Source organism: Anguilla rostrata, chromosome 3, assembly GCF_018555375.3.
Source record: "Anguilla rostrata isolate EN2019 chromosome 3, ASM1855537v3, whole genome shotgun sequence".
Lineage (NCBI taxonomy): Eukaryota > Metazoa > Chordata > Actinopteri > Anguilliformes > Anguillidae > Anguilla > Anguilla rostrata.
In genome coordinates this window covers 44,354,547-44,598,339 of record NC_057935.1, presented here as the reverse complement: position 1 = coordinate 44,598,339, position 243,793 = coordinate 44,354,547, and the positions used below count along the sequence as shown (strand labels likewise).

At 43.8% G+C, this 243,793-nt stretch overlaps 9 protein-coding genes and 2 long non-coding RNA genes across 33 annotated transcripts in view; 6 read left to right on the top strand and 5 right to left on the bottom strand.

Moving 5' to 3' along the window:
• Positions 1-443: 443 nt before the first annotated feature.
• On the top strand, positions 444-34,643 carry LOC135250970 (tumor necrosis factor receptor superfamily member EDAR-like). 5 transcript variants are annotated; one of them, XM_064327867.1, is made up of 12 exons: positions 444-522; positions 14,893-14,962; positions 16,441-16,563; positions 20,542-20,723; positions 22,886-22,971; positions 25,743-25,826; positions 25,975-26,100; positions 26,458-26,532; positions 27,852-27,924; positions 29,631-29,814; positions 30,405-30,486; positions 31,633-34,643. In XM_064327867.1, exons 2-12 carry the CDS (start codon positions 14,912-14,914, stop codon positions 31,965-31,967), a joined length of 1,401 nt encoding a protein of 466 aa, XP_064183937.1. In that variant the 5' UTR covers positions 444-522; positions 14,893-14,911; the 3' UTR covers positions 31,968-34,643. The 5 variants fall into 5 exon arrangements, with proteins under 5 accessions (XP_064183937.1, XP_064183936.1, XP_064183934.1 ...); XM_064327866.1 differs by having other exon boundaries at positions 505-594; XM_064327864.1 differs by lacking the exon at positions 444-522 and adding an exon at positions 833-967.
• A 9,184-nt stretch (positions 34,644-43,827) lies between these two features.
• On the bottom strand, positions 43,828-69,210 carry LOC135251941 (radixin-like). Its single transcript, XM_064329823.1, has 13 exons — positions 69,115-69,210; positions 63,798-63,881; positions 58,713-58,808; positions 56,598-56,720; positions 54,933-55,084; positions 53,668-53,751; positions 53,123-53,269; positions 52,855-52,951; positions 52,464-52,627; positions 51,594-51,724; positions 50,269-50,405; positions 49,323-49,547; positions 43,828-48,524 (listed from the first exon to the last, which is right to left on the bottom strand). The coding sequence occupies exons 1-13, from the start codon at positions 69,193-69,195 to the stop codon at positions 48,360-48,362; spliced, it is 1,686 nt and encodes a 561-aa protein (XP_064185893.1). The 5' UTR covers positions 69,196-69,210; the 3' UTR covers positions 43,828-48,359.
• Positions 69,211-82,403: 13,193 nt separating this feature from the next.
• On the top strand, positions 82,404-98,356 carry fdx1 (ferredoxin 1). Of its 3 annotated transcripts, none has more exons than XM_064327870.1 (4): positions 82,404-82,794; positions 92,491-92,615; positions 96,174-96,303; positions 97,872-98,356. In XM_064327870.1, the coding sequence occupies exons 1-4, from the start codon at positions 82,748-82,750 to the stop codon at positions 97,990-97,992; spliced, it is 423 nt and encodes a 140-aa protein (XP_064183940.1). In that variant the 5' UTR covers positions 82,404-82,747; the 3' UTR covers positions 97,993-98,356. The 3 variants fall into 3 exon arrangements, with proteins under 3 accessions (XP_064183940.1, XP_064183939.1, XP_064183941.1); XM_064327869.1 differs by lacking the exon at positions 82,404-82,794 and adding an exon at positions 90,126-90,440; XM_064327871.1 differs by lacking the exon at positions 82,404-82,794 and adding an exon at positions 91,588-91,911.
• Positions 86,010-87,431, top strand: LOC135250972 (uncharacterized). Its single transcript, XR_010329050.1, has 2 exons — positions 86,010-86,573; positions 87,317-87,431. It is a non-coding gene; the product is annotated as an uncharacterized LOC135250972 (long non-coding RNA).
• Positions 98,357-103,891: 5,535 nt separating the features above from the next.
• On the bottom strand, positions 103,892-127,924 carry arhgap20 (Rho GTPase activating protein 20). 3 transcript variants are annotated; one of them, XM_064327859.1, is made up of 15 exons: positions 127,446-127,924; positions 123,098-123,183; positions 117,257-117,427; positions 116,989-117,138; positions 115,753-115,794; positions 115,473-115,557; positions 114,282-114,359; positions 113,948-114,014; positions 113,382-113,570; positions 111,766-111,962; positions 111,295-111,459; positions 109,796-109,911; positions 108,816-109,005; positions 106,822-106,936; positions 103,892-106,511 (listed from the first exon to the last, which is right to left on the bottom strand). In XM_064327859.1, the coding sequence occupies exons 1-15, from the start codon at positions 127,542-127,544 to the stop codon at positions 105,016-105,018; spliced, it is 3,246 nt and encodes a 1,081-aa protein (XP_064183929.1). In that variant the 5' UTR covers positions 127,545-127,924; the 3' UTR covers positions 103,892-105,015. The 3 variants fall into 3 exon arrangements, with proteins under 3 accessions (XP_064183929.1, XP_064183930.1, XP_064183931.1); XM_064327860.1 differs by lacking the exon at positions 127,446-127,924 and adding an exon at positions 126,567-127,040; XM_064327861.1 differs by lacking the exon at positions 127,446-127,924 and adding an exon at positions 126,628-127,040.
• Positions 127,925-159,563: 31,639 nt separating this feature from the next.
• Positions 159,564-185,856, top strand: rnf17 (ring finger protein 17). 4 transcript variants are annotated; one of them, XM_064327850.1, is made up of 39 exons: positions 159,564-159,719; positions 161,421-161,533; positions 162,354-162,451; positions 162,640-162,706; positions 163,090-163,170; positions 163,394-163,497; positions 163,835-164,003; positions 164,366-164,442; positions 164,613-164,687; positions 165,068-165,318; positions 165,850-165,972; positions 166,091-166,216; positions 166,543-166,650; positions 166,810-166,971; positions 168,622-168,793; positions 169,588-169,720; positions 170,135-170,325; positions 170,536-170,677; positions 171,306-171,459; positions 172,429-172,544; positions 172,970-173,090; positions 174,467-174,587; positions 175,008-175,268; positions 175,866-176,010; positions 176,444-176,556; positions 177,174-177,264; positions 177,639-177,760; positions 178,510-178,829; positions 179,166-179,329; positions 179,776-179,895; positions 180,341-180,421; positions 181,227-181,355; positions 181,714-181,770; positions 182,275-182,382; positions 182,607-182,730; positions 182,893-183,028; positions 184,441-184,627; positions 185,229-185,337; positions 185,614-185,856. In XM_064327850.1, exons 1-38 carry the CDS (start codon positions 159,650-159,652, stop codon positions 185,322-185,324), a joined length of 5,028 nt encoding a protein of 1,675 aa, XP_064183920.1. In that variant the 5' UTR covers positions 159,564-159,649; the 3' UTR covers positions 185,325-185,337; positions 185,614-185,856. The 4 variants fall into 4 exon arrangements, with proteins under 4 accessions (XP_064183920.1, XP_064183919.1, XP_064183921.1 ...); XM_064327849.1 differs by having other exon boundaries at positions 169,585-169,720; XM_064327851.1 differs by lacking the exon at positions 165,850-165,972 and having other exon boundaries at positions 169,585-169,720.
• A 408-nt stretch (positions 185,857-186,264) lies between these two features.
• cenpj (centromere protein J) lies at positions 186,265-199,446 on the bottom strand. Of its 2 annotated transcripts, none has more exons than XM_064327853.1 (17): positions 199,287-199,446; positions 198,339-198,793; positions 197,221-197,347; positions 195,521-195,775; positions 194,440-194,614; positions 193,958-194,063; positions 192,106-193,594; positions 191,578-191,704; positions 191,010-191,175; positions 190,606-190,863; positions 190,262-190,352; positions 189,297-189,421; positions 188,925-189,023; positions 187,693-187,833; positions 187,153-187,237; positions 186,815-186,935; positions 186,265-186,653 (listed from the first exon to the last, which is right to left on the bottom strand). In XM_064327853.1, exons 2-17 carry the CDS (start codon positions 198,759-198,761, stop codon positions 186,461-186,463), a joined length of 3,981 nt encoding a protein of 1,326 aa, XP_064183923.1. In that variant the 5' UTR covers positions 198,762-198,793; positions 199,287-199,446; the 3' UTR covers positions 186,265-186,460. The 2 variants fall into 2 exon arrangements, with proteins under 2 accessions (XP_064183923.1, XP_064183924.1); XM_064327854.1 differs by having other exon boundaries at positions 198,339-198,786; positions 199,287-199,432.
• Positions 199,447-201,169: 1,723 nt separating this feature from the next.
• LOC135250966 (M-phase phosphoprotein 8-like) lies at positions 201,170-222,657 on the top strand. Of its 3 annotated transcripts, XM_064327855.1 has the most exons (16): positions 201,170-201,379; positions 205,261-205,410; positions 207,405-207,452; positions 209,794-210,960; positions 211,713-211,821; positions 212,719-213,288; positions 213,935-214,057; positions 214,336-214,424; positions 216,656-216,796; positions 217,193-217,279; positions 217,491-217,645; positions 217,888-218,045; positions 218,362-218,436; positions 219,059-219,183; positions 219,603-219,686; positions 220,577-222,657. In XM_064327855.1, exons 1-16 carry the CDS (start codon positions 201,269-201,271, stop codon positions 220,616-220,618), a joined length of 3,234 nt encoding a protein of 1,077 aa, XP_064183925.1. In that variant the 5' UTR covers positions 201,170-201,268; the 3' UTR covers positions 220,619-222,657. The 3 variants fall into 3 exon arrangements, with proteins under 3 accessions (XP_064183925.1, XP_064183927.1, XP_064183928.1); XM_064327857.1 differs by lacking the exon at positions 207,405-207,452 and having other exon boundaries at positions 201,171-201,379; XM_064327858.1 differs by lacking the exon at positions 218,362-218,436 and having other exon boundaries at positions 201,171-201,379.
• Positions 202,370-203,820, bottom strand: LOC135250967 (uncharacterized). The gene is made up of 2 exons (XR_010329049.1): positions 203,499-203,820; positions 202,370-203,174 (listed from the first exon to the last, which is right to left on the bottom strand). It is a non-coding gene; the product is annotated as an uncharacterized LOC135250967 (long non-coding RNA).
• A 3,508-nt stretch (positions 222,658-226,165) lies between the features above and the next one.
• Positions 226,166-237,931, bottom strand: LOC135250963 (paraspeckle component 1-like). The gene is made up of 9 exons (XM_064327848.1): positions 237,400-237,931; positions 236,036-236,337; positions 233,766-233,861; positions 232,774-232,970; positions 232,219-232,303; positions 231,825-231,927; positions 228,949-229,006; positions 227,933-228,069; positions 226,166-227,121 (listed from the first exon to the last, which is right to left on the bottom strand). Exons 1-9 carry the CDS (start codon positions 237,757-237,759, stop codon positions 226,909-226,911), a joined length of 1,551 nt encoding a protein of 516 aa, XP_064183918.1. The 5' UTR covers positions 237,760-237,931; the 3' UTR covers positions 226,166-226,908.
• A 1,568-nt stretch (positions 237,932-239,499) lies between these two features.
• The window catches only part of LOC135250961 (zinc finger MYM-type protein 2-like), a 36,485-nt gene continuing 32,191 nt past the window's right edge, over positions 239,500-243,793 (top strand). For 4 of the 9 annotated variants that reach the window (XM_064327844.1, XM_064327843.1, XM_064327842.1 and 1 more), the window contains exon 1: positions 239,546-239,649. The gene's annotated coding sequence lies outside the window, so the exon portion shown is untranslated. Of the gene's footprint in view, positions 239,650-240,092; positions 240,261-243,793 lie in introns of those variants that run through there. The other 5 variants (XM_064327845.1, XM_064327846.1, XM_064327841.1 and 2 more) reach the window with 3 other exon arrangements.

Below are 243,793 nucleotides of genomic sequence, written 5' to 3'. Positions count from 1 at the left end.
CTTTTCAGTTACATTACTAACTTAATTGAGTCGGATACAATTAAAACCAAAGAACACGCGCTCCAATGTTACATCCATACGACCTGTTTAGTATTATTGTAACAGTGGTGGGGAATAATTGTAACAGTAAACTAAATTTAAAAAGCATGTGCACTTTTTTAAAAAAATCGTTTAATCGTTACGTGAGACCAGCCTCATCCTCAGATCATGAAGTATGGGGCTTTAGTCATGAAAAAAGATTGTGGCACAACCAACTTCGTAACTTACAGTGAACTTACCATGAGTTGCAGTAGTGGCGAAATCAATGAAGAAAGTTATTTCTGTTAGTTTCTTAACACCCAGGTAAGCTTTTACAAAGCTAATAGCGTACCATTCACACCAATCTGGAGTGTGCTTATTATAATTGCCTGTGACCACTGTTTCTTTTCCGTTAATCATGTCAAGCGATACACAAGACACATGTTTGTGGAACAGAAGGCGTCATATGTGCAGTGCATGATGAAACTACTCTTAAAAGGCTTAGTAAGTCTGACCCAATGTTGTTTGACTGATTTACGTTGCTGTAACAATTCGTAAAACTAAGTTATTCAGTAGGTAAGTAAATAAATAAATCCTAGAGCTAAAATGTGGAAATATAAAATCTATGTCGATTTAAGAGTTCATGCCAGATAGGGTAAGGGTGACTTTGAAGTTCTCTCTGCTCGGCGTCTTTCACAGATGCAATCTTTTTTGCAATTGTGGGTCTGTTGACCTGCGATTTCCTCTGCGAAGAGGGGCGGGCAATTCCTGTAGCTCGATTTCAACAGCTTTCGTGCAAATGCGAGGCACAGGCGGGAGCGTCTGCCAGACAGTGAGGATAGCTTGGGGGTTTCATAGCGTATCCGAGTAGGAAGTCTTGCAGCCGCGTTTCTGTATTTCTTATCCATCCTTGCGGACTACCCAGCGGTGAGGGAACTGTCCCCGACAGGTGCGGAGTATTCCAATGCGAGACGTATATAGCCGTTGTAAATTGAAACCATGCCAGAGTTGTGAATACCACACTTTTACGCAATGCAAACAAATTCCGGTTTGCCAGTGATCATATAATCAACCTGTTTGTCCCATTTGAGGTTGCTTTGGATAGTAACCCCTAGGATTCTGATTGCTACAGGTTTGTAGGGGAACCGGGTATGGACAGGATTGGGGGAAGGTAGAAAGAGAGAAAAGTAGCTGTTAAAAGTTTATCTTAAAATACGACATTAGCTATATTCTACCACCAGGTGGCGAACTCGAATTGCAGTGTGATATGTGTAGCCCTTGAAGTCTACCTGAATCAGGTTCGTTCTGATCTCATTGGGCGGGACGGATTTCTTTCTCTCTTTTTCTCAGGAGGAGCTTCAACTCTTTTAACTCACATAAATTGTGCGATAAACCCCTGGGATTCCACGAACGGATTTGTCCGTGTAGCCTACATCATGTTGTAGGCTACATTTTGCCAAATAATAATTTTCTGCGTTGAAAATGACTTTACAAACTGTAAATTGAGATTTTTCTTTAACACAAGATTGGGAGGATTTATTTCATCTACAGTCCTTGAGGATCTCTTCTCCGCTTGCATTACGCTGGAAATAGGCTACGTATTAGCCTACACTACCACGCGTACACATTGCTGCAGGTAATGCGTTTCCCTTTCCCTCTTATCTTTTTTTACAGTCTGGGTTGCAAAATGGTAGTCGCAAATACTGACCTTATAGTGACAGATACATTTGTAACAATTCTGTTTGTGCGTTCTATTGATGAAGGGCGCCAGTGGGATAATTGGTTTACGTACGTAGTCTACTGTAACTACTAAAGAAATGTTACTTGTTGGATTGTCTGCCTGTTTTAGAGTCTGTACTGATTTCGTTTGTGCTTGTATCTGGTTTCGCGTTGTCACCTATGACTCTGAGCAAAATAGTTGGAACTTGTCATTCTGTGGCTGTAAAATAGGGCCCGGTGTGTGCCTCAATTTGGACCCAACGCCTGTAATCATTTTTCCTCGCTGTATATCCTGAGCTCAATCTCGGGGAAAGTCCTGTTTGGAGACTGAGGAGCCGGAACATGCATGTTCTTGTAGCTCCTCTGATGTCTCTTTGGCTTTGAACTCCTGCTGAAGGTGAATATCAATCTTTTTTTTCTTTTTTTCCCCATTTTTTTAATCTCCACGACCTGCAAGTTTCAAGGTTGTTTTCTTTTATGTATAAAGTAGATATAGAGAAAAGTAGCTGTAAAAAGGTCACCTTCAAAGATTATTTGGTCTAGCAGCCTTGATCCAAGCATGGGTGCAGTAGCCAAGAGTAGATTTATGAATAATTAATGGAACTGCAAAAAACATCACATAACTACTTTCTCCTGCTACTACCACCAATAGTAATAATAACCATATTTGTAATAACAATAACAACAATAATGTGTGAAAAAGATCATCAAAAGATGACCTAGCATACATCAGACTGCAAACAGGCTATGCTGTTTTTTGTTTGTTCATTTTTATCATTTTGAGTTGATAACATATGCCTTAAATATTACATTCAAAAGGCCAAAAGCGGTTTGTTTTTCTGCGTGGGTTTGATCCTTTCTTGGTTTTGTGTCTTTATTTATACCTAATTGCAATTTCAATATCACATATTATGCGTTGTGTCATGTTTAGGTGTTGCGGATGGCTCATGCCAAATGATAATGGTTACTACAACATTATGAAGAATCAGGCATTCAAATATTAGTTTCCTTGCGCATGTGTTTTTTTGTGTTTAAAGCTCGGAAGGCTCTGTTAACAAGTGAGATTTCACGAGAATGGAAAGCTTCATTTAACAAGAATGGAGGGCTTCGGTGTACAGGACTGGAACAGCTCCTACCTCTTTGTGTTTTCTTGAATTGCCATTTTATCGTTGCAACAAGGATGCAGCCATAAATGTAACGTGGCCAAACGATTCTCCAATTTTTGCTACGTCTGAGGGAAAATGTTAAATAAATAGAGCAATGTGAATCAGAATACGAGTACCGAGTACGAGCAGGCAAGCTGCTATTTGACATTATTCACTTGGACATTATACATTCTGTACACTTTGTAACAGTACAGTACAAAACTATAGCATCAACTTGCCAGCATAAACAAGAAAATGAAACAGATATGTTGTATGCAAAATGTAGCTGTAACATAGACAATAGAGAGCTCTTTATAATCACAAAATTATTGGCATGCTTAATACAGATGAGCAAAAAGGACTATACAATAATTGTACTAAACTATATTGCCATTTTCAAAGTGGAATATATTTGACATTATTAATGATTTGATGGAATCAATCAAAATTACACAATTTTCAAATGTATATAACATAAAAATCTAAATTTATTTCCAAAAAAAATTAAGTTATTTGTATCTGAGACCATTTATCCAGAAATAATATTTCCAGACACTTGATATATTTTGATTTGCATATAGACTGTCCTCTTCAATTGAAACCACAGATTGTTAGTGGGGTTCAGGTGCAGTGACTGAGGTGGTCCTTGAATAATTCTGTGGTCAATTTACCACTTCGTGGATTTTAATGTGTATTTGGGGTCATTGTCCTTCTGGACAGTTCGCTTTAAATTTTCAGGTGAAAATGTCTTGCCACTTTGGTGGAGTAAATGATGCTGTTGTTCAGTCTAGGCTTGCGAGTGCCTTTGGAGTCTGTTATTGGAATTTGTCAACATGAGGACCAGAGTTGTGCCAACAAAAGTCAAGGAAGGCATTATGAGGTTGAGAAATAAGAAGACATAGACAAAACCTTAGGCTTACCAAAAATCAACTGTATGGAACATGAATGAGAAGAAAGAGAGTACTGGTGAGCTCAGTAATCACAAACGGCCTGGTAGGCCAAAGAAGACCTCTACACTTGATAAGTCAGAAATTATCACCATAATGAAGAAAAATCCCAAAAGACCTGTCCAACGGATCAGAAACACTATTCGGGAGGTAGGCGTGGATGTGTCTGTGACTACTGTCCGCAGAAGACTTCAGGAACAGAACAGAACACTGCAACCACTAGTCAGCCGGAAAAACAGGATGGCCAGGTTACATTTTGCTAAGCAGTACCTAAAGGAGCCTGCAGAGTTTTAGAAAAAGGTCTTGTGGACAAATGAGACCAAGATTTACTTGTATCAGAATGATGGCAAGAGCAAAGTATTCACTGATGATGTAACTGCTGATAGCAGCAGCCAAATGAATTGTGAAAGGTAGCAAAGCACTTTATCTTCTCAAGTTCAAGCAAATACCTCTGAACTCATTGGACAGTGCTTCATCCTACAGCTAGTCAATGATCCCAAACATACTACTAAAGCAGCAAAGAAGTTTTCCAAAGCCAAAAAAAAATAATAATAATTCTTGCTGGCTAAATTATTCACCCAATCTGAATCAAATTGAGCAGGTGTTTCATATGAAGAGAAAACAAAAAGAAAAAGTACTGACCAGTAAAGTGTTATTAGCTGGAAAATGTAGCTAGCTTGCCAGTTAATATTAGATAATGTTAGCTAATGTGAAATACATTCCTTCTGGTTAGGGAGGACATCTTCCGCAAGTGTCATTTTTGCAATATAAAAGATAGGATATGTGAAACTGCATCCTCCCTGCTACATTTTTCCATTGCTCTAGAGGGTGATGTTGAGATTTTAACATATATTAGGGATATTAAGCAATAGGGATTTTGTGTATCTTAGGTGCTTACAAATCGATATCGAATTGATTTGTTAGATTTTTATTTTTATAGAATTCTTTTTATAGGTTTTTTCCCCATTCAAATTCTTTAGGAGGACAGTCCTCTGTGTCCTCTATGGACAGATATCCTGTGATGTCTAGAATATTTGAGGTTTACAAACTGATTTTGTGTTTCCATGAAGATTCCCTTTCTCATAGTTCTCTCTCTCCTTTTCCTTTGCTCTCACTGGGAAGTGAAATAATAAAGTGCCGCTCAAAGGATAGAAGGACCAGAGGGGACATAGGTGTTTAAAGAGTTAGCCAGCTGGAGCTGAATCTGTCAGACTGTGAGACGCGTGATAATCACAGGAATCCAAGCCCCATAGGGCGTTTGGCTTAAGCCAGCCGCTAGGCAGAGGGAGTCCTAGTGTCAGGTTCCTAATGTCGTGAAGTATTCAATGAGAAATAAAATGTCTCTCAAGTCATAAGGAGAGGAGGTCACAAAGATGGTTCTCAGATTTTGAGACTGGTGCTTTCAGGACTGAAAATCAAGAAAGCAGTTTCTCCAAAGATCCATGAAAACCCAGAATGGACAGGTGCTGCACTGTACATGCAACACATTTGATGTTTTTCTTATTTCTTTTCATTTTTGAAAGCTGTTTTTCTTTTGTGCATTTTCATTCCCCTCATGTGGTGGTGATCCAGGACACTTTTTGATCTATTACTGAAGGACCTGTCCATTTCACGTATTATCTTAGTTCAACTAGATTTAAAAGTAGCTGTGTTACAGCAGAGCTGTGTACACTAGAAGTAAAAAATGAAATGACAGCAATACTCCACAAAATGAATTAAACTGTCTGCATTGTTGAAGTTGACCTTCTAACAGAACCATGCAACACTTTCCAGAACCAGGGTTGCAGACCGATGTGATAGGAGCAGAAAAAGAACGTGAGAATCAAAAAGAAATAATGAAGAAACACTCTAGCAAGAAGCCAGATTTGTCACCTTTAGTTGAAAAAAAACACAAAGTAAGCCTGCCTCTTACATGGAGCCATCCAGGCTAACCACAGCTAGTCTGAAGAAACAAACTGGACTCATTGATGAAAGGTGAACTTTCTAATGAAAGCTCAACATCTAGTTCTTCAACCTTGATCGGAGTGGCAAACAGATTACAAAATTGAGCCGGGGTTTCAAGGTGGGGAGAGGCACCAAGAGACTCCTTTTCATGTGTGCTTAGGGTTTGTTTTTACTGTCTTTTGAAAATAAAAGTTGAAGCTGAAATCTGTAATTATAGTGATCTAAAAGATTAAGAGTTTCTGAGCCTCTGTGCAAACCAGGGACAGACAGACTGCACACCTCCATAGGCACGTTCCGACAGCCCAGGCGTCTGATGCCGAGCGATAGAGATTTAGCATTAATGATTTGAGCCCCTGGTGTCTCAGATATAATTAAGAACATTCACATGTGCATTTAACCATGACTAAGGCTAATATCAGTCAACTTTGAACAGCAGCAAAACAAAAAGGTAATGAAGTGTGTTTACGGATACTAAGGATCATCTATGTTTTAATTGTCTAAATTTGTATTAAATGCTGAATCTGTGTGTGTGTATGTTTGTGTGTGTATCTGTGCTGAGGCAGCAAGAAAACTGATTAACCACAGTTTCCACTGACAAAATGTTTCACCAATGTCTTAGTTTTTATTATGCCTCCGTGACGGCACAGCCTTGGCCGGAGGCATTATGTTTTCGGGTTGACCGTCCATCCGTCCATCCCGTCCGTCCGTCCCATTCTCGTGAACGCGATATCTCAGGAACGCCTTGAGGGAATTTCTTCAAATTTGGCACAAACATCCACTTGGACTCAAGGATGAACTGATCAGATATTGGTGGTCAAAGGTCAAAGCTGGCCTTCCTTAACAGCTTGTTGAGACTGCTGACCTCCAAGCCTTGATACCACCACCCCAGCACATCACTGTGAAAAACCAGAGCACTGGCTACTGGTTGGTGGAGGCATACAACAGCAAGGCGGTATTTCTAGTTTGACATGCATTTAATACAGTACTTCTTGGTCTTGATGTTGGCTCACTATTATAATAACAGTGGGGCAGTAAATTCACATCAACACTGTATTCAGATTTTATGTGTTGGCCACATAGTTTGCTTAAGTGTCAGGGATCCAATACATCCACTTTAGATTTTGGTGCTCTGGCATTCCCCTGATAAGTCTCCATTTTATATGATCAGATTATGTTTTGTTTGATTACATGAACTGGATTTCAGATGTAAGTGGAGAGAGAGGATTTAAAACAAGCTAAATTCTATCTACCTGATTTTCTTCCATATCACAACCATATCAAATATCCTTTGTTAGTTTTGTAGAATTCACAAATACCACCCCTATGCCTTCTGTGCCATTCTGACATTTATGATGTCACTGCATATTTATGGATGAAAAGGAATCTGCTAAAGCTTACTTTGCTTACTATGTTTCAGGGGATTAATAGTCATATGTGTCATATATGCCCTTTCTCAAAATGGAGGTTATGTTCTCACCTAGGAGACTTGAGTGTGGGGAGAGACAAGCTTGGATTCCTAGCCGTCCCTGCCAGTAATCTCCACTGTTGCTCTTTGAAAACCCCGAAAGCCCAAAAGAAGAAAAGATTGTCTAGGGCTTCTAAGTGACTCTTTTCTGGAGACAGTCTGCAGGCATGCTGGGTAATGCATGTGCCTGCAGGTGCTGGAACTCCAGTTCATCCTGACACTCTGAAACAGCAGTTTCACCAAATCTTCACCCGAAGGGAAGATTATGAAGAAGACTCAGCCCAGGAGGAAGATTCTTTTGAGAAGCACTCATTCCAATTCGAACCATACTAATGTGTGAAAAAAAACTTGTTCAGATTTATGCGCAAGAGGTTTGGCTCATTCTTGCTCAAAATGCCATTCTCGCCTGTGTCTTTGAAAGCAATCAGCCAAATCAAATTATGCTGATTATTTTAGATTTTTCTTGCAGATTTGATGTCTGTATGAATATAATCAGCTGTATCCTTTGTGTTTTCAGATTTTTGGTTATTTACTTTATTTTTATGTGAATATGTGTATTTTAGCATATAAAGAAAGAAATGTTGACAGGGCAGAAGAACTGTCCTTTTTAACGAGAAGGTTGTTGCTGCAGGTAAACAGGATTTTGCAAATCTATGACTAAGTCCTATGCTTTAATTTTTACTGTAGGGCAGAAGTGTAGAGTGTATAATAATAAATATTTTTATGGGTGGCTTTTTCAAAATTAAATTGTAAGCAAATATGAACAGATAGTAATTTTAATTATGTGCATAAACTTTGCGTGCCTCTACTTTTTATACAGTTCCACCATAATGCTTTACAGAACAATCTGTTCATTGCAGAGGTAAATTCTCTTACTCTTAAATAATAGAGACAAAAACTGTTTTGAGTCAACCAAGGGTCAGAAAAGGAAGTATTGTGCCAACACCAAATCACTTTTGTCGTCCAGAAGGTGTGTGTGCGTGTGAGTGTGCATGCTTGTGTGTGTGTGTATGTGTGTGTGTGTGTGTGTGTGTGTGTTTCTCATGTATATGTTTAGAGAACATGGTTTGTTTATATGTGTTGTGGCACATAATTTATAAAACCCTCTAAGATTTGATTAGCTGCCATGTCTGGACCCTGAAAGTGATAACACCAAGTAGTTGGGATGGCACTGGTTGTTATACCAGTGTATGTATATGTTGTGTGTATATATATATATATATATATATATATATATATATATATATATATATATATATGAAGATACTAGATATGTAACCTAGATATGTAAACGTGGCAAACACACTTTGCAGTATTACTGACGGTAACAGGCTGTGAGTTGCACATGCACATTCACACTTGAACTGACAGTACATGTCAACACCCTAACGGTATTCCCACAGTCACCTTGAGAGTGAGACAGAAAGGCCAGATGTGCCCTCAGACACGGTCCTGTCAGCAGAGGGGAGGATATCTGGAGGGCTGTTTTTCTTTTTATCTTCCGGTCTAAGACACATTACTTAGACAGGTGGGTGAATGGTTTATCTCCAGGGTTCCTAACAAGGGCTGATCAGTTTCAGGATATTATGCCTTCATACATTTTACTATTTTGTTAATTAGCTCAATCATTTACTTGCACTTTTAGGGGGTTTCTAAAAGTCACAGATTGGATCAAACTATTTCTATTACATTTTTTATCAATTTACACTGATTTGCCCATCTTGAGTCCAGCTGGCTTGTTTAATCTATGTAATATTTCAGAGAATGGACCCAAGTAACTGTTCTTTTAAGCACTAGCTAAATTGCTAGCCATGCCGTGCTAGATAGAGACAGCAGTCCATTCAATTAACTCAGATATCACCTCACAGGACCGCGAAGCACTCATTCATTCAGAATCACAACACCCACATTGTAAAATAAATAGAGTATTTCTAGGTATATCACAGAAACTATCCATAAAGTTCTTTATTGTACTGTACATCCAAGACCCCTAACTGAACAGAGCAGAATAGCCAGTGATCAGAGAACAGTTAATAATATCTCTTGCCTAATCCTCCAATATAAGAGTAGATATTTGCAGCGTTGTTAATGACAAGTATAATGATTCCGTGTGCATTTACCTTAGATTACGCAGTCGTTAAGGGATTAATAACTCGGGGAAGGGAGTCTGCGGTCGAGTTTCAAAGGAGGCAAGTTCTGACATGGGCGCCGTAGGCAGGATGCCAGGACTGGGCTCGCTCCTCTCTGCGTACTGAGGTGCATTCCAGCCTCAAAGAGACAGTCAGTCTTGGAGCATTTGGGAAGGGCAGGGGAGCTCGACGTTGATGAATCCCGGGGGGATGTTTGTATTGTGATAATGTCTGTCAGGCTTTGGAATAGGCAATATAGCGCAGTCCGTAGGTATTTGGGCCGTGACACAGTTTTTATTGTTTTGGCTCTGCACTCCAGTACGTTGCATTTGAAATGAAAAAATGAACATGATGCTAAAGTGCAGTATGTCAGCTTTAATTTCAGGGTATTTATATCAAATACATCATATTTAGTACTTGGTTGCATATCGTGCCTTACTAAAAGGATTGCCCAATATGGATGTAAATAACCTTCGAATTAAAGCTGACAGTCTGCACTTTAACCTTACATGCACTGTTGCATTTCACATCCAATTTGCTGGCATACAAAGCCAAAACCTCAAAAATTGTGTCTGTCCAAATGCGTAAGGACTGTCCTGTACATATGCATGCTATACATATATGTATTTCGCATGTATTTTTTCATACTTAGAATGCTAAACCAAACAGGGGAATTCATGTTATGTACGTATTCATTATAGAGATATGAAGGGTCTTTTTTTGGTTAAACCTGGCTAGCAGTAGTGCAGCTCATAATTCATTCTACCTTGACAGGGGAAAGTGTGAGATAGAGACTTTATTTTGATAGCGCAGTAACAAATGAAATAGGTCTGGTAATTCCTCTCGGGGGCACAGAACTGCGCTGGGGCTCGGATCACAGAGAGGTTATTAATGTAGCCGCCTTTCGAAAGAGGATTGCTCAGAACAGAGCAGGCAATGCTGCGCGATGGTACAGATTCAGCAGCGAAAAGCCTGGCAGCTTGCCACTGGACTGCCGGCGCGCGCTCGTGTACGTTGTTCGTACGTGCTCGCCGGCGACTGTGCACGTCGAAGTAAAATGGCGGTTTACTTATTTAGCCATTTGCTTGGATGCATTGAAGGAACAATATCATCTGCTGTTGTATTTGGGGATATGTTGGTCCCTCTCATCAATGACTGATACCTGCCGTTTTTGTGACCCTTTCATAAGAAAGACACAGCCAGAGCTAAGACTAGCATTTTAGGACCTAATGATCATGCACGCATGAATGGCCAGCCTGTGGACCTTACCCAACATCCCCAGAGCTGCGGACAGCTGATGTACAGAGAACCGAGACATAGCTGTAATTATTGTTTTCAGCTAAATTTCTCATGGAGTCTCCTTGACAGATAATTGCCGCTGATGCAGGAATCAACAGGCTCGGAAGGGGGTTACTGGCTTATTATGCCGTCGCTCTTCTGCGCGGTTTAACCGCGCGCAGCGTCTGTTCATTCCGCCTCCATTCACAGCTTCCAGCTCGGTTCAGCAACGGGCAAACGCCTTCCGCTAAAAGACAGAGGCAGCGCACTCTACTTTGAAGCGCATCCATGAATTAAGAGATTCTTTTTGATAGAATTTCTTTCCTCCCCTGCGGTTCCCTAGGGGGAGCAGCTCACAGCCAAACTTTGTGCGGGGGCGTGTAGGCGTCTCCGTAGCCCACATCAGTGCGGCTCTGCTCCTCAAAGTGCCTCCAGCGCTCCCCTCTGACGGCTGCTATCCACCAAAGGAGCTTTGTGCTCAACTGATTGCATTTATTCTTCAAAGAAACTTGAGAGCATTCATCCGCTTGTCAAGTCTCAGATGAAGAACTGCATCTTTCCATCTGTTCTACCTGTGGCTATTAAGCTACGTATGCATGGATCACGGTAAAGGGTAGACGGCAGAACAGAACTTTTCGGACAGTACCGAGAAAAAGCGTCAGGGCGGCACAACGGCAAATAAAACATACGTTGCTATGGTGATGTTGTTGTTTGGTGATTGTCCTCAGGTTAATATGGGCCATTTTCAAGAAGGGTAGCAAAAGGATGATTGTGCTTGGTATAGCTCTTTATGAAAAAAGGCAACAAAATAAATGTATCATTTTTCATATCTGTGTTGCGTTGTTGTGTTGTGTTGCACCACTTTCAGTTTGGAATTCCATTGAATATAACAGCAAAAAGTTCAATTGTTTTTCACTTCAATGGCAAGTGCCATCATCCAATGAGTTTGGATGCATTTGCTTGAAATTGAGCAAATAAGATCCATCTATACACTTTTGAATTTATTCTGCTGCTGCTGTCAGCAGTTACATCATCAATAAAACAAATGAGCCAGTACCTGTGGAAGCCATACATGGCCAAACCATGACACCTACACCACCATGTTTCACAGTTGAGGGAAGGCGCTTTGAATCTTGGGCAGTTCCTTTTGACCTCCACACTTTGCTCTTGCCGTCACTCTGATACAAGTGAATCTTGAGATCTCATCTGTCCTCAAGACCTTTTTTAGAGCTATGTGTTGACAAATAACAATAACGAACTCCAAAAGCCTGTAATTGAGACTAGATACTGAAAGCTCATACCTGCATTAAGGCAAGACACCTGTAAATGTCCCAAATATTATGGTGCCCGGAAATGGGGGAGCTGTGTATAATATATATATATATATATAATTTTGTAAATTAATGCAATGTTGTGTATGAATATAAAATAATAAATTACCATGTTGTGAGTGATCTTTAGTGTGACGAGACACTTGCCAAAAAGAACTGCTAGGTGCTGAAACTCCTCCCACTGCCACAGTGTGGCTCTCTCTGTGACTGCTGCCCTTTTGATCTCAGCACTGGATACTGTGGATCCCCAGGCAGTGGAGATGCCACCCACAGTGCTGTGCACGCACACACACACACACACACACATACCAAACACACACACACACACACACACACACACACACATACCAAATACAACACACACACACACACACACACATACAACAATACACACACACACACACACAACCAAATACACACACACACACACACACACACACACAGACACACACACACGTGCACACTAACACACAAATACACACACGCACACACACCAAACACACAAATACACACGTGCATGCGCACACACACCACACATACACACACAGACCAAACCTCAAAGTGAATAATCCTTGTGGTAGTAGTCAGCAAATATTCCTCTAACTCTCTACAACCCTGTTGTATTAAAGGAGCTTTTGTAACAACTAATTAGTTATTTGCTTGGATGCATTTATTTTCAACTGTCGTTAGAAGTATTGAAATTATAACAACCACATGCTGTGGTTTTGGTTTAGACATTACGAAATAAGGATTTATGTAAGGAGTATGCTCTTATATATTCATTAACAATTCCTTTGTACAAGCATGAGTATATATAATTCACATCAGGTCATGCAGAATTTTTGAAATACTTGTCTGACTTCCTGTGATTTTTGTGATTTCTGTTTTTCCCATTAAAAGTTGAATTCCTTGACTCCCCAAACACTGAAGGGTACTTCCCTTAAAATGAACATCATAAACCGCTTTTATAGTGCCCATAAACAAACCCCATCAAACCCTGAGTAAATTGGGTTTGTTCCATGAAGATGCATTTTTACACATCTGTTTTCATTCTGCATTGGAAGACAGTAGACTCATCTGTCCTCACTACAAATGATAGGTCAGTCCGCCACTGGCTAGATATTTATCCAACCCATTCAGGTATGGTTCTGTGGATTTTGGGAACAATCGTAGCAAAAATGGAAACAACAAAACGGCAAGTATGGATTTAGATTAACGCAATCTGACTTGCTGAACTCACCTGAACATCCTTCAGTTAACTGACAGCATTCTTTACACTTTAATATTTTGTTATTATATCTGGGCTTGATCAAATAAAATGAGTTTCCTGTAGGTACAAATTGAAGGAGTGGGTAGAGTCAGGTCTGAAGGCCTTTCAAATACTGCTAAAGTGATTGCTGTCATAAACATAATTACTTCTACCACTGACAGGTCTTGTGATCACCTCTATGTATTTATCATTTTGTCTTGCTGTCTTCTTGAGAAAACGATAAGTGAAAAATTGATGTTTTCAATGGTGTCTATGTGCATTAGTGTGCCCTTTCAGAAATAGAATATAGTGGAATATATAGCAAGTTATGCGATTTTTGGAAAATATTATGATAAATATATTTCGCAGCAGTTTAACTTGCAACATCTGAATAATTTGTAAATTTGTGAAGTGCCATTACAGAAATTGAATTTTTGAAAATATAATTATAAATATATTTCTCAAATTTGTAATTATAATGCTTTATCTGAAAGTGGCAATAATTTTTGCATTCATGAAGTGGTAATATATTTTAAGTATATTTTCAGAATTTATCATTTGACATATACCAGGTGGTGCCATTTCAGGAATTGAAATTCTTTGGTTTTGTATTTGTTATTTTGTATGAAAAAAAGGCATAAGTACAAAAGTACTCATTTATTTTGTTGTGATTGCAGAAGCATTTTTGCCCTCCCAGGTAAGAGGAAGGAAGACATTTTTGTTACATGCATGTGACCACTTGTGCAATATGGCAGTCCTTGCCAAACAATTTAATTCTGATCCAGATATGTGATGGAATTGCAGTAGTTGTCGAGACAAGTTTGAACTAATACAGTAATTAAGATTTATGTGGCACGTGTACGTCTATACATGGCATCTAAACTGAGGGGTATATAAGAAGATACTTACCTGTTGCTCACTTTACTTTATTTACATATTTAGAGAAAATGAGACTTATGAATGGTCACATGCAGAGTGTAATTATGCATAAACTTGTTTTGTATGCTGCATTGCTTTGTGTTAATTAGCACCAGTACTAACCATTTTTACAACAGTGTGTTTCATAAAAATTATTATTTCTGTGTACTGAAATAAAATGTAGAGATTTTTAAAAACATTTTGTCTTATGTGCAGAATGGTGAATTCTGAAAAACCAAACAAACTGGTGAGCTGCACTCCAACATCCCTAAATTAAAAATCTATAGTCATGCAACACTTTGCTCTCTGAAAGACAGTAATAGTGAACCTCCATTGTTCGAGGTTGCATATCATGTTTTTATTTAGCAAGTTTAACAATTAATTTATTGTGACATATACACGCACACACGGAATCACGCACACACACACACACACACACATACTTGTGCAACCACACACAGATTTAAATCTTATTACAGTTGGAGGAGCTGACAGACATAATTCCCAATCAGGCTACAGACGGAAATTTCTGGGAGACTGACGGGGATACTTCTGTCCCAGAATGCTGAAACCAGCAGACGGCGGCCTGTCATTCTCCTGGCGGAGGGTCAGAATGTTTTCCCCCCCGCCGTCTGTGAGGCATGATGGGAGCGTGCCCGTACACGCACTCCGGCTGCTAAGAGCAACAGCGAGCAATCATCCAGAATTCACATGCTCACCATTCCCTCGCTGTTTTCCCGCATTCCCAGGGGGAAAGGCGTCAGGACGATGAGCCAGGGGAGAGAACACAGACATTCCTGCTTCGTCTCCTTTTTGTTGGTGAGTTTTCCACCCTACCATGTTCACAGGGACATGGACGCTCACATCTGGGGGAGCGGTTGGCTTTCTTTAATGTTCAACAACATCAAAGACTTTACTGATAGCAAAATGTGTGGCTTTAGTATGCCTTCAATACCATCCTCTCCTTTTCAACCGTTGGCAAAGTTTCCAAAGGTTAATTTTCACTTTGTGCTCCCGTAATTACACCCTTCTGATTTGTTCTGCATGAACCTTAGCATTATGTTAAGTCAGCTGTATATCAATTGCTATCTTTCTTTTCAAAATAGTAACCACATTAGTTGCCTTTACAGATGTTGATTTTGCCTGCATTTCCCTTTCTAATCTCATTTCTAATCTCCAGTAACAGGCTGCTAAATGTAAAATGGCACATTTTCTTGTTCTTGGTTGTCTTTCAAATTATAGTGTTTTTCCTCCCTAGTAGATATATGTAAGATCATGGTGCAGTCGTATCTTGGCAGGCCCAAAGGGTTATGGAGGGTCACAGATTCTATTAGTTTTTATTATTGCTCAGCACTTATTTGATCAATTAAAGCATGTTGATTAACGGTTAACTCACTTGCTTTCATGGGTCTGGATTCATTGCCAATTTTAAGGTGAGAAAGTAGAAACTGGCAGAGACCCCGCAGCTCTTCAGGACCAAGGCTGTAGACCCCCCGGTTTGTGACACGCTGTCATGTGTTGAGAGGAGTCTGTTCTATGAGACTCCACCCCATGTGGGAATCTTGCAGCGATTCCCATATGTCAGACCCCCCACAGTGAGAAGGGGTGAACCAGAACCTTCAGCTGGTCCCGTTTAAGTATAACTTTGCTGACTCACTCCCCCTCACTTCTCCCCCAAAACCAACAGACAGTGAATCAATCTCCAGGCCATCTGTAAATGACTCAGATGTAGACAACCTTCCAATGAGAAATAGTGTTGCTGTATTTTTTCCTTTTTCTTTTCCGTGTCATCATTTTCCAATTAAGCCACTAATTTAGAGGACCAGCAGCCGCACTTATCAGCAGTTTTTTTATTAGCTTGTTTTTCCCCAGGCAGCAGGTTCTGCAAAAGATAGCAACAGCAGTGATTATTAACATCAACTATAGTAAGTAACCATGAATATGGCTGGGTGTTTTTCGTGGAAGTCGTCAGTGAATGGATTCCTTGAGTTTTGCCATTTTTGGCAGTTCCATGACTTGTGAATTAATTACCTATATCACTGATATGGGATTATGTTCATAAATAATAAAACTGCAGTTTTTTTGGACATGCTGTTTTTTTGGATGTTTTACTCACTCACCCAAACATGTGGGGTCACCAGCTGTTAAAATATAACTAACTTAATAAAACTCCCTGCCTCACAGGCACAAGATCTTGTGTGACTGCCCCATTCGTGCCCCGCCCAGCGGCGGCCCTGTCTGTAGTGTTGAAACGGATCCCTGCCTTCTCTCTCTCACTTCCTGTCTTGCTGTCGTAGGTGAGCACCCTGCCTCTGCTGCAGGCAGAGCACTCCAGCTGTGGGGAGAATGAGTTTTATAACCAGACCAGCGGCAGCTGCCAGGCCTGTCCCCGGTGCCAGCCGGGCCAGGAGCCCTACATGGTGAGAGAGCCTGACTGTGGAGCTCGCCGCTGCCCAAATCCTACACCGTTCCACTGGAGCAGTATCCAAAACACCCTCAGCATCCACAGACACTTACCCCATGTGCGGTAGCGGAAAACAGGAAAGTTTAATTACAACTGGCTGCGGAAACACAAGTAGTTTCTTGTTTAACAGACACAAGTTATATTCTCTTTTACGTCGTTAAATTGTTCATTTACATTAAATCAGGGAAAAGCATTGGCCCCTGCCAGGTTGGTTCAGGCACGCTATCGTTACAACAGCATCTCTGAACTCCAGCCAGGTGGTATTGTCCATTCAATTTCACAAATACAAAACCCACCGAGATATAACATCATCAAAGCTATACTCACCAAGCCAGTGCATACTTTTATGCATTCTCATAAAGCTAGCCACACAATAAAATGCTTGGTGTTAATTTAACCCTAATAGTGTGTGCAGGACTACAAGAGGGATGTAATTTACTCACAATTTAATTCATATTTAATATTTTACATTTTATGAATACTATGTCATAAAACTTGTTACTGGTGTGGTGTCCTATATAAAGTCAGATTTTTTGCTTTTAGCTATTACGAATGCTTCTAACATGTATTCCTGCTTATTGCTGTGGAAAAGCCTGTTGTACACATAACAAAATGAACTCTGATGAAGCACTTTTAATTCGAATAGAGTACATTTGCTCCCCCTTGGACTCAAACAAACTGATGATTTGACACTGAGAATTTGCTGTGTAAAGTGTAATGAATAAGGAGTTGAGGGAACAGTGAGTGTGTTATTTGTTGAAATGAAATGACAGCCTACAGTCTTTAATCCTGTTTTCGTAGACCACCCACATAGCACTTACCTACTTTGCATAATTCGAAACAATATGCTGTATCTATTTACAAAGATTACTCAAAATACGGCAACTTTGTGATCCACATTAGCTTAGCTGATGGTATTATAAACATATGGCAAACTTTTTGCCACGGGACCAGAATAATATTTTAGATTTTTTCCCCCTCTTAATTTCTATTTAATTGGATTTCATTTATTTCATTTTATTAAATAAAGTTTGGCTTAATGCATGGTGAATAAAATAAATATTATTAATAAATATTAATTTATCTTTAAATTATGCCAAAGTGTGGTTTAATCTTGCATGTGACAATAATACAGAATCATTTTATTTATACGCTGCTTTTCTTACCTTGTGTTCAACATTCTTTTCATAATAAAAAATGCAGCACACCTTATGGAAGCATGAAAGCTCTTGAGCATAATACTCAATAGAATGTGTACAAAATCAGCAATATCTCAATAGGTGACTGGTCAATGGACTACAAAGTGAAACCGAGAGCATGAACGATACTCCAGTGGATTGGCCACATGGCAGTTTAGACCCCTCTTCTCGCTGTCTAAAGAGTACGGCCTGGATTCAACATTTGTCCTTATTTTTTATTCGGATTTATTCTGACAAGCATATACAAGCATTCTTTTTTTTTCTTCACAAACACAGTTATAAATGTTAATTATAACTAACACCTGCATTTAATTGTGAATCAACTAAGGACAAATGTTGATTGAATCCTGGCCAAAAGTGTCTCTCTGAGCACCAGTCTCCTTCAAAGCCCACACCTTCAAGTGTTAAGCTGATTATAGCTGAAAGAGCTCAGCACTTTCCATACCCGTGTTTGTGTTGTACCAACTAATATAACCCTAGTTTTTAAATCATTGCCAGCATTTTAATTGGTTCCTGTCTGCTTAATACTCAAAATGCTTCAAGGAAATGATTCCAGAGTGCAAACTGTAATTATCACTATTCAAAGTTCCTCTTTCTCTGAGAACATTAAAAATAGGTTTTAACTGAGAGTGTGGCTTTCTCTTCATTCTCGGGAGACGTGTAAACAGCACTGACTCCTTTTTAACCAAACCCAAGGCAAGATCCTGTCCAGTCTCACTGAACTTTGTCCTTAACTTAAAACAAATTTAAGCAGTCCCTTTTTTTTTGAAGATGTGCAAAACAAATAATAACACAGCATTATTAGTTCTGCAATCACAACAGTTATTAATAAAAAAAATAGTTTGATGTCAAAAAAACATTTAAGGGATAATTCACTTTCTGGGGTTTTGTTGTCATTTCAGTTTGAGTGGTTTTACTTTCTGATTGGCCTAGAGAGTTGTTTATGTAAGATGATGGATATGTTTAGATATTTAGAGAGGTTTCTGATAATCTGCTGGCTTTACAATGGCAGGTATGAACTTGCGGTCTTAAGCATCTTGTGCATGGATGTTACAATATGTTTCCAGGGGCTGTCCATATGAACAAATTATCTTATACCATTTATTCACAATCATGCTGGTACCTCTTTCCTTGAGCACAGCCATCTCAGGTTGCATACACCAAAGGAAATCGTTTCAGTTGAAAATAATATTAAAAGTACTTTTTTTAAGGATTAATCTGGTAATATATACAAGCGCAACTTCTGGAGGCATAATGTGGCTGTACAAGCTTTGGAGTCACATAAAACCCACAAATAGCTGCTATAGTAAGGCTGGCAGGTCATCAGAAACTTCTTTTTAAATATCTAAAATATCCTCTTACACAAAGACTGTCTGGGCCAATAAAAAGCAAGTACACTAACCTGAAATAATTTTTTAAACCCTGAGAAATTGAACTATGCTTTCAAATTTGTTTCTCAAAGTCAAGATTAAAGTGAACTGGGGTTATTTGGATACTAGGCCCAACTGTGTTAAAAATGTTTCATGAGATATAAATATGGTTGATATTGAAAGTGAGATATAGTGAATCTAGTAATAATGACAAAAAATATCTCACAATTTCAAAAAAGAGCTTTCTTGGCTTTCAGCTGGAGCCAATCAGATTTCTGGTCATGGATTTGAAAGGAGAATACCGCAATTAATTCATTCTTTGATATTAGGTTATAGAACTGCGACATAAACATGTATGCACCAAAGATCTTTTTTGAGATGTTTGGGCTTGAAAATAATATGGCCAAAAATAATCAACATTTTATAACAGGAACATGCACAATTGCGAGAAGAGGAACAAATAGTAAACAGTCCCCAATTTTTAAAATGAAAGAAATATCCAAAGGACGTACAGCACCTTTGCTTTTCTTTCTTCGCTTCACTAACAAGTTGAATTACTAACAAGCTGGATTCCCCAGGCTAAACTAACATAATTATGGTTGCCATGTGAACATCCAGGAATACCAATACAGCATTGAAGTTTTTTTTTTTAATTTGTTAAACGCTTGGAAAGAGATGTGTCAGAAAGGCAAACTCAGGCTGCATGGCTGCGGGGGGACCTGTGAGTTTTCGTGTCGGAATGCGCTCGCCTGCCAAGCACACATCCTCTCGCACAAAGGCAGCTATACAGGGTCAGTGTGTGATGAGCGTTCGTTGTGTGTGTCATGACTGGTGAGCTCTGTGGACCGTTAAAAATCAGACAGAAACCCCAAACCCCCTTTTTTTAATGCAGACCAAAAATTGTGACTATACAGCCTGAACGTGCCTACGTTGCTGTTACATTACTGGCTATCTCATGACCGCTGGAGACAAACATACCCATAATTGTTAATAGAGTTATTTATTATTTATTCATGCCGACCAACAGTGTTGACATTCCCATGCAACAACTAGCTAGTTATTTGCGCTAGATTAGCAATGGTTAGCAGATTAGCAAATTTTATTCAGCCAGGTAATAATATAAATAATCAGGCTCTGGCAATAGGGTGAATGACGTCATAATGCAATGGAATTAATAAGAAATAACATTTAAAACTTTAAATGTAGCCTGGATTGTTTGGCTTGCTTTATTGGTTTTGTCTTATATTTTAAAAGTGATGATTCCCTTTGACCTAAGGGAGGTTTCAACATATTTTAAGTGTGTTTCTCCAGCTGGTTGTTTCCATGTATGTTGCTACACTGATGACATGCTTTTTTTTCTTCCAGAACTGCGGCTATGGCAGCAAGGATGAGGAGTACGACTGCGTGCCGTGTCCGGCAGGGAAGTTCTCCAAGGGCAAGTACGAGATCTGCCGGCGGCACAAGGACTGCGACGCCCTGTACCGCGCCACCGTGCTGACGGCGGGGACGGTGGAGAGCGACGCCGAGTGCGGGCCTTGTCTGCCAGGGTGAGGCCCCCGCCCGCGCCGGCCATCTACACGCGTGCATTCCGCAGACAATCTCATCCACAGCGTCTTACATGCAATACTGCTGGATAAGTATTTTGTTCAGAGGTGCAGTAACTGTGCCCCAATTGGGGGCCTCTGAGTTACAAGCTAAGTACCCTAAACCATTAAACTTTGCTGAAACTTTTTCCCACCTGTAGACTTTACATTCTCATGACCGCTTCAGCCTCTACACCTTGCATAGGAAAACAAGTGGAAGTACTGACTTCTTTTGCTTTAAATGGATTTCCATTTGTATGATGTTATAGGTAAAGTTGTCAAAAAAAATCAGTATAGTAATACCTTGTTACAATACAAATTTTTGTTTGTTAGCTTAATATGACAGTTATTGTTTATAAATGGATCTTCTTGGTGGTGCCACATTTCTGAGAGTAACACTAATTTTTGTCTTATTCTTTAGAGCAGAATATTTATTTTGGGTCTTTGAAAAAGCACCTCTTTTTACATAAAGAAAGCACAACACAGGCACTGATCCATGTTCACATATGTGACTCAGCAGTGCACTCATCACATCATGGACTACATCTACAGTATCTTCATAGCCTGCCTACTTGAATTACATACAGTATATATCCTAATCATTTAGCTGAGCTTTTAGTCATAGTCACCCCTACTGCCTCACAGAGCTGAGAGGGAGGTGATTACTGACATTGCTATACAGCCAATTATACAATGCTTATTGCAAAGTAATAAGACTGTAATAATTATGTGAATAATATTTCACTGCAGGACTAGGGTGTTTTTCCCTATTTTAGGCAGCATTATTTAGAGATTAACAGGGCACAGGCAACCTGATCTCTGACTAATGCAATGTCTTTCGGTGCAGAAGAACTAGTACAGCCATTTTTCATTCATAAAAATCTGTTTGGCTTCCCTTGTAGTAAATCTCACAGATTGTGGCTCAGAGTCTGACATTTTGGCTTCTGTCAACATTATTATTACATCTGTTATTCAAATGAGCTCATCCATACTGCACCTGGGAAATAGGCTCTTACACAAGAGGAAGCCCTAATAGGCTAAGCTAAATAGCTGGAACAGGTCAGGAACAAGTTTCAGGTTCTTGATTAATTGCTCCAATGATACAGCCATGCCTGTAGGGTCACAAAAGGGATTTTTTAAAAGTATTCACAATGTCAGGATTGAAGGTTTTAACCTTTTGCATTTGCCTGAACTTGCGGATTTCACTGGCAGGATAAATCCCAGTGATTTTTTTCCTGCTACAATATACCTTCATAACTTTATTTTTTGGGTTTTACTGTAGAAAAGGTCTTCAAGCTCTGTAACAGGAACCAGTCAGAAATGCCCAAGTGACTTACGCATATGTAAACATAACTGAAATCCATACTTCTGGTTATATTGTTTCTTAGTTATTCTGAAAAATCAGAGGGAAAACTATAGGCAGTGTAACTACTCTGTCCACGCCACAATTTTAATGGGTTTCAAAGTAAAAAAAGAAAAAAAAGTGGTTTCACTTTACTTTAAATATATGTGATAAAGTCTACGTGACGCATAAGCATAATCTAACATCTGTCATAACTAAACATTACATCTTCTGACTAAAGTCACACCACTGTCATAATGTCCACAGCAATAATTGTGGATCAGTTTAAATCTGTTTTGTAACATTTTCTGCATACATTATGATAATGTTATTACATTGGAAATAAGATGTAATATTTCATCATGACTGCATTGTGGCAGGTGTTGTATCATTATCATGAGAGCCGTGTAGGTTTTATGATGGGGGTCCATAATTCAAGTGAAGTGCTAACGTTACTGAAAAAGTTCCAGAGAAATGGACACCTGCAGGGCATGCTGACATCTATCATAATTTGGGTTGAAAAAAACTACGCTTCATCCCACCAATCACACCGATCAATTTGAAACAGTGATTAGTAATAATGCAATTGCTGATTAGAAATTTATAATCATCGTATAGTAAATATTTACTAATTACGTAGTATTGTCTTTAGGGATTTAGCAATATAGTGATTATCAACATGCTATATGAATGTGTGACATGCATCCAATTATGTTATCATGCTTGTACTACACACAAGCACACTGGTATACAGGTATACTCAACGCTGCATTTTAACCCACAGATACTACATCCTGGAGAACCGACCACGGAACATCTATGGGATGGTGTGCCACTCCTGTCAGAATGCCCCGAGGAACACTAAAGAGTGTAAGTGTTCAGCCAGTCAGAATGCCCCTAGGAACACTAAAGAGTGTAAGTGTTCAGCCAGTCAGAATGCCCCTAGGAACACTAAAGAGTGTAAGTGTTCAGCCAGTCAGAATGCCCCTAGGAACACTAAAGAGTGTAAGTGTTCAGCCAGTCAGAATGCCCCGAGGAACACTAAAGAGTGTAAGTGTTCAGCCAGTCAGAATGCCCCTAGGAACACTAAAGAGTGTAAGTGTTCAGCCAGTCAGAATGCTGCTAGGAGCACTAAAGAGTGTAAGTGTTCAGCCAGTCAGAATGCCCCTAGGAACACTAAAGAGTGTAAGTGTTCAGCCAGTCAGAATGCTGGTGGGAACACTAAAGAGTATGAGTGTTCAGCCAATCAGAATGCCCCAAGGAACACTATAGAGTGTAAGTGTCTAGCTGGTGAGTCTATGCATAGGAACACTAGAATCATGTACTGGTAGTGTTCAGCCTGCCAGTTGCCTCCAGTGCACAGTACAGCACATAAGCGTCTGGTGCATTAGTGTCTGGTGACTATTTGGTTCCATGCCTGACAGAAAATCTGTAACATCTTGACTCACTGGTTGAGATGCATACCTAAAGAAAGGAGCAGCTCTCTGTGTGACACGGAACAAGACCCATCACTTTCTGTGTGCCGTCTACCAGTCTGGAGACAGTAACAGCCTGAAGTTAGGAAAATGCATTTCCACAAAAGAATCCTTAATTTAATTGCAGTGTGTCTGCTATTCTCATAGGAGACATCGGCTCATTTACCAACCACAAACTTTTTAACAGATGCTGTCACCCAAGTAATGCCAGACCTCAGCTTAAATCAGTGTAATGGATCACAGTACATACTGTGCAATTTTACATTCATGACCAAAATTTAATTAAAATCTGAATAATCTTTCGGAAGTTAATTGCATAGTGATAAACTGGCCTCCACTGCCTGAATTGAAAATTGGTTGGATCACAACATTAAACAATAAAATGTAACCTGCATGACATCTTGTGGTGTTTCCTCATAGTCTCCTTTCAATTGCCTGTTATCTGCCTTATGTTTTTCAATCTCAAAACTGCAGCAAACGAATCCTAATAACTACAATGTTGAAGAGAATGTATATACACATGCAGGAAGATATGATAAATGTTTGAAAACACCACAGTCTAAAATAATGAAGTCTAAAGTGAGGAGTTACTTGCTCGAGTTTGAGGCACGCTTGTACTTGTCGAATAATTTTCAAATTACACTGCTGAGAGCATGGTGTGTGTCTAATAATTAAATGTATGGAGGGGGGAAATGGAAAGATTATCATTAACTTGTTGCTGCTTGTCATAATCACTTTATTTAAAAATCAGTCTTGGCCCACCTACTTTCATTCCTTCAATGTACAAAAAAAATTATAGCCCTTCAAAACTCACAAACAACTTCATTAAGATGTTTTGTAAAAATGCCACAAGCAGAACCTAACCTTATTTATTGGAACAAGGAAACAAGAAACAACAACAGGGTTAGAGAAGAACTATGGGTAGAAAACAAATATACAAAGTGGAGATGGCAGCATAGAACCTCTGCTAGGGTTTTTCGGTGGCAGCAAAAGTATGAGACAAAGTCTGAACCCCCCAAGAGCTTGCCTGTGAAAATGGGGTCACAGCTGATGAGAGGTGACTAAATTAATTTTATCCTGGATTTACGTCCTGGAGCACGTTGAAAGTTAGAAGCACATCCTTAAAATCAGATGTATACATAATTGGAAGATTCTTTAGTTAAGTATTCATGCAGCCAGATAGCAGGGCATTACAGTAATCTAGCCTGAAAATGCCAAACGCATGAATCAATTTAGCTGCATCCTCTAATGATAAAAGTGCCTGATTTTTAAGCAATTGTCAAAGTATAAAGACAGGTAGGGTTAATTCTTAGTTGTTTTTTTTTTAGACCTAAAACTAATCACTTCCATTTTATCTGAGCATAAGAGCACAAAATGAAGTGTTATCCAGGCCTTTATAATGAACCGCCTGAACCCATAATGACCAATGGGAGCTGAAAGTTCCATTGAAAGAAGTGTCATACAATAGTGGCAGCAGTTCTGCACTGGAGTGGAGATGTGGGGCCCAGGCAGCTGCAGATAGAGCATCGGACACAGTAAGAATAGGAAATGGATTTTAGGCTTTAGAGAAAAGGAGCATAATGGACTGTTTTTAAAATCTGTTTTGGAACCACCAAATGCACCACCCTTTCAGTGTATCTGACAAGCACGGTTTTGGAAGTAACATTTTTGGCACCCACTATTGCACAAATTACATCTGGAGACAGGATTCGTGTTATTTACTTGTATTTTGTTGTTCATGCTACGTTGTCTGGGTTTGGTTATTGACCACCTTAGACCGACTTTTAACTGTGCAAAGAATAATATTAATTTGTCTTCTGTCTTGTGGGCAAATGGCTAAAGCTCAAAATGGCCTTGTGTGAGACCATGACGTTGAGCTGTTTTTTTTTTCAGCTGCCAACAACAGAAAACAAGAAAAACACTGAATTTAGTGCAGCTTGCACATCAAAACGTCCAGCATTTTCACCAACAGAGCGCTTTCAACCATAATAGAGTACAATGTGCTCAGTAGTGGACTTATATAAACAGTGCGAGTTTATTTAACACTGAGAACTTGGCGACACAAGGTTTATTCGAAATGCTGTTGTGCATCTTCATGTGCACCAATCTGAATGACTGTTAGTGTGATGTCATAAAGCACAATGGTGAGCGTGGCGTGTGTTTCAGGCATGCGTGGCACAGCTGTGTCTTCTGGCCGTACGCCCAGTGTTTCCTCCACCAGTGCCACCATCTTCCCCCACCCACACAAAGGTGAGTTACGCGCTCCTGTCACCATATCTTTATGATGGATTTGAAAGCCCACATTTGGTGGATAAGATGTATTGAAAACTAGTGCTAGTCTGGGGGATGGGGGAGGGTACAAGCAGAGTTTACCAATGGAGCATTCTCTTTTTTAAAGATCCAACTGGACAGGGGCACTTGGCGACGGCCCTCATCATCGCTATGTCAACCATCTTCATAATGGCCATTGCCATAGTACTGATCATCATGTTCTACATTCTGAAGGCCAAGCCAAATGGCCAGGGTGAGACTGCATGCACTATGCTTTCCAGTTCAAATGCTAAGCACCAAGTACACGGTCAGGTCCTCACAGAGATGGACAATATTTCAAATATATGCATTTGAAATATTTGTTTGCATATGTATATTTCTCATGTAATACAGTTTGCTTGCCACTTGCTTTTTGTATGGTATGTATATCTGTGCCAAAAGATTCAAGACAGGTTTGCACTCTTCTAGAGATACATTGTTTGGAAGGGATTTTGTATTTTGTATCAAGATAAATGTATTGCCCATTTGTAAATACATGTATATACAAATAACACAGTCAGGAAACTGAAGCATTAGACTGACCATTTCTTGAATGTCTGTGTGTGTGTAGCCTGCTGCACTGGCCAGGTGGTGAAGGCAGTAGAGGCACAGACTAACAAGCAGGAAGACAAGAAAGAAGCCCAAGGTAAGAAACCACCATTACACCAGCCCCAAAGCCAATGCAAGATATGAACATGATTACCGGCAGCTATTTTATTGGTAGCCTATACACTGACTTGGAGTGAGATGAAGGACAGTGGCCCAGGGCAGAACAGTGTTCAGTGTTCAAAGAGCTCAATCACTGAGCCATGTGGGCATCTGCATTGACGTGCGCTATTTCCATTTTAATGACAAAAAGGATTTGGTGGAAAGCGTGCGGTGCAGTCCATAGGGCGGCTGATTCCCGGGCCATACGAATGTGCACTTAGTGCACTGCCATGGCACTCTCTCAGCTGTGGTCCCTTCTCTGTTTGTTAGCCTTTCTGCTTTCTACCTGTGTAAATAAAGCACTCTCGCTCTTATTTTAAGGATTTTGTTATGGAGCGCTTCGAAATCTTGTTTATACCTGTGTGCAGCACTCACCAAAACACAACCTATGAGCTTTCCAAATATTGTTGTTTGCAATGACTTGAATGAATTACTTATATGAAACCATTAATGACTTGTTAAAAGGCAGTTTAGGTGCAGAGTAATTATTTTGTGAATCGCAGATGTTTTCATTAGCCTTAATGGAAGCATTTTATTATCCTTAGTCCAGGTATTTAGCATTTCTATGAACTGTTGCCATAAATAAATTTGTCTTAATTTATTATCTATGTGCTGCCATTTTCCATTAGGCAAGTTGGGAATGTTTTTTTTATTTTATATAGCTGTACAGATACACCCTTAAGGAAACACAGATTCTGTTTTTGCTGAAAGAGATGGCATGAATTATGTGCTTGCTTTGTTAAAAAAGTTTGCCACTCCGGGCTTCTGCTACTCTATATGGCAAAAGATTAAAGGAACCGGTAGGTCTCTGTGCACATCTGTGTACACAGGAGCAACTGTCTGTCACTTCCTCCGTGCTTCTTTAACTGTGTGTGCCAATATTTACTGGGATCGGCTGCACCAGTATAGCTAAGAGCACTTCTATCAATAATTGCTGAATAACAAATTAATTGACTTCCAGACAGACGAAAGACAAGTTGCAGCCTTTTTTCATTCCCACCTGCTCAGGCGGCTTGTTCTGTTTTATGGTTTATTAACGGAACTACAGCAGTAACATGCTTACTGTATATTGAGCCATATTTCTGGCTACATTAATAATTATTTTCTTTATCAAACTATGAAATATTTGATGCATTGGCTTTTGTATAAATAGCAAGTAATGCTCTTGGTTTTATTTCATAACCTTCTGAAGATGACATTTAAAAAATATTTTGGTCTTCCATTGGACATAATAAGCGTGAACCTTTTCTTTTATAGATAATGCGACAATCTTCCCAGAAAAAGATGAATTTGATAAACTCAAACCGACTCCCCCAAAGACAGTAAAAAGGTAAGAAGGAAGTTTGTCTCCACATGCCAGTTTGGAGACAAACCTCTGTTCACTCAAAACTTTATACCAGTTTGATGGCAAGATTTGGGTTATGTGTCAAGAGTAAACGTGGTTAAATACAGTAAAATCAGGCCAGTATACCAAAAAAAGCTGTCGTCAATATCTTCCAGACCTGCATCACTCCCCTGTTTTTCTAACTTTGAGGCACAAACAAGTTATAAATGTGGGGCAGGACAATTATATTCTGTTTCAACTTTAATTGAGCACTCAAAGAGATTATTTGTTATCTGATTTTCTACTTGGGACCTGTTAGTAACTACTTGAGACACAGTAGGACAGGTTCCAGCAGTTGAGTTGCCCTTGTGCCTGGCCATGACATTGGGTGGAGTCTGAGGAGCATTTAGCATGCGCCCGTCGAATGGGCATGACACTGTTCACTTGAACATTTCCACGGTAAACGTGATGTGGAGGAGAGCTCTTTAGCGGATGTGCCCCGGAGGGCCTGTGTTTTTGGAGGCGTTTCACTCGCACAAACAGGGTGGCGGTGTCTGGCAACAACGCTCAGCCCGAGCCAAAACACCAGGGGGAGAAGCTCTGCTGCTTCAAAGGATTAAATGCTTTCACCCGTAAACCACCCACGCACCTGTGTAAAATGGCATGTGAATTCACTCTCCGTGACCTATGCCACACAGACTGTTGCGGCTATGTTTCTTTGTTTGTATGTACAGCTGTTCTTAAAATATATACACATGAACACTGACATAAACAAGATGAAAACCAGCAAAATGAAAACGCATCCAATAAAGGGACTATCCTCCTCTATACATGCTGTTTCTCATTTTCAATTGAACTCAACTCTGATAGAGTACATTTTACTCTGAGAGAATACATATGATCCCTATTAGACTTAAATAAACTTGGTTGATACTGAATGTTTTACCACGTAGCAAAATGCACACACACATTCACACAATTGCACGCGCAAAGTCCAGACACAGGTTTGCATGAGCAAATCTCCACTTGTGTCACTTGGAATGCATCTGGGCTCTGTGTGACAAGTAGTGAGTTCATTCTTTGCGCTGGTTGCCAAGCCACTGCAGGTATGCTGAGAAACAATTGCAATCTGTGAGTCAACATGGTGGGCGGTCTCAGTGGAAACGCTGGGATGGAGAGTGCTGTGTGCAGTCTTAAACAAGCCAATCACAGCCTCTCTAAGTGCAGCTGAAAAGGACAAATCAAAGCATTCCATGATGTGTCTCCCATTTGTTAAATTATACAGAGGTCAATTATTAAAGTGACAGTGACGATATGCACTGTCTTACCCTCAGTTACACTTAATTGGTGTCACTTCTAGTTAATTTGTCAAAACAAAACTTTTCATCAGTGTCTGCAAAAGACCATTAAAAGTCATATCATATCATATATTTAGGATATACCTCCCCTTCTTATTTAGGTTTATCAGGGTCTTTTCAGTTGGGATATACTGTGTAATGCTGACAAATTATGTTTTTTTCTACATTTCCACTAAATTTTCTGAATCCTTTGCTACAATAGAGGAAAGGAGCAATTATGCCTTTTATGTGACTCATTAAAAATGTCAATGATAAATTATTAATAAGGTGAGGAGCAACATATAACATAATGACTATAGAGATAAACAGAAATAGGGATAGACACTGACCCCGCAGCGCCCCCTCTGTTCGCAGTGAGAACGACGCCTCCTCGGAGAACGAGCAGCTTCTGAGCCGTAGCATCGACAGTGATGAGGAGGCAGCTCTGGACAAACAGGGCACTGCTGACCTGTGTCTGCTGTCCTTGGTACACCTGACCAGGGACAAGACCTGCTCGTCCATCAGCAACAACAACAACAACAGCAGCAAGTCCACTGGGGTAAGTCAGAGAGTGGGTCATGTGATTAGCCTGGAGAAGATAAAAGAATGCACTCTACTGTAACAAAGCTCCCAGGGATATATTAAACAAATAATGTTTGACCTACAGTACAGTACTTCCATTTTCATTTGTGAGCATGGAAGTAACTTGAAATTTTGTATGTTCAAAATTAATGTTAAATCTCTTTTTACCAAGTCTTGCTTTGTCATGTTAGTTTTATATCAGCTTTTGTGCTCAGTGTGTGCCATTCATTTTATTTTGTCAGCAAAGTGCTTTGAGCACCATGTCTGAAAACACTTGCGTAACTAATGGCCCTTAAAAATGGGCCATTTTATTGCAATGATTTTCCATATTGTTGAATTTTGGCAGGAAACGTGTTCTTTTATTGCAATGAATGATTATCTATATTGTTGAATTTTGGCAGGAAACGTATTCTTTTGTTGCAATGATTATCTATATTGTTGAATTTTGGCAGGAAACGTGTTCTTTTGTTGCAATGATTATCCATATCGCTGAATTTTGGCAGGAAACATGTTCTTTAGGAAGGGTAATGTTTGTACTCATAGACATGCCTTGTTTTCATCCTGAAGGTCTTCTCTTCGTTGTTGCAGATTCAGAGTCGAAGGAAGAAGATTCTGGATCTTTACACGAAAGCATGCAGTGTGGCTGAGGGTGAGGGATTTTCCGTACTGTGATGTGCTTCTGAAACCAAACCACAAACACACACACACACACACACTTATGTACACACACACACACGCACGTACACATTTCCATACACATGTATACACAGACACATAGACAAACACACTCGTGCACACATACACACACACACACACACACACACACACACACGCACACACATACACACACACAATGTACCTAGACAGATTCATTCCACCTCTCTCCTGGGTGAGACACATGCGAACAATCTGACATTGTTCTGCAGACTGAGCCAGTGTGCCAGTGTGGTTGCCACACTCGCTGTTGTTATGTTTCCCTCACTATCTCTGTGGGCGGAATAAAGGACGGCCTGTTCCTCACAAATACTGAACACATCCGTCACATGGCTTTCCAGAATACATTAACTACAAATGAGAGGAGAAGAGCACTGGAAAGAGCTCTTTCTGAGGAATACTTCACATGTACACTCCCCCAGTCCAAAATGAACGCCATATGGAGTGACTTGGTTGGGAGAAGTTAGAACTGACTTTGAAAAACAAATCTTAAGACCAGTTTGCAATATGGTAAAAAATGCTTTTGTTAATGACACAATTGTGTTCAGTTTCTGCCGTCGTAAAGTCTGCACTTTATGAGATTATTCAGTCAGTCAGTCAGTCACACCATCCAGGGACAAATCTGATTCGTGGCAGGGTGTGTTCCCACCCTACCCCCTGTTACCCTGTGAACTAACCTGAGCAAAGAGCGTTCGACTGCCTTGATATGCCAGCCGCATCTGACTCCACACAGCACAATGCCTTGGTTACACCGCCTGGTTCATCCAAATCCCCTCACGCTATCATAGGTTCAAAGATTCTTCTGAAAGCAAAACATTTTCAAACTGTGACAAAGAAAATCTGACAAGTTCTCTGCATTTAAAAAAATGTGGTATCCATGGGGAACTTACCTTTTCCATTTTCGACTCATGCCCCCTTACTCCTTGTTCTGCTGACTGAAATCAACCTGAAAAAGTGCAAAAAAAGTTTGAATACGACTACCAGCCATGTGCAGTACCACAGGCCCTGCTTCGTCAGTACGGTCTCATGGGCTGTGCTTCCCCACCCCTGACCCCCTCTGTTACCCTGTGACCCCCCCCAGGCCTGAGCCCCACGGAGCTGCCCTTCGACTGCCTGGAGAAGACCAGCCGCATGCTGAGCTCCACCTACAGCGCGGACAAGGCGGTGGTGAAGACGTGGCGCCACCTGGCCGAGGGCTTCGGCCTGAAGCGGGACGAGATCGGCGGCATGACGGACGGCATGCAGCTGTTCGACCGCATCAGCGCGGCCGGCTACAGCATCCCCGACCTGCTCACCAAGCTGGTGCAGATCGAGCGCCTGGACGCCGTCGAGTCGCTGTGCGCCGACATCCTGGGCGGGGCCGAGGGAGCCCCGCCCGTCGGCGCCGCCCTCGCGTCCCGCTGCGCCAGCGTCTGAGCCCCGCCTCTCCAACCGCCCGGCCCCGCCCTCCGTGGGCTTCCCGACCAATGAGGGATTCCATCGCCTGGGATTCCTGACTGTGCGACAGCGACCAGTTCAGGGTTAGTGGCTCACGGCCATGCCCCCCGAGGGGCATTCTGGTCACTGTCCTGCAGAGCGTTGTGCTTCATTACCGTGCGCTAACATCCACCAGCACTGGTAGTGGCAAGGACGTATTATGGCCATTGGGAATTGTCCCTGACTTCACTCCCCTCGCACAGGGTCTATCTCTGTTGTGCATGCAATGGTTGGGATATTCTTCAGGTCTTTTAAAAAATTTTGGAGGGGGGAGTGTACCTATTTGTGATGGTGACTCCATTTTTGTGGAGTTTGCTACTGTGGTTTCTGGTACAAAGTCAGTCAAGTTGGTTGAGTCTCTAAAAAGCTGGACCTTGTTATAACCACGCAGCAAAAATCCAGTTAAGAGACACAAGGTAGCTTAGAGCTAACCAGGGCTGGGTCAAATACATTTGCAGTCAGTCCAGTAAATTAATTGAAATTAAATTCCTGATCTGGAAAATGCATGTGATGTTCTATGAGTATTTCATGGATTGGTGGAATTGAAATGGAAATGAATTCCAGCTCGACTGCTACCCCTGTTATTTTTTTTGACTCAAAGTGTGACATTCAAGTTCACATTTGGTAACAAAATACCAGGGCCTAACAAACAAAATGGATAAACAAGCAAGTTCAAGGATTCAAATGCGTAATTGATTAATGGGAAATTCTCTGTAAGTGATCTTCAAAGCCATGATTCCAAAGAGCATTCCTGCTGCCATTTTCATATGCAGCTGTGTGCATTTGGATAAAGTTTGCTTGCTAAAAGGTTCAGAAAGTGCATTTATTTTCAGTAACACAGAGTCTCTCGTGGCTCCTGTGCTGTTTGCACAGAGATTTACTGGCTCAGGCAGTAATGAACTCTGTGAGCTTGTATCTCAGTGATGTCTCAGAAACAGCCTTTGGGATTGCATGAAGCCAGCAGTATTAAACCGACAATATTCCTCCATGTCTGAAGGTGCAGTATCTGGGTCTTGTGAACCTTCAGCCAATCAGATCAACCCATGGAATATTTGAAAAGGGATGATGTCATAGAATTTAGGCTCCTCCCTGATGTGGCCCATGCCCATGTGGCCCAGTACTCTTGGAGCTTCTTATATGGAGAAATGTAGTGATTCATAATTGTGGCTTTGCAAAAATAGACAAGACTTCTTGATGCCAAATGGAAAATTCCATAAAGCCAGCTGGTGGGGACTGACAGTATCGCTGCTGAATAAATACAACTTCCATCTGATGTCATCCTATCTCATGCCATGCAAAAACACAGAGCTGTCCATTTAGTATGTCGCTATATGCTACAAAGGTCAAGTGTATCTTAGTGCAGCAGAGGGAAGAATTTCAATGGATTTTCACTGTTTACATCTTTTCTGCTTCTCCAGTGTTGTAAAAGCAATGTTTCACAGGATTTTCAAAGGTGTTATGCTAAGACCAAGATTATCATAACCGTTACAGTAGCTTGTACAGCCCTCTACACAAGATGTGTTTCTGTGTGCCTGAGTCATTCAAACTGATACACTGATTGCACATTTTCTGTGACCAGTCAGGTCCACTTGAAATGAGAACTGCATATATAAATTACAGTTGTGAACTTTGTAGAACACTACACCTTTGTTTTGCTATAGGGTTTTTACAAAGTCAACAGTTTGGGGCAGAATGTAAATAACTGGCCTAAATGTGTACTGATTTAAATGGTAACAGTATAACATTCATTGAGGTGTGCAGCATCTATCCCGGTAGCTTCACCTGTTTATCCAACAAAACTGTCTGTATCTGCCTCTTAATAGAAACCTGGAAGATAGCATAAACTAGTTTGGTGCTCAAACAGATACAGATGTGCAGACACTGCACACCCCTAATGTCTGTGAACCTTGGCTGATTAATCCACCGCTCACAGGGACCGGTAGAGTTTTCTCAAATCAAATCATACCTCTTTTTCAAAAGAAAAATACATTTTCTGTACCGTACATTTAAAAAAAAAAAAACTGATTCTCTGTATGTCTTGTATTCTTATACTCAGGAAAGCAGCTTTATGTTAAATTTGGGGGCAGCACCATGGACACATTTCAGATCTGTTGGATGAACTCCATTTCCACAGGTCATTCCTTTATCTGTATGGTGAAATGCTCTGTGTACATTTAATTCCGAATAGGAACAAATGTACTCGTTCAGTGCAGTTAACTAAATCAGATTTGATTTAAAGCTGAACATTTTGATGTGATGTAATCACAATGACAATAAGGCAGACTTGCAATGGGAGCAGGACTCCATCAGTGTAAATGAATAGACCTGCTTATACCGGTATTGCATGTTTAGCATATATTTGTGACACCTACAACTTTTCTTTGTCATTTGTCAAACAGGACAGTGTTTTCATGGACGATTATGTTGTTAATAACAGGGAAGAGCAAATGTCATAAAGGGTAATGCCAATTTACCTCATCAGCAATCTGTACTATATACTGGAATATAAAAGAAAGACAAAACAATTTAACCTACTATGGAAACAAAATGCAAATGTATATATAACTTATTTCTGTACATACACATCAATAAAGAGCTATCAATTACCGGTGAGATTCAGGCTGAATGGTGATTTTGTGATTGACAGCATGTAAATGTATAGATCAATCCTGCTAAGCTCCAACAGTTGGTGAGAGAATGGAACTGTGTCTGCAGATGCTCAGTTATATACTCAGATCATGCATTTGAAATCTCTAAAATGGCTTACTTGCCTCTTTGTATGGTTTACACATCAGCAACATCCACAAAGCGACCTATGCCTCCACCATTTTGATTGTAGTCAACAGGAATATTCATTAGGAATCTGTATTATTATGTGCCGAAATACATGTAGGCGCGGAAGCATTCCGACTCTTCTCCCCCCCCCCTCCCCCCAGCACAACCCCTGATCAGTCAGGCAATTACAACAACAAGCCGGAATGTATAATAGCCAGCGGCAGCCCCTGGGGTGGACCCCAGGCTTGGCGCGGGCGTTTCTTGATTCAGAGAGAGGGGGAGACTCGCGGATCTGAGAGCAGAGGGGTGCTGCTGGGGGAGGGGAGCAGCTAGGGGTGGGAGCCCACAGCAGGGGATCTGAGCATGTCTCACTCCGGCAGTGCTGTTCAGGACTACACAGACAGGGGGGACCTGGGGGAAGTGTTACACTCTAAAGACAAGTAAACTTTGTGAAAAGTAAGGAATGGATTACATGCAAATTAAAACCTTTTCATAACAATTTTTGATTTTAAAAAATGGGTACTTGAAGTGACTAGTAATGCATTTCCTGCTTTAGAACACAAATCCCCAACTACCTTTTTCCACCCTTGTAAGGCTGTCAAAACATCTGTATTTAAAACGCCCTTCATTGCACGCACACTGTCTGGGCAACTCAAGAACAAATACTAAAACTGAAATAATACTTACATACGTTTATGGTGGATTTAACAGGGAGAGTTCGTTTATGGGGGGGGGGGGGGAGCAAATAGCAAAATAGCATCCCTTTATCTCAGTTCTTAATTTTTGTGAAATAGAGAAGTCTAATTTGTACAGTAATCATGTTACAATGCTCAGATATCACCTAATTGGAGAAGCCGATTCTCTCTGAGTCCAGGCTATTTAGTACAAGAGCTCATCTTTAGAACAGGACTCCCCAAGCTGTAGGCTGGCTGCTGGTTTTGGGTTTCACACTAAAATCAGCAACCAATTAAAACTGAAGACGTGTAGTCAACTGCTTTAATCGATCGATTAGGTGCTGTGTAAAACAAGCAGACCCTGCAGCGCTGCAGACCCTTGCCTTAGAGCTTGGCGTACATGAGGACAGAATAGACCAGCGAGTGGTAATATCCTGCTCCACATACGACACTGACCATTGATCCAATCCCTACTGGAGGATCACTACAGACAGACAGGAAATGGATCTCAGTAGGACGGGCAGTTCCTTGAATCCAAACCGAGGTTGTGCTGAAGGACTCAGCCTTCAGCAGTAGCTTCTTCTTCTTAAAGTTTACACCAGGGTTTGTGTCAGTTCCACTTCAAATCAGTGAATTCAATTTTTTTTAATTTATCAATTTAATTTCTATGAATTTCCGCAAATTAAATGGTATTGACACATATCTAGTTTCCTCGCAATGAAAGATGTAAACAGTTATGCCAAGGTTCTGAGTTTGCCTTTTATCCATCTATTCTAGCATCATGACTAAACTGGTGCTAGATTCATGGCTGTGGGTGGAGTCGCTGCACTAATATTATCAGATAGCTATGTCTGCTATTACACGTCACAGTTATTTTCAAAGTTATTTTCTCAAAAATTTATGTGACAAGCATATAGGCTATATGTCCTAACTCAGAGTAAAGGATGTTTAAATATTCGGTACATTGATTCAGCAATTTTTTTTGTAGGTATAATTAGCACAACCATATGTCATACAGTATGTCATACATAGCTCTGGCAAACTTGTCTTCCTGTTTTCATTTAGTGACATGTTCATGAAATGCATCGAAATACACAGGACACATCTGTCATATCAGTCAGGTCAAAGGGCAATGGCATGCTTCAATGCCATTGGTCCCTTTAGCTGCATACCAGTAGCCGCGCTGTCTTGTTCACTCAAGACGCGCAAATATAAGAGCCTGAAGGGTGCAGAATTTAACACATTGCCCGCCCTCTGAGGCCCATTGTTCTGTTCTTTCATAGGGAACAAAGGCTGTCATTGACTCCAGCAAGTTCAAACATGATGAGCTCGTGTACGCTTTAAAGAGCCAAGCTGGCAGCGTGGTAGGAGGAAACCCAATACACGCGCTGAACCTTCAAACACATCCAGCAGGGAGGACCGCAAGGGCCCCGCCCTTCTTTTTAGGTCATTTTGTCTTTTTAGTTCAAAAATGGGTAGGAATGGATACTTTGGGCTTTTTGTAGCAACTTTGTGCAGGTATTTGAAAGTTCATGAAATTCCAGCCCCTTTCCCCCATAGGCAATTTTTAAACCTGCCCAGTACCCCTATCTTGTAAACTGCAAAACTGGGTATTGCTCAAGCCATTTATCAATCTTTAATCTTGTTAGGTCCGTGGTTCGGCTCAACTATCATTTAATATGCAAACAACTTGATTCACGTCGTCTCTTCAGTCAAAAGCATCAAGAGGTGGGCGCTAAAAACATAGCTGACAGAGCTAATTCTACTACGGACGGGAAAGCTAGCAAAAATGTTGAAGTTGGGAAGCACAAAAACTACAGGAATGGGAATCCCACTCCCAGTAAAAGTACTCTACCACAGCAGACCTCAGAGAGCTCCAGAGCTCGCTGCAAATACTGAGCCTCAATGAATCGAGGGCCCACATTGAGGCTGGCAAGTCTCAGGTATGATGGGTGCCCTAGAGAATTGCAATGTACAGTACTGTACAAAAGTCTTAGGCACCTGTAAAAAAAAATGCTGTACAGCTAAGATGCTTTCAAAAATAATGAAATGAAAGGTTGTAAGTATTTTAAAAAATAATATAAAGGGCAGTAAATAGTTAAAAACAAAATAAAATTGATGTTTGGTGTGACCACACTTCGCCTTTAAAACTACATCAATTCTCTTAGGTACACTGTCCGGCAGTTTTATAAGAAAATTGGCTGGTAGGTTGTTCCAAGCATTTTGGAGAACTTGCCACAATTAATCTGCAGATTTTGGCTGTTTCACTTGCGTCTGGCTCTCCAGGTAATCCCAGAGACCGTTGATCAAGTTTTTATCTGAAAAGTAGTCTATTACTTAAAATATTACTTTATTTAACAAAATACAAAAATGTATCTGTAAAATTACATTTTTTGGAAAATTCATGTTTGGAAATCTCAAATTTGCTCTTTTCTACTGACACACTAATGCAGAAATAAAAAAATAAACACCTAAGACCAAATATATACTATATATTATATTTTAAAATCCAGGGTGCCTAAAACTTTTGCACAGTACTGTACGTTGTCTGCCACGCACCCATTTGGCGGATATACTAAAGCATGAGTTTGGATCATATATAATGCACAACATAAAAAGCACCACAGTAATGAAGTCTGTTCCAGTGCCACATGTCAAAGAAGAGCTGTGGATGTTAGTGGGTCTCCTTATTCCCTCTTACATCTTTGGCATCTTTATGACAAAACTTGCAAATCGAAATCTCAGCTTTGACTTGCCTACGAAGACATGCCCATCTGGCCAACCCCTGGCAATACACACTCACCGGCCACTTCATTAGGTGACAGGAGTGGCACCCGGTGTGGTCTTCTGCTGCTGTAGCCCATCTGCTTCAAGGTTTGACGTGGTGTGGGTTCAGAGATGCTCTTCTGCATACCCCGGTTGTAACAAGTGGTTATTTCAGTTACTGTTGCCTTTCTATCAGCTCAAACCAGTCTGGCCATTCTCCTCTGACCTCTGCCATCAACAAGGAATTTTTGCCCAGAGAACTACCGCTCACTGGATATTTTTTCTTTTTCGGACCATTCTCTGTAAACCTTAGAGATGGTTGTGTGTGAAAATCCCAGTAGATTAGCAGTTTCTGAAATACTCAAACCAGCCCATCTGGCACCAACAACCATGCCACATTCAAAGTCACTTAAATCACCTTATTTTCCTCATTCTGATGCTTAGTTTGAACTTCAGCAGATTGTCTTGTCCATGTGTAAATGCCTAAATGCATTGAGTTGCTGCCACGTGATTGGCTGATTAGATATTTGCGTTAACGGGTGCAGTTTGCAGTTGAACAGGTGTACCTAATGAAGTGGCCGGTGAGTGTATTTACAATGTGTTTACAAAACATCCAAACAATTATGACCAAGTGTTACTTCTGTTATAACGGCCTGGCCTTGCCAGACACTGTGCAGGATATTGTTTTTTTAGTGAATAGGGCTGTCTGTTAGCTGGAAAGTGCCTATCAAATCTGGCAACACTGGGAAATACACTTGCTGCTAAATGTCATCTGCACCTTGACTTGTTGATTTAACTTCTGCTACAGAGGGTCTTAGCCCAGAGGAGACAAATGAATGGCTCTTTTGTTGAGGTAAATCATCTCCCATCGCTCACTTAAGAGCAGTTAATAAAGGAGCCATGGGCTCCTGAAAGACCCAGCTCAGCCTTTAAGCCCATCAATGCCCCAAGGGGGCTGGGAGTTTGAAATGTTTGCTGCTATTATCATCAGCAGGAGCAATTTCATTTACCTGTCAGTCACCATTGTAGATAAATGAACCCTTGCGTCTGGATTTAACCTTATAATTCTTACCCATTCACTGACAAATGGTGGCAAATATCACTGTACAATTGTATAATTTAAAAAGGCAACAGAAAATCACACAAATACAGTGACAATTATGAACACATTCTTACTGAAGAGAAGTTGTGCTTCGACTTGTTAAAAAAGAAAGAAAAATATGGATACAACTATATTTACCACACTACACATTGGGATTCATTAACTCAAACAGAAATGTAAGGTAAAGGCAAAACGTACTTAAACTAATAATTGCACGTCTAAATCGATTGTTATTGTATGTTACGGAACACTAATTGAGATGTCACTACAGGAGGAGTGGAGCAGACTCCCACTCTCCTCATGAGAGCACACAGTGACTATGACTCAAGGTATGATGTTCTCATACCTTTCAGTACTTGTACCATTGTGCCAATACACAGCTGGGAGCTTTCTCTGTACAGTAGTTTGGTTTCCTCATTTTGAAAAACAAACCATGCTAGGTTGAGCAAACCTAGCTTACGTTTAGAACATATGCAAAAACACTTGCCATTTTAAGTCTGACATTAGTTGTTATGACAAAACATTATAGAAATTATAGAAATTTTAGGACAATTAATGGTATTGGTAATATTAATATAGCAGTATGGTTAAACTGATGTTTTTTCATACAAGAAAATATGAGCCCCTGCTTGCTTAATTTGAATTTTGTAATGAATTCTGACTAAAATTTAGAATCAAAATCTAACAGACAGGCCTTATCCATTTAGTAGGGAATTTAATAAAGAGTATTTGCCCAATTGTAAGTCAATTAGACTTAAGGATCACGAGAAAGATATTATGTATTAGCTTTTAAATGTAAAAATGGGCAAACATTCTGAATGTTAAATCTCTTGTGGAGGCAGCAGTCGACACCATTCACATTTTGTCCTGTTTGGAATTATGTTACAGAAAGACGTTGCAAGCCCATAGATCAAGTCAGGAATTAATTACAGTGATCTCAATGGACACAACAAAATAGGTCAATTTTAATGGCTCGGCATTCAGCCACTTTCTGACATTGCCACTTTTGTTTTAAAAAAATAGCCACAGACTGGTAGGAAAATGTGGAATATCATGAAAACGTGCCATGATATTGAGTAGCAAGCAAGTGCGTATCTCAGTTACTAAATGTTTTCAGTTCTCTTGTTAATCATGATAGCTACTTGCAAGTACAACATCAATAAAGCACTGTAAATATGTGTAAAGAAATGTATGCCAATCTAGAACACCAATCATATTCATATAGCTAATATCTATGCTGCTACAGTCCTAAAATACATATTTTTGGGAAGATTAAAGGGATGAACCAGCATAACTCATTGAGCTGTGAACTTAAACTAAGGTAACTGGATGGAACAAAAACCAGCACGCAGACCAGCCTCCAGGATAAGAGTTGTGCACCCCTGGTATTACCAGTGCCTTCTACTGCTTACTACTTACTGCAATTAGAGTGCCTATGGTGCCACCTTGAGGATAATGACTGAAATGCAGATCAAATGTTTGTTCAGGTTATCCCCAAAAAGTCATGGCTCTATGCATAAATACCATTTGCCACTCCTGGTGAACATCCTTACAATAAAACAAGAATTCACCTGTGAATTGTGGATTCAACTGTGAATTTCGGACAATTGTATGGAGAATTTAAATATTCGCTATCAGCTTAAAAATCTGGGGGCTGATCCTTTAAATAAAGTAGTTTGGTTGTAGTGGCACTCAAAAAAGGCCAGTCCATTCCATTCATAGTGACAAAACGCTTTAAGCACATTGCACCAGCCAACGGAAATGGGCAAAAGCACACTGAAATGGACTTTGCTCCATAAAACATACCTCCCAAATAAAAACTGTACACTTTGATGATGGAGGAGTGGGTTTGCTCAGGACAGGCTCTCGGGTTCAGTAAGGCCAGCACAAATTGCACTCAGAAAGGACAGTGCAGGCTAGGCATATTCCACAAGCGTGTTTTAAGTTGCAAAAATGACCAACATCAGCCAAACAGAGAGAATGGTTACCCGTCCAGCTCAGCATGTCAGGAGGCCTGGGCAACGGGCAATGGGCAAGAGCGACTGAGTCACTTCGGACCAGAAATGTGATTGGGAGTGAGATCACACACTTCACATCCTCTGGATCTTCTTCTCCCAAATTTCTAAACAGTGACACATCAACAGCCATTCTGCCAATGCCAATGTTACTGAAAGGCTCACCACAATTCTTTTTTTAGCCCCGATGGATAATGGTAAATATCCTGCTCTGTGTCAGCTCGCAAAAGGTGGCTTGGGATTGGATGATGAAAACCTCCAGGGTCAAATCACTGGGAGCCAATATTCTATTTGAGTTACATGATAACAATTTCAAAATATTAGGTACACTACTTTGAAATTATGCCTAGAACACTTGTAATGATAGAAACCTTTACCAAAGATCGGTGGCATAAATAAACTGGCAGGTGCCTTTGTTGTTCCAGGTTTTTGTTGAGAAATCCTGGAATCTGTGATAATCCACCAGTCTCCATTTTGCTGGGGAAAATCTACGTTTTTCCTTCAAAATGAAAATTAGATACGTTTTCAGTTTTAATAGAGCAAAAAAAAAAAAAAAAAAGCTGATGAAATTGTGCTGTTGGCATGTCACAGACCATTAACCACACTTACCCACAGCTAAAGTTAGCAGCCAAAAATAGAAAGCAGTTATTACATTGTGAATTGAATTGTACCCATTGAGTCTTTTAGTGATTGAAGTTGAACACTTCACCTTAGAGTGTGACTTAGTGTTACAAGTTCAAAACCTCCATGGCTCATTACTATACAACTATAATTTGTGTGGGAGTGTAGGATCGTAACCTAGCATTTGTGTTAACTGTAGATAAATAAAGAAAAAACTGAACCTTTCATTAAACTTCCTTTAATTACAAAAACAGAGGCATATATGTCCCCTGTGCTGCAGGATAGGAAAACGGTATTGCACACTCTTCTTGGCAAGGTTCGGGCTGAGCTGCTCCAGTAAGTGTTCATTTAAAAAAACATGCGTATATCCTTTTTTTTGTCAAACACCATGTGTTCTTCCACACAGTTTATGCCACCATTAACATCCTCCCTTTTCACCCGGAGTTCCATTTAGGCAGGAGCCACATCCGCTGAGGGACCATCAGCTACATGATTACACATACGCAGAAGGAGCCAGAACAAAAATAAACAATAAGAGTGTGTGTCTTTGTGACATCTATTCATGACAGTAGGCATGTTTCCTCTCCCTGGGTTATACTACTGCCAAATATGCTCTGACCTACAGGCTGTCAACCAATCTGCACTAGTAGAGGATACATCACCAGACCATTGGTCTTGTAAGGACTTCAGGGCACAAGAGTGCTCAGAGTGAGTCTTTATGAACCCCATATATGTGTGCTGTCAATTGCTGCCTCATTTGAAACAATCAAAAAACTCTCTGGAGTCACTGGATAACTTGTCCAAACAAAACTCCAGTTCCCAGAGTGCACTGCATAGTGAAAACTTTCAATTTTCCAGTCATAATGAATTGGGAGTTCTCGGTTTACAAAATGAAAATGCTTTTCTCCAGGTTGCTGCCATCACATGACTGGTTGAAATTGCACTATAGAGTTGAGTAGACCTCTATATTTGGCAAACTGTAATTCTGCAGCTATTAACAGCCAGCATATGGCTACAAAGCTGCAGGTAACTAACCCTGTTAACTTTGAGAGATCTTGTAGCCATTTTCATACGATCTAACAAGCAGCTTTTTCATTTGAAAGGGTCATGTAACTAACTAGCAAAAAAGTCGGTCACTATAAGCCACAGCTTATCCAGGGACTCTCATGAATGAAAAACAACCTGCACTACTTGGCATAGTCCCAGTTTTGTCAGTGAAAACTAAGGGAGTCCAAAGCATGAGGAAATTAAGTTTTATGTTTAATTCTTTATAATAAACATAATGTTTTAAGGAGCTAATATAATATTAGCTTTTATTGCCGGCAAAGGCCAGGAGGGCCTGCTGGGGTACACGTAGCAGAGTTTATTTCAGCACATGCTAATTACAAATCATGTCAAATGAACTACAGCTGCAGGGACTGCCAATGAGTAGGCCTGCACGACACCGATAAATTGGTAGCTATCGGGCCTGCATGCGTGCAAGCATTAAATTGACATGATGAAACTAATTACCATGTACAAGCGGCTGCTAAACCTGTTTTTTTATGTGCATAACAAATATGTGCATTGTAGTAGAAAACAAATATACCCCCCACCCAGAATCTGAATGTGCTTTAGCATTTCACCCCTTCCGTAAATGTAGCTGGCAGTGATTTGAGTGGCAATGTAATTCCCACGTACAGAGGTACAGAAATTACATTTTTCTTTTCAATAACTACACCTTTTGCCAGCCAAACCCAAGGCCATGGTGTGCCAAGTTTGTCCCTCGGGCCATAGTTTGGGGCAACCCCAAAATACAGCTTCAGTAAGACCAGTGTTCAGTTGTTTGAGAAACCAGCACCAGACGATTCGTTTTGATACCTTTATTGTTAACCAGCGGACGTTGTTCAAAATGTTACGACTTGATCGTACAAGACAAACGTGTTGCTTTGGGTGGGACAGAGGGAGAGCGAGAAGCCATTTGAAATGTAAAACTATTTAACGCTCTCAGCACCCCCCCTCCCCCGAACAAAAGAAAACCAACCAACCAAAAAAATAATTAAAATAAAATAAATAAAGATGCAAAATGAGAATATTTTCCCTGCTTAGAAAAAGAGCTTGCTCACTCAGTTAATGGATTAGGCTCCATTGTGCTGCTTCTATTGTAAGAGAAATGCATGAACAGAGAAGTACAAATAGCAAACATGACCACTGGTGTCAGCACTGAGGCCTAATGTAGAAATGTCCCCTTTTGGAGGCTTTAAGCTCTTATCTGTCCACCCAAAATGGACACCAACTCGTCCAATGTTTCCCTGTCATAGAGAGGGGTTTCCTGGGAAAGATGAGAGGGGGATTTTTTTTAAAAAGACTCCACTACCCACATTTTCTCATTTTTGCTTATTTGTATATTCCCGAGGATAGATCCCCCCACCCCCTAAAAAAAAAGTTGTCCCCAAAAACATAGCAGAAAACCCACCATTTGCTACTTGAGTTTAAAACCTCCACCGGGATCTTATGCATGTTTAGTGCAGCCAGGCAGCTTGATTTTTTCATTTTCTTCAAAAAGCATAAGCAACCAGTCGGAAGCACAGTATTTAACTTATGGCAAACTGAGGGACGCCTGCAGGGGTCCTGCAGGGTACACATAGCCAGGCCTGCTCACCCACGGCGCGCCCCAGAGAAGTGCTCCTGGAGCACTGTGCTGCCACGCCCAATTGCCACGGTTACCCACTGCCGCCGGTCTCCGCCAGCCGTCACCCGACGCAGCGCGGCCGCGTCATAAATCGCAAATCATAATTACGCTGTCTCAGTTATAAAACAAAATATAACAATAAAGAAAAACCAAGCATATGGTAGCACATCTGAGGAAAGGGACAGCATGCACTCTGAAGAAAAGAAAAGCCATGTCAGATTTAAGATGGAGGGCCAGTCCCAGAGAAACATGCTGGAGGGAGAGCGAGGCCGCGGGCTCCGCTGGGTGAACTGAATTCTGGGGCAGTCCCGGACCTCCTCCTCCTCCTTCCTCTCACCGTCAGACACGCCGTTCAGAAGAGCCGGTAAACGCAAGAGCAAACGCAAGCCCTGGGTTCTGAACCCGCCGTTGGACCAGCCCCTCCGGTCAGCCCCGTCTCTGTGCGGTGTGGCAGCGCGAGGACGAGCCTGCCCGTGTGCAGGAGTCCGACCCGGAGGACTGGAGGAGGACACAAGTCTGGAGGGAACAGGTTCCCGCAGTGGAGAACAGTGAGGAGTGCGGCGACGTTCTCCGGTGAAGGAGCACCGCTGGCTGAGATGCAAGGTGTCCCAACCGCAGGCTACTGATCCGAGAGGCTCCATTATGTGCTCTTCAACATAATCATCATCACCATCGCTGCGGCCGTATTGCCGACGGGCTCGTTGTACGAGGGGCGAATTACAGAGGACATGGAACGAATAATAGCTGTACGACTCCACGGCACACCGGTGAGGGCAGAGTGAGGCTTCACAAAGCCCATAAGTGGGCGGAGCCAAAGACAGACACGCACCTGTGCCAGCTGGTCGCTGGTTTCGCTGTGGAGAGCAGAGCATTTCGATTTTTCAGAGTCACTGGTTGGCCAACTCCATCCGACACTGGGTTTATGAAGCCCCCCTCATCACTGCAGCACTCCATTATGAATAATATCACTGTGCGAAGTACCACGGGTAAACCCACTTCATACTTAAAAAAACAAAACAAAACAACTCAGCCTTCCATGGCTTATCCTATTCTATGAGGGAGCACAGAAAACAAGTTATAAAATAATCTGCTTGCATTTGTATGTCAGATAACTGAAAATCAGGGATCGTTTCTGACGAAATTAGGTGACAAATATGAAAACTGGGGTAATTCCCCTTCCCTTTCCTCTGAGGCGGTCAACAGCCTCATGTTCACATCAAATCAACAGCGTTTCCCTGCCAAGACCGCAACATGCCGCAGCCCGACACATGCACCGAAACCAGAAAACACGACAGCCTTAAAAGCAGCTTAGTAAAGGTACGTAAAACCCCCCCAAAAAAAAGCAGCCAAAACAAAACAAGAGTATCACTGCCTCAAACCAGAGCCTTGGATCCACTCTCCTGAGAGGAACGCCTTCCCCACCGAAACCACGTTCTCGTAACACTGCAGTAACTATTCACCCTGCGTAACCAGGGGCACGCGGCGCTGCTATAGCGACATCACCACCACGACACACGCCCGCAAGGCGGCGACGCCCTGGGGACCGCCAGTCCATACGGTTCAAATGACCCACGGTCACTGCTCACGACATCGTCCAAACGCGGACGTCGCACTGTTTTTGAATACTGCCCTGCTATAAGGGGGATATTTATAAGGGAACATACCCATATCGTATTTTGAGAATTTATGAGAACCCTGCACCAGGACCCTGCAATTCTGACCGTTGGACTAGAACAACCGAGTGAGTCTATACATTCAACCCAGGTCACCTCAGGGAAGATGGCGGTTTTGCCATCAATTAAACTGTCCCTCTTCCCTGCACTTCTTTATTATTGTTTGTTTTTAAAAAATAGTCAAATTTTGAAAATAACCTGGTCTTTAAAACAACCACCAGTAACCAAGCTCATCGAGATGAGGCTACATATCCTTGAGTTACAGACAGAGCTACAGCCAAACCAAGGCAACGCAGACCAGCCCACAGCTGCTCCAATCAAATTGCAGCGATGTAAAGGAGGAGGGACATGTTTGGTTTGTACAGTGTTTGCTTGGCCAGTCACCATCTAGTAGAAATGAGGTAGTGAGCTGTCCTCTTCACAGGACTGATGTTTTCATATGCTCTCCAGCCAGAAAGGCCTGGGGTTGTCCAGGGGTGGCACAATGAAGCTCTGCCCATCATGCAGGCCCCGCCCCCCTGTGGACAAACAGAAGGTTCATTAGCCTGTCTGTCTATCTGTCCGTCTGTCCGTCTGAGGAAGACACCCCTGGGCTCGCAGACAAGCCCAGACATGTCCCCCCCCACACACCAGGACCTTTGTGAGCAGGCAGGCAAAGAAAACCATCTATGATGACTGGGCATGAAACACAGGGGGCAGGGTCGTAGTATTGAGGGGGAAGGGGTTGTGGTGTGAGTAAAAGGGGCTGAGTATGGGGGGTGGGGGGGTGGGGGGTTGCGCTATGGGGGGAAGGCAGGATGATTGTGTTAGGAGGAGGGGTTATGATATGGGCAAAATTAGGGGCAGTCTTAATTGACCATATTGAAATCTTAACAGTGAATCTCAGGAAAGGCCTGAATCGCCCTCTGGATTTAGTACAACTGCAAGCTGATTCACAGGAATGCCAAGTTGACTACTAATACCAATCCATGTGTGGCCTGCCCTTACCTACGTAGACCACCATTCTCTCTCTTGCTCTCTCGGACACACACACGCACGTACGCAGCACACACACTCATACACACACAGCCTGCCATCTCCTGAGGATCGCAGAGATGACTCTTATAGGTACCTTTGATGTTGCCAGGTCTCTGACTCCCCTTTGACTCCCAGATCATAACGGCAGAAACAACTTTGGGTCAGAGACTTCGCTTTGACTCCCAGAAGCTCAGGCTGAGATTTGCATCGTAGCTTATTTGTGAATGGACATGATGGTGGTGTGGTACGGAACACTGATGCTCATATTGCAGTGGTCACTAAGGTAACCAACTCCCGGTCTCATCGGAAAAAGTCTCTCTCTCCTGGGCCAAGAGTAACCGCTCACCGCCCAGTGAACCAGGGCCCAAACTCAGCCAGCACACACAATGTTCTGGCTTTCACAAACACGGTCGACAGTCGACGGAGAACCAAACTAAAACTCTACATGAACCAGGACGCAGCAACTCAACCTCATAGTTAACAATTAAGGACACAAACTAAAAGGAGATTAAAATAAAGAGACAAAAAAAAAGAACTTTTAAAAAGTAAAGACTTTTTTTTTTTTTTTTTTAACTGAAGTAGTAAGATATTAAAGCTTTACATATAAGTTTACCAGCAACATCAAAAAGCTATGAATGGCCATTTTCAATAAAAGCAAATTTGTTCTCCAATTTCTGTCCATTTCTTTCCTTTTTTTAACTTGGACATCCAACATGCAAGCACTGAATTACCCTTTATGATAAGGAAGAGTTTATACTGATAATACGTATTGCTTGCTCCAGACTGGACAATTCCAGATGTAGTTGGGCAGAGCTATATGTGTTGAGAGATCTGATTGGCTGACCATTGGGCAGGCAGAGCTTTGGCAAGGCGTGGAGGGAATACAGTGTCAGCTGTGCCCCTCAAACCTCCGTAGGGGGGGGGGGGAAGGGGGGTGTCAGGGGTCGGGAGGGTGAGATGGGAGGGGTCAGCCGGAGATGAGAAGCGAGTTGCCGAGACAACCAGCCAGGCCGTCCCCTCACATGGACTCAAACTCGTCGATGCGCTGCTTGGTGTTGCCCTGGCGGATCTGACGAAGGGTCTTGTACTTGTCCCGCCCCGCCTTCACGTTTTCCGCGTGCAGCATGTCGTTCTGCGTCTTTTTGGTGTCGTCTCGAGCCTGGGCTAACTCTGAGCTCAACGTCTGAGAGAGACAGAGACAGAGAGACAGGGGGCAGGGACAGCAGGGAGAGAGAGAGAGAGAGAAGGAAAGGATGTGAACATGGGCCCGGGAAAAGCACAAAGCTCACAGTTGTGATCACAGATGCGCAACTGCAGAGTAAATAATGTAAATATTGTTGCAGTGAAGGGGACTGTGGGCTGCAGCAGTAAGAATCCCACAGTAAGAGTAGAGGTGAGAGTAGGGGTGAGAGCAGGGTGAGAGCAGGGTGAGAGTAGGGGTAAGAGTAGGGGTCAGAGTAGGGGTCAGAGTAGGGGTGAAAGTAGGGGTGAGAGCAGGGTGAGAGTAGGGGTAAGAGTAGGGGTAAGAGTAGGGGTCAGAGTAGGGGTCAGAGTAGGGGTCAGAGTAGGGGTGAGAGTAGGGGTGAGAGTAGGGGTGAGAGTAGGGGTGAGAGCAGGGGTGAGAGCAGGGTCAGAGTAGGGTCAGAGTAGGGGTGAAAGCGGGTGAGAGCAGGGTGAGAGCAGGGGTGAGAGCAGGGTGAGAGCAGGGTGAGAGCAGGGGTGAGAGTAGGGGTGAGAGCAGGGGTGAAAGCAGGGTGAGAGCAGAGTGAGAGCAGGGGTGAGAGTAGGGGTGAAAGCGGGTGAGAGTAGGGGTGAAAGCGGGTGAGAGTAGGGGTGAAAGCGGGTGAGAGTAGGGGTGAAAGCGGGTGAGAGCAGAGTGAGAGCAGGGGTGAGAGTAGGGGTGAAAGCGGGTGAGAGTAGGGTGAGAGCGGGTGAGAGTAGGGGTAAGAATAGGGGTGAGAGCGGGGGTGAGGGGTCTCACCAGCAGCTGCTTCTTGACGCGCTCGTTCTTCTGCGCCTCGGTGAGGCGGTCCTCCTCGCTGCGGTGGTCGGTCACGCCCTCGCTGGACAGCTCGGCGCTGGCCTCGGCGCTGTTCTCGTCCTGCTCGTCGTGCTCGTTCTCCGCGGGCGCAGGGGCGGGCGGGGCGCTCATCACCGTCTTCAGCTCCTCCTTGGTCTTCTCCAGGTCCTCCTGAGCTGACAGGGCCTGAGGACAGCGAGCGCACAGGCACACACATCACACGCATGCACACACCATTACATCTGCACACACTCTCTCCCGCGCACTAGGAGTCTATAACGTTGTTTAACCATTGAGACAAACATGCATATGTGTGTAGCCAGAAATGATGTATTCAGTGGTCCCACAAGCCCATGGAAAGCTGAGTCTTTAGGACATTTCTTTAGGACACACAGGACATTTCAACATTTTATACCAATCCACTTCCATTCTGATAACTATTTTTTCTATAACATGCCAACTCCCAATAACAACGTATTAAATATGCCATTCACAATTTTATTATGACTCTTCTAACTAGGATATATCGAATCGCGGTTATTTTAAGCGTAGTAAGAATAACCACGACCATGAGGTGTATAAACGATCTTTCATCTTTTTTTTTTTTAATTTAATCATACCGAATGTGGTAGTAAACGACCAAAAGTCAGAGGCCAAGTGAAATGCTTCCAGGAAAAAAAAACAAAAAAACTAAAACAAAACGTATCTATTGGGTGTTCATAAGACAGCCAATCAGAAGCAAGGTTGTGCAGCTTCTGTGATCAGGGGATTACTTTTTCCCCATCACACGGAAGCTGCAAAGTCTTGCTGTTGATTAAATGTCTTACCAGTATCCAACAGATACTAGTGATCTTTAAAAAGAAAGACCTCAGAATATCTGTGTTCAAGGGGGGGCAGGAGGTGTTACCTTTTGCTGCCAATCTGTGGCTTCCTCCTCCTTCTTCCGCTTGGCCTCCTCCAGCAGAGCGATTTTGGCGGTGAATTCTCCCAGCTCAGCCGCCTGAAGCAAAATACACAGTTCACACAGGGCCAACGGTCTCACACCTGCACACACACCCCTGCACACACACAACGCACAGCGCGCACACACACCACTCACCAGTGCTCACTGGTCTACATCTGGTCTGCAGCCTGCTGGCCAGTGCGCCTGGCACTCTCTGCACCTCCTTCTCCGCTCCAGCGCTGCCCCTTGGTTGCTTCTCTGATCAGCCGCGCCTGCGCGCTGCTCCTCAGCTCGCGGCCTTGGCCACCTCGTAGCACGCCTCACTACTGCTCCCCACTGCTCCAGCTCCCTCGCCTCCTCCTGCGCTTGCTTCCTCACCTGATCCAGCTCCACTCTGCTGCTCTGACCTCTCCACTCTGCTGCTCGACCACTGCTCCACCTGCTGCTCTGACCACGCTCACTGCTGCTGCCACGCTCCCACTGCTGATCTACCACTGCTCCATTGGCTCCCCACTGCTCCACTCTCTGCTCTGCCACTGCTCCACTCTGCTGCTCTGACCATGCTCACTCTGCTCCGACCTGCTCACTCTGCTCTCGACCACTGCTCCACTCTGCTGCTCGCCACTGCTCCACTCTGCTGCTCTGACCACTGCTCCACTCTGCTGCTCTGACCACTGCTCCACTTGCTGCCTGCCCACTGCTCCACTCTGCTGCTCTGACCACTGCTCCACTCTGCTGCTCTGACCACTGCTCCACTCTGCTGCTCTGACCACTGCTCCACTCTGCTGCTCTGCCCACTGCTCCACTCTGCTGCTCTGACCACTGCTCCACTCTACTCCTCCCCCACTGCTCCACTCTGCTGCTCCCCCACTGCTCCACTCTGCTGCTCTGCCCACTGCTCCACTCTGCTGCTCCGCCACTGCTCCACTCTGCTGCTCTGACCACTGCTCCACTCTGCTGCTCTGCCCACTGCTCCACTCTGCTGCTCTGCCCACTGCTCCACTCTGCTGCTCTGACCACTGCTCCCCACTGCTGCTCTGACCACTGCTCCCCACTGCTGTTCTGACCACTGCTCCCCACTGCTTTTCTTTACTCCCGTTTGGACCACTGCTCCACTCTGCTGCCCTGAGCGCTGCTACTTTGACCGCTGCTTCACACCGCTCCACACTGCTGTTCTGACAGATACTTCATACCACTTAAGCAGCCACTTGTCATAGAAACCTGCCATTATTGCTATGGAAACCTTCCTGGTCTCTGTACGACAGTGGGAAGGGGGTCTTGTTCCATACCTCTCTGCGCATTTAACGTCTGCTCCTCGATCTGTCTCAGACGCTCCATCAGCTCGTCTTTCTCCCGCTCTATTCTCTCCTTCTCTTTTTCCGCATGTTCTCGTTTCTTCTTCTCATTTTCTAGCTGTGCCCTGTGAAGGAAAGACAAAGACCGTGTAGTGGATAACCATGCTGGAACCATGTAGTGACATACCTATAATGGTTTCAAGGTGTAGCAGTGACATTTGACCAGCGCCATGGATTCCTTGATATACGGGTTGCAATTTAATGTTTTGCCCATGTTGTGGTGTTGTACTGTATCTATTTCGTAGGGTCATGGCGTGACCGAGTTCCGCTTCCTCGTAACCATGATGTGGTTTCCTGGGTGTAATTGAGGCAGTAGGCGTAACAGTGTTGTGACCGGGTTGCACTCTCTTTGATGTAAGGTGTTAAAACAGTGTTGTGGTCTCCCAGGTGTAACAGTGTTGCAACAGCATTCTGGTCCCCTAGGTGTAACAGTGTTGCAACAGCATTCTGGTCCCCGGCTAAGCATGCGGTAAAGGACAGTGTCTTGCTTGGCAGCCAGGGTGTTGCCACTCTCTCTTTGGATTGGGAAGGTGTTCAAAACAGGGGTTGTTTAGTTTTCCCAGGTGTAACAGTGTTGTACAGCATTCTGGTCCCCGTGTAAGTGTTGTACATCGGCAGTGTCTGTGCCAGCATTCTGGTCCCCTAGTAACAGTGTTGTCATATGCCGTGAGTGTTGTACCATCGGCCTGTCAGTGTATCATCGTGGTCCTGGTGTTACCATCAGTCACTTTGTGACAGTAGTGCTACAGTCCCCCTTGGTCTACGGTGTTATAACAGCGCTGTGGTCTCCCGGGTGCGCCGTACCTCTCCAGCTGTTTCTGGTGCTTCTCCTCGCGGGCCTGGGCCTTCATCTGCTGCACCTCGATGGTGTCGGGCTTCCTGCGGCGCATGTACAGCTCGTGGTTCCCCATGCACAGCGCCAGGATGCGCTTGTTGATGCGCAACCGCGGCGCGTAGAACACAAAGTCCTGCGGGGCAGCAGGGGGCGCTCTCTCAGTAATGAAGCATCAACCTCCACAAATCCTCCCTCTACAGAGACTCCATTAAGATACATATACACAGTACTCCACGAAACTGTGGATGTTGTACATGTTCTTCATTGTAGTTAAACTAAAGAACATCGCCTATATAACACGGAGCAAAAGCTCCTGTTTTCTAATATTATAATAATGAAATCAAATGGCCGGGGTCTTACCGGTGCTTTCTTGTCAATGGGTTTGATGACAAACTTCTTGTCGCTGAACGAGATGTTTCTGATTTCACTCCAGGGAAAGCCGATCTTTGGTGTCAGTCTGAACAACAAAAAAAAGGGAAAAAAAAAAAAGTAACCAACACAGGCCCACTAAACAAGATAAAGCGACATTCAGAAAGACAAGGGCAGGTTTTATGGAGCGTCCTCTCAGTACAGGTCTCCAGAGGGCCGTGGGCCAGCGTGTGTGTGCTGGCTCTCCGGCAGCGCTCACTTGTCCTCGTGCTCGTAGATGTTGAGCCCCAGCGCGTCCACGCCCAGCCACAGCTCCGTGCCCTTCTTGTTCTTGATCTCAAAGTAGTTGACTCCGTACATCTCCAGGTCCTGCGCGATCTTCAGGTACTCCATCATCGAGTCCTCCCTGCGCCCAAATGTTTCGACAACGTTTCATCAGCCGCGTCAATAAAACCGCTCAAGACAGCTCTGAGACACTTATGCACCAGGGATGCACTGGTCCACAGAGCACACAGAGGAGTACATGGGGTTCACGAAGAAGGCCCATCTGTTTGGGGTTTAATGCCACCTACTGTTCTTAATTAGTCAATGTGCATGACCATGAGCTACAGCCACCTAAAGTATCTTTTGGTGAAAAGGTTTTACTGTGGTACTGGAGTGTATAAATAATACATCAGTGTTGAGCTAAAATGCAGCTAAAATAATGTGCAGCAGTAACAGAAGAGTTTAAAGGTGACTGTGCTGATCTCACTCGCAGGTGTACTAGCAGGTGCAGAGACACAGACGCTCTCGCGTACACAGTACCTAAGCATGCCTTTGTGCTCCTCGTGCCAGGTCTGGATCCTCTCCTCCCACTGCTCCTTGGTGAGCTTGTGCTGCTCCAGAACCCTGCAGATCAACCACACGGTCATACAGACAGAACCCTGACAAATCCAAACACACGGTCATACACACAGAACCCTGACAAATTCAAACACACGGTCATACACACAGAACCCTGACAAATCCAAACACACGGTCATACACACAGAACCCTGATCAATCTAAACACACGGTCATACAGACAGAACCCTGCAGATCACCCACACGGTCATACACACAGAACCCTGATCAATCTAAACACACGGTCATACAGACAGAACCCTGACAAATCCAAACACATGGTCATACACAAAGAACCCTGATCAATCTAAACACACGGTCATACACACAGAACCCTGACAAATCCAAGCACATGGTCATACACACAGAACCCTGATCAATCTAAACACACACAGTGACACAGACGGAACTCAACGAATCCAACCACAAGGTTACACACATGGAACCCTAACGAACCCCAACAGTCACGCACGCTGATGTTTCCAGAACATCACCACACACGGTCATACACACAGAAGTATGCAGAATTCAACCACACACGGTCACACACGAAACTCAACAGAATCCACCCACACACATCATACAGAATATCACACAGTCACTCAAACAGACCCCCACAGAACACACAATGACACACACACACACACACACACACACACACAGTTCCAGATGCTTCCGTAATGAGGTTATTCACTGTTAGGCCATGAACGCTTCAGAGGGCCCCAGTCACCTTTTATCTGAGACTGGAGTGAATGACTGCTGGGACAGCCCGGCACTTTCCCAGCAACACACACAAACATGCGCACACGCACGCACACCCGCACGCGCTCAGTAGGAGCCCAACACACTGTTGTTAAAACGGTCTACCAAAGTACAGTAAACCAAGCTGCTGTCATGTGCACAGCTTGACACAGACCAAAATCAAGTGGCGTTCTACATAAATTGCTACGCTGCTGCTTCGGCTTCAACACCTCTTCCTGTCATCTGTCTGAGAGAGGACTGCTCACAATATAAATTCTAAAGTCTAAAGTCACTTTAGGAGAGCACATTCAAAAGGGCAGTCTGTCCTTGTTCTTTCCATCGAAATGGAAACTGAAGTCCAAAATCCAAACTGAAGTGATAAAATGGCTGGGCGTAGCACTGAACCCCCTGGGGAGAAACGGGAGGGATCCCGCGGCCCACCCTACCTCTGCGGTAGCAGGCGGTCGTTGGCCAGGTAGCCGGGCTTGTGGGCCTCCTGGTTGTAGTCGGCGTACTTGGCCTGCACGGAGTAGGAGGCCAGCAGCACCGCCGTTTCGGGAGGGCAGTAGTTCTCATCGTTCAGGATGGCCTCCTTCACCTGCACCGGTCATTCACAAAACACGGCTGAGCGGCTCAATCCAAAAGTTTTCAAAGAAATAAAATCAACAGAATTTTTTTAAAATGATGATTCCCGACCAGGTTCTGTACCAATACCGTATGCGGTTATTAATGCTTCAGGACTACATAGGCAGTAATCAGGAAAGCTTATTTTAAAGTCTGTGGCACAGAGGAGTTCTGCTCTATTTACCACTGCTGGGGTTTGGCTCAGCTCAGCTTGGCTCAGCTCTGGCATTCCAGGCTTACACTACTCCACCATAAGACTGGCAAAAGCAGTGTAGTTCAGTCCAATAAACCCACCCGCTTTCTGAGTCTTAACCAATATTTCCTAGCCAATTAAATCAGCTCAGTGGTGAAGGCGGTTGAGGGCGGCGAACAGAACCGGTGGTTCGAGCTAAAGCAGCTGCCGAGAAGTGGCCGAGGCGTGTCGAATAACTCACGCTTCTGAAAACCGTGCTCTGAGAATCGGACCCATGTCCAAGCGGCCGTGCTGCCGGGCTGCCCTACGGCTGCGACAGTGAGCGCCGTTCCCTGATGTAAGGCTGCGATTAAACGCGACCCAACTCCAGGGGGTTTAGGCAAAACGGCAGAGGCTCCCCCCATCCGGTTAATATGACCCAGCTGTTCCAACGTTGGCCCAATCTCTTTTTTTATACTGCAGGCCAAATTAGGATGGAAACTAAAGGGCCTAAAAGACTAACTCAAACACAAAGCACCCGCAGTGGCTCAGCATAAATCATCAAGCCGGGGCCTGGCTGTGGTCTACACTGACAAATAACACAGGACCAGCTGCCGCACAATCCTGCTGTAGCTTCTGGGGGTAAAATGCTAAATGTTACTCATATGCTAGGTGCCATATCAAATAAGGCACTCAAATGCTCTGTTACAATGTTGGTTGTAAACATAGGGCCAGTTTGACCCACTGGCCATAGGCTAGCCACAGTTAGCTCCAGATGCCAAAACATATTTGGAGGGAAATTAATCTGAACAATCAGAACTTTAACACAGGCTGCTGCCTCATCACACTCTTGAAGATATGCCACACTGCATATCATTACATTATATTAGAAGGAATGCACCTTAAACTGTTAATGTACAGTAATGTAATGTACTGCTGTTTGAGGATATAGAAGGGAAGTTGAACATGTGGCATTAAATTCAGCTACTGAACTTCATCCAGACTGTGGCTGTCTAAATAAAAAGCCTTATATAACCAAACAATGCTATTACTCGCTCAGCACTGCTTTCTGACAGATTAATGATAGTTTTGATTACGGTTCTGCAGAGTTACAATAAGTGCAACAATCTGAGTTACACAAGCAACTGACACAGACCTGGCTATGAACGCTCCCCCACCATTACACAATGTGCATTATACATGCACACGTGCGTGTCCATCGTACAGCATTTGACCTCAGCAAGATCACATTTCCAGGGGCGATGTCACAATGGCTCTGATCCAATCAGGTGGGGCTAAAGGATTCTCCCTTTACCTGCAGGAAGAAGAGGCGCTGGGTGATCTCCTGGATCAGCTCCTCGGAAACATCCTCCGGGAAGAACTTGGCCCGGAACTTGAACTGGAGCGGGTTCTCCTTCTTCACGTCCTGCTGGGTCACCTTGGGAACGACACGGCAGCGTTTACTGGCCAATCAGAAACCCTTCAGAGAGCACCAATGCTTCAGCATACTGAAAAAAAATCTGATTCTGGCTTTAAGAACAGGACCAAGCCGGTTCTGCGGTTTGGAAACGCAGCCTGAATCCACTGACAGCGTTTCAACGAACCGAATCCTGGCTTTCCTCACAAACCCTGTGAGGCTTATTCTTTCCAGTGCTCCCAGCCAAGGGAACGACGCTCACTCTAACTGCTTCTGCGGGAGCGATTCTGCATTCTGCAGCAGACGGTCACCTGATCGCTGACAAACTTTCGGAGAAGATGCTGCTTGCGCAACCCCGCTTTGCCACTGCGGGGTGTGAAATCGCAGAGCATCACACAGCCAAACTCAGAGGAGATGAGAGCCCGGCCTGTAGACCCTGACGTGCTCACACCTCCTCCTCACCTAGTTTGGCCTGAGTTTTTAGTCTGAACTAGGGTGAACCTCTCTATTTCAAATCGTGAGCTAAAGATTATATTATTAGCGAAGTTTCAGTAAAGTACACGGGAGATTGAGCTGTGAATGTGACATCTGCGGTAATGACAGCTTGTGAACACCAGGGGGCAGAGCTGACTCCCACTGCGAGTGAAGAGGTGGGGAACTAGCCTGGGCTCTCGGAAACTCTCAGACAACAAGGGGCCCCAGTCTCTGACTCACCCACAACTTTTCCTGGGCCCATTCGTCACTACTTCGTATACCCACATACGCGTACTGACACATACTCGCATGCTTGCACTAACACAATAGCGAATGCGTAGTCACATGCAAACACACACAACTTCCTCTGAAAGTAACATTTAAAACTACGGCATGAAAGCAAAGAAAATGAAATAAAACAGATAGGTGGTTAAGAGCTCTGAGACCAAGTACATGCAAGTTTAATTCAGTGCAACTTGAGTCAAAAGTAACACAGCACACAGTGGGTAAGCTGCAAAAGCATCCCAAATGTTGCATGGAGATAATAATGGAGAATTACCCCTCATGTCTCCAGTCCTGGGGCAGGACACTACTAACGGTATACTGCTTCAGTATTCAGTAATACTAGTTTTTGTTTTCACCTTAAACACAGCGACCACTTAGACTGAAGAAACCAGGTGAGGTGAGTTAACTGTGTAATAAACCGCTATAACTGATCAATTAAGTGCAGAGTAAAAACAAAAACCAGCAGACCCTGTGGCTCTCTAGGACCTGGGTTGGCCACCCCTGCTTTACTGAGTAATAATTCCTCATTGTCCTCATAATCATGACTCCCCTAGCACACTCTGGTTGTGGCTACACTGCACTGCAATCGTGTTATGCTGAATTTTCCACAGGAACTGCTTATTAAAGCAGCCTTTCCATAGATCACCCTGACAGCCCTGTGCCACTTGGGCCCCCCTCAAACATGCATAAATAGTTCAGCGCTGATGTTGGCCAATAGGAGGGAGGGGGGAGGAGGAGGAGAAGAGGGTGTTAGCTGCTGCAGCCAATGGGAGCCGAGGGGAATCCAGTGGACGCTTTTCTCTTCCTGTGGCATTCTGGTGAAGCCCGGCGGCGTGGCAGGACTGCGAGGTCACCGCATTCGGTTTGACCGCACACTACCCAACTGGGGCACAGGAGCTCGCATCGGCCTCCACACACACAGTCCGTTTATAAAGCTGGGTGTTTACCAAAGCAACTCAGGGAACGTGTACTGAACACGGTTACAACAGCAGCGCCCTAACCCGGGAATCAATCCTGCAAGGCACAGTTCCCACACCATTACACACGGCAGCCGTTCATACATTTGCATGGCAACTTGGCACAGAAAGCATAAAGCAGCCTCAATGCGGGCGACTCCCTCACTAAAAGGGATGAGCGCTAGCTTCATGTCGTGATAAGGCTGGACTGAACAGGGCTCCGGCAGGACCACGGACGTTTCTGCCGCGAGCCGGTGGCGCGAGGCGCGGTCTCCGCGGCGACGGGAGGCAGACGCACCTTCTTGTTGAGTTTCAGCCACGTGCTGTAGCCCTTGCTGTCCACGTACTGCAGGCCGAAGAACCACACCTCCCTCAGCCCCACCGTCTTCACCACCTGAAAGACACAGAGATACAGGCCTTTAAGAGCAGTAAACACACACACAATCGACTCCCACACAAGCGATGTACCAGATCATCCAACAGCCTCATTTAAATGCTAATGACAATATCTAATGGAGGTTTACAGCCTAGCAAAGTGGCTAATTTTACATGAGTGCAGTTCATTAACAGTAAATCGATGCTTTTGTGCTTACATTAAGCTAGGACGACTGGACCTCCACCACCGTATGTGGTTGTCTATTTTCACAGCACTGGAGAGGAAGGGGGGGGGGACCCCGGAGGAAAATGGTTTGTATAACAAGTTCATTTTTGAATGCTGACATTTTGAAATTGAATCCGCAGCCACGCTAATTTGAATTTTTACCGGTTTATCCGGGCTCCCGTGTCGACGCCTCCCCTCCGGTCCCACTGAGGCTGGCTGTGCAGCACTTGACTTTAATATATTCATTTTCTTCATTTTTGTCCCCTAACCTTCTGTTGTTCCAGTATGGGGACGTGTCATTGCAATGTCACTCTCCTCTTTAGCCTACGCTGCTGGTCACTGCACCAGAAGAGCACAGGCAGACGCAGCTAAACCCACCAAACAAAACTGTGCTACGCCCCTGCCAGTCATGCACCACACAGCAGGGCTGCTGGTTAACACTACGGTCAACACTCCCATGGTCAGGACCAGGAAATCAGACCGCACGTAAACTGGAACCCTCCCCACTTTGGAGGACTCCATTTCGGGCCACAGTGCCCATACACACACTGAGAGCCTACCTTAGCAGGTCTCTAAGAACACAGGGCCTATATACACACTGAAACCCCACCTCAGCAGATCTCTAAGACTGTAGAGCCTATGCATACACTGAAACCCACCTTAGCAGGACTCCATTTCAGACCACAGGGCCCATAACACACACTGAGAGCCCACCTTAGCAGGTCTCTAAGAACATAGGGCCCATATACACACTGAAACCCCACCTCAGCAGGACTCCATTTCAGACCACAGGGCCCATAACACACACTGAATCCCTTCCTCCTCGAGTCTTGGAATCAGTTTGAAATACAGAACAGAGCAATAGATTTGGGAGCTCTCTGTAAAATATGTGAATATTTCTCAGCATATGAAATATGTGAATATGTGTCTCAGTATTGATCAGGTCTACCCAAGGAATAGACAGCAAGCACTATCCCTCAGCATTCACAGACCGGGCGAGTGCAGTGCTTCGGTCGATACCACTGTAAAAATGTCAGAGGCGTCACTCACAACTTTTAAATAATGTTGGCGCAGTGGAGAGAGAGAGAGGAAACCAGATGATCGTAAAAATCATACTGCATCAAGCCATATTAACTCTACAGTCCGTCTACAATAATGTACCATAGAGACTAAACTGCACTCCCAGAGTCCCCCTATGGTAGTGTTAAAATCTAATTTCATCAGCTTTACAGAGTCAACTAAGTCTCTATACAGTAACATATCATACAGATCAAATTGCATCATCTTCACAGATGCAGTACCATAGTCATTCTCAGTATTTACCAGTTACCCTGATCACAGACCACATCTTCTCTGGCCCGATCATGCCTGTAATCCAGCTAAAGAAACTCAGATGTGGACTGCCAAACTCTGATCAAGCACAAACTGACACGCTCACTCTGGTTTCTGAACCACACAGGGTAAAATAAAATACAGGTAGGGAACAGCACAATGTCACAATCTTTCAGTTTTCTGGATTTCAGTATGAGCAGTTTCAGATCAGCCAACCCAACAGCCAGCTCTCCTCTGAAAGACTGCCAGACCGGTCTGCTCCATGCCATAAACCAAATCAGGAAATTTTTTTAGCATTGCTCACTAAACTTGTATTCACTTCAGGGGGGCGGGGGAGGAGAAACCTTGATTATGGGCTGCACGCTGAATCTCTCTCAAAAAGACAGAGCAACTAACTGAGTAGAGCAACTAAAAGGCCCTCTGAGCTGTTCGAGAAGCTGGTAAAGGGCATTCTGGGGGTAAAAGTAAAAGGATTTCTTTTGAGGAACATGCTGGGAACACCAGGAGGTGTTCCGCATGTGAAGCGAAGCGTGGTGCCGCGGAGAGGTGGACATGCTGTGTGCGCCGTGCATTTCCTTTCACCTGCACTTCCTGCATGTGCTCCCACCCGCGACCCAACCCCCGTCCTCTCCACATCCTGAACAGGGCTCCAACGACTCCGCACGTCATATTAATGTTTCATGTAGTAACATCAATATTGCAGCATGTGTACATGTCCTCCTGGGGTCCAAACAACGCGTGAGAAAAGGGACAGCAAGGGAGCGCAGGCCCCATGTAACCCAGCCCAATAACTACATTTCGCACCCCTCTTTACAATGGCAACCCTCAAAAGTGTCACAGTGGCCAACTCACTGCCATCAGTCCTCAGCACTTGTCCTCCTCCCATTGGCCGGGATGGGATGTGGATTTTGGGGCCCTCATCTGCTTCAGAGCGCTCTAAGATCTTATCTGGTTTCCATAAAAAAACATCTTCTCTTGAACTGATAAAACGCACTCTCACCCACACACACGCACACACACACACACACACACACACACACACTCTTGCTCTGAAAGCAGATGACCAGAGCAGCGTTCAGAAACGCGCTTTTGTAAAACCCTCATTCTTCAAGCTGTCTCAACGTGTCGCCCGTGAAAACACACACAAGGGTCGGTTGTCAAGGCAACCCCTCCACACAGGGATCTTGACGGAGATTCAGAGAACAGGACTTCAGTCTCCTTGCAGGGAGGCGGTGACACAACTCAAACAAAAACAAAAACGATAACAGAAACGTCTGAAGGCCTGTCGGGACGTCCAGCAGACCTTACGCCAACGCTTTACGGGAATGTGCCGTCAGTAATGTGAGCTCATCGGAGTCACACATCACTGCATGTACTGAGACTACTCTGAACACGTCCTGAATCGACCTCTGCTGCCTGATTCACTGCAAGAGCGTGGGCAAGGAATCAAGTGAACCTCACTTACCTGGAATAGCAGTTCCACCCCAACACCAGCCCTCAAAACCACATCATCCCAACCCCAACACCCCCTCTCAAAACCACACTATCCCTTCCCCAACACCAGCACTCAAATCCATATCACCACCCCAACACCCCCTCCCCACGAAACCACACTATCCCTACCCCAACACCAGCACTCAAAACCACATCATCCATACCCCAACACCAGCACTCAAACCCACACTATCCCTACCCCAACACCAGCACTCAAAACCACATCATCCATACCCCAACACCAGCACTCAAAACCACATCATCTCCACCCCAACACCAGCACTCAAAACCACATCATCCATACCCCAACACCAGCACTCAAAACCACATCACCCCAACACCCCCTCTCAAAATGGCATGATCTCTAATCAAACACCAGCTCTCATCATCTCCACCACAACACCTCTCTCAAAATTACATCTTCACTCCAACACCAGCACTCAAAAACCACATGATTTTCACTCCAACACCGTGCCTGGATTACCAACTGGGAATGCAGGGCATGCAAAAAAAAACCGGGGTCTGCATATTCAAAAAAAAAGGTGAATTTACCAATCCCTGAAATGGGGCCCCAAACACAATATCAAGCACAAGGCAACCCCAGCAACAAATTTCACTGACACGGGGCCTGGACACTATTGGAACTGAAGTAGACTCCCAGACACAATTTCAAGCGCAAGGAGGCACAGACCTGCACTGGTCAGACTTAGAGATCTGTTCCCACCCCTGCAACATACCATTCTGTACCTGTCCTGCAAACTGAATATAATATTTTACTACCCGCAAACTGTCCAACCCTTTGATTCAATCACCCGCATCCCAACCAGCAAGAATGCAGGTACTCTTCATTCAGACGTAAGAAATTTTAGACAAGGCTATTGGTAAGTGTTCCTGCCTCTCGCCCAATGCACGCTGAGATAGGCTCCAGCACCCTCCACGACCCTGCCCAGTATAAGTGGGTATAGATAATGGATAGATGGATGGATATTGGCAAGTGAAATGTTTGCACAAAGCAGTAATGTAGGCCCTACCCGAATCGCATTCTTATGAACATTATGTAAAAGAAAACAAATGGCTAATTTGCATAAACAATAAGCCAATGGTGTGTGTGTGTGTGTGTGATATACAAATCAAAATTCATTTCAAACATCTTCACAGTCAACTATTTAAGATTTATTAAATTTTATTTCTGAAAAGCCAAGACTGTCCCAGTACAGGTATTATCAATAACTGCTAATACCTAGCTAGCTTGCTTATCAGTACGTAAGGTTACAGTTACAGTTCTGTACTGATGCTTGCTGATCAATAACTACTGTTAGAGCTTCATAATTCATTCATTCATTCACACGGAAGCTTGCTTTTCAATAACTAACACCTCAATCTGTGTGACATATTTACTAAGATAAAAGATATTTACTGAAGTAATATTAAAATGATAACTGCAGCTATCTAGCAAACTTATCTACCTTTATTTACTTAAGATTACCAACCTAAAAGGAAGAAAAAGAAAAACTTTGCTGGTGCTAATCTGGTCACTGGGAGAGCGGTACCGGGGGCCCTGTGGTAGCTTAAAGCAGCCATGCCCAACACCAGTCCTCAGAATCACATCATCTCCACCCCAACACCAGCCCTCAGAATCACATCATCGCCACCCCAACACCAGTCCTCAAAATCACATCATCTCCACCTCAAAACATGACCTCTGCACCACCTCTCTCAACATAATCTCCACCACACCAGTCAACATAACATTTACAACACCTGATCAGAATACAGTGAAATAAACCCACATTGGCCTGGACAATGTTAGTTTGCTTACAGTTCAACCCCACTGTCTTGGTTAATGTTAATGTGTTTACAGTTTAACCACACTTACCTGGTCAGTTTTCGTCTGTTTACAGTTTAACAACACTGAACTAATCACTGTTAGTGCACGCTAAGTTTATTCACACTGACCTGGTCAAAGAGCTGTTTCCCAGTGGTGTTTGGCTGGATGGCAAACTCCAGCTCTGCATCCATGGTGGTGACCCGCACATTGATCTGCAAACCAAATGAAAAACATCATGAAAGAACCACACTATTCCTTAAATCCAAACGGATCTTGGTTAACACCGCAAACGTCATTACTCAATAAATCATGATATTACTACTTACAGACGAGCTGATCTGTTCCACAAACACTCTTATGGCATCTCTCTATAAATCATCACATCACCCTTTAAATCTGAACTGATTTGTGTTCAGAACACAAAACTAAATTAGTCTGATACTCCTTAAATCTGATCTAATCTGTGTGATTGTGGTCACATGAACCAGAAAAGGTCTTTGACTAACCCAGGATTAGGCTGAATCACTTAACACACAGGCGGATGCACACTCTCAGGCACGCACGCACACACCCTTTACATTATTTTATAGTATAAGATATCACCCCTTTCAGGAGTCAGCAAAGTGCTGCTCCTGCATCTTGGCCATCTCACTGCAGGAAAACTGAGACTCGGGCAGTGCCAGAGTGCCAACAACCTCTTCCCATCTCTCTTCTCTCTTTCACTCTCCATTTCTCTTCCCCCCCCACCCCCCCATCCGCAATGGCATGAACAGTTAGAATGGGCAGTTGGGTTTCTCATGCTTGACAGTTGAGTTTTTTTGAATAATAGTTTAACCTAGTCAGTCTAATTAGTACTTATAATTATACGGACTTATCACGATTTGTGCTGGCAATAATTAGTCATGGAGCTGTTCCATGACAAGATTTAGAGCACCATGGTAACATAAATCCCCTGAAATCGAGTACATTTTAATGCAATTACTGACACCAGTCGATACAAATTTCTGAAAAATAATCTGACCACCACAATGCAAGAGACACTCAAAAGTGGCATCCATAATACTGTATGCAGTATATATCGTCCACAGTTTGGGGTGGGGGGGTCGGTGGGGAAGCCCATTTCATCTTGCGCACCTCATCACTCCAGTGGTGTACACTACCCAATGTAGCAATGATGCTAAATAAAAAAGACTTAACACATGGCTACTTAACCCCTTCATGCACATGCCAAATCTGGCCAATCCATGCCCATTTAGGTAGCTTCTTATTTATAACTCCTGAAGTGAGCATTACAGAGACTTAGGAAATAGTTTAAATGAAGCAAGAAACTTGTATCATTTACAAAGCTAACTTAAGATTAATTCATATTCATAATTTAGGTAGAAATAAAGTGCCACAAATGCAATTACCTCCATATTTGGCATTGTTATCATGTATCGTCTACAAATAAAGCAAGAACGCAGAGTTCTTTGTTTCCACTCATGGTTTGGTTGCAGGAGCACTGAATGTTGAGTTGAGCATTTTCAGGACGCCGGCCTCCTGGCCACTAGGGGGATTGTGAAAAGGGGTTCCACGTAATGTTACTTAGTTTTAAATAAAGTAATATGACTTTGTGGAGTGTCCTACACATTAATTTATAATGTGTAAAGTGAACCATTTATAACATGTATAGCTGACCCAACCCTAAGAAAAAAAACATTGAATTTGTCACCCTCACCCATGTAAACAAGCTGAAGATAACTTACAGCTAGTCTATGTTTATTCATACAGGATCACATAGGATCCAGAAAAGCAGCCAGGGATACTGCCATTTGTTCATGAAATTTGATAGATAGAAAGAGTTGATGTTGACTTGTGCTAGCTTTTCTAAGTGATAATGCCATTAGCATGAATCATCAAACAGCAGAACCCTACCGCGCACACACACACACGTCTGACTGTGCAGCCCACGCTGGGGTCATGACCTTTCACACTGCCACAGAATCGTGTGACCACCCTCCCACTCCCACACACACGTCTGACTGTGCAGCCCACGCTGGGGTCATGACCTTTCACACTGCCACAGAATTGTGTGACCACCCCCCCACTCCCACTCACACAAACACAGCTGTATGTGATCCCCTCCCACTCCCTCTGCCTGACGCAGTATCACACATTCGCTCCCCACCTCTGTCTAAAGATGGAGGAGGAACTCACAAGCGGCAAATGTCATAACGGAAGTCAGCTGTGGTCCGACCGCAGTCCATCAGGGAACTTCATGGATGTGCATTGCAAATGAACGATGTCAAAACGAGTATTTACGTGAATATTCAAACACAACTGGGATTAAACAAAATAATCTTGAGAGCTAGTTTGCGAGCACACTAGTTTGTTGCCCAGTTGATCTGCTCCTCGTGAAAAATGTGACAACAAATTCAGAAAGCTATTCAATCTGGCAAGGTAACCGTCAGAACAAATGTCAAGCATGCTTAATAATGGAAAATGAAGCACAGTGCAGGCTATACTAGGGGCAATGCCATATAACAATGATTCACAAAACTACTGTGCACTGGGGTTTGTGGCTCTCTTCATTTCTCATTTTAGCAAGCATCTATTGGTCAGACTTTGGCTTTAAAAGGGAACTCCAAAGATCATCATTTAATATGTAAATCCACACCTTTAAATTCATCCAGTTCATTTACTCATTCATATAGACTTCAGCCCACAACAAAGAAAATGTCCCCAAAACAGTGATGTCGCCAGGTATAATGCCTCCCCTTTCATCCACTGCAGAGAAAGAATTCAGAAGATTTATGAAGACTGCAGTACAGATTAAATAAAAACAAGATTCTAAAATTTGTCACCAGTCTTCTCCAGTTCAAAGACACCTCAATCAATTTGGATGACAAGGATCGGTTCTATTCCAATGACATCATCACCTGAAATGTCTTTTGCAGACACAAATGAACATTTTACTAGAACACATTAAACAAATATCCTGAGTGCAAGATGAAACGAACCAAACAGGGGCTTCAGAGCAGAGTTCCCCCTTTAGAGGGTTAACCTGTTCCCTGCGCCCTCTCCTTTACATCACCCCTCAGGTGCGCCGTGACAACTCGGCACCAAATGCCACCTCGCCCAGCAGCCGGACAAAGAGCATTCTGCTTTATGTTCGCGGGACAGACAAAGGCGGGCGCTGTGTCTCGCTGCCAGTGTGCTAGCGCTCCGCGGCAGAATAGACGCTCGCTTGTTACCCCGGTCCGGCGCGCAAATCACCCCTGAATGACAGAGTGTTCCAGGAGAACAAGAGCGCTTCTTCTCAAAAGCGGCTTCTCTCAGCTCAGCCGGGGGGGGGAGGGGGGGGGCAGCAGAGACAGACGGGGGGATGGGGAGAGACAGACAGGGCCATACCTCTAATTACAATTAAGGTCCTATTATCATTACTACTCGTCCTCTACTGCTTCAGTGCTCACATACACACACACACCTCTCCTAAGTGCAGCCGGTCTGTTTCTTGGTTGGGTAAACTGTAATTACTGTGCTATAAATTATCCCTGGGGAATATTTGCCAGCAGTGCAAACTCAAATGGAGTTATGGAGCCCAGACTGCAGAACTGACCTAATATCCACTGCAGGGCATGAGTTAGGGGATATGGGAGAGAGGGAGAAGGAAAGAGAAAGAAATTAACCAAGAAGGGGGGAAGCAGAGAGGACGCAGATGAGCAGCCACCAGTACACAAATACATACACACAGTATAAATTATTTCTTTTTCTATTCTTGTTCCATGTTATTGATTTACTTGATTTTTCTGTTTTTTCATTAAAACATACACATTAATTTAACATCCAATGTGAGCCTGCCAGGTCATGTACTCGAGGCGGAAACTCTGGGGGTTTCCAAGGCCAGGCTTAATATAGCGTTAGATACCATCTAGCCTGTAGGTAACCCAAGCACTAGGTACAATGTAGTCAGGAAGATGGTGAGCATTGTGGGGCTGAACAGCCTGTTCTCATCATTATGTCATGTTATGTTATAATGTTATAACCCTTTGGATCTTGTGTGTTTGTGCCACAGTGAGAGAGGCACTCTGGGAGAAAGGAGTGCAAACACAGGCCGCACAGAGGTGCGAGCAGGTCTGGCGCTGCGTTAGCCTCCGTGCTGGTGATGTGGGGGAAGGTCAGGCCTGTGAACGCGCTAACAGGCAGACGGTCTCTCCCTGCCCTGCTGTTCAGTTTCCAGCCCTGAAGGCTCTGCCGAGTTACGCAACAGCGTTTCGATACTCAAGCGGCAGCTGCTCCGCCCTGCAGAAACGGCCTGTGACCACTTCCAGAGGAAGACGCGCATTGGGGCTACAGTACACGCACCGAAAATACACACTCGCACACAGACACGCAGAACAAAGACGCGCAGGTACACACACCCCTGTACCCTCGCTCGCTGCAGTTTGTCTCCTCGACCCAAAGTCAGGGTCTTTCCTGCACTGAAATGTCTCAGTGCAGGGAATTACGCTTTAAATATCCAGCGGATAACGGTGTGAATCTAAAAACTGGGATTTTGTCCAGATTTTGCTTACAATTGTAGCTACTTGATTTTAGAAGTAGAAACTACACACGTGGTTAGTTAAGCTAGTAGCTCTGCCCAACCTAGATATAGAACTCTACTACACACACACAAAATGTTGGCTAGTGGTTTTAAGTAGCCTAGTATTATTAAGTAGGCTCAAAAAATATTTTGTGTGTGTAAAATAATAGACACGGGGGAAAGATTGGCCAATGCAAATATGGATACCGATAGTCTGGCGGTTATGCTTCCATGTTTAAGAACATCAATTTAAAATCTTACCATTCTAATAAACACTATTTTCATTACACAACTTAAAAAAAGTAATTAAAAAAAAGTTAAACATTTATTTATGGTATTTCTTCACATTCACCCAACTTGGGCATTCTTCCAACTGAAAGTGCATTCCTGAAAATCATTGTTTCCCCTAGAACTTTTTTCAGGCCTGGTGGTACGCACTGAAAAATCCCTAATCAGACACAACATGCAGGATGGCAATATTGACAGGGTCGGATGGTGCAGCACGCATTCTGCCATTTATATTTCCTTTCAAATTTCTGTTTGCTCTGCATATTCAAGACTGATCACAAGAAAATGATCAAAAGGAAAGGATAACTTAATACACTGCGTTTCCATGTAACCTCTGCCACACAATTGCATACAGGGCATCTTTAACAATGTTACCAACTAGTGACACAGAATAAGGCTAAGAGTGATAGATTCGCTTGCAGTCACATCTGTCCAGAATGTAAACAAGTCAGGGATTCTTCCCTGAAAGAAGACATTTTAGGACAACATTCAACCGTACCAACACAAAAAGCGATAGCAGAAGGTTGACAGAGCAAACAAGAGACACACAGTGAAACTGCGGTTACATGAGAAAACATTAAATATCAGAAACTTACTTCCACGCCGCTCAGCAGGGATAAGTAAATTAGAGAGACTGACCACAGTTCAGGGGAACTGAGAGCAGCATAGAACACCATGAACTGAATAAGAACACGTTTATTGATAGAACACCGCAGTGACACTCAAGTTTCCCAGGCAACGACACAGAGGTCAGCTCATGTTTCAGAGAATTGCCCCACAGAGTCTCCCAAGCCAAATGATTATTGATTTCCAAATGAATAGATATTTGGCCTTATTTTCGGCATTTTAAAAAAGCATTTTGTCCATCAGACCACCAGGTCCGTACAATTATTGGGGAAACACTGAATCTGGAAAACAAAGTGAAATTATTTTGTATCCACCAGGCAAATGAAAACCACCTCTTGAATTACAAATAAACAACAATAAAATAAAATTTTCTCCTTTTGATTGACAGGAGATAATCGGAGCTGACCATTGGTTGTTTTCAAACTATTGGCCAATGGCCGAATACGGTATTACTGGCCGATAACGATCAGTGGCCGATCAATCGGTGCAAACCCTTAAAATAATTAAAATATGTTAAGGTGGCATTTGCGAGGATTCATTAAGCTGAAAGGTTAATATTGTACCCGTAGGGCAGCTGACAGAAGCCTGCCTCTTATCAGACCCCCAAGGGAAAACAGACTGTTTACCGTGTTTACAGGGACTACTTAGCAAGTTTCATAAAGAGACAGTGCTCAGTAACAAAACATCCTACAGGATCAGCACTATGTGAGCCTTAGGTTCTCCATCATACAATGTAATCATGTTTTGTATTGTTGGAAAGCCAATGTCATGAGGAACAAGTTTGTTTGGTGGTGGGTTGCTGACTAAAGATCTTGATACCTATGGGTCAGCGTCCAGCCAGATACAAAGGTTAACCTGGTGTGGTATGCTTGCAGAGATAGTACAAGCAGGATCGTTGATGTACTGTTTTGTTATGTTCGTGTCTTTATTTGATGACTAGGTGTTTTGCTTTGATCTTTATATAAGTATATAAGGGGAAACGTGCAATGGTTCGAGGAGACTTGTCAACACGGTCTCCTAAGCATCATATGCCCGTAGCCATCTCACTACACACACATTTTGCACCATTGAATATTGCCATTATTAACATAATGAACAATAAACTGCATTCCCTTTAACCTGGCATTCCTCCTTGACTTTTACCACTGCACACCCAGCAGTTGGCCTATAATGTCCTAACATACACACAGAACTCAGGATATCTACATACCGTAGTCACTCGCCTATACACTAGTGCTGTAGCAGGATACACAATTGTATTTATGCCGCCTACAAAATCCACTGGCATGACCACGTCTACCAAGACCGACAGCGATCCTTACACAGCCACACTACCAACGGAGAGCAAGACGTTTCCTGCTTCTGTGCATAACGGTTAGCAAAGAGGAAAGATAATCAGATAATCAGAATAACATTAAATTAATCCTATTACAGTAGCAACCGGGTAAGACTACACCACTCGGATACTTCTGCTGTTTGGTGTGCTGGAGGGGTTTCTTACAGTTGGTGACCTCGGCGTCGGTTGGTGTATCCGAGGGGTTTCTTACATACCCTAAATTTTGCGTGACGAAAATGAAATGCATTTCACAACATACTGCAATTCCACATACCACTATTCCTGTAGAATGACCCCTTATAATGTGATAAATCATTCTGTATAGGCTATATTTCTGCCCCAATTCTAATCTGGCATTTACAATGTGTAACCCTTCAAAAAACATTTCAATTGTTCAAATTTTGAATTTTTGCCGCATGCATCTTTTGATTATTTCCGACATCTCAGTGCACTGTGGTGGTCTCTCTAAGGCTTCACAGAAACTGACATTTTAAATGTAGCTGAATGTAGGGAGTTGACGCTGGCAGTGAAGCCGGACCGACCGCAGCCACTGTTACGCAGTCGCCACCTGAACCCTATATAAACCCCTGAGCCAGGAGAAACCCTGCAAGTGGAATAAAAGATCATCAGTGCCCAGAGGAGGTGGCGGTCCGACCCTCACCCTACTGCAGAATGGACTACCCCGCACTGTGTGGGAACAACCAAGAAAAAAAAAAAATTGCCTTATAACAAGACTCCCCAACAGGCAACGAAGATGCACTTCTGCTAAGACAGAGAGCAGTGAATGATTTTAAAAACAAATAGCAAAATAAAAGGGGCAATTATTGTGGCTGCTGTGGTTATTACGCAAGAGCTTGAATAAGTAATAAGTACTATTGCACCATTTATAAAAAATCTACAAAGACTTATTTCATACTTTATCTCTGCTAGGGGTGGGACATTTCACAATGTTCTCTACACGAGTGTGCAGGCACATATGTGCGTATTATGTAGCCAACAGAGTTGGGCTAATTCTTGACTTCTAGCCAAAGTCCATGAAGTGCCAAATTTAGGGAGGTGTGGAGTAAGGTGGACTTCTCCTCATGGGGGTGAGTGGGTGCTAGGACTGTTTTTTTTGTTCTGTGGGCAGACACCCCCTAATCTGATCTACAGGTGTTGTCAATCCATTTTCAAGAAGTTTGGCATCGAGGTCTGTAACAAAGGGTATTACCCAACCACCCCCCACAAACCTCTCCAACCACCTGTAAATCTGTTTGGCTCACAGCAGCTGTCCATCTGGCTAATTACCATGGAGAGGGAAGGGAGGGGGGGGAGGGTTCTTCTCTAACACAACACTGGGCCCAGTCTCATACACAAGACTGGCAGAAAAACAACAGGTTACATATTGTCGAGCATGAAAATAGCTCGTGCAGTTTCTTTTTTGGACATCCCCGGCAGCGGCTCAGCAAAAAACGAGAAGAGGATGTTGGGTCAACCAGCAGGAAGCCGCTGGCGTCCCTCCGAGATTGGCCGAGTCAACCGAGGTCACCCTCGGGAGAGGATTGTGGGAGGAAGCCTCAGACGCGGCAAACGTACACAAGAGAGACGCCATTATTCCCACTCCAAGCAACAGACCTTCAGTCAGCACCAGGGGTAGGAAGTCAAATTCCCACTTCAATTCAGAAAATTAATTCATTACTTTCAATGGAATTCAAAGGAAAGCACCCATAGATCATTCCAGCTTTCTTTCATTTTGTGAAAAAATCTTAAATTGAAATAGAAATCTGAAATAACTGAAGTCAGTCTGGATGCCAGAGAGATGAGGATTAGACTCGCTGTTTACCAGACTCAGACCCAGACAAAGGAACAACCAGACCTGTTTCTGTATGGATTAGTCTGCATCTATATCTGGTTCAACCCAAGTGACATAGGCCTACATGCCACGTGCTCAAAGATAACTACATACTTAAATTGAGTACCCTACCTACAAATAACTGGAATAGACCGACTTTAGGAATAACACTAAAGAAGGTGGTGCCTGAATTCACACCCACACACCCCCAAAAACTGAATTCTGCAGTAGAAGGCCAGGCCTTCGCCAACAGTTGTCCACACCCTATCACAGTGGGAGGTGTGTTTTGAGGGGCAAAAATGTATGACCATTTAATTTCTTTTTTGAACCCATTTATACCCTACTGTTATAAAGAAGGAATTTTGTGCGTACAACAGATCCACGTGTATGGAGATTTACAACATTGCCATTTTCCTCTTCATCTTACTTTGTGCTCCGAGCACAGGGAGGTCAAAGTTCATGCCAAAGTGCATCCACATGCACGTTCCATGAGGCGTCAAGGGCAGTCATCGACCTCTCATCTCTCCCCACAAATATGCAAACAAGGGCCTAAAATCATACCGCGTACTGCACTGCAACAGACTCATCGTTCTCGGCAATGTTGATTTTCGGGATATCGCTGGAATTATTCAAAGGCTCATCAAACAAAAAAGTTATGAAGTATCCCAGATAAACCCTCCCACTCCACCTCTAACCCTGCCCCAAAACTCAGAAAGGGAGGGACAAACACCCTTGTGTTAAACCTTCATCCGGCACGCAACTCAAAACGTACTTCACAGCTTCCTTCAGAAAAGAACTGAAATTAAAGCTCAATGTTCAAATGTTTCTTAGCATTACTCCCCATTTGAGGAAGTCCAGTTGAACTCTTGCCAATTTCTACTCCAACAAATTCCCCAAGTTATGTCTTCAAATACCGACCGTTCCTCTTTCTAGACAATTTGTTTCTACTACAGTTAAATGGTAAATGGACTGCATTTATATAGCGCTATTATCCAAAGCGCTTTACAATTGATGCCTCTCATTTGCCAGAGCAGTTAGGGGTTAGGTGTCTTGCTCAAGGACACTTCGAATGCCAGGGGGTTTGAACTGGCAACCCTCCGCTGCAGACAATCGGTCTACCTCCTGAGCTATGTGCCCTTTAGTTAGACACAGGCCTATATTTTTAAACCGAAAGGTAGGCTTGAGTATCAGTTCTATGATTGATATCAGTTCCATGAATGGTGTATATGTAAGTGAAAGTTGAATTGTATTCATACTTCTACTCATATTCATTATTAATGGAAGTGCATTATTAAAGAGGGAAGCCAGCCAGTGCTGAGGGTGATGTTTTAGAGAACAGCTCTGTGTGCCCTTTAGAGACAAGCCTCCGCCTTTCCAAACCACCAGCACAGCGCTACACACCCACTCAGAATTCACCTGCATGAGGCACTTTATTCCACCAAGTATGGGGACTTCCAGGAAACTGCACTGCATTAATAGACTTGGCCAATCAGATCTACCTTCTTTGTTATATTTGAAACGGGTGGCAATTCATTATTGAACAAAACTTTAAACATTCAATTTGTTTTAATTTTCACCGCACACTCCTCAAAATCTCTACTTGACAAATTATTTGTTTCTCTCTCTCACACACATACGCACACGTTTACTTACCGGTTTCGGCATCTTCCTTTCCTCTCCACCCTTCCCCTTTCTTCAAGAAAATCAAAGGAACTCGTCTTCCGTCTTCAGACGGCACGACGACTCGACTTCACCACCTATGAAGAGGGGGAGAGAATCCTTATTAAGAAAAGCACTTTCGGAGGGAAGTAACCCACGATTTTAAAATGGAACATGTTTCACAGGGAAATACTCCACGCTCTGATGCCCAACAATTTCATGTTATTACAGGGAAATTCACATGGCAACGCCTCATGCTTTTAGTGAAATATTGCACATTCACAGGAAATACTGCCGCAAAGCTCCGCAAAGTGAATTTTTATCCTCATTATGACCTCCTTCTATCAACACCAGCTACAGCTAGAGGGTTTCCTTCAATTTTGAGTTTCCACTGATTAGCATAATTAACTACATCCTAAGTTTTTAATCTTCCTGCTATCGTCCAAAGCATGGACACTGTGGCCTACATCTTTGACCTAGCTGTACTGTTAATTAATGAACCAACTTCTACCACACTAAAGAATTTTTACACTGGGGACAAATGTATCCATCCTTCAATCAAATGACCCATCCAGTAGCATACAATGAGCCCTGATGTGAGGTTCATCTATAAAACCACAGAGAAAAGGCACAGGCTTGTTTGGCCCTGACCCAGAACTGAACTCCAAATTTGGACCCAGTAAGTAGGTCAAATATGGTCCACTGAAACACTACCGCCCGTGTGCGTAACAGGTTGACTAGAGCTATATTAAACTCAACCTTCCAGCAGGTCACCAGAATAATAGTCTCAGAAGCCAGACAATCACATTTTGAGAGATGTGATGACATTCTGGCCTTACCCTGTGGGAACAGCGCTTACTGCAGCAGCAAATGGCATGCCCAGGCCATGCCAGCTCAGTCGCTGATCACATTCTGAAGGCGGTTTGTGGGAGTGTAGCAAATGTGATACGTCCCTCAACCACTCCCCGCATGTCACTTTCTTTGACCGATGAGTTTGAATCGCCGCCTCCACCTGCCTTCGCCGAGATGATACGATTGGTTCGAAAATATTGGCTTGGTACCAAAAGAGCTGGTGGGCAGGCTAATCCCATTAAAAATGTTCTGCTTTTGCCAGGTGTATAGAGGAGAGGTATAATCCTGGCACGCAAGGCTACCAAATGAGGGTGAGAGCTCCTAACCATATTCCAAATATTGACGGTTGGTGCGAGATGTAACGCTGTTGGCGGTGAAAGTGGCACTGGTCCAAAGCCGCGATGAGCAACGGGAGGGCTTCGGTTTGATCGGCTTCCAGACTCTCGATGGGCGCCATGATAGGCAAAGTCAGCGTGCCTCCGGCCTGCGCACAAATATAGCAGCGCCGTGACACTGTTCCAGCCTGACGCTGACATTTTACTCACACCCCTGCACCCTGCTGCTTACCGTCACCGGCTCTGGCAACCGGCGCAGCTTTCTAAAATAGAGCAGCGACCTTAAGACATTGGATTACTGCATTTCAGACTGATACACACCAAGTGCAAGATCTGGATGAGGAGGAGAGGGGGAGGGAAAGGGAGGGGGAAAGATGTAAAATAAAGCCGGAAAAAGCAAAAGAGATGGAAAGTGAAATGAGATCTGCAGCCACCGACTCCGCGCCACCACGTAGTCCTAAATCACTCTAAATATGGTCAAAAATAGAGCTTTTAAATTTTGCAGAGGAAAAAAGGCCTCATGGGGGTAAATAATTATGTGTCCTGCCTCTAAAACAGAGTCATGTTACCCAGAAATACAGGCCCCGTCTGAGGTGGGCAACCAGGGAGGAAACAAATATACAATCTGAGGAAGGAGTTTCTGCAGCAGTCAAGAACCAAACTCGAACTGCAGCATTCAAGGAGGAGTGTGTGGGGAATGTTGAGAGAACATGAAGACAATGTAACCCTGACTTTTGCCACAAAAACTTCCCCAAAGAGCAGAGCTCCAGATGGGCGTCTGAAATGGAAACTCAGGTAATGCAACCTCAGTCCTGGCTGGCAACATAGGGGGAAAGCCCTGTGCCAAAGTTACCTCAATATAGGCTATGACCAATTCCATTACTGACATCACAAATCAATAGTAGAGGGTGGAAAGGAAGAGCACAAGTTTTGTTCGGCCTTATTCATTCGCCAAATCTTAAAGTCGCTACCAGCTCATTCCACAGAGAGCCAATCACAGGGAAGGGGCAGGTGCTTCAGCCAATCACATACAAGGAGCTAGACATTTCTTTCAATCCTGCAATTTGACAGTTCTTCGAAGGAAAAAGACTGTTATTATTACAATCTGCAACTATTCTATGTGTAGCCTACAAGTCCTACATCCTGCATTAGACACTAACCTTCATATCACATCTTGCATTAGAGACTAACCTTCATATCACATCTTGCATTAGAGACTAACCTTCATATCACATCCTGCATTAGACACTAACCTTCATATCACATCCTGCATTAGACACTAACCTTCATATCACATCCTGCATTAGACACTAACCTTCATAACACATCCTGCATTAGACACTAACCTTCATATAACATCCTGCATTAGACACTAACCTTCATATAACATCCTGCATTAGACACTAACCTTCATATAACATCCTGCATTAGACACTAACCTTCATAACACATCCTGCATTAGACACTAACCTTCATATAACATCCTGCATTAGACACTAACCTTCATATCACATCCTGCATTAGACACTAACCTTCATATAACATCCTGCATTAGACACTAACCTTCATATCACATCCTGCATTAGACACTAACCTTCATATAACATCCTGCATTAGACACTAACCTTCATAACACATCCTGCATTAGACACTAACCTTCATATAACATCCTGCATTAGACACTAACCTTCATAACACATCCTGCATTAGACACTACCCTTCATAACACATCCTGCATTAGACACTAACCTTCATATCACATCCTGCATTAGACACTAACCTTCATATAACATCCTGCATTAGACACTAACCTTCATATAACATCCTGCATTAGACACTAACCTTCATAACACATCCTGCATTAGACACTAACCTTCATAACACATCCTGCATTAGACACTAACCTTCATATCACATCCTGCATTAGACACTAACCTTCATATCACATCCTGCATTAGACACTAACCTTCATATAACATCCTGCATTAGACACTAACCTTCATAACACATCCTGCATTAGACACTAACCTTCATAACACATCCTGCATTAGACACTAACCTTCATATAACATCCTGCATTAGACACTAACCTTCATAACACATCCTGCATTAGACACTAACCTTCATATAACATCCTGCATTAGACACAACCTGCATTAACTAATCCTGCATTAGACACTAACCTTCATACACATCCTTGCATTAGACACAACCTTCATAACACATGCTGCATGTAGCCTAGCCTTCTACACATCCTGCATTAGAACACTAACCTTCATATCAATCCTGCATTAGACACTACTCATATAACATCCGCATTGGGACACTAACTTCATAACACATCCTGCATTAGGACATACCTTCATACAATCCTGCATGTAGCACTACCTCATAACACATCCTGCTTAGAACTAACTTCATAACACATCCTGCATTAGACACTAACCTTCATAACACATCCTGCATTAGACACTAACCTTCATATAACATCCTGCATTAGACACTAACCTTCATATAACATCCTGCATTAGACACTAACCTTCATAACACATCCTGCATTAGACACTAACCTTCATAACACATCCTGCATTAGACACTAACCTTCATAACACATCCTGCATTAGACACTAACCTTCATATAACATCCTGCATTAGACACTAACCTTCATAACACATCCTGCATTAGACACTACCCTTCATAACACATCCTGCATTAGACACTAACCTTCATATAACATCCTGCATTAGATCACATCCTGCATTATATCGTTATATCATATCATATAATATCACAGCCCGTAATGACACAACTCTGTATGGCAGTAACACAATGCTAAAATTAAACTGTTGATGTTACCGGCAGGCTGTGCTTCAGTGCCTGTTTGGCTGTTACGAAAACATACACCGGGTCTGCTCTATCTGCTGGTACCTGCGTGGTGTCCCAGCTGAGGCCTGCTGTAGCCTCTATGTGTTGGGATCCTGCTCATCCTGTGTGCACTCCTCTTGGGGGGGGGGGGGGGGCACAGTTAAATATGTTTAAGGTTAAAAGAAAACTTCACCCAAAAATGTTAAAAAAATAATTTTACTACATTTAAATTATATTAAAAACACCATGGGCAGAATACATATAGGCTAATACCCTGCTTTAAGACAGTGCTCCAAAAAGTTAAACAAATGACTCCTGGAAGACCGGTTTGGCCAAGCATGGCAGAATGATAATAATGTTCAATTTAATGTTTATGTGGAAGCAAATCAAGCTATGTTCTGTACACATTACAACCAAAACAAGCATAAGTATCAACATATGAATTTAATGAAGAGTTTAATTTTTTCTTGAGCTTCCCTAGGTGGAAAGTGTCTGCAGCACTGCTGAATGAATCAGATAAGAGAGGCTGCGGAAAGATCCTGCGCAGACGACAGCCCCTTTCCCAGCAGAGAAACCTATTCTGGAACTCAAGAACTTTTTCCAGAACTCTGGAACTTTTTTTTTTTTTTTCCACCTCCAGGAACCTGGACCGATCTTGGTTCCTGCGGCATGGTTCCTATCCCCATTTTTAAATCTCTGCTCGCAAGGTAGTACGTTTCAATGGTCTGTGAACTATTGGGGTGGAGCTTGCCGTATTGAACTTTGCTGACTGGTCAAACACAATTTATGCATCGCTAAGCAGGCCAAGCTCCATTTTTTAATATCGGCAACAGAAAAACATTTAGCAGGAGCTAGAGAGCATGTGAGTCTTCCAACAAAGAAAAAATGGAAATGGACAAACAAAACCAGAAACAATCATGGACCAAACATGAGGCGCAAGCTTTAGGCCTAATCAGTATCTGGCCGGAGGATGGCGTTCAGAGGGAGACTGAGTCGGTGAGCTGTAAGGAAAAGGTCTACCAAAACATTCATATGCATTTAGCTGAACTGGGCATAACCTCTCTGTTAAACAGTGCTGGGAAACACATTTTAAAAAACTGAAGCAAGGTTGCAAAAAAATGAAATGTCTTAAATGTCATCATCGCTTTTCCCCCCCATCACTTCCTCCTACTTTGCCTAATCTTCCTGGCTCTTAAGGGCTGGTGGAAAAGCAAACAAGACGATGCTCCAGGAACCATGTAGGCTGGTCCCTGTTGCGGATAGTTACTGCTTTTTATTTTCCACAACCTTGTAGAAATGGGCAATATGTTAGCACCTGTAAATTTCCCAGCTACCGTCAACCTTAATCTGCCAGGTAAGTAAAACCCTGAGATACACGATCTCTTTCTGATACCACAAAGCAGCCCAACTTCTGGGCTCTGTGCTTGAGTCTCTGGAATAATCTAATCATTCTGCAGGGATAGGAGAGTGAGGCTTCATGAGACATTAAAGATGCACCCACAAATGTAATTATGGTATGGTTCCACTTACCCAAGTACCATCTATCCATCCAGTTTGTTCCGCTGAGATTTAATGAGCTTTCTAGATATGTGCCGCAGCTCATTCTGATACAACAGGTCCGTAGCTTTTATGGCCTCAAAGTGCCAGAAATATACATCAGCAAAACTCAACAACATCTCTTTATGAATATTATGCCACAGTTATGCATAAACATTACATCCACCAAGCTTAATTTGTGCAGGTTTTCACTGAAAACTACTTTCTACGAAGTACGTCAACTGTGAATATTTACGCAAAGTCTCAAAGCAAACTTGCATTCTGAGGTGCAGTGTCAACATTGCTAAAATCGGTGGTGTTCACAAAAAGTTACCTTGCCAATACATGAAAATGGCACAGTTAACGTTCTCATAATTAAAGACATGATAGACAGAGAATGCATGCGTTTGTGCCAGCACACAAACCAAGAGGACATGCCTCGGACCCCTTTTACTCCTTCGCTCTGCCCTGATGTCTGCTCAGTGATTGGCCGATTGGCCAACTGGCCATAGAGAGTGAAGGCCAAAGAGTAAACACAGGCTGAACACTGAAGATCCCAGGCGAGCCCCCAAAGCCACACTGCCCTACCCTGCATGTGTGCGTACACTCGTGTGGCTACAGACACGTTTGAACAAGTCTTCTTATCCGCTCCCGGTGCTGATATCACCAGACACCCTGTGAAAGCTAGCCTTCAGCCGCAAACCTTAGTTACAGCATGTACGAAACATGGGCACCTGGAGAGCAATAAAAACTATCAAGAAATAGTTTATCAAATTTAATTAAAAAGATCAGGAGCATATCTAAGTAGGCAAAAATGTTTTGTATGTGCTCCACTTAGCTAATAGTTCAAGAAACAGGCCTAACTTCTGAAAATCTGGATGAAAACCAGCATTCATCTGTTCTATTTGGTTAATGTTTCTGCGCAGTTTGACTACACAAGCAGCCTTTAATGCTAATGCCTAGCCTATATTTTGAGAATTGTAAATACAAAAAATGCTGAACTCAAATAAGACAATTATTTTTGCAACTGTTCGCAACTTTCTAGTATTTTATATAGTGCAGATCTCTGAAGTGTAGTCCAGCATATTTTAAAAGTAGAGAGAAAACTACAATGCACTCAGAAAATACAGCTGTAAAATGCTCAGTGCCAATTCCCTTTGTAGCTGAGAAAAAATAAATACGACCGCAGATCTGTTTTGTATTTTATTCTTTAACTCGGCTTGCAACACCATTAGGCTATTCCGTGCACATTCTTCAGCTCTGGAAATATGAAACCGTCGCAGGGGGATCTTATCTGACTGGCAGGTTTCTATTAAAATGACCCCATTTGTAAATTAGACTACTGTAACACATACACCGACAGCCATACAACCCACTCAACCGGACGCACACCGAGGTTGCGTCGAATCCGGCAAGTTCGCTGAGCAAGGATCGGAATACTATAACTGTTGATTGACTTAAACGGCGGCCAATCAGACATAGCAACCCCTCTAAAACGCACCAATCAGTGTCTACAGGAACGTCCTCCTGACATCTGCTTCTGCCAGATGGAGCGACGATAAAAGAAGCCAAGTTTGCTCCTGCCAGCGCAGTCGTAGGTTTTGTATGCATGAAAAAACTTGCGCAAAACTACCATAGATTTAATCCCACAAAACAGTAGCCAAAGGGCTTTGCGTAATTTGTTTCGTAAAACGCCGCTTCTGTTATTCCGTTTGGCGCCTGTTGAGAATAGCGGAATTTTAATAATGATAGGTGTCATTACTGTGCGTCCGTGTAAAAGCAGATGATTACAACGCAACAAAATCAGAAGGTAAAATTAATGAAAAGCCAGTTTGTCTCAGTTGGCAATGTAAGCGTTAAATTTTACCTCGCTTTTGCTCAAGTAAAATATATACGTTGCATACAGAAAGCAGGTAACTGGACTGTATGGCACTCGCAAATGGTGAAAGCGGGTTCCAGTCCACACATTCAAAAATGTTTTTTTCACGACATAGTTACATGTTCAAACGCAACTTATCCAGCTATGTGGCTCCTAATACCTGTCGAGGATACGGCTGCCGTTACACAAGTCGCTGCCCCATTCTGAAAGTAGCAATCGAACAGCAAGCTAAAGTGGCCAATATTTGAGGCTCAAAGTACTAAATAAAACCCTTTTTTACCACCAGTCTGAGTTTGCCATGGTGTAACTAATAGACGAAACCATTCTAAGTACAACTGCCAGTATTGTATGATAAATACGTGTAAGTTACAACAAAAAGTAGAGGGTAAAGTTGTTCATAGATTTCGTGTTCAACATCGTGTAATTGCCGCGACATTACATATGACACAGCTAATTATGCACAGGCTGAAACTTTTCGACGCGTAAATTTGTAATGGAACTGAAGTCTATAGGTGATACCGTTCGTGCCAAAAACTAGTCTTATCATCCTCCAATATACACTGATCATTTGGTTGCAACCTAGTAATTACCACCGCATTAACACCTTAAGGAATTTACTTGGCCCGTGCATAACGTTAATTGGCGTTTTCTTGGAAAGTAACTTGCTAAACGTTTGCCTTATAGTTTTGTGAGGTACCTCTACGTTATGTCGACGACTGTGGGTTTATAATACCCATCGCAATTAGCCCGCTATGACTACAGAATCCCGCTTTAAAATTTCCAGGCTAATCCTTGGTTTTGGAATACATTATGATTGTAACAATAATTTAGGCCTCTCTGAAAATATTTTAAAGTGTTTCAAGCGACAGGCCTGCGAGCCACGAGAACAGGTCGCTTTAAGGGAGCGCGGAGAAAATCCCCTCTCCTTAACAGCTTAAAAACCACCGAGGAGACGCGTCCCACAAGAAGAAAAACTCACCTCAGTGAAAAACTGCGCCTTGAAAACGGATCACGGTCTCCCCCCCGGAACAAAGAGGGTTTTAATCCAAGAAATAAACGGGGTAACAGCCTTTCCTTCTGTCGTTAGGATCCCCGCTAGTCCTCTTGCGCTGTGCCTTGATGATATACTCAGTTACCAGTGAAGTTCCACCACTAGGACAGACCCTAATGCAGTCAATATGGCCGTCCGACCGTGTGCGCGAGGCGTGGTTCATCTAGCAGAGCTGGAGGGGGAGACCGCGCGCCACGAAAAAGAGTAACCGCATCTTTGCCGTCTCAGTAACACGCAGCCAACGCAAGAAAGAAATTATGTCTCTAGTCTACCAGGTGAAGCTGAAGCATAGTGATGACATAAGGTAATTGTAATTTTAACACTCCCCATGTGTGCTGTTTTAAACTTTTGGTATCAGCTTTACTTGAATATTTTCAGTAGGCTAATTCCCAAATGAAGCACTTGTACGGACTCGCACGACCAACTTGCTGTCACTGTTAAACTGTTCTGTACACCACAATATGTTTTGCAAGTGTTAACATTTGTGTTGTAATGGAGGGTTCAACGCGGTAAATTAATTGTAGCAGATACAAATATTGCCTATTCAGGCAAACTGTTTTGTGAAAAAGACAAGATGCATCTTTGATGTAAAATGTCTCAATAAAGAAGCAAATATCCCACTCATGGCACCAAACTAACCGAACGGAATTAATACTTAGGCCTACTGAACAGAACATTTAAAGAAAATTATAATTTTTACTACAATGTGTACGCTAGCATTGGGTTGGTTTAGAAAAGGTAATTGTTTCATTTCCGTTTTTTTGGACGGTTTCATTGGCAACACGGTGAATCTCCAGGACGGTCACGACATTGCTTTCCCAGTGTTATCAAATAAACAGAAAAAACAGTTAACTTTTAATCTGGAAGTCTCGCTGAGAGTCTGTTTCAAAGTATTCCAACAGGTCTGGACTTGTGCGCGACTGAGTCTATGTTCTGTTCACCCAGGCACGAACAGTAGTAACTAGCTGCTGCAGGGGTGCAAGGCCAGTTATCCCCTGGGATGCAAGTCAACCGGAAGTGACTGGTAATACACATGATCTAACCTGCAGCATCTCGTACACACACTTGTAACAAGGTTAATGCCAGCTAAGAGTCGGATGGTGTAGGTTCTCCAATACATGCATACACCACCCCCAGCACACACAGTCATGCTATCCACTGATATGTTCCCTCATGCTGGGGGGGATCATAAATAATCTTATTGATTTTTTTGCCTTTTAATCTAATGTCTCCATCAATGTATATTACCCGACTTTGTGATGCATGGCAGCATAATTCTCACCATTCTATACACTAGTTGAGGTGGAGAGGGAGGCCTTCATTTGTAAAATTCAACTGGGTATGATTAGCTTGCTAGACTGGAGATCACCCTACTTTTTTTACAATGTGCCATGGATTGCTTAATGGCCATTGGTAGTCAATCACTTATTTCTGATCTCATCCAAAGGACAAGATACAAATAAACACATACACATTGCACCATTCTCATGGCTGCTGTAACAGCCTCAACTCTTCTGGGAAAGCTTTCCAGTTGATTTTGGAACGTGACTGAGAGTGTTTGCTTCCGTTCAGCCATAAGAGCATTAATAAGGTTGTGGGCACTGATGTTGGGCGTATGGCCTGGCTCGCAGTTGCTTTCCAATTCATCCAAAAAGTGTTTCATGGGGCACTGTGCAGGCCAGTCAAGTTCTTCCCCACCAAACTCAGCAAGCCATTTCTTTATAGATCTTGCTTTATGGATCATGGTGCTGTGCACAGGGGCATTGTCATGCTGAAACCAGAAACTGTTGCTACAAAGTTGGAAGCGCACAATTCTCTAGATGTATGCTGTAGCATTAAGATTTCCTTTCACTGGAAATAAGGGGCCTTGCCCAACCTATGAAAAACAGCCCCAGACTATTGTTCCTCTTCCACCAAACTTTACAGTTGGCACTATTTGGGCAAGTAGAGTTGGCACTATGCATTCCACCAAACCGAGATTCAAACTGCCAGATAGTGGAGTGTGATTCATCACTCCAGAGAACATGTTTCCACTGCTCTAGAGTCCAATGGAGGTGTGCTTTACACCTCTCCAGCCGACACTTGGCATTGCACATGGTGATCTTAGGCTTGTGTACAGCTGCCTGGCCATGGAAACCCATTTCACAAAGATCTTAATGAACAGTATGCTTGACTTTATGCACTTTATTCAGGTGTGGCTGAATACTTTTGAAAGTTTTGTGTGTGTGAATATATATATGCGTGAATATATATATTCATTCATTTTATGTGGTGACGGGAAAATAGGCTTTTAGAAGCTGCATTCACCTATTTTTCCAAGAGAGGGAATGTCAGATATGTAGTGTTTAGATAATGGCCTTAGAGAGGGAAACGGTAAATTGTATACAATATTATATTGTTTCTAAGAATGTGTCCTGCTCTCCCCTCCACAAGCATCAAAGCAAATGTGATTGGGGCAATTTAAAAGCTGCTGATACCCTAATCTAGGCAGGCCATCTATGGGTCTCACCACCAGCAAAGTTTGACTCAGAAGAGACAAACCACAAGACACAGGACATCAAATCGGGGGTCAATGAATTTGGCGATTGAATTGATAATTCTCATTTTCAACAATAATTATTAAATTAAATCACATAAAATATATTTTATATGTAGGTTAAGTGAGGGCTTCTGGCACGCAGTATCGCTTGTGTTCAGTATTCAGAGTGCTGAACATTTTAAACAAGGGCATTGAAGGCTGAAACCACTGGGTTCAGAAAAGAAACATTTTTAATGAATCCTTGCTTGTCTGACTATATGTATATATATATATATATATATATATATATATTATATATATGTATAATTTATTTATTTATTGAACAGAGATGGTTTTTAATGTAAAAACACTGTGTAATGGCAGCTGTTTTCTCAAGTCACAGTCGCATATTTGAGACATAACTGAAGGTTTAAACTTTAGTTTTACCTTAAATGCAGTATCCTTTAAATATAATTAATCTATTTTTCACAATGAGTTGAAGGGGAGGCGTCCTACCTGGGTGACATTATGCCTTTGGATGGGACTCTGTATAGTTTCTCTATTGTGGGCTGAAGTAGTACATGTGATGAATTGAAATGAGAGATAAGTATACTTAAGTTGAGGGCCAACATAAACTTAAATAGTGATCTTTGGCTGGCGTTCATCGTTTAGCTTAATTTCTGAAATCATACACCCCTTCTCTCACTTGCTGAGTCAAGCACTTTCAAACTCTGTATATATAGCATCATCTAGTGTGCATTTGTTGTTATAGCACAAGAAAAGGCACGGTGCTTAAGAATAAGAGTGCCAATCATTGATTGGAGTGCAAATATTCATTATGCTGTTCTGAAAAATTGCAGCTGTAGGAGCAGCATTCTTACCATAATAATAACACAGATGTGGTATCCTTTACAGTGCACTTTCCAGCATATAGCCAGTTCTGGAGCAGTTAATATTCTATGCATTGGTTCTGTCACAAAAAAACTGTCATGGTAAAAGAACGTACGCCCGTTTTTGGTTCTGTAAGTTGGTTTTGCATATTAGGACATAACTAACTCTCATCTTGTCCTCACCAGATGCTAACACTAGATAAATCAAACCACACAAGGCTTACACACAAATGTGACTTTAACATTATTATTCAACCAAAAAGCCAACAGGCAGAAGCCATGTGTGGAAAAAGTGTGCCCGTCCTGCTTCCGTATCGATTTAGAAGGAAATTACGACCAGGTGCAGCTAATCAAGTACACATGATTAGTTGTTCATCAGACAGTGCCATCACCTGTGTGTAAATGCAGAAACTGAGAGTTTGGTCTGGAATGTTCAGGTTTGTGTTAAAATAGCATGCGATGGACAAACAAAACTGTATCTAATGATCCCAGAGGAGCAATTGTTGCTACTCGCTAGTCTATGAAATGAGCTAAAGCCATTTCCAAATGATATAAAGTCCATCGTTCTACAGTAAGAAAGCTGCCAGAGGAAAACACCATGCAGAGATACGGTTCTCAGGCGATTTTAATACAAACACTTGAGAGAAGACTGACCACACAGCGCTCAAAGTTCTGGTGAGGATGCTAATAGTCTCAAATATGACATGATTTATAGGGGGGGAAAGGGGATCTGATACAAAGTCTAAACTGATAATATATATTAATTTTACTATTCTGGTCAGGATGTTAATACTGTTGCGATTGGTTACTCAACATGTTGCTTGGCTGGTATGCCAAGTCCCTTATCTACTTTTTATGTTAAACTTCTCATTCAGAGAGAAAATTAATCTTTGTCTTCACCAGCTTCATCTGTTACCTCATGTACTCCCTTCTTTGTGTTCAAGGTCTGGAGTAGTGGAAGCTGGGTCACAAACAATCTGGGAACAAAGGCCTCTTTAATGAGCAGAGGAAAAGAATGAGAAGGGTTTTGCCACAGAATTGCAAAATAATCCAATTAGAATGATAGAATGAGGGAGCAATCCGGTGTAGCAGAGGCACCTTCAGGATTATTTCCCAAGTTACGGAGGAAAAAGCAAGGCTTCACCCATAACCAATTAAATTCAGGCATTTGAGTGGATATTGTTCGACATTCTTTCATATTGATAAGCAAACCATTTATGTTTGCAGGCGGTTGAATATAAAAAATGTAATGTAGGTGAGGTATTCAGTGTGTGTACTCTGCATACAGACAAGGGCACCACTGAGGCGTGGTATATTAGTAAAGTGAATGATTAAAAAAGTGAATATATTTGAATGTATGTGTAAGTGTGTGTGAATGGTAACTTCTGTCTCTCCTTTTCCTGTGCCCGTATGTAAAGGAATGTGGAACATGCTGTTCACTGACACCATTGAACACCACAGACCAACACTTCTCCTGCCAGGCATCAAAACTGAGTGGAGAGTTAAATAAAACTTGTGTGTATATAAATGCAAGCATACAACATTGCGTGTACCTTTCCAAATTAATTGTGTGAGCAATAGTGAAAGGTTAATGTGTGCCATTCACACAGTCATGCATATCATGATGTGCTTAATACCAGCAGTGGTAAGTGTTATACATAAAGTTCAAATTTGTAATCAAACAATCAATTCAGACATGGTTAAAGTACATTTTCTTAGCTTTTATTAAAGGGTATTTTTATAGAATTTGGTTTCACCATGTAGAAGATAAAAGGCCTTTTTATACATAGTCCCCCCATTTCAAGGCACCATATTGTTTGGGACAAATGGCTTCACAGGTGTTTCTGATTAGTCCGGTATGTTCAATGGCTTCCTTATTGCAGATATAAGATAGCTTTCTGTACCTAGTCTTGATTATAGGCTTTTGATTGCCTTTTGAGTCTACTGGTGCTTGTCAGCATTAGGACGAGAACCAGAGTGTGCCAATGAAAGTCAAGGAAGTCATTATGAGTCTGAGAAATAAAAAAGCAACTGCCCAAGCAAAAAGAAACTGCCCAAGATCCCCCCCATCTGTGAAACATGGTGGAGGGCGTGTTATGGGTTGGGCAGGTATGGCTGCCTCACCATTGCTTATGTAACTGCTAATAGCAGCAGAGTAAATGCTGAAGTATGTATAAGCATGTATAAGCATCTTATCTGTTCAAATTCACCAAATGCCTCCAAACTCATTGGACTGGGCTTCATCCTACAGCAAGACAATGATCCCAAACATATTGCTACAGCAACAAAGGAGCTGAAGTCAAAGCTAAAAACTGAAAAATTCCAGTTAAAGTCCAATTAAATGTGCCTATCATACGCTGAAGAGAAAACGTAAGGTAACTAGCCACTAAAACAAAGCAGGAGCTGAAGATGACTGCAGTACAGGCCTGGCAGAGCATCACCAGTGAAGATACTCAGCATCTAGCAATGTCTGTGTGTCACAGACTTCAAGCAGTCATTGCATGCAAAGGATATGTGACAAAGTACTAAACATGACTTTCATTCACATGACATTAATATGTGCCAGACATTATTGTTCCCTGAAATAGGGGGGCTATGTATACATTCCATTTATTTGGCAGACGTTTTATCCAAAGTGACGTACAATAAGTGCATACTGATCATTGGAACAACTACAAAACACAGGTTGGATAATGTGCAATACTCATTATGTAACAGTTATCCTTAGACATGAACACATTAATTCCAGTTTACACGGTAAGCATAGGCTTGGTCAGAAAGATATGGTAAGTCTAGAAGGCATGATGATGAGCTGCAAAATCAAAATAATGATAAGTGCTGGATGGAGGTACAAGTGTATCATGAAGTGCTACAGGAACAAATTAGAAGGATTCAAGTGATGAGAGTGATCCTAGATTGGGAGTGCCCTGCAGAGTAGGGATAGTCAGTTAGTCTTCAAACCATGGTGGATGATGGGCAATGAGGGAGTGGTTCGTAGAGAAGTCCCCAGGATCAGGGTTGCAAAACACTGCCAGCGCAAATGTTCAATATTAAACAATAGATAATTAAAACAGAGAAGCATAAGGCTCTTCATTTAATTATTTTTTACAAAATGTTATCAGTCTGTGAATGTTTTTCTTTGAGTGAACTACTGATATTTCCTCCTGTTTTGTTCTTCCATCCTGAATTTGTAGATTTGGCTGAGCTTCACAATAATTCAACCTTTCTTCCTCTGCAATGTTAAGCAATAGATGTGTGAGTTGAACGCACAGTAGGCTAGTGTTGTGACCTCAACAGTCTCAACGAAGTGGAGGTCGCTCCTACCTTGAGTTATTTTGCGCTTAGATTTCTTTTAGTTGATTATTTTAAGAGTTGTTGGGGGGTAACACCTAGCCCTTGATTTGTTGTGGAAGTATTGGAAGTATTTGTTTTATTTTTTTATATTGTAAATTCCATGCAAAAATCCCATTTCTTAAAATCCCATATCTTGCATTAAATCTTTGTCACACAGGGTTTGAATCGGTTCTATTAGTTGTGCGTAGGTAAAGGGCATTGCAGTACATGAAAAGATTACATTACATTACAGGCATTTAACACACACTTATCCAGAGGGACTTATACAACATTATTATAAGACGTAGGCTAAACTTTCTATGTTTTCTATGTGTTTTAAAGAAAACATTTAATGTTTGCCTTTGCATAACAGAATTCATTGATGATTGAACGAGATCAACAGCAGGAGCCCTGTAAAAAGAGAAACACACACACAAAAAAACTGTTTACTTGATTGATTTGACTGAGAGTACACTCACAGCCTGGTCTTTGCCATGCTGAGTAAGAGCTGTGGTTAATGCCACATAAAATGAATTCAGTTCATTTACAAAAATAAAAAAGAAAACAGAAGTGATGGTGGGGGGTCTAAATGCCAACTAGCTTCTTACCAGAGCAGGAAAATCAAGGTTCAGCAAGTTAAAAATATATATATATCCCCAGTATTTTGTTACACAAACTGGCAAGTAAGGAATCATAAATTCTATTCTGTAGTAGCGAAACTAGTTCAACATAAGTGTCTTTCTCTTTTCAATAAAAGGTAGGCCTTTTTATTATTTGTTTGTTTTTTGTTTTTTAAAGAAAAAATTTACTAGTGGGAGCCAGCAACATCCCGAAGGTTATAGAAAGTTGATCTGGCAACACTTTCCATTCCGATCCGCAAACGGAGCGAAACACTTCCTGCAATGTTACGAAATAGATATGAGTTGAACGTACTGTACTGCCTAGTAGTGACCTCAACAGTATCGACGGAGTGGATGTCGCTCCTACCTAGTTATTTTACGTTTAGATTTCTTTTATTTGATTATTTGAAGAGTTTGAAACTATGTCTGTTGTATCGGCAACGTACAGACTTCATTCAATTTCGAAGAGATTTATACGATCCCTGTCTGCAGTTTCGGCGCATAATTCATTGAAGACTCCTTCAACAAGGCATAGGGTCGAGGCCTGCATTCGTAACCGACAGTTCAGCTGCTATCCCCGGGCACTCAGGTAGGAAACACTGGGTGGTGTTTAGCTAGAGCGTATCTTGAGAAGGGTACGATTTGCATGGCTGTCCTCAAAATAATACGAAAAAATTATATAAAGGCTATGTTAGCTACTTTATGACATTAATAGATAATGCCTGGGTAGAGTGTCAAAACTGTGCATAAAGTTGATTAGCTAACGTTATGTTGGCTATCGTGAGCAATCTATTAAACTTCGGTATGATTAGCTAAAGCAGTAATTTACCGAATTGAACCAACTGCTGCTATATATTAAAAAAAGAAACGAATGGACATTTTGTTGCAGCTAGTTAAAAGAAATCAGCTAGCGTTGTGGATATGGCTGCAATTGCTTGAGTTAGCTAATTTATGTAACGATAGTCTATTCTGTAACGTCGGCTATTCTTAACGAACATAAACAGCCCTAGTCTAGGTTATTAACGTTACTTTGTCGCTGCAGTTTTTTTTTTAAATTCTTATTAAATAACGTTAGTTTTTTGGACTAATTCACGAATGTCTTAAATTATGAATCCTTTCCTATGGTTGGCTATTTTAGTTTCCATAAATTCATTTGTACCTTCAGGGCGAATTAGCTAGGTAGTCTCGCAAAATAATCGAATTTAGTTTATTTTAATTTAAAACCTGAAAGCAATTGGCTGAAATGAACTTGTCAGTGATAGCAGAATGTTAGTGCATCTTATTTATTGCTCGCAACATTGGCAGCCAACTTGTCATATTAACGCCTGAATGCTTTGCCCCGGGGTAGCTAGTTAGTACGGTCACCGAAGAAACGCATGTGCATTAGCTTACTGCGCTGGCTATTTGTTAATGAATGAGTTTGCAGGCCATGTCCTCCACCATTGTTGATAGATCTAGACGTGCTTGGCCCAAGATTTTTCAATAGTGAACTTTGGCCCTCCCCACTGATGCCGGTTATGAAACTAGATGCTAACGTTCTTTATCTAATTTATCATAATGATACAGAAGTTATGTTAGCGTTCTAAAGTTCTGCTGTTTGTAGTAAACTTCACGTATACGTGTATTTGCCTAACTTTTTCATGTAAAGTTGTTAAATTGTCTAAATTAGTCGAGTTTTTCGAGCGGCATGGCGTGTTATTCCTGTGAAGGTCAGCGCTTCGTGGACGCCGCCCTGTTACTTTAAAAGTCACATTTCTTTATTACGGGGTTCAAATGTTGGTTAGTTCCAGAAAGCATAACACATGTTTGCTCACTTATGTATATGAAAAATATACACTCACTGACCTGCTTTTGCCTACAGAACAGCCAGAATTCTTTGGGGCCTGGATTCAGTAAGGTGCTGGAAACATTGCATGGGTTAGGGATTTTGGTCCATGCTAGTATGCTTCAAACGTCCAGTTCCACCCCATCCCAAAACTGCTCCTTTGGATTGAGGTCTGGGGACTGTGCAGGCCATTGGAATAAACTGAAGTCACTGTCATGATCCAGTTTGAGACGATGTATGCTTTGTGACATGGTGTATTATCCTGCTGTTATATTTGAACAAAAGTAAACTGTGGCCATACAGGGATACACATTGTCAGCAAAAATGCTTATGTTGTGGCATTTAAATGATGGTCATTGGTATTAAGGGGACTAATATGCGACACAAATAATTGTGTTTATGCCAATTTCTGACCCTGTCACCTGCGTGTCACTACAGAAATCAAGATTATTCCGATCAATTTTCAGTCTTCCAGTCTTGGTAATTATGTGGCCACTGTAGCCTCATCTTCCTGTTCTTAGCTGATAGGAGTGAAACCTGGCGTAGTCTTCTGTTGCTGCAGCCATTTGCTTCTAGGTTTGACACATTGTACATTCAGAGATGTTCTTCTGCACATCACTGTTGCAAAAATCTGCATATCAAATCCTGAATTTGTATTTTCAATGGCATTCGCAATTAATAAAATGCAAAGAATTTTAATCAACTGCCAGGACCTGCTGCGCTTAAGTCCATGTCGCTGGGTGCGTAAATACGTACGGTGTGTGTGCTTAAGTGGTTATTCCACCCGCCATTCATTTTTCTTTTTTTCTTAAAGCTCTGAAAACAAGGTTACCGTCAGTTTCATCAATCGCGATGGAGAAAAGGTGACAGTGAAAGGTTCCCCCGGTGACAGTCTCCTCGATGTCGTCATCGACCAGAACCTGGACATCGACGGGTTCGGTGAGTGGAGGGATTCGCGTCATTAACAAACAGCACCACATCATGCACGTTTTGAGTGATTTTACACTCCCCCCACTGGAGACAGGACAAAAAACTCCTTCATTCCACATTTAAACTGGTCAGTCAGTTCAGTGCTCTTTATGAGAATGTATGGGTAAAGTGAAATTATTAAGGCAACAAGTGCAGTTGTAGGGCTTGATACAGTTATTGGGGGATGGGGTTACATGCAATAATGGGACTTCGTGCTGACAGCATGTGTGGCATGTGGTCTGTATCTTGTGTGCATGTGGTGTGTCCATTAACTGTACAACTGCGTTATTTGTATTGCTTTTACTTTAGTAGTACAACATACACAATACATACTGTTGTGTGTATTGTGTATGTTGAGAAAAGCAGCTTTTTTTAATGCTAAAGAGTTGTCCTCTCTGTGCTGGGCTTTTGGGACATAGCTAACACACTGCTCCACCAGGGACACCATGACACACTGAAGCCAGCAAACATGCATGTTCAGAAACTGCAGTTCTATCTGTTTTATTGCTAAAAGCATTAGGCATGATTCAGGAGTCATGGGTTGGACCCCATTCAGGCCAAAAATGAATAAACAAACCATATGTAATTTTTGCCACTTGTACTCACCACGGTATTCAGCAGTGCATTTAGACCAGTCTGGCTAAAAAAGAAACCCTCTGTAGACCACGCTGCTAAGTACCACAGTCTGTACAATCAGGTAATTTTTTTGTTTTTTGTTACATTATATTACAGGCATTTACAGCTGGACAATGCAGGTTAAGTACCTTTATCAAGGGTACAACGGCAGTATCCAACCCGGGAATCGAACCTTAGCCATTATACTACTCTGCCTGTACTATACTACATTATACTACACTGCCGCCCTGCATTTTTCTTTGTCCATCTGTTGTTGGTCTTATAACACTTCAGTAAAAGTCCTCAATATGGAATGTGATTTTTTTTCCTGTAAGTATCTCCTGATCAATGGGGAGATACTGATCGTCAGACCATGAACATCTCTGGGGGCGCCCCTGGACTGTGGTTTTATTGCTGGAGCTTCTCTCCTACTATCACCTGTCCAAGAGAGCGAAATCTCCTGAATTGCCTGTGCTTGTGACATACCCAAGTCCTGTAGCTCCAGTTGGGATATTCAAGGACTTAAAATAAGTCCTTTGTCATCAGGGAAAAATCAATTCCCTAATGAGAACGCCACAAAGTATCCCACTGTGCTCGCTTCTGACTTGTCTTTTTAGCATATGAATCCAAGGCACAGCTTTTGCCCTTGGGGCTGGTGGCATTCTGCTACACTGACGCAGAGTATGAATACTACTGGTCTCTTTCCACAGTGGGAGGCTGACTGGGCACCACTGAAGGGTCTGTGTGGCAACTTAGCAGTTCAGAATGTTCATCGTGGTAAAAAAGAAAAGAATGATCCTCATGACACCAATCCACAGCCCAGCCATTTGCTAAAAATAATTTGTTAACATGACTTTAATCACCCTCATCCTCTTAGTATATTACATTAGTATAAAATAAGTAGTTTTTTTGTCCAAAGTCATTAAAATAGTTATATTTTGCATTCAGAGAGCAACTTTATTTTCTTTGAAAAGATGGAGCCACTTTAAAGGGGTTGATGTTGAACTCCGGATTGATTGGCTACAATTTCGAAAGCCGGATCAGTATGGTTTCTGGCCACCTGAGGTGCAATGCTTCTGTATGGCCACTTGGTGGAGCACCTCACCCGTGACCCACTGCTAAGGGTGTAGGACTGACTGCGAGATCCCGGCTCACGCAATGTCCGTTGGGCTTATGCACAGACCACCCATGCAGATGGCTTCTAGGATTAATGGGGCTAGGAAAAACAGATAATGAGGTATGAGGGTGGTTTTTTTTTTCTTTCTTTATTTGTTCCAGGGTGCCTTTGTCTGAGGCCAGTTAATCTTGGGCATATGTAGTGCTATGTCTTTATATGGAGGAGTTGCCTTATATCAGAGCTCTAAGCATGTATGTGTCTCTTTCAGCTGTGTGTGAGTGTGTATGTGTGTGTGTGTTGTGTGTGCATGCATGTGTGTGTGTCTGTGTGTGTGTGCATGTGCGTGCATAATATGTACGTGCGTGCGTGTTTGCATCAGAAGTCATGTTGTAGCCTAGTTTCCGTTCCCAAAGCATCCCACTGCGACTGTTTGAAATGTGAGGTATGCAGCACTCCCACAGAGCAGGATAATAAAATAAATTGTGCTGCATGGGTGCAGGTGGTGTACATATTGCTGCTTCGTGTTTTCATATCAATTTCCTCTGTTGTTCTTGGCAACAAACATAGTTTGACTTGAAATGTATCAATTTGGAGTGCAAGCGTTAGTGGGCAGCCAAGGTTTATTTAGTTGGTGTGGTTCATAGCGTGGGGTGCTTGTGTGTGTGTGCAGACACATGCATGCGTTTGTCTTAGTTTGTACATGTGTGAGAGTTTGAAAGAGATTTAACTCATGAGACTGCGTACACGTTCTTCTATTTTGAGAAGGCAATCAGTGTGAAAGACAGGGAGGTTGCCTGTGCATCTTTCTCTCTGTATGAGAGAACCACCGCACTCAGCTTAGCTCTCTGAGACCTGTTGGTCTGTGTTTGTTAGGTGGACAGCTAATGTAGTCACTCAGTATGTCTGTGCACACACACACACACACACATACATATGCGTGCACACACACCATACGCACGCACAGCAGTATTGTTGTGGGTTCTAAGCAGGTAGGCGCGAGGCTGGTCCTGACTCTGAAAGCCCTGCACTCTGCCACTGGCCCTTATTGAAATACAGTATGTCCCACTCTGGTCAAGTAGAATCAGGGAAACAAATTCAGCATAAGTACTAAAGAAATCATGCATCCCTTCGCTATCAGTGAGTCTCCCTCACCTATTGTCATGACTGCACCCTGAGATGGGTACAAAAGTACGTAGAATCCTTTGTGACAAAACACAAGACTTCCTGCAGAAATGCATGAAGTCAGCTACAAAATTGCAGCGCTAGAATATTGAGGTTGGCCCCCATAAATTTTAACTAGGATAATGCAAAAGGTGGTTTCCAGGCACTGCTTAGGGCTCTGACCGTCCAATCACTGGGCTTATAACGTAGAGGTTGCAGGTTCAAATTCCGAGTGGGGCACTGCCATTGTACTCTTGTGCAGAAGGGTAGCGCCTCCATAAAATGTCCAGCTGTAGAAACGGACAGTATTTAAGAATGTAATGTGCATGAGTCACTCTGGTTAAGGATGTCTGCTAAGCAAAGAAATGGCTTAATGTAAAACAGCTGGGCATTTACTGGGTATTTATTTTAACAGGCCCCCTTCTTAAGGTATAGAGCTTAAAGTACACATATGTGGGGCACTGCTCTAGCATCTGATCTCTCATACCCTAATCATGTTCAAATGAAATAAATGCACAGTCTAATGCCTCTCAGATGAAGCGTTACTCCTAGCACCCTACAGCTGGCTGGTATGTAGGTGACGTGTTACCCCCGGCGACGTGTGACTGGTGTCTGTGTCTTTTTAACCCGGACAGGTGCCTGCGAGGGGACTCTGGCCTGCTCTACCTGCCACCTGATCTTTGAGGAGGATGTCTACAAGCAGCTAGGACCAATCACAGATGAGGAGATGGACATGCTGGACCTGGCCTACGGGCTGAGCGACACGTGAGTGAGATCCGTCCCCTGGGCGTGGCCGTGGCGGCAGGGCGGGGCATAACCCGTGCCAGGTCGGCGCTGAGAATATGAATGAGAGCTCGCGCTCCTCAGCGTTGAAGTCATATTAGATGAGAGGATCGACACCAGCAGCATGCGGTGAGTGACTTGATGAGTGTACAGTAGGAAAGGGATTCACTTTAAGACTGGCCGCTTGAGAGAAGAGTTCTCCAACTGAGAAGATTCACTCTTAGTCCAGCACCTTGGATCATATCCAGAGTGCAGCAGATGCTGTTGTTGAGTGTGACTTCAAAACTGAACCAAGTGTATTCAAGTAGGTTAATAAAAGTGTGCTAGTCACCTGTTATTGTAATCAACCATCCAGCTTTCAGACAACTCATGCAGTATAGTATTGAGCACCTAAGATATTATTCCTGAGCAGCCTAATGGATGTGGTGTCTCCAGGGCAGCGGTGTAGTGGAGTGGTCAGGGAACTGGGTATGTAGCTCAGGTTTCAGGTTATGTAATGTAAGTTAAGTTATATACCTAGGTTAATTATGTAAGTTACTCTGGATAAGAGCATCTACTAAATACTGAAATCTAAGTCCCCTGCTGGAATTTGGCACTATTCTGGGCTGGGGTGTACAACGTGAGTGCTTTGGTCGTGCTAATAAACTGATTATGGGGCAATGGCAGTTAGCAATGCTGTAGCACAAGGGTGTAGCGTGTTGCACCAACACTGCATTTCAGCTGAGAGGTTTGGATGGAATTTACCGAGTGAGCTGTTTTAACCTCTCTCTTTTAATGAGCTTGAGATCTTGAGCCGAGAGCCTCCACTCAATTAATTATTCTCGGATTTAATCCCTCCCCGTAAAAAAAAAACCCAGGAGAATGACTGGATTTGAAAGTATGTGTTCTGTGGCATAATTTTAGAGGGTCATTCAGGGACATTGTTCCTGGGCCGTAGGCGTTGTACTGCTTACAAAGGGACTGATGGGTAAGGATATAGTTAGCATAAAGTAGTTAGCATAAAGTTGAAAAGCCTCACTCCTGAGACAACGGGAGACCGAGAGCAAGTTCGAAAGGCTGAGATGCTTTATGAAAGCATGCAGCAGGAACAGGGGCAGTATGGCTCGGAGCGTAGGAGGATTTCCTCTCATTTCGGATGTGGGTTTGACCACGGCCGTACAATAACAGTGCCGTCTGCTTGGACAGAACCAGCCAGGGCCTGGCAGAGCATGCATAATTTTGGGCGTACATTGGTGGCATGTAGCATTGGTAGCTGCACTGTCAATTCCATGTTCAGTCACCAGTAACATCGCGTCACGGACTTGGGACATGACACAACCCAGCGGTAGAAATAATTGGAAATATATTGAAAATAGTTATACTGAATTGTATTTGCAAGGCATTTTTCTCATCTTAATGTACTCTACAGTGAAGGGGAAGACTTACCCCAACCACTGATATGTGGCACTCACCTAGAGAAGATGAGAACACGGTGGATTATCGGACAGCCTGTGTCTGTGTGTGCATGTTTGTGTGTGAATTATTGAATCTTTTTCCCTCTTCCCTCGCAGGTCCCGCCTGGGTTGCCAGGTCTGCCTGACCAAATCCCTGGAGGGCATGACCGTGCGCGTCCCAGAAAGCGTGTCGGACATGAGGCAGTCCGATTTTGGCACCACTAGTTCCTCCTCCTAGGCCCTGCCCCCACAACACCTCGCCCGGCCCTAGAGCCTAGATTTGCACTGTAATTAATATGAATATGTATTTAGCTTTCTCTAAATCATTTAATCACTCAGGGATGCTTGGTTCTGAGGCATCCCCCCCCTCTTCTCTGGGGCATCAAGATGGACAGACTTCTTATTATGGGATGTAGACTGGGCGGAGGGAAATAAGCCTTCCATGCCTAAATCGACTTTGAGTGACAATGATCATCTCTCGTCGGTGCCACTTTTAGACCACTAATGCAACCCTATACAATGTTTTAATGTGATTGTACATAGCACGGATGTGTATAGCTGGAATCATATCTACAATAAACTAACCTGCCTTTATAAAGGCCTACTGCTGTCACTGTTCTGTTCAAGTTGGTCTTGGATGTTTGTGGTAGACGCCGATTTCCTCCCCCCCACTTCCCCACCATTTCCGCTTCCTGGAGGTCTTATTGATGCCTTTAAACCGGCAGTTGACTGACACCTGGGACCAACTTGTCAGTCTATTGCCTATCAAGTCTGTATGCCCAATTAAGCATTTCAGACTAATGGGAGAGCAAGGCTGAGTGATGACTGAAAAAGGGTGGCCTTCCATATGCTATTCTTTGAACCAAAGGTTTGAAAAATAGCGTTTTGTTGTGTAGAGAAAATCCCTTTGATCATTTTCCACAGAATTACAGCTCATTGTAGCTTTGTTGTTACAGGAGTCATGAAATTGCACTCTCCAAACACCAATTAGGACTATTGAATGACCACAACCGAAACAAACCAGAATCCAGTGGATGCCCAGTTAGAGATTGCAGACTCTGATTAGTCGAAAAAATAGCCATTTTTGGAACCAGAGCAGTGGTTTCCATGAAAAGCATTTTAGATTTGGAGGTGATGGGAGCTGGTTGTGTCTGCCCCGTTAATGGGAACAGTTTAAAAGGAAACAAAAACACAAAAGGAAAAGCATAAACGCACTTTCTTCTGTCCGACATTTCCCCGTGGCAGAGGTGGAAAGTCCCAGGGGTCAGAAAGTCCTCCCATGTGTTTCTTCCACCCGTGAACCTGAGACAGCTGATTTCACTAATTAGTTCTCCCTCCTGGCTGAAGATTGGTAAATCCAGATGATTGGGAGAAAATACTGGAGAGGACTTTTACTTTCTGAACCTGGGTTTTCCCACCTCTGCGTGTGGCACAGAGGCAGTCGCTGGTCGCTTGCCTGTCAGATGGAAGCCAGACTCATTTGCGGAGGTTAAAGGTCGTGGGAGACAAACGCAGATGCCCAGTTCACAGTGCATAATGTTCGTTCGGCCAGCTCTGTTCTTCCATGTTTAGGTGGCAGGCACTTCCCACGCCAGTGTGCTGCCTTTACATGTTTTTCTGTTAATGCCCACACTCCTGAGTATACACAGTCTTCTACTGAGAACAGTTTGGACATCTGCCTCATTGTTACATGAGTACTGAATATCTGTCCAATCTATGGAATGTCTTCGATGAAGAGTATAAGGAGAAAGAGAACCCTCTATCTTTTTCCAGGGTTCATTAAGTTACATTACATTACAGGCATTTAGCAGGGCGGGGGGCGGTTTCCCTCCTTACTCCACTGCTCCCTACTGCTCCTGTGAGTCTGGGGCTGCAGTAATGAGTAAGGAGGAGTTAGTATTCTCCTGCTATGTTTAAAACCAGTACTGGGAAACCTGTATGCCGTTTCTCCTCCTTTTGGAAGCCTATTGTTCACTCCGGTGTTGCAATGCTATGCAACACAGCCTCACATTTTTATATTTGAGTGCTTTCAGTGTTCTCATAGAGTTTTCACTTCTATAGTGTTCTTGAGCAGAGTATGCAGCAGAGAAATAATAAAGTGGACATAGCAAGGAAATAAATGGAACTTGGTGGTTGTGAAATGCATAGCAATGCTGTGCCTGTGTGTGTTAGAAAAAGATAGTTTGGTGGAAGGATATGTGTGTGAGAGTTTGGTGGAGGGGTGTGTGTGAGAGAGAGTTTGGTGGAGGGGTGTGCGTGTTTGTGAGAAAGAGGTGGTGGGGTGCATGTGAGAGAGTTTGGTGTAGGGGTGCGTGTGAGAGATTTTGGTGGAGGGGTGTTTGTGGGAGAGTTTGGTGGACGGGTGTGTGTGAGAGAGAGTTTGGATGAAGGGGAGTATTTATACTTATGCCTGTGTGTGCACGCTCGCAGGGGCATAATGTCTATGTACGTGTGGTGGGGGTTAATGTTTGGTGAATTTACAGATGTCACTGTGGACCAGTGAACTAGCTCTGAGGCACAATGCGTTCTGTAACAGAAAGCCTGTGACCATCCATCAGACCTTGCATTAGAGACAGAGGCTTAATCTGTACTGTGTGTTCTCTGCTCAGCTGGAGGAGGGGATCAGGAGCTGAAACCGAGTCAAGCATCAGGCATATTTGGGGACCCCCTGGATACAACCTTTAGTATAGAAGCTGAAGTCAGGGGGCCGTGTGTTTTGTGAGTGTGTGCATATGCATGTGTATGTGCATGTGGGGGGGAGAGGGTGGTTGTGTGTGCATGTGTGCAGGGGATGAGGATTATGTGTGTGTGCGTGCGTGCAGCAGTGAGGGCTATGTGCTTGTATGTGTGTGTGTGTGTGTGTGTGTGTGTGTTGTGAGAGGTACATTTTTTCCTCTCGATGCTAGGAAAGGTCAGCCTTTTATCGATCCCCAGCGTTCACATTGAAAAGGCAGGGGCGTCTCAGGGGTGCAAGGTCAGCTTTGAAGGTGGACAGTGGATTTCTGGGCCCTGCTGATCTTCCACACCTCCAGGTTTCCTGATAAGACTGCCAGGCGGGTGTTATCAGGGAGGGGTGTACAGGGCAAGGGGAAGGGGGGTTTAGGAGGGACACTGGAGAGCTACAGGATCTCATGTTATTTAATTTCACAATAAAATCAGTAACTTATTTAGACCCAATAAATCAGGTGCGGTGAGTCAACTGTGTAATCAATTGCTTTATCTGATCTATTAAATGCTGAGCAACAATTATACCCAGCAAGGCTATGTTTGGGGGACCCTGTTATGACATCCTTCACAAGACACTGTCACTCATCAAAGGTGGTCCTGGATGACCAGCTGTACCTCAAGGACCACATCACGGCAACATCACAGTCCTGTAGATTCCTCCTGTACAACATCAGGAGGATTCAACCATACCTGACCACGTACTCTACCCAGCTACTAGTCCAGTACCAGACTCAGTAACTTCTCACATGTGTTCCAGTTTAAAGCGCCCTGGTCTTGAAGTGTTTGGTCATTGTTGGATTGGCATAGAGTTGCTTCAGCACCCGAGAGCTCTGATAGGCAAACCTTCTTCTATACTTCCTCTTTTCCTTTTTGTTTTCTACTTCTGCTCATCCCTTGTTCTTTCCTACATCCCTTTCTTCAACCACCACCATCTTCATTGCAGAGTGATAGGGCTCTGCTCAGTGTAAAAATGGCTTGTTATTGAAGCATCACTGCTAATGGGTTGCAGTTTGGATGGTCACGCACATTTTTTTTAAACACATCCAAAAAATGTCACCTTTCACCTCATGAAAATATTCAGCCCATCAAGTAATCACAAAAATATCTGTACAAGGCAGTGAATATAATTTAGGGGGAAAGCACTCAACATTTTAATCTGAAATGTTATTAGATTCTTGTTCATCTCATCTTTGGCTCAGTAAAAATATTTTGTGTTTTCAAACAATTTACCCTAATAAATGTGTAAAAACAAAACCAATAAACAAGCTGCAAATCAAGTTCTTAACCTTGAAAGATAACTGCAAATGTTGCCACGCACAAAGTAGAAGACCGCCTATACTATGCTTGAAGGCTCTTGCTCCTGTAAATATCAATGAACAAAACATCGCCCTGGAATTTCACGAGATAGGTAAACAAGAGGTCAGCCAGCGTGCGTGACATCAAATTCATCACAATGGCTCTGAACTTGCCAATATCCTTTAGCAGAATAAGAGCGTTGTAGCTAATGGTATGTTTTGTACTGACATCAGGGATAATAAAACTGTAGCTGTGATATCACCTTACTACTAGAAAAGAGAGATGGCCACGACCTAATATGTTGGTAACAACTGATAGAACAATGTTAGTGGTGATTACTGGATATCGGATACTATACTTACTACGGGTACCTATTATGATTGGTGGAGCTCCTGTTTGTTTTCTTCCAGGAAGGTGATCTCACAGAGTTTTATAATCTGTGACAGACATTGGTAACATGTCCAGGGAAGTTTATTGGAGTCCTAGGGCCTGTAAAAACATGAGTTACCTGTCCTCTGTTTTTTCAGGGCAGGCACCAAAATTCTGCAGCATAGTTCACAAAAAAAGGAAAGCTTGACTTTTGACCTTTGCTCCACTCAACGCCCCAAAGCTAACCCTGGTCATGTGAAGTGGCTGAAACCTTTGTGACCTATCACTGGCACCACGAGGGTCACTCATCAGTACCTGTCAATCCTAAGAGTCAGAGTCATGTGATCATTGTGGGGAGACAGGACATCAAAGTTCATCACAGTTCATTGCAGAGTGTTAATTTCTCAGAGAATTTGAAGAAGGGCTTCGTAAGAGCAAAAGACCCATTTTGGATCAGCACAATTCAGATTCATGCTTTTTTCATCTTGAACAATTGGATGCAATATGCTTTCTTTGACTGGGAATATTGGACATGTATCCTAAATCTATTGCAGCAAGGGTAAATGATAAAATAAGCAGTCCTAGGTACCTTCAGCCCATCTGAAATAGAGTACTCTGAAGCAAACCACCCAGCTCTCCCGCAATTAGGAATTATGGGAATCAAAAAAATAATAAAATAAAGCAACATTCCAGCCCTGCCTTATAGGTTACTTGGCAAGTCCACGTCACTGTTTCAATTGTCTAAATTACTTCCTATTAAAGACTGCAGATAAGCATAAGTATAGGTGTTTAACAAAGTAAAGGTGTGTTCAATAGACTGTTGCTGGCCTCTATGGTAACGGAGCACATAGATGAACTATACTGACCTCCTGGGTGTGGACTCCAGCTAAAACACTAGACTTTGGGGAGGCATCACACAGTCTGGAACCAAACCCTGACTGTGCCGACTGTGGCCCATTACATCCCTCGAAATAGAAACATATGGAGGGTCTGGCTTTTGTGGAACTTGGGTTCAGTCCATCTCCTCACACACATCCACACGGAGCCTTACTGCTCCATGTGTTTGGGCAGGAAATCTCCATAGCAGCACTTCATCACCACAAAAAAATCTGGGGTATTAAAGATAACTAAAGCACCAAAATGTCTCTGGGGTTCTTTCTTTCTCTCTCTCTCTCTCTCTCTCTCTCACACACACACACACACAAGAACACTCACACTCTCACAAACACCTTTTCACCAGATGTTTCCTAGACAAAGCGAGGTCAAGTGGGTGTAATGGCTCTGGTTCCATTATATTATAATTGCTGATATTTGGACCATGTCTACTAGCCACACAAAGACTAAATGATTTACCATCTAATTCTATGATGAATTAAACACATTTTGAATTAAAACACATTTTGGCATGCAAGCAAAAAGTACTGTAATGTCGAAAATATTGCCATTGACAGATGTCACACAGCCATTGCCCTAGAAGGCCACAGTGCCTGCAGGACTACTATGGTTCTGGTGGGGAAGGGGGGGGGGGGTGGGCACTACCTTACAGGGCTACTCTGGTCCTAGTGGGCTGTTTGGACTGCAATTTTCAATTCCACCTGCACACTCATTGATGTGATCATGTAACATCTCTACTTTCATTCTGAAAGTGCTGATTTGTTAAAAGAGCTGGGAATACTCCATTGGACTGTAATCAAATGAAGCAACACAAATGAAATATAGTACTCACAAACGAAAAACGAGACCAATCACTTTATAACAGCTGATGATTTATTGAAATTATTATAGTTAATTTTCATGTAGCAGTTATACTTTTATAGACAGTAGCAGCAGGGTTTGATTGTACAGAAATCCACATTAGGCTCATTATAGCTACTACTAACTACACAGACAGTCATATAAACATAAATACACAACTATACATGACAAATGAACAGAAGTAGAAATGTATTATAAGTTTAAGTTTATACGTTTTTTCTTTTACAATTTTTTTTCTTTTTTAATTTTATATTTGCAAATCATCATAAATGTATGCATTATTGGCAGCAGTGTTTTTTATAACAATTTTAAAATGTTAGAAAATACTTTGGGAAAATAAAAAATAACACAATATGTACACAATTGCCTAGATTTGACCTACACATACATGCACAAAGAAAAATGCATACCGATGCAAACATGCACACAGTGTGCTTTGTGTTTTCTGTGGAAGAGAAACACAAGTGCTGTAAATGCATCATTTCCTGCAGTCCTGCTTGATGTCTTATGCCTAGCGAACACACACACACACACACACACAGGCACAAACACATCACACACACACCACACACTTATACATACTCCCATATATGCTGCATACATGTGCACAGACAACACACATATACAGATATACACATTCTTGCATACACACGCATACACTCACACACACCTTTGCTGTGAATGAATGGAAGATGCACAGTAGATTCAGCCTTATCATATGTCTGACAGCCTGCAGGTTCACTCTGAGGTTCAGACATAAAGGTTCGTGTAATTATTAAGGCTGTCCACAGTCAATACAGTGAGCTTATGAGTGGTGTTTGCATTACATTTATTTTTGGTCTTGTAATTGCATCATAACACTCTTATTAAATAAACAGAAATGGTAATATAAGAGCATAACACAGTTTGCGTGTGTGTGTGTGCATGCATGTGTGTGTGTGTGTGTGTGCGTGTGCACACAGGTCTGTCTTTCACTCAGGGACAGATGTGAATGAACTGGGTGAACACAGCTGGCTGTGATTTACAGCCACCTGTGTGTGTCAGTGGGTCTGTACAGGCAGAGCCTGAAAGGCTGCTTCCACATGAGAAAGACAGTCACTGCAGGAGGAAGTGCTCACACATAAGACTCCTCACCGAAAAGCATCTGTTCAAAATCATCGAACCTGGGGTCACTGCAACGGCGTGCCTGCCACTCCCTCTTGCCCTGGACAAGGGCGGAGGCCACTTCCTGGCTCCGCTTCAGGGTATCCCCAGTGTCAGTTGCTGTGGCTGTGAAGAAGTAGTCCCTCAGGGCCCTGGTGGTGGAGGGAGACAGGCAGAACCGCGGCTCGGGGTTGCGGTGTGGCTCCACATCGGACACCTTTAGCCCACTGTTCTGAAGGTCCTGCCCAGCACATGCTGTTGCCATTAATGATCCCCTCCTTGTATTGAGGTGGGTTGTCGAGGGTTTGCCCAAACGGAGCACAGAAGGTTCGGAAGCGCGTCGACGGGGCCCGTCGGTAAGTGGAGTGGGCGGGGCAGGTGGGACTGGGGGCTGTGGCTGCTCCTTCTGCAGGCTCAGGCTGGAGGTGGCTTGCCCATAGAACACCGCACAGGGCGGGGTGGCGTGAGGGGACCTCCCCTCCCGTGCCATCAGGCCACGATCACGGACGCGGTAACATGGTGATCTGTAACGCTGGACCTTCAGCGCCACCTGCTGGTAGGAGGGTGGACTACAGGACCTCCTCCTCGGAAGGTCTCCCGCTAACCCACCAGGATCCCTCTGTCCTTCCTCCTCCTCCTCTTCCTCAACCTCCTCCCCCTCCTCACCCTCCCTTCCACCATCTTTGTCCTGTTGTTGTGGAAACAGGAGTAGTTCCCTTGTGTTGGGGTGGAAGCCGTGGGTGCCCCTGTGCTGACTCCAATCGTGGGACTCTGAGGAGGGGGCGGAGCCAGAAGTGGGGGAGCAGAGGGGGTGGCCTTGGGTCCTGGGTGCATGATGGATGGTGTAGTCTGCAGAGCCCTGAGAGAAGGCACTGTCCAAAGAGCTCATGGAGGAGCCAGAGGGGGAGGTGGCTGGAGAGGAGAGGCTGGACAGGCTTGTGTCCAAGCGCAGAGCTGAGGAGGGATGCTTGGGTTTCCGACACATCGGCGGGGGTGGGACGCCCCGGGAAACCTCGCGTGCTCCCCCTCCTCTGCTCAGGTCCCTCTCTTCCCCAAAAACATTGCAGTTGGTCACGGCGTCATAGCTGGACTTGCGGCTCACAGGTAGGTGTGAGGCGCTGCTGGGGGCGTGGCTAGAAAGTGGGAGGCTGAGGGCGGGCTCGGAGCATCGGCGCTGCCAGCGAGGGGGCGGAGCATCCGGTTCGGGAGCAGGGCCATCGCGGAGGGCACGGGGAGGCGGCTGCTGGGTGGCGGAGGTGAACTTCCTGGGTCTGGCCAGCGGGGGGAGCTCCAGGCAGGAGGAGTCCAGGTCACAGTCGTCGCTCAGCGTGAGGACGGAGTCGCGGCTGCGGTTCTCCTGCTTGCCCTTGTGGAGCCGCAGGCTCTGGAGCGGAGATCCGCCGTCCTCGTTCAGCTCGTTCTCCAGGCTGTCATACGACGAGTCATTCAGCTGGAAGGAGGACACGTCTGTGCGCACAGGGAGGAGAAAGGGAGAGAGGAAGGATAAGATACACCTGTTCACTTGATTGGCGCTTAAAATAGCCTGGTTCATACTCACCACAACAACCAATGCACTACTTGGAAGGTGAACATTAATTTTGACGACTGCTCCTTTCAAACCATTTTGTGTCAACAAAAACAACATGCTTCACTCTCCAGTGACTGAGAGGAATCAATTTACAAACCAGAGGACAGCGTGTAAGAGTAGAGATCAGTGTGTAGAAGATAAGTGCACAGGAGAGGATAAGAGTGCGTAAGAGACGGTGGCGTGTGTTACCGGATCCGTGCTCTCTGCTGCTGGCTCTCTCAGGGAACCTTCCAAACAGAGAGGCGATGTCCTCCCCCAGGACCTCACAGCAGTGTTCGATCAGGAACCTCACCACCTCAGACACCTGCAGAGACAGTGCCGCACGTTATGCCTGGTCACTACATCCCACCTAGGCTAGTGATCTAGTTCCAGTTCTCTTTATAGAAAAACCTAGCATAGATGGTGGCAGACGCTATGTATGTGCACTGCAGTGCTGAGCAGCTGGTGAGGATCTGTTGCTGAAATGCAAACTGCCATACTGGGGCTACATTGGAGCAGCGCACGCATAGCCAGCACTACTGATCTCAACCAGGGGTAGTGAAGGCCTGCTGGCTTCAGAGAAACAGGCCTACTGTCAGCTCACCACTCTTGCCCTCTGTCTCTCTTTCTCTCACTTCAACTTCCCTTTGTAGACCGCTGCTCTCCATTCTTCTGATGAAGACACGCACACGCACATACACAAACACACGCACACACACACACAAACATACTCACGCAGAGTGACTCACCATTAATTTGTCTGATTTGTCTGAAAATAATAATTTGCATATACAGTGGGCATGGGGGTAAAATGGGAAGAAATATTGTTTTGAAACAGCTTGTAAAAACACTGAGCTTGGATTACAGAGTGGTGGATGGTGAATGGATCTGCTCCTCCAGGTCCCACCCATAGCCTGCCAGTTAGTGAGACAACTAAAAGACCAGCTCCAGTTCTTTAAAAACAACTGAAATAGTCAACCACAGACCCCACCCAGCCAACATACTTTTACTGTCCAATGTGTCACCACATTCACAGGACTGGAACACCCTCCATCTTGAATGTAGTGTCAAAACTCATGATAATGATTAATATGCTACATTAACACAGACATGTATTGCAGCACTAGTCCTTAAAAAAGTTAAATACATATGTGGGATTGATTTATAATGATGATGATGATGATGATGATGATGATGATGAATTATATTATTATTATTATTATTAGTAGTAGTAGTAGTAGTAGTAGTAGTAGTAGTAGTAGTGGTAGTGGTAGTAGTAGTAGTGGTCATGCATTTGACAGATGGCCCTCTGCAGTAAATAGAGTGGTGAGAAGCAGACCCTTGGCTCATCTGTGGACCATGTTATATGGAATGTAGAAAAAAACATTTTCCCTCTACCCTGTGTGCAGCTGCCGAAGGGAACTTACACACATAAAAACAAACAAACTGGGAGAGAAACATTCTCACAGCTCCAGGTTCTGAGAACAGAACTGCCCTTAGGAATCTCCAAAGGAAATTTCTCAAATACTTTCAAGTTAGCCACAGCTTGTAGTTCCAAGTAATTCATTATATAAACACGTGCCAAAAAAAATGGTCTGTATGATAAGGTGTATAAAATGTAATTTCTGAACGCAGATTGAACTTTTGTCCTGTTATAATCCAGCTGCTTAACCACAAGAAGAAAGACAGGACCGCATGTTGACATTTCTCAATAACAATTTTCCCGCTTTTTATTTTTCTCCACTGTTTAGAGAGGCCAAATGTGGCTCCAGTTACCACAGTGCCACACAGCAAGTTCTCAGGCCGAAGTGTGCGCATTCACCCATAAGCCAGTGACTATGTTTCATCCTTCAGGTTACACAGTGCTACAGGAGTGAGCTAGCGCTGATCAGCAAAGAGATGTTTCTCTCACTGAAAACGCGGGGTCTGTGGGTGCCTACCATGTCATTGGGTGAAACTAATTCAGCAGTACCTAGAGGAATCCTAGCTAGCTTAAATCCACCCTTTCCATGGCAGAATAAAGCCAGCTGGGTCCCACCACCATAGACTCCCATTCAGCTGGTGACATAGTCTGGGGCTGCAAATTGCCTAGCAACTACATGACCCACCCAAACACGAAGCTCTCCTGAATCTCTGGGACATCAAATTGGACTCAAAGGCTGTTATGGCAAGCAGTTTTTCAAGTCAGAGGCACTTCCCCTCACCTTCTTGGTGCCCTCACTCTCCATGCTAGGGCTGCAGGGGTTGGGGGCCCAAAGCATGCTGGGAGCGATGCAGACCGACAGGTTGAAGCTGTTCATTTGGTTGTGGTGGGAATGCCGATGGATGCAGTGGAGGACGGCGAGCAAGTGTCCCAAAAGAAGCTGGTTCTCTGGTGGCAGCAGCTGCACCAGCCTGTTGGGGCAGAGGGGGGGAGGGGGTGAATGGAGTAAGGGTATTGAGGACATCCATTTTTTTTTTTTTACTTTCATGCAGCACATATAACAAGACATCAATCATTTTGCCTCAATGTCAGTCTTAAATTCACAGGTCAGATGAACCATAGTGAGCTTCTTTCTTTCAAGCAAAGACACTCAACCGCTATCTGCTGTTCTAATTAATATATTAATATATATATATATATATATATATATATATATATATATATATATATAATATATATATATATATAATATATATATTATATATATATATATTATATATATAATATATATATATATATATATATATATATATATATATATATATATATATATATATATATAGGACGAGTGTGGCACAGTGGGTAAGGAACTGCGCTTGTAACCGAAAGGTCGCAGGTTCGAATCCCGGGTAAGGACACTGCCGTTGTACCCTTGAGCAAGGTACTTAACCTGCATTGCTTCAGTATATATCCAGCTGTATAAATGGATACAATGTAAAGTGCTATGTAAAAAGTTGTGTAAGTCGCTCTGGATAAGAGCGTCTGCTAAATGCCTGTAATGTAATGTAATGTAATATCATATTTTCAACCTTTCAATCCAATCTCTCAGTCCTTCCTTTTCGTCTCTCTGTCTCTCTCAAAGGCCTTTCTCTAAGCAGGGGCTGGGATGCACAGTCTATCTAGTGAACCTTTCAAGGCTGAGGGATAACATCCTGGTGACAGTCACATTGAGTGGGTGCGATTTGACCATGGAGGTGTTACCTCTGGACAGCCTGCACGCGCTCCTCCTCTTCCTCCCCTGCCTGCTCCATCACCTCCACCCACTGCTCATACAGGTCCTGGGACAGCAGGCTGCCTGGGATGTGCCGCAGGAAGTCCTGTTGGGGAAGAGACCATAGATGCAGGGGGTTGCCAGATTGTCACTCTGTATGGGATGAAGTGCACTGTTCCCTCCCGTAAGGCAGGGCCAGACAGAAACAGATCTGTGTACAGAGAGTACCTGCTATTTTAAAGTCACATACCATTATTTTATCAAGGACATTCTTGACTGACCTACAGAAGCACTTTTGACTAAGGTAAATTAGGCTGATCTTAATTAGTATGCACATACAGTCAGCATTATCCTAGAAAAATGAGGTCCTCATTTGGAAAAAATGTTTGTGTGTGTGTTCGCATGTGTCTGAGTGTGTGTGTGTGTGTTTGTGTGCGTGCGTGCGTGAGTGCGTGCGTGTGTGTGTGTTTGTGTGTGCATGTGTGTGCATGCCTCATTCTCTGTGTTACATTTCCTCAGAGGACATTGATATCAGAATACAGAAATAATGTTATTAAATAGTGGAAAAATCACTAGCAGGATGGCCAGAATATGCTCAAAAGCTTCCTGTCTCACAGACATGTCTCTCAGCTGCCTGAATGTACAATATCACTGAAAGCACAGTGAGTAGTTTACTCCATCAGGGATAAGTGCCATATGCTGTTCACACCTTTGCAGAAACCTGTGCTGTTGGTAGGTACATTTTGCCAGAATATTATTTCTCATGCTTTATATGATCTCATGTTAGGCAAAATGCACAAAATTACAAAAACAGTATTTCCATGTATATCAGATAAATATCAAATAGTATATTTCATTTATATTTAGACAGAATTCCTCTAGTATATTTAAAGGGCTCTATAGTGGCCATAGATGCAAATTTGGGCTTAATGTTTCACATTGTTTCTCAAACACAAATCGAGTTTGTCTCTTTAAAATGTTTAGAGATCTTTTTGTCAGCATAAAATCTGGACTAAAAGACAATGTAACCAAACTTCCATTCAGACTCATAACTCTGAGATTTTCAGTTGACATTTCCAGTAAAAGGTCTGGCTAATGGACATTATCACATGCTTTCAATTTTCTACAGTACATCTTTGGATGCTGCTGCTTAATGGATTATTTGGATTTGTTTTCTCTGTTTCTATGGTCTTCTGGTTTGAAAAATTAGGTTATACAATTGGGAGTGGGTGGGGTGCCGTCAAGGGGGTGCTTAGACAGTTAGGTCATGGTAGTTTTGTTTTATTAAAAATTCGCATTTAAAGATTAAAGTTAGGCCGTCTCACTGGACTAAACACATAGAGCTCAGAGTAAAAACACAGCTAACTTATGACATTATAATGGCGTGTCATTGACAACCACTATTGAAGACCACGTCATGATTTCCCTTCCCACATAGGTGTGGTAAAATAGGAAGGGTACCCTGGTCTGAGAGGTGCTGTGGACGTACCTTGAAGACAGCCCCGGTGACGAAGGTAGACTCGCAGGTGAGTGCGACATCCTCAGCGCCGGAGTTCAGCCGGTCTCTCACCTCCCTGCACGCCTTGACGCTCGCCGAGCGACGGAATATCCCCCTGGTGAACGGGCCCTCCTGGTACAGCAACGCCAGCATGTCCTACAGACAGAGAGATATTATCATAGATATTGGGGCGGCAGTGTAGTATAATGGGAAAGGAACTGGTCTTGTAACCGGATAGGACACTGCCATTGTACCCCTGAGCAAGGTACTGAATAGCTTCAGTATATATCCAGCTGTATAAATGGATGCAATGTAAATGCTATGTGATGTTGTGTAAGTCACTCTAAATGTAATGTAATTATCACTACTGTTGTTGTTTTTTCATTGGATACATTAAGGGGCCATACAATACCATGTCTGAGTATATTAACACCATAAACTGGCCCCGGGTCAGGCGCTCACCATGATGGATTTCGGCAGGGCGTCGCCCTTGCACACGGCGCTCAGTGGTAGGCCAAACAACTGTTTGGAGGTGGGCGAGGTGGGCGAGGTGGGCAGGGTCGGCGAGGCGGGCAGCCCATCCAGCTGAGAGCTGGAGCCGCGCCAGAAAGCCCAGGCCATGATGGAGCGCTTCCTCCTGAACGGCTTCTGGCCTCCGTCTGGAGAGAGGAGAGGAAGACGGCATTGATTCACCTGCACACACTCTGTTTCTCTCTCAGTCTCTCTCTCAAATTCACCAGCATACAATCATATCCTCAATGCATATGGAAAAGGAAAGGACTTAAATGAAGGATGAAAAAATTAATCAGAACAGAAATGTAACAATGTTCATTTTTTTCTCTCTTTTTCTCAGTGTCCTTCTGACAGATGCTGGTGCACAAGCATTTAGGCTGTAGAGCAAGAGTTGATGTGCACAAAGGAAGCTGGTGGTCTGTGTTTTTACACAACAGAAAGAGAGTTTAAGAGAGGGCGTGGGATAAATATCAAACAAAAGTTTAATAGAGGCTGTGGGATAACTTGCATATTTGTATTTGCATTTGGCTTTGTATCGTCTGTGGTACTCATTAATACTGAGATGCAGTCTTCGTTTCTTTTTGTTTTATAACTCAGGTCTTTAAAGTGGGTGTATGTGGGGGAATTTCCTTCCTTCTTGGAAAGGGGGTAGGGTGTTGTTGTTGTAGATATGTATTTTAATGCTTTAGCAACACAAGTTCACATCCCTGGAAATAAAGTGTATTTGAAGTCGAGAAAGATGGAAAACAGAGCATCACATAATGACCACTGTAAAAACACAACCCTGCCAAGAGCTGTTAGCCTCAACAAAATATGTTAAAAACATTTCATCCAACTTTCACACGCAAGTGTGTTCTCCACTGTAACTACAAAACAATGTTGCTGAGCTTAGTTTTTTTCACTGGGTTTCTTCCAAGTCTGTGCACCATTAAAAGTTTATAAATATGCCATGCATTGCATCATGGCTCACAGAGGTCTCCAGGGCAAGGGATTGGATGATGGGAGAGACTAGTGGTGGTTTGCCGACCAGCTGTGGCCTTCGCACACAGTTCCGTCTCCGTGATTTCTCCCCACTTACCTGCACCAGGGTTCCTTAAAAAATGACATGGAGAGTAGAGGAAAAACAGGGAAATTACATGTATTTATATACAGAAATAGACTTAAATGACTGTGTGACTTGAGCGCTAAGGAATTTAAGGCGAGGCCTGTGGCTACATCAGTGGAGCCCTGTGGTTCTGGAAAACCTGAAAACAAGCTTCAACTCAACTACTCATTTCTCTGTCTCTAGCACTCCCCCGCTTCCTTCCCTCTCTTCCTCAAACCACTCTCATTCTCCCTTTCTCCTTCCCTCTCTGCTTCGCCCCCTTGTAGCTCTCTTCCTCTAAAAAGCTCCTTCATCACTTCTGTTCTCCCTCTCTCAGTCAAAAAACTCTCTCCCTCACTCCCTCTCTCTCATGCCTTCCTTCACTCCCCTCCCTCTGTCTTCTAATTGAGGCCACTGAGTGAGTGGTCAGCAGTCCTTGTTGGTGATTGTGCGTGCAGGTGTGAGAACGAGAGTCCCTTACCAAGTACAAGCTGTTCCACAGCCACTCGGCTGGGCTTGAGGATGAACTGGCACTGCGTGTTCAAAGGCAACCGCTCCAGGAGCAGCATCCCCTGCAGGTCTGGAGGAGTAACTGTCTCTTTCCCTCCCCCGTTCTGCAATCCATGGTCCCGGATGTGACTCATCTTGATGCTGAAGGGAAACTCATGCCCTGTGAGGAAGTCAGGAATCAAAGGTACTGTGTTAAAATGTTACAACAGCTTCTATAAATCAGATGGCCACCTCTTCAATTTATTTATTCCCCTCTACTGCTGACAGGAGATTCCAGTAGTAGTTTCCAATACAATATTTCAGAACATCTACATCAGCTCTGTACTGTCAGAACCATTCATGAATATTCAAAAGATGCATAAAATTGGAAAGTTTCACCTCAATGCTAAAGAGACAGAAGTGGGACAGAATAGAACAGAACAACCTGGCTATTGGTCATTACATAGGCCTGTGACCTTTAAGCTGCTCAGGACAATGTGCTGTGCAGGTGAGTTGATGAATTTGAACATGGAGGACTTCAATAGAATTGACACTCACCAATCAGGGGGTAGGGAGGGTCATCCTTCTTTGAGCTCACCCACAGCTGGTAATCTTTCACACAGCCCTATATATGAGAGAGAGACAGAGAGAGAGAGTAATATTTCACACAACCTTACATATAAGAAATACAGAAGAGACACTTTCAATACCACTTTGCTACACAGCGTCCAATCACATGCGCGTGCACACACACGCACACACACACACACACGCAGCGAACAGACAACAGACACATGGAGGAGGGGGCCCTGTCAACCTTATCAAGGCATACACTGTGGATTCATAGGGTGGGGAGGACTGGAGGGAAAGGGGGTTGAGGGGAGACACTCACCGAAATTCCAAACTGCTGCAGCGCCATGGCAATGACCTGCGTGGCGCAGTCTGTGTGGCTGACAGTCAGAGTCTTGGCCTGGGATGGGAACAGGGCAAACACATCAGGAGACTGGAACCTAAAACGGCTTTTAAAGGCACAAGCTCTCTTAGTTCAGCACTGGCTTTAAGCACCTCCTGGGCTTACATCTATCTGGGTGTTAGTCACTTGCAGTTACTTTGTATTAATCTAACTGATCAAAATATCCAAACATAACTTCACAGGTGTAGACGGAGGAGGGGCAGGTAGAAACAGGTGTGTAAGTATGTGTGTGTGTGTGTGTGAATCATATAATCAGCCCAAGGTTTATAGAATTGTGTTTCTTTCTGCAGTAAGTGTCAGACACTGGGGAACTGAGTTCATACCATGAGAGAGACAGCGAGAGAGGGTGAGAGAGAGAGAGAGAGAGCGCACGTGTGTGTGCGTATGTGTGTGTGTGGTGGGGGTTCGGGGGGTCAGGGGGATTAGGTACGACCCACCCTGCCTCCCCTCCCCCATGCCTCCATCTGTGCAGTTTCAGGGGGCTGCTGATTGATAGGGAGCAGATTATAGGGGAAGACGGAATATTCTGTGGTGTGGGAGGGTGGCAGCCCCCATATGTTGTTTTGGTGAGGCTGAGCCCCCAAGGTCATCTGTGCTGGAGGACAGATTGAGCTGTAGGGACTTCCAGACCTCATAAAAGCCCTGGGATAATCACTGTGTACACACAACCATAAGCACACACGGACACATAACACACACACACACACACACACACGCCTGACACTATACACTGTAGCTCAAATAATCAGGTGAATGCACTTAGTTTCTTGTACAATATAAATTGCTCTGGATGAGACCCGGTTCAAATTTGTTTTGGATTCAAATACTTTTCTGTGCTCTGTTGATCTTGCCTTGTGTAATTGAGCATGCCAATATGACCAGAAGGTGGGGTTTGCATTTTTTGAGAGTATGCCATTGGTTCCAATACACCAGACGAGATCAGTAAAGCTTAGAAAAGTATTTGATTCCAAAACAAATACATATTTGATCCAGGTCTGCTCTGGATAAGAGCATCTTCTAAATCAGTGTAATATAGCGTAATAAGCATGCACACAGATCACATGTACATGTGCACACATATCCATAGAAGGACACACACAGAATACCTACATAAGCACAGTTTCCAATGTCTTTAGCAAATATTTTAAGAGGAATGGTTTCAGGGTCATCTTTTTCTTTCTCCTCTTTTATTTGACTGGGAAAGGGAGAAAAAAGACAGAACAGGTCAGGCAGCTCACAAAACACAACCAAAATAAACCAAACCAAAATATGGCCTGGCAATTCACAGAGTAAAGGACAAAAACACAACGTCAAGGAATGAGACAGATGTTTTTTGGGGTGGTGGAGAGCTAGGCGAGGGCCCTGCCATGTTACAGCCAGAGGGGATTACCTTTTTATGAAGGAGAACCATTTCTCTTTCTGTTCCACCGAACTGGGAGAAAACACAAAAAATGTGGAATCCAAAGTCACACATCGTTGGCATCACTCTTTTCCATTTGCACTCTTACATAAGACCTCGTAAAACACAGTAATCTTCCTACAAGGATCTCATCCAAACGGCTGCTTTTTAAAATGAGTTATAGACCTGGCATGCACCAGCACCTCAGCCAGACTCCAACCATCCCGCTCTGTGTATACAAGCAAAGGTTAAGGGACCGTTTATAAGTGCTGGACTCCGAAGGGAATTACATCACAGCTCCTTCAAATCAGGCATGAAAACAGTGCTCTTCAAGACAGCCCTGTGCTCAGATTTCTGGCCTAAGATATCAAACATTTTTGTCTGCGATAATATCAATGTGGTATGAAAAAGACAAGGTCAAAATGAATTATTACCGACTGTGCAAATGCAAAAACAACTCCGGTTTCATACGCATGTTACAGTGCTTTTCTGTCTCAGTGTGCTCACTCAAACACAAACTGGAGTCCTGCTGGGCACTGGGGCACTACGCTGTGTGGCTTTATTCCCTGAAAAACTTTAAACTTTCTCTGATCACAGCACGGTGTTTATGGGGTTCACCCCCAGGCACAGAGAAGAGCAGGCTTCTGAAGAGGAGCGATGACAAGGTGAAAGTTATCAGACATGGAAGGACAAGGGACGACTGCAGAGCTCACAGCTGAACTACTGCGGTCCCTGCACCTCCCTGTGTGCTCAGTGACAGAGCTGCCCTCTAGCATGAAGCTGTGTTAGTGAGGTGTGCTCAGACAGGCCATGTTTGAAGGTGTGTTCAGTCACAGAGATGCCATTTGGTCGTAGTGTATGTGCAGGTGTGCTGAGTGAAATGCCATTGGTTGTAGTGTACGTGAAGTCCAGTTTAGTGAGATGCCATTGGCTGTAGTGTATGTGCAGGTCTGCAGAGTGAAATGCCATTGGCTGTAGTGTATGTGCAAGTCTGCAGAGTGAAATGCCATTGGCTGTAGTGCATGTGCAGGTCTGCAGAGTGAAATGCCATTGGCTGCAGTGTATGTGCAGGTCTGCAGAGTGAAATGCCTTCAGCCATAGTGCATGTGCAGGTCTGCAGAGTGAAATGACATTAGCTGTAGTGTATGTGCAGGTCTGCACAGTGAAATGCCTTCAGCCACAGTGCATATGCAGGTGTTTAGTGTGTACACAGGGGCGGGGCTGTACCTGAAGGTGGCGACACAGTTGAAGGTGGGCCAGCCCATGACGAAGCTTCTGTCAGGGCTGGTACTGCCTTCACACACCTCCTCCATGCAGCCAGCTGTCCACATGTCACACACACGCACCTGAGCCTTCAGCTTGAAATGTGTTGAGGACCTGGAGACCGCATGGGGATGTTGTTTATGCATACACGCACACACACACACACACACACACACACGCAAGTAGACACAAGCACTCTACGTGAACATGCTCTCCAGGGCAGAAGACTCACTTGGCTTTGGTGATGAGGAGAATGTCGCTGAAGAGGAAGAGGTACCGCTCCTGTGTCTGCAGGCCAGTCTTCAGCTGGGCGTGGCCGTGGGTGAGGAATGTCCGTGCCGGAGTCAGGAAGGACTGGACCAGGGGACACATCTCTGGGCTGACAGGCGACAGGCACTGCTCCCTAAAACACACACGCACCCCACAAAAGAACACAGGATGACTCAGCATCTGGAACAGAGAAACACCCTAAAATAGTGTGCTTTCTGGTGTCTGGGATACAAAAGCACCCCAAGAACAGGGCCACACTGAGGCAGAGTATTCGTGATGAAGGGAGGGGCTGAGAGAGGAAGTTTTTTAAGAGGTTAACATTTAAACAGTCAAAATAAGAATATTAAGTGTACGCTCAATGTGATTGATGGTTTTGCACATGTGCGAAGGGTGATGGTGTAAAATTGTTAGGGAACTGGGCTTGTAAACTCAGATTGCAGATTTTACTTTCCAGGTGTGGTGATTGCCCGTGTATCCCAAGATACTTAACCTGAATTGTTTCAGTTAAATTACCAGCTACAGTATATAAACAGACTGCATACAAAAATGCAGGCTGTGTAAATCACTCTGGATAAGAGATTCAGTGAAATGCCAGTAATGTAACGCACACACACTCCCACACACCGCTGTGTATTTCATGCCCTGGCCCTGAACCCTGCTGTGGGAGGTCAAGGCTCCTTAACAGCCGGTGTAATGACCGCGCTGTTTTAACGAGGTTACTCACTTCCTGAGACCCGAGAGGTTAAAGCCCCAGTGTATATTTAGAGTGTGCTGTTATGACTCAGGTGTGTTGTAACAGGCATTTAAGACCCCTAATGACCCAGCTCTGCCTGGAGTTCATTACCACTGCCATCACAGTAAAAGGGGACTTCCTACTGGTGCCAGGAAGGGTCAAACAAAGCACTCTGACCACGCCATTGCCCAACCAGACTCAAATTCAAATATAGTTTATTGGTAGGACTGCTCAAGGTGCTACAGTGTTGCCATAGCAAGAAACAAACCTGGTAAAAGTCAAGTTGAAAATGATTACAAAATCAACACTGAAAACCGAGTGTGTTATGTCCATTGCCCTGCCCATTACCCAATCTGCCTCACTGAGGAAGGTAGTCCACCACCTACCTTCCGCTATAGCAATGATGGACACCGCACGCAACCAGACACACATAATGTGTTCCAGATAATCTGGGGAAGAGCATTACTGCCCCACCACATTGTAAGAGCATTACGAAGACCTTGTGAAACACATAAGTCTTGCACTACGTGGGCAGGTGATGAAACCTGCAGTGCCTCTGTGGATGAAGGGAGCCACAAGGCCCAGGTCTGACAGCAGTAACATTAGGGGCAGGCTCATATAACACAAAGAGTCAAACTCTTTATCGGCTCAGCTCGCTAATGGAGAAACATCATTACTTCATTTGTTCCAGACAAATGCCATTATTCCATTATGTTTAGGAGCAGAGGATAACTGGGAAGTAATTTCCCTTGCATTTCAATCTTCCACCAATTAGACAGAGCCTCTATTTCAAGTCATGAGTAAAAAACTATTTACAATAATCTGCCACAATCATCTGTTAATCAATTACCACTTAATCCAGCCCATGTGAAGATCGACAGCGCAATTATTATGTTTGTTAACATTAACACAATTCTTCAATGTTCTGATGTACTGATGTACATTAATTTAAGCCGAGCATGCCTCAATTACGGGCAAATTCAATGTGAATTTCCCAATAGTTCTATAGCATACATCATTAGCAATAATATATTGCAAAACTGTCTCTGTTCCACCTACTCGCCACCAAAGGCCACCCGCTCCATGTCCCTAGTGTTTCCCGTCTTGTGTTTTCCTTAATTAGACCTCATTGTTGTATCATTGTTTCATCTCGTTTTGCACGTGTCTGTTCATTAGGTTATTGTAAGCACCCGTCTTGCTGTGTGTTTAAGTTCCTTGTTCACCCTCAGTCTCTGCTCGGCCTTTGTGGTTTCTCTAGCACAGTTTGTCTCTTGTTTGGTACTCTAGTTCTCAAGTCTCCTGTGGTTTTTCCCCGTATGCTCCCTGGTTTATTATTTTCCCTGCGTCCTCATGGGCCATTCCTGTTTGTTGTTTCGTTGCCGCTTTTTACTGGTAGTCTTAGAGTTTTTGTGTCAACCTGAGTGTCCTCCATTTTTTGCTCTGCATTTGGGTCCACCTGCCTTAGACTCTCATTGTGACACTAAAGAAATGCAGTGCAGTGCTATAGTTGTAGATTACACCTCTCGAGATATCCACTCCAGTTAAAAATTTCAGCAAAATGACTTACAGGTCACAATTTTCATTTTCTTGAACATTTCCATCCACTTTTACAACAGGTATCTTTTTGTAATTATCTATACATAGTTGAGAATACTCTATTTTATATATTCTCATATCTCCGCCACTCTATTCTCTGCTATTCTACGGTATTCTGCTAAAGCCAAGTCTACGGTCAGGTCAGAGCAATAGCTTTTTGAGCCTAACTAGCAAAATTGTGCATCTGAATCAATATTATGCTCGGAAGGAAACAGCCATTCTTAGCTATATCATGCCAATAAATGTGACTGCAGCTAACCATGCATACTTAGCCACCTTTCATGAGCTGACAAGATACTGAGCTAAGCAGCTATCGAATATGTCTTTCTCTCTCTTATAAAGGAAAGAAAAGCATGTGGATTAGGTAATTACTGCATTTAATTTAGCTCATTTAACCCACAAACACAAAAAGTAAAATAGTAATATATATTTTAGTTTTAGCTGTATGAAATTTGTGTTTTTTAAAGCTATTCTGAAGCTTATGTCATTAGCGTGACTGCAGCAGTGCAGGCAAATCATGCAGTGTACCTCTAACAGGTTTTTGCTCTGTTATATTATCTCAGGGATAAAGGAACCTGGCCAGCCTCGAATAAAAAAATGGACATTTGACCAGCAGCCACACTTAGAGAACATGCTGGTAATTAGTCACGCGCCAAACCACTGCAAAAGTAAAAATGCTGGGGCACCTGGAGGATAACCTGCTGACATTTAGGATAACAGCCTAGAGCAGGAGCAGCCATCCTGGTCCTGGTGCGCCGCAGGGTCTGCTGGTTTTTGTTTTCATCTTAAATACAACAACCGCCTAAGTCGTAATGTTTTATTTTGAGCTTGGAGCCATGTCAGTGACCCAGACTTAATGATATATTTTTGCCGGGAGTTAAGAATGAAAACTGAAACAGGAATAACAAGTTATTTTTTTTGTGGACGCAGTATATTAAGCATCTTGTGTGTTCCGGACTGACATTGCAAAAGACGTCTTAGCTTGCGTCAGGGTAAACCACAAAGCGTCAACATCTTCTTTTTTTTTCAACACGTTCTTTTTTTTTTGGAAAAAACTCAGTTTTCAGAATGCTGAAAGAGAAGTGTGATTCTCTCTCCCACATAAAAGAAGAAGAGTGATTCCCATATTCGTGGCACGGTTCCCTCTGCTGAATGACCAGTCAATGAGTAATGGTGAGTTGCTGATGCTGCAGACGCTGATTGATGATACGCTAATTGGCTCATTGTAATGGGGCAATGATGATAAATTAAGCACACCACGCGTACACACTGCGCCCCTTGTTAGAAGCACGGGAACCATAGGGAAGAGCTCGGACATGTGTAAATGGCACCTCTGTTCACTAAACAGCAAGAGTCAAAGGAGAGGGTGAACTTCAGTCCTCTTCCCATGCCCGTTCGGTAAGCTGATCTCCCACCATGCCCCTGTAATGCACGCTAAAGTCACCACAATGCCCTGCGTTGCATGTTTAACTCCCGTCATTGAGCCAATGATGAATGCTCAGAATGCCCTTGTCCACATGGGAAACTCGCAGCACGTCTTGCTTCAATCTCAACCAAGGTATTCATTACCAATCCATCAGCATCCCTGCCCACACCTCCCTGCCCCACCACACCCCACCCACCCCACCCCACCACTCTGTCTCTTTCTCTCTCAACCGTTACCAAAGAACTCTGGGAATCTACAGTGGAGGCTGGTCCACAGGGCATTTTAAGATCTGGGGAAGAGTACGGTGTTCCCCTTCTGCTTTAATATGGAGACAGTGCTCACATTATTACAGGCTGCCACAGATTACGAGACTTGTTTGGACAATTAAGTGCATTGTGTGGGAGGCTGGAGGGGTCAGTCTTCCCATATTTGTTATTGGGCCAGGGTACAGTTTTTGGTTTGGCCAGGCTAAGGCTGGAAGTGTGGGTCACAGAGCAAAATAAAATTCAGGAAATTCACATGACTTGAGTTTGTTAAGGGGCTGGGGGGTACAAATCCCATTAGTTTAAGGGTGTAAGTATTGTAAAGAATTGTAAATGTTTACGTTTTTGTGTGTTATGTTACTTGTGCTCCAGAGTATTGAGTATTGACCTTTTGTAAAATAGCTAAATCTCTGATTGTGTTAATCTATATTTTAGTGGCTAAAATAAAGGAGTATCAAAGGTCTCTCTCTCTCACACACAAACACACATATACACGTATAAAAAACATTCACACTCACATGTACTCATAACATACACAGACACACACATTACACCTTTCATAGCATGTATGCAACCCTGCACCCTAAATAGCACAGCTGAGGTGTAGAGGATATGGGAGGTGACGGGATAGATTAAGTAACTTAAACCCAGATGTGCATTCCTCTCCCTCTCTCCCTCCATCCCTCCCTCCCTGTAGACTGGGCTCACATGTTCTTAATAATGCTGATGAGAACATCTGTTAGGAGAGACACCCAAGTCAAGCCGGAGCAGTGACTGTCAGTGAATCACTATGGCAACAACTCATGCACACGTGCGCCCACACACACACACACACACACACACACGATACCCAACTATACCATAACAACAATGGGCCTTGAGTTTACATGGAGACAATTTGTCGGAACAAAGATGAATAAATGTGGGCTTAACAAAGCCTCCTCAGCGGGAAGGGGTGTGAGTGGAGCATTGTGGGCACTGTTTCGCAGGCTTACATAATGTGTTGACTTTGATTCCAAATTTCTCTCTTCTGTAAGGAGGCCACAGCTCTTCAAACCCAATTTACATTGGCCCAGTTGTTAGAAGTAAGAACAGAGAATGAAAGAGAAGAGCTCTTTCGCCTGATCCCATGCCAGGAGACAGCCAGGGCTCACTTGGGTCTCCCATGATCCCAAAAGTGCCAGAGAGGGTGTGTGTGCATGTGTGTGTGTGTGTGTGTGCTTCCCTGTCTCCCAGTGTAGCCTGGGAGGTAAACCTTGATAATAAAACCATCTCCAAAAAGCAAAAACCAAGAACTTGTTTTTCTTATTATTTTGTTTAAATAGTAACACATCATCTAAGTTGTTCATTTTTTCATTAAAACCCAACTGCAACATATAAGGGCTTGGCCTTTCACCAGTGCAACAATTCTTTGGCAAGTTTGTATAATTGCACAGAGCAGGCTTTCCTCTTTCCTTTATCCTGGCCCTAAATTCAACCTCAACTCTCCCTCCTCACTATGAAGTCAAGCCCTTAACCTTACTGCAACACTACCCTTAAATCAACTCTATCCCTTTATGTAACTACACATGTAACTACAAGTTATGCAAGCACGTGAAACTGCAGAACAGTTATTAGTACTTTCTTATTACCCAGTAATTTACAGATTAATTTATTACTAGCAGTGTAATAATAAAGGTGCAGGTAGTGAACAAAAGAAAACAAAAAGAAACAAAATAAGCACCAAAGCAAAATCCCTGAATAGCTTTTGGATTTATTCCTGTCTCGTTTCTCATTGGCCCTTACCTGGAGTGGTTTCTGGATTTGGTAAATGCTTTGCTGATCACCAGGGAAGGGGCCGACTGTCTTCGTTGGTTCAGAGTCTTCATCTTCTAAGTAGCGGCAAGAGAAGGGGAGAGAGAGGAGAAGAGAGGGAGGGAGGGACAGCATATTTTATTACATGATAAAATTCACATTATTCATAAACAAAATTGGTTAAACAACAATATTTAGATTGCATGAAATATATATATTTCATATATAAATGTGTATATATATATATCACTTCAGAAGTTAAATTGCAGTAACAGTATAATTTTGTCCCTCTCTCTAGATGCATCTTAATTTTTGATGATCTTATAACTTCCTGTAGGTAAATGAAAGCAAGCAAACAAAAAGCCATTTTCTGTCTTGGGGACAGATTCTCGCCATCTGGTCTCAGTCAACTAGCAGCACTACTGTCTTTCAGTATAGAACACACTGATTACAACCAATGTCCATGGCTGATTGCAGATTATATTGTGTAATCGCTGAGCATTGATATTTATATACAGCTGCTATTTTTAATAAGATAAAACAGACACACATTCACACACACACACACACAGACACTCATACACACACGCACGCACGCACGCGCACACACACATCCTTATGTTTGTGATTCAATTTATGTTCAGTACTGTATTGCACACTATGGAGATCACACAAATACTATGAGATAAGCCACCCCCGCCCCCTCCATTAATTGAATGTCCTGTGACAAATATAACCATAACCATGTGAGTGGAAGGCCTAACATTCAAAGCAGCCAATGAGCATTGTTATATGACATTATGCAACACGGATGAAATGTTCTTTGAATACATTTTAATGGACTTAACCAATACTGCCAATATGTCTGTAAGGTGGGATGGCGCCTTCATAAAGCAAAGCATGTGAACAGGCTCCATCCTCACTTAGCCCTGATTTTGTGACATTAGTGCCTTGACATTCAGGAAACCTTTTTCATATTAATAAAAAATCAAGAAGGGAAGGAATTCCATTGCACCCTTATTCTGAGAGCGTTTACATTCATTTTCCTTATCATTGTGAGGCATTATGAGGTATCAGCTCATCATTTCTAATCATTGGGATACATCAATACAGCATGCTGTATAATTGTGAGATACCAGCACAATATTCTGCGTTATTGTGGCATCAGCACAACATTCAATATCATTGTGATTTACTGGCACATCTGGCCAAACTGTAAGAGCTTTCAAGAAAAGGAAGTCGACATATTCATCTCTGGGACCAGAGACACCCTCATTCCGTGCACCATTTTTAAAAGCTTTTTTCAATCGTTAAGCTCCTCCTCCCCTTCCACGGGACAGCAGAGGAACAATCTAGAAAGACTTTCACCAGCTCTCCTCTCGTTTTCTCTGAGAGATTTTTTATTTTTTAAAGATGCTAATCTATGATGTCTTAGTTTGTGTTGAGATTAAAATACAAAAACAAGAAAGGACATATAAAAAAGAGACAAAGTAATTAGAAAAAAACATTTTTTGTCAAATGTTAACATAGAACATAAAGTTAAATGTAATTTTTATTTACTTTGTGCCTACTTTTGCCGTGTGTTGCCGTTTATAAATGAGGTCATAACTCACTGTGGTCCCATGGCCCTTTCCTCAGTGTGAAGGGGGGTTCCCTGGTGTTCTGGCCAAATTCCTGATAGGCCTCTCTGGTAAATCAGGTCATCTAAGCCTCCCCCAGTTTAATCAGCCATATAATCCCCACAAGCCACCTCCTCTGATGCATGTTGAGTGCTCTGGGGCAAAAATGGCTATCGTGTATCACCAAATAGTGGAACAGACATTGTTCATAACTTCAACATAATTTCATAATTTCAACAAGAGAACTCGCCAACAACACGCTTGAGTGTGGGAGGGTTGCTGTTGGGAGGTTCTCTTGTTGAAATTACAAATGCATTTATTATAATTTATTAGAAATAATTTACATATCTACATAAGCAAATGTATTCCAATAAGCAACTGATGTTGAAATGTTCCAATGCACTAACAAAGCAATTTGATGTGGGGCCTTATCATCATTTTTGATACACACATGGGAATAAGCGACTCATTCATTTATCAGTTGGATGAACCCGAACTATCTGAGAGCAGTTCAAAGAGGATTAACAATTTGAAGCCCACGTATCATCATTGCTAACATATAGCCATGTACAACACAACTTTCTCCTAATGTTGCTTTTTTTTACTGTTTTGCTCCATAATGTTGTAACTGCACCTTCAGCATTTCAGGAACGTTGTGAGTTATACGTTTAAGTGAGTAATGAGTTAATCCAGCAATTATGTCAGTTATCAAAAAAGCAGCTCTACATTCTGGAAGAATTAGCCTACATTGAATGTCCTTTTGGATTTCGTGAAAAAGCATATACACGTCAGTACACTACGATGATCGCTACCATGGCCACACAACTGTAACTCCATTGAACCAACTAGTTTTCTGCACAATCTCCGTTTCCAGACTGAAATACACGCAGTAGGCTACACGCATCCAGCTCCTGGGTGCCACCAGTGCACTCGTTTCTTTACACCTATATCGCATGAGGCTGCAATAACACTTACGACCACAGGACTAGCAGAGCGCTGCTTGTCACAACACAGAACGGCGTATACGTTCAATATTTACATAGCCAACAGAACACACCAACAATTTTACATAAGCTACCTACACAAAATTTAGTTAGTTAGTTTAAATTTAGTATTTAGTTAGGTTTTAAGTGTCTTTCATTTTTTGGCAGGTAGGGTGGTGGAATCTGGATTTATTTATTTTGCCCTGTACGCGATCACTTCTATAGAGGAAAGAACGCACGTAGAGAGCTGCTGCAGAAGCTCATATCTTCCCCACAGGCAACACGAGACACCTTTCATCAGAAAGCCTCAATGTGCCAATAAGAGGAGCTGCTTCGCTAATAGATTTGTTTGCTTGTAATCAACTAATTAGGAATAAGGAATGACATGGCCGTTACGAATTAGTTATTTTAACTGATTTTCCAAGACACAGTCGGTGTTTTAAAATAATGGACTTTATTTCTCACAACAGAAACTATGCATTGTCCACGCTTAAGTTAATGAGAATGCACACTTATGCACAGGAATAAGATGGATGCAACAGCAATCGTTCAATTAGCCTACTGAAAACATCCAAAGCCCGTGTCATTATCCGTATGGTTGCATAATACACATAGGTGTTGTTTATATATAATAAAGTGCGATTTAGTAAGGCTATGACACATAATTAAGCTATCACACAGTAGATAGCTGCGACTCATACATTTCTCGAGCCACTTTAACAAAAACTTCGCAAAAGTATAACCAACTCCCTCGTTGCTACGGCCACTACTACTAGCGTACTACTACTACTACTAATACTACTACTAATAATAATAATAATAATAACAACAATAATAATAATAATAATGACACATTACCATGTCTGAATATATTGCTGATTATTCTTCATTTTAAAAAACACTGTAAATTTCCATGAACCTCGCGTTCCACCACGCGAACAACACTGAAGCGGAGCGTCCGGAGCCCGTAGGTGTAAAACGCATGTTATCCGTTTCCTTGAACACAGGCGCTATATTGAAAACTGGGCGAATACCAAAACCACAACTGACATGGATGGCTCCAGCGTCTGGCAAATTCAAGTGAGATTTTTCAGGTCTATAGTAATAGCCTATCTGATTTTAAATTGATCGCCCGAGATTAGGCTACAGAAGTAGCCTATATGATGTTAATGGACTCGTCAAACAAGGATTCCAAGTCCAACAATTGACCGTTTTCATTGAAACAATTCGGGTTAAGTAGTTTTGCCTTTCACAAAGTCGGAATGCTGTATATCATGCGACAACATAGCCCATTTTATATTTTTATGTAGGACATGTGCGGATTACAACCTTGTAGGAAAGGCTAAAGAGAAAACGACAGAATAATGTAAACTATAGGACAATTAATTGGCCTGTAGTGTTAAATGTTAAAATAATAAATATAAATAAATAAATAACAATTTGACTAATTTTGTCATACACACCGAAAAGTACAGGGTTAATTTAACTCCAACAGAGTAGGCCTACCTATGAATCCAAGAGGGACCACATGCACTTAGGAGTTGATTTAATACTGAACATTTTACTATGTAATAATATTTCGTTCAGTCAATATATTCCAGTACTCTCATGAAGTCTCCGCGGACGTGTTGCTAAGCGCTAAGCAAACACCGATAAAATTATAGGGCTGCTTTCAGGTAAGGTTATCACAGCGGCATTTATGTACCGTACATACAGGAGCCAAATTTTCCGGGATACCTTTTTGGTCTCAGGTACAGCACAGATCCTGGTTTCCCCCGTTAAAGAGGCAGACCGACTCTGGCTAATGTTCTCCTGTCGCGGTGACATTATTTCCATTAAGGCAGAATTTGTAGGTTTCTATATCCAAAAGGGAAGGTAAGCCTCAACGTGAACCCATGTCCATAATAGCCATCCAAACATGCGCAGCGTCAAGATGTCAGCATCATACAAATATCATCATCTCCGAGTCTTTGCTTGGTCACCGCATATTACGAGAGCGTAAATCACATAGGCTAGCCTACTTGCAGCCTGATCGCTGTAAATGTAAATAACAAAGTATTTCAAATGCCTTTTTAGTTCCAAGTGAGGCAAATCCGGAGACATAAGATGAGGCTAATTCTCCGAACGCTTTTACAACAACCTCGCTCTGAGGCAGCAGTGCGGCCAAGCGGCGTCCTCGCCGTCCTGGCTGTGACCGTACTACTGCCCTACAAGTGGGATTCGCCCTCAAATCCATTTGAAAGCGGCACTGCGCTGAGCCCTAGTGACGTCATCAGGTTGCGAAACTATAGGCTAGCTGTTTCGGAGAACTATTCAGAAAACCGAATTAGAAGCATGCATGGAGGAATTGGGCATTTGAGCCAGTAGACTACAAACCGTAAAGAATTTCATTAACGTGCTTTATGTAAATGAAAATATGCAAGGTATGAGGAAAACACCGCAAGCACCTTGTGTTGCTCGCATTTTCCTTTCAGTTTTATTCTTCCTGTAGAATTCTTCACAAGATTTAGATTCGTGGACGGCACGATAGGCTACAACTGAATAACAAGGTAAAACAAATTAGACTATTTTAAAAGACAATAATTAATTAATAATTAAATAGGCTAGATACAATGTATATCTCCACTAATATTTAAAATATTGAACCGAATAAAGAATAACAAATAGGCTACCCGATAATGTGGTTTTTTTTTTCAAATAATTTTCATTTTACACTTTTTAAAAACATAGTAGCCTAGGTTACTCATTCTGGCAGCGTTCAGGAATTTCTGTCAGAATCCTGGGCGTGATGATTTTTATATTTAAGTATCAAAAAAGGCAGACAGTGGGGTTTGCAGTCATCCATAAGTTGACAAACAAGATAGAGCATTTCCACATCCTGCAGTTAGATGTAGGCTACCTGGGAGACAGGCTACGACAGGTGAATGTCTCTCGAAAGCATCTTTTGTGGAATGGAACTTCAACGCTAGAGGGCGCTCCCAAACCTTTGTTGTTTTCACATTAAGTTAATGGCCAACGACGACTTGTCTGATGCCAGGTGACTCTAGCTGTCACACTCCATGAAGTGTGAGATATTTTCATGGGGCCCAAAAACCCTGCCTGTTTTACAGGTTTCGTTTGGTCTATCAACAAGTTAGCAGATATATAGCCTATAACGAGGTGAAAAAGTTAGTTTGGGTGACGCTTTTAAAAATTCATCACAAGTTTTCTTCCAACAGAGTATGGCGAAAGTGAGTTTACAATGTTTTCCTTTATTGTGTGTTTTCCTGGCCGAGCCTGTAGGATTGTGGTAGGCTACTCATATTTCTATAAATTGCATGTCTGAATTTGGGGCAGGGAGAGAAAAGGAAAATCTCCATGGTTTTTTATTTTTTTATTTTTTTTAATTATTTTTTTTTTAGCTATACATTTTGATCCCTTGGTATTCTGACTGCCACATCAGGAAAATCTAGTTTCAAATGCATGTGTTTGGATGTTATTTCTGGGTAACAGGTCAGGCCATATCACTGGGTAGACCTAACATGGATTCGAAGTAGGCTATTGTAGCTACAGAACAGCTTATTACCTTTCCTAGCAGACAAATAATTCAGTGTCCGTTTCGTAGCATTTATGGCATTTATTCTCACATTTTGAAGGGTGAATTTCATAATTGTCCTGATGAGCAAAGCCATACGCCCAGAAATTATTCAGGCTACCTAGCAAGTTAGACCACAGGGAGCAAGTGGAGGTGTGTCTATCTGGTATCCATTATTGCCTATAGCCATTTTGTGAATTACAGGCGCAAAGTGAGTTATTATGAAAGCATGTTGTGTATGTTTATTATCTAACTCTGCGACAACGAGTTTAAATTATCTGAGCATACTGTCAACAAAATATTGCAAAAATGTATAAACCCACGCAAAGCCCTACAACCATCCCTCACCCCTCCCTTTTTTTTTCAAAAGTCAGCATTGCCCAAAAATAACTCCATGAAAACAATGTGCGCAGATTAGCGTGACTCCTTTCTGCGGCTTTACTCAGAAATGTCTCCCACGCTGGAAATCCCTTTAAACTCATATCATCTACGCCCTTTGACCCCCTCCCCCTTATTCTGGACGTGTCACATGACGATGCATGACACCTTCACAAGAAACTGGGGTGGGTGGCATGACTCAGCTCACATCAGCCAAACACTGACCTGCTGTGCAACCTCTGAGGTAGTGTGTGTACATGTGTGTATGTTGGGGGGGGGGGTGGGTGGGTTAAGGTTATATTTGAGGATTAAGGTTATATTTGATGTCATGTGTATTTCTTTGGTAAGCACTCTCAGCTAAAGTGACATTTTCTCAGGTTGAATGGAAGGCACATTGAGCAATGTTAAATTCATGAGGCTCGAAGGCGACAGTCCAGTTTAACGGTTACAGAACTGGACTTGTAACTCAGGTTCAGTTCCTTGGTGGGGAACTGCCATTGTACCCTTAAGCAGGGATACTTGAACATGAATTGTTCCAGTAAATGTATAGCTGTATAATGGTTTGTTAAATAAATAAATGAATGTTTAAACAATGTAAGTCGCTGTGGATAAGAGGATGTGCTAAATGTAAATGTATGTTTCCACAGCAATAAGAATGACAAGGACACTGGAACAGCATAGCCAGCAATGCAGTGATTACATTCTCTGCCGCCAGAAGAGGCAATGTAAAATAGGTTGAAAATCACATGACACCATTGAATGGATATGAGTAGGAGTTGTTGGGGGAACGGGGCTGAGCTTTCCCCACTGCAGAGAGAGACTGAATTAACAGTACTTAGTCCTGTAGAAGCCTCTAAAGATCATTCAAAAGCACTAGCACTGTGCAGGCTGTAGGTCTGTAGGCAGACAGAGAGAGGGACAATAAACCAGCTCAGGTTTGATAGAGATGGGTTGAAAAGGAGCAGAAGGAGGCATTAAGGCTCTCTAGCAACAGCTCAGTGTGACACACACACACACACACACACACACACACCCCCCCCCCCACACACACACACGCACAGGCACAAATGTGTGTGTGTGTGTGTGTTCCTGTGCATGTGATTGTGCTTGTGTGTGTGTGTGTGTGAATTTATGTGCGCACACGCATGTGTGTGTGTGTGTGTGTGCATGGGTTAGTCCCTTCAATAATTTGAGAAGCTAGAGATGTTAGAAGAAACTGAGGGAAGGTGAGCATGAGGGGCAAAATGTGTCGTGTGTCTAAAGTTTAGAATGATAAAGGAAAGAGAGGAACAGGGAGAAAGAGAGAGAGAAGAGAGACAGATAGGCTGAGACTGTCTGACTCTCTGATCTGTGTGTCTGGCTTCAGAGCTCCTCAAATCAGATTAAAGCACCTAAAGAAGTCGGCAGCCTAATTCTGCAGTTGTGGGGCAAGGGGGCCAGTCCAGCCTGAGACATGGGAGGCCCAGGCTTAAACCTGGGGGGTTTAGGGTCATAGCAGTCAATGATGTCACCTGCTGTAGATATTATCCATGAGCTTCGGTCAGGGGCATCCAATCTTATCTAAGGACGACCAGTTTCTGTGTGGGTGGGGCCTTTCGTTCAAGCCCAGCACTAAAACACTCATATGTTGTGTTTTATGGTTTTATATTGTATATAGCATATTTGTTTGCTGTTGTGTTTATATTCTATGGTATTTTTATTTGTGTCTGTGTACTTGCACCCTCTTGGCCAGGTCGTCACTGTAAAAGAGAATGTGTTCTCAACGACCTATCTGGTTAAATAAAGGTAATGAATGAATGAAAGAATGAATGAAACAGCTAACTCAGCTAATCAGCCAATCATAGTCTTGATTCAGGAGGTTTTATTTTCAGAATTAGGTGTCTTAGTGCTTGGACGAAGGAAACGTTTGCACCCACAATGGCTCTTTTCAGATAGGACTGGACATCCCTGAGCTGTGGAAAAGAGGACAGTGATGTTGTTGTGTTTTGTCAGATGGTTTTACCCATAACCTGCCACTCCCTTACAGAGTCCCCCAGAACAATGCTTACCACAAAGCATAACTCAAAACCATCAAAACAACTATTACCACCTATTTTGGTGTTTTATTCAATGATGAATGGCCCATTTCCTTGTGTTCAAGAGTAGATTATAGTTCTAGACTTCTAATAATAAGAATTTTTTCGTATTCTGTCAAATAGAATTACAATCGTTATTTCTGACTTACGTTTGAGTGTCACTCATGGGCAACAGCATATGTTTTTAGCAATCAGTTATGACTTAGGGCTGACATGTCAGTACTTTGTCTTGTTGAGTGGCAGCAAGCTACGGTGGGGAACGGACCACTCACGGGGCTGTATATAGGCAGAGCTTTCGGAGATTTCAGTTTGGCGGTTTGTGAAATGAGGAAAGAAGAGGGCTGAAGAAGATCACGCCGTCTTTTTTATTTATTTTTTTTGTTTTAGCTGACGCACATGCCATCACAGGGCTCTCGGGTGATGGACGCAAATAGCTCTGGCATCAAAACACCAATATTTTCCTCCTTCCTGTAGCAAAACAGCGCTGCCTCCTGTAATTACGCATGCTCACCCCAGTGAGATGGGGAAAGGCGGGAGGGTGGAGTGGGTTTTCAGACAGGGCGTGGTCCACCCCACTGCACTGTAATTAGCATGTCCCCCTCTTTGATCGATCAACTGCACGCAGTTGTGGCCTTTTCATTCTGCTAGTTGTTTTCTAGTCAATGTCAAGTATTAGGATTGGTAAGAGTGTGTCGCGAAACATAGTATGACAAATGTTTAATTTTGCGAAATAAATGCATTTTGACTTCATCTGGCATACGTCTGTCAAAGTAAAAACAACTGACCAAGGCATCTCTGTGTCACAACGTTAGACCAGCTTTGTGTTGATAACTTGTCACTTTGTTGTTGCAGTGTGTTCATGGATGTGGATGGGTGTTTTCTTTATTTTTATTGGCCTGCCATACCTGGCAGTTTTCATGGGGGTCCTGTGTCTATGTGTATGTGTATATGTTTGTGTGTGTGTGTGACTCCTATTCCTGTGGTCTAGCTGAAGAAAGGTCTGGGTGTATCCCACAAATTCAGCCAACTCTGTGATGTGTGTAAAGTGTAAATACCATGCTTTAAAATGGCATTTAATTTATGTATGGGGAAGCAGATTTGGGGTCCTCACAGTATTTCTAAAAGGCTTCTCCACTCCCCTGGACTCCTGGTGCTTTTGAGATGATTGTGCTGCAAGGTTGGTCAGGTGAAAAAAACTCCTAGACACAATTTACACACAGGCGCTGGCCGGTTTGTGAAACCACAAACATTTACAATGCTTGTTAAAGCATTTGTTGCCGTGGCAGAGAACCTACTACTGTGAAGAATTGGCAAAATCGCATTAAAGAGTCATTCCACACTAAAAATGCATCAGCAATATCTACAAAACCGAAGAGTCGGCATGCACACTTGTGGTTAGTCACTTAATTGAAGAGGGCAATTTTCACTCAGTTAAAGTGAAATAAGAGCACGCGTATAAAACTGGCATGTGTTACATAAAATTAGACTAGTAGACCAGTGGTCAGAGTGCTGGAAAGTATTTCTGCAATAGATAACTGCAGCCAAAAAGAAATAGCAAACTATGAACATAATGATGTTTGGTATATGGCACATCAATCTCCAGCTGCAACTGCAACTTCACAAACAACAGCAGTACCATCATTTTAAAAATCCTTGTGCTTGGTCTTGATTGGTGAGTTAAAGCGTTCCTGTCTATGATTAGTGCCTGTCACGATCATACTGACTGAAGACCCACCCACAGCTTTAATTCAACCACCAGCCATGTCAGCCAAACACGATAAACGTACTACGGTGTGACTCTCCTGGGCTTCACGCCAACTTATTATTGAATCTGTAGTTGGCAACCTTGGAGAATTTTTCCGCTTGGGGCCATAGGGCCAGCAACTAAATCCCTGGAACTATAGCAGGGACTTAAGACTGTATTCAGGGATTAGAGTCCAGTAACTTTATTACTCGCCCAGGAACAATACCCCAGTAACCAGGCCGCACAGCATTTGAAAATAACTTGTGGCTGTACATACATCTCTAGAGGAGTGATACACAATGAGACTCAGAAAACCCTGTGGACTGAATTCCCCTCTCTGGGTAATGTTTCAGCTAGTGTGATGTGCTGTTATCACAGGCAGTACTGGCTTTTTATGGATTTCATATCAGGCTGAACGGGCACGTCCCCACCCTTTAGTACACTCTCATAGTGTTCTTTAATGAAATGAATGCTTAATACATCAGCCATTAAATTCAGTTATTTTAAGTGACATGAATGTAAATAAATGTGTTTTTATTGACTGAGTTAAATTAATAGATAATGCAATGTAGTCATCCAAAGGAATAACATAGTCATCTTTGCTGACATGACCAAGTAGTTGAATTATATAATGTTTTTTGGTTTAATTCCGTTGCATGAGCACTCGCTGCAAATCTGAATCCAACACCCCAAGATATCCAAAATGGCTGCATGGATCTCAGTATTGCACAGCCTGAGGTGAAAGATCCAAGTGCCACAATGAAGTACAGAGTCTGGCTAAGTAAACAGGCTGAAGTGTGTATTTAGCCTAAAAGCAGAGCATGAAGTAGGGCATTCAGGGGTACTGTAGTTATATATTATGTGTACTGTTTTGTGTATCTGCAGGACAACAACTTCTATGGTTTCTCCCATAAATTGGGTTTTGATTTAGTATACCCTCACATAACATGGCCAAGTGGAGTCCCAAGTGTTTTTATTGTTTTTTGTTTTTTATTTGCTGTTTTTACCTGTGATTCAAATGCGCATCTCTCAAAAATCTGAAGAAATGCACAATTCGGAACTTCAGTGAAATCAGTGGGAATATGAGTGCTGAATTATGTGTCTTAAAAATTAGGGGGAAGTTGATGCTGTGAATGGGGCAGAGGGTTTGGGAAGGGGAAGGAACACACACACACACAGTCTTTAATTTCTGCTGTACATTTATAATTTGATTTAACTTAACTTTCATGTTTGGAAGAATGCAATTTAACCATTTAAAATGTCATTTTTTGCAGAAGTTTAAGCTAAGAAGCTTGACAGTAATTGGGATGGGATTGGGGCGGGTGTGGTAGAACTCCCCACAGCTCCCAGAGCCGGACATCTGTGCCATCTATGACTGGGTCCCCTCCCCTAATGCGGACTCCATGTCCCACAGTTCAGCTGAGAGAACAGAATTTTCCACTGTGTCTCACAGCCCCCACACAAACTCCAATCAGATAATAACCCCCAGCCAGGTACAACCTCCAGTCTGATAAAACCCTCAGCTAGGTAAAAATGTCCAGACGGGTACAGCCTCTGCACAGATAAAAGCCTCCAGTTAGATATAATGTCCAGATAGGAAAAATTGATTGCCTGTGATTCCTTAGTCATAGACTGGAGGTCTGTATTTGACCGAGGTTCACAGATCGCATGTCCAGACTGAGTAAAGAGTTAATCTTCAAGTCACAGACAATAACATCAGACTGTGAAAAATGTGTGTAATTCTTCAGTCACAGGCAACGGTCCCTGATTGGGTACAATGTTGATTTTTTGCAGTCACAGACACAGTATCTATGTTGGTTTGTGATTCTTCAGTCACAGACTGCATGTTGGGTTTGGTTGAATGTGTGCCTCCACAAAAACAACAACAAACAACATCAAAAACACATAGACCTGCAAAAATGCAAAAACTTATACACATGCACACATAAATGCACACATACACCTACACACGAGCACACCTACTTAGGGACTCACACTGACACACTTAAGTATGGCTTAAGCATGCTGGCATACACACACCTGTATGCAGACACGTACGTATTATATGTGCATATTTGCTTGCATGCATACTTCTGCAGATGCAGAAACACACAGGGTTGTAAAATGCATACACACACACATAGTTTTTGCACACTATTAGCGTAAATGTTCTTGCATTTTTCTTGTTATGTGAGATTTAGCGACATTTGTGGGCAGATATCCAATTTCTATAAATTGGCCGTGGTTTATAATAACATTGAGAATGTATGTAGTACCCCCTCTACCCTTTATCCAAATGATTTTTATCTCATTGTGGAAGGCTGAGGTAATGAATCATTCTTGAAAAATACGAATGAAATACATGCTATTCATCAGTCCAGAAAGAGAGTCAAGAGGGTCCAAATGCATTACATGGGTGCCCCAGATTATTCTACATAATCAGACACAGAGACCCCCATTCTGCTGGATTCAGAGGTTAACAGGGGGATAAACAGAGGCTCAGTATCCTAGTGGGGAAAGAGGAAAATGATTGCTAGATAAACACAGATTTATATACTGTACTTTTCCCAGAATTCCCAGAATCCCCCTCACCCTTCCGGGAACTGTGTTCTGCGCTGGCAGTATAAATTTTTGTGAATCCCAGTATCGATGTGGTGTTTGCACAAGGTCCCTAAAAAGAGTGGCAGGACATTGTAAAACAGGGCTGCCCAACCTTGTTTCTGGAGGTGTACTGTCCTGTAGACTTTCATTTCAACCCTAATTTGGCACACCTGATTCTTCTAATTAGCAGCTCAATGGATCTCTAACTGTTGAATGAGATGTTCTTTGTTAGTTGCAGTGAAAATCCACAGCAGCGTAGATCTCCAGGAGTAGGGTTGGGCAGCCATGGTATAAAGTCTCTGTTGGGGGGGGATTAAGGGGAGTCAACACTGACTCAACGAGTCAACGGTTTATTGGGTAGGAGGGTCTTTAATGCCTTGAAATTTTAATTTCTTGCTGGAATCAATGTGGAAATCTCATATTTTTACAGCATGTTGCTGGAGTCATTTTTTGCATGCCACATCACAACCTCACAACTTTCTCCCATATGTTCTGTGTTCTGTCGCTATAGTAATTTTATTACTATATTTATTTTATTTTTGGTTGGTGGGGCGAGTGGCGTGGAGCAAGCTGTTAGTAATGCTTAGATGTACTCTAGCCGCCTTTATGCTACAGACAAAAGCACGAGGCGAGTAATTGTATGATTAGCTCATTCATGCTTGATAAATCCACGGAGGACAGCTGCCTTCACAAGACAACTGAAAATAGATAAAATAACAACCTCGGAAGATGACTTAAAGGAACTCCCATCCAGCCAGCTCTGGCCAAACCGTATTAAAGAGTGTACCCTGAGCTCACATGATTTCCTGTTATTTTCAGCCTGGCAGAGGCCGTCATTTCCAGCTCATCTGAGGACAGAGTGGGGATTGTTAACACAGAGTATCAGCAGGTCTCATTTGCACTTCAGAAATCAAGGCCCTACTTCTTTGTTGTAGTAAATTGCTGTCTATTGTGATGATGGCTGGCTACGCCCTCTCTCTCTCTCTCTCTCTCTCTCTTAAATTCAAATTCAAATGGCTTTATTGGCATGACGTAACACTGTACATATTGCCAAAGCAAGCGTTTAAACATTGAAAAGGTAAACATTAATTAGAGAACACGTTACAGTAAATAGTAGAAAATACAGTGGATGGAAATAGAAAATAGATATAACAATCTATTAACAATCGCTTATCAGTGGTAGGCAGATATCACGCTGCCTGCCAGGCAGTACACTTGTATGAATGTAAGGTGCCAGATGCCTAGCTGAGTCTACACTTATAGCATTTTCGTTTTGAGAATATCTACATAATTTGTTGGAGTCTTTTCACATTTCCAGTTTTAAAAACATCTGCACAGCTCTTGGTAGAGTGTATTCATATATTTGAGAGGAGAGGGATAAGAGAGTTTACTGTACAAATCAGACTCAGAGTGATATGTGAGGCCATATGAGGCATATGAGGCAACCACATTCTCATAGATAATGCGTGTACTCTCATTGGTCAGATCGGTGCTCTAGTAAATCAGGCTTGGACTCTCAATGAACAGATACAAGCTCTCACAGACCAGTCCTTGGCTCTTATTGGTCAGATCTGCTTTCTAATTGGCCAGACTGCATGATGTAGGCAATGCTTCAAGTAGGTGTGTCTTCATATGGCCACATGAACAAACTGTGAATATGCCTAAGTCCTCTCATTTTATCTGACTAATAATTTTATTTACAGGTTGCCTCAGACAGATACTGTGTACTTTATCTCCTCTGATTTCTGGCAGTAAAATTTGTACAGCAAATATTATTCATGAAGACTAACAGTGCAAGTGCATTCCTCTTCAAGTCTATCCTGGTTACTGTAACTATACTCTCATAAAAAATGGTTTTTTGGTTTTCTTGTCTCCATGGGGAACCAATTTTAGTTCTTCATGGAACCCCCTTTGGTAGATGTGAAAAGTGTCAAAGCTCCCAGATTGAACCATTTTGCCCGACAAAGAAATCTTGAACTAGATAGGTTTCCTCTGTGGAAATATAAAGGAGCCTTTTACAGTAACCCCGTTCTTCTGAGAATATACTGTCTAAAATCAGATTCTCTTAGATTTCCGGAACATTCTCTCCAGATTCCATGCAGTATTTCAAAGAATTTAGCTAGCACTGTTGTATACTGTAGTAATTAGTACATAACTTATGGAAGGACTTCTACAAAAAAGGTAAACTAATAAAACAGTAACGTCAATATTACGTGTCTCTTAGGACTGCTTATTTCTTGACATTGACACATATCCTATTTGTCATGAACTTGATTTAGTATCTGTTTTAAGAGCAGTTATAGAAAAATGCAAAAAAATATCAATGGTATCTTAGAGACATGTTTGTGTTTGTTGGGGAGGCATATGCGCTACATGCTAATAAGCTCTTTGGAAAAATAGCCTATATTGAGAGAAAATAACAAAATGAAACATCTGGACTTGATAAAACAGCAGTGGAACTGGAATGCAGTTGACCAACATTGCTGAAACACATTTAGCAAAGTTTTTTTTTAATTAACTCCCGAAACCCAGCAGAAATTGTAAAAAGACTTCTTTTTTTTTTACATAATATAAGTTTCTTGGATGATTTAAAACTTTTGCTCTGAAATATTTTCAAATGTATTTCATTTTGATTGAATGTTCCATGTAGTATATGTTTCAGCAAAGTAGAATATATGGTCTTCTAGAAGACCAGAGACTAATGTCCCCTGCAGGTGGGACAAAAATGAATGGCCAGGTCTTAGGAGGATACGATTTCTCTCTAAGAGCTGCTGAAATTCCAGTATCCTGTCTTTCATATATTACATATTCTATTGCATCTCACCAGAACATAAAACAATCTTAATAGTACAGCTGGCTCTGTCATCTCGCAGATCATTTTTATTAGCTGAATTTCTATGTGTGCTACTGACCTCCTTTAACACTGAAAGTAGATTCATCCTAGATGACATCCATTGTATCGCTGATGAATAGCTCACAGTTTTATTAATCTCATTTACTATAGCAATTTGTATCATGAATTGAGGTCTGTTGGGATCAAGTCATGAATTAGCATGACTCATGACTGATGCCTCATGTCACAATGGCAAAAGAGTCCACACACCTTGTTTCAACTGTCTCAATAGGCTGCTGAGTGAAAGAAAAACACAAAAACCTTGAGAACCAGCATTCCACCCAGACTCACCTCTCCCTTACTGGTCTCCCTAAGATACACCAAAGAGGTGGAAATAACGTGACTTTAACACCAGACATTAAGTGCCAAATTAGGGTACATTAACAGCTCATTAGTATACAGATTTTGCAATTATGGTTGGAAACAAAATAGCATACACAGTGGGTCCTCGGGATCAAAACAAACAAAAACACCTGCATTAAACTATCCAATTCTTTCTGGGCCATATTAATTGGATTTTCATGCAAATTTCATGTGTGACATAATCTCACTTGCTGGAGTTAAATGTTAAATAGCATTTTATTGGCTGCCCGATCAAGGTAATGGTAGGGGAAACACTGCTGTTAGCTTTCAAAGTATCTATCTGTCAATGTTCATTTTTAGAATCTAAAACTACTTTAACTATGTTAGTTTTACCCTAGCCCAAGACTGGAGTATTATAAGTAGAAAATATTTGCTCTCAACCTTCAATATATCTTCCATCTTAATGTTTTGTGTAAGACATTCTTGGCACCTTTAGATTCAGGATAAATGCAAGACATTTCAGCCTCTCTCGATTATTTTGACAGGCTTTTATTTTACAGTTGCCGTGAGCTTGAGTAACTAAGTGAAAATCGCTTACAGGTGTTTAGCCAAAGAAAATAATTGCTTTATGTTTTCAAGTGGATAAGCCTTTTTTAAAACATTTGTCTTTCTTTCTTTATTTTTCTTTTTCTTTATTTTTCTTTCTCCATCATTCATTCGACCAGCCTTTCTTTTTCTCTCTGTCTCTCAGTTTGTCTGTTCTTGTGTAGACAATCATTACAGGTCCTTTAGCATTCTTTAATATCAATATGGCCTCCTACAATGTGTTTCTGTGATTCAGCCACTCCACTCTCTCTTTCTTTTTCTAAATTCTAATTAATTCTAATCAATTCTAAACATACAGTAGGTGTTCAGTATCTGATGGGTCTATATAATCTGTAGCACCAGTTCCTCATTTTTTGGCTGAGAATCCCATAACATTAACATTCATCCAGCAAATTAAAACTCCCTCAAATGTTTTCCCAGAATCCCTCAGGAGCTTCTGATGGCTTCACCCTACTCTCATTCCCACTCCCACAGGTACTGCTTCACCCCACTCACTGGCCCCCACCAGACCACACCCCGACCCCTGCACCCACAGACACACTCTAGTTTGTCTTTGAGGTGGGCAGCAGATGCCAGTGAGGAAAATAGGCTTTGTTTTTTAAAATGAAAGCACTTCCTGTTTGTTGGGATGCACACAGGGACATGAAAGTGTGACCAGTTGCAGTCACTAGAGTTTTCATCTGCAATTTCAGCTTATTTCTTATGAATATGTTGAGACTCATCTCTCTTACTGTATCTTGACATCAGCCTATCAGACAGCAAGCAGCCTTCTGGAAAAATATATGATGTGAAATAAACAGCTTTTGTGTGTTTCTCTCAATAAAGACATCAAAAGAAAACCAAGAATCCATGAACGGACAGATGGGCCTCAGCAAAGGGGTGTCACGTACACCCAGACTGATTTATTTATTTAAAATTTGCGCAGGAACAGTAAACATCATCGCAACTCATTCTGAGCACTTGGCAACTTGGACATGTTGGTATAAGCCTTGTTCCCACGGGAAGTTGCCTTCCACCATGATATTGGAGAATTCTGCAGTGTTAAGGAAGAATGCACAAGCTAGCCGGGTGTCAGACCAGTCTTTCAATACGCCCCTGCGTCTGATTCACTGCCCGGATGACTTTTGGATTCCGCGCAGGGGAGACCTTTTCGCACAGAGTTGAGCTGGTTTTGTCTTGTAATTTTTGAGATACAGTACTGTCCCCTGGAGTTATGCATGCTGCTCAGTCTCAGCTTTATTGCTGTTTGGTGTTTAAAAGCCCTGTTTCCGCTTAGGCCACAGAAACACACAGCACACAATTCAAAAGCCACAAAAGCATCATAATTACTATAAAAGAACTCTCCACATATAATCAGGCCTGGCTAGTGACAAGCTCTGAATGCTGACTTAATGTCATGTCCTCATAATATTTATCTGGCTTGCCTAGCATATCCTGAATTGTGTGTGTGGGGGGGGGGGGGGGGTGTGACTCATGAACTTGTGGTTATTTGTTTATTCTCTCCTCCATATCTTATTTGTTTAGTTAATTATGGAATTATTAATGAAGGTAAACACTGCAGATCTTCCAAGTCCAATAAATCCAGTGTCCATCTGTTCAGAGCCTGCGCTATCTCTTGTTGCACAGACAGATCCAGGCTTTCTTCGTCCATTTCATTAAGACGGCATGATGGAAGCGATCTCCAAATACGGTAATGAAGTCAGCAGGCCCACAGCTGGCTCCTCCGTGCTACTCGGGCAATTTTGGGATTGTTTTCTCCTCAGCAGACAGACACAGCTCGTCTTGTTTTATTGCGTTTCTGGCCGGGCCCTAACTCTGGGGCTGAGGGATCATATCTTAGATATGAAGAGGAGGAGGACTAGCAGTGTGAAGGTCTTGTGGCTTCTTTCACACAGCACTCAGTGTGCTTATAAACACACACACACACACACACACACACACACACACAAATATGTGGTCATGTACATATACACATGTGCAAAGTTCTGCTTGTGGCTGGGTGATAGTGCTTGTAGACACTTGCTGTGTACTTAACTTCTAAGCTTAGTAAAAGATTGTATATTTATCATAGGACCCTGTTTCACGCAGGCTTGAATGATGTATTTTCTGTTGTCAAACTGAGGCTGAAGCTTTGGGCAATAGTGCACTCTTCCTTCATTGTGCTTTCCTGTGATTCATAGCTTCACTATGCATTCACAGAACTAATTAGTTAACAACTGGCTGGAGAAGCTGAATATGCTGATCGAATTGACTGTAATTATACTGGTAGAATGCGCTTTTGTCATTACTGTGCATTAGGCATGTGTCACACTGTGATGTAATAATCAGGGAATGCAAATGGCCCCCCCAGTTGCCACGATCACCCTCCCTTCATGACCAGTGCCATTGCATAGGGCACTGTGCCAAATTAAATTTTACCAGCTGACCAGTGGCAAGAGGAAATGGACAAAAAAGGGGGAGGGGGGTGCTGACAGGAGCGGAGAGTGTTGCGCAGATGACATCATGAGAGGATGGCCTGAGCAGAGGTGAAGAAGAGATACAGCACGAGAAAAACAAAGAGGAGGAAAAACCCTGTGGGTCGCGTCCTCAAGTAGCCTGGAACGACCTCCCTCTCCATGGTGTTACGCAAGCGCCCCACCAAGCAAACACAACCGGCCTACTATCCCGGCTGCTGCCGTGTCATTAGCCTGGCTAATGGTGCTAATGGCAACAGAAAAGGCCCCTGTGCTCATGCAACAGACTAAACTGGCATGAAGTAGGGGAAGACTCACATCAAAGGAAGAGAAACTAATTCTAGTTTTATAGCACAAACTTCCATTCCAAAATTAAATGATAAAATACTTGCTGCTGTTAAGACTTGAAATTCGCCAGCAGCAGCTACTGTGTGATAAGACCTGTTCTGCCTGACGAGCGTAGAATAAGGGAGAGGCACAGGGGTGACTCTGACTTAATGACGTTGTGACGAGATGTTGCTCACTGGTTGCACGCCTGTGCTGTGGATGATGTGCATGGGACATACATGGTTTGGCTGTAAATTGGTTTAGAGCAGTCACACTGGGGGCACTATTCACTTGAAAGAGGGGAGGCTAAAAAGGGTCCTTTAAATGGGTACACTTTTCATTTTCCTGCAAACTATTTTTAATGTGTGTGCAAATCAGCAAATTTATACTGCGTGAGGGGGAGGAAGGGAGGTTGTATGTGTGTTTGTGTCCTGACTCCTGACATTTAAGGGTGTGATTGCTCTAAGGCAATGTAAATATGAATGGTATTTATTTGTACTGGCTTATGTCTCATAACAGCCCATCTGCATCTTTGCCAGTGAACAATAGAATAGCGCTTTCAAAACAGGGATTTTTATTACTTTGGATAAAAGAAAATTACCTGGGATTGCCTATCTTCAAGTTGTACTTTACAAAACTGACTTTCTGCAAATTTATATTATACCATTTTTCTCTCGAAGATTTGGAATAAGCTTAAGGACTCTGTAAAATGATGGCTTCTCGACTCTTTGGTATGTGATTGGTCCGGTTCTTTAAGACTCTACAGGAGTTCAGTTTCCTTCATTAGTAAATTACCTCATGTGAAAACATCAGTACAATTTTTACAATTGCCAAATTGATGAAGAGGTATTCAATGCAAGGTTGGTATGATGATGTCAAACCACTAATCAAAGGAGTAATTTGGTTTACACAATAACAGCTTGAATGGAGAGGATAACCAGGAATGGGATGAGGGGACCAGTTGTAGTAAATGTGCAGACATATACTTACATAACCTCTCTCCGCCAGCGACTGCAGCTGCTTCTTCAAACGCCCTGTAAAACCACCCCATATGTAATGTGTTCACAGGTCAAAGGTCAAAGGACATTTCTCTTGCAAGATTTTTTGGATGGAATTTATGCCTTTGAGGGAGGACAGACAGACTGGAGAAAAAATACCTAAGGAAGATAAATGAAAAAATGAAATAATTCAAAAACTCCCAAAAAGGAAGGGCTTTTTCAAAATAGATGCAACTGCCACAAAGTTGGCTCTCTTTTTCATAGACTTCAATGTGTGAAGACATTTCAAGCCCCCTCTGTTTCTCACTGAAAAAAACATTTTATGTATGGCCAATTTAATCAAGGACAGTCATCCAGGAGTGTGGTAGGTATGCAGTTGTTCTAATATGTTTATGGTGAGAAACACTTACAGTTTTTTGTCCTTATAGATACCTAAAAAATTGGTGCCCTGAGTAAAAAAGCTGGAAATTTGCACTTTATCCACAATAAAAAAAATAGTCGCAAACATTACGGAGTTCACTATGCTTTTTTAATTATATGCTTGTTTTAGTCGTTGCTTTGTCTTCTGTAGATCATGATTCTGTTGACCTTGCACCAGGACCTGTTGTTGCAAAATAACCCAATAATATTAAAGATCCACTATTGTATTTCATTGTAGGAATGATGACTTTTTCAACATAAGCATTCTTCTTCCAATACCAAATCCACGGTTATCCACCACTGGTGTGCGTGGCCAAAAAGCTCATGCCTACATTGAAATAATGGTGGTGGAGTCATGAACTCAGGCAAGTACCAAAACGTTTTGGCTAAAAACCTGATATCTCCCCACCAGAACGCTCAGACTTAGTCACTGATGGATCTTTCATAGGACAACAATCCCTGGCCTACCTCAAAACAAACTGAGAATCGGTTGACTGATCACAGAACTACTGTTTTGCATCGACTGTCTTAGTCACCAAATTAAAGATTAAAGATTTGTTGTTTGAACTGAAGAGGGCAGTCCACAAATGAAAACTGAAAGATTTTAAATATTGTTTGGTGGAATGGTCAAAGATCCCTCCAATATGTTCAGCAATTCCAAAATACAAAATAGGACTCAATAGTGTGTGAATTGGAATGTGAATAACTGAGACATGGAAATAGTTGTAAAATATTATTTTCTCTGAGCAATTATGGTGATGTAAAAGAATGTAAATGTTCCATTTTTGAGCATACAATAATAGCTTATTACTGGCATTGTTTATTTTATACCGCATTCTTTATTAATCTCCTTCAAGATAAAGCCTTATTGTAAATTTGCATGCATATTTATTAATTTCCCAATTAAACTCTGGCAAATTATTGGCAAAAAATGGAGTTAGTAAAGGGAAGGATATTGTGCCACCATGCATGCTTCCTTTACACGTGTGGTATTCTGTCCTAACTGACCCCCCTCACAGTCTGGTGTGGCCCTCACTCTCTCCCCTTCAGCCAGGTAACTAACCTGGATTTCCTCAGTGAGTATCAGGCTGTGTAACTGGACAGCATGTTAAAGCTGGGGCTCTCTAAATGGCTATGAGTGAGCTAGTATCAGTGCCAGCACTAAAGTACACAGGTAACAGGTAGATGGAGAAGGGCTGCTGGGCCAGCTGCTCGGACACACACCTGTTTGAGTTTAGGAGAGCAAATATAACCCCCTGCCTGTACATTTCTTACCCCATCCCCAAGCCAGGGGTGGGTGGAGGGCTTGGAGGATTGGGTATCCTAAACTCAAACAGGTGTGTGTCCGAGCAGCTGGTGTTTTGGACTGGTCTTTAGGAGTTCACACAACAAACAAGCTACCTTACACCCCTCCCATCCATTTCAAGTATGTCTGAAAACTCATGAATGTCCACCCTCCCTTTGTCTGTTACTTCCTTCTTTCTTTACTTCCCAGGCAATAATTAAGGGGTTATGAAGGAATTTCCAAATCATAAGTCAATCACTTGCTGAATTAGCCATAAAGACTTGTCACATACTGGAGGACAGATCATATATCTTGTGTAAATGTGGAAGTGTTATTAGAGGCCCTTCTTGGAAATGTTGTGAGGAATCGAGGAATTCTTAAGAGTGAACTCTTCTGTTCCTATTTCCTCATCTCTCTTCCATCATTCAGTAGTAAACACTACTGAGCTGAACATTACTGAGCCATGACACTCTCTATGAGTAAATGTGGAAGGAATGGTAGTGCTGTGACTGTGTGTGTGTGTGTGTTATTTGGAGGAGGGGGTGGGGGGTGGGGGGTGGTGGGGGTGTTTTGAGAGAGAAGTTAACAACAGGCCCAAAGGAATCGTCTTTTCTGCCCTGGGCGCAGTTCAGAACAGATTCTGGGTCCCTCTGAGACTGGATTCAGACCATTTCTGTTTACAGCCCACAGCACCATCTGTTTACAACACAGCCCCCCTGCTTCTAAATACATACCTACTCTCTGTTTAGAGCAACACAAATAATTTCAAGCACAAAGAATGCAAGTGCAACCCTCACGCAAAGGAGCAGAGAGCCCTGCCCAAGCTTTGGACTCTACTCCCACAGAACTCCCATATTACACACAATGCTAATTTAGTCATTAATCGGATAAGGAGAAGGTGAATAGCCCAAGCACCAATGCTAATAGTCTTGCCGAGACGGACTAACCACAAATACACTAATTCATAAATCCACATAGGCACACGCATAGCTATCCAAATATGTACACTTGCACATGGCAACCCATGACAGTCGTTCATAGATGTGCACACATACACGTTTATAACATGAACACACACTTGAATATGTGTGCACACAAATGTACATTTCTACTCAGGAGTCAGACATCAAGTCTCCTCAATGCTCCACAGGAGACCAGAAACACTTTATGAACAAATAAAACCTCTCTGTGGAATGTTTTTTGATCCAAGATGGAAACAGGATAATATTAGGAAATTTCCAGTCTTTTTGCATTTTGGTCAACAATAAAAGAAAATCCAGACAACAACTAAATTAATTTTGATGGAAATGAGATAAATCACGTTTTTTGTGAAGTGCTGGGAATTGCAGCCCAAAAAAATGGAATGGGGTGAGGTTGGGGGGCGTGCCTGCAGATCACGGTTTGGGGTCAGAGTTCATCCACCCCCTTCCATCCACATCTCCTCAGATGCAGATTTATGGTTGCTCCATCAGTGAGGTTATTTCCTGGCTACTTGACCCTCCATGGAATGTTCACTTGACCCATTTACTGGCTGGTGGAAGAGTTTGGCTGACCCAGATATCCTGGTACAAGCAGCCAGGGGGTTGGGAGGTAACTCACTGACCTACCTGTTCCCTCTCTTTGACAGTATTCCAGTGTCTGTTGGCATTATTATTTGCAATGGACTCATCCTGCCCGATTGCACCAACCTCCCCCACGCTTACTCCCTCCCCCCACCTTCCATATTGAGTGTCTAAACAAGCCAGCCTGGGATTCTGGGAGAATGTTGTTTACCACTGCCTTCAAAGGCCAACAGCCGGGACATGTCATTTGACTAAACAATTTGATTTGATTAGTCCCAGCAGCTCATGAAGAAGCCTGAACTGAAAACTGCATCTGCTTTTTATGGTGTGAGTGTGTTTGTGTGTGTGTGTGAATGTGTGTGTGTGTGTGTGCGTGGCTTGTGTGTGTGTTTGTATATATATATATATATATATAAATATACACACACACTCACCGGCCACTTCATTAGGTACACCTGTTCAACTGCAAACTGCACCCGTTAACACAAATATCTAATCAGCCAATCACGTGGCAGCAACTCAATGCATTTAGGCATGTAGACATGGTCAAGACGATCTGCTGAAGTTCAAACCAAGCATCAGAATGGGGAAGAAAGGTGATTTAAGTGACTTTGAACGTGGCATGGTTGTTGGTGCCAGATGGGCTGGTTTGAGTATTTCAGAAAGTGCTGATCTACTGGGATTTTCACACACAACCATCTCTAGGGTTTACAGAGAATGCTCTGAAAAAGAGAAAATATCCAGTGAGTGGCAGTTCTCTGGGCGAAAATGTCTTGTTGATGGCAGAGGTCAGAGGAGAATGGCCAGACTGGTATCTCAAATAACCACTCGTTACAACCGAGGTATGCAGAAGAGCATCTCTGAACACACACCACGTCAAACCTTGAAGCAGATGGGCTACAGCAGCAGAAGACCACACCGGGTAGCACTCCTGTCACCTAATGAAGTGGCCGGTGAGTGTATATATACCAGCATGGAACATTCAGCATGTCAGATTATGTCATTATTTATCGTTCCACTGGAGATACGAACCCACCACCCACAGTCCCTGCACCTCTGGCTCCCACCAGTTAGGCTTCTCAGAATCCCATTGCCTCTCTCGGGTCAACTTAAATGAGATTCACCCTAATGTGCCATAATGGGGCCAAGCTCAACTGTGGTCAAATTGTGCAATGTTTTAAGGTGTGTGTGCAGTATGTAATGTGTATGTTACTATGTAACTGATAAATTACATTTATTTAGCAAACACTCTTACTCAGGATAAATGTATCCATCTTCTGTACTATAGCAATTTTTCCGTATTACCTATAGAGCCACAAAATAAATTAGCAAATGCAATCCTCAGCACGTCATCAATAAAGTATAGCCCTGCAGCAAGTGACCGAAGAACTTACTCGCATCCTGTTTTAATGCTCGACTTAACACTGTTTCTGGGAGCTGCTTGTGCTCAGGTTCTCCTCCAGAATTACTTCCCCTTACTCCAACTTCTGCTCTTCCAACATCTCTCTGCAGGTCTCGCCAGGTCATGAAGTAGAATTAGAAACCCTTGGGGTGATCAAGACCCCAAGATGGTTCAAGATGGTTTAAACTGGTCAACAAAGTGCTGAGTAAAAACAATAAAAACTAGCGGGCCAATGACTTTCCAGGACCAGGGTTGGGGATCCCTGCTCTAGAGTGGGAGGTAGAGATGAGACTAGACTGGCTGAATGGCCTGTTCAGTTATCAAGCAAGCTTGTGCTCTTACGAGTCTCAAAATGTGGAGCCTCCCTCTGCTGGATACTAACAGTTTGGCTCAATTGCTGTCACACATTCCAGATAAATGATAAATAATATTTAATCATTTAGGGACTCAATGAGTTAACCATTAAACCCACACCTGATGCCCCTCAGGAATTACCATTGTGAATTGTTTTATTCGCCAGCCAACAAATGTCTCCATGGTATTAATAACTCTTCATATTCTGGCAATACTGTAGATTTCTGAGCAGTCACATACATAATGCCTTAGCTTAACTCCCTGGTGAGTCAATATCCCTCAAGACTGTTTGTCTGTATGTCTGTCATTTTTCAAAATACGTTGAATAGAATTGGAGGGTGTACGCCGGTGGATGTTGTGTGTAGTTTTCTTCTCTGGGTCTGGGTCTGTTCAGTCTCAACCCTGTGACCTACATTTTGGGAATTCAGAGGGGAGGAGGGGGAGGTACAGTGTGCCCCGCAGTGAGGTGAAATTCCCATGGAGGGAGAGTCATGGTTCCACGATATGAAAAAGGTTAAATACTTATAGACCGGCTCAGCTTCCAGAAGCTTTACTTTTCACCTTTCCTTCAGCTTGACCAACCATGAGTCCCTGCTAAACTTCCCACCATCTCTGCCATTATGGCTGGCCCCCCTTGTAACTTCAGATCTCCACCAATTCACAAGTTGGACTGGCCCTGTCCCCGTGCTGTCATTTGCACATATATTCATTGTTTCCTTGAATGTAACAGTCTGTATTCAATTAAGTTTTAACAGTTTGTGTATGTTCAAAAAATCTATTTTTGTGTAATTCATATGAAGGCTGCACCACAGATGAAGCATTAATATTATGACTATGGATTAAATAACTGCATCTCTTTTTAATTGCATGAGTGAGCGCTGAGATTTCTTATCTTTCAGCTACTCATATTTTTGGAAATCTGCCACATTTTGGGTTGGGTGAGCATTCTGTTCCCCTACCTCCAAAGAAATACAACATGAAAATACAACATTTGTATTATGAGTTATAAATACAAAGTATGGTAGCATACTATACCTAGGGGGTTGGGAGTTACCTCCCAACCCCCTAGTATCTCAGTTTATTTAAAAAACTCAAATAAACCCCTTGGCTGTTACCTTGATACTAAAATAGGCAATTTTTCACTCAGCCCCCATACTGGAAGAGGGGAAATTTTTACAGGGAAGGTGCTTTATCTTTTTGGATGCATAATGTACTTGAGCAATAACCTGATAAAACCTAATACACAACAGATGTAGACTTGCACTCAAGGACATGTTGAGGTGGATATACAATCTTCATGACCTCAATGGTGACCCAAGGTTAAAATACACCGTTTAAATACACAGGGCTTTAACATTCAGGTAAATGCCATAAGTTAACATTCTGTGTGAATATCCAGAGTTCAATATGCACATTCAGAAGGGTTCAAGATCCAGTTTAAACAACATTACATTACATTACATTTATTTGGCAGATGCTTTTATCCAAAGCGACGTACTGAGGACTGAATTTCTCTTCACCTTCAAACCTACTTAAGATTCACACCTTCAGGATTTATCCAGGTTGCACATAGATTTCATAATTGTTTTGTAAAATATATTACTTTTAAAATGTTTTTATTGTTTCATCCAGGGCACAAGCAGGTAGACCCAGAGTAACGATCTCTGTATGGAAAGATGTGATGGTGGTATTAGCGCTGTGCTAATAGCCATTACATATTTTTTTACAACATAGATGAGATATTATTGTGGCCTTAGCCGTGTTCTATTTGCACAGTTCAAATTGGCTCTCAGAAACTTAGAGGAAACTTAGAGCGTCTGCATTAGATATTTTCTGTGACCCCTTAAAATGCTGCTTATTTTCCACTGCAGCTAGTTTCTACATAAATCTCTCAGCAAAGTTTACATCTGAATTATGAGGCAAATGAAATACTTTCTGCTGAGGATCATAGTAAACTCCTTAAAAAGATATCTGACACCCAGACTCTCTGGTTTACATGAGAGTTGACTGTAGGCAACATAACCTCACACACGTGTGCACACACAGACTCACACACACACACAAACATGCGTGCATACACTAGCACGTACACACGCTTGTACATGTCAGCATAAAAGGGGACGGGGACGGGGTGGGGGGGTGGGCAGGAAGACAGACAATTGTTGGGGAGAGTTTGGGTCCCCTGCTGAGAAACGGGTGGGACCACTGGTAAGTGGTCTATTTACTGGGAGGTCTCAGAGACAAATGACCCACTACACTGTTGACCCACTCCAGCCCCCACTCCTCTCCACACCACACACACCCATCTACGGCCAGAGGCTCCACCCCTCACACCATAACCCTGTGGTTTGCTTAACATCACACACACACACACATACACACACACACACACTCCGCCAGCCCCTGAGAGTGAAAGTGTATCAATGCTGAGAAGTAGGTCAAGTGCAGAAATGATTGCAGACAATGTGATTTAGCCTGACTGGGAAGCCCCGCCCCCCCCAACCTCCACCACGCCACCCCTTTATACAAGTAAACAGGGACCAGTTTCAAAGTGAGCAGTCTGTAATTTATGGAGCAGGGGAGGTGGGGGGCGGTCACACGCGTTTTGACGGACAGCTGCTGGAATAGTGGGTGACAGTGAGCTCAGTGCTTTAGCGCAAGGAGCTTGATTGGCTCTGATGTAAAAGCTGTGTGATGTTGTGGGCCACTAGACCCCCCCCACCCCAGAATACCGGTGCTGAACCGCTCCCTCAGAACTGCCTGGTACATCCCACCCCTTGCGGGAGCAGTCAGGGGCATGAGACACACGTGACCCAGGTGGTCTTGAGTTTACATACCCCTTATTAAGAAAAAAATGAGCATTTATTGAATATTCAATTAATCTGTGGTTCACAAAATATGGGGCAAATACTTATGTTTTAATTATGAATTTATTAATCCATTTTCACTGGGCGGGTTATAATGCTAAAACAAAAAATATACATTTTTTGACCGCAAGAGTATCTTGGATCAGAGGAAGAAGCAGCCCTTGTTCAAAAAGCCATTTCCATTCTACTCAGAATGTTCTTTTAGACACAGGTCACATTTAAAGATGTGAGGAGCACATGTGACTGGTGGCCCAGAAAAAAATATTTGAATTTTTGGCTTGCATCTGAGCCAAAACAAATCGACAATGATCTTTGAGGCACAACAATACAGCACATTTTTACAGCAAGAAATGCTATTGCTGTCCGCAAAATACAATACCTTTATCAGTAAGAAGAATCTAGTTTTGTATCTCTGCCATCTCACTTTATTACTCATTGACAAAACCAGTTTCATTATTTATAAATATTAGCATTTGTGTCAACTGACCGCAATCTGAGTTCTTTCTTTAACTTTTGTTCTTTCTGGGAAGTGACAGCACATTTGAAAAAGGGACAGCAAAAGGAAGATGAAGGCAAGGTACTCAGTAACAATGGTGATGTATGATTTTCACATTTCATTTTACAGTAAAAAAAGACCTTCCAGGATTTTCTCATTTAAATCTCACTGAGAAAGTAAAGTGAGCAAGAGTGAACAGTAAAATAATAGAGTAGTATTACATCTAATAAAGTATGTTAGTTCCCCGCTGGACTCTCCACTGGATATTGTTAATAAAGAATTTTACTGTGCGAAATTTAGTCATGTAAGGAAGAGTTGGGTTTCATGATGTGAGGAAGAGATTTAGGGCCAGCTCTCTACTCTGGCCAGACAGATAGACAGACAGACGGATGGACAGACAGCCAGACAGTCAGACAGGTGTGGGTCCTCCTTTGTTAGATGACAGTTCTCTTAGAGCACACAAAGAGGCTGGAAAGGATGAACGCTGCTGTTCATTTTTATTTTCTCCTCTTTGCTCATTTGTGCATGTGGCCGGAGGGCAGCACTTCATCCCATTTAAAACCTGGGAACCCTGAAAACATCTACTGGCCGGGCTTCGATCTGACACCCGTCTCTCATTGGTCAGCGCCCGCCCTGCTGAAAGGTTAGTGCATGGCACTGTCAATTCGATAAAAATGATGGGCAAGTCACATGCCCAGGGGCATGGGAGGGCATGTTAGGAGGGGGGGATTCCAAGTAGTAGGGGTTCACGGCCAAGCATGAAGCTGAACCATAGAAAACCAAATTTAATTGGCTTAAAATATTTCCTCTGGGGTGAAGAGTGGTACAGAAGGATAGGAGGTGGTGGACGGTTAACACATTCCAAGACATGACAGAGAGGATCAGTTAAAGGGTTCATTAAAACTGCTACTCATTTCTTTTGGGACTGGGGAAATAGGACAGGGGTGCTACATCAGAAGGAAATGTGATGAAATGGCCTGACAATGAATGGTGACCCACATTTGGGGAAGAGGGAGTTGTCCCCCCAAATACAACCCATCCCCACCTCTGACCTCCCGCGTACAATATCCCACATTCCGCTCCATTACCTAGCTCTGCCCATCTTTCATAGACTACAGATACATCTCTCTCTCGTTCTCTCTCTCTCTCTCTCTCTGCAGTCCATCAGTAGTCACATCTACTCCTGAAAAAGAAAAACATAACATCTGTCCTCCTCACTTCTTAATTAGGTGTAACCTCATAAGTGTCAGCATAAAGCACACAAAACACCTTCACAAGCATGGTGTCAGCACTTAAAATGCATTCATAACTGTGGAACTTGTATTGCATTGTAAAATGATATAGAGCTTGTCATGCAAAAAATTTATATGAAATCCTGATGCATATGAAAATGTGATATATATATATACAAATATTGTATGTGTGTGTGTGTGTGTGTGTGTGTGTGTGTGTGCGTGGGTGGTATATAGCATTCTGTCATCCACCTGCAAGCATGACATACAGTGTGCTTTATGGGTGCCATAATATGGGCATAATATAACCCTTGACCTATACACATAACCTGCCATGCTATTTCCTGGCAAGCTCTCAGATGTTATAAAACCCAGGGGTGTATAAATTTAAAATATAATCGCTGTCCTGCCTCAGTGGAGTCTGTTTCTTTCACAGAACATTTGTAACTAAGATTGTTCAAAATGCAAAATGGAAGGTTACACTAGGTCAGATTATGAATTTTCAAATAAGGCTTAAGTTTTTTTATTTCCTTTATTTGGTATTTATAATTTTTTGTATTGGCTTAATTAAGAGTCAGGAGGATTGAGAATAAAGTTTTTCAACTATTGTATTGTTGCAAAAAGCTGATATGTGCATTTTTCCTCTTTTTAAAAAGGCATTGAAACTTCTCATTCAGTAGCCTAGAAGTGTGAAAAGGTCCCACAAAAACATGTGACTAAACAATGAGTCTGTATTAATAAGGGGGCTGCTGCTCCTGAGAATTTCATGGGCTTCTGCGTGACATGAACGATATTATTATTATTATAATACAGCATAACGATGGGATTACAGAAGCAGGCAGAGCAGGAAGTGGTCAGGAGCTCCGAACGGGCTGGATGAGCATGAGAAAAACACGGGACCGGCACGAGGGATCAAAGCAGGTCAGGAGAGGAGCGGCAGCAGCGAAAATGTGACAGCTGTCCGAGGGCGTTCACACGGGCCGGACCGAGGAACCGCACACCGCGAATTACGCTCCGCTTAACAAACCGTTTTCCCCCCCGCCTGGACGCCCGCCACAGCCATGCTGCGTGTCACATGACCGCGAAAGGAGAAGCGCAGAGTACCGCCGCGTTCTTTCGCTCAACGAGTGATTAGCGTAATGACCTTCGCAAGAGTCTGAGGCTGTGCGCCTGGGGTGTCAAACCAGGGCCGTGTCCTGCTCGTTGGCTTTCCTACTCCTGTTTTCCTGTTGTAGTAGGCCTACTTGTGAGTGAAAATGTGTTTATTGGAGAATTTTTTAAAAATACATTCAATTAAATTCATTTTGATTGTATTTCAGGCCATTTCTATATCTACACGCGTGTGAAAGTATTCTTATTGTGTGCACTCTTCTGGATGTTACTGTGAGTTAGAGCATCTCTGTAGACTGCAAGCTGTAAAACAGTCACTAGCTCACAGGAGGGTATACCCAAACCCAACTGAATCTGCCCCCCCCCCCCCCCCAAAAAAAATGTTTTCATAATCACAAAACATACAGTGATCCCTCACAAATAGATTACGATGAGTCTGATCATTAAAGACAAGGAAAACCATCCATATCCCAAGACTCCCAATGCCAGATTTAAATCTTGTAGTTATGTTCATGGATGTACAGGGCAGTCTGTTCAGTACTCTCTCTTCTTGTTAATTTATTAACAGTTGGCTTGCTTTAACCTTGACTGTGTTCATTTGCATGAAACACCTTAAGGGAAATCTCCCACTAACTTATCCCTTAATATTCCCTTAACTTAAAGTGAGTTCCATAACACTACTTAAGTTTTTTTTTTTTTTTTAATAATTTGCCCAAGTATCTACCTTAACTATTCATTTGCTCTTAAGTATTCCATGAAATAATTTTGCAGTTACAAAAAACACAAGGGAAGATTTAAACATTAACCTTAAACCAAACAGTCAAGTTGTCAGCATAAAAACAAACACTTCTCACCATGGCCGAGTTCATAAAATTTGGGGAAGACAGAGTCTGAGGTACAAAAAAGTGTGTTTAGAGATAGGGAAACCCCTCTTGATATAATGACTGATCAACAGCGACTTGATGATAACATATTTGATTAAAATATATATATATATGCCCTTACAGGAGGGTGACTTGGTGACACAAACAATGAAAATCCCTTCTCTGCAGCCAGTGAAACAAATTTTGATTGCACTGCATTTCTTCGCAAGCAGCTGCTTCCAATCAGTGCTGGGGGAAGTTGATGTGCATTAGTCAACAGTGAGCAGAGCTGCCCACAGCCGCAACAACTTTAACCAAGAAGATGCCACAGCACATAAAGTTCCCTAACCACTCAGAAGAAGGTGCTTTTGCTTCTATATTTTGTGTAATTGCTGATTTCCTTGTGTATGTGGAGCCATTGATAGCACTCACATCAGGATTCAAGCTCCCATCCTACATGAAGACACCTATGTGAATCAGTTACTGCCCAGTGCATCTGTGACCCAAACTGCAAAATAACAGACATTGTGGCATCTTGGCCTGGGAGCACACACAATACCAGGATATTATCAAAGAGAAATATTAGCAGAGATTTTGAAGTAGGGAGACATTTTTTATTTAACCTTTATTTACCCAGGGTAGGTTTGCTGAGCACAGATGCTCTTTTGCAGCAACGCCCTGCTTCACACTCATACACATTCACACCTGGGAGCTGCCCAGTACAACCACAATTCTCTATTGTTGGCCACTGAGCAGCTCCACTGGAGGGAGAGGACATTTTTTTAGCCAATTAAATCAGGGGATGATTAGGTGGCAAGTTTTTGTGAGAGCCAGATCTGGGATTTTAGCCAGGACACCGGGGAACCCCCTACTCTTTGCGATAAGTGTCATGGGATCTTTAATGACCACAGTGACTCAGGACCTCGGTTTAACGTCTCATCCGAAAGACACACAGGAATCTTGCCTGGAGACAGTGGATTTCCATGGCAACAATGGCTAATGACACCCTTTCTTCAGCCCTCTGACCCAGCACAAGCATTTATTGTTTTAAAAAATCAATCTATTTGTGAAACAAATAACAAACATGTTCTTATTCAGTAAAAACAATTTTCTTATTCAGTGAAACAACATTGTAGATGGATAATAAAAAAATTTTTTTTAAAGGTCTTTCACTCAACAAGTGACTTCGCTAAAGTCTGAGGCACTGTGCCTGGGGTGTCAAACTAGGGCTGTGTCCCACTCATTGGCTACTACTTGTGAGTGAAAATGTGTTTATTGGAGCTTTTTAAAAATACATACAATTAAATTAATTTTGATTGTATTTCAGGCCATTTCTATATCTACATGTGTGTGAATGTACTCTTATTGTGTACATGCTTCTGTAAGTTACTGTGAGTTACAAGGAACAAGGAACATCACTGAGAGGGTGTTTGGTCAGCTGAAAAGAAGATTCCAATGTCAGCATGAGGAGCTCGGACTGCACCCCTCAACGTGCCTGCAGAGTCACTGTGGCCTGTGCAGCGCTCCACAATAGACCATTGGGCTGTGGTCTCCCAGATCCTGAGGCCCAATAAGAGGGCCTTAAAGATGAGGCAAATGGGTGTCAAAAACTTTGCAGATCATGAGGCAATGGCTTTATGGTCAGAGACACCATTGTTGCCAATCACGTTTCCTCTTTTGTGGATCAGCTACATTTGATTGTGGATCAGCTGCATTTACTTGTGGATTGGTTAGCTTTATTTATTTATTTTTGATGTGCTACCAGGCAGCATATTGGTAGTGCATCTGATTAATTTAGCTGCAGGCTTATTATTATTATTATTATTATTATTATTATTATTATTATTAATAAACCAGGTGCAGGACATCAACGTGCATACTACACACACACTCACTTAAGAGCATATCCAACATGCCTTCAATCCGGTCCATAAATGTGTCTGCTGAAATAAAATATTTAACATTTAATAATTACAGTATAGTCATTTGGCAGAAGCTATCTGCCAAAGCAACTTACAAAAGTGCATTTCACATGACAAGCAAACACCACATGAGCTACTGATACACAAACTTACAACCATGTGAGTGCCACCATGAATGTGTATGCCTCAAGACCTGTGAGGTAAAAGGAAGGAAGGCTTTGTTTTCCATTAAACAGAAACCTTGTGCTGCGTTTTTCTACCTTTTTGGAGGACAGCCAGTGAATCTGCCTTCCTGAATGATTGGGGAAGGCTTTTCATTATCGGAGAATGACAGCAGAAAAGACCTAGGGTTGAGAGCGGCTACCAGGAGCTCAAAGAAATGGAACAGTCAGCTGGCAGAAGGATGCTGAATGGAGAGGTCTGATTGGAGTGTATTGTGTAATAACTGCCTAGAGATAGGACGGGCCAGTATCATTCAGAGCTTGGTATGCCAGTGTAAGATATTTTAACTGAATGTGGGCAGCCTCTGGAACCCAGTGAAGAATGTTCAAAAGTTGCATGGCATGTGTGAATTTAAACAGGTTGAAGACCAGACACCCAACAGCATTCTTGACCAGTTTTAGTGGCCTGATGGCACAAGCAGCTAGGGCAGCCAGCAAAGCATTACAGTACTTTGGTTTCAGACAGAGAAAATGAGAAAAAGATTTGAGTGTCAGCATAGCAAGACAATTGCAATGTGCAGAGATAACTAGATCAAGTGATTTTGTGTAAAGAGAAAAAAGGAGAGGACCAAGCACTAAACCCTGTGGCACACTGGTCAAGAGGGGCAGGGGGAGATATATCCGCTCCAGGCCACCTGGTAAGACTCGTCTGCAAGATATGAGGAAAATCATATAAGGGCAGAGACAGAGATGGCCATCTCAACAACGGATAAGATGGGAGAGGGATCCCATAGTTGATGTGTCTATATTGTATATCTTAAATGTATTTGCACATTTCCCACCAAAGGACCAAGGAACCTCTATTTAAAATAAATAAATAAATAAATACTCTCACATGGAGATACCAAGAAGGGCCAAGCTAATTCTGCCCAAGACATTTGACATAATGGTCAGGAGAGTGATCCACTGTATAGATTCTGAATTAACATTTATCATATAACTGTGTGGTATTCATTCTGACATACATATGAGGAGGGGGGTTATGAACATGTAGACCTACTTCAAGTACATCTCAAGGCTGAGGCCTGCCCACCTGCCTCGCTGAAAACATAGGGACACAGGCTGAAATATTGCATGTAACTTTATTCTCTCTAACCCCTGACATCCTGATTTGTAGACCACTCTCCACCTGTCCTTCTCCTCTGTCTTAGGACTGGATGGAACGTCGTCCCAGATTATATGAACCAAACGCACAAAGTATTGTCCCCAGGCAATGACTCGGGCACAGAGCAGCCTTAGCTGAAATTACTATCAGCACTTTGCCTCTTCCCCTCTGAAATTAAGTAGATGAGGAGAGCACCCGATAGCTGATTACAGACTGAACTCATGAATTGAATCACTCTGACCATATAACACTGATGATGCTGAAAAACACATGTAGGAAAACATTGTTCTGTGGCATTGATAAACTCAATCTAATCATCAGACAGACAAAATAGATGCCCATAAACCTGATGCCCAGATATAATCTAACCGGACATGAATTTCAGTTCTGGATTATAATGGCCTGTAACTTTTTTTGACAGCCCTGACATTTTGCATTTTAAGCATAGCCTACCAGCTGGCATAGAATCCAAAATGATTTTCCTGCCTATATTCTGCATTATAAACCAATCAAAAAGACATAAATATTACATCCTTGTGATTAATACATGATTAACTGTCCACTACTACTAATAATAATAATAATAGTAATACTAATAATAACAACAACAAAGAAGCAGAAATCAAAACCTTTCAAGACCAAATAATGCAATCAATATAAAGCTCAAACATTCATCCGAACACAAATACGTTTAGCAGGCTACTGTCTTAATGTTGTATTAGTGCCCTCTGGTGGATATTATATTACATAAATATCTATATTTTGAAAGACTTGTGAAGTGTGCAATGATGATGAGCCTATAAAATGCATTGCCATGCATATTCAGAAATTTCATTACATTCATGTTTGTGTGTAATTTCTTGCTGGTTAAGTCGGCTACACAGTGACCCAACTAGTGATAAAGGATTGTAAAGGACCGTAAAAATGTAATGCAGTTCGATTGTATCATGTAGTATGCAGTTATCCTATAGCTACACATTGGAACAACAGCATTGACTATGTTTCCTAAAAATAACATAATCTAGAATCTTGCAGACATTTTAAAAATGCGAATAAATGGTAAATACGATTGCTGAATAGAAGCAATGACGTCACCTATATATACTTCTCCCCCAACCAATTGGAAGAATCTGATTTTTCGCGTGTGAAAATGTCGGAGAGGAATGATAGCCAGAGCTCGGTGGTTTGCAGCACATGTGGCCTGGCATACACCCTGCCAGGTAGAAAGATAAAAAATAATACCACGTTGTATATTTAATGATAATGTGATGAGAATGAAATTATAGTATTATAATCGGCGTCACCCAATGCAGTTTAATACAATTATCGAGCTATCCAGCTAGCTGAGTAGCAACTGCATGTAGGGTGTGTCGTGTGCAACCCAAGCGAGCAAAATAATTTTACAAATGTGTGTTTGCGCCATGATGTTGCATTGCATGAAACGCAGTTATGTGCAAATATGTAAATATTTGTTAGTCTTCTAAAATGTGCATTTTTATATCCGAGTAATACTTCGGTAGTTAGTTAGAAACACATCCTGTGTTGTTTCATTTAGCCTAATAGTTGGGCGGCTAGCTTGAGTAAATATTTTCCAACTCAGGAATTCAACCATTTGACACTAACATTAATATGTATTCAAAATTATGAGGTGGTTGACTTATTAATTTCGTTTACTGAAATACGCCACTATTAAACTTGGCTTGCTTGACTTTGGGCAGTCGTGATTTTTCAGTGAGGCCTCACTAGAAAGATGGCTTTTCCAGTCAGATCAAAAGGCTTGACTTTATCCCGTCCTAGAGTTAAATACAGCCAATTGTTGTTTACGTTGTTTTCTTTGTACAATCTTGAAATAAAAACTTTTAATAGACAGTTTACCACCTCTAACTGAGAAAAGCCAGATTGACATGAGCTGAAGTGCCAGCTTTCATGTTGCAGAAATGTCCTCTAATGTCATGTGACCTTGTGACGTAATTTGGTTTGTGCCTGCCAACGTTGCCAATGTGGTAAGAGATGGATGTGGGTATAATGTTCTGGGCTACACCACACCGTAAAATATCCTGCGTTAATACGGCTCTTAACGGAGTACGAATGAGTAATATGGCCAATATGGACCATATGTGCTCTGTGAGAGTTGATTTAACGCTGAACTACTGTGCACGTGTGCCTTTCCATTGCTGTCTACAACTCAAAATGTATTAAGATTGAGTTAGGTATGAGTCCCTTTTAACTGTGTAACTGATAAAGTGTTTGACCCATAAATAATCTGGCTTGGTTTCATATGTAATATATTGGTACACAATGCATGGGATTTTGGCGTCAGTTCCTTACCCTTTAGTGTACCAATGTTTTGTAAAGTGCATGCAATCAGGTCTTTTTTGTTGATTTTGGTGATGATAACAATAGGTCCCGTGTTTGTGTCATACCAGAGATGGTTTAAGTTGCATTCAAGCATCTTACCTCCGCAGTGACAGGTTAAGGTAATTCAGGTGTGTCCAGGGTTGCAAAGGTGATCTCTGAATCTCAAGCCAAGTTATGCAGTCTGCTACCAAAGAAGCCAGAATTATGGTAAAAGTTAAATAAATGGATAACAGACCAAGCTACCAACAACAGTCCTCGAGGAAACTCAAATATGGCTGTCCCTACTTTGGACCCAGTCCCACCTTGTTATTTTAATTAAAAGGTGTTTAAAAATAATAATTTGTTGACGTGATTCATCGGACAGTTTCTCGGATTCCAGACTCACAGCAAAGATTTGTGATAGTTTAGCCCGATTGTGTCCTTTCCAGGGAGGTGTAGAACCAACCCAGTTTTTGGAGTTCAGATTTTCTCTGATCTCAGGAGGTTATGGCATGTCCCAAGTGCAAGCGAGGCTGATTTTAAGCTGATGTCATGTTTTTTCCTGTGTTTGATTGGATGCTCAGAGGATGAGGTCGTTGGAAACCTCCCACACATGCTGCTGTGTGGTCATGTATTCTGCACTGCCTGCCTGTGCTCTCTCGAGTTTGGGAACATCGTTGTGTGCCCAGAGTGCAAGGTAATACTCATTCTCCTGCAGTTACATTTATCCAAGCTAATTAGGCCTAATGCAAACAGCCTCTCGCACCTGGGTATTATTCCCTCTTTTATCCAGGGCCCACCTGGGAGAATGCCATTTGAGCTTTACTAGTGTATTATGGTGCGTTCATGAGCAACTGGGAAGTGGGAAAGTTCCAACCTCTGAGTGGGACAATACACCTGAACGCCTGTCGAACTAGGAACATCCCACTAGGAAAGTGGGAGGTTTTTGAGAGCTCCGAGAAGTAGGTTTGACGTCACTCGACATGGCAGCGTTTGTGGTGAAATGGAAGAAATGTATTTGCTCCACGCACAAATAAGTCACTTCATTGTTCATTTAGGTCATACTCATGAGCGCAGGTGATTGTGATGTTAAACGATACATTGCAGTTTACTTTCGTAAACTTGTCTTCGTCATGTAGCTAGTTTTCGTGTAGCTAACGTAATGTTAGCCTTCTGGCTAGCTACTTACCTAGCTGTCAATACCGTAACTGACAGAAATCAGCTGATTTCCGGCGGCCAGGTTGCCCGTTTGTTGTCGTCATGTGAACGCTCTTAACTAGGAAGTGGGACATTCCCAAATGGGAACTTTCCCAATTCCCAGCTGCCTGAACGCACCATTAATCTTCACTTGTAAGCTGGTGTCTGTACGTGTGTGTATATATATGTGAGTGTGGTGTCTCTCACTCTCAGAATTTGTTTGTCTGAAAGGTGGAGTCAGTGTATGTATGTGTATGTATGATTGTGTGTGAGTTTGTGTGCTGTCTGTCAGTCTCAGCGTTTGTCTGTCTGTCTGACAGGTGGAGTCGATGCTCTCGGAGGACGGGGTTGAGGGGCTTCAGGTGGACAGCAGGATCATTGGGCTCATCTATACCGCCAAGATGAACATGAGGAAAAAGTGACATATTCTTCTCTTCTCTTACCCCCCATTCACACATACACACCCCATATGAACCTAACATCCTACTGACAGTCTTTGTTATGTGTTAGTGGTTACTCTTCTCTGTGCTGTGGTATATCTAACATTACTTGTCTGTGTGCTGGGGTATATGCCTCTGAGGGGCCCATGTGATTGTGTCTCCACAGCCGGAACAGGCCCAGGCATCGCAAGCCCACGCCCCCCACCCCGCCCCCAGAAGAGAGTTCAGAGCAGGTACGCCTGTCCTGAGATCATGAGCAGCTGAGCACCTCACCCGCAGGCATGCACAGAATGCCTGAATTAATGGTGTGACTGATGGAATGTGTATGTATTTCACATCTCTCAGAGAACACTAGTATAGGTGTATTGAGGTCAGGTTCTTGTGTTGCCATTAATGTAGGTATTGCAGGTGTAGCAGTGGAAACTGCTCGGCTTTTGGTTTACAAGAGCCTAAGTGGAGGTCTTGGAGAAACGTGGATGTGGGTTATGCAGTTATTAGTGTTGCAGGCACATAAAGGTTGATCATGCTATTATGAAGGAGTTGGTAGTGCAGGTATACAGGTGCACAGTACAGTACAGTGTTACCAGGTATACAGTACTGTGATGTTTCTGTGCAGGAGTCTGACTCTGAGAAAGGCCTGGAAGACCCTCTGTGCCAGGCAGCGGAGAACCTGTCCCAGCTGGAGTGCATCCACCAGGTGAGGGCGCTGTCGCGCCAGGCAGAGTGGGCGGGAGGGCGCAGTGAGTGTTCCTTGGATTACGGTGACCACCACCCTTAATTCAGAGGGAGCACTGCTGTAGAGCTTTTCCGTGAGCGAGCAAGGCTCTTACATACCAGTCAGAGGACTCGGCTCTCTGGCTCTTTTTTTGGAACGTTTCATTGGTTGGGTCAGACGGGCGAGTCGCTGTCTGTTTCCGCAGACCCTGGTGGAAGGCCTGCAGGTGCAGGTGAAGAAGGAGAAGGCCCGTCTGGTGAAGGAGATCGACGAGGTCGCGGACTCCGCCTTAAGCATCCTGCGCAAAAGGTGAGGCTCCGTGTCCCATTTCTGTAAAATGTAACCTAATTCAGGTGGGCCCTTCATTTCCTTTAGCTGCAGTTACGACCATAACCACCAGGTGGGTATTATGTGAGCGCCCTCCATTGCTGCGTTTCTCTGTGTTCAGTTTTTTTTTTTTGTTTGAATCCTGTGTGACTTTGCGTCAGTCTCTTGACAAAGTCTTGTAAAAGAAAAAGCTGTGGGCGGGGTTTGTATGAATGTGATTGGCAGCAGGACAAGAGCAAGAAGCGATGAGGTTATAGGGCTCCAGCGACAGCGTGTTATGGGGCTGTGGCTCTCTATTCCCCGTTCCCCTCCTCTGCAGGAAGAGTGCCCTGCTGGCGGAACTGGCTCATCTGGAACAGTACTTCCTGGCCAGCAGACACGTGCTGGGTCAGGTGGAGGAGAGGCGGAAGGCCCTGCGCACAGCTATACAGAAGGCCAAGCAGGTCCAGCAGCACCCCTCCCTGGGGAGCTACTGCGAGCTGGACAAGGTGCTGCTTTCACTCACACACGTGCCTGAACGTGGAACAGGCTTTCACACAGAACACGCCTAAATGCCTGAAAAGCTTTGACATGTAAGACACTGTACCTTATCGGACCTGTGTTTTGTAGTTGCTCCAATGACCTTCGGTATGCACTTATTGTACGTCACTTTGGATAAAAGCATCTGCCAAATAAGTGTAATGTATGAGGGCCACACAGAACACATTTTTACATGCAGTGCACACACAGCAGAGATTTCCAATCTGGATTTGAACCTGTGACTCACTTGCAAAAACCTTATATGTTTACAATTCTCCTGCTTTGTTTCTTTGTGTGTGTGTGTGCATGCATGCATGTACACGCTGAACAGGTGTTGGAGATCCTGCAGGCTCCAGTAGATGTGCAGTCCTATGATCTGAGCTGTCTGTCTCTGGGCTCTGGACTGAGGTGTGGGGGGTGCTGAGGATGTGTGTTTTGAAGGGGGGATGTGGATGGGGGTTGGGATCTTTGTCATGGGCGCAAGATGAGATTGTGACCTGGAATATGTGAGCAATTTCTAGTCATTTAGGGTTCAAAAGCCTTTTATTAAAAACAACTGAATGGTGTCTTTATAACAGCTGCACTCTAAATATGGATGGGATGGTGCAGAGTCTGAAAACCTGCTTCAGAATGACAATTGGCAACCCCAAAGCGTGAGTACAATAAATCATGTACTGTAACCATTGGTTACGTCAGAGTGTATCTACAGTAAATCATGTACTGTAACCATGGGATACCTCAGAGTGTAAGTACAGTAACTCATGCAGTGTAACCGTAGGCTACCGCAGAGTGTACATAGAGTAACTCATCCACTGTAACCATGGGCTACCTCAGAGTGTAAGTACAGTAACTCATCCACTGTAACCATGGGCCACCTGAAAGTGTAAGTACAGTAACTGATGTAATGTGATCATGTACTACCTCATAGATAAAGTATATTAACTTGTGTACTGGATCTGATTTTTTTCTGTGGATGAAAGTCTTACTGCAAAGTTAAAATATTCAGTAGCTGAATGTGTCCTGTGGTTGGAAGACTAACCGGAGAGGAGGCAAGCTCAGACACCTCCTCCCAGCTGGGCACAGAGAGGAAGAACTGGAGGGGCAGCGTCCTACACCAGGAAAGGAGACCAGGAAGGCAGGCCCCCGACACTGTGGAGCCTGGGGCCCCAGAGTGGCAGCAGGAGAGCCTGGGGATGGGGCCTGCCACCCAGGCCGCCTCTACCAGCTACTTATCTGACAGTCCCAATGTCATCATCGAGGAGATTGTGGAGGAGGCGGAGCCAGGTAAACCCCGCCCCCTGTACCCGGATGCCTTGGCTTCTAGAGCGATGGGGAGGCCAGCTCAGGTCCTCAGGCCTGACATGTCAGTGTGATCCTGTATTCTAGAACAGGGGTTCCCAAAGAGGGGTTTCTAGTGTCCCAGGGAACATATTTTTCCCTTTGAAGGGGAATGTTCTGTTAATGTTCTTAACTGAACATTCTAATGCTGATGTAGCAATCACTACTGGTAATTGGAGCAACAGAAGTCTAGAACGCAGACTTGGAAGTTTGAGAAAACATTACAAAATACCTGCACTTTAAAGGGTTAAATATTTATATTACTAAATAGCAGCATGTCATATGCAGTACACCCCTGATATACAATGCCAATTTGGGAGATGCTTCAGTCTACTTGTGTGTTAAGTATTTACTGTGTTGCTACCTGTAATGGGCGTTGGATAAACGATAAAGGGTGTTCTTTTCAATAATATGCTGATGATTTTTTGAAGGTCTGGGAATCCCTGTCATATATTGTTGCTGATGTTACTGTTCTAGATTCAGGTGGCCTGGATAGATGTCACAATGATCCTGAATGTTCCTGTGGTCTGGCCAGTCAGGTGGCTGGCTTAGACGCACATGTCACAATGATCCTGAATGTTGCTGAGGTCTACCAATCAGGTGGCTGGCCTAGATTTACATGTCACAATGGTCCTTGGCTGCAAAATATTGCTGAGGTTTCACTCTCCGTCCCTTGGTGGTGCTGGTCGGTTGTTGCTGACATGCCTTTTTGCATTAGAGCGCCCGTTTTCTTATCGCCCGGCAAGCCGCAGGCGTTCGGGGCGGCGACGACGCCCCACTGGCCCCGCCCTGCCTTGGGCGGCGCCACGCCCGGGAAGGTCCCGCTGCCTCTTACCCCTGCCAGGTCTGACTCGCTGCTCCCGGGCCCCTGGTGATGTCACGGTGATGTCACGGGGCGGTTTCCACTGCACTGAGCGGGGAGGGTGTGACGGGCACAGTCCCTCTTTCTCTTTCTCCCTTCCAGCGCACCCGCCCGTCCCCCATGCCGTTTGACCTCTGACCCCGACTTGCTCACTATGTTCTTTTTATGCACTGTAAAGAGCAGCGCTCCTCACGGCACGGTGCCATGACCTAACAGCACGGTATAGTGTGGTGGCTGTGGCTCAGGGAGGGATTTCGGGGGTTGTGCGAGAGCTCGGATTGGTTGAAATCTCTGTCGTTGCTGCGCAGCTCCCATGGCCCCTCCCCTACCGCCCCAAGGGAAGGCCGCGTTTGGACGACCGAAGAGGAAGGGCAGGAAGTGGGCCGCGGACGGCCCTCCGATCCGTCAGGGGAAAGGTACCGTATGTCCCCACACGCCGTGCTTGCTACCAGGTGTCCCCCTGTCTGAGCTTGTATTAGCATAGCACTACAGTCCCGCAGGTTCCAGCCATTGGCAAAGGCTAAAGCGTGCAGTTAAACAGGTGCGGGTCATTGAAGGAGTGTCTGTGGGCGCAGTGTTTCAGGAGTGGGTGTTGGTGACGCACGTGGTCAACCCCGGCCACTTCTACATCCGGCGAGTGTCCGAGACTCGCGCCGGAGTGCTGCTGTCCAAGAAGATCAGCGGCCTGTGCTCCGGGGAGAGGGGCCTCTTCACCGCCGGCAGTGTGGTGGAGACGGGTGAGCACAGCGCCCTCTACCAGCTCAGCGGTGTTCCTGCTTTTATATCCATTCTTTGATGACCGTTTCCCCCAGGATTGCTTAGTAGGTGGGGTTGTGGGATGGCTCAGATCACGGAGCTCACCAGCATATCCCCAGCATGCCATTTACAATTTACAGCATGAATCTGAGTGGTGAAGGAATGCGTGGTGTAGTCTTACCTGGGGCTACTGGAACGGGATTCATTTTATGTTATCGCCATTATCTGACTCCCAAAATAATGTGTTAACCTTTCCTCTGTGCTAACAGTTAAGCAAAGAAGGAGACCGCGAGTGATTCACCAGTAGTGTGTCCCTATATGGATCCCTATCTATTGTAGGTAGTAGATGCGTACATGGCTGTAGCATGTGTAGGCTGCATAGATACAGTAGTGTATCTTGCTACGGCACTAGTGTGTAGGTAAGTGACTACGGGGTGCAGATGATAGTTCTATGCTTACTGACCCTGAAGCAGCTAGGTGTGCAGTGGTAACAGTCAAAATAATGTTAGGTTAAAGTAAATGCAGTTTATTTAGCAGTACGTGTAATGGCGATAATAAACAGATGCAAAAGAGTGTGTGTAGTGAGATGGCCATATGCATATGCGTAGGAGGTCTTATTGATGACTCTCCTCGAACCATTGCACCTATATTTAAAGCTCAAAGCAAAAGTCATCAAATGAAGACACAAGGATAACAAAACAGTACATTACTGATCCTGCTTGTGCTATCTCTGCAAGCGTTCCACACCAGATTAACCTGTGTATCTGGCTGGGTGCTGACCCATAGGTATCAAGATCTTCAGTCAGCAACCCACCACCAAACAAACTTGTTCCCCATGACACCGACTTTCCATCAATGCAAAACATGATTACAGTGTATTACGGGGAAACTAAGTTTTACATAATGCCGATCCAGTAGGGTGTTTTGCAGCTGAGCACTGTCTCTTTATCAGACCCTGTTGATTCCCTGTCAGCACAGTAAACAGAGTCTGTTTTCCTTTGGGCCCACTCCTGTAAACTGCTTTTAAACTTTATCAGTGGTTTTACTGACAACCCAACGGCTCTCACTGTTGCCATTCTCATCGATCTCATTTACGTTTACGCGGAGGAAAGATGAGCTCCTCTTACTAGCTGAAGATGGCATTACCATTTAGCTAGGCTACGTGTTTGCTTTCCTGAGGTAAATCTGGACTTGGTAAACAAATCCGCTCATCTGCGTGTGGCCAAGCAGCCCATCATAGCGAGATAACCGCCAGCCAAAGCACTGTCATTTTTTCATACTTGGAGTTTGGTTACTAACTGAGGAAGTCCACAAACTCCACAAATTCAGTTGTTTCCGAAGACGATCACAAAATCGGGGCGCTTACGTGAACACATTTTCTATTTATTTTTAAGTCATAGTAATTTAGTTTTCGAACAATGTCATTGCCATATTTTATCTTTTATACTTTTAGGAGAGGCAGCAATCTCTGTTGGCAGGGCGGCCCGTGTCTCCTAGTGTTTTGAAGGGGAAACCCAGATTGATGGTTAATTTGGTGCTGGTATTGATAGTGAGGGACAGAGTGTGTTTCTATGCGTGTGTGTGTGCGGTTTGTGCATTACCCTGTATGTGCGTGTTTGTGATCTGTGCAGGTTCCCTGCTGTTCGTCCAGTGGAAGGAGTCCATGTGGAGCAGGGCGACTGTGATGGAGGTGTTCCAGAGAGGCCGGGGGGAGTCGGTGTCCCGCTGCCCTGTGCCGGAGCTGGCCAAACTGCGCGTCTTCTTCCAGGACTACGGCTTCTCCAAGGACATCTCTCTGAACGTGTAAGCCCCTCCCCCTCTGCCTTCACAGACCTCGGGCTGTGCCTTCATTGCTCTCTCTCTCTCTCTCTCTCTCTCTGCCCTCACAGCTTTCGCATCATCAAAGGCTTCCACTCCACTCCCTTACATTCTCCAGTGTGTCAGTTGTTTCTCTCAGCAGTGAGGGTGTGTCAGTATTCTCTCTCTCTGCAGTGAGGGTGTGTCAGTATTCTCTCTCTGCAGTGAGGGTGTGTCAGTATTCTCTCTCTCTGCAGTGAGGGTGTGTCAGTATTTTCTCTCTCTGCAGTGAGGGTGTGTCAGTATTCTCTCTCTCTGCAGTGAGGGTGTGTCAGTATTCTCTCTGCAGTGAGGGTGTGTCAGTATTCTCTCTCTCTCTGCAGTGAGGGTGTGTCAGTATTCTCTCTCTCTCTGCAGTGAGGGTGTGTCAGTATTCTCTCTCTCTCTCTCTGCAGTGAGGGTGTGTCAGTATTCTCTCTCTCTCTCTCTGCAGTGAGGGTGTGTCAGTATTCTCTCTCTCTCTTTCAGCAGTGAGGGTGTGTCAGTATTTTTCTCTCATGTTTCTTCTCTCTTTCAGCAGTGAGGGTGTGTCAGTATTCTCTCTCTCTTCCTCTTTCAGCAGTGAGGGTGTGTCAGTATTCTCTCTCTCTCTCTTTCAGCAGTGAGGGTGTGTCAGTATTCTCTCTCTCTCTCTTTCAGCAGTGAGGGTGTGTCAGTATTCTCTCTCTCTCTCTCTCAGCAGTGAGGGTGTGTCAGTATTCTCTCTCTCTCTCTCTCTCTCTCTCTCTCTCTCTCAGCAGTGAGGGTGTGTCGGTGGTGGACAGTCTGAATCCATGTGTACGGCGTGTTGACCTGGCAGTGCAGTCAGAGATGGCTCGCTGGCCTGCCCAGGCCGTCCGCTGTTCCCTCAAAGACATCGTCCCCGCTGACCTGGTGAGAGACGTGCACAGCCCAGTCTGCGCCCTCCTGCTGTGTGTGTGTGTGTGTGTGTGTGTGTGTGTGTCTGTGTGTATGCGCGTTGCCGTTGTTTGTGTATGTGCAAGTGTGTGCACGAGTGTGTGTGTGTGTGTGTGAGGCTAGTGCCATCTTGTAGTGTATGTAAAGGGCTGCCATTTTGAAGCTCAGGTGGAGTCACAGGTGTGTGTGTGTGGTTGTGAAAGGTGTGTGTTACGGTGCTGCAGGTGGAGTCACGTGTGTGTGTTGTGGCGCGGTTGGAGGTGCAGGTGGAGTCACAGGTGTGTGTGGTTGTGAAAGGTGTGTGTTACGGTATTTCAGGTGGAGTCACAGGTGTGTGTTGTGGCGCGGTTGGAGGTGCAGGCGGAGTCACAGGTGTGCGTCTCGCCGCAGGTTAAGGGCTGGTGTGCGGAGTCGCAGCTGGAGTTCCAGCGGGTGGTGGGCTCCAAGGCGGTGGAGATGCTGGTGTTTGGGGAGGAGCGGGACGCCCTGCTGGTGGACCTGAAGAACGCGCCCATGGACAGGAGCGCCAGCGACATGCCGCTCTCCCTCCGCGACTACCTGGTCTTCCTGGAGCTGGCCATGTAGGCCCCCGCCCGCGACCCCGCCTCGCGTCCGAGGGCCACATGTCACCCGCAGGGGCCTCACCTTGCCTCCCTTAGGGCCACGCCTCGCTCCTGTGTTCTGGCTGTGCTTTTATTGGAGTGCTAGCCTTTATCTGTAAGGTGTGAGTCGCTGACTGGGAGAAGACAGGTCCAGCAGGTAAAAGTGTGCTTTTATTTTTGGTTTTTTAGGTTTTATTCCCCGATGGTCAAACCCCTCAGCGGTGGGCGTCGGCCCCTACAGTTCTATCCTCCGGTGTACCCCAGGGCCATGGTGGAACTCAATGCGGTGGTGTGTCACATTAACACCCCCTCAGACTTCTACATTCAGCTGGTGAGCGTCTGAGTGTACTGTGGGGGTGAGGGTTTGGCATGAGTTAATATACAAATGCACGCGCTAACGTGTGCGCACACACACACACACGCGCACACACACTCTCTCTCTCTCGGAATAAGGGACAGAACACCCATTCCAATCACTCGTCCATTTTCCATGGTGTAATCAGATTTGCTGTAGTGACCAGTCAGCTCCTGCATTCCTTCTGTCCTCTCTGATTCCTTTCTCTAGGAGGCTCCAGTTGGTGAAGTCATGCCCTCAGCCTTTGCTAATTAGCCACAGTTAATTTGTTGTCCTTCATCGTTCCCCCTCATGAATATTCATATACTAATGCAGCACCAGAAACCCCTTTTATCAGCCAGAACCTAAAGTAAAAAGGTAGGGAATATGGCTGAATGCAGAAGATGATTGTCTGGTTATTGTAACAAATCCATGCTTACACGATTAAAAATGGATGCATGGCGTGGACACAACACTGGCCGCAACGAATTGAAACAGCTTTAAAGATGGAGAGAGAGAGAATTTTAAATATCAGAACGAGAGCTGACCATCTTGTTAGTCTCTGCCGTCTGTGGCGAAAGTAGTGGTGATGTCACTGTGCGCTAAACTGGGATGCTAATCGCAGGTGGACAACATGGAGTACCTGCTGCTGAACTCAAAGCTGCAGGATTTCTACTCGCAGGAAGGCCTGGGGGGGCTGGAGGTGTTCTGCCCCTCCCTGGAGCAGGCGTGCGCCGCCCTGTTTGAGGACAAGGTCTGGTACCGCGCCCAGATCATTGGTGAGTGGAGTAGGTCTAACGGAGGTCAGCACCGCATTAGTGTTACTCTGCCTGGGCTTTGTCTTGCTCATAATCCACTGAGGTCAGGGCTTGAGGATGGTACAACTGCTCAGATTCATCTTCCTGGAGTCAGTACTGAAGGTTGGTCTGGCTTGGCTGAGGAGATGGGGGCTATATAAAGCGGGCTGCACGTTGTTTGCTGAGGAGGATGATGCTACATTATAGGGGAAATTCTCCCAGGAAAAAAAAATAATAATTTTGCTCTCTGAAAATGTTAATTGAAACACCAAGAGCACCTGATGTGCAACACCCTGCTCAACGAGATAACGCTCTTAAAATTGAGACAAATGATAACTGTGGGAAGAACTCTGCGACTGTTTAACATAAAAAGCCTGCGTACGTCAGCGTCCATGCTCTTGGCCGCTTGCCATTATCTTTCCGTTTCTGAAACCAGTCGTGTTTACATGTGTGGGTACTTCTTCGGTCAGCTGAGAAATTCTTGTTAGCTTTATCTTGAAAGACTGTATACAAACAGACTTTATACGCCCCCATAGTACATTGCAAAGTTGTTGTCTGTGATGTTTGTGGTTGTTGGAAGGCTTCACGGTAATGTAGTATTACAACAAACTGGTTTCGTCAAGTGTGACAGACTTTAAAAAAAAATAAGGCCAGAATTACACCGGGCGCGGAGCGCGTTCTTCGCGCCTGACCGTGGCTTGTGTAACAGCTGTAATCCGCTAGCACGCTAGCGTGGCCGCCGAAAGGGAGCGAGCTCCACATCGCTTCCACTGCATGAACGCTCCAGACCCGCTTTAATTTGGGCCTAGCGTGAAAAAAGGAATCGCATTTTATATACGATGGATTATTACCGCAATAAACGAACGTAACAGCGCATGGAGGCTTTATGCTATTGGCTGAGAGAGAGGGGGGAAAGGTTATTCATGTTGTGGGGTGGCCGTGCGGTTGCAGGTTTCCCCGGTAACAGGCTGGTGGAGGTGCGGTACGTGGACTTCGGAAACAAGAAGATTCTGCCCCTGAGCGACGTACGCAAGCTGAAGGACGAGTACTTCGCTCTGCCCGCCATGGTGAGGTCGCTGCTGCTCATGAGAGAGCTGACCTTATCCACCCTCATACTCTTTCACCCTTTTCCATACTCTGATATGGACAATACCGCATACAGCATACTCTATATTGTATCTAATAGAGCACTGCGTATATCGAGCCTGGATTTTTGTAGCCGGAAGGTTCCATGTTAAATTCCCAGGTGTGGCATGGCAGTTGCAACCTTGATCAAGGTGTTACTCCAAAGTTTGGTTCATACCGACATTAAATACTAGTAATTAATCTGACCAGTCACCCTAAACGCCATACAGAGTTTAAGTGCTGGGTTGTGTTTCTGTATTTACCCTTACCGCGATGCCGAGGTTAAAGGTTGCGTTGCTTCCCGCCTCTCTGCTCACCCTTGGCGCTGTGCAGGGTTTAGATGGGTGTGTTTTCTTTCATCTCCTAGGCGATCCAGTGCTGCCTGGCGGACCTGAAGCCCGTGAGCAGCACCGAGTCCTGGAGCGCCGAATGCAAAGAGAGGTTCCGGAAGCTTGCGGAACAAAAACTGATGTCCGCCATGGCGACAGGTGGGTGAGGGCTGTCCCTAGTGTGTGACTGACGGCAGGAAGGTTGAACGAAACAAAACTATGTAACTAGAAGTCAGTATCAATCCACTGTACAGTCAAACTCAACGTCGAAATTCAGGGTCAATACTCGCTAGTTTTAAACAGGATACGAATGTGGTGTGACGCCATGTTTTACGTTTCTGTCGGTCAGCTCAAAAGAAATGTTTGCTTGGCAGAGTTTGCCTTGGGTATTTGATCATTAGCCTGGAGCTTCCTTTATTTTCTAGGACCAAAAAGGTTTGTGACTTTGTGACAATCTCATCTAACACTGTTCCCGTATTCCATTCTATTATTCCACAGTTCCATCTAACACAATTCCATTATTCCATTCCATTATTCCAGAATTCCAACTAACACTCTTCTAGTATTTTCATTCCATTCTTTTAATCCTCAATTCTGGCCAATATTTAAAGAAAAGCCATAAGGAAATGGGTCATTGTCATTTAAAGAAAACCTAGTTCACAATTCTGTCATAACACATTTTTTTTGTTTTATATGCTGGCTGTGTCATTCCATCTGGTAGAGAGTTGGAGTAGTCACTGCCACATCTGCTGGTGGAGTGGGCACGCGCTCCTGGTCGTATTACCGAATCAGCCCCAGGTGCTCCTGTCCGCAGCACGGGGCTTAGTCTGGGAGCACGTAGAGCGAAAGCGAGGGAGTCTGTTCATCAGAAACAGTCAGCGACGTAGCTAAAGAGCTGGCCAGCTAAAAAAAAAAAACAGGTCTGCTGAGAATGACCAAAGCTGAAAAGGTTTTGCTCTGTTTTTCCTTTGTTATGTGTTGTTTCTTTAGTTTATCATTCATTTTTGCCTGGAACCCCTGAGGGGGAAGGGTGGAGATTTTTGTTTATTTGTTCTCTTGTCCGTGTGGGTGCGCTCTCTTTCTTTCTCCCTCTATATGTCGCTGTGAAAACTGACATAATTCATTTAAGGAAAAACTGCTGTAGCCTATTTATGGTTTACTTTGTGTGCTAAATATCCTATTGTTACCTCAGTAAGTTGCTTGAGTACTGAGGCCTCTGATTGCCTGAAATAGTCGGCCATTTAATATGGTCAATGGCGTGGGGGTTAGAAGCAGTCCTACAGCTAGCACTGGATTCCAAGAACAATTTATATTAATGTTTCATTAACAGGTTGATGGTCAATCTACCTATTCATCAAACTAATGGAGGGGGGAAAAAGTAGCTAATTTGTTAGATTGGTTGGTACCTTCAGTACACTTGTCAAACACAAGGACCTCAAGATCCACATGCAGTATTCGGTCTTGTGACTGCACTATGCATTTTGTCTGGGAATAAGATGTGAGCGTGCATGGTTTGTGTGTGTTTCGCCCTTCAGAGATCGTGCCACGGCTGCAGGCCCTGCCGGTGAGGCTGTTTGAGGTGAACGAGGACACCGGCCAGTCCACGGACATCGCTGAGCTGCTGGTGGAGGAGGAGCTGGCCTGCTTCAGGAAGGGGTGAGCCAGGCCGTCACTGTGGCAAACCACCACCAACATGGCTGGCTGATTATAGCCCAGATTCTGTAGACCCAACAGATGGTCCCCTCCGTAATTTTAATAGTGGAAGGTCTGTCTCTCTTCCTTTGGAGCTGAAACTTTTTGACTGCTGCGTCTTATGAATATTCATAACCGAGGACCAAAAACCTTGTACAGCTAGCTATCCCTAGTGAAATGTGGAATTGCGTTTTGTTGAGGAAGGTGGAAGAAATGAACTTTTCAGGTGCAGGTGGTATCGATCGTTCAGGGTTGTGCGTTAATTTTTTATTTCTTTTTGTTTCCAATATTTTGTAATTTGCTGTTATCTCTGAATGGCAAAATATTGTTTTTTTTTGGGGTTCAAATGAACCCTCTCTGCCTGTGTGGCCTGCACCCCTCCAGGGTGAAACCTCAGGCCCTGTCTGTGGAGCCGGCCGTGTGGGACCCCCCGTTCGAGGGTCTGCTGGAGGGAGAGGGAGACGGGGAGGCCGTGGCCCCTGAGCCGCCCGCGGAGGAGGGCCCTTCGCAGGGGGACGCCCAGGACCTCCACACCCACATCCAGCTGCCCAAAAACCTGAAGGACCTGAGGGTGCGGGTCACCCACGTCTGCTCCCCCGGCAGCTTCTACGTGCAGCTGCTGCAGATGGACAAGCACCTCAAGAAGTGAGCACATCCCCTTCAGCTTCAACTCCGCCCTCACCTCCACCTTTTCAATACTTATATACACCTGTACCCTCTCTCAGCTATACCTACCTTCACCTACACCCTCATCTACACCTGTACCCACTGTCATCTGCACCCTGACCTAGACTCGTGCCCACCTTCACCTCCACCCTCACCAGCACCCTCACCTACACCCATACTCACCGTCACCAGCACCCTCACCTACACCCATACTCACCGTCACCAGCACCCTCACCTACACCCATACTCACCGTCACCTGCACGCTCACCTACACCTGTATTCACAGTCACCTGCACCCTCACCTACACCCATACCTACCATTACCTCCACCCTCACCTACACCTGTACCCACTCTCACCTACTCTATAACCCACGTTCATCTGTACCCTCGCCTACACCCACACCCACTGTCACCGCCACCCTCTCCTAAACCCATACCCACACTCACCTCCATCATTACCTGAACCTTCAGTTGTCAGAAAACCATAGTTACATGTTATATATGTGTGTTTATGTTGAATGCTAGTATGAGGTGTTGATTAATATTAGTAACATGCTTTATTGATGTGCTCCAGGGTGTGTGAGAAGCTGAAGGAGGAGTGTGCGAAGTCTGAGCCGCAGCCAATGGAGTGGAGCGCAGACATGCACTGCGCCGCCTACATCAACGGGGTGTGGGAGAGGGGACAGGTCTGCTCCGTGTCCTCCGCCAACGTCGCCGAGGTAACTCGAGCCTTCATCGGGCGTCTTCATCACCAGCGTCGTGGTGTGAGTGGTTGAGGAGCTGGGCACCCTGGTTCTGGCGAGCTGCAGGGCGTCTGCTTATTTTTGTTTTCACATGAAAAACAATTCAGGATTTACAATAAGGAGATTGAAGTGTGTAATCGCACGGTTTGATCGATTGAGGTTTGTTTGTTAGAAAAAGTTACTCAACAGATAGCTTGTGTGTGTGTGTGTGTGTGTGCGTGCAAGGTATTGTGCACTGAGTTGATTGTGGAGTTCATTGAATGGTTTTTTTGAATTTTAAAAGCTGAAACTGAAAATGAATTGCTGATTGCCAGGAGAAAGCTGCAGTGAATGTGATTGGTGGGGAACCACGTGGCGGCGCTGTGGGCTTTTACTCAAATTCTATGTTTTGTCTCCCCCTTGTGGCCAGGTCTTACGCTGCGACTTCGGAAACAAAGTGAAACTCCACATCAACCACCTCAGACCGCTGCAGCCTGACCTGGTTGGCTGCCTGACGCTCGAGTGCTCCCTCAGTGACATCAGGTACTTAGCCCGTTACTTCTTTGACTTAAAACAGGGCTCCTCCCAACTGTGTGGTTTTTGTTTCTCCATTGGAAACGTTTGAAATTTCGTGCTCAAACTGATTTTTTAAATAATTAAGTTGCGGCTCATTGCCATTTTCTTTGTTTTAGAACTCCGCCACACTTTCAGCACTTAAAGCCCCATTTACATTACATGTTTTAGGAATAATTAGTTGAGTCACATGAAAATATCTCTGTCTCTATCTGACTTTACCTCTCCATATCTCTTCCTTTCTTTTTCAGATAGGCTTTAGAATTATATTATTGTTGTGTAAGCAGTATAGAACAATGCCTTCCTCATAAATTAGTACCAACACTTTCTCTCTCTTTCTCCCTTTATCTCTTTCTGGCTCCACCCCATCACTTTCTTTCCAACCCTTCTCTTTTGATTTCTCTCTCATTTTCCTCATTTTTTGTCCTTTCTTTCTTTCTTTCTTTCTTACCTCTTACCTTCTCTCTTTCCTCCATCTCTCTCCAACTCCCTCTCCATTCCTTCCCTCTTCTGTTCTTTCTCTTTATGGCTTCCTCTCTTGTTATCCTATTTCCGTTACCTCCGTTCTTTTCCTCTCCCCCACACAGACCTGCTGGGGGTCGCTCCACCTGGACAGCCACTGCGTGCGACTTCATCTCCTACTACATGACCGGCGCCATGGCGATAATGACCATCAAGGTGATTCCCTCACAAGAACTGCATTCTGGGAATTTTTTCCTGTTTACAGTGCAATGCTGCCTCACCGTAGCCTTGCTGTTTGGGAACTTAGTGCGGTTCTTCATCCTGTGTCATAACTTGACTCATGCCCTGCATATTGCTCATGGTATAATGTTGGACATTGTATTTAGCATAGGGGTTTTGCCCTGTCTTTACTAGGTCCCACTTGTAAAAGATTAGAAATTTAAAGACTATTAAATCTCAGCGTGAATTCCTTGCTGTGTAAAGGTAATTTCGGTATTAAGAATGGCTGCCTTACCTACTTCTCAAGAATGAAACCCCTCATAAACGGGACGCCCTCCCTCCCTCCCTCCCTCCCTCCCTCCTCTCTTCAGGAGGACACGCCCAAACGGCCCATTCCCGTGGTCCTGTACTGCTCCAACAGGGTGGGGAAAGACGTGAGCATCGCTGACTTCCTGGTCAGCGAGGGCCTGGCCCTGAAAGAGAGGACACGCCAGTGAGCGCTTTTCCTTTCTGTTCGTTTATTACGTGAAGAAAAAAAAGCACAGGCTAAAAACACTGACTGCACATACATTTAATCACACGTTTCAAAATGCATGTTGTGTGCTGAGTAAGGCTTAAATGGTTGTGCATTGAATATTCATTAATTGTGCAACCCTATCCAGAGCGTACAACTTTAAAGATTTCATTTATCTATAAGTGGTTTTGGCATCAGGTTAATACTGTAAGGGTACGGCAGTGTTAGTTGAACCTGACCTTTCAAAACCCAGTTCCTACATGTGCTCAGCTCCGTCCAGCGAGAAAGCATTGATCAGGAATGGAGAATGTTGTTCATTTCAGTCCTGGGTCAAATACGTATTTGTTTTGGATTCAAATACTTTTCTACGCTTTACTGATCTTGTCTGATGTATTGGAACCAATGAAATCTTCTCAAAAGGGCAAAGCCAGCCTTCTGGTCATATTGGCCGGCTCAATAACACCAGGCAAGATCAATAGAGCAAAACAAATATGTACAAATACATATTTGACCCAGGTCTGGTTCATTTATACAGCCTGCTTTTGGGCATCTTAATCAGGGTGTCAGTAATTTTGGAGAGCATATATATATAATTGAAAAAAAATTAGTCTGGTAAAATACAGGAAGGGCCTCTCTTCAATATGAGGGAACCTGGCACATAACATTGTCACAACCTTACCTGAACATTGTGGCAGCGTTAACCGAGCCAATCTCGGGCTGTCATTTAGGGAGGTTCCTCAGACAGCTGAGAAGGAGGCCGGGACTGCAGAAGGGGGCTTCGGCCTGAAGACCTCCGAGGGGGCGGAGCAGAGAGCGCCGTCCCCGCCGCTCCATCCGGCCCCGCCCCCGCCCCCGCCCCCACCTCCCTCCAAACAGGCCTGCTCCGCCGCCCCGCCCAAGGTTGTCCGGACGCGCCCCTATGTCCGGCCCGAGGCGGTGAAGACACGCCCCTACAGCCCGCCTGAGCTCCCGCACTGTGGCCTCACGCAGATGACCATCACCGCTGTGTCTGAGGACGGCGTCATCTACGCCATGACGCGGCATGCAGGTGTGTGTGTGTGTGTGTGTGTGTGTCAGAATGTGTGTGGCTGCATGTTTGTGCTTGTGTGTGTTCATTTACCCAGGTGAGTTCATTACAAACAACTCCTTTTATTATATGACGTCTAGCGAAGTTTGCCACTGTAATACAAGTGGCACTGATAAGGATCAGAACCATATATGCAAGTTTTGCTGTATTGCTCCAGGATGAGTCTTGACTATTCTAGGTGAATTCTGATTAGTTTAATTATCATTGCTGTTTCTCAGTTCCCCCCCAGCCACCCCATTTTTATGTGTGAAGTTTGTGAGTTCACATCCTGTTTGTGATGTCACTTCCTGTATGCAGAGCGGCAGTTTGAGCAGCTGAAGGACAGGCTGCAGCTGCACATAAAGACGCTGCCCAGGCAGAAGCCCTACAGCTGGAAGAGCGTGCTGGGCTGCGCGGTCATGGGATCCGACATGCTCTGGTACCGAGGGGAGGTGCTGGAGGTCATCGGGGGTCACGTCAAGGTCAGTGCAGGGGTCAAGAGGTGGGCAGCAGAAATTGCAGGAGTACCGTAAACAAGCATTAACAGCTGCTAAAATAAAAAGCAGCTGACTCAGGGAGGGGACAGCTGAAATGACAGAAATAGTGTAAACAGGCATTAGCAGTTGCTAAAATAACCACCACCAATGGTGGGTTACAGCATCGTGCTCCAGTGTCAAATTGTTGTGAGTCTGTGGTAGTGCTTGACTGTCAGGCTGACAGTGGGGTGTTATACGCTTGGCTGGCTTGTCCCTGTCTCATCCCCTCTGATCGATCAGCCAGTCTGCCAGCTCCAGCTGTGTATGACCCGTCCTCCTCTGAAGCAGCAACTGCACAGCTGTGGAGTGACAGGAAGCTGCAGGGGCTTCAGAGGAAAGCGTGCCCGTGTCTGTGATTGATTGTCTTTCCTTTGTGTGGGCCCCTGTGACAGGTGCGCTACGTGGACCAGGGTCTGGTGGAGAACATTCCGGTGTGTCACGTTTACCCCACAGTGCTCTGCGAGGACATTCCCCAACTGTGCATTCCCTGCAAACTGCACGGCATCACTCCTGTGAGTCTACACAGCTAACCTGTCAGCCCTTTCCATTCATTTAAGCAAGGATTCCTGTCAGTTTGTATATCAAAGCGATGGTTCCTGTGAATTTGTACATCTAAACAATGATTCCATCGAGTTTAGACATCTAAATGATGATTGAATCTGATTTTGAGTAAAGGGTGTGCCTTCTACACCACATAGTTTTTTGCATTTTTCATGAAGTGTTCTTAAAGATGTGGAGTGCTGTTTTTCATAATAGTAGTTTTTCTTGTTGTTTCACATATTATCATTTTTTTAATTAACCGGACTAAAATTAACAAGCAAGCTCTCTTATGTTAGCATATCTAACATGATTGCCCTGCTTATATAATCTCTGTACAAGGTCGTGATTGGTGTTGCAGAGGCAGTCCAACACTGTTGAGTTACACGGGTGTGTTTAAGCTTCCCAATCTCTCTGCAGGTGGGGGAACAGTGGCAGTGGGATGCTGTGGCTTTGCTCCGAGAATTGCTGCACACTCGCTGTGTGGACCTGCAGATCATGGTAATGTATTCCTAACATTTATACACATGTCTGTGTGGACCTGCAGATCATGGTAATGTAGTCCTAACGTTTATAGACTGTTCTGTGTGGACCTGCAGATCATGGTAATGTAGTCCTAACGTTTATAGACTGTTCTGTGTGGACCTGCAGATCATGGTAATGTATTCCTAACATTTATACACATGTCTGTGTGGACCTGCAGATCATGGTAATGTATTCCTAACGTTTATAGACTGTTGTGTGGACCTGCAGATCATGGTAATGTATTCCTAACATTTATACACATGTCTGTGTGGACCTGCAGATCATGGTAATGTATTCCTAACATTTATACACATGTTTGCGTGGACCTGCAGATCATGGTAATGTATTCCTAACATTTATACACATGTCTGCTTGGACCTGCAGATCATGGTAATGTATTCCTAATGTTTATAGACCAGTCTGTGTGGACCTGGAGATCATGGTAATGTATTCCTAACGTTTGTAGATGTTTCTGTATGGACCTGCTGATCATGGTAATGTATCCCTAACGTTTATAAACTGTTCTGTGTGGACCTGCAGATCGCAGTCTCGTATTCCCCATACATTATAGAAATGTCTTTACGGTACCCCCCAGTCTGAATACAGACCACTAGCAGGCTTAATGATGTTGGGCACATTCGCTGTGACAACATAGGACATATCCCACTGGAGCTGCTGCACGTGTCACTGTATCTAACTTGGTGTTTGATCAGTGGTCTAAAGCCAATAACAGCTTACCGTGCTCTCTCTCTCTCTCCTCCTTCCCACCCCCCTCCCCCAGGAGCTGCCCTCCGACCCGCAAGGTCACGTGACGGTGCAGGTGCTGTTAGACGGGATGACCCTGAGCAGGATCATGGTGCATCACCAGCACGCAACCTTCGACCCCAATGTGTCCCCCAAAGAAATGCATGTGCGTGGGTATGGCTGGGTGTAGGGGTGCACGAGCTGTTCTTTTTCTTTTGTTTAGTCTGTGTGCCTCTGAGGTGATCCAGGAAGGTGAAACCACAGACGCTGTGTATTAACCAGATGGCCAGTGCTGCGTTCCTTCTGTAGTCTATGCTCTGTTACTCTGAGCACGGCGTGGGAGCTTAGCTGCTGGGTTGCAGAGTGGAAAGACCCAGTGGCCTGACTTTGTGCGCATGCTTGTCTGCTACATTGATGATGGAGAAATGAGGCTGGCTTACAACTGGGCTTTCCAGATTGAAAAGAGAAATCTGGAATATAGCTGGTTAAAAAACATGAACAAAACTATATGAATGCTTTCCCAGGTACCTGTGGTGACATCATCCGCGACAGAATTGGATGACTGGGAGCTAAACATCAAAGTAAGACATTATCAGAGTTATCTTTCTGTAACTGAGTTTTAACTGTGTATATGTATCAAAGCATACAACAAAATTTCACAGGGAAGTGTGAAGTGAGGCAGCTCGGAGTGTAGCACAGTGGTTAAGGAACTGGGCTTGTAACCGAAAGGTCGCAGGTTCGATTCCTGGGTAGGACACTGCCGTTGTACCCTTGAGCAAGGTACTTAACCGAAATTGCTTCAGTATATATCCAGCTGTATAAATGCATACAATGTAAAAATGCTATGTAAAAGTTGTGTAAGTCACTCTGGATAAGAGCGTCTGCTAAATGCCTGTAATGTAATGTAATGTCATGTCTGTCAAAACTGCTACATGTCTGTTTCAATCACATGGTATCTCTACCTGTATCTCTGCCAAATTTGCACCTTTCGCTGCCAATATCTCTGTTCAGAGCCATGTTGCTGTTCTGTTTTGGCTATGTGTGTGTGCATGTGTGTGTGATAACTGTTTATTCATGTGTTGTAGGTTTTGAAGGACCCAGAGCCTATTCTGGCAGTGTACAAATATCCCAGACTGCCTGACAAAGGAGAGCACTTCCCGGTCAAGATCAAGCACCTCCGCACTCCCAACGAGGTTCGGCAGCGCTCAATCGACCCAAGGGTCCTAAGGGTCCATGGCAGACTGGGCCATTTTCTTCTAATTTCATCCATTATAAATGTGTAGTGTACAGTGGTAGAGGTCCCGTATGCATTGGAAAGGCTATAGTGGTCATTAGGCTTAATAGTCTGGTAAGTCTCCCCTATAGCCTCTGGTGGAGAGAATGAGTAACAGGGTGATGAAGTGTGTGTTCTCTGTAGGTGTTCCTCCACCCTCTGGTGGAGGACAGGGATACGGAGGAGAATGAGGAGACTCTGGAGGAAGCTCTGGACCGAGTGAACTCCAGTGTGGAGAGTCTGCCACTGCTCACTGACTTCCCTATAGGTAAAGAACTGTGCCAAATTTGGTGCTTTTATCCTCCGTACATTCGTTTTTCTAGATGAATTCTCCCTACTAGAAAGCGTTACCGGTGACAGATTTAAATAATGCGACAGTGGTGGGTCAGGTGACGAAATCACAGCAACGCTGTGTCCAATGTGTTCTCAGAGGGGCCCTGTCTGGCCGAGTACTGCGATGGGAAGTACTACAGAGCCAAGCTGCTCAGCTTCGAGGGGTTCGACCCCGTCAAGGTCCTGGTCAGACACGTGGACTTCGGGTCGGATGACATGCTGCCCATGCAGAGGTAACGCAGGAGAGGAGGGAGAGAGGTGGATGGAGGTGAAAGAGCTGGAAAGAGGGAAAAACTGATGGATAGACAATATAGAGGCAGTACAGGAAATAGGAATGGAGTAATAGATGAGACAGCTGGAGGAGAGAGGTCTGAAGTGATAGAGGGGGAGGGATGGAGTGATAGAAGAGACTAAGATGGAGGGAGGCATGAAGTGATAGAGAGGAGATGGTTGAATGATAGATAAGATGGGGGTGAGAAGCGTATAATGTGACAGATGAGAAGAGGGATAGAGGTGGGATGTAGAGTAGAGAGGGATAGAGGTGGGAGGTAGAGTAAAGGAGAGTAGAGAGGGGTAGAGGAGGGAGGTAGAGAGGGATAGAGGAGGGAGGTAAAAGAGTAGAGAGGGGTAGAGGAGGGAGGTAGAGAGGGATAGAGGTGGGAAGTAGAGTAAAGGAGAGTAGAGAGGGATAGAGGTGGGAGGCAGAGTAAAGGAGAGTATAGAGGGGTAGAGGAGGGAGGTAGAGAGGGATAGAGGAGGGAGGTAGAGTAAAGGAGAGTAGAGAGGGATAGAGGTGGGAGGTAGAGTAAAGGAGAGTAGAGGGGTAGAGGAGGGAGGTAGAGAGGGATAGAGGACGGAGGTAAAGGAGAGTAGAGAGGGGTAGAGGAGGGAGGTAGAGAGGGATAGAGGTGGGAGGTAGAGTAAAGGAGAGTAGAGAGGGATAGAGGAGGGAGGTAGAGAGGGATAGAGGTGGGAGGTAGAGTAAAGGAGAGTAGAGAGGGATAGAGGAGGGAGGTAGAGTAAAGGAGAGTAGAGAGGGATAGAGGAGGGAGGTAGAGAGGGATAGAGGTGGGAGGTAGAGTAAAGGAGAGTAGAGAGGGAGAGAGGAGGGAGGTAGAGAGGGATAGAGGTGGGAGGTAGAGTAAAGGAGAGTAGAGAGGGATAGAGGTGGGAGGTAGAGTAAAGGAGAGTAGAGAGGGATAGAGGAGGGAGGTAGAGAGGGATAGAGGTGGGAGGTAGAGTAAAGGAGAGTAGAGAGGGATAGAGGAGGGAGGTAGAGAGGGATAGAGGTGGGAGGTAGAGTAAAGGAGAGTAGAGAGCGGTAGAGGAGGGAGGTAGAGTAAAGGAGAGGAGGGAGGTAGAGAGGGATAGAGGTGGGAGGTAAAGGAGAGTAGAGAGGGATAGAGGAGACAGGCAGAGTAAAGGAGAGTAGAGAAGGATAGAGGAGGGAGGTAAAGGAGAGTAGAGAGGGGTAGAGGAGGGAGGTAACGGAGAGTAGAGAGGGGTAGAGGAGGGAGGTAAAGTAAAGGAGAGTAGAGAGGGATAGAGGAGGGAGGTAGAGTAAAGGAGAGTAGAGAGGGATAGAGGAGGGAGGTAGAGAGGGATGGATAGAGGAGAGCGGTAAAGGCCGGCGCTCTTCCCTCAGGCTGCGGCAGATGCCGGCGGCTCTGCTGCGCTTCCCCTGTAAGGCCATCCAGGTGCGGGTGGCGGGGTTCAAGCCGCCGCGCGTCAGCCTGGAGAAGGAGCGCGTGTCCTACCGGCCCGAGTGGAGCATGAAGGCCGCTCTGGAGATGATCGACCTGCTGCACGGCAACATCACCGCCTCCGTCGTGGTGAGAGAGCCTGTCCAACCGCCCGAGTGCTTTACAGTGAAGAGGCCGGCTCGCGTTAACCACCACCAGTGTGCAGCACCAATCAGGGTGAAACACGGCACCCAGTACATTACATACAACTCACAATTAGGGCTAGCTAGCCACCGCGCCAAATTCCACACGCATTTCATTGTGTTCATTTCTAATGAACGCCAAGGAGTTTGCGGTACGTGTATACCAGCGTTGTTCACGTTTTGCAGTAGTTTGTTGATTTCTCTCCAGGTTGTGCTCAGCAATAATAGTTTAGGGTTGCCAGGTTGATTTAAGAATGGGCTGCATTATTTTGTGAATGCAATAACTCGTTCCTGAGTTTAACTCCATGGCTGCTTTCTGGTTAGGATCCTTCTTATGTGATGCCAGTTTTCATGATCAAAAAATCCTTTGTGGTGTACCTGGTTGGTTTTCATTCATGATCAAAGAACCGGTTTGTTCTGGTTTAATGCTCATGTTTTTTCAGAGCGTGAAACTTCAATGATTTTATGCTAACCAGGGTGTTCTGCCGTGTGAGGTTCACCAGTCGATCTGTAAGTGAGGTTTGCATCTCTGGCTTTGCCCCGCTCAGTCCACAGACCCGGAGACCGCCGTGTTCCTGTACGATGAGAAAGGGGCGTTGGTGCATCTCCCCCTCGTGGAGAAGGGCCTGGCTGACTTTGAGTGACAGGAAGAAACCGGTGGGTCACTCAGCCCAAACCAAAGTTCTGGTTACTTTCATGTGGTGCGGAGGGGAGGGTATGAGGCAAAATGCAGCCCATGCTTATTTCTACAATAAATATGATTAACAACATATGCATTTAAAGAATAAAAAAATCTGCAATAAGTGGGTTGTGGGCCCGGTTTTGGAAACAGTGATGGTAAGCGACAGTGGGGAAGTTTTTGTTTTTTGTAACGCGAGGATTAGGGCCCTGTGTATAAACTGTGACCTGTTTTTAACTTTTTCCTTCTCCTAGAATCTGCTGTGACCTGGAAAGTGTGATGGTCTTGGGTTCCAGGCTTGCGTGGAATAAGGAACCTGCATCTCTTCATTTATAGTTTTATATATACCGGCGCTAGCGACGTTGCAGCGCTGAGACAGCTCTGTTTATTTTCAGCGTTCTACTTTTGTGAGAGGGAGCCTGCGATGCTGCGATATTGAGTTGGATTTTGAGGTTCTGTGTGTAGGTTGCAGACCTATTAAAACGGGTTTATTTCAATTGAGTCTCCTTTCTCCCCTACAAGCCACCATTTGTTTTCGCACTAGTCTTCAGGCTGAGCTGCCCGGTCGCTCTTTCTGGGGCGTACACAGGCGGACCTCGCGCATCAGATGTGCCAGAAGAGGGCTCACTTGCATAATAAAGCGAGGACAGTATGAGACCTTCCCGAAGGGATGTCACCACCAGTCACGTTTTGGGACTGCCAGCCGTAGACAACACTGGCTCAGGCAGAAATATAGAATATGCGATTTAGGAGGTATTTCACAAGGCGGGTTTTATATTTTCAGTAAATCTGGACAACGGCCTGGGTTATTTTAAAACAAACATATTTGCGAAACTTAGCCCGCTAACTCCTTAATCCCGCTTTGTGAAGTATCCCTAGTTGTGGTAAAACAAGCGTACGCGCCGTGGAATTTAAAAAATAATTTATTTGAACAAATATTAAATAAAAACTAATTTGGCCGAAAAATATTACAAAAAAATTAAATGTATACTATTTACAAACAATTACAGAAACATTCACTGCATATCACACGCAATCGAGACTTCATAAATACGAACAGGACCTCAGGCACAGGAGCGTTGAGGGGGTTTCCCCGGGGCGTTAAGTCCTGGAGTCTGAAACGACGCGCCCGTCTTTGTCCTTGATGCGCAGTCGGCCGTTGGGGTACCTGGTCTCCTGCCGCCCGTCGGCGTAGACCGTCTTCATCGTCCCGTCGGGGTACTCGCGTCGTTTGAACTTGTCCGTGTGCACTTCCCTCTGCCCGCTGTTGAACTGGATCACCTTGGTGCCGTCTCTGCCAGGTCGGAGAATTTATTACGGTACGAAAACCACAAAGGCATCTCTGCCAGGAGAAACGCGCAAGAGCTGGCCGACTTTTCCTCGACCGAACTCATTGGTCTGTTTTATGAACTCATGTGTTTATGTATGACCGCGCTGTGATCGCGGATTACTCACGGTTTTACTTGGATGATGGTCCCGTCTGGAAGCACGCTCTCCTCGTCCCCGTTCGGGCCGAGGTTCTTTACCGTCTGGTCAGGGAAGGTGATTTCCTTGCGACCGTCCGGGAAATGCTTCTCTGATTTGGAAAAGAGGGCCAGGGAAAGTCAGGGGGCAGTTTAGGAAGCGGGGGCACATTAGAAGGCGGTTTTGGGTTTCGGGGGCCCATTTCAGGGTGCAGGGGAATGGGGTATGGGATACACAGGCGGGTTAAGGGCAATCATGGGCCAGTTAAGTGACACAGTGCCAGTTGAGGGGCAAAGGGGCAGGTCAAGGGCAGTGGATGCAGGTCTCACCGATCTGATTGTTGGGGAACTGTAGAACTTCCATGCCATCAGGGTAAGTGGTGTGAGTGGTCTGGGTGTTGGCATAGTAGTAGATCTAGAGAGAAAAGCACAAAGTCTCGTGAGCTCTCCTAATGAGTAACTAAAGTGAATAGCCCAGTCTTGATGTGGTCTATGAGGAGACTGGTTTCTGAACAAGTAGCGAAACCCTTAGTTTGAGACACTAATTAGGAAGAATCTGGGTTTCCTTTCTGTTGTTTGCTTAACAAGGTACATATTGCATCTGGATGCAATAGGCTTTCATAAAACAGTCTAGTAAGGACATCCTTTTGAATTGTACATTCAAACAAGCTCTCTATACCATACTCAAACATGATGGACTTGTGAGGCTTCATGAGCCCCAAAGTGGGTGGAGCAACCAGCTGCTATCACAGATACCTTGTTTTGCATTACTGTTAACTTAAACCTTATTTTGCCAGCAACCACACCACCTTATACCCTTCCAATTTCCAATAGCCGAAGCTAAGCAGGTGTAGGCTAGGTCACACTCACCACTCTCTGGTCCTCCATGACCTGCTTGACGTCACCGTTGAAGAAGTTGACTTTGACGGTGCGGCCGTCGGCAGACACCTCTTTGCGGGTTCCGTTGGGGAAGACTATAAGCCGCGTGCCGCAGCACAGGATGGTCTCAATCTGCCCAAATGCAGACAGAAGGGCATGGTTATGTGATGTCACTCCATAGGGGCCTCAAACAGCGGCTATGTCCTATAAACTTGTCCTTCCTTCACCTGATCTAAAAGGCATGGGTATGGGAAGGCAATACGGCAGAAACGTCGCCTAGTCAATCGGTAGTGATTTTAGATCACTGAAATTAGGAAGGAAGGAGGGAGGGGGAACCTTCCTGAGAATACTTGGACTTGCTCACCCGACAAAAGTGTGTTAAAATGGAAGACTGACAGGTGAGCTGAACAATAAAAGATGGTCTGGTGTGGCCTGTAATCAAACTTTTATCTTATTATAATTAACAGTAGCTAATGGCTGGAAGTGGCGATGCAGAAGCATTGATTCATCCAGAATCAAAGAATTGCCCTCTGCTTCCTTGAACGTTGAGTCGAATATTCATGAGTAAAATGATAGCCAATAGGAACCACTAGACACTTTAATGGGAGGAGACTTGCAGCATAACGACTGATCACCCCGCTGACTGCATTCTCAACATTCCACTTCTCTGCTGCAGTGTTTCTGAGACCTGCTTTGATTGGCTTTAGCTGTAACACGTTGTGGTCTTGCGAGGTGAGTTTACGCTAATATGAAACGGCTTATATACTTTCTAAAGTCGTGGGGGCGACATAGCTCAGGAGGTAAGACCGATTGTCTGGCAGTCGGAGGGTTGCCGGTTCAAACCCCGCCCTGGGCGTGTCGAAGTGTCCTTGAGCAAGGCACCTAACCCCCAACTGCTCTGGCGAATGAGAGGCATCAATTGTAAAGCGCTTTGGATAAAAGCGCTATATAAATGCAGTCCATTTACCATCCATAAAGTCAGCCCCATATCAAATTTGATACAGCTGTATGAAAATTACTAGGTTATTTAGTTATTGCATTCTTGGCCAAAGTGTACAATTTATCATTAATAAATAGGTGTCTATTTTTCATTCTTTGTCATCAATGTCTACAATGAATAACTTGGTAACAGAAATAACTTGCAGAATACTCTTCGACCAAACACATTCAACAGCAGTTAATAGCAAATGCTTGCCAAGAAATGCCCCCACACAAACGCACACCTTTCCATCAGGATGAGTGATCTCCTTCTGGGTAGGCTGTTCTTCTTCCTCCTCTTCCTCCTCCTCCTCACAGTACTCCGTCTGTGACACACCTGCTCTCTGTTGACAGCACAGTGTCACATAAACAACTTACAAGCTTGTCCTGTTTTCCACAGCATATTGCTATGATGCCATCAACCTACCCAAACCAAAGGCCATCATATCACATTGCCACACTTACAGAAATGGAATATACCCAAAATATATTGAAATATATTAATCACAGCTTTCAAGAATTGATTTATACATATATATATATTTAAATACACTTCTTTGAACTGTTTTTATCATGTTCAAAAAAACCTTGCAATGTATTGCACACCCGTCACTCACAGAAAGCAGAGTCGGAGGAGTGTTTGGGTTCTGTGCCGTGATTGGCTGCCCTTGACCAGGCCCCGCCTGCTTCTGTGCTCCAGACCCAGGGCTGGGTATCTGTGGGGACTTCCTGCTGCTGCTTCCTGCAGACAAGGGCGAAATGTCAATTTCACCTTTCTGTCGCATGCGGAAGAAATGCGCTCTCCACTCACCGGTGGACAGAGGAACTGTGTCTCAAACAAAACCTTCATTAGTGTGAGACTGAGAGCCGCATTTAGACTGAAACCTGCCTAGGAGGTCACCTGCACATGACGCCCATTGTTCATTACTCCCATGGGTGGCCGCCTCAGACGCCCCATTGTTCATTACTCCCATGGGTGGCCGCCTCAGACAGGTTTCACTGCATTTAAAAATAACACAGCACCTCTAGTACTTAGCTTCTCATCGCAGTAGCATCTTTTCCATAAAACTCCAACAATTAAGTGTGAATGAAATTAAGAAAACAACCATACAATGGAGGAGCACTTTGTTCTTATTATTAGGTCATTATTTATATTGGGTAAACGACGTGCCCATCAAACTGCTGTGAGCCAGACTCCTCTTAGCAAGCTGTACACAAGTCTACACTGAATCTACAGTGATGCTACACAGTGTGAATATTAAACATCTTATTTTTTGTTGGCAGTATGACACCCCCATGAAGACAATAGGATTGACAATGTTTAGATGGCCTTAATCATGCTGAGATGCCTCTCTGTTCTTTTCTGTTCTTTTATTGCATTGCCAGCTCAGAAAGAATGTTAAGCATGAAATGCTTGATGATTGTATTACTGCACCAAATCAGATGACCAGTTTTGCCATGAAAAAAATACAATTTACAATTTTTGAAACCTAATCAAGATATATTTCATTGGTTGGATTACTTTGACAATAAAGGAAATGCAGACTGAACTAAACAGGATATATACATTGCAGATACCCACTGTGAGTGCTCTTGGGAGGACTGGTCACCTGGCGTGTCTCCCTGGCAGTAGCAGTGAAAGGCTGGCTAGCCTTCAGAGGAGCTGGAGGGCTCTTCAACACAAGAGCAGGGATTACACAGATTACAGAGTCATTACAGAGATTATACTCATATTACAGAGGGATTGCACTGGGGGACTAAATGCAACAGCTGGGACGCAGTGAGGTGAGGTCAGATTCAGAGGAAGTGAAGTCAGAGTGAGTCTAGGAGGCATCCGAGGCCCTGTGTGAAGTGATGTCGGGCTAGGTTCAGGGATAATCTGACAGGAAATGATGTAAAGCAGACATCCTGAAAGCTGGCACTCACAGTGGATTTGGACCGGGCCGCAGTGCTCTCACTGGACCTCCTGCAGCTCTCCTTCTCCCTCTCCCTCTCCCTCTCAGCTTCATCCCTCTTCCAGGCGGAGATTCGGAGCCGCTCCAGGGCCCGCACCTCGTCCCGCAGGTCGCTGTTCTCCGCCCCCAGCGCCTCCACCTGCTGCCGCAGCCGGCTGTGAGTGTTAGACCAGCGAGCCTCCCGCCGACGAAGCTCCTCCTGCAGGGAGCTCAGCTGCTGCTTCAGGGCCTGAGACACAATCAGGAGGCAGCATGACGCTGCAATTCAGACTGCTGCCCTCTACTGGTAGGAGAGCACATTACAGCACTACAGACTCACAGTCATAGTTTCACCTTTATCCCCCCTCACCCCCCCTGTGCTCCTTCTCATTTCACCTGTATCTCCTCACGCTCCCTCTTGTCAGGGATGGCCCGGGCGGCGGAGGCGTGCTTCTCAAACACCTTGCGCTCCTTCTGCAGCTTGCGAGTCTCCTCCTTCTTAAACTCCTCCAACCGCGCCAGCTCCTCCTCCTTCATCTGCTCAAACTCCGCCCTTTCCTTCCTGTGGGCACACCCCCGCTCTATTACTTTAACAGTCCCTTGGGTTTTTGTTCACTTTCTGTTTACACGTCTCTGACTCGGACATATCTCATATTACGGAACATGATAGTTTGTGTATTTCCTCTTTCTGTTCACAAAATAACTGACCATAAAATGACAGAAAATGATTCAATACGATTTATTTTCCTGCTTCAAAGGGTGAATGAATGCAGATCAAGGGCTTCCTGTAGCAATTTTGGGTTAAAAAAATAGTCAAATTATCAAAATGTCCCACTTGGGAGCCACAGAATATCCATACAACAAAAATGATATCAGAATACTCCTCCCTGGTTATCTGCTCCTCCAGAGGGGGGGTTTGCACTCTTCCTCCAGTGAGGAGACGCACCCGCAGTCGGGCCCTTACCTGAGCGCCTCCAGAGCTTTCTCCCGCTCCAGCCGCTGGCTGGCCAGGGCAGCGTTCTCTGAGCGGAACCGCTCAATCTCTATCTCCAGCTCCGCCAACCTCTCTCTCAGAAGCCTGGACTGACGGCCTGTGGGGATTGGGGCACATATGCAAGTCACAAATGCACAGGCAAGAATCCAACGCTGCACACTGTTCCACAGTTCACTGTTCAGTCATTTTCAGCCATACATTTAGTATTTTTATTATCATTGTTATTTACAGGCAAAAGATAACCCAAAATCTGAATGGTTAGGTTCTTGTCTGGAAATGTTCTAATTTAACAAAATTTAACTATTTAATAAATAAATAAAACAAAAACAAAAAGAACACACCAAGTCTAAATTTCTAATTCATAACAAAGACCTAATATGTGATACTTGCAAAACAAATTGCTTAGACATATAATATAATAAATATACGACAGAGCTCCTTTGTTCTACATGTAAAGATTTAAAAATCTGATCACTGCAGTAAGTTGTGCCTTCTTACCTGCCCCTTGGTCTCCTGCTGTGCCTGTGGGTCCTGGGGGCGGGGGAGGGGCGGGCTGTGGTTTGGGCTTCAGGGAGGGGAAAAGTTTGGCCACCAGCTGAGAGGTGGGGGGCGGTTCCAGCTCCCGAAAGGCAGGGTTGCCCTGCGGTGCAGATTCAGGCACCTTCATGGTGGCCACCTTCCTCTTCAGCGCTCTGTCACTCTCTGCTCCCGGAGGATCATGGGTAATTCCTCCGCCATCGTTGCTGCCACTGTCCTCTGCATTCCCGGCATCTTCCAAATCGTTCCAGGTGTCGTCGTCGTCGAACACCAGGCGGTCGTCCTTCGACCCCTGACCCTGTCCCTCCGTCAGAGTGGAGTCGTTGTGGTTACTGAGGTCACCGGTTTCGTTGTGTTCCCCCCCTCCGCAAAAGTCACCCTCTGCGTCCTGGTAGGACGTCTTGTCATATTGGCCCTGGGATGGGGAGAAGCAGGGGCTGCTGGGTAGCGCCGGCATGTGCTGCAGTACTTCCTGCTCCGGCTCGTCTTCCACCGCCTCTGAATCTGAGCTGCAGGGATCCGATGAGACTACTGCCTCTCTCTCGATGAATCCGCCCACGGGATCCCCCCTGGTCACCGCCGCTGCCACGGCAACAGATGGGCAGACGGACAGGGCGCCCCCTGGGCGGTCGGTGTCGCTGTCGCCGCTCAGGCCCGCTTTGGACGGGGAGGGCTTGGGGGACTTGACAGGGGTGGATGAGAGCCTGCGGTGGTGGCGGCGCCCCCTGCTGTCCTGGCGGTCCAGCTCCAGGACCTTCAAGACGAAGGAGGAGTTGCTGGAGAAGGACATCTCCTCAGCCGCCTGCTCCAGCAGCTCAAACTCGCCCAGCTCCACCCGCTCCCTCTGCTTCTCCATGTCCCAGCTCCCCAGCTTGGCCTGGAAGGACTGCTCGAAGGAGTACCCCTGCTCTGGAGCAACTTGCCTGCCTCCCCCTCCCTCCTCCACCCCCACCGCCACACCCGCCCTCGTCTGCGACCCCTGACCCAAAGTCTCCGCCCTCATACCCCCCAGTGCATGCTGGGTCTTGGCAGGCGGCGGCCCCTCTTGCCGCTGTTGCGCCTGTCTGGGCCGCCCCAAACTGACACTCGCAGCATTTAGCTTCTGCCGACTGGCTAGGACACGGGGTTGCCGCGGTGCCCGACTTGGCCTGGTTTCCTTGGTTTCGGCCCTGCCGCGGTTCGGCGGCGCGGACGGGCCCTCGGGAGGGGATTCTCGGCTCAGGGCGGTGGTCTTGCGCTGGATGGGAGGTCGCCGCCGATCGTCGCCGCTGCCGGGCTCGCCAGACCCTCGAGCGCCGGCGGGCTTGGGCGGGGGTTCGGCCACCTCTTTGGCGCTCCGCCGAGCCGCCGCCGCTCCGCCCCCCAGGAAGCGGGACAGGCCCTCCCCCCGCCTGAGGAATGGCCTCTTGGACTTGAAATGAACTCGGACTTCCTCAGCCCCCGCACGGCTCTGCGGACAAAGACGGTCAAAATACTAAATATTAACACACCTCTCACGTGAATTCATCGAGAAAACTACAAGCAAAATGGTGGGGGTGTAGGCTACTTTGCAAGTGACAATGAGTTATCCATCATATGTGGTGAGTGACCCTTAAACAAATAAATATTTCAAATGCATGTATTTTAAATACTACCCACCGCTGTTTGTGAAGAAACATTAACAATGCGCTGAGGTAATACAGAAAACGTGCAAGCAAATTCATCTATAAAAATAAGACTAATATCTGGATTGAATAACAGACTATGAGCAGCAAAGTTCTTCTCTGTTTCTGCAGTGTGTAAAGTGATCAGCGACATCCTGTGAGGTCCTGACCGGTTTCTGCTGGCCAGAATTCAGTCTCTGCTCCTCCATCCGCAGCTGTTCTTCCAGCAGCTCCTCAAAGGTCCGACTCCTCCCTCCAATCCCAGACCTGATGGGTCTGCAGACACAGAACCAACAAAGCGGTACAACTGAGACACAGGAGACATTCAACACTGAGATAAACCTCATCATCCACAATACCTTCAGCAGATTCTTCTCAAATCCCTGAACTGGGTGCATGTATGATGTATGTGATGATCGTGTTCACATGAAAGTACATGCATACATTTCGAGTCACGTGAACGGAAATCAAATTCTATAGGGATGAAGAGCTTTTTTTTGTTTTGCATGTGAAGAGATGAAACTACACCTTGAGGAGAATTTTCTTATTTCAGTAATGGGTACAGAGTCAAGCAGCCTAACCACTACTCCACACTGATGCCCTCAGGTCCAGAGTCCAGCGCTCTGACCACTACTCTACACTGCAGAGTTACCTGTCTTCCAAATGCTCTGGTTCTTCTGCCTTTCTGTGTGCTATCTGCAAAGAGCCTGCACTGCATGAGGGGACAGCATGCTGAGAATCTTCTTCCTCATCTTCAACCACTTCATCGTCATCATCATATTCTTGGAGAGGGTCTCCACTCCATCGCTGGATGCAAACATTTGAACCTGATGAGATAGAATTGTTTTAGTTTGTCCCAAGTACCGTCATTTTCTTGGCATGTCCAATCTGCAATGCTCATTTGTAAAAATAGACCTGCCCCATTGCTGCAATTCAAGAGGGTCCACACCATCGCACGCTACACCAGCTACTGCGCTGGAGGACAGCATGATTGGTGTAGCTACCACAGGCAGATGCCAGGCACTTGCATGGCCAGAGGTGTTGCTATTGCATTGTGAGGCAGACTACCACATGCAAGCATTAACTGTGAAGTCATTACACAAGATCAAAATAAATAAAAAGGTTGCATTTAGTCCTATACTTTTATTACTGTGAAATTTCATAAACAATTTTATTGCATGGTACACAGTAAAATGTCCACTGTTAATTCAACTCTAACAGTGTTAATTCAACGTATAGCATTGGTTCCACATTCCAGTGGGACCAAATGTTATGTTTTAAGAGTTAAATTAAGGAGTAAGTTGCCATTGAACGTACTTGTCTGCATTTTGCTGAGAAGCATGAGGGTGAATAGTAAAATGTGAGAATGAAGCAGTCTAGATTCCATGTTTGGAAAAACATTTCATATACCATACTGCATTTAGACTGTTGTGCAATAGTCTTCTGTTCCTTTTCATTTTGCAATTTGCTTACCCAAGGTCTCGAACACAGAGATTTCAGCCACTCTTGGAGAGAAATGTCAGAAGAAAAAATGTGTAGGCTTTTAAATTATTCTTTTCACTAAATTAATTATTTTCTATAAAATTTTAATTTATATACAATTATATAAATTAGTTCATTTCCATTTCTCTACAAGAGGAATTGAAACTGCCGCTTCCAGTTCTTTGTCCATTTTCATGCACACTGGTTTTGTGCAAGATAAGCACCAGGTGCAGAACATTACTCAGTTTTACCCAAGGTCTTGTCAGGGTCTTCCTTCTCCTCTTCCTCCGGGTGAGGATGAAGGCACGCAGCAGTACTCTGGATGCAGGGGCCGCTGGGGGCCCACTGCAGGGGTGAGAGGGGCTGCCGCTGAGGAACCGGGGGCCCCTGGAGGTTCGAGCCAGGGGAAAGGGAGGGCTGCCTCTCTCCCTGCGACACAGGGGGGCGCTCCAGCACCGTATCATCCCCCCAGTCCCCCTCTGTCAGCTGAGACGCCCCCGAGTCACCTGGAAAGATTCACAGCAGCTCTGTACAGCTCAATGCGACACTCCCCCAAACTCAGTGACAAAATACAGTACATAAAATATGCACCATAAGCTAGGTCTATGCTGCAGGTGGAGCAGGCTGTTCAGAAAGCAGCATATGAATGGCCTACCTAAAATTAAAGCGCTCCCAGGATCAGCACTTTCAAAAAACCCAACTGTTTACAGCAGAATTTAGGATCAGATCTAGGATCTGTTTCTAAAGAAATTATTTACATGAAACGTACATGTGAAAATTTGTGAACTACAAAAAAAAAACTGAACTAAAAATGCCAGCATTTTTTAATCCCACATTTTCTCCCCAATTTGCAATGCACAATCATGCTCAAAATGCAATGCTCATCTTATACCTCCAGTCGATTTTGGAAGAGCACAAACATGTGCTCTCCTCTGTTCTTATCACAGGGCAGTTTGCACTTTGAGCTCACACAGACATGAGACATAGGAAGACACTCCAAGCACAGCTGAACTCAGATGAACCCTGTCATCCAGGCTAACTGAAACCCTCCCGTTCCTGGATGATGCTAGAGACAACAGTGTGTCACTCCACAGGGCTGCCAGCCACAGTCGACACTGGCATGTCAGAATTTGATAGCAGACTGTCGGGCTTACCCTTGCATTAGAACAGTACCTTTATAGGATGAGCCACTCAGTAGCCCATCCAAACCGTTTTAAAGTCTCTCTGTAAGGATTTTTTTCCCCACGGCACGCAGGCAGGACTGCCGCCGTGGGCTACGCGTGCCAAATTGCGGTCACTCACTCACTCATGGACGTTTAGTCGGACGCATGTGCAGGTGGTGCTTCGTTTAGTAGGACGCATGCGCAGGCGGTGCCAGCTAAAATGTGTCTGCGGAAGTGAGTTGCGCCGTGGGTCAGGGCGGTTCTGTGCTCGTTTTTTTTAAGCTTACAGAATCTTTACTTTGTTTTCAGTCTTGCTCCTCACTCATAAGCTAGTAAAGATAAGCAGCCACAGTGTGTGAGCTGGGACACAAACAACTTTAGCGTCATCCCCCTTTCACACAGAAAAGCTTCACTGGGTTTTTTAATTCACAAAAGACATTAACAAAATGAGCTAGAAAAGATATTTCAGATTGATTTCTGCCAGCAGAATAAAGGGGAATAGATGGAAATTATCTCAAGGTAAATCATGCACTGATATGAGAGATGTTTTTTACAGTTTTGAATGCATGGAACTACTTTACAGGTCTTGTAGTAGAGGCGAAGGCCCTTGATGTGTTCAATTCCAGACCTTTGCCAGTGAGTCTGTATTACAGTCTACATTATAGGTAAATGATGAGCCTAAATGGGCTGAATGGCCTGTTCTTGTCATCATGTGTCATGGAAAGCAGAGTGGTGCAAATAGGTAAGAAAAGATGTGGGAAAGGTGGCAGATGAGAGGAGGAGCTTACCTGCACTGGCCTGCTGGGAGACGTACACCAAGCCCAGGAGTCTCTGCTGCTCCTCCAGCAGCTCCTGGAGCTGCTGCATCTGATGGGCCTTCAGCTTCTCCTGCATCTGCTGCTGCCACTCCTTCAGCTGCAAGTTTACATGGCCACTTAGCCCACACTTCCTCGAGCCACGACACTTTGAAGTTCACACATAATCAGTGTCTAAACAGCTGGATATTTACTCCGGTTAAATATCTTGCTCAAGGGTAGCAGCCCAGCTGGGAATTTAATCTGTAACATTGAGTTACAAGCCAAGGTCCCTAAGCATTATACAGCATTGCCACCCCATGCAGTATACACTGAGTACAAACAGTGCAGAGACATTGCACTGGGTACCCACTTCATACGCACTCCCCAGCCATTACACTGAGCATGACTAGGGCTGGGTATTGTCAGGCATCTCATGATACCATCCATTTTCTAAACTGCCTAATCCTGGTCAGGGTAGTGGGGAGGCTGGAGCCTATCCCAGCATACATTGCGTGAAAGGCAGGAATACACCCTGAACAGGCCATTGGAGGGCCTACACAGCATTCATTCACATATTCATACCGCAAGAATAATTTAGACTCCAATTAACCTAACCTGGTCTTTTGACTGTGGGAGGAAGCCAGAGTACCCAGAGGAAACCCACACAGACACAGGAAGAACATGCAAACTACAAACAGAAAGGCCTGGGATTCAAACTCAGTGCCTTCTTGCTGTGAGGTGACAGTGCCACTACCTCCTCGCAATGCTCTATATGCTTTTCATTGGTTATTAACTTAATTTAGTCAGAGCCACAGCACTTGGTACACACTCAGTACTCTCTCCCCAGAGCCATTATTCTGGTGTCAGCTGTACACACAGCTGAGTGATTACAGTGTATACAAAACAGAGCCATGTATTGATACAGACTAGAGGCATTAGGCTAACCATTAATCCATACTCCTTACAGAAATGATTAGAACAAACATGTAATACAACTTGACTACACCATAGTTTTTTTTAACGCGCAAAAAGTGGTTAAAGAATCATTTGCCGTGTTTCTGTAAGTTAAGGTGATGAAAGTGAACAGGTATTCATGTTGTACAACTTGCCTGTTCCAATTTCAGCATCAAGTCTTCTGGTGGCTGTTCAGAAGTCTCCACTATGCTGTCCATCTCACCGGTAGATTCCTGCATGACAGCACCGGGGTGGGTGTGTTGAAGGGCGGTGGAGTTGTTAAAGGCTATCAAGTTCGTCTTTCCGGGCATCTGATCGGACTTGCACAGAGATGCAGCAGCCTCATCTGGGACAAGGTATTCAACACTCAGGGAACTGCTGTTGCTGGAGTACGGAAGAGGGGCGAACTGTGCCAAGAAGGAGTCGTCAACGTCCTGAGCCGCCCAACTGCTGCTGCTCAGCGACCTGGCCAAGTCCACCGAGGGATTGAGTATCACCCCAGCCCGAGTGCTGCACGGCATCCATCGCGCGAGGAAGTCGGTCTCTGGGTTGTACAGCCCAGCTTGAGACGACATCATGACCAGCTGTCCTAATACCTTAGCACTCCAGGCTAATGACAGTAGGACAGATCTTAGAGACAGGTCAAAATCTTACAACAGCTGTAATAACATGCTAACTATGTTACCATCCAACGTAACTGGTCTTTCAGAGAACTTGGTAAATTTGTTAACGATGGTTCACGTTAAGTGTCAGCTAACTTACGTCAATTTGGTAATCACACTTGCAATTTTAGCAAGCATTTTATTTCCTGTGCTACAATGCATCTAACTTAATAAACGTTCCAAAGATGTATTAACACCTAGCAAGCTGATCTGGAGGCAAATGGTTGCTTACCAATACTTGTTCACTCAAGCTAGTTAGCATTACATTATTAGACTACCTCACTTCAGTTACATTGCCAGAAGCAAGTCTGCTGCCTGCTAGCTAGCTAACATAGTAAGCATTAAGGAAAACAACAGCCAACAATAGAGTTAATGGCTGAGTCATTTATTGTGATGAAGAGATAACTGTCACCAACTTAATCGCCAAGATTAAGAACTTACTTGACAGAAAGCTCCGCAACAAACTAGTATTCTTCAGAAAGAGACAATACAACTTTCCAAATGTACCGCCGTACCAAAACAAAGCCCGCGAGAGATAGGAAACTAAGTATTGGTGCAAGGACTTCTGGGGTTCGCAGTCCTAGAATATTGACTTCCGCTGTGGTTGCGCTTTGCTTTTAAATAAAGTCCAAATGAAGAACCACATCTCCCATAATGCATTCTGCGAAGATACACGTTGAACATTTTCTGTGAACTTACTGTAAAGACGCCCTTTATGTTCTGGATTTGCCATATGAAGACTACAATTTAACCATAACAATTTCTGTGAAAGTGACTACCTGTGACTACCACGCCAAAAAGAGAATGTTTTTCCGATAAACTGTACTTTTTGTGATGTAATCCTATGCAATAAACATTATTAATATGCTGCTGTATTGCGGTGTGTTTGTTGCATTTTATCGAGAAAAGTGACTCCTACTATGTAGCGTCACACGTGGTCTTGGTCTGCACAATGCTCCAGCAACCGTTTTTTACGTTGTCACATCACGGTAGCCGGCTGTGATAAACCGTATAATTTTGATTCGTTCATCGATTTACTTAATGTTGCATTTAAAAATTTTAAATAAAAATAAAATGTATTTCTTACTGTCAAACAATAGACCTGTTCTTTTTCGATTAATCGAGAAAACTTAGAGAAAGGGGGTGGTCGGTAGATAATTTAGCTCGCAGACAACATGCATAATTGAACAGTATTAAATCTTTCTAATATACCCTCTTGTAGGACCTCTTATAAGCCAAAAAACAATGCTGCTGGTTTGTCGTACTGCTTTTTATGAATGGCTGGTATGTAATGGAAAGAGGATCCCATTACACAGAAAGATTATCAAATATACACACAATAATGCAGAATTGAGTTGGGCCTATACTCTGCTGTCATCAGGGGGTGCTGTTGGAGATGTTTACTACAGTGCCTGTGTTCAAATGTGGAGTTTGTGCTTTCACAACGTAAATATTGCGTAGTTGGTTATAGGCCAGCTTCATGATATAATATTTGTAATCGGAATTTATTGTGTGCAGTTGGGTAGGCCTACATGTTACTTTTCATAAGGCTTTCATTTTTCATTTGATTCAAGTTAATTTGTTATATGAAGTCTTCTGTATAAGTTAATTTTTGAGAAAGGAAATTATTTAAATCTATAAAATCAATAGACACCTAAAATATAAACCTTTTTGACGTGAAGACATTATCTAACAGCTCAAGCTTCAATCGGTTTCAGTTCATACTGAGACATTACATTTATTTAGCAGACGCGTCCAAAGCGTCTGCTAAATGACTTCCCGTGCTATCGAAGGTTACTTGCTGCTTTATTCAGACCCCTTTCGAGAATAACGAATGAATTTCATATTTTATCCTATATGTTGTGCAGTGAACATGAAAATCTGATATTTAAAAAAATAAAAAACAGACACCACATTGTATTACAAAACTATCACACTAGTCGCCTACATTACAATAACTAAGCCAAACATAATACGTGCCAACTTTTCTATAGCTATTATAAAACATTCAGGGGCTCTGTTTTAAGTATACAGTGCGCATTGTCAACGTAATATTTGGGTACACTGGGGAACATTAACTCGCAACGACGTCAAACAGTAGCTAACTTCATCATATAACACAATCACACCAAACAGTGGAGTTATTGCTAATATAGTTCCAGTTGTTTCTGTTTGGTTTGTACTGAAACCAAACATATCCCATAATTCTACTGCACCTGCTTTCACATGGTAGACGATTGGATTTCAGCAAAGTCTTTCACTTGTACTTGCATCGTATTGGTCAATTATAAATTGTAATCCCGCCCTAAACTACCCTAGTCACAGTTCTTCCGTCCTTACTGTAGCTGTAGCCGAAAAAATTTGTGCGGCCTGGGCAGCCCTGGGAACGTACAAGTTTCGAGGGGAAAATCTGAAAAAGAGACATGGAACAAACGACTGCAGGAACAGAAAGGTCCGAGCCCGGAGATAGCGAACAGGACGAGGAAGAAGATGTGTACGAGGTGGAGAAGATTATTGACATGCGAACGGAGGAGGTGAGAGATAGTCAGGGGGTGTCTGACCGACCGATCTTGAGAAGAGGGGGCTGTTGCTGCATTCATGAATGGCGTTTTATGCAGTCAAACTTTGGAAGGCTTGGTGGAAATGGTGATTTGAGAGGCCTGTAACACAGTGTGGGCTTTCTTCTGAACGCATTTACAATCCTACATTTTCACAATATTTCCACCGCGCCTGGAATTGATGATTGGCTGTTTGCCTTTTTTGACAGGTAGGTTTGCTAACTTGGCCGGTACTTCGATCGATTCGCTCTGGTAACGCTTCCCAGAAAATTATAAAATTGCACGCTCGACCTCAGCAGTCACCGCAGCTGCTAAAGATTAAGAAAGTTAACTCATTAGCAAACGCTATGGTCAGCTGGTACACTGACCAAGTACGAGCCACTGAATTGTCATGAGCTAGTTATTATGCGGGACAGAGTGACTTGTCTGTGGTTTAACTGTAACTAGTAACAAATTAACTGGTCAGAATGCCTGTCTCGACAACAATTAAGGCATGATGACATGCTTCCTAGTTATCGCAAATTTACTTGATAGACACTATGTTAGCCATCTCGTTGACCGGGTAAACACACCTCCAAACTTAGTGGCCGAAAATAGCCATACGCTATGAGCTATTAATAGCAAAGAATCCACAACAATCGAGCTCGCTGTTCTGATACAATTGACTACCTTCGTAAATCATGCGTTACTGAATACTATCTAGAATGTTCTTAAAGATTGTAGACTAGCCAGCTTGCTAGTGCTGCTATTTATGAGAGAAACAACTGTCCACTGTCTCTCAAGCATTCGTTTATTTCTGCGACCACTTATTTACTTTGGCTGCGTTTGTTTCGTTGCTGGTTAACTGGGAACTCCACTGAGGTCCGCATACTTTAAATTCAAAAAGATTCAATCAATCCAAGCAATAACACATCGCTCGCTATTATTACGTCGTTACGTGACTTAATTATATTGACGTTCAGCACGGAGTCTTTTTTCAAGTAAATCAATCATTAAAAGTAATACATTATAAATAAAAATGATCACAATTCCAGTTTTTTTTCTGGCTCTGTCTTGCGATGCAGCTATAGAGAATGCTCCTCAACCAGCCTGAACAGGATCGAAACTGATGACCGTATCAGCTCGAATGTGTGTACAGGGTGTGTCTGTCAGCTCCAGTAGTCTAGTTACATATACATGACTGTGGTGGTTGTGACCGAAGCAGTTTAATCGGGCCGAAACCCTGCAGCGAGTGAAGATCCTTTACTCATGTGGAAGTCAGGTTCATCGGTCTGATAGAGTATGTATGTTGACTGCGGCAGAAAACTTTTTCTGTCACATTTCCCGCCCCCTCTTCACGCTCCTCGGCCTACTCGCCAGAGACTGTAAAAAATAGGCACTCGCGCACGTTGCACAACAATTCGCTCACGTGCTGGTGTGTAGTGAAGTCCTTTTACATCATGCCGCTCAGCCTCTCGGGCAGTGTGGACTTTGTTTCGTCTTGTTGATAGTAGCCGCTGACCCTTTGGTTGTAAAAACAGTCTGTCCAGTCTAATACCGCGGCTCGTGTCAATCTAAAAGGCCGTCTCCTGTAAACACAATTTATTCCCGAGGGGCGGAAGACGCTTCACGGAAGTTTTTACTACATTCTGGTTTGGAGCAATGAACGGTTTGAGTGACTGTTTGGAGAGTAGAGACGGGGAATCTTGACAGTTAGGCCTTTTCACTCGTTCCCCGGTGTGCTGGAGTTCTTGTGCGCTTCTGTTCACAGACACTGCAAGGCTTCATCCATCTGGGGAACAACACGCAAACGGCTGTTTTGGTCAGAAGTCGTACTGAAGTTAAAATGAAGTTATACTAGCCTCAAGAGCTTGGTTCAGTGGTCCTAAAATGGGAAGTTATTTCCAGTTGTCCATGGCTCAATCTGTTCCAAGTCAAAAGTCCAAGAAATAGTGAGGCACCGGAATTCAATATAATAATCACATTTTCAACATAATCCCTGTGCTTGTTCCTCTGTTAACCAGTTCCTATTTTGTCCGTTTGCTCACAGTAGTTCTGCATATGGATCTCATAAAAATGGCTGTAATTAAAAAGCACCTTTTACATTAAGGCTCACCTCAAATGCCAGCCACAGTGGAGTCTGAACAGAAGCAGTCCAGATTTGGCATCAGTCATGAACCAGCATGTGTGAGAACAGATTGTGTGTGTGCGGCAATGTGTGTGTGACTGTGTGAAAAAAGAAGTGGTAGCTTAGGATATTGTTTGCATGAATGTTTTTATGTGTGTCAGTGAAAGAGTATGTGAGGGAAGAAGAGGGAATGAATCAGTCTTGGGGGGATATTGCGAGTGTGTGAATGTGCATGTGTGTCTGGTAGCACTCTTCCTGTGAAGGAGACATCTAGTTGTCACGGTGCCCTGAACTTCAGGGGGTGGAGTGTATGCTGTGGACAGAGGGAAAAAAAAGGTTGGCAGTTTGAGCCTGTTTCCAGCCAATCGGAGCACAGCAACCTCTTGAATATGGACAGAGGGGGAGGGGCTTTCACACTGACATGGCTTTCAGACGAGAGAGGGCCAACACAAATTCTTTTTTTCTCATTCTCTCACTCAGACATAGTTAGTGCTGTGTATCCCCAGAACCCACAAGATGGAAACACTCATTTAGATAAAATTGTCAGTTTTACATGTAATGCTATGGCTGAGATTGAAATGCTGTCCTGTGGTTGAGGGAGAGAGATAAAGGTAAAAATCTGGTTTTGGGGGGACTGAATAAAGGATGAAAGATTTATAGCGAGATTTAGAAAGGGGAAGAGAAGACCAAGAGGGAGAGAGCCAGGGATGGAGACTGAGGGAAGGAAGGAGGAGGAAAGAAAGACTGAAAAAGAGGACAAGAGAGAGAAGAGAGCAAGGGATAGACAGAGGGATGTAGAGCGTCTCTTATTGCAGGCCGATGAATGTCCCTCATTGTGAGCTGTGTGCCGTTGGGGCGCGGCTGAGCCAGAGGTACGTAGGTGCCAGTCTGGCCAGCTGCCCATGGTCAGACGCGCTTTGGTTCCTAGGCAACACAATGAATATTAATGGCATTCGGGGTCTGAAGCTCGGCCGGTTCACCAGCGGTGTGGTATTTCACAAAGGCCTTGCCCTCCACCTGCTGTTAACATGCGAAGAGCGTTCAAACGCAGCCGCTATGCAGAGAGCAGATCAAAGGGGAGTGCAGCGCTCTGCGTAGGCTGATTCCTGTGAATGAGCAGACTGATCTTCATGTGAATGCACGGGCAGATAAAGCACGGCATAGTACGCACCTGGTCCGAATGTCCAAGTTGGGCTACTGAGCAGTTCCAGAGGACTTAGGCCTGCAAGGTCTGTTTGCGGACTGCTATCTGTATGGCGTACAAACAAGGCCGTCGAGATTGGCTGTAGTGGCTACGCCCTCAACACGTTGCTATGGTTACTTTCACTTTCGTTTTCATCACAATGCAGTCGAGTTCTCTGGAAATGAACACTTGGTTTCATTCAGCTGAGGCAATTTAGAAGTCTTCCACCTTTCTATCCACAATTTAGGTCGCAAGTATTGTGGTTGTCATTTTCCACTTGTCTGTGAATAATACAGAAATTGCATAACCACAAATTTTTAATACATGCCCATAGTACCATCATTTACAAAGAACATCAAACAACATTTCAGTTTCATTTACTCCACAGCCTCCCTGTGCTATTTTTAGACGGCAAAACTGCAGGGTGTAGCTTTTCCCAGGCTGAGTCTTTCCTGTGTGCTGCACAAAAGCACAAGGCTTAAGTTCAAGCGCATGACACTGCAGGTAAAGATATGGGATGTTGAGTAATTTATTCCTCTTAACGATGCTATGCTCTCATTCCCCCAGGGGGAGGTGCTGTACCGTGTGCGCTGGAAGAACTACACCTCGGATGAGGACACCTGGGAACCAGAGGCCCACCTGGAGGACTGCAGAGAGGTGCTGCTGGCCTACAAGAGGAAGCTGGCAGAGAGCAAGCCCAAGAAGGACACGGGAGTGGTGAGTTAATGGCCACACACACAGACGCTCACACACACGCATGTATGTGCGCACACAGGCAGACACACACAGAAACACAGACACGCACATGCATACACACAAAATCTGGTATCAGCAAACCAAACTAACATAATCTGTTAATTCCGTGATATGTAAATTATCTGGCCTGTGCCATGGGAGTGAAAAATCTGAAAATCATTTTTTTTTTAAATAAGTAAGAAAATAATTTTTGTTCCTATTTTACCCCCACTGAATCAGTACGGATTGCTGAGAAGTACATCACAGGTGTGGCAAGTAAGATGATGATGTGGTCTGTGCACACAGAATCTGATTGTGACAGGAAGCAGAAAAGTGATCCGGGGTCAGGTCTGGGGAGAGGCACCAATGTGGTGATCCAGGGATTCCTGTGTGGGCGGGTCCAGGGAGGGTATTGGCATGGCTGAAGCTTCTTTAAACTTTGGTGATACAGGAAATGGTTGCCTTCAGGAACACCCCTCCCACGCTCAAACACGTCCATGACATCTGCAGGGATCTGGTGTACCTCAGTTTTCTGTTTCTGATTAAAGGTCAGACATGTTGTTTTAGAGTTATTTTTAATTGTTTGTTTTATGTTTTGTCTTTGCGCTTTAAAATTTACATTTTGGCATTTAGCGGATTTTCTTATCCAGAGCAACTTGCCTTGCTTACATGCAGGTTAAGGCAACAAACCGTGCTGTTGCCAAGTCATCAGGGTCACGACCGATAGTAGTCAATACAAAATGTTACAAATTAAGGTTGTATGTGTAGGGACGGAGTGTAGCACAGTGGGTAAGGAACTGGGCTTGTAACCAAAAGGTCGAAGGTTCGATTCCCGGGTAAGGACACTGCCGTTGTACCCTTGAGCAAGGTACTTAACCTGCATTGCTTCAGTATATATCCAGCTGTATAAATGGATACAATGTAAAATGCTATGTAAAAAAAAAAGAAAAAAAAAGTTGTGTAAGTCGCTCTGGATAAGAGCGTCTGCTAAATGCCTATAATGTAATGTAATGTATGTCACAGTACAGTAGTTGTGAAAGGAAAACGGCGAATATGGTATTATTAGGCAGCAAATGTTTGGGGATGTAGTTGTAGATTTAGCACAGGTATAGCCAGTAACCCATACAAAATGTTCAGCATTAGGTGAGCAGTTTAAAGATGTGCATTTTCAGTCTGTGACAGAAGATGGGCAGTGACTTTGCTGTCCTCATTGTAGTTGTGGAGCTCATTCCACCACTGCTGGTATTTTTTACTTTCCAATGCCTTTAAATTCTGGCTGCTGCTTTCTTTCTCAGGAAGTGCTTTGAACACACTGCACAAATAAAGTATTGTTATTAGTATTGATATTGGTAATATTACTATACATTTTCGTATTAAGATGGGCAGCCGTCCTCAAACCCTCCGGTGGTTCGGGCCACGTGGAATGTTTTTCCTTTTTGTAATTTTTCCTGTATGTTACTGTGGATAAATTGATAATAAACGGCAGCCTAAAAGCTGCCTCAACATGAGAGCATGTCTCCAAATGCTTTCATTCACAAAGTGAGAAGTATTTGGAAATCTTTGTGCTCTTACAGTTTGTTCTGTTCATATGGGAGTTATTTATGTTCTGTTGTGCTCTTTGTTTGGGGATTGCTCCTCTCATTAAAAAAAGGCAAGTGGGCAGAGAACACTTGTGCTATTAAGGATGGCAAGTTTTTACAATGGAGCCAGACAAGTAGAAAGCAGTGTCCGATATAGATTAAGCAGAGGTATTTGACACAATCCATGCCTTTTGTTGTTTTGAAAAATAAAAGAAATAAAGGTGTGAGTTAAGTGAATGGATCGATCAGGCGGTCCTGCCCCCACATCTTCTGAATGTTCCCGGAAACCTCCACCCACGTATGCATTTCTCAGAGACTGAAGTCCTGCCAGGTGGCAGCCAGGGTCAGTCAAGGCCACTCTAACTGTTATTACATTTCTGAACACGAAACATGCAGGTGGAGGAAGTGCAGGTGGAGGTGACAGCCAGGGAACCACCCCCACAGGTAAGAGCCCCACCCCAATCTCAAGAGCGCCACCGTCACTGGGCCCCACCCACTTGGAAGAAGCGTAGGTTTGGGGAAGACCTTGTGTATGTGTGGCCCATGCAGTAGGAGGTGAAACTGGGGGGGGGGTGAGGGGGTCAGTAGTGCTTTGTGCTTTCAATGTGCTTTTGATTAAATGGCAGTATGCATTGCTAGGTTTTGTGGTTTTTCCTTGAAATCTTTTTGTTTTTTTACTCCGCTTCTCTGACCGCGAGTGGAACATCAAGTGAAACAAGGACTCCTTTTGTCTTGCTGTGCTTGAACGAAATTACGATTAGGGGGAGGGGGTATCAGAGTTCATGTGAGTGTCTTCCCAGGGTGGACGGTCAGAACTCGTGAGCTGCTTGTCTTAGGGTGAGGAGGCAGGAGACGATGCAGACAGAAGCTAATAAATCTCAATGGAAATGAATCTTTGGTCCCATTCCTGCGTCTGCTCCATCAGTTACAGTACTAATGCTGCTATTTGTCTTTTATCTGCATGCGTTGTTGGTATCTGCTGCTGTTCGCCGAGAGCACAAATGCTATTTGATTGAGTGACTTATTTATAGAAAGAACCATCCCTGTGTAGTATTTAAAAGGATAGCGGACCGCTCCGCTCCAGTAAGCAGGAAAGGGTACTTACCGTGCTCTCAAGCGAGGAGAGGCACTAGGCCCCCAGGACAGCTCTAATGAGCAGAGAGGATCGTGGGTAAGATCAGCACAGTCTCACAGCCGTCTGAGCTTTCAGGCCCCCGTAATGCTTTGAGCCTGGTTAGAGCAATCCCTCCCAGATAAGTCCCCGACGGCCACTTTCCAAGCCTATAGAGCAGATGCTCTTGACAACAACGGGGCCAAAAGAAGCACTCTTGAGCCCTAGAAAGGCAGTCCCACTGACTGCAGCAGGACCAGATGGTCACTACTGACTGAGACCCCGTGACCGTGTTCGCTTTTAAATTTTTTATGCTTTCAGAAATGGAACTGCTCTTTGCCAACCTAACTTGTGCGTTTATCTATTGTGTGTAACTTTTAAAGCATATGAAGTGTTCTCATGAGAAGATCTGTATTAGCACAAGTACAGGTTCCCGATTTTACCTTCCATGTGCCCAGCAACTGTTTTAAACAAGACTGACCTCCTTTCAAGCAGTAGTGTTCAGTAGAACTTCAAAGGTACAAACCTCCGTTACAAGACTGACTAGTCAACCTGGAGTAGCACAAGCAATTCATACATTGATTCTCTGATATTGTCACTGGTGTTAAAAAGTGAGAACTTTCTATTGATGGAAAAGTTGGAGAAACGTGTCTTCCTCTAATGGCATGTTGGGTCCAAGTTGGGAGTAAATGTAGCGGTATAATGAACCAAAAACGAAGGTATCTTCTAGTTTGCAATAAAAAGTGTGTTTTGCTTTTTTTGCATTTCAGTGCTTTTACTAATGAACAGCGCTTGAAGCTATTTAAGTTGAGCTTTGTGCAAAGCCTTCTTTGCTGCTCTCTGTTGGTCACTGTTCCCTCTGCAATATGCCCTCACTGATGCTGTGCTTTCGATGATATGGGGGGAGTAATATATGCATTTAAGCTCTATTAACTATCCTATCTAGCTTTTTTCTTGGTCACTAGTTTAAAAATGTATATGTAATCAAAACACAGATTATAACATTTCTTTTTTATGAACACATGGCGGATGTTTGCCTGCTGTGCATAAGTCATTATTATGCTGTGTCTTGTGCTGCATGTTACAGAAGGCCGGTGTAGGAAAAAATATTTTTTAAAGACTATGTACTTTGATGCTTCATCTTCATTTGTAATTTGTAAAATTTTGTAGATTTGAGGATGCAAGTCAAATTCTTTTTTATTTACAGTTATAAGTTGACTGTCTCCATTAATAAGGAGTTAATTAATCAGCATCTAAAACTGAAAAGCTGAATTTTACACAGTGGTGAAGTGTAGCATGCTGGTCAATATGGAACCTCTACTGGAATACAGTCCCCTGATGGGACCACGGTCAAGGCCTTTCTGAAACGGCCCTGTGACGGGGCCTCTTTGTGTTGTGGTGTGACATGGTCACCTTTTGTCACATGATGGTGAACCAGACCTGGTGTAAAATAATTTATTTGAAATTCTTGAATGATTTAGACACCAGTCAAATGGCTGCAGATTTCTCAATTATTTGATTAGCGATCAATTATTTTGTACATTTACATCCTTTGCTCACATCTAAGGAGTTTGGTGTGTTTATACAAATAAATACTTGACCCACATTTGGTTGTGGCATGTCACTGGTGAGGTCATAGTTTTTTGTCTTTCTCTCCCCCCCTCCTGTTTTTAGAAGCTGCCAATGAAGAGCGACCTGTTTGATGCTGACTCGGAGAGCGAGAACGAAAAGCCAGCTGCGTCTCCCCCCAAGAAGAAGAAGAAAAAGAAGAAATCGTCGAAGGAGGTCATCAGAGATCCCTCACCTGATCCAGGCAGGAGAGAGAAGAAGAAGAAGAAGGATAAGAAGAAGAGATGGAAGCAGGAGAAGGTCCTGCCAGCACCAGAGTCTGACGGCTCTGAGTCGGAAGAGGAGAAACCCCAGTCCCTGACACCAACCCCACCCCACAGCCAGAAGAGGCCCATCGAGTCCGAGGAAGAGGAGGAGTCCCCCGTCACTCCCAAAAAACAGAAGAGAGACAAGCCCAGGGAAGGAGAGAAGCGGAAGAAAGAGGGTGGAGATGGCAGGAAGAAGGACCACCAAAAGGAACTGGTGTCCTCTGATGAGGAAGAGGAGAAGGAGGAGGAAGAGTCAGCCAGCATGGAAGGGGACCTAAGTGAAGTGCCCCAATTTGACGATGGGTCAGAAAGAAGCCCCACCCCGGCCCCCAGCTCCAAGCCGACAGCAGAGAGGCAGCAAGGGGAGGTGGCCGAGACATCCGGGGCCAATCAGAAGAAAAGCAAGGCTGCGATCAAGCTGCAGGGCATCAAAGAGCTCATCCAGGTGAAGAGGAAGAAGAAGTCCCCACCCCCTTCCCCAGCCCTGGCCCCGCCCCCTCAGAAGGAAAGTGCACAACAGAAGCTGAAGAAGCTGCTGAGCGGGAAGAGCGTCTCGGACAAGTCTCACGGCCGGCCGGCTCGTGGCGGCGAGAAGGCGGAGCCTGCCCTCCTCTCCTCAGACTCCAGCGACGCGCCCGCCACCGGCTCGGTCAGGAGGAAGAGCAAAGCCAAGGAGGCACCTTCCTCCCCGTCCCTCTCCTCCTCCTCCTCCTCCGGGGCCGTCGCCAGGGACGAGGAGGCCAGGCCCGACCTTGGGACCACCGCCGCCGCCCCGGCCTCAGGTTTGAGCGCGAGAGGCAAAGAGCCCACCTCATCCAGGGCGGAGAAGGAGCAGCCCGCCTCCACCAACCTGTTCGAGAAGTTCCTGCTCCACTGCGAGGCCAAGGACCGCGTTCCCCGGAGACAAGCGGTCCACACGACTTCTGAGAACCGTGCGGACCAGAACAGGACCGCCACGCCAAAGGTAGCCCTCGCGTCCAGTACCAGTGCTCACGTCCGATTACTGCTCAGTCATATGATAATTATCGTGCCTGTTATTACTGCTCAGGCATGTTTATGTGTCATTACTGATCAGGTATTTCCTGATCAGTATCCTTTCATTCTAATAATAGGTGCTCATGAAATTTTTTATTTTATTTTTTTTATTTTTTTTTAAATAGGCATAAATTAAAAAAATGATTGCATTTCTCAAAAAGATAGGTGCTAACATTATAGTGATTTATGAGATTTTTGAACATATTGGGGAACATCTTTGACCAAGTCCAGAGGCTGGGGTGCTTTAATGGTACTTTTGCAGTCCGTTAACCATTTCTTGGTTGATATTGAGGCATGATTAAGATCATTGTCTTGTGACGGGATTTGCATGCGATTTTATTGCAGTGAAAGAATATACCTTGCCTATGTTTGAGCCTAAAATACAGCTGATGTCCTGTGTTGGTTATATAGAACGTCATTGCTCATCTTTGAGAGCGCTGTATGTGCTCACTGCTCATACATGTTCCTTGGCCACCACAGGACAGGATGACCTCAACTGCATAAACATGCTATGCTGTTGGGCAGGGATATGCCCTTGTCAGACCCCGTTAAAGAGCGTTAATTAACGCACATCTTGCATGGCCTCTGTGGTCAAACTTGCTGCTCGGTGAGGGTGACGGGATGGGAGTCACGGTAATGAGTTCAGGGAGAGACATGTGACAGATTCTCTTGTGAACACAGACCACGGGGAAGCCAGAGAAAAAAGCCAAGCCTCCTAAGGAGTCAGCTGCCCCGAAATCGGAGCAGGACAGAACGGAGAAGGCCAAGAGGGACACGAAGACACCAGAAAGTGAGTTTTAAGGGCTTCTGGGTGACTGTGGACAAGAGGCATGAGGACCCCAGGCCACCTGTCCTCAAAACGTTCCTGAGTTAATAATTTACGTTGCATGACGTTTGTGTGTGAAATGTCGTCAGTCAGTCATCGTTGCATGAACATGTACAGGGTAGAGCAGATAAGCCAGGGGAGCAAAGCTTTAGCAGTGGAAATGAATTATTTCAGAGTGACACAAGGCCCAGTATGTTTTGGAATTTAATGGCAACTTAATGCAATGACGTTTTTGATAAAGTCATGACCGTTCAGCTACAGACTGCACGTGTGTCCTGGGTGAAAAAGGTTTTACTGTAGTAGAGAATGAACCAGCAGTGGTATACAGTGGTTTAGAAAATAAAGCCAGAATAACTGGTTGGAACAAAAGCCAGCATACACAGCCCACCCCTCCAGGAATGGGGGTGGTAAACAAAATCGACCAGAAGAACGCTCAAAAATCAAGCCCAGTTTGTAGGGGAAATGATGATTCATTTCATTAATTACATTTCCCTCATTTTGTCGCTGTGTGTTCCCCTTCAGTTTTGTTTATCTGCAAACTCATCTCTGAGAATATTTTTGTTTTAGAAGTTTATTATCCAAGAAAGGGAAGCGAAAGAGAAACCCAGAGAAAGTGGTTGGTTGGGGCAGCATCCCTAATGAGCACATGAATTAAACTGGACAGGGTACAAAATAAAGCCTTGACAGGGTCAGTAACATGCAGCTGATGTGTATGGCAGTAATGAGAGAGCACATCATGTCTGTAGTAATATAATACTACATTTGCCTAATAAACCTGGGAAAATAACATATGTATGAGTTGGCGCATATGTATATGTTTGTATAAGAAAGTAATTTGTGTGTGTGTGTGTGTGTGTTCAGCCTCTCGGCCAAAACAGAGCTTGTCTGCCCCGGAGATGAAGCAGTCTGAGAGAAGAGAGAGCTCAGACAGCTTGACAGACAGGCAGGGAAGAGCAGAAAGTCAGGGAGCACAAGGGAAGATTGGGGTGGATACTGATAATGAGAAGAGGGAGGAGTCTCTGGAGAAGTGGGAGGAGCCTCCGGAGAAGAGGGAGGAGCCTCCAGAGCCGAGGGAGGAGCCCCTGGAGAAGAGGGAGGACTCTCGGGAGAGAAGGCAGGAGGTTCGAGAGAAGAGGGAGGAGCTACGAGAGAAGAGGGAGGAGCCTCGGGAGAGAAAGCAGGATGCTCGAGAGAAGAGGGAGGAGCCTCGGGAGAGAAGGCAGGAAGCTCGAGACAAGAGAGAGGAGCCACGAGAGAAGAAGGAGGAGCCTCGGGAGAGGAGGGGGAAGCCTGAGGAGGTGCATGGTAGGCTGTGGGAGAGGAAGACGACGGACGTGGCATCGCCCGAACGGCGGCGGCGGAGAGAGGACGGTGAGCAGCGCCTCTTTGGAGCCTGTAATGACGATCAGGAGCCTCAAGACCGAACTGCAGGTATGTAGCTGACCCCCCTACAAATCAATTTTGCATAGCTCCTCCCCCTCAATACACACAGATGCTAGGAGTGGCATTAAGAAAAGAATTGACAGCACCTACTCGTGTGCAATGAACCATTTTTTTTAATGCATTGTTTGGCACACCAAAGAATGCTTCATTCGTTAATGGTATTTGATGCAGCTAGCAGTCTGAGCCCACCAGCTTGTTGCTGCTTACCTTTCGCTGTTCCCTCAATGTTCCTGTGACATCAGAAGAGTACCAACCCTCACTAGCTTTAAAATGACCTGACCTGTCTGTCTTTCTGCCAAGATCTGATTTTGCTTGATAACTTTGTTTCCCCAAAATAATTCCGAACAACTTTAACTATATAGTACCTTTTGCACACAGCTGTAACACTGACTGCATTTTAGAAAATTTAACATAGAAAATAAAATGGTATATACCATACATTAATTATTTGAAGAATACACACCGTCCCTCCAAACAAGTTTCCCAGGCTTGTAGATTGCAGTTAAAGCGTATTTGTAACCCAAATGTTGTGTTGGCAATTGGATATGAACGTACTCTGATATGTCTTTCCATATAAGGGTAGGGAGAAGGTTGTGTGGTGTGGTGTAATGACATGTAGTTCTGTGGGTCGCAGACAGGGCTCAAGCTTCCCTGAACCTTGGGGTGGATCTCAAGCTGGACTGGATGACGCTGGAGGACTTCCAGAAACACTTAAACGGAGAAGACGAGATTCTATCTGCTGCCACCATATCTCCCAGTGAGTCTAGCTTACACACACGCACACACACACACATATATATTTATGTATGTGCATATACTGTATGTGTGTACGTATGTGTGTGTGTGTATATATATATATATATATATATATATACACACACAGTTTGGATTTCATAAGCCATCTCTGTTTGGTAACTCGGCCTCCCCGACATACTTTCTCTTACTTTTTCATGCTTTCACTTTCTCTCTCTCTCTCTCTCTCTCTCTTTCTCTCTCTCTTTCATTCTCCCTCTGTCTCTCGCCCTTTGCCTCCAGGTGAGCTCCGAGACGCAGTGAAGGCCGGAGACTACCTTGCGGTGAAGCTCGCCCTTGGATCGACGGAGGACTACAATCTGGACCAGGAGGTGGCGCTTCAACCTCCTACCTACAGCGCACTCGCTCGACCTCACGCGACCGAGGCACACTCTCAAACATGCTCTCCCAGCCAGCGACGGGGGTGGCAAGGCCATGCCAAATCAGTATCAGGGTTAATAAAGGGGGGTTTGGACTGTGGCCAGTAGCACTTGTCACCCAGGGCAAGAGAGGGTTCTGTTGGATAGGGGTCCATGTTCCATTGCTCTCTAGCGAACCCCTGCTGGTTGTTTGGTGCCCTTATTGACTGCACGCCAAAGCCGAGTCTGATAGGTCTTCCTCTGACTCAACTCTGTACTAGCTTGGCTGTGGGCTGTGGTGTGAAGAGGCAGGCTGGTGACACCACTTATTTCAGAGGTGAACCGCAGATGTCTGCACTCTCCCCAGTCAGCAGTGGGGACTGCGTATGAACACGGCTGCAAATGGTTGATTGGACATTCCAAATTGGACATGTTCATAAATAAATAAGGTGAGGTTGTGACAGGCCCAGATGCATTGCTGCTAAACAGGAAGCCAACTAACCATTTAAACAAATTGAGTTGATTAGTTCTGGTTTGGCACTAGTCCACTGATGTACCACAGCCCTGTCCTTAACCTGTATTAACCCCATCCAGGAAGTACAAAAAAGGACTTTGTGTTCTAAAATGCATGTGTACACACTACGTGTCAGGAAGTACCTGGTAGTTTGTACTGCCGTGCATACTGATGAGTACATACCACTAAGGCTGGCAGAAACTCTAATCCATTCGGCCGTCCACCCTTCATCTGACCTACAGTGCATTATTGCACATACCTCACCTAGCCAATCAGCAGTTACTTAGAGTGATGGAATGAACAAGGAAGGACAGAATGGCAGGAGAACAGACATTACTTAAAGGGTATTCATGTGGGCCCAATGTGCATTTTATTGCTATTTCCTTGCCATGAATGTGACCTTCATTTTCATTTACTGAAGTTACTTTTTTCCCTCCAAAAAGCTGTCAGTGTATCTAGTAATATTCCTCAGGCTTAAGCATGTAGAGAAATAAAAATAGTTCAGTTACTTTCTACTTTGTGGGGTTTCATATAATTACCTTTAAATAGCTAACTGTTGGGAATGACAAGTGCAGATAACGTGGCTTCAATGTATGCCAAGGGAGTTCCGTCCCCCCTCCCAAATGTGCAAGAGCACACCTGGAGATTTTCTGGCTCCCACACCCTTGAGTTTTGGAGCAGCACTGTACTTGGTAAATCAGTGGGAAAACTATGTCTTAGGAATGACTAAACCTGGCCCTTCAAGGAATTTGGGTTGGCCCATAAAAGGTTGGAGATTGAAATATGCATCATCTTTAAAAAGCATTGTGCAATGAGGAGGATAATTCAAATTTTAAGTAAGCTGTATTACGATTAAAGCTGTCCAATTTTTACAGTGATATACGCATGCTTGATTTGTTTGCATATTTCAAAAAAAGTCACTGAAGCATAACTAATTTAATGAGCTGTATGCTTTGAATTTGGGAATTGAATATTTTGGCCCACCAAGCATTGTTGAGATTCTGGTTTGGCCTGCTAAACTCAAATCCTTGGGTGTGCTATGGGCAGGTGTAAAGGACAGCCCCTATCTACTTGCAGGACATGATTCGATCCTATACGCCTGCTCGACCACTCCGCTCTGCAGCAGCAGGGCACCTTGTACCCCCTCCCACCCAAGTAAAGGGATCACAGAGCTTCTCCACCCTAGCTCCCCAGTGGTGGAACGAACTCCCTGTCCCTCTTCGAACCTCTCCCTCACTACCCATCTTCCGCCGTGGTCTGAAGACTCATCTATTCAGACTATACCTGGACTAACTAACACCACTCTGTAGATTTCATTCTAAATCCCCCCCCCCTTTTCATGACACTTGTTCCCCCATCCCAGCACTTTTTGGTAATTTGTATTTGTCCTAATATTGTTCATGTGTTTGTTCTTCTGCCTAGTTGGCTTGGCAGAGGTTAGGTCAGAGTAGTGTTCACTGTGTGAACTAAACTGTGTTCTTGGCGAGAAATAGCTGCACAAAATAAGTATTGTATCTTATTGAACCTGTGTTTTGTAGTTGGCCATGACCATGAAATGCACTTTTGTACATCGCTTTGGATAAAAGCGTCTGGCGTCTGCCAAATAAATGTAATGTACTTTTTTGAACAGGGCTGTAGCACCGCGCTCTGGTGTATAATGGTATGTTGTGCCCGCTTGCGCCCCCTGCAGGACTCGAGCGGGATGTCTCTGGCCATGCTGGCGGCCGCGGGCGGGCAGGACGACATCCTTCGGCTGCTGATCAAGAAGGGGGTGAAGGTGAACTGGCGTCAGAAGAACGGCACGACCGCGCTCATGCACGCGGCTGAGAAGGTACCACACCTCAAACATCTAAACGGTATTCTCTGTATCATCAAAAACATAATGTAGACATGTCTTTATAAATATAATCTAAACGTTATTATCTATACCAAATCGGGCCTAACATGGACATCACTGAGAAGAAACAAGAAGGTATTATTTTGATATCAGGTCCCTCCCTTGGGCTCTTTTTTGTGTGCAAAATGCTGGTTGTGGCAATAGACTGTCCACTTACCTGTGGCTTTTTAGCAGACCGATTGCTAATGAAATTAGATTCAGACCTTATTCCCTTATCCACTAGTTTGCTGACAGATTCAAGTCAATAAGATGGACTTGGATGAAGTCTTTTGTAGCTTGCAACCGAATGCTTCTTGCAGTCTTACAGTACTGTGTGCGTGTGTGGTACAGAACTTCCTGACGACGGTTGCTATCCTCCTGGAGGCGGGGGCACATGTGAATGCCCAGACCCTGGGTGGAGAGACGGCCCTTATGAAGGTGAGGAGGATCATGGGATCCTTATTTCTTTTCTTTTTTTCTTTTTCCTGTTACTGCATGGAATTGTTCCTCCTTGTTTCCAGAAATTTCTCCTGCCGTATGACACGTCTTATTCTGCTCAATGCCAAACTGCATCATGGGACTTGTAGGCTGTTGGGTGTGCCATTGCTGTGTCTCTGAAGGGAATGATCCCTGGTGTTTGTTCCTCCAGGCCTGTAAACGGGGCAATGGCGACGTGGTGCGCCTCCTGCTGGAGTACGGGGCCGACTGCAACATCCTGTCAAAACACCAGAACAACGCCCTGAACTTTGCCAAGCTCAGCAACAATATGGCCGTCTACGACTACGTGAAGGAGCACATGAACACGTGAGCCTACGTCACTCCACACTTTGGACACACACTCACACACTCACTCTTGCACGTGCAGACAGGTTCCAGCACACAAGTACATGCACATTGAGCCTCTGGTACATAGAACAGAATGTACAGATTTGTTTGGTTGCCTGTTGAGATAAGTTCCGGTGTTTTGTCTTCTGTTCGTATACTGTGCAGGATGCTGAATAATATGCATTGTTCTCTCTCTCACACACGCGCACACAAACACACAGGTTGTGGAGTGTTGCCGAGGAGACGATCCGGGCGTACTTCGAGACGAGGCTGGCCCTGCTGGAGCCTGTGTTTCCCCTGGCCTGCCACAGGCTGTGTGAGGGCCCTGACTTCAGCCTGGACTTCAACTACAAACCCCCTCCTCACTGCCCTGCTGAGGGTATGTTATACACACACTCCTGCACGTGCACGCTCAGTTCCTCTGTCACACACGCACATTCTCACACACACACACACACATACACACACACACACACATGCATATACACACATTCGCAAACTGCACAATTACACTTATACAAATGTACATTCATGAATCAACTTATGGGAAGGTATTCATTGATGTTTGTTTATATTATTTTCCAAGGTTTATTCGGCATATGTTGTATTATGTTATTACAAGCATGGCGTGCTGTCTCATTACTGCCAGCATGGACATGATTACTGATTGGCTGCTTGTTGCTGACCCTGTCAAGGTCTCAGCAGCCCTCTGTCTCAACAGCGGCAGTCACATGGTCTGAACACTGACACAACTGGGAATGATACTGCTGGTAATGGATTCAGTCAGTAACGTATCTGCAAATGAATCAGTGATACAACTGCTAATTAATCAGTCAGTGATAGAGCTGCAAATGAATCCAGGAGTGACTGGATATAGCTGCTAATGAATTTAGTAAGTGATGCAGCTTCAAATAAATCAGTCAGTGATATAACTGCAAATTAATTCAGTCAGTGATGCCGCTGCAAATGAATCAGTAATTCATTCAGCTGCAAATTAATCTGTCAGTGATACAGCTGCAGACGAAATGGTCTGTGATACAGCTGTAAATGAATTGGTCAGTAATACACCTACAAATGAATTGGTCAGTGATACAGCTGGAAATTAATCCGGTCAGTGATACAGCTGCTAATGACTCCAGTCAGTGATACAGCTGCTAATGAATTTAGTCAGTGGTACAGTACAGCTGTGATTGTAGTGGTTATTTATTTTTTAATGCTTCTCTTCCCTCTCTCTTCTTCCTCTCAATCTTTTCCCCCCATTCTCTATCCTCACTTGCCCTGTCATCCTGTTTCCCCCTTATTTCCCTTTCTCTCTTTTAACACTTTCTGTCTGTCTCTCCCCTCTCTCTCTCTCTCTCTCTCTCTCTCTCTCTCTCTCTGTCTCTCTCTCAGGATCAGGGATCCTCCTCTTCGTGTTCCACGCAAACTTCCTGAGTGAGATCACAGCCCGGTTATGTGGGCCCTGCAGTGTGCACGCCGTGGTGCTCAATGACAAGTTCCAGCTGCCCATCTTTCTGGTGGGTTGAGGGTCACGGGTTTGGGGGCGTCAGACACGGGTAACAATTCAGCAATAACCTCACTGGAAAATAGGAAAGATTTGTGCTGATAGGATTGAAGGTTCAGTCTCATTAACACGTGTTTCAGAACCAATCAGATGGATTGAACCTCATGGTGGGCAGGCCAAAAATGATTTTGCTGTTCACAGCAGAAGAGTAAGACTGGTTAAAATTAGCGGGTTGCTCATAACAGATAATAGCTGTACCCATATTTCTTTAAATTGTAGGTTCACAAGGCCTCTTACCTGGAAAGAGTATAGATCTCATGCAGAAGCAAGATGCCGTCAATGTCTTAATTATGTAGTTATTTTGGCTTGCAGGATGGTTTGGCATTTTTGACATGACAGAACTTGCCCCCCCCCCCCCCCTCCCCTTCACAGGACAGCCACTTCATCTACTCCTTCAGTCCGGTGCAGGGTCTGAACAAGCTCTTCATACGGCTGGCTGACTCACCCACCGCCAAGGTGAGACAGACCACCTGGAACGCTTCTGACCAAGGGAGGGGTGATAATGTATTTAGTCAATAATTAAAATCCGATAGCATGGCACATAAGGTGTGCGTCAGGGTGATTATAGTGTAATTTCACGGACTTGCTTCCATTGTGCGGCCCCTTGTGTCAGAAGTGGCGTTTAGGGCCGAAATGCATAACACAATGTGCTGTACAAACGTGGAGAGGAACAAAATGAGACAGGGGACCGTGTTTTCACTGGCGGTTCATCGGTCATTTCCAACCGGAGATCACTGTGTGATGGGCGTTGCTTCACCAGTTTAAAAGCTTGAGTGCTGCATCATCCTCCGTTTATGCACCACAAAATCTACGGCAGTTTATGCCTAATAAAAATACTGTGTCGTAGTTGCTTTCTTGGTGAAAAGTGGCTGACCATGCACAGTTCAAATACTACGTTCGAAACGGCATCTCATCACATCAAGGATGAGTATGAATTAATGAAGCATAGTGAAGTGGCATATGTGCAGGCCACATTAAGGCTTTTCTGTTCATTTTCATGTAAGTCAGTTCATACTGAAATTTTGACTCTTTCCATTAAGTGAGCTAATGTTAGTACTTGGATAAATAAAATGGATGGTATTAATCTAGGTAGCCAACAAGCTAGATAATTGGTATATAGTAATGTTGGTTAGTAGTAACGCTAGGATAGGTTTAATGTTATCATTCATAAAATAAAGTATCACAGAGTTTTTTGCGCAACTGAACACACATTGGTTGGAGTGTCTCAGTTGTGAGGCCATTGGCTCAAATGGCTCAGAATGATTCAATATTGCACTGAATCTTATTCTGAGGCCTCTTGTGGCATAAACGTGTACAGATCTTGTCATTTCTCTCCACTTCTCCAGGTCAAGCTTTTGATCGGTGCATACAGAGTGCAGCTGCAGTGAGGCACAGCCCCCCTGCTACCCCTCCCCCCCCGCAACTCCTATTCCCCACTCCCAGGATCAAAGTGAAGTGCTGCCGGAACCTATCCCGGCCCCAGGACTGAACACTCCCCACAACGCCCAAATATGGCGCAGGCCACACCCTCAAAGTCAACGCTGCCAAAGAAGATGGATGCATCACGGCAGTGATGTTTTTTTATTTTATATCGTTTTGCTTTTCGTGTGAGCGTGTTTCCAGTGGAAGGAAGTGTATAGTGTTGATTGCGTGCATTAAAGTGCTGTGACACTTTTGGGGGGGGAGGGGGTGGTCTCAAGGAAAAATTAATTATGTTACAAAATGTTATTATGAACAATATAATTGTTATTATGGTAACTGATGTGTTGTGAGAAGCATCTGCTCCCCTGCAGACAGACAGACGGACAGAAGCTTCAGTCCTGGTATCCCATGGCGCCGTGTGCTCTCATGAGTCTCATGAGCACATCAGGTGGCCAGAGTATAGAAGAGATGGTGCCAAGAGTGACAGCTAGGTGGATTTCCTGTCCGCAAGCACTACAATGGAATGCAGAGGAAGTACTGTCACGAGTAATGAGATTCACTGGGACTTTTCCAGTGTTGTCACAACTAAGCTGCTTGATACTCAAATTATTTATTGGTAATGTCTAGGAGGTCAACAAGGTACTCTGATGAAAACATAAACATGACGGTCAATTTTGTGAAAAATCAGTTTAACACCAGATCCGTTGTACAGGGTATCATGAATATTCATAAAGCAGGCTTGACAAAGTTCAAAGTTACTCTGATGAATGGAATAACTTGTGACAGGAGGAATTCTGTCACCCATTTTTTTACCTGCCCAACAAACCGAATAGCTAGCTAGTTTTTGAGAGAGCTATCCACATTGTTCTAGTGAACACTCAGATGCTGCTTGTTTTTTTTTCTTTCATGTAAGTACTTTACATATGAAGTTTGTTTGGTCACAGAGCATGTCCAGTGAGGTTTCAGATGGGGTAGTCTGCCTGCAACTTGCAGGCACTGTTCTCTATCGCCTAGCAGGCTAACATTTCCATCTTATCAGTATCTCTGCCTAGGGCAGGACAGGGGATGGGGAGGATGGGGGGGGGGGGTGCCAGAGGAGAAGGCTAATGGGGGAAGGGCTTTGTTTTTAAACTTTGGAGGCCAGTCGTGTGGATACTCAAATGTAACTTTTTTAAAAGTGATTATTTTATTAACTGCTGTCCCTTTTAAACTTCTTCCTTCCTTCCTGGGTCCTGCAGGAGTGTTTCATAGAGCAGGCTGGGGAGGAGTAGGGGGTAGAGGGGGGAGTGACAGCAGACATGACTGCACCCCCTCATGGTGGGGGGGAAGGAATTACTGGACCAAGCCTTTGTTTTGCCCTGAGGTCACCCACATGCTTTTTTTTTATTGGTTAGGCTGGAACACCTTGGTCAAAACCTTAGTTTTTAGTTTACTTTAGTTATATTTACATTTTTTTAAATTTAATTGACACTTGAGTTCCATTTTTTTCTTGTTTGGTTTGTTAGATTTGTTTTGTCTGTTTGTGCCGTTTCTTTGGTAACCGTGGGTCAGGTGCTCTAGTTTGTAATTAGCTCATTTGGCTGGAGTCAGTTTCTATGGAAACTCTGCACTCCTTTTGTTGTGGCAGACAGGAGCGCAGTGCCCAAGCACAGCACACCTGGAGTTGGGTGGGAGGTCCTCGTAAGGGCTAAACGGGTGCTGTCCTGTGTTCAGTAGGGCAGAACTGAATGGTGTGCCCCGATCACCAACGTGATCAAATCAGGAAGACCCCTGAAGGACTGTAATGAAGGGTGTACATGCTGTGCATTTCTATGGCAACGAGTAACCTTTTGCTTTATCAATGATGGCAAAGGAGTAAATAAAAAAATATATATAGAGGTATATTTAAAAAATAAAGAGTTTTAGTTTTTTTCCAAATAATGTAAGATATGCTATAAAAACATATTACCAATAAGTTGTCACACTATTACTTTGCATTAAATATTGTCACGAACTTTAAAGAAAATCTGCCTTTGGTCTTCTTTCAGATTTTCCTTCAACTGAGAATGAGCACGTGCACACACACTCATGCCCTCACGAATATCTCACAAGGCAAAAACCATTAGAAATCATATCACAGCAAGCATGTTAGAAGGTCAGACACAACACTCATGTACATACAGAGCCAAATCAAGGAAATAATTATGTATTTGTCCCAAACTTTATAGAGCTCAATGCACATACACACAGTCTGACACTCATGTCTATGCATACAGATTAAAACGGTAAACATTTCCATTCCCATTATTTTTCCCCAGTGCATGCTGGGCAATCGTGATTTACTCAGTAGGGCAAAGTTAAACTCTTTCCCAGGGTTCTGTGTTACATCTTCAGCTCTTCTCCTGCAGAGTAGGGCCAGAGCTATAACTGACAGAGGCAGTGGGGGAGGTGGTTGGATGTGCATAGCTACACTAAAATTAACTAACCTCAAAATGGCTCCCGAACCTGTCCGTAGTCAAAATGTTGCAGCATAGGTTGCTTTGCAGGTGGCACATACACATGCTAAACAAAGAAGGCGAACAACCTTTACTGAATATGAAACGCATACTTGCAAGTACACATTTAATATTATTGTCCACCCCTGGTTATGGGCTTTGTGCAGTGAAAGTGAGCAGGCAGGCACACAGAGGCTTGTGTGGCACAAGAAACAGTACGCTCTCTGTTCCCGTTGCAGGAGGAGGAGGAGAAGGAGGCTGGCTGTCCTCTGGTTCCCTCTACCCTTCTAGTTCTCCTGCCTCTCTCCTCGCTCTCCCCCTCCCTCGCTTAAAACGTGGAGGCCCACAGCAGGAAGGGCACTTGCTTAGCACACACCACCCTCACTTCCTCCTCAAGGAAACCAACACGAACCTCCGGCCAGTGTGCACGCCAGTGTTCTGTGTACATGCAATACAGAGGGTATGTGTCCACATGTGGGTGTGTGACAGCCCAAGCACGTAATGTTTTGTGGGTATGTTTGTGTTTCAATGAACAGTGTTGTCTGTGTTTTGAGCTGCCGGTTGTGGCTGTGTATTAGAGACAAGATGGTGATATTGTGTGTGCGGGACAGCTTTCGTTAATGGAAACTGGTTAGTATATCTATAGTGAGAGGGTTATGACCAGTATGAGGAATACGATACAGTGCAGGAAGTGCATTTGACAGTCACAGGAGCCCTTCCTGTCTCTCTCCTCTCATAAGTCTAGGTAGAAAAAAGACCTGAAATCCGTTCTAATACTGTACAAACGTATTTTGTTTCTTTTGTCTTATGATCTGGTACATTATGGAAATGAGGTACATTTCAAGACAACTGATCAGAATTCCAGTGCAGGAGTTTGCAAAATCAGCATGACTGGTTTTCCCAATTTATGTCAATTGATTGCAAGAGTAGAAGAAAGTGCAACAACTTCAACTGATTCCCATAGCTGTCAATTCAACAAACACATTTTTGTAGAAGTTATAACATAATCACTAGAAGTTATCCTTCAATGTTAACTTTGTTAATTTCTTTTTCAGTTTCATATAAAATGTATGTCATACCATATATGTCATACAAAATATAACGCTGTTAATACCTTTCAAATAAAAAAAATGTCCCACCGGGTTTACAAACCTATATGAAGGCTCAAACATTTCTGGTGTTTTCACATTCAGTGAATGCAACCATAATTTCCCTTCAGATAGTCAATACAGTGCTGGCATGGATCTTGATATCATGAAGAATTTCCTCCAAATGCAAGGACAGTGATTAAAAAACAGCACTGCATGTCAGGTCTTTTAAACTCCTTCCTCACTGCACAGACCATTGCCATTTTCTGACGTGCTACAAAAACGTCAGAAGCCCCGATGTCCTCTTCTCATCCCTATATGGTCTGTCAGCAGTACTTCATTATAGTTTTTGTTCAGGTGTCTCATTATTGCATTCCTTCTGTGTCTGCACCGGCCAGCTCTGGAGTGAACCATTTCAATGCTTTACACTTTTTTGCTGAATTCATGATAAATATGTTGTATTGATAGATGCTGTGCTCTTGTTAAATCAGTTTAGTTAAGATACTAGGATGATTGGTATGCCATTCACTATATTAATGGTTGTCAGGCCATGCCCCATACTTTGGGACACCAGTTTATCCTGGGCATGACCTAAAATAATTTCATCTTGCAAATCTATTTAAATCTTTGTGGGGTCACTGTAGACATTGGGTCATAGCAATCTACTGACTAATTATACAGTCAGTGATCAATTGTGACCCTCATGAAAGTAATTAGTTGGGTGTAATACTGATGAGACATGAACGGAATGTCAGTCACAAAAATGTCTTTGAACAATCAGGTGCAACAACAGTCGGACGGTCGACAGTCACAGGGTTGCCGGCTCGATCCCCCGCACTGGGCTTGTCGAAGTGTCCCTCAGCAAAACACCTAACCCCTAATTTCTCCCAGCGAACTGATTGGTACCTTGCATGGCAGCCTTTCACCGTTGGTGTGTGAGTGTGTGTGTGAGTGGGTGAATGAGAAGCATCAATAATGTAATTGATATAGATTACGGGAATAGGGCAATGTGATAATTGATTGATAGAAATGCTCTATCGACCTCTGGCTGAGGGATGACTGAATAGCAGGCAATAAAACTGTTAAACTGGTGAACCTAAATAGACCTATGCAACACCAAGAGTTCACAAATGACCCGTATTTCATATACTGCAGCCATAATAAAAATGTATAATATTCAATATATACAATGATATGAAAACATGTCAAACACACTGTAAGTGCCTTATATTGTAGTGTGATAGAAATGAAACTAGTTTTATGATACTTTGGACAACACCTCACATACACAAAATTAACCTTTAATTCAGTAAATTAAAATTTTTCCAAGAACCAAGGGTGCCCTAGAAGGACCCCTAATGTTTTTGCTAGGATTATTAGGGAGCCAAGCACCAAGGGTGCATACGACCCCTATCCTTTTTGCTAGAATTCTACATTTTCAGCTTCTTCTTCTTCTTTTAACTTTTCTTCTTCTTCTTCTTCGCAACATTTTCACCCCTATCCCAAGCTCAAAAACTCATAAAATTTGGCAGGTATGGCTGCCAATTTATTATACATAACACCCATGTAAAACACACTCTAGGTGGAGATACATTCCTAGAATGCTTGCCTGATACTCACCAAATGTTGCATGTCTGATTTACAGCACATTGCTCTGTTAAATGGTGAAGGAAATTTTGATATGTACAAAGATGGCTGCAGGTCTGTAATGGCTGACCATGTCCATCATATGCGTATTGGCCAAAGATGTATGGCAAGTGCAACAATACTTCACCGAAAATCATATTGTTGATGAGCATTTACATGCTCGCAGTGTTATAGTGCAATATGGCCTGTAGGGTTACTCATATAGTTCCCCTCCCCGCCCCCAAATTCACACTCTGAGGGTAGCTGTAAGCAAGCCATAACTCCCCCTCCACATACATGTACACATACAAAATACAGCCCAAACTTTATGTAGTTCACGGAAATCTATTTATTTACAGTGCAGAATAGAGACTTAGAAGCTTCCACCAGACAGTTCAAACCAGGGCTTTATTACAGCACCAATACCCATGGAGCAGAATGTGGCAGGAAAGAGGACAGTCCACTCATAAAGAAATGGATTAGAAGAGAAAAAGCAGAAACATGCAGCTTAACACTGGAACGTTGAGACCTACACGAAGAGTAAAATTAAATAGAATTAAGTTACATATTAACTTAAATTAACTTAAATTAAATAAAAAATAATTAACATTGTAACATTTGTCCTTGTTGCTCTTTCAAACCAGGTTTTCTTTGCAAAAGATCACTTCCTGGTAAAATAAAACATTAAATAACAAATAAAATACAACAAAAAAAATAAATATAACACCTATTCTGGCAATTTTTTAAACACACAAAGCAAGTTAGATCATAATATGAACTCAATGAAGATGTCAACTTATGTGAATTTGTACAGAATGCCTCAATGATTATCAGTTGTTTTGAATATCCTAATTTTTTTTATACTGTTTTTGCTGTAGAAAAAAAGCAAAAGTGATTCTTTTCACATAGACAACTGCACTGTTGCTTGATATCAATGTCAAAACTTTTTGGCCAAACCATGTTACAGGCCCATACACAAAAGTCCTTTCCAATGTCTTTTTTTAATGGTGGGGGTGGGACAGACTGGAGGCAGGCTTGCCACAGGGGAGGGGGCCTGTGCAAATCTTTTCAGTATCGGCGGCGTTTGCTGTTGGGCCCATCAAAGTTACCACCGCCAGGGCTGGCCCGGCCAAATCCCCCTGGGCCACCAGCCCCATCACCCATAGGGCCTGAGCCTACCACGCCCAGTGGGGGCTGCTGCTGGGGCTCCAGTCCTGGTCGACCCCCCATGGGGAACCCCGGAGAGGGGGGTGCGGTGCCATGGGAGAACCTGTCCACACGCTACAGCAGAGAGGGTTTAAGCATTTAAGCACCCAGACCATCCATGACCACAAACACACGATCCAGTCCAGGCCATGACCGTAAATGCACGGTCCAGTTGATCCACAGATGGTTTGCCAGTGTAGCGCGTGCCAAAACCATGCCACCGGGGAAGGACCAGGGAGTGGGGCAGAGTTCAGTAGCAGGCCAAGAAGAGATACGTAAAATGGATGCAGAAAGAAATGGAAGAGAAGGAATCACTTCATTAAGTTCATTGCTTCAAACCCTACGTTACAAATTAATGACATTGTAACATTGTACTTCATTAGCACATGTACACAAACATTAGCCTAACGTAACTGCTACGGCTGACCATTGATGGCCGCTAGCTAGTGTAATTTGTGGGCACAGTCAGAGACAGTTTGATAATGAACAAATCGTCTCTGATACAGTTTAGGCTACTAATCCATGCCCACAGATTTCCACATCAATTTTTTCTACATTTGACCCCTGAGAGTAACCGCCGGCCCCTTCTCCCATGAGAAAATCGAAATCAGAACATCACACCATAAACTGTAAAATCGAGAGCAATTTCAGACTCTGTAATTTAATTATTAAAATTAGTCAGCAACACAAATAACCATTCATTTCTTGTTTTTTAAATTTCTGTTTCTGAAATGGAAAATGATTAGCCAAAAAGTACACAGATCAGGAAGGGAGATGTCACCCTTCCCATGAGAGCCATGCACCCTCCACATGAGCAGGGGTGGAGGGTGAGAACACAGGACAGGAGCACAGAGGACTACATGGATACAAGATATGTGCACATTACCATGGTGCCAGTATCCGGGGGCATCATCGGGGTTCCCATGTTGGCCCCTCCCTCAGCCGCCAGGGCTCCTCCCCGGCCGGTGATGCTCATCTGAGGGGGGGCCTTGTTAGCGTTGCCAGGGGTGGGGTTATATGCATCTGTACAAAAACACCATAGAGAGGGAGTGGGTGAGGAGGGGGTCTGGAACACCGGAGGGCTACAGGGTCTGCTGGTTTTTGTTCTCAGCTTAAAAATAAGCTCCAGTTGAGGTGAATTAACGAACTAATCAACTGCTTTCGTGACCAATTTAAGTTCTTACCCAACCTCCCATCCTTCTAATGATGTTATCAAAGAGAGCATGCCCCAATAAAAAACAATACCTCCCACTGGCATTCGATCACATTGGTAAGAGAACCCCACAAACCTCTGACCCGTGAGAGGGCTGAAGGGTCAACCATTTATTTTGTTTGGTGGAGCCCAGCTAAAACCATAAAGGAGGAGGTCTGGTTTCGTCTTTTTGTAGTGTTTGCGGCCCTATCCTACTTTTACAAGACCTAAACTAAAGAGTTCAGGGATATGTTTCCAATTTTTCTCACATTGTTGAAGTATTTTTCCCCTCCAGCAAATGTCTACTGTGAAGTGCTATTTGTTCACTTGATTGTAAATGAATACTAAGGACTGTTTGATCAATTAACTGACTGATTCGTCTGGGTCCGTTTGTTTTAAGATTATGCGATCAATGGTTTAAACAGATATAAGTGACACTGTAGGACCATGATCAAAAAAGGGCTGTTAGGGGCTGTAGATACATCCTCTTTGAACTGTCTGACTCACCTTGTGATTCTGCTTTCTCTATTTGGAGCGACAACAGACACAAACATGTCTCCCAGGGTCTCTATGGCAATAACAAAGGCAAGCTTCCTTAATTATTACCAAGAAATCTACCTTCCAAATAGACACACAAAGCCAGCCAACCCAGCTTGGTTTCAGCAGTGTGAACAGCACTGGGCCTGGTTAGCATGCAGTTATGACCGTACCTGCCATGTTTAACGGTCCACGTGGTCCCACATCTCCCATCCTCACATCCTGGTCTCTCTGAAAGGGAAAAACAGGTATAGCAACAGGTGCAGCTCCACAGAGGAAAACATGTCCGAAATTGGTGACTTCAAAGTGGTCACTGAGACACACCACAGCAAGACTCATTCTGCATTTCTGAACTTCTGAAACACAAAGTCAGCTGACAGTCATTTAAAGAATTAATACGGCCTGACACATTTAACAGGGAACATAAGGTGATAATAATACTGTGATAATACCACAAGCACTGCTGAAAGAAAAATCGAATGATCTAATAATCTTACAATGCAATGAGAGACTTTACTTATGCGAACAATTAAAAACAGAACAACAACTTATTAATACCATCCTTGATGCTTGTTACACACACAATTTGCAGACTGCAAACATAATGTCTACATGCTCTTCCTATCTATCCATCTTAATTTCTATATGCAGAATATTATTTCTTTATATACTCAATATTGCATAACATTGGACATGTAAAAATACTGGGAAAGAAGCCTAACCAAGAGACCTATGAAATATCAAAAATATATCAAACAGACATATCCAAGATATGTCAACAAATAATTTTCTCATTCACAGCAGGCAGCTTCTCATCAAGCTGCTCCTCTTCACAGTTCACAACAGTTCACAAATGTCTTTCCTATTTTATTTTTATCACTTGAACAACACCGGGCTTTTGCTGCTATTTACTGCACAAGAAGCATCTTAACAATGTAGGAATTATATTTGTTGGCAGATGTACACATACCAAAATGTGATCATTTAACTTCATACCTCATTCATTTTCTGTACCTCTGTAATTTCATATTTGTTTATGATAAGTGTTTATGGTGGTATAAATGGAATGAACAACTGCAAGCCATGCAGTTCCCATGATTTATGGGGGGGGTGACCCCTGGCTTTCACCCCACTGCGCATTACCACCCCTGACTGCAGTTTATTTGTGGCGTGAAGTCCTTATAAAAGGCAGCAGGACCATGCCATTATGCACTGTACCTATGACCCAAAGCTCTATATGTTACCCTGGCTAATGCTGTTGTGGCTAACACAAAAAAAATATCTCCCTTCATCCTGCGATACAGCCACCTTGAAACTGAGGGACACAGTTGTAATGCCTGTAACCCAAATACTCCTCACTGCACACTGACCTAGATTCAGCAGACTGTCCGCAAGTGCTAATCCTGCTGGACAAGCAGATAGTGTAAGCAAATCAAATCCCTTCAAATTCATATAAATGATATGCATATTACTAAATACAAATACTATCAACAATCAAACTAACCCATCATCATGTATAAAGAGTCAATATCTTTTTTCTCATTGTGTTTAAGATAGAGGTGGACAGAGGGGTGTGTACGTGCGAGTGTGGAGGCAAGTGGAGCAAAGCATAGGAGTGGAGGTGGAGCAGAGGTAGAGAGAGAGGTCCAGAGGTGCTGCCAAGTCCACTCATTATAAGCGGCTAGAGCTACTTTTTCTGAAAAGTTGTTTGGAAAAATTGAAAGCTGATCGGTTGCAGGTGGTCGGTTGCTTAGATCTGATTTTGGCCGGACACTAGGGGTCGGCCTAGAAAAGCTGTCGTCTCCAACTGAGTGAGTGAGTGATGCTTCTGTTTTCTAGGAGTTCCCCCAGGCAATACCGAGGGTCTGGCTCAGCTAGACTTGCCTAGTCTTGTTGAAAACACGGTTGTGTATCCAGGCAGGCCAAATGAAATGGGAAATTTCAGTGGATTGTTGTAACATAGCGAAACACAGTGTAGAGGTAGTGTGAAGGTGTGTATGTACAGTTACTGTAAAGGCAGGCAGAGGTAGGCATAGGTGTCCCTTATGAAAAAATCACGTGAAATTTGAAATATTCCTACGTGAAAAAAAAGTCACACGTGAACTCAACATTTTTCCGCATGATTGGCTTTTTTCACATGTGAATGAAAATTTCCACAAGCGAGAACAAAAACGTGACCTGAAATCACGTGACAATCTACATTTTCAGGTAAGACTTTTTCAAATGTGAAAACAAAACAAGACACTTGATATAGCACAGGTTACCTATACCCACTATCATCTTACAAGTGGGATTATGTTTATAGTTCACATGTACTCTTCACACATTGGGTGTTCATATGTGGTTTTAGAACACCTGAATTTTTTGTATGGGGTATCAGGCAGAATTAGTGTAGAGACAGACAGAGGCAGGCACAGATGTATCAGGGCAGGGTTAGTGTAGAGGCAGGAGCAGCGGTATCAGGGCAGGGTTAGTGTAGAGGCAGGAGCAGCGGTATCAGGGCAGGGTTAGTGAGAGCAGGACAGATGTATCAGGCAGGGTTAGTGTAGAGACAGAGAGGTGTATCAGGGCAGGGTTTGTGTAGAGGCAGGAGCAGCGGTATCAGGGCAGGGTTAGTGTAGAGGCAGGAGCAGCGGTATCAGGGCAGGGTTAGTGTAGAGGCAGGAGCAGCGGTATCAGGGCAGGGTTAGTGTAGAGGCAGGAGCAGCGGTATCAGGGCAGGGTTAGTGTAGAGGCAGGAGCAGGTGTATCAGGGCAGGTTAGTGTAGAGGCAGGAGCAGGTGTATCAGGGCAGGGTTAGTGTAGAGGCAGGAGCAGGGGTATCAGGGCAGGGTTAGTGTAGAGGCAGGAGCAGGTGTATCAGGGCAGGGTTAGTGTAGAGGCAGGAGCAGGTGTATCAGGGCAGGGTTAGTGTAGAGGCAGGAGCAGGTGTATCAGGGCAGGGTTAGTGTAGAGGCAGGAGCAGGTGTATCAGGGCAGGGTTAGTGTAGAGGCAGGAGCAGCGGTATCAGGGCAGGTTAGTGTAGAGGCATGTGCAGGTTGTACTCACATTGTCCATGTAGCTGGGTTTAAAACCGTCTGTCTGGTGCCTCATTTCCTCTTGCTCAGACTGCCGCATCATCTGCTCTCGCCTGCGCCTCTCCTCCTCATGCCTACAGAAACAGCAGACACACACAAGCACACACACCCACACACGTACACATACACACACGCACGCATGCATACATGCACACACACACACACGAGGAAATATATTAACAGCATACGACTATCTCAACATCAAGGGTAAATAACTCCTGACAGACAGCTGTCACTCTCATTTCACTGTAATATTCATGTGTCTGTTCTCTCAGTGTTACATTTCTACACATTCCCCTTCTCTGTATTAGTGTTACATTTCTCCCCTGTCGATTTGTCTAAGTATCAAACTCTTATGTGTGTACCTCATTTCTATCTGTTTGCGTTTTTGCAGCTCTTGATTCCTCAACTCCTCCAGGTGCCTCAGTTCTTCTTGACGTCGCATTAGATCTGTTTCAGAGCAGGAAATGTACCATTCATTAAATCCCCCACTCCCTATTAAATCTCCCACTCCCTATTAAATCCCCCACTCCCTATTAAATCCCCCACTCCCTTTGAATTTACAGGTACACTGTCTAAATAAACACCTGCAGCTACCCCAGTAAACAATATATGCAGAGAATGTATTAAAACGTGAAATGTTGGTCCTGAAAGGCTCCTGGCATTATACTCATTGTACAAAAATAAATCACCGCTTCCTGGTTCCACTAATAACATACGATTTAAATGCAATATTGTAGAAACAAAATGAAGTATAAATAACCCAGGTGCATCAGTGTGGTGATGTACACAAATCAGGTTCGCTCGCGTGGTTGAATGGAATGGTGCTGTTCATTACATAACATTCATTGAGTTGTATACGAAGGTGGAGCTGCATGCTGCTGTATGTAATAGGCGGAGCTGAGCGTTTCTGTGGAAACCTTGTCTCATCATCATGAGCTGGTGCTCGTGTCGCGCTGCCTCCATCTCGGCCTCCAGCTTCTCTTTGGCCTCACTGATGTTGCGCTCCACCTGCTCGCGCTGCTGCTTCTCCATCTCCTCCAGGGCCTTCCAGCGGGAGGAGTACTCAAACTCAAACGTCCCAGGCTGGGCGAAGCGAGGGGGCTTCTCTCTCTCCCTGAAGCCCAAAGATTGCCAAAGTCAAGCTCCACACATGCACTCTCACACACTCACATGACCACCAACGTTAATCTCCACACATACCAAAATCAAGTTCCACACATACACTCAAGCACACATGCGCTCTCACTCGCTCACATGCACACTTTCATGCACACTTCACCGTATTTAAACCGGTAATCATGCTGTTGTGACCGGTCACATGCAGTGCTGGTTGGTAGTGTGGTAGCTCTGCTTTCCTGAGAGTCTCAGTCGGTAAAGAATGGGCCCTGTAATTACAGGTTTAAGCCTCAGACTCGGTTATGACTTCTGCTGAGAGGTTCAGTTCATTAAGGCCAATAGACACCTAATGTCTCTATACCTGTCACTGTAAAACTAGCAGGTCATCAGAAACATAAACTATCTTTCATCACACAACAAAACTGCATGTGCCAGTCAAACACATACACTAAACCTGAAATGACATCAAGAAATACCAGAAAGGGAACTATCCATTTAAGTTTGATACAGTTCCTCCGGTCACTGCTGCAAAGGGTTCTGTCAATGACTCCAGTATGTCCAAACAAGTTAAGTCTTGACTTCAGTCCTGCACTACTTCTGTAGGCTGTACAATGTTGACTCAAACAGCAAAATTGCAGATTGCAGATTGGAGATAAAAAAGGAATGAAATATTTGAAAGAAGCATCTCTCTCTGTCCAAGAATGTTACAGTCTAGGTCTTAAATGATGTCATGAGATAAAGACAGACAGAGTGATAGGCAGACAGACAGACAGACAATATTGAACAAACTTACTTGTGATATTGAGCACTTTTTTGTAAAATCTTTTCAGGAAGGCCGTCCTCATCGTCAAACTGGTCTGTTGGCTCAACAATAGCAGGACAGGGTGTTCTGGGGAGGAGGGGAAGTGGGGAGGAATAATAAAACATGTATGAATGATCATCATCACTCTACAGTTACTTTACCATAGCTGTAATACCTCTGTCTTGGACAGACAATCTGGTGGTTTGCATTGTTACTGAGCACTTATTTGATCAATTAAATTGGAATGATTACACAGTTAACACCTAACTATTTACTTTCTTGGGTCTGAAACCCAGCAGACCCTACAGGTTTCTGAGACCAGGGTTCAGAACCACTGTATAGTACATTCAGTATAGAAAAGTTCTGAGCTGAAAAGCTTTCCTGGAAAGCCTTGATCATTTGAACACACAGTTCCCCCTTTGGGAAAACTAGCATGGTTTAGCTAGTCACCACACCAGTGTGGGCTGCTCTATTTTCAGTTCTGCCTTTAACAAGAGGGTGATTAAAAGAGAAAGTAGCCAAATACCAAGACAACCAAGATTTTAGCAAAGGCCCATTTTGGGTGAAATCGTTGTCCATTTTTACAATAAAATTAGCAATACTGGGGCATAAACAAGTGCCAAGCATTTTTCTTGTTTTTTTCCCATCAGCTTAACACAGGGATGTCCAATTTTTTAGTGGACCAAACCAGAATCTCAGCTGCAAACCAAAGCATTACAAATCCTAGATGCAAAGGTAAGTAAATATTTTTCCAACGTTTTTCCTCGGGCAGTTTCTCATCCGCAATTCAGTCATCCCTCAGCAAGAGGACGATAGAGTCTTCTTGTCAGTTAATTATCACAATGCTCCTCTCTAGTAATCTTCATCAGCTTCCACTAATTAAGCCCAGATGATGATTGACAGTGTCACATGTTGCTTTCAGCACATAAAACCATAGACACGTGGCAGATATGTTCATAGTGTTGCGTGGTAACGTTCACTTAATTTTTCTTACATAAGAAATGGGGACATGAAAACTGCAATTATTTAACCTGCAAAATAGTTAAATAAGACTAGTCAGAACAATTAAATAGTTTGAAACGTGGGTAGGCTGCTAAAAAACTCAAGGCTAAAACAGATGAACTCAAATGAAATAAAAATTCATATTACAAACTTTGTGATTAAATCTGATCATAGTCAGCGGTCAGCAATAGTCTCCACTGTTATTCTTTGGCAGTGCTAAATCTTAAACTCATCCATAAGAAGACACTACATCAACAAAGGCAAAGGCATCAACAAAGTTGTTGGAACAGACAAGTATCGTTTCGCCTTCTTCACAATATTTGACACATTAGATACTTTGACTGAGACGTGTGTGTTGGAGTAGTGTGCCTTTTTCCGTTGCTCCACTTTCATGTATTCTGATCTGTCTGCTCTCAAACCAGCAAATCATTTTGATCAGTCATGTGTCATGTTCTGCAGTCACCTTGCGCTGTGGCCCTAAAGCCTTGCCATGCAACTCCCACAGCTGTGCCAGCACTGCAGTATTCAGGGTGATGTCCATTTCTCAGGTACACAAATCTGGGGTAGAAACTGATGTAATGGAAACCGTCGAATACAGCAGAATACCAACTGATGTCAATTCTGTTTTTCTCGTTGACAGTGGAGTCCCCTTCATTGTTTATACCTGATGATTTTTATTTTGTCTGTTGATTGTCGTTTTTGTGCCTGTAGGAATTTGTTGCAAACTGTGCAAAATAAATTGACTTTGTCAGTATGAAATGTACAAGGAGGGTACTGTTGCATCTGGTCACTCAGAGAGTTTTTTGTTTGAAATTCCCTCCATGTTATTGTCCTTCCTCTGGCCCAGTGTATTAAATCAACAAATTGCTTTTATAAGGTCACAACTGATCATTAATTTTTATAAATAGACAGATGATTGTAACAGTGCAATGCTAACAGTGACCCCACTGGAATTTAGATGGGAATGTAAATTGAAATCATATTGGGTCACATGTCCTACATAAACAGGTTACCTTACTTACACAATGTGTGCCTTTACAGCATGGATATATGATTAATTGTGTTTATGTGAACATGGCTTCATTTATAATACTGTACTACCACCCCTTCAACAGGCCAAACTAGAGACAGGGCCAGGTTGGTCCTCCAGGGTTTGTTTTACTATTAAGAATATGAAATGTAGCAATCTAAAGTTCAGCAGTATTCAGTCAGCCATTCAAATTGCAGTTAAATGACAACTTGGTGGGATAGAGGCTTACGTGGTCAGTAAAAAGGCCCCATCTGTGCAGCGGTCCAATGCTTTGCGAGCTGCTGGTTTGGAGGCGAACTCGACAAAGCCCTTGCCAGTGGGTCTGCCCCGGTCGTCCACCTCCACAATGGCCCGCTCCACCGGCCCAAACTGGGAAAAGGCCTGTTCCAGTAGTTCGTTTGACACCACCGGGGATAAATTCCGCACGGTGAGAGCTGAGCCGTGGGTGGCAAAGCGAACGCGGATTGGCCGATTCCTCATTACTATCCCGTCCAACTCGGCCTTGGCGATCTCTGCCAGTGTTCTGGTTTCCTAGAGAGGCAACCAAAATGACCATGTGTCGTTATGCCCGTGTCATGACAATTAAGAATGGAATGCTAATAATTCCACCTAAGCCCCACTGCGCATACTGACCCTAGTTAATCTAACCTTGCAAACATGCAAATTCTGTACATAAACTCTGATGGAGTGCATATTATCCCATTTGTATTCATATAATGTAATGTAATGTAATATAAACTTGTGTTATATAGGCCTAGGCTATATACATTGAACAATTCAGCAGTTCAACCGATTAACAAACGAATTATTTAATCATTGAAGTTGATACGAGCTTGTTTTACTAATTTGCATTGTTTACAATGATAATTTAAAACTATTTGGAGCTTGAAAAAAAACTATGTCAACGATCTAATAATATTTCTACAGTATCGGGTAATGTTCTGGGCTTTACGCTGGACAAATTTAGGTCATTTGTAAAATGCTCATTTATAAACGCTTATTCGGTCCGAACGTTTTCCCGAGTTTTGCTTTCCTATAGCAAAGTCCTGTGCGCTGTGACAAAATTACAAATATATATTTGAAAGCTCAACTTGCGGAGCCCTATTTTTCTCTCGGCCTTGGCACAATCCCTGAATGGTGTGCATAGGCTACACTGTGGAGGTGCGGCGTTGCCAACCAATAGCACTATTTGTTTTGTAGCAAAATTGCCCCATAAAGGCAGAGTAGACTACTATAATTTAGCCAGCAGGATAATTTGTCGCGCTTTTAGCTGCTCACCAAATAGCTTAAGTGGATCGAGAGGAATGTCAAACGTGCACTCACTGGTTAGAATGCATCCTTTAATGCATCCTAAACCACTGGCATGTAGACTAAAAAATACTGTCCTCATTCGAGGACAGCTTTACAATATAAACATATTCAGCGAGTAGCAAGTGAAGAAATGTGTGCGCATGGCATACGCTCTGCTAACCAGTTAGGTAAACAATCATGTTCTACAATGCAGTTAGCTGTGTGTGCGATGCTACCAGGTCTAATAGCCTTAGTATGTAAAAGGGGGAGAGAAAAACAATCATAAAAGGAAAACAATAATACCAGCCGAATGAATCCGAATCCCCGGTCCCGGTTAATGAACACCTCGCTGGCTTCTCCATATTTCGCAAAAAGCTTCCTAAAATCCTCTTCTGTCAAGTCTGTGGGCAGGTTACCCACGAACAACCTGCATCGCTGGGTAAACGTTTTCTCCCCGGGTCTTCTGAAGCTTTTCAAGTCAAGGATCATCTCCAGTGACTCGTTGGCACCACTTTCAGGTACTGATTCCGAAGCTGGTGTTGATCCCTCCATTTCTGCCCCCTGTTCAGCTGCTGGTGACGCCAAATTGCGCTGTGCGTTGAGGGGTCTCGGCGAAGGAGCACTGTTTTGAATATTAACCGGTGTAAGATTGCTGCTTGTCATTGTAGTCGTTTTTGTAACGTATACGTTGTCCAGCTTTAATCCAAGAGCATCAAGAGAAATGTAAAGTTTATTATGGCCTACAGTAGAACTGTATGAGCAAAGGACGAACAACTGGGTCCTACAAAAGGATGTTCTGTAAAGATGGCGTTCGCAGCGATGCGCAGCTGCGGACGTCATCAAACTGCTAGTACTTCCAAGGCATCTTCAACATTCATTTTTTTGCAGATCCCAGATTAACCCATTTGCTCCCTCAAAGTTTCTCAAGCATTCAAGCAACTATTAAAATTAAATGTTGTAACATCTCCCTGTCATAATATTATTGCTGAGACTTCAAATACGTGGCTATTGCGTTTAAGTGTCGCAAAATCAAACACTGCTAGTACCATGGACAGTGCTCGATGCTTTTAAATAAACATTATATTTTCGACAGTGACACGGAGACACAATTATCTATTCAGTGAAAAGACTGGCTTTAATTCTTACATATAAAGTTACAGCATAGCCGTGAATTGGGGAGAGATGACGTCATATTTAGGATGAGATTTTTTTTGGACCATGAAAAGTCCAGTTACACCAAATAAAGATAAATCCACGGGTATAAAATCTGTAAAGATAATACCAGTTACCTCTGAGACAGCTACACAGTAGCACTAGGCTATGTATGCATGTGTGCAATGTATCTTAGTGTCATGAATTCACATAGACTAAGAATTCTGTATATAGTTTGACAATTGTTCCAAAAATATGCTTTCTACACACACCGACTTTATTCGATGGAGTTCCAGTTCAATCAGCTCATTTTCAAAATCAAGTCTGTATTTCCTTGGATGCGGTTACTGACAAATCAAGATTAGCAAGCGACGCATTCGATTCCTCGGGTCTGAACGCCCTTTGTCCAAATCGATCTAATCCCTACACGAGTAGCCTATCTTTGTGTACGTATGTGCGTGCGGGCGCGTGTGTGCGCGTTACTAAACTAACAAACAGCACAAAACAAACAAAAACAGGCTATGTTACGGAGGGAAGATAATCACTCTTTATGATATGTAGATACATGGTTAATTCTAGTTATAAGTGCTTATGACATAGGCGCCTCAGTGCGTAGCATAACCCAAGCAAGGTATCGAGTTACAAAGCACATAGCCTGTATTGAAACAACAGTAGCCTTTATAAATAATACATTGTAAATTATTATTATTATTATTATTATTATTATTATTATTATTATGTAATGCAGTCATCTCTGTGACGCAGCACGCATTCACGCAGGGCAGTTTTACAAGGAATCAGAGCCACATTTTAGAGGAGAATGGTTGTGGCCATTTGTTACGACTAGAGCCATTTTTTTAAAAAGCCATTGACTAAAATCAAAAGTATTCAAATACCCAGATCTGTTAATGGCAACTGGATTTAAGTGAGGCTAAATCCGTATCTTATCATTAACACGTGTAGAGTTCAGGTACCTCGGTAAGCTCAACCTTGGTCTATGTTTTCGAGTTTGACCGCGGTAAGGCGTCAAGAAGACCATGTTGACGAGATCCAATAAGGAACCAAATATGGTGACCACTGTAAACCACACCCTGTTCGTGATGATTCCATTGCATAAAAACAGTGTTCAATTGAACATTCGTAAAACACATCACATATTATACGAATGAGCATGATACACCATCAGCCTACATAGTACTTAACTCTATTGTAAATAAACCTAAGTATTTTGACCGCAGCCTTCCAGTTCGACATGCTGCGCTTGCGTGGTGATGAAAGGCGAGGAAAGGATCTCTTTTGACAGTCACCTCCCATGCGAACGTCGCTACGTCTTAACGCATGCGCTTCAGGATTTATGTCAAGACACAGAAGTGGCGCTATATCGTTCCCAGCTCGACTCGGGTAAGCGATCCAGAGACGTTTTTATCGCAATTTATGGTTAATTGGCAAAAGTTGTAGCAACAATTGAAGGTGTGCGTCTGGTGTACAAGGGAGCCCGCAAGTTTCCAGTTTTGTTGTTAAGTAAAATTTAATGGCGACTTAGCAGTTAATTTTACCCCGCCAGAGATTTTCTCCCCCTCTCTGCTGTGACAGGGTGCAATTGCCTGTGCTATCACGTATTGTTTCGTTCGCTCTCTAATGGCGGACGTGAGGCAGTGCCACTAACCGACTCGAGGGGGGCAAATAACAGCCCCCTGTCTAAAACAGGAAGTAAAACCAGATGTGCTGCGCGCGTGGACCGAAATGTCTAAGGTAGTTGACATCTATAGGGACATGAAGGTTTACGTTCGGTCATTTTTTTTTACATTTTTAAAAAGAGTGGAGTTGATGTAATATGCTGTGCTGTAGCGCCCCTTGGGGTCACCAAATATAATTTTTTGATTGCCCGGGGTAGTCGCTGAGGGGTAACTTCCCAATTAAATGACGCACTGGTATTGTAACGTTAGCCTTATGGAAAACGCATCATTCCGAGAGGAAACACATTGTAATAGCGAAGAACGCTTGGAAGTCAGGTAATTGAACTACTAAAACATGCTTCTCTATGAATACCTTAGTGCTCTGGAATCATTTTCTGCTGATCAAAGACGTTTTAGGCTGCTTTCACACACAATCGGTCTTCATAATCTGCAGCGAATAGTCACGAATAACTTATGATTATTTTTTTTCTGTAAAAACAATGGCGCAGTCTCCCTGGTTCGCCTCCCTCCAGTTCGCCGCTAATCCAATGACTGCGTGCGCGGAGGAGGCCAGGGGTGGGAACAGAACTCTCCCGGCTGAAGCACGTTTGCTGTCAGCTAAGAACAGCGAGTTCTCATTCGAGCATTAGACTTTTTTGGTGAGGAGCGAACGGTAGCTCATATTCTTTCTTTCTTTATTTATTTTTTCTTATAGACAAAGTTTTGGAGTTTAAAGTTTCCTAGAAAATGTTAGCAAACCGGCTCTGCTCGCAAGTTTCAGTCAGGTCGACGTCAGTGACCGGTTGTCTTCATACCGGCGGTCGGTGGCTCTCCGGATAAAACGGAGATTCTGTTCGTTCGCGCGGTCAAGGGCACGGCCCGAGGGGAAAGCCTGCATTATGCTAAGAGTGGTAGGCTTAATAAATATCAATTCATAATGTATGCGTTTTTAACTAACTAGTCAGCTGACAGATGGATGAAGCAAAGGGGCTTATATAAGATATGTTATTTGGTTGTTGAAGGTTGGATGAATTGGGTGAACTTATTTAAATTAGTGTTCATTGCTGGCAGATATAACAAAATGGGTACCTCAATATGGTATTGTCTGTATGGGTTTTTGATGTAATGCTCATTTATGAAAAAGATAGATGGTAACTGTGTTGCATTACATAATGTGATGGGGTAGGTGTACTGTACAGTAGCAGCAGTGTGTGCTGCCAGAGACACCCCTCTTCTTGTGATGCCTGTTCATCCAGAGTCACTCATGATGTGGAACAGGACACATGTGTCTGATATGGTTTCATCCTGTGCTCATTTTGAGGGCAGTGGAGGACCCAGACTCGGCCCTTGGTAATGGTGATTTGAGAACAGCGTTTGGGCACCGATGTGCTCCAGGACCGCATGCAGTAATGGCTGGATGGGTTCTGCATTTCAGCCTGTCTCAGAAGTCCTGCCTTTACTGCTCAAAGTCCAGCCCCCTGGTGCTGTTCCTCCTCAGGTTCTGATGCTCTGGTTGCAGCAGATGGTTCTGGTTCTGTTGTCTTTGTGAAAACGTTACTGAGCCTTGTTGACGGCCATGGAAACCACCGAGAGGAACGTTGTGCATCCTCAATTGCAGCTGCAGCGGGCTGGATGCCCTCCTTCCAGTGGAGAGCAGGAGCCGTGTGGTTGGTTGCCATGACTGCATTGCAGTCAGACGCTCCATGGTGGCGAGGGTTTGACAGCTGGACGCCGGATAGCTGACGGACATGAGGGGAGGGGGAGGTGGGGCATGGGGGTAAGGGGAGCCACAGACCAGGGTGAGGTCAACAGGAACATTTAGGCTTTTTTGGGCTGTATGGTCACGTGCTGCTGGGCTGTTTCATGCCAAGTCAAACATCCTAGTTCAGATGTTCTTGAAAATTGGCACATTCATTTTGTGTTTCTCGAATGTCATATTTTTGAGTGATGTCATTTATTGTAGCATTGGGATCTCTTGTGGTTTTAGAGGCTGTTAAAATATTTGTATCTTGTAAAGGCGATGCAAATAATTTTCTATTGTACAAAAATAAATACATAAAATTAAAAATTAAAAAAAAATATATATAAAATATTGTGTGCGTGTGTGTAGTGCGCGCATCTACATACATATGTACACGAAAGATGGTGAACCCTATCGGAGGTCTACCAAGAGAAGAAAAAAAACCCCTTGGTGGTTTGATCACCACGGCAACAAATGAATTGCATCACCGATGGTGAGGAGATGCTGGATTGAGAGAGAGGGAGAGAGAGAGAGAGAGAGAGAAAGACAGGCAGACGGAGAAGGGGAGTGGTGTGTGGGTGTGGTTGTAGGTGTACAGTCATCCCCAGATGAGATGATGCATACGTGTGCTTTGGTACGGTTGTGACGTTGTATGCTTAAAACCTGAGCTTGCGGTGCTTGTAACGGGAGTAGTGTGTATTTCGCACATTGCAAGGGGAAGAAAATCATGTGAGTGTGGGGCTGGTGGACCTCACTCACTGCGCAGGTGGAACGCTGTGAGATTGGTGGGGCGGGGGCTCCCGTTTGGGAAATCTGGGATTTGTGATTCGTGTTCCCACCTCCGTTATTAGATCCCCTTTAAAAGGGCATGGAATTCTGTCTTTCACTGTCCATACAGCATGCGTCAGACATAGTAGCACTTAGCCTGTTAAATTCTGTGAAAACAAAGAAAAAAATACTGTTTGAATTCTGTGTTGTGATGCTTGCACTGCCTCAGCTGTTTGCTGTGGTAAGTGTGTCTGGATGGATTGGTTATCCCTGTATCCATCGCCACAGCTCAGTGAATAGGCTGCCTTCCTGGTGCTTCTGCTCTGGCTCGCTATGTCTCCCTCCATCTTTTTCACCCACGGCTTACTGTGAATCTGCAGGAAACTGCTTGCATCAAATAAACGTTTCTGTTTCTTTCCGGAATCTTATTTTATTGAATAGTATTGAGCTAAACCAAAGGGCATACTGTGCCACAAAATGGAGTTTCTAGTTATCCAATAGTAGTGCATGAATAGAGGAAGTTTAGTGTATCAACCTACACATACCAGAGAGGGCAACATATTTGATGTGCTGTTGATGCTAATTTCCAAATGAAACTGGTATAGTTGAACCTTTTTGTCATATAAATAAAATTTTCATTCATAAGCTGAAAACTGCCAAACTACTTCTTTCATGAATGTGGAAACTTGGTTGCAGAAAACAGTGAAGTATTGGCATTGGCTAATATGGCCAGACAAATGCCTGTTATTGACATTGACCCCAGAATTTCGATATTGTGCATCCCTAGAAATTGTAGGTCCAGTGCACATGTTTGAAACTACATTCACTAATTACCAATTACTCCTCATTGGTTTTTTCACCCAAATTTGGAATGGCCAAGTGTATTTATTCATTGCTGCAACCCTTGTTGTTGATTCTGGAGCGAGAAGACAAGCATGTGCTCCCCTTCCATAACACGTCATGTCAGCCTCCGCTTCTTATCACATCGTAGGTTGTATATTGGGGCTGTACGAACAAGAGCCGGAAGAAGACGCTTAACATGCAGGTCAACAGGCAGACTTGCGGGTGCCCAATCAACCAGTGGGGGACACCGATGCACAATGAGACGCGAAAAACCCTCTCATCCCTGCACCAGGCTAGCGCCAATAGTGTGTCCCTCTGCAGGGCTGCTGGCCACAGTCAGCACTAGCACAGTGTGGATTTGAAGGCAGGCCGTGGGACCCATACGCACACTAGCACAGTGTGGATTTGAAAGCAGACCATGGGGCCCATACGCACACTAGCACAGTGTGGATTTGAAAGCAGGCCATGGGGCTTATATGGGCACTAGCACAGTGTGGATTTGAAAGCAGGCTGCAGG

Bases quoted from the DNA above. Each gene is read 5' to 3' on its own strand.
- LOC135251941 (XM_064329823.1), bottom strand. From the start codon at position 69,195: ATGGTGTTCTATGCTGCTCTCAGTTCCCCTGAACTGTGGTCAGTCTCT. The intron at 56,721-58,712 runs GTGCGTCTGCCT...GTCGTTCCCAAG, and splicing joins GGCTGAAACTCAACAAGAAG to GTGACCCAGCAGGACGTGAA. The intron at 53,752-54,932 runs GTAGGGTGGGCC...GTTGATCTGCAG, and splicing joins GACCGCCTGCTACCGCAGAG to GGTTCTGGAGCAGCACAAGC.
- cenpj (XM_064327853.1), bottom strand. From the start codon at position 198,761: ATGATGTCGTCTCAAGCTGGGCTGTACAACCCAGAGACCGACTTCCTC. The intron at 191,176-191,577 runs GTAAGGGCCCGA...GTGTGCCCACAG, and splicing joins AAAGCTCTGGAGGCGCTCAG to GAAGGAAAGGGCGGAGTTTG. The intron at 186,654-186,814 runs GTGAGTAATCCG...CCGACCTGGCAG, and splicing joins ACCATCATCCAAGTAAAACC to AGACGGCACCAAGGTGATCC.
- LOC135250966 (XM_064327855.1), top strand. From the start codon at position 201,269: ATGGAACAAACGACTGCAGGAACAGAAAGGTCCGAGCCCGGAGATAGC. The intron at 210,961-211,712 runs GTAGCCCTCGCG...TTGTGAACACAG, and splicing joins ACAGGACCGCCACGCCAAAG to ACCACGGGGAAGCCAGAGAA. The intron at 216,797-217,192 runs GTACCACACCTC...TGTGTGGTACAG, and splicing joins TCATGCACGCGGCTGAGAAG to AACTTCCTGACGACGGTTGC.
- fdx1 (XM_064327869.1), top strand. From the start codon at position 90,274: ATGTCTGTTGTATCGGCAACGTACAGACTTCATTCAATTTCGAAGAGA. The intron at 90,441-92,490 runs GTAGGAAACACT...TTTTTCTTAAAG, and splicing joins TGCTATCCCCGGGCACTCAG to CTCTGAAAACAAGGTTACCG. The intron at 96,304-97,871 runs GTGAGTGAGATC...CTTCCCTCGCAG, and splicing joins GCCTACGGGCTGAGCGACAC to GTCCCGCCTGGGTTGCCAGG.
- arhgap20 (XM_064327859.1), bottom strand. From the start codon at position 127,544: ATGGAAATAATGTCACCGCGACAGGAGAACATTAGCCAGAGTCGGTCT. The intron at 117,428-123,097 runs GTAAGGGCCAAT...TGTGTGTTTTAG, and splicing joins AAATCCAGAAACCACTCCAG to GGAGCAGTGCCTGTCGCCTG. The intron at 109,912-111,294 runs GTACGTCCACAG...CTTCCCCAACAG, and splicing joins TCACCGGGGCTGTCTTCAAG to GACTTCCTGCGGCACATCCC.
- rnf17 (XM_064327849.1), top strand. From the start codon at position 159,650: ATGTCGGAGAGGAATGATAGCCAGAGCTCGGTGGTTTGCAGCACATGT. The intron at 163,498-163,834 runs GTGAGGCTCCGT...CCTCCTCTGCAG, and splicing joins TTAAGCATCCTGCGCAAAAG to GAAGAGTGCCCTGCTGGCGG. The intron at 177,265-177,638 runs GTGATTCCCTCA...TCCTCTCTTCAG, and splicing joins TGGCGATAATGACCATCAAG to GAGGACACGCCCAAACGGCC.
- LOC135250963 (XM_064327848.1), bottom strand. From the start codon at position 237,759: ATGACAAGCAGCAATCTTACACCGGTTAATATTCAAAACAGTGCTCCT. The intron at 236,338-237,399 runs GTATTATTGTTT...TTGCCTCTCTAG, and splicing joins GATTCGGATTCATTCGGCTG to GAAACCAGAACACTGGCAGA. The intron at 232,304-232,773 runs GTTTCCACAGAA...GCTCTGAAACAG, and splicing joins GCTCATGATGATGAGACAAG to ATCTAATGCGACGTCAAGAA.
- LOC135250970 (XM_064327867.1), top strand. From the start codon at position 14,912: ATGAGCCAGGGGAGAGAACACAGACATTCCTGCTTCGTCTCCTTTTTG. The intron at 26,533-27,851 runs GTAAGAAACCAC...TTTCTTTTATAG, and splicing joins AGACAAGAAAGAAGCCCAAG to ATAATGCGACAATCTTCCCA. The intron at 30,487-31,632 runs GTGAGGGATTTT...GACCCCCCCCAG, and splicing joins AGCATGCAGTGTGGCTGAGG to GCCTGAGCCCCACGGAGCTG.